The sequence below is a fragment of the Lampetra planeri genome, chromosome 21, assembly GCF_965212315.1.
Source record: "Lampetra planeri chromosome 21, kcLamPlan1.2.h2, whole genome shotgun sequence".
Lineage (NCBI taxonomy): Eukaryota > Metazoa > Chordata > Hyperoartia > Petromyzontiformes > Petromyzontidae > Lampetra > Lampetra planeri.
In genome coordinates this window covers 11,267,640-11,518,350 of record NC_136127.1, presented here as the reverse complement: position 1 = coordinate 11,518,350, position 250,711 = coordinate 11,267,640, and the positions used below count along the sequence as shown (strand labels likewise).

General features: G+C 49.4%; 11 protein-coding genes and 1 long non-coding RNA gene across 30 annotated transcripts; 11 read left to right on the top strand and 1 right to left on the bottom strand.

Annotated features, from left to right (window-relative positions):
* Positions 1-12,261: 12,261 nt before the first annotated feature.
* On the top strand, positions 12,262-19,167 carry LOC144724686 (uncharacterized). 3 transcript variants are annotated; one of them, XR_013586556.1, is made up of 9 exons: positions 12,262-12,660; positions 15,167-15,313; positions 15,486-15,629; positions 15,932-16,030; positions 16,192-16,239; positions 16,417-16,619; positions 16,808-16,967; positions 17,304-17,410; positions 18,896-19,167. It is a non-coding gene; the product is annotated as an uncharacterized LOC144724686 (long non-coding RNA). The 3 variants fall into 3 exon arrangements; XR_013586555.1 differs by having other exon boundaries at positions 15,932-16,039; XR_013586557.1 differs by lacking the exon at positions 16,192-16,239 and having other exon boundaries at positions 15,932-16,039.
* A 2,413-nt stretch (positions 19,168-21,580) lies between these two features.
* Positions 21,581-30,352, top strand: CBX1 (chromobox 1). Of its 2 annotated transcripts, none has more exons than XM_078604009.1 (6): positions 21,581-21,734; positions 21,959-22,079; positions 24,240-24,405; positions 25,993-26,179; positions 27,202-27,296; positions 29,164-30,352. In XM_078604009.1, the coding sequence occupies exons 2-6, from the start codon at positions 22,064-22,066 to the stop codon at positions 29,303-29,305; spliced, it is 606 nt and encodes a 201-aa protein (XP_078460135.1). In that variant the 5' UTR covers positions 21,581-21,734; positions 21,959-22,063; the 3' UTR covers positions 29,306-30,352. The 2 variants fall into 2 exon arrangements, with proteins under 2 accessions (XP_078460135.1, XP_078460134.1); XM_078604008.1 differs by having other exon boundaries at positions 27,199-27,296.
* A 1,485-nt stretch (positions 30,353-31,837) lies between these two features.
* LOC144724683 (cyclic AMP-dependent transcription factor ATF-7-like) lies at positions 31,838-53,873 on the top strand. 5 transcript variants are annotated; one of them, XM_078604005.1, is made up of 12 exons: positions 31,838-31,949; positions 36,926-36,996; positions 38,280-38,376; positions 40,040-40,389; positions 40,832-40,960; positions 41,771-41,973; positions 42,925-43,072; positions 44,334-44,441; positions 47,243-47,368; positions 48,987-49,259; positions 49,870-49,978; positions 50,651-53,873. In XM_078604005.1, the coding sequence occupies exons 2-12, from the start codon at positions 36,949-36,951 to the stop codon at positions 50,899-50,901; spliced, it is 1,842 nt and encodes a 613-aa protein (XP_078460131.1). In that variant the 5' UTR covers positions 31,838-31,949; positions 36,926-36,948; the 3' UTR covers positions 50,902-53,873. The 5 variants fall into 5 exon arrangements, with proteins under 5 accessions (XP_078460131.1, XP_078460128.1, XP_078460132.1 ...); XM_078604002.1 differs by having other exon boundaries at positions 31,846-31,949; positions 36,891-36,996; XM_078604006.1 differs by lacking the exon at positions 31,838-31,949 and adding an exon at positions 32,407-32,822.
* On the bottom strand, positions 53,574-64,674 carry LOC144724684 (CDK5 regulatory subunit-associated protein 3-like). Its single transcript, XM_078604007.1, has 14 exons — positions 64,229-64,674; positions 63,160-63,208; positions 62,536-62,667; positions 61,152-61,252; positions 60,748-60,796; positions 60,086-60,264; positions 59,776-59,912; positions 59,202-59,352; positions 58,681-58,827; positions 58,325-58,430; positions 57,926-58,011; positions 56,204-56,409; positions 55,332-55,503; positions 53,574-54,872 (listed from the first exon to the last, which is right to left on the bottom strand). Exons 1-14 carry the CDS (start codon positions 64,232-64,234, stop codon positions 54,807-54,809), a joined length of 1,587 nt encoding a protein of 528 aa, XP_078460133.1. The 5' UTR covers positions 64,235-64,674; the 3' UTR covers positions 53,574-54,806.
* Positions 64,675-67,898: 3,224 nt separating this feature from the next.
* Positions 67,899-83,842, top strand: LOC144724681 (islet cell autoantigen 1-like). Of its 7 annotated transcripts, none has more exons than XM_078603997.1 (15): positions 67,900-68,140; positions 69,196-69,265; positions 69,590-69,629; positions 71,449-71,614; positions 72,837-72,909; positions 73,751-73,874; positions 74,767-74,965; positions 75,902-76,027; positions 77,605-77,703; positions 78,583-78,686; positions 79,208-79,257; positions 80,148-80,222; positions 81,031-81,342; positions 82,924-83,010; positions 83,296-83,842. In XM_078603997.1, exons 3-15 carry the CDS (start codon positions 69,619-69,621, stop codon positions 83,427-83,429), a joined length of 1,560 nt encoding a protein of 519 aa, XP_078460123.1. In that variant the 5' UTR covers positions 67,900-68,140; positions 69,196-69,265; positions 69,590-69,618; the 3' UTR covers positions 83,430-83,842. The 7 variants fall into 7 exon arrangements, with proteins under 7 accessions (XP_078460126.1, XP_078460123.1, XP_078460120.1 ...); XM_078603994.1 differs by having other exon boundaries at positions 81,001-81,342; XM_078604000.1 differs by lacking the exon at positions 82,924-83,010 and having other exon boundaries at positions 67,899-68,140; positions 81,001-81,342.
* A 4,751-nt stretch (positions 83,843-88,593) lies between these two features.
* ASDURF (ASNSD1 upstream open reading frame) lies at positions 88,594-91,365 on the top strand. The gene is made up of 4 exons (XM_078603993.1): positions 88,594-88,821; positions 89,610-89,663; positions 90,771-90,846; positions 91,231-91,365. Exons 1-4 carry the CDS (start codon positions 88,789-88,791, stop codon positions 91,326-91,328), a joined length of 261 nt encoding a protein of 86 aa, XP_078460119.1. The 5' UTR covers positions 88,594-88,788; the 3' UTR covers positions 91,329-91,365.
* A 3-nt stretch (positions 91,366-91,368) lies between these two features.
* ASNSD1 (asparagine synthetase domain containing 1) lies at positions 91,369-96,769 on the top strand. 2 transcript variants are annotated; one of them, XM_078603992.1, is made up of 4 exons: positions 91,369-93,077; positions 93,454-93,766; positions 95,098-95,279; positions 96,116-96,769. In XM_078603992.1, the coding sequence occupies exons 1-4, from the start codon at positions 91,369-91,371 to the stop codon at positions 96,414-96,416; spliced, it is 2,505 nt and encodes an 834-aa protein (XP_078460118.1). In that variant the 3' UTR covers positions 96,417-96,769. The 2 variants fall into 2 exon arrangements, with proteins under 2 accessions (XP_078460118.1, XP_078460117.1); XM_078603991.1 differs by having other exon boundaries at positions 93,454-93,781.
* Positions 96,770-101,266: 4,497 nt separating this feature from the next.
* LOC144724678 (serine/threonine-protein phosphatase 6 regulatory ankyrin repeat subunit A-like) lies at positions 101,267-159,808 on the top strand. 5 transcript variants are annotated; one of them, XM_078603985.1, is made up of 28 exons: positions 101,267-101,527; positions 114,176-114,259; positions 115,764-115,842; positions 118,674-118,744; positions 120,828-121,028; positions 123,918-124,005; positions 126,783-126,925; positions 127,016-127,228; positions 128,002-128,080; positions 128,839-128,953; positions 131,027-131,109; positions 131,893-131,956; positions 132,695-132,763; positions 134,370-134,510; positions 135,255-135,332; positions 137,512-137,623; positions 138,336-138,410; positions 139,012-139,216; positions 139,748-139,835; positions 140,631-140,748; positions 141,988-142,207; positions 142,768-142,852; positions 143,896-143,979; positions 144,620-144,765; positions 145,737-145,819; positions 148,702-148,784; positions 149,616-149,707; positions 151,874-159,808. In XM_078603985.1, the coding sequence occupies exons 1-28, from the start codon at positions 101,501-101,503 to the stop codon at positions 152,221-152,223; spliced, it is 3,276 nt and encodes a 1,091-aa protein (XP_078460111.1). In that variant the 5' UTR covers positions 101,267-101,500; the 3' UTR covers positions 152,224-159,808. The 5 variants fall into 5 exon arrangements, with proteins under 5 accessions (XP_078460111.1, XP_078460114.1, XP_078460115.1 ...); XM_078603989.1 differs by having other exon boundaries at positions 101,278-101,527; positions 154,143-159,808; XM_078603986.1 differs by lacking the exon at positions 101,267-101,527 and adding an exon at positions 103,031-103,575.
* Positions 159,809-174,797: 14,989 nt separating this feature from the next.
* Positions 174,798-178,588, top strand: LOC144724797 (uncharacterized). The gene has a single exon (XM_078604184.1). The coding sequence runs from the start codon at positions 174,798-174,800 to the stop codon at positions 176,523-176,525; it is 1,728 nt and encodes a 575-aa protein (XP_078460310.1). The 3' UTR covers positions 176,526-178,588.
* Positions 178,589-184,468: 5,880 nt separating this feature from the next.
* Positions 184,469-203,705, top strand: LOC144724677 (heme transporter hrg1-A-like). Its single transcript, XM_078603984.1, has 3 exons — positions 184,469-184,996; positions 197,519-197,686; positions 200,072-203,705. The coding sequence occupies exons 1-3, from the start codon at positions 184,861-184,863 to the stop codon at positions 200,206-200,208; spliced, it is 441 nt and encodes a 146-aa protein (XP_078460110.1). The 5' UTR covers positions 184,469-184,860; the 3' UTR covers positions 200,209-203,705.
* Positions 203,706-206,316: 2,611 nt separating this feature from the next.
* On the top strand, positions 206,317-218,214 carry HIBCH (3-hydroxyisobutyryl-CoA hydrolase). The gene is made up of 14 exons (XM_078603983.1): positions 206,317-206,403; positions 207,203-207,239; positions 208,422-208,568; positions 209,574-209,658; positions 210,049-210,129; positions 210,716-210,768; positions 211,576-211,654; positions 212,276-212,421; positions 212,878-212,964; positions 213,760-213,818; positions 215,755-215,836; positions 216,977-217,096; positions 217,522-217,555; positions 217,700-218,214. The coding sequence occupies exons 1-14, from the start codon at positions 206,375-206,377 to the stop codon at positions 217,813-217,815; spliced, it is 1,155 nt and encodes a 384-aa protein (XP_078460109.1). The 5' UTR covers positions 206,317-206,374; the 3' UTR covers positions 217,816-218,214.
* A 15,791-nt stretch (positions 218,215-234,005) lies between these two features.
* Positions 234,006-242,158, top strand: LOC144724769 (protein Wnt-9a-like). The gene is made up of 4 exons (XM_078604156.1): positions 234,006-234,199; positions 238,445-238,878; positions 240,388-240,659; positions 241,605-242,158. The coding sequence occupies exons 1-4, from the start codon at positions 234,102-234,104 to the stop codon at positions 242,136-242,138; spliced, it is 1,338 nt and encodes a 445-aa protein (XP_078460282.1). The 5' UTR covers positions 234,006-234,101; the 3' UTR covers positions 242,139-242,158.
* Positions 242,159-250,711: the final 8,553 nt, after the last annotated feature.

Here is a 250,711-nt window from a genome sequence, read left to right as displayed (position 1 = left end):
GGGTTAGGGCGAGGGGGTGGGGGTTAGGGCGAGGGGTGGGGGTCAGGTCGAGGGGGTGGGGGTTAGGGCGAGGGGGGTGGAGGCGAGGGGGGTGGGGGTTAGGGCGAGGGGGTGGGGGTTAGGGCGAGGGGGTATAGGGCGAGGGGGGTGGGGGGCGAGGGGTGGGGGTTAGGGCGAGGGGGTTAGGGCGAGGGGGCGGGGGTTAGGGCGAGGGGGTGGGGGTTAGGGCGAGGGGTGGGGGGTGGGGCGAGGGGTGGGGGTTAGGGCGAGGGGGTTAGGGCGAGGGGGCGGGGGTTAGGGCGAGGGGGTGGGGGTTAGGGCGAGGGGTGGGGGTGGGGCGAGGGGTGGGGGTTAGGGCGAGGGGGTATAGGGCGAGGGTTAGGGCGAGGGGTGGGGGGTTAGGACGAGGGGGTGGGGGTGAGGGCGAGGGGGTTAGGGGGGTGGGGGTTAGGGGGTTGGGGATATAGGGCAAGGGGTGGGGTTAGGACGAGGGGGTTATGGCTAGGGGAGGGGTGGGGGTTATAGTTAGGTGTTAGGGTCGGGGTTAGAGGTAAGGTTAAGGGTTAGGGTGAGGAGTTGATAAAGCCGAAATGGTTTTGGGTAAAGGTTGGGGTTAAGGGTAGGTGTTAGTTCACCGTTACAGAACGGGTTAGGGGTTAGGGTTAGAGGTAGGGTTTTGGTGTTAACCCTCACACATTCTCGATTAACCCTACCCTAATCCCAATCAGTTCCAGGGTCAACCCTACCGCTAATCCTTACACCCTGTTTACCAACCTACCCCTAACACTACCCCTCACTGTACCCCTAACACTACCCCTATCACTACCCCTCAATCTACCCCTAACACTACCCCGAATCCTCACACTCTGTGCCTTCGACGAGCCCTCACCCTAGCCATGAGTGTCAGGGTCTCAGGCTTCCTGCAGATCACAGAGAGGGGGACCCAAGGGGCCACAACCCATGGCGGGAACTCTTTCCCAATGCGGGAACTACCAGACCCCCAGAACCTTGGATCCCCCTCCCCCGCCTCCCTCCCCCTTGCCCCCCCCCCCCCACCGTTCCAACGCCGCTTTAATCCCCCGCCCTCTGTATCCCCTTCCGCGGGGGCCTCACCTCGTCCCAAGGCCCCCCCCCCGCCACCTCAAGGCTGGCGCTAGGAATGGAGTTGGGGTTCGGGTTGGGGGTTTCAGCAGCGCGCGTGTTTGTTCAACCGCAGCCTTGGCCGCTTGTTTTTCCTAAACTATCAGCGCCACGTGTCAGTGTTGGGGGTGGGTGGGGGGAGAGCGGTGGTGCAGCGGTTAGCGCGCTGCTGCTGCGTGGCGACGCCGGCGACCCGAGTTCGATTGCCGCTCACAGTCAACGCCGCTGACGATCATCTGAACCGGACCTGCGCATCGCCTAGGTTGGCTCAGCCTCAAATGAGTAAAGCGCCTGGTGCGATTATGTAAACATTGCCACTCGGGGGGGGGGGGGGGTGGTGCTGGACACCCACCCCCTCGTGTGCCGTGCCGGCTGGACAACGACAGCACTTGCCCCAATAGCCTGCTCGTGCTACACGGGGTACCTTTGTCTTTGTGTATGTGTGTGTCTCTCTGTCTCGGCGTCTGTCTCGGCGTCTCCCTGACCCGACAGGGCTGTTGACTCGCTCTCGCGTTCCCGCGGCAGGAATTCCCTACGCCGTGTTGGGGTTAACCTCGCAGGGCGACGGAAGGAAGGGTTCACAGCTAACGCCTTCAGGGTAAACACCAAGCAGCGCCCTGGGGGCGCACTAACCTGCAAGCCTTCATCCGAGAGACGTCATCAAGGCAATCGCTGCCATATCCAAGAGGCACCGCAACACTGGGACATATTTTCCCACGTTTTTTTTTGTGCGTATTAGATAATAATAATAGTAATGTAATAATGTGCTGGGTTTTTTTTCGGTAAAGTCACGTAGCTAAAAAAAAATCACGACGTTTCGGAGGCAACACAAGCTTCCGTCTTCAGGTGGCACCGTCGCAGCAAACTTACTGTATCTCGTGATTTAATTTATTTTATTTTTTACCTACGTGACTTTACCCAAAACACCAAAGAGTATGGACCCTTGCAGCCACGAAAACTTCAAATCTAGAATGTGCTGTTCCTTGCCAGTCCACTGCTATAGATGAAGATCTCTCTTCCACCAGCCGTGTCGGTCTCAGGGGTGGTCGGAGTGGTTAGCGCTACAACACCGGTCCGAGTTCGATTCCCCTTCACGGCCAACACCAGTGACGATTATCTGAACCGGTCCTGTGCCTTCCCTAGGTCACCTCAGCCGCAAATTAGTACCTGGCACGATGTGTAAACATCGCCACTGGGGAGAGAAAGGCGGTCGGGCACAGTGCTGGCCACCCACCCCCTCGTGTGCCGTGCCGGCCTTCATAGGTGCGCGCTAACAGCACTTGCCCCAACAGTCTGTTGAGGCTATACGGGGGATATCTCTTTCTTCGCGTGCCATACTTCACCACGCTGGTCAATGCGGCTTGGTGTCGTGGAGGAGGAGGGGGAGGAAGCCCAGAACCGGTCCGGGTATCAACTCCCCTCCAGGGATGATGGAAACGCGGGGACAGCCCGAGATCAAGGATGAGAGACGCGGCGATGGAGGACACCAAACCCACACAAGGGGATGTCGCCCTCTCTCTCTCTCCCCCCCCTACCCATCCTATCCATCCCTCCCCACCGACTCCCCCCACTCTGCCCCCCCCCCCCCACGGAGTCACGTCTCAGACAAATGACGGGGGCTGCAATTTGCATCACAGCGTGTGTGCGTGCGTGCGTGTCATGTCAGGTGCTCGCTAACAGCACCTGCTCCTTCATACAGTCTGCGCGGGCTATACGGGCGACCTTTGTCTTTGTGCGCGCGCGTGCAAGGGGCGCGGTAGCGTCGTGGTTATCGCTCCCGTTACCGACTCCGCTACCGGCCCATCGATTCCAGCTCACGGGTCCAAAATCGATTATTTGAGACCTACCACCCAAGGTGCTGCGGTCTGCAAACATCAGCACTGGGGAGACAAAGGCGGCTGTGAGTGGTGTTAATCCGCACCACCCCCCCCCCCTCCCCCCGTGTGCCGAAATGGCTTCGCATCGACGTTCCTGCTCACGGCACTTGCCCCAATATTCCTTTAGGGGTTTGCGTGGAAGGATCTGTATCTGTGCGTGTTATGTATAAGATGCTGCCCCTAATCACAGTCGAGATTAATTTGCCCTTCGCTCGTTACCCTCCCCCATGAACACCGGGGGGGCGGGAGGGGGGGGGCAGCCATGCCCCCCCCCCTCCTCCCTGCCGTCTCAATAACCTGCCCCCCCTCACTCACTCACTCTCTCCATCCCTCGGCAATCATAACACTGCGGTCGTAAAATAAACAGTATTCACACGATAGACGACGTCTCGGGCCACGGTCCTTCTTCATGGAAAATTATAATTAAAAAAGCGACTCCATTTCTCGAAAAGTCGTCTATTTGTTTACATGTATATCCCTCTTTGGGGCATGGTTATTGATCAATGCGTTGAGATTGTGTGTGTGTGTCTTGAATAGCTTTCTTCACACGCTACAGTAATTTTACTGGAGCAGTTCCTGCTGATGACGGAGGCTTGTGTTGCTTCCGAAACGTCGTGATTTAATTTAGTTATTTTCATTTATTATTATTTTATTTTATGATTATTATTTTTTTACCTACGTGACTTTACCGAAATAACTTAAGAATATGTGTTAATGGTGCTTTCTGTGCACCGCTGAAGCACAGAAAATTCCGTCTTGCCCATTGACTGTTCCTCTGGCGCGACGAGACTTTGGCAGCCGCCGTCTCGTCTGCTCGCGTTTATTTTTCTTTACTCTCCGAGGCCTTCATCCGCCTTATCTGGGTTCGCGTACATCCCCCCCTCCTCCTCCTCTCCGCCCGGTGTCGGCTGATGTCGCCGACTTTGATGATGTGAACCCGGAGTCAAACTGCGACGGGTGATGGTTGGCGGGTGTTCACGCGCGCACGCGAGGCACACGGGTCTCCGTGAACGCCAAGGTCATGGGTCAGCTCCACGTGTTCTTGCTATTGTGGTTGGCGGTTGGCTGGTCAACTCAACCTTAAATGAGTAGGTACCTGCTGCGGTGTGTTTAAACGTCATGATTGGGGAGACAAAGGCGGACGGGCGTGGTGCTGGCCACTTACCCCCTCGTGTGCTCGCTAACAGCATTTGCCCCAACGGTCTGTTAAATGCGATACACGGAGATCTTATATACACGGAGATCGTATTTGTGGTTATAGTCCAGCTGACACCTAATTGTGTTAGTCTATTAAAATATGCAAACGAGTCAAGGCGCAGCCCTGAAATTACCTGTTCAAGTCACTGCTGGCGCAATGTCCTCCGCTAGAGGGAGCTCTAGTCTAGGGACCCCCATCTCTCGATGGCATTCTGGCCGACTCGCACGCCGAACAGACTGCTTGGAAGAGATCGAAAGCACCACCCACACTTTACCCCACCGCACACGACCCGCCGATCAACTTAACCGTGGTTCAATGCCGGGTGGTCAGAGGCGGGATGTATTTAAGGAGCGTGCCCATTGTTTAAACTGCCGCGCCGGAAGATCGCGGATGGTACCAACAAAGTACAACGTCCATTACGCGATCTAAACCCCCCCCCCCCCCCACCTAAAAAAAAACCTGTATTATGGATGATATTGGTCGCGAAAGCCGACGTGTTAAACGAAAGTTCAACGTGTTTGATCTCGGCCCATAGAGAAGTCCGCTCGATGCCCCCTCCCCCCCGTGGTAAGGGCGCAATGTCTCGCGGTGTGTTTATAAAACTGGTGTTGTGTGATGAATGGAAAGCCTCACGTGACATCATGTTTATGATCCATAGACCAGGTCACCAAAGGTCATACCTCTGACCGTAGAGTGTGGAGGCACCCGGTTCCATTACGAGACGTCGTGGTTGGTGGTGGTGGTTGATCGTGGTTGGTGGTGGTGGTTTGTCGTGGTGGTGGTGGTGGTGGTTTGTCGCGGTGGCGATGCGCGCGCCTGTGCTATGGAGGTAAGGGTTGATGGATCACGCAGAGATTTACGAAAATCCAAAAAGCCACTGCTGAAATGAGCTGCGACAATGTGACCGGAATGTTAACCCCTCGTGTTAGTGGTGGGGTTTCTCCGGGTTCTCTCATTTCCTCCAACACAACAGAAAATATCTTCTTATTCAAACTAAACTATTTGTTATCTTACCAGATAAAGCCCACTGAGTTATTTCGCTCTTTTTCAGAAGCGAAATGGCCACAAATGAGAGCTCAACGAAGTGGCTTATCATGTGGAAATTGATAGCAGCCGAATAATACAAACGCATTTTGATTCTAAATGTGGAGGGAAAAACCGGAAGACCCGGAGAAAAATCCACGCGACCACGGGGAGAGGCGTCAGGGTCGGAATCGAACCTACGACCTCATGCCTACCAGGCGAGGTAGTTAACATCTCACCACCATGGCGCCCCTAAAACAACTATTTTAAAACTATATGGCCAAACATTCCAATGTAACAGGGCCCTCTTGAAAAAAAAACTCAGCCAGGCTTTCCTGGGTAAACAGAGGAATCGTTTCAATTATTTTAGTTGTAGTTCGTTGACGTTGCAGTCGTTGTTTCCGTTGTTGATCAGGGATCTGGTTTCCACGCGGTACAATGCTGCCCCCACGTGGTGGAGTCGTAGTGCAGACTGCAGACGCGATGCCACAGAGATCTGTCACTGCCATATCGAGCTCTCCTCTGACATTCAGAATCAGAGGACCGTAAAGTATTTATTTATACTGCAGGAGGAATCCGATGAGCTGTAACAAACAGTACAAAACACGATAGGAGTACAAAGTATAGATAAGGTAAACACATTACTTTAAAAAATATACAAGTAAAACAAAACTTGTTATCTTACCATATGAAGCCCACTGAGCTATTAGCTTCTTTTTCAGAAGCGACCCGGTCACAAATGATCGCCCAGCGAAGTGGCCAATCGTGTGGAAATTTGTAGCATCAAAATAATCAAAATAATTGTAAACGCATGTTTATAAATGTGGAGAGAAACACCAGAGGACACGGAGATAAAAAAAAGACTCCACGTACATAGACGTCAAATGTATTACCACAGAGATGTATTAAACATAACTCCCTTTCACGAAGGTATATCATTCGCAGAGATATATTGTTATCGAGATGTAATAGAGAAAGTGAGAGCCTCGCACATAGATATAATACAGAGATCTCCCTTTCTCCCTCAGAGATGCGTTATTCTCATAAACTATTAGAAAATCGTAATAGAATTGTAAGACTCCACGGCAATCGATTAACCCGTCACACGCCCAGCGTTATTGCGGTAACATGATGATCACATTCTTGGATCTTTCGGTAAAGTCACGTAGAAGGAAAATAACAAAATAATATAAAATATATAGTTTTATATTTATATTATTTTGTTATTTGAAATAACAAAATAATATAAAATATATAGTTTTATATTTATATTATTTTGTTATTTGAAATAACAAAATAATATAAAATATATCGTTTTATATTTATATTATTTTGTTATTTGAAATAACAAAATAATATATCGTTTTATATTTATATTATTTTGTTATTTAAAATAACAAAATAATATAAAATATATCGTTTTATATTTATATTATTTTGTTATTTAAAATAACAAAATAATATAAAATATATAGTTTTATATTTATATTATTTTGTTATTTCCCTTCTACGTGACTTTACCGAAAGAACCAAGAATATGAATCCCTGCAGTCACGAAAGCTTTAAATCAAAACATGATAATCGTCAATGCTTTGTATGTGAATCATTGTTAATTATGTGAATGGGGAGTGCTGTTTTGACAAATAGAATTAAAACCGGTAACCGAATAGGGGGGATAAACCGGTACAAAAACCGGTTAACGTATAAATGTGTATAGAAATAAAGAGAACGTGTTTAGCTTTTTAAACCGAGACACGTCGTGGAATGGTTAGCAACACACTGGACCTCCAATGCAAAGGTCGTTCTCGTTATAATCACTGCAATCATGAGTAGAGATTCCACTTCCAAACGGTTACCGGTTCGTAACTTTCTGAACCGGTAATCGATTGTAAAAACGGTTAATCGACCTGTTTCACCCAAATGTGCAGTCCTAGAAATAGACGGCAGGGGGCGGTGGCGCAGTGGTTACCGCGCTGCGCTACGAACCCGGCCACCCGGGGGCCTGCCCTAGGTCGACTCAGCCTCAAATGAATACCTGGCGCGGTGTGTAAACATTGCTACTGGGGAGACAAAGGCGGTCGTGCGTGGTGCTGGCCACCCACCCCCTCGTGTGCCGTGCCGGCCTTCATAGGTGCTCGCTAACAGCACTTGCCCCAACAGTCTGTTACAGGCTACACGGGGGACCTTTGCCTTTGTTGTGAGTGATCACCGTCACCATTACAATCATCGCCGTCACCATCATCACCACCACCACCATCATCACCATCAAAATTACCAGAATCACCACCATCCTCATCATTACCACCATCATGATTTTCACCACCACCACCACCATCCTCATCATTACCACCATCATGATTTTCACCACCACCATCAAAATTACCAGAATCACCACCATCCTCATCATTACCACCATCATGATTTTCACCACCATCATCATGAGTCTCACCATCGTCATCGTTAATATCATCATCCGTGAATGCGCCACAATCGAATGCTCAGTGCAGTCCCAGCAGTGGACGACAGGGGGCGGTGTGTGCGAGTGGTCATCGTCATCATTACTTGATTTCCACGGTAGTTATTACCACCATCGCAACAGTATCATCACCACCGCCGCCTTCTTCATCACCACCACCATCGTCACCAACATCAACATTCACCACCACCATCATCACCAACATCAACATAATTGAAACCGTCACACCACCGCAACATCATCATCACCACCACCTTCTAAATCACCATCACCACCATCATCGTCGTCATTCTCAACACTATCACCATCATTACCAACACCACCATCATTACCACCACCATCATCACCACCATCATCGTCGTCATTCTCAACACTATCACCATCATTACCACCACTACCATCATTACCACCACCACCATCATCACCACCATCATCGTCGTCATTCTCAACACTATCACCATCATTACCAACACCACCATCATTACCACCATCACCACCATGATCATCGTCGTCATTCTCAACACTATCATCACCATCATTACCACCATCATCATCACCAATATCATTGAAACCGTCACAGAACTCAGTTTGACTGAGCCAGTGGTCGGCAACCAAAATAAGAAGCAGAGATATGTGATTTCGCTAAAAAATGTTTCTTGTGCCGCAATGCCACGCGGTGAATAAGTGACGGTGGGTCCTCAATAAATAACGTCCGGTGCAGTCCTTAAAGAGCCTGAGCCATGGCCTGGAATCGAACTCACGTCGGGATCGAGTGTGCGGATCACTCTGTGCCACGGCTCCCCACACCCCTGCTATAATACCACACTTGGAACACGCGGACACGACATTTGTTTCAGTCCATGGGCTTTCTAGGCCAATGTTTTCCATCAGCATGTGTTTATGCAGGCACAACTTTTGAGACTGTTTCGACCATCTGGGTCTCATCAGCAGAGTTCCGAATTTGCAGAACACGTGGTGGTAATTGGCAAGAGCATTTCCACGTACAAACGATGTTGGTGGTCCTGTTGAACGCAAATAAACAATATTGTATATAATTTACGATCTCATCAGAATCACAATTTATTTATTTATTCTGGAGAAACCCGATTAGCTATAAAGCTCTTTTTTTTACAAATGTCCAGTAGGGGCAAGTCAAAAAGTTACAATAATACAAAGAACGATAGGAGTGCAAAGTATAGGAAAGGAAAATAAATTAATGAAATAAATAAAGTATATTAAGTACAAATTGCGTAAGTAAATTAATTCCTAAGCTTGGACAAGCAAAGGTCAGTACCGTGTCAGCTTCCTCATCATCATTGTCTGCATCATCATCATAATCATCTGCATCATCATCATCATCATTGTCTGCATCATCATCATAATCATCTGCATCATCATCATCATTGTCTGCACCATCATCGGGTCTTATTGTTCTATGGTGCAACCTTTGCCTTACTTCTTTGGGTCCAGCTTAGATGCGGCAGCAATCTCTTCTGTGAGCAATACATTTCGAGTGCCAGTGTCTTAGGGGCCGTCCATAAATGACGTCACGCGATTTTGGACGATTTTTAAATCCTTTATATTAAGTTCGCGTGCTTGCTTGCTTGCGTGCTTGCTTGCTTAGGATCGTGCAAATCTTTCGGTCGTTTTTTAACCCACTTCCCGTGATCCAATCGAGCTGACATTTTCCACACAGACTCGTTGTGCCAGACAATTATTGGTCGTGAAAAAAGAATTCCCAAAATTTGACACTTTTTAGGCATAAAAAAATTATTTTACATATATTCAAATAGAATGCATTCATGGCTTTGGCTGAACATCAGAGTGTAAGAGCCCAGAGTGTAACCCCTCCACAGGCCGTGGCGGAGTAGCGCAGTTGGTAGCGCCCTTGCTTCCCATGCCAAAGGTCGCGGGATCGATCCCCACGTCCTCCACAGGCGAATATATTTTTAAATCCTTTATATTAAGTTCGCTGCCACGCATATAAAGGATTTATAGTGAAAAACTTTGTTTTTACGGGTTATACTTATTTACAGCCCTCGTCACACGGCGTCACAAAAAGTCAGACCCCCCCCCCTCAAATATGACGTCACAAAGCTCTGCCCCCCCCAAATAAATAAAACATGCTTCAAATCGCTTTAAACTATTGTCATTGCAGTGCGTATTTAATGTGGCGCTGCACTCTGATGTTGTAGGAGAACACATTTATTAAAGAGTCTATTTAATTAAGTAGAACGTGTTGTCTATATTTATTTAAAGTTGCGCATTTTGATGTGACGTCACATTTCTCAAACCCCCCACCCCCTCGTCACACATCGTCACATGTCTGACCCCCCCCCCCCTACGTGAGTGACGTCATTTATGGACGGCCCCTTATCTCTTGTCGGCCCTTTTTATTACACGCTTTTATTTAACTCTGTTGTCGTATCCTCAAAAAAATATTTTAACTAAATTCTTACCCACTTCCCAATGTGCTATCGACTGCAAACTTGGTATATTTATGTCATACTTATGACAAGACTATATTCTATCATTGAAATTTTAAATTATATAGATTTTTTACATTTTACACGCTTTTTTTATTTAACTCACTGTCTGTTGTATCCTCAAATCTTGTAACTCAATTTCAACCATCTTCCCAATGTCGTATCGACTGCAAACTTGGTCTAGGTGTGTCATACTGATGACAAGACTATATTCTATCATTAAACATTTTTTTAAAATATTTTTAAACAATATTTTTTACGGCTCTAAATGTCCACGCACAACTCACGTTGCCTGTAAATCACCACGGTCCCTGACGTCACGGCAAGCCTCGGGGAGCCACGCCCAGGGGCGGGGGATGTGGAAGGAGGGGAGGGGCGATGGGGGAAGGGGGCAGGGGAAGGGGCAGCTCGGACAGTACATTTCAATAAAACGTGTTTTTATTTTTTATTATTAAATATTTTATCCAATGTCCAAGTCTCACAAAGCTGTACAGGAACACACATTGCTCCGAGCATGTTCAGTTGTACAAACCGTCAGGCGCCGTGAATGAAAACCAGCGGTCAAATAAAAGACGAAACGGACTTAAAGGTTGGGGGTAGGGTCAGTAGTAAGCAGCAATAAGTTTGCGGTTGGTTAATTTGGCTAAAGTTTGTGGACATAACTAAGTAACTAGTGATGTTTAGACCTGTTGGTTAGGGAGTAGGGATGGCATTCGTGAGTGATTTGCTACTTGTTTAAGGGGTGGCTGGTTGCTGACCCCGTGACCCTACTGAGACGTCTGTTGACAAAGAGCTTCACAGCTCATCGGATTTCTCCTGCAGCCCAAATAAAGTATTCTGGTTGGCTGGGTTGGTTTGGGATCGTAGTAGCGGCTGCCCGGGCAACACAGCACGTTACTGCAACGTTGTCAAAAGGTTGTAGTTTGGTTATGTTTGAATAAAAAAAAATGTATCCAACGTCATCACGACGTTTTACCAAAAAAACAGTGACGATGCCCTTTCATGCATGTTGGGTTTTTGTTTTGAGCAGTGTGGATTATACAACGTTTGTAGAATTCTTGCATAAACGTTGCAACTTTGTGTAGTAGAGCTGGCGGGAATTAAAGTCAAGTAAAACTGTATCCCTGGGTTAAGTTTTAGGTTCGTAAGTATAGTTTCTGCACGTAGTTGTGTGCACATATCCCGTATGTTAGTGTGCTTGTACTTGCCAAAACATTACTTTGTGGTTGCAGAAAATCTATCTGGATGCACGTGTTACTTCTTCATATGTTGCACATGTTACTTTATATGTTACACATGTAACGTTACACGTCACTTGCACCTCTCATTGTACACTGCAATGGTTGTGTAGCTTCTACATGTGTAGCTGTTGCAGCTACCATATGTAGTAGCTACCACATGTAGCACCTACACGTGTAGCACCTACACGTGTAGCACCTACACGTGTAGCACCTACACGTGTAGCACCTACACGTGTAGCACCTACACGTGTAGTAGCTACCACATGTAGCGCCTACACGTGTAGCGCCTACACGTGTAGCACCTACACGTGTAGCACCTACACGTGTAGCACCTACACGTGTAGTAGCTACCACATGTAGCACCTACACGTGTAGCACCTACACGTGTAGCACCTACACGTGTAGCACCTACACGTGTAGCACCTACACGTGTAGCACCTACACGTGTAGCACCTACACGTGTAGCACCTACACGTGTAGTAGCTACCACATGTAGCGCCTACACGTGTAGCACCTACACGTGTAGTACCTACAGATGCTACGGGCCCCGCACTTTTAAGGGCCCCGCGCTAAATGCTTCCAAGCTATCAATTCCGGTTCAGTAATTCTGCACTTGCTCTATTACTATAGTACTATACCACCTTTGACTTTTACGAAGGGCTGGGTGTTTAATCTTAACGATTTGTCGTATTATCTGGGCTGTATAGCAAATGAAATAATGCATTTACTTTACTATACAAGTAAAACATTTGTGTTTTAATATTTATTTTTATATATTTCGGGCCCCTTTATAACAAATGCTACAGGCCACGCACTAGCTTAGCCCGGCACTGCTGCCAGCAAACATTGAGGGCACAACGAGCTGCGTTGTTTGTAACTCGCCAAGAAAAGAACCCCCCTCCCTCTCCCCAGTTAGACGCGGCACAAACAACAACACCACCACTTGTGCCAGGCTAGGTGCACGTTGAGGGCCACACACGACGTTGGCGCAACGTTTGGCTACCGACCACGCAACTTTGGTGGGTGGAAGTGCCCAGATCCACCACCACCCCCCACGGCCGTTAGCAGTCAACATTTAAACGTCGGACGAACTTTGCGGTTTAAATCGTTGAAGAAACATCCAACGTTGTCCCGACGTTCCGTTACAAACTCTGAGGCTGTTGAAGGGAACTTTGATACTTGCGAGGGGAGTGCGGCTTGTGTGTGCATCGCTTCACGTGTAAGTAACGAAGCGAGTGTTTATTTTTGTTTATTAATGTTATAAGTTTTATTTAAACGTTGTTTTTTTATATAAATCTCGAAACGCGTTTTTATGATGAAAATGTATTAACTTGCCTATGAAGCACAATTACGGAGTAATCCATAGCAGCCTATGTCCATTCTAAACCACAAGCATGTTAATTATATACACTTTAAAACACGCAATACTGTATAAAAATATATACATAACACGGGATAGTATTACAGCATCGAACTTTAATCAAAGTTCTGAAGCGATTTTTTGTAACAAACTAAAAATCCCGCCAAAAGTAACGGCCAAGTCCCGAGGCGAATTTACGTACAGTGCTGCGTACTGTACCACCAGCGTCGACCACAACACCCACCCATCCCCCACTCGTGCCCGCCGCACTTGCCCCGAGAGCTCGTGGGTGACCCCTTTGCCTTTTGTGTGGGGGAACGGTGGCGCTGCGATTCGCGCGCCGCCCGTGGAACCCCCCCGTGTTCGACCCCCCCCCCCCCATGTTCGACCCCCCCCCCCCGTGTTCGACCCCCCCCCCCCCGCGTTCGACCCCCCCCCCCCCGCGTTTGACCCCCCCCCCCGGGTTCGCCCCCCCCCCCCCCGTGTTCGACCCCCCCCCCCCGGGTTCGCCCCCCCCGTGTTCGACCCCCCCCCGGGTTCGACCCCCCCCCCCCGGGTTCGACCCCCCCCCCCCGGGTTCGACCCCCCCCCCCCCGGGTTCGACCGCCCCCGTGTTCGACCCCCCCGGGTTCGACCCCCCCCCCCCCATAACACAAAATAAAAGTAATGCTTCGGTTAGGGGCCGTCCATATATGACGTCACGCATCTAGGGGGGTGGGGTCAGACATTTGTGACGAGGGGGGGGGGTTAAGAAATGTGACGTCACATCAAAATGCGAAACTTTAAATAAATATAGACAATACGTTCTACTTAATTAAATAGACTTTTTAATAAATGTGTTCTCCTACAACATCAGAGTGCAGCGACACATTAAATACGCACTACAATGACAATAGTTGAAAGCGATTTGAAGCATGTTTTATTTTGGGGGGGGGCAGGCAGAGCTTTGTGACGTCATATTTGAGGGGGGTCTGACTTTTTGTGACGATGGGGGGGGGGGGTCAAAAATCGTCCAAAATCGCGTGACGTCATTTATGGACGGCCCCTTACAACGGGGATGATGATGATCTTGCCGTGTGCAGTCGTGGTCACGTGGCATCGTGTGCGTGTGTCGAGCTGTCCGGCTCCTGCACACCAAAGACCCCCCCCCCCCCCCGTTGAGCCATTTAATTGAGGCTATTTCATAATTATATTTATCAGAGCGTGTTTTTTGTTTGCACGTTCAAGCCACAAGTACATGTTGTTAATGCAGGCGGGGTGCCTCTGTTTGGTGTTCTAACATGTTGACAGCTGTTTTATTGCCAGAAAGGGTAAAACCTATTCTTAAATTTTGACAACTGGCAAGGTCCCAATATTGCTGTTGGTGCACGTGTTGTTCGCGAGTTGCCAAGCACCTATGAACGTACCTGTCAATCCATACGGTTTACCACTAATTCTTGTACAACCCTCACCTCCATCCTCTTCTTATCTCCCTCCCTGACCTCATCTACCTCCCTGCGATATAGAGTATGAGCGAGAGTTTTGATGATACGATAGCCTGATAAAGAGTACCCCACACTTGCAATCAGCGAGTGAACGAAAATACTTGTCAACCCATACGGTCACCTCGTATTCTTGTGCAGGGAAATTGCGTTTTCAGGTCCACAATACAGGCAAAAAAATGCGTCTCGTTTGTGACTTTTTAGGATGAAGTTTGAGATTTATAAGGGCACAGAGTGACCAATAAGTTCTGAATTGGTCTGTAATAAGGTAGGCACTGATAAGGGGTTTGACAGGTTTGTATGAAGGCCACCACCGCACATCACCGGGGTGTGGGGTGGCTAGCACCACGCAAGCCCAGCTGCCTTTGTCTCCCCGGTGATGATGTTTAGACAATGCACCGGGTACTCATTCAAAGGCTGAGTTGACCTCTAGGAAGGCTTCGCACCGGGTTCAGATATTTGTCACTGATGTTGGCCGTGAGCGATAATTGAACTCATACATTCATGTTATGTACGTGTGCTAGAATAAGATGTTATGAAAAAAGGTTTAGCATAACACTAAATGTCTCTTTTGTGCTATGACAATGCCATTTGCGTGTCCACGTTTGCAGTTACAATTTGTTTTGCTTGCTGAACTAAAATTGTTCATCAATTTAATGAAATATAACTACTCCGCAATTGCAATTTCATGATGGTATTCAAGTGCCAATCAAATTGATTTGTTTAGCTTTCGCGGGTGGCGGAGCATTAGAGCTCGAATTCACATTCTACCCACATTACCTACGATCTAACCCGAAATAAAACAATTGCGCATCATATTGAGCTGTGAAAGCTCACATGAAAATGAAAAGAGATATTAGATTTTTACATTTTGTCATTTTCAGAGACAGCTACACAAAAGCACTGCACCTCGTCCGGAGGGAGATCACAGGTGACATCGAATATGGAGAGTATTGATGCACAGAGACAAAATAGACTGTCAAATAATCCACATAAATACCATAACTCATCAGGAAGCGAGAATTATGATGGTGAGCATATAATTAGGATACAAATTTATTGTGATTAATATTTTTTAATTTTCCAGCTGTCAATATATTACTGCATCAGCATTGTTACTTTAAAATTTAATTAAATATTGCATATGGCGCATGTTTACTTCCCTATCAGTGACTATGTTCTGTATTTCCACATGTGATGTAGATGAAGGAGAGAAGCCAAATAAGAAAATGAGAGTTGCAGTTATGTCAGCCGAGGCCATTCAGTGCTGCTCAATGGTGGGCCTACCATTGCCACCAGAATTCATCACTCACCCAGCTCTGTCTGAGTTTTGCTCACAAACAAGTGGTATGTGCATCTTAAGACTTGTGTAAATATAGCATACAGGAATCTTTGAAGCAGTAAATATGTCAGTCACTCAATGGAAGGCATCGAAATACAGGCTCACTCGCTCCTGAGTGAAAAATAAGCAAAATGGCCTATTCATAATTGGTTATGAATAACAACAGTGTTCCAGCCATGCTTAACATTGCCTGAGGACTTTTTTAGTGTTCTCAAATATGCAAGCCATTGCAATGTTTGGCAAATGGTGAAAATATATTTTTTCTCTCTTGATATTGTTTCCCCTGACAATGTTGTTTTATTCACAGCCTCAACGTCCAAAGACATACTTCACATGATTAGAACCCCTTCGCCGCTTGGACAGACGTCAACAGGAAGTTCACGACCAGGGAGCTATTCAATAGAAGGTGAAAAAGGTCAGAATGTGTCCTGTATGTGATGCCATTAAACTGAGGTACTGCTCTGGGAATTGCTGCAGAATTTTAAAAAATTTAAGCCATTATAAATTTGGCTGAATTATGCAATTAGATTTTGGCTTCATAAACTAATTTTGTGACTGTATCCACAGATCGGATTTACCAAGTACACACTCATACCCCACAGAGGAACAACTTAAGTGTGTTACTTTTACAATTGTGTTATATTCTAATTTTTTTAAATCACTTGTTACATTCACATCAACTTATGTCTATTTGAATTAACACCAGGATTGTTTTGTGTACAACTGCAGATTTCAATATTAATGAAATTGTAAACACGAGAAATACTAATTAATATAATTCCTGACTTACAGATTACAAGAGCAAAGTTCTACTCAAACTGGACATCATTATAGAAAACCAGGCGGAGCAATTGCACCTTTTGCAAACACTTGCAAACAGAGCGGTTGTAACTGAGACCTTAGAGGATGTTCTTCCCAACCCATTAAACACGACGGATGAACTTGAAGAGCTTTGCTGTAGAATTAGCACAGACAACAAACTCAAAAAGCAAATGGTATATTACTTTTGGTAAATGCAAAGGAAATTTGTGCTTGTATAATATTGTTTTAACATTATAAGTAACAAAGTCCATCGGTTTAAGGTGTATTTTAGTGAATGTAAGAAAGTGTATGGTATATTAAAGAAAGCAATGTTATGTTCAGAAGTATTTTCTTCTCAAAATAGCTTAAATATTCTTCACAGATATCCCATCTGAGTTCACTGGGTGGATGTAACGTTGGGGACAGTGTCCACCGAATGATGAGAACGCTCGGCACCAATGCCCTGTGGTCAAAGTACAGCCTCAAAGGGAGGAAATGGAAGCTGTCCCTAATAGATCTTCCAGTTTTCATGGTGCTGACGAGTAAGTATGTTGCGTTATAATAATGCTTTGTTTTCTTGTTGATAGAAAGCAAGTCCGTTTTTCATGTTATTTTTATTCAGTGAAGCACATTGCCTTGTGGAACTGACATCTATATGAGAAAGTGGCTTTTGTGGTGTAATTCAAATGTTACGGGCAATCACTGCAGATATTTCATGATTTTATTTAACATTTATATATCCCAAAAATTTGAATTTTTTTTACTGTGCATACTTAAACTAGATAAATTGTTTTATGAATGAAAATCAATCGGTACTTTGAGCATATATAAAAAAACAAATTAGTCCTATATGTATTAATTTTTTTTTATATATCCAGGAGCTTGCTTAAAGAACCACCCAAGAGCAAAGGTGAAGGAAATAGAGGGAGAGATTGCAGAAACCCTGAAGCATGCTCCCAACAAACGAGGAGGGGCAAATTACAAGGTGATGTCCATGCTGCTCATCTTTGTCGAGGTTCATCTTCTTGGTTCTTTCGGTAAAGTCACGTAGAAGGGAAGTAATAAAATAATACAAATAAAACATAATAAAATAATTCTCACGACGTTTCGGCCACAACGCAAGCAGCCGTCCTCAGGTGGGGAACAGGTCTGTCGGGGAGACAGCGTCCTCAGGTGGAGAACAGGTCTGTCGGGGAGACAGCGTCTGTCGGAGAGACAGCGTCAGACGCTGTCTCCCCGACAGACCTGGTCTTCACCTGAGGACGGCCGCTTGCGTTGTGGCCGAAACGTCGTGAGAATGATTTTATGTTTTATTTTTATTATTTTATTACTTCCCTTCTACGTGACTTTACCGAAAGAACCAAGAAGATGAATCCCTGCAGTCACGAAAGCTTTAAATCGAAATTTGTCGAGGTTGTTAAATATGTTTGGTAATTTGCTTTGCTTGGGTACGGTTAATCTTGCTCCTTTGGTATCATTTTTGACTTTCAGTCCTGTAAATTATTACAAAAACAAGTTTTCACTGATAACATATCAATCAGACATCAGTATTCAAATGTAAATATATTTGTCAGGACCCGAAAGGTTTAAAACATTTTCCTACAGTTGAACTTTTTATTCCTTCCACTGACACATTTTAGTTTAGAATGTTATATTTGTCAGGATAGAATACACTTGGCTGTAGCATTGTGTAACTGAAGGCCATTGAATGTATATTTCTCATCATTTCATAAACTAACCACAATTGTGGTTTAGTTTATTCTGACCTCTTAAATGTATTAACCATATGCTTTATGTATGTGGGTCAACTGATGTTTGAAATTGACTTAAAACTTTCGTGACTGCAGGAATTCATATGCTATGGTTCTTTCGGTAAAGTCACGTAGATAGAAAAAATAATAACAATAAAATAATAAAAATAAAGTGAATAAAAAATAAAAATATTACAATGTTTCGATCGCAACACAAGCGGTCGTCATCAGGAACAGGATGACAACACACTTGTGTTGCGATCAAAACGTCGTGATTTTTTTAATTCACTTTATTTTTATTATTTAATTTTTATTATTTTTCATATCTACGTGACTTCACCGAAAGAACCATAGAATATGATGTTTGAAATGTTTAATTGCAATTAATATTTTTTCCCAAAATTGAAAAATTACCGTGTAGAAATAAAAACACGATGTGATTTTGGCTCCTTGCAGAAACTACTAAAATTTGCAATATTTACCTTGAATACTAAATGTGTAGAAGGAAAATTGTGGTCCTAAAGAAATATATATTAAATAGGCCAGTACCTATTAAATAGGTGAAGACATCTCTTATTTACTTTGTATGCACACACTGGTCTAAGAAATTTGCAGGTATTGTACAAAATATATATTCCACATGGGAGTCTGTGTTTACAAGTGTGATAACGGTGGCATTGAATTCACATTGTTGCTAATTTGAAACGTATTCCTTTCAGGAATCAGAAGTCAGGACTTTAAGAAATGAGCACCAGTCCAGCCTTCCCATGTCTTTCTCTGACACTGATCTTTGCAATTATTAAATCAATACAACCTTCAAATACCATTTGTAAAAGTTTCATAGCTTGGCCTATATATATAAAAAAGCAATTTAAAGTAGCTGACATTAATGGCAAAATGTTATCTCTAGCTTCTGTACTATATTAGTTTAAGTGTATATTATTTGTACTCAATTTGTACTTTTTCGAATGAAAATAAATGTTTAATGTCACTTGTATGTTTCGTGAAATTTTCTACGCAATTAATTTATCCCTTTAAGGTAGAAATGCAACAGTGCATTGTTATTCTGCAATGTTGTGGGAACGTAATTCAAACCGTACAACTTAACGTCGGTGCAACGTTGAAGTCTAACGTTACCGTAACCATACCGGAACATTATAGCAACATTGCTCAATTGTAGAACTGTTAGCTGGGTGGTTAGCAAGTTGTTTCGGGTTATAACCAAGTCTTATCGTGGTTGACTTTGTGGCAGTATCTTGATATTGACTAAAAATAAGATCCATTTTCATTCTAAACCTTTTAACATAATCCAGGCATGACTTCAACACAGGTATGACGGAGGCAGAGTCCGATTACAGTTCCGGGGGGGGGAGGGGCATTTAATTTTAAACCCAAGAGGGGGAATCTTCCGTGCCGTGTTTACATTTTGACCCACGTGTCATCGCATGTGATGGACAGCACGTGAATGGCGGTCTGGTACAGGGACCGAGGCACATACCTGTCAAGCCCTTATCAGTGCCGACCTTATGACAGACCAATTCAGACCTTATTGGTCACCCCGTGCCCTTATACATCTCAAAGTTCATCCTTCAAAGTCCCATCACAAGGGAGAAACAGACTATATATGTTTTTGCCCGGGTGTACGCCGTATGGACCTGAAAACTAAAATTTCCCTGCACAAGAATACGGGTAAACTGTATGGGTTGGTTTGACATGTATGGGAGGCAGGTGTTCGTTCACACGCTTATTGCAAGCGTGGGTTACCCTCATCAGGTTTCTGTATCATAAAAACTCGCTCATACTCTTATTAAAATATAGGAGGGAGGTGAGGATTGGAGATGAGGCGGAGGTAATAGACAGCGAGGGACGGAGAGAGAAAAGGGCATGAAACGTTGAGGAAAGAGCAAAAGGGGAGACAGGGAGGGAAAGTGACAAGCAGCGGGATAAGGTTAACGAGGTCTGAGAGAAGGGGAGATGTCGGGGGTGGGCTGATGAGATATATTGGAGGGAGAGGGGGACAGGAATTGAGAAAATATTAGAAACAAAGACAAAGCGATACATTGAGATGAATTTCGACATCTAGTCGAGACATGGAGCTATGCAAGAATACAAGTACGTGTACTGTATTGCCAGTACTGTACGCATATTGTCACCTTAAAGCTGGAAACTATGAAGCATTATAGCTCACAATTAGTGAAAGTGTAAAGTGCCATTTTAAAAAAATATCAGCAGACATTAAATAATTTTTGAAAATGTAACTTAAAAAAATAACTTTGTGTTAATTTGTATGAGTACTGTAATGTGAAGTACGTTTTATATGATTCATGGTACCCTATTTGATTCAGATCGATAGCTGATGGATACATACAATTAATTATCTATTTTTTCTAATTCACTCGGGCAGTCAGGATTACGAGTTATTGTTGAGAGTTAAAAGTTAAATGCGTCAATACACCACCAATGTCAATAGTTGGATCAATATTTAGCTATGATCCCTGCATACACCGTGAACCAAATATAATCAATTCGAGTAATTAATCATTGAATGTGAGTTTCACATAGGATGTACCAACTCCGAATGCTGATGAGACCCATGAGATAAAAAACAATCTAAAGCTGACTTGCTAACACAAATGTTGCTGTATAGTACACGACAATATTGTTCTGGAGCGCCAATAGACTGACAGGACTAAAATATTTCGTATGTGGAGATAGAATTACCTAAATTTAAATACTTGTGCGATACATTACTGCTGGTTGGCACTGGTTGTATAAACACGATGGCACATCTATGTGCTTTTACCATACCTGTCAACCCCTTATCAGTGCCTACCTTATTACAGACCAATTCGGAACCGATAACTCAAATTTCCCCGCACAAAAGCACGGAGGTAAACCGTGTGGGTCGGCAGGTATGTGACACCTATGTGCTCTTATGAGCAAAAATTTAACATTTTGCTTAATTCCAGAGCAGCGTTACCCACTACCGAAACAAAAAAATCGCGTTTCCTCGTCCGTCTCAATGCGCACGTGGTCTAAGCTGCGTACTTCCGGTGCGCGAGAGACCCGTATGTAGCCCCGCCCCCCTGATCCCCCTTCCTCCTACCCCACCCCCCGCCTCGCCCCGCCCCGCCCCGCAAACAACATGTCGCGCGCTCGCGTCTTTTCCCGCCAACTAATCTCGCGCTCTTCGCTGCCCTCCCTCGGTCACGTGCCAGCGCCTCGACCAATGGGGCAACGCCGGCGTCGGCGCGCGCGCTCGGCGGGAGGAAAGCAGGGGGAGCGGGGTTACAGGGTTGTGTGTGAATGGGCGGGGTTTTGGGGGGGAATGGGCGGGGCTTTGCGACAGAGGGGCGGGGCTTTGCAAACGGGGGCGGGGTCTAAGTGAAAATGGGCGGGGTTTGGGAGAAAAGGGGCGGGGCTTTGGAGGAGGGCTTGCGATGGTGGGGGGGGGGCTTACAGGAGACCCCGGGGCGGACAAAGACGGCGCGGCGAGCCGGGCTGACGGGGCTGTGATCTTACGGCACCCGTTCACTCACGCGGACGAGCTTCAGTGCGGTCAGTGAACGCGGTCGTGTTGACAGAACAACAACAAATCGCTTAATTTTGCCGCCACGCAGTCGCGTCGTTTTTGTCGTCTCGCGAAGTCGACATTTTGTCGTCTTTCCACCTCCTCCCCCACCCCTTCCCGCGCATGGACGTGACCCGAGTCCCCGTGTGTTGTTATCGCGGCCGCCCGCCATGGCGCCTCTCTCTCTCCTCTCTCTCTCTCGTGTGTGCAGGACTAGAAGACGGGAGTTGACGAGGGGTGAGACGACGAGGTGGAGGAGGAGAAGACAAGATTGTCCCGCGTTGTTTTCCCCGCTGCTCTAGTTGAGGCTGAGGCGATGTCCGACACGGGCGGTAAGTGAGAGACGTAGCGGTGGTGGTGGTGGGTGACGAAAGGCGGGAGAACTGTGGGAATATGGAGGCGGCTAGGCCCGTGGCTTATCAAGCCGAGACCCATCCCCACGTTGCTCGTGGTTGCCCACGGATCTTGCTACGCTGGTGAAGACGCTCGCCCGCTGGGTAGCGAGGGGCACTGCGTTTGGTTCTGTGGTAGTGAGGCCACGGTCCTTCCAGGGTGACCGTGGCTAGGCCTGAGGTTGTGCATCAATCGTGGGCGGTGGTTGCATGGTGGATTTACAATTCGTCGAGACTTGGTGGTTCCGAAATTGACATTGCTCATGCCTGGTGGATTGCAATTGGTCAGGCGTGTTGGTTTCATGGTGAGCTGTGGCTGATTGTTTAAAAATAAGGCGCGGAATGGTTGCACGTTCAATTGAAATTTCCAAGACGTGGTGGTGGACTACAGTTCCGTAGATGTGTTTCCATAGTTGGTCTTAGGTTGTGGAATTAAATTGGTCAGGCGTGGTGGTTCCATGGTGACTCGAGGTGGATTGAAATTGGTCAGGCGTGGTGTTTTCATGGTGACCTGTGGCTGATTGTTTAAAAAGTAAGGCGTGAAATGGTTGCACGGTCAATTGAAATTTCCAAGACGTGGTGGTGGTGGACTACAGTTCCTTAGGTGTTTCCATAGTTGGTCTTAGGTTGTGGAATTAAATTGGTCAGGGGTGGTGTTTCCATGGTTATCTGGTGGTGAATTGAAATTGTTTAGAGATGGTGGTTCCATGGGTAGCTAGCAGGGGTGTACAAAGAATAGCTAAATAGATTCACAGTGACCTGTGCTAGATTACCGATCTCCAGGCATTGGTCTCGGCCAAACCAGGTTAAATTGGGGCACCACAGTGGTGAGATGTTAACTACCTCGCCTGGTATGCAGAAGGTCGTGGAATTTGTATGTTTTTCCCGTGGTCGTGTGGATTGTTCTCCGGATCTTCCAGTTTTTCCACGCACATTAATAATCATAGTATTTGGCTGCTATACATTTCCACATGTATGTTAACTTAATTGAGCTATCATTTGTGACCAGGTTGCTTCTGAAAAAGAGCTATATTATATCACAGTAGGCCTTACCTGGTACAGTAATTGTTTTTTTATTATAGCTAAATTACAATTACAGCAGCATTGTGATCATAAGTACGTTGTGCTTGCAATGCACAATTATAATTTATTTTAGGCCTGGTCCAGAGTGTCTTGAGGCTATTACTGGGTGGGTGGCCTGGATTGAATCTAGATTCGGCAGTGGTGCATTAAGAGTGGTCTAGAATAGATCCAACGTGGTTTGGGGTCAATCTGTGGTGGATAAGGGTGGTCTGGGGTGGATTAACAGTCATTTGTTAGCAATTCAAGCTTGCACAGCGTGGTTCCAAATTTGTACAGGAGTCTCAGAGTGGATCTGAATGAAAGACCATGAGGTGGACTCGTGGTGGGTGGTTTGGGTTATCTTGTGTCTGATCCAAGGGTGTATTCAAGGCTGCCTGGAGTAATTGGAAGAGAATGCAAGAGATTGACTTTAGAACTCGGTGGTGAGTGTTGCCCTATGGAGGAGGGGTGGCCTGTGTTTGTGATCACGTGGTCACCGAGTTCCAGACACCACGTGACACAGTTATACAGGACATGTGACCACTGTTTTAATTTGTATTCTTTGGTTCTTTCGGTAAAGTCGCGTAGATAGAAAAATAATTAAGTGAATTTAAATTAAAATAATACAATTTAAATAATTTGTGTTCTGGAGTCGTGTTTATCAGAATCCAGCCCTTTTGACTCCGTGCCCGCCCCCTGCGGTGCGGGTTTCTATGGCTACAAATCTGAATGCATATGCTAATGAAGTCACTAGATGTTACACGTGCCTGGTGGTTAGTAATCGCGGAAGCCCGCAATGAGGGAGATTTCGTGGACTCAATTTTGAATAACACTTGGAGAGAAACCATTTCTTCAGAAATGTGTGGCGAAAGTTCACGAATTTACAGATGAAAACCTCGGTGTAAGCTTCACACGCTGAATAATTATCTGGTGCACCTTCTGCGCTGATCTCTTTATCATGGCATTGGCCCTGGGCTCCTGGCCGTAACAACCCCCACCTCATTGTGCACACGGTTTGTGGCGCACGTGTGTGCACAGCGGCCGCGTTAGGGAAGCAGAAGAGCAAGAAGAAGGGTGATCCAGACCCTGTGGACGAGTCTGTGGATGAACCGGTGGAGGAGGAGTACGTGGTGGAGAAGGTTCTAGACAGAAGAGTGGTGAAGGGGAAGGTGGAGTACCTGCTCAAGTGGAAAGGCTTCGGCGAGTATGGTTTCGCACGCATGCGCACACACGTATACACACACGTATACGCACGTGGTTATACACTGACATTTTTTATTGAAATTTACTTTTGTTTGTCAGGGCTGCATCTGAGCAAATTAAACAAATTCTTAGTTAAGTGGTGGAAAAACTGCTTTTGCCTGCAATATCTTACTTTAGAAAAAAAAATTGTACCTATTTTGTTTTTTATTTAAGCATATATATGTGAACTTTATCCAGAATGCCCAGAATAAACCTGCTGTTTTAAACCTGGATAGTGCTATAATGGGTGACCATGCGTAAAGGAGGTGCCATAGGATGCTCTGGGGGCTACAATGTGGGCAGCAGAGGACATGTAACACAATCCATTGAACTGTACTGTACTATACTTAACGAGTCAACCAGAACTAGCCATCGTCAAGTATGGTCATATAACTCCCATGACCTGAGCGACGTGGGGAGATGAAAGGCCTTCATTGCTAGTTGAGAGCCTGTTGCACCAATACTATATTTTGTCTTTTAATTACATTACAATTGCTTACAGTTGTTAAAAGTTGTATCTTATACTGTTATAATGCTGCCTATTGTTGCGATAATGAATGATTCCAGGTTCATTAAAAACGTTCCTCATGCTTTAAGTCACTGCCCTCCATAACGTCTGTCCCACTGCTGTAAAGGGTTTTAAGTTGTGTTTAACTAGTTGCAGTCGATACATCCATACAGATCCATAACTTTGGTGGCAAGAGTTGGTGGCTCACAGAGATTGGGCAAACACCAAAACGTGCTGAAAAGTGACCAGAGGATATCTTGAGCAAATTGTATTCAGAACCCATTTGTGTGGATCTTTGAGTATTTTCCCCTCTTGTGTATGGATTTTTATTAACACGCCTTAAAGAGAAATTGGGTTATTCTCAGCCAAAGCTAGTTTCTTTCAGTGGTGAATGCACTCTGAACCGGTCCTTCCTGTCTTCCCATCATCATCATGCATATGATCAAACAACCCCAATACAGCCTGTCCCAAAAAAAGCCTTAAATTAATTGGGGCATTTCTGGATAAATGTAAAACACCTGAAGACGATTGCTTGTGTTGCGATCGAAACGTCGTGATTTACATTTTTGTTATTTTTTCAATCTACGTGGCTTTACCGAAAGACCCAATATGATGTATAAATAAAACATTCTATATCACCTTGTGTGGCACGTGCAAGATGCATACCTGTCAACCCCTTATGAGTGCCTACCTTATTACAGACCAAATCAGACCTTATTGGTCACCCCGTGCCCTTATAAATTTCTACGTTCATCCTACAAAGTCACATCACAAGGGAGAAACATAAACACAAAAAATATGTTGCTCGTATTGAAACGGCTGTACGCCGTATGGACCTGAACACAATTTCCTTGTACAAGAATATAAGTAAACCACATGGGTTGACCGGTATGAAGGTGGATAATTGCATCCCCGCACCGTGAGAGATGGTGACAGTTTGGGAGCCTTCATACTGATCATGACTGATGATGATGGCTGCATGCACGTTTCTGTACAAAAAGAGTTGGCAGTGAAGTGCAATACATATACCGTGTGTTCCAGCGAGGACAACACATGGGAACCCGACGAGAACCTGGACTGTCCCGATCTGATATCCGAGTTCCTGGAGAACTACAAAAACAAAGGACGACTTGCCGAGGAGAAATCTGAAAGCGGGAAACGCAAGGGATCGTCGCTGAATGGTACCGAGGAGGCGGCGAGAACCAAAAAGAAGAAGGAGGAGACCAAGGTAGGACAGAGCTATCGTTGTGGACGGTTGTGATTTGTTGGTAATATCAGCCACAGTAACCGATACCTCAACTTTTGGTGCATGTGGTCCTCGCCATAGCGGTGTAACCCAGTGTGGCAACATTAGTGGGAAATATGCAGCTTTCTAATTTACATTTTACCGAGATAAACCCTTCTCGTTTGCAAGGGTGTCTGGTGTAAAAAAAAAACTCAAATTATTTTATGACTACTGTGGCAGAAATATTCGGCTTGGCATTCGATCTGATGGCTGCTGGTGAAACCTCTGCACTGTAATGGAAATTATCAGGATTTTCTCAATATGATTAAATTACATCACGTCTGGGGGGGGTTCCTATGGTTAAATAACATGCACCAAAAAGTTAAGAGGAGCTCGACAGCTGGTTGCGAAAGTACTTTCCCAGGTCAAGATTAAGCCAGATAGCGCTCTGCCCATTCTGCAAACTAATTCTTGTTGTGGTCAGATGTTTCTTCTCTGCCGAAATTTATTTAATGGAACTGGTAACTTTTAAGTGTGAGCAGGGTGTGGAAAATATCTGGTGAGTGCTGTGGATTTCTGTGTCTTGGTGTGATTTAGTGTCGTGGTAGTGTGGTGGCTTTTGTGTAGTGGTGTTAAGACGAATATCTTATCTGGTCTTTGACCTCTGCAAGATGAACTTAGCTTTGTCTGAGTACCTGAAGCAGTGTGTATAACATCAGCACAAGGTATACATAGGCGACTGTATCCACTGACCGGGCATGATGCTGGAAACCCACCTCCACGTGTGCCATGCCGGCCTTGCCTCAACATATGTTAAAAGCTTCATTGGGGATCTTTGTCTTTGCAGTGAAAGTGAGTGTGATGGTATCGGGATAGTGTGATAGTGATTGAATTTGTGTAGTGGCAGCGAGTGTGGTGGTCGTGGTGCTAAGTGTAATCGTGTGGCAGTGCCAAAGTGCGTAGACAGTTATTCCGCGATGTAGCTCTGTGTGCTAACATAGTACACGCTCCTATGTGTACAGCAGGCAGAGCAGCTTCGGGGCTTCGCCAGGGGCTTAGATCCAGAGCGAATCATTGGTGCGACAGATTCAAGTGGAGAGCTCATGTTCCTCATGAAATGGTACGTATGCGAGTTGCACAGTGAGGCGTGGGGAAACATCACATGTAGATTTAAAAACATAAAGGTCTGCTCATGAAGGCATGGCCCTCATCATGCCATGTGTGCATTTGATTTGACAACCACTTTGCATGTCCAATGCTTTCATCCTAGTCTAAGGCACCAGCTCAACAGAACTGAGTGTCGCCGTATTATTATTTTTTAAAACCAATTTACTTGTTTCCAGCCTGCAGATGTTTTCCTTTTGTTGATGGATTTCTCATCATTTACAGTGTTGAACTTGAAACACCACATAGGGGAGGTGGGTTCTCTTATACTGTAAATCCATCACTTCATATTGTGGAGAATTGCCCTCGCCACACTATGCAGGACTGAGACCACGGAACATTGGATCATGATGCTGTGCCCTTGCTCGGCCAAATGTGCGTATGCTACAGGAAAACGTGGTTTGGCTTATAAAGTGTGGTTCCTGTTTTTAACATCCCTGCGAACTGAATCGGCGTTGGGACTGAAAGATAGCATCTACAGTCCAGTATAATTTACGTAGAATGTTTATGGAAATTGTATAAACACTAATTAATGGAGTTGGTCAAACATTCCCTTACAGGATCACAGAGCTTGGGCAATTGTCAGCACTTGTTCTGGTTGCCTTCTCAACTGGTTTTCTATGCTTCTGAATAATTTTCTCCATCTGTCTTTTGAGAGTGAACAAAAACCGTGCAAATTCTAATGAACATCTGTGGAAAAAGAGCTTTATAGCTCATCGTATTCTTCCAGTATAAATACATATTCTGATTGTGATAAATTGTTATTCGCTGAAATGGCATGCCATTGTCATCCAGGAGAAACGAGGCCATAGAAGGGAAACAAAGGCAAAGAGAAAGCTCTTAAGCCTGGACTTGAACAAGGAAGATATCAATAGCACGGCCTGCATGGGCAAGGTAGTCCCAGACATTGGATGCAGCAAAGGAAAATAATGTTGCTGTTTTGTCATGTGACCACATATTACAAGTAACCGGTTATGGGCCTTGCCCACTTTTCTATGGGTTTTAGTGTCACGTTCCGCAGGAGGTGCAGTACTTTGTTTGATGATGTAGGCTATGTATTTGTGAGTTTGAGACGTAAAGCAATGTCGTACTTTAGGCTGACCATGCCCCGATGAGTAACATTAATTACAACTAATTGATTTCAACACTTTTTTTAAAATCCCACAAAATAAATTGGATTTTGGATTTTCCTAGTTATAAGCATAGGCTTAATTTAGAATTGTTTGGAAAATATTAAGAATGGATAAAAATGTTTGTCTCTTTAGTCAGAAGGCCACCCTGCCTCAGTTCTTTCCTTCCAGCCCCTGGTTGCTTTGAGATAACAACGTGTCCTTGAATATGGCAGTGCCTGTAACGTGGCAGGACATGCTTTGTGTGTTTGTGTGGTGGCACTAGCCTGGAGTGCAACGCTTTGGGAGAATGGGGTAGTCTATAAATCATATTTGATGGATGTGTTGGAAAAACGTGGACAAACTCTTTTGTCAATCCACTACTAGATGAGGGTCTTCCCCACACCACAGGGGTCATTTGACATTGCTTTACCACGCTGGTCATTGAAGGTGTGGTTAGCACAGATGTGAGAGTTTAGATGTACAGTACAGGTATAGATTTTGCTGGCCCTACCTTTTGCCATGCCATTTTATAATGCAAGGAGCCCTGCAGCAAAATGCTGGTCACCCATTCAAGCACTCTTTAGGCTCAAGCCTCCTTAGCTTATGAGATCTTTATTATTTGGTTGTAGGTAATAGAATACATGTATAAATGTGCATACACTATATACATGTGTCATTGTTTTGAGTGCTGATTTGCCATTCCCTGTCCAGGAAAGGGTCTGATGAGGCCGACCTCGTCCCGGCCAAAGAGGCCAATGTCAAGTGCCCACAGATTGTGATCTCTTTCTACGAGGAGCGGTTAACCTGGCATGCCTACCCCGCTGAAGAAGATGAAAAAAAGGACGATAACTGAGGGCAGCGACGAGGACGAGACGGAGGGGGGAGCGGTAAGAGGAAGAGGATGTAGAATCAGCGGAGCACTAACCCAACATTTCACGATTTCGGAGTGAAATGCATTTGCCCTGAGTTGTTTCGTATATACAACATCAAAGTTGTGATTTAATCTTTAGTAATGATGGTAATGATGATATAGGATGTTTCAAATTTTGGTTGCATGGAGGTGACTGGGTTACTGCTCCCCTGGTTGTATTCAGGTCAAGACACACTGGGGCAATTGTAGAGCAAGCAGCTGCCACGCCAACTATTGTAAATAATTCCATATCCCAACTCTGGACTCGCCTCATTGCTTCTCTCCATAGCAGGACATCCGGAAGGAAACTTCCAATAAAATGGCAGGTGGAGGTCACATGATTGCTCAAGCTTGTGCATTCTGTAGACAGTCCCTGCTCATCAAACACGTTTTTCAGCAAATCTCCCGTTTTCATTGGCAAGGCAACTTATTGCAAATTGACGTTCCAAGTGACGGCTTTTGGTAATAGCTCCAGTGTGTTGTGGCCTTGAAAAGACTGAGAGGGAGGTGAGGTTAACACGTAGTTAGCGCCCCACGTTGATGCCAGGTACACTGTCCCATCACAGGGGTATTTTTATTACGTTGTACCGAATGCATTCACATATAGTAGTCATGCTTTCAGTTAATTATGTAGACTGTGCTGTGTACATTTCCACAAACTTTGAGGGTTATTTTTCTTTTCAGATTGATTTCAGTACACGTTGCTTGTGGCGGTTACTGGCTGTATAAACCCCTTGTCGTGGTGTTAGTAAAGAGTTGCTTCCCTAGTTTTGACATTTTAAATCTTTGTATGTTAGTGGTTTTTTAAAGAAATTTATCATCAACTTGTACCATTGTTTTGGTAGCTGTTAGGGAAAAAAACAACTGTGGTTACCTTGAACCCTCCTAGTGCAGATGTTTTACAGTTGTGAACATGTTTTCCAGTTGTTTTAAATTACACCAAGGTAACTCTTTCATACCAGACAAAAAAATAAAGATTTCTTTGCAAAACTCTGCTTCAGTGTCCATTTTTAAATCCTTTATATTAAGTTCACTTGCTTGCTTACGCACTTACGACCGTGCAAATCTTTCGGTCGTTTTTTAACCCACTTCCCGTGATCCAATCGAGCTGACATTTTGCACACAGACTCGTTGTGCGTGACAATTTATTTTCGTGGAAAAAAAAATTCCATAACTTAGGAATTTTTTTAAAATATATAATTACCAATTGCTTAATGGTGGCAGGCAATCATCTGACCCATAGGTGGCAGCCATCTCAAGCCAGAGGACGAGAGGACTCTAGCCGCCACGCATATAAAGGATTTATAGTGAAAAACATTGTTTTTACGGGTTAAATTTTTCATGGTCCTGTGGAAACTTTACTTCTAACAGCCCTTTATCTATCCTCTAAATGGTCTCCCCCCCGTGAAGTGTCCCGTATGGGGAGTTGTTTGTCCACAGTTCCCACAAGTCAAAGTGGTTTGGTGACGTTCAGATATCAATCGCCCCATCCAGTCGACATGTTCGAATGCAGGGCGCCTAATCCCACCACACTATCGCCGCGGCTCCGTTAAAATGTGCAGTGTGAAAACACGTGTGTGAGATGGGTCTCGGAGCCCATAATGTATTTGGGTCAGAAATGCAGCGACGCCGAAGAAGACGATTGGTGATGCCCATCTGACAAAACTAAAAGTTAACCGATGGCTCGGACGCGTTCAAAAAATGTTGTATTTAAATTAAACCACGTGATCATTAAAGTGCAATGAATACGACTGCTATCGTACTTGATCCCTCCGTTGCTGATGCAGGCCTCCCTAAGTTGTTTCCATCTTCCGCAAATCCACCTGGCATCTGCACGTTCACATCTCGTCTCAAGTCGGCCAATAGTTAAACTCACGTCCCCCCCCCCCGCACCTCCGATTAGCGCGGTTGGCTACGCACGGTGCAAAAGAAGTTCCACATACTCTACACGGATGAAGACCAAGCCATATTTCATGGTCCTCCATCGAGTACTGGGACATGAGTTTATTTAGTCTCCGTGTTGGGCGTATTCGAGTGCACGTTCTCTCCCGTGGCTGCCCATTAAACTCGTCAACACTCATCATGCCTTCCAGCCATGACACGTCCTGCCCAAGCCCACGTGTCAACGCGACCACTCTAAACTGCGCGTTATATAATCCAAGCGTTCCTCTCTCTCATGTCTAATTAATTCCAAGCATGCCGCTCCAGAGTTTTTCGATGTATTATTTTCCCCCCTCCGATGTTCCACGTTTAGGCCGCACGTCGTCGCCGACTAACACGTTGGTTGCGTGTTGACGTCGCGTCTGCGTAATTACGTTGAACTTTTCATGTGACGTCATGTCGGCGGCGTCCCCGCCCCCCCACCATTGTCATCGTGCCGTGATGTCACCACCGCATGTGCGCGGCGTGTTTACGTGACGTCACGCAGGCGTGTTATTTACGTGACGTCACGCAGGCGTGTTATTTACTTGACGTCACGCAGACGTGTTATTTACCAGACGTCATCAGCCGCGCGTGACGTCATGCGACCGCTGTCCCCCACACACACACACCGGGCAGGAGGAGGAGGCGGCGGCGGCTCTAAGCGGTGAGTTCCCCGCGACTTCTCCCTCCACCTCATCCACGCTCGCCTCAACAAACAAACAAAACCCCTTCGCGTCCAGCCGTGAATGTGCTTTGTGACGAGCATCGTTGGAGGTGGTGGGTGGGTGGGTGGGGGTGGAAGACGCGGGGTCTACCCCCCCCACCTACCCCCCCCCCACCTACCCCCCCCCCCCGCCTACCCCCCGCCTACCCCCCCCCCCACCTATTCCCCCTCACCCCCCGCCAACTCACCCTCCCCTACCCCCCTCACCCCCCACCTACCTCCTCACCCCCCACCTACCTCCTCACCCCCCACCTACCCCCCCTCACCCCCCTCACCCCCCCCTCGTGCGTCCCGCGCGGAACGTCCGAGGCGGGGCCCGTCATGGCGGCGGGGGGGGGGTTAGATTCTCCAGTCCGCTTCGGCCACTCGTAGGGCGAACTTGCGCCCGCCTCGTTGTACCCCCCCCCCCCAGCGGAGCGCACGTGACGGGCCGCGCCCAATCACGCGAGCTCCGTGGCGGCCGAGGCTTCGCCTATGCGCGCTACGGATTGTAAAGCGAGGGCCCAGACAGCCAAGCCGCCGGGCCACCCCCTGTTACAGAGGCAGTGAACCCCCCCGCCGACGCCGCTGCGACCGGCTGACATAGGTGGATTCACGACACCTGGGACCCCGCAGGCGATGAGGGACCCGCTGTGAGAGACCCTGGGGGGATTCCGGTCCCGCGAGACCGCTTGCAGGCACTAGGCGAACCCGCAGAGCCGCGGGCGTCGAGACTCGAGGTGCCCCCCCCGTGTTACTCGGGACCCCAAACATCGCGGGGACCCTCGGAGGCGCCTTTTGAAAGATTCCCGACACCGGAGACGCCACGACCAGGTATCGCAGCCATCGCAATTCCAGGGACTCCCTACGCCGTTGACTCTTGAGGGACGCCTTTAACAATCGGAACGCCCCGACATTGTGATCCTCAGATCCACGGTATACCCTGGCTCCAGGCACCCCTGTATGTAGGCACCAACAGGACCCCGTGCCCTCAATTACCCCCCGTCTATGGATACAATTAGATGTGTTTTATACCACAGGAACCACCGACACTTAACATTAGGAACCCTGTGATCTGGGATACCAATCGCTATAAACAAGGAATCCAGAAGCAGATGCCACGGCCTCTTAGAGACCGCGATCACGAAGGACCCCTGACTCTAAGGGGACGACGTCTCTTAAAATCCCTGATATCAGAGACCCCTGGACCATGGATGCTGGTCTCCAAACTCGAGACCCCAACTCCTTATACGGCACCACAGGGACCCCTTGACACCTGGGATTGTTGATCCTTGGGGGGACGTCTTCGCTATGGGATTTCTGGTCATCGGGACACTTGTCTCCAGGGACCCCTATCCCTAGAGATCCCTGACATCCCTGCCTCTCCTCCTCCCCGTCTCTTACATTCCCATACTCAGTGTTGCGAAGTATCACGGCCTGGTATTGCATATTCATTCACTGTCAACTCTTATTTTTCGTGCACAATTGGTGTTGTTTGATGGCTGCGGTGCTTCGTGATGGGCGACAGAGGGGAGTGCGTCAAATGATGTGTTGTACTTCGCTTCTATGCTCCCCTGTCTTCACCAATTCGTGTTGAGCTGCAAGATGAAGTATGCCCAATCTGCGTGACGTGGGTAGGTCCTCATCCAGCAGTGGACTAATGAAGGGCTTTACGTGTGTACATGGTCATTACAAAGCCCTATCCATGACGAACACGCGTAGGTGACTGGTTGATCGCGGTGTTACTCCCAACTGGGTGTTATGATTGGCAATTTGTGGCAGAGTTTGTGACCTGTGGAGGTGGTGTTTGCCTTGTAGCTGAGGACGGTGGTACACACACGCGCGCATATCTGATGTACATGGACATAGCAAGTGTGTACGCATAGTTAAATTGTGTGCACACAAGGCTGTGTGTGAGGCCAGTGTAACTTAATCTGCGATGCCAACTTTACGATGCAGATTAACCCAGGAGAGGTGCATCAAGAAGGGCCCCGCTACGTTTGGATGTTTGGAAAAGTTATGATGAATTCGTGTTTTTGACAATGTGTCAGGAAACTGAAGAACCTGGAGAAAACCCACCACACACCGACACAGCACTGCCATCTCCTGATCACACCTTGCATACCAAGCCAATAACACATTGTATTCCTGGTGGTATCCGATTCAATTAATAACCAGACTCAAATCTGCTTAGCTTGCGAGATCTGTATGACATTACTTGCATTTTTAGTGAGCTGATCTATGCTGGGCAAATAGCATGTGCCTATAATCCAGTGTTTTGGAGGTGAGGGTTTGTGAATCATGCAGAGAATGGTGAAACACATCTGCAGCACGGCTAAGTGGCCAAAAATAATAAAGAAAGTGGGTCTGTGAATCTGTATGTGAAGAGCTTTGAGCGTTAATCTTCTCGTATGCGTAATTGGTTTTCTCCGGGTACTCCAGTTTCCACCCACACAAAGCAATATGTTCCTTAAACCTAAATTTGCCAAATATCACAATGTAGCAGGTCCCTTCTAAAAAGTTTTGGGAATCAGTGAGGCTTTCCTGGATATATAAAAGACATTGTTATTATTACATAATTTAGTAGATGGTTCATAGTTATGCCACTCCAAACTGTCTTTGTCAGCCTCTGGCATGAACTTAGAACAAGGATTCCTAGCGGTGCTTTATTCACCTCTATGCAAACACGCTGCTGAGAAAGGAATTGGCCAAACATTCCAAAGCTGAAAAAACTTTTTATTTGAAGACTTTTCTGGATTAATAAATGACATTGTCATTCATTTTGTGCATTGTGACATATATATGCATTATATGGTGTATGGTTATATATTTGGTTTTTATATAAGGCATTGTCACATTTTTGTTCACATAGAATGTATAAATAATATAAATGTTCAGGCTTTTGTCAGTCCACCGCTGGAGGTCTCCCAGCGCCTTTCCCTTTATAGGTTTTATTTTTACCATACTTCTCCACGCTGGTCAGTGTGGGCTGGAGATGATGGGGGAGATGCCCAGGATGTCAGCTGTGGAAGGATACAATTGTACGACTCTCACACAAACATTTTAATAACTAAGAGTGGATTAAACGTTTTACTGAATGGGTTATCTAGACTAAGAGAATGGCTGAATTGAATCTGCAGACGAAGACTTGATTAACATTCCACAGGTTGTCATCTATTAGACTAAAGACTAACTAAACACATGAATAAATATACTGAAGGTCAAAATACTTCTTGCTGATTAATTCTCTTTACTACTTGACCCTGCAAATCTCTCCGATTGTCTATATTTTATTTCAAGAAACGTGTTTCCTCTTATCCATTACAAAATTGATAAGGTCTGTTTTTTGCTCACCACCTGACGTTCTGGGCCTTAGAGCCATTGTATTCAGCAACTATTTTAAAACAAAGAAGAATATCATCTCGACTGCCTGGGTGGCAACCAAAACATGCAGATACCCAGGGCCTAGTAGTGAAAGGATATGAACCGCTCTTCGTTAAAATCGTCTGCTCTTGATGTACGGTGTTGTTTGCAAATGTCTGGCATAGACCACATCACTCTAAATGTAACCCTTCTCATCGGATCTCTGAAGATAAGCAGATTTGAGCCTGGTTAGTACTTGAATGGGAGACTGCCTGGGAATGCCAGGTGGTGTAGGCTTTGCCTGCAAGGTGTGATAATAAGATGGCAGTCGCTCACTGTGTGGTGGATTTTCTCCGGGTTCTCCAGTTTCCTCCCACATTTTGTCAAGCACAAATGAATGGACTTTGCCAAACATCCCAATGTGGCAGGACACTCTTGAGACTCGGTGAGGCTGCCCTGGGTTAATTATCATCACATCGGCATCACAGATAAAGTTATGTTGTCTGCACAGCCTTGTGTGCGCCCACTCTCTCTGCGTACGCACGTGCTTTGCCCATTCGCACTTGCCCTGTGTGTGTGCCGCTCTCATCGGCTCAGGGTGAACACCACCTCCACCGCGGCTCTTTAATTCCTGGGTCACAAACTCCGTGGCCGTTTATTGTGTCTCTACAATTGCGTGAGAGGGGAGCAAAGTCGAAACTTGGACCTGGCCGCGTGCTGTCTATTTTTTCTTTAAACCCCTGGTTATTTTTTTATTATTGAAGGCATTTCCCCCTCTTTCCTCCCCCGTCAGTGTATCGTCTCGGAAACGAAGTAATTTAAATTTACAACCCATGCTGCTAGCAGTGTGTCGCAGAATGTATCCTGGGAGCTGATGTCACTTTTGATAAATTTATTCTAACGCTCACGATATTGGTCATGCAAAGATCTGTTGTGCTCACAGTGTATGTTCATTTTATGCTGATTCTGCGTTAAGGCTAATGGAGGGAACGAGGCTGTGCAAATGAGACAGAAATAAACGAGAATTGTTACAAATGAGACGGTCAACACGAGACAACAACACAGGGGATTCTTGAATTGAATCGCCATCAAAATGAATTAAAATAAATCCAATGGCAGGATGCCCTGGGCATCGTGCCACTTACGTTTTGTTGGCAAGATGTGTGTCGGTTATTGCAGAGGTCTGGTTTATTATTAATGCTGTGATTCCACTGGTATACCGAGGAAAGTTTTTTTGCGTCTCATGAGTCTTTTTCAGGATAGTGCCGCCAAGTTTTAGCAGTTGAGGAGTGATGATTGCTCCGAGTTTCCACATTTTTGCAAATTAGGACCATGGTCCCGGCACATAATGGCTTACTCTTGCGATTGATGTCACAGGATCTTTTAACAGTCGCTGCGAGGCAGGATGGTGTGTGATTTTTTTGCAGTTAATACACTTGCAGTATTAAGCAGGGGGGGCCACTGGATTCTAACTGTAAACCTCCGCAGCAAGCAGCGAATGATTTGGCGGTGGCCCATGTGGTTGTTGTGTGATACAAGGCCCCCTCTGCTCGTGCTTGGTGTGCACATGGCAGGAGAGTGAAGTCCGCACGGCATCATGGGAGACGACAAGCCATTCGTGTGCACGGCTCCAGGGTGCGGGCAGGTGAGCGGGCATGCTCACCACCTCCGCGTTCGCCACACCACGCTCGCCACGCAACACTTACCACCACCCTCGCTATGCCGCATACCGCAGAAACTGCAATCGCGTTCACCGCACCGCCCTTGCCATAATCACCGCGCTCGCCATGCTTACCGCGCAATCTTTCATCACGCCACACTCATTGCACCGCTGACACCACATCACAACACCTTAACCACGGCAACCACGTCACCCAATACACACTGTGCCATAGAAATTACAGCAGGACACCCACACGCACTGAAAAGCTCCAGGAATGTCACATCACACAGACATAAGACACGCTGTCTGAGATAGATGTGTGTATCTATCCATGAAACAGACACACTGGCCCATGAGAATAAGATGGATACCTGTCCGTCACACGTGATACTCGTAGGGCACAGTGGTAACACTCGTGCCTCACAGCAAGACACTTCTGGGTTTGATTCCTGACCCTGCGCCTTTCCTTGTGGAGTTTGTACGTTCTCTTCACGGTTCTGCCTGGGTTTTCCCCAGGCCCTCCTTTTTCCTCCCATAGTCAAAGCAAACGATGCAATGCAACCGATATTGGCCAAACATCCCAATGCTTTAACATTACTGACAGCAGCAGCAGCAACATCGTCCTCTACTGCAACTTGACAGGACCCTCCTGAAGTCTTGAGACTCAATGAGGCTTTGCTGGTAAACAAGTGTAACAATAATGACTGTGATATAGACACACAATGTCTGTGAGACACACCTGTAAGACAGACATCTGTCCTTGAGACAGATAAAGATTTCGATTTAAAGCTTTCGTGACTGCAGGGATTAATCTTCTTGGTTCTTTCGGTAAAGTCACGTAGAATTGAAACAATAAAATAATAAAAATAAAACATAATAAAATAATTCTCACGACGTTTCGGCCACAACGCAAGTATCCGTCCTCAGGTGGAGAACAGGTCTGTCGAGAAGACATTCAGACTCTGTCTCCTCGACAGACATGTTCTCCACCTGAGGACGGCTACTTGCGTTGTGGCCGAAACGTCGTGAGAATTATTTTATTATGTTTTATTTTTATTATTTTATTGTTTCAATTCTACGTGACTTTACCGAAAGAACCAAGAAGACAGATAAAGATTTCATTGTGAGAAAGACGCACCTGATTGTGGGACAGAGGCCCACCTGCCTGTGAAATACTGAGATGCACCTGCCAATGAGAATGAGACACAGAGACACACCACCTGTCCCCCCACTCCCCCCCACCGTCTCCCCCCACCCGCCCACAGCGCTTCACGAATGAGGACCACCTGGCCGTGCACCGACACAAGCACGAGATGACGCTCAAGCTGGGGCCCATGCGCAGTGACAGTGTCATCGTCGCCGGTCAGACTCTCGCGCACACACACACACACACACGTGTGAGTGAAGAGGGGGGGGGGTGTGAGTGTGAAGAGGTGGGGGGGTGAGTGTGAAGAGGGGGGGTGAAGAGGGTGGTGTGAGTATGAAGAGGGGGGGTGAGGGTGAAGGGGGGGGGGTGAAGAGGGGGGTGTGAGGGTGAAGGGGGGGTGAGTGTGAAGAGGGGGGGTGAGTGTGAAGAGGGGGGGGTGTGAGTGTGAAGAGGGGGGGGGTGAGTGTGAAGGGGGGGGGGGTGAGTGTGAAGAGGGGGGGTGTGAGTGTGAAGAGGGGGGTGATGAGGGGGGGGGGTGTGAGTGTGAAGAGGGGGGGGGGGGTGAGTGTGAAGAGGGGGGGGTGAGTGTGAAGGGAAGTCGTAGTGCAGTGGTTTGTGCGCTGCGCTATGAAACTGGCGGCAGTGGTGTCGTGGTTAACGCGTTTAGACCTGAATTCGATTCCTGCTCGTGGCCAACGTCAGTGATATCTGAACTGGTTCTTTGCTTCCCACGAGCACGGGGGAGACAAAGGTGGCCGGGCGTGGTTCTGGCCACACCATCCCCTCTCTAGCGCTGTGCTTACCTTCAAAAGCACTTGCCCCAATGGCCTGTGTAGTCTATATGGGTGATCTTTGTCTTTGAAAGGGTAGGAGTGTGTGTTGTGTCTGGCACGTGGAGGGATGCATTGGAAATGGAGGTGTGTTTTGCCGTGCCTGCTGCGCATTGCCATGCGTGTTGTATGTTGGCATGTGTGGCATGTATGTGTATATGCGTGCACGGTGTGCGTCTAGCCATGAAGAACGTGTGAACGTAGAGGCATGTTTGGACTTGCACCGTGTGATGCGTGTTGGTGAACACGCCACTCATCCCCTCCGCACGTGAATCCTCCACATTTCTCCCGGCTCCTTGGCACCCTTTGGCTCACTCCCGACGTACGCGCGCTCTGCCCGGCTGTTGCCTGGGATCAGTGCCAATGCTCGCCCTCTCGCTCGGCACGAAAAGTGGAGTTCCCACCGCGAGGCGGAGGGAGAGGAACGGCGCTTGCCGGGGCTAAAATTAGACCGCCGTTGCGGGAGTGAGAGTGAAGCCCCTTACTTGCGTGCCGTGTGTGGCAACACTGAAAGCCGGGAATCATGCGTTGCTCGAATTATCCTACGGACCTGTAAGTTGCACGCCACGGTGGCGAGATAACTACCTCGCCTGGTATACAGGAGGTCGTGGGTTCGATCCTGACCCTGACGCCTGTATATTCGGAGTTTGCATGTTCTCCCCGTGGTCGCGTGGATTTTTCTCCAAGTCCTCCGGTTTTTCCCTCCACATTTAGAAACATCCGTTTAAGAGTATTTGGCTGCTATAAATTTCCACACAATAAGCCACTTTGTTGAGCTATCATTTGTAGCCATGTCGCTTCTGAAAAAGCGCTATACAGCTCAGTGGGCCTTACCTGGTAAAATTAAATCAATTGTATGTTGAAAGAAGTTCAACATACATACATACAATCCTCCTAGCTCAATATCATTTACCGCATTCGCGACACGTTGTTTCACGCGCGCCAGCATTGTCGCTCGTATATTACTCTTTTAAAAAACGCGTGAGTCTACGTGCTCACTGCCGCTCGTTTTTGTATTCACGTCCGTGTGTTCGTGCCGCCGTCTCAGACCAGACCCCGACGCCGACGCGCTTCCTGAAGAACTGCGAGGACGTGGGGCTCTTCCATGAGCTCACCGGCTCCTTCGAGCACGACCTCAAGAAGACTCCGGCCGGCGAGGTCGACACGCCCGACGTCCCGGCCGCCCGCCACGCCTCCTCGCTCGCTCCGCCACCGCCGCTACCAAGGGGAGGCGACACCGGTGGGGGTGGCGGTGGTGGAGGCGGTGGAGGTGGTGGAGGCGGTGGAGGTGGTGGAGGCAGTGGTGAGAACAAAGATGATGCCCATGACGGGAGGAGAGAGATGCTCGCGGCGACCAGAGAGGAGGAACGGAACGCCCGGCAGAAGGTGCGTGCGTGGGTGAGTTTGTGTGTGTGTGTGGAGGTGATCGCAAACAGCACTTGCCCCAACAATCTGTTAAGGCTATACGGGGGATTTTTGTCTTTGTGGAGGAGCATGGGAAGGAGGATGAAGAGGAGGTAATGGCTCTGCCCCATGTGTCCTTTGAATTGGGGGTGGAGATAAATGTTAAATTGAGATGCATGTATCTTGTGTAGAGTTGTTATGTCTTTATCAGACGTCTCTTCTCTTGGCTCGAGGTTTCCTGTCTTCTGAACACGTGTGTGTGTGTCTTCACTCCAATTCTCGTGCCTTTTACAGATATGCGTGTCTCTTGTAAATGTCTCACCTCTTCTCGTCGTGTCTGCGTCTCCACTGGACATGTCTAGCGTAGACGTTTGCCTGTCTTTTCACTCGATGTCTCTCTTTCTTTCTTAACTAGTTGTATATCTCCCTTCTCCAGATGTCTCTGGGCGTGTGCGAGGGAGGAGGGGGCTTGGGGCCCCCCAGGGAGCCAGCTCCCCCGGACGGCCCTGCCCCTCCCCTGCCCGCCCCTCCTTTCCGGCAGGACGGCCCCGGCAGCAATAACAAGGTGAGTGGTCGAGACCTGTGGTGCAGGGAGACCTGGGCGTCTCCTTGTGTTCTCCATATGTGGTGGCGAGATGTTAACTACCTCGCCTGGTATACAGGAGGTCGTGGGGTTCGATCCAGACCCTGACGCCTGCTGTATATTTGGAGTTCGCGTGTCTCTCTCCCCCGTGATCGCTTGGATTTTTCTCCGGGTCCTCCTGTTTTTCTCTACACGTTTAAAAACATGTGTTTTCAGTATAAATTTGCACGTGATAAGCCACTTAATTGGGCTATTATTTTGGGCCAGGTCACTTCTGAAAAAGAACTATATAGCTCAGTGGGCCTTTCGTGGTAAAATTCAAATAGTTTAGTTTAATATGTATTCCCCATGAACGACTTGTTACGCGAGAGGGCAGCTAATCCTAATGGACGGAGTCACATGACACATACATTACCCTCACAGAATCAGGATCTTTATTTAGACTGGAGGATTAAACCGACAAGCTATGAAGGTCTTTTACACAGATGTTCAGTCGGAGGTAGATCAGTATGTTACAACAACAATACAAAACCCGATAGGAGTGCAAAGTATAGGAAAGTTAAGTACAAATTGCTAAAGTATACCAATTCCTACCGATTTTCAACAATAAATGCAAGCTAGGGCAAAGCAGCAAAGCAACAACAACGGTCTCAGACCACAGCAAGACAACACACAGCCTGAACCAGTCATCAAACCTCCTAACCATCACAACTCACCACTCATCTGCATGTCGCGGTGTCTACGTGCCCCCCCCCCCCCGTCTCCCTGTCCTCGGTGTCCCTGCGCGCCCAGGAGCCCGTGTGTGCCGCCCCTCCCCGCAAGCTGCCGGCCCCACCGCCGGTGCCCGCGGCACGGCCCTCTTCGCTGCACCTGCTGTCCCGCGGAGACACCAGCACCACGGGGGCCGGAGCCGGCTCCATCATCCCCCAGACTCTGGACTCTCCCACCGCCGTGTCCGTCATCACGCAGGCCCCGCCCTCCAACCGGCATATGGGGTCAGGCCCCGCTCCTACCCTCGCATCTCCGCTACCCTCTCCTCCCCTACGCTGCACTCCGCTACCCGCCACTCCACTCCACTCTTCTCTCAGCCCTTCTCCTCCACCACATCCCGTTCATTTCCGCTATCCTCTCCCTTCTACTCCTCACCCCTCCATTCTCCTCCCCTCTACTCCCCTCTCCTCTTCTTTCCCCGCCTCCCTTCTGCTCCCCTCCGATGCCCTCCATTTTCCTCCGCTCTCCGTCACTTCACTCCCCCGGCTACCCTCTTCGAGAGACAAACGGTACAGACGAGACACAATGAACAAGACTGGACAAACGAGGTAGTGCAAATGAGGCAGAGAATAATCGTTTTTACGATTTCATCGCTACCCCCCAAAGCATTACCTAAGCGCGGAGTTGCGGGGGAGGTTACTCGTTACGTTCCAGATCGACGTAGAGAATTCAAGATATCGGTCGAGGTAGAATGTCCTCACAGGAGGGCGGTGACGAAAGCCGAGCATTCGCGCGTTCACCAACTGTTCGAGTTTCTTCGGCTCGAGCCAGGCAGGCCACCCTGTTTAATACTGCAGCTGTACGAACCGTAAAGACACACGCGCTGTCGGCTTCACAGTGGATGTTACAGATCTCACGGCGTTTGGACAAAAGAGTAGGGGCCACGCACGCGTGCCGGCATCACGGTCGCAGAGTTGTCCGGCGTGATCACACCGCACGGCAACATCGGCCACTGCCGGCAGATTGAACGCCCGCTTGCAGGCCGCCCTGCTGCAGTCAGCTTGCACCTCGCAGGGACCCTTGCCAACGGGGGGGGGCGGGGGAATTCCCCGAGATATAATTCACGGGGGGCGTGGTACAATTATCACGTGACGATGATGACGACGAGAAAGTGGCGAGAGGGGTGGTGGGAGGGGTTTGACGTTGTTGATCCTGTTCCCCCCCCCCCAACCCAGGCCTCCCCTGCCAGGCCCCGTGCCCATGTACATGCAGCTGTCCAACGGCCAGCCGCTGCCCATGGGCTTCCCGGGGCCTCCGTCCAGCTCCCTGGCCCTGTCTCCAGGGCAGGGGCCCCCACACCTCCCTCCACCGCACTCCTCTGGGGTGAGTAGACACCAGCACATTCTGTGCGTTATTGTGGTGGTGGTGGTGGTGGTGTTGTGTTGCGGTGGTGTGCTGTACACAACATTCTTGCTGTGCGTTCCGTTGTGGTGGTGTGACGGCCACTGTGGCGAGATGTTAACTCCCTCACCTGATATACATGAGGTCGTGGGTTCGATCACGACTCCGACGCCTGTATATTTGTGGATTTTTGTCCGGGTCCTTCGGTTTTTCCCTCCACATTTAGAAACATGCATTTAGAGCGTTTGACTGCTATACATTTCCGTGATAAGCCACTTTGTTGAGCTATGATTTGTGGCCAGGTCTCTTCTGAAAAAGGGCTACATAGCTCAGTGGGACATACCTGGTAAAATAAAAATTGTTTAGTATTTATAGGTGTTATCCTTGCCGTTTTATTGTTTTTATTACGGTTACTGAGTGCACAGTGGGGCAAATTAAGTGGTCCGCAACAAACGGCACTATGAAAGTGGCAATAGATAACACTTAACACGCAGGTTGAACTGAGTGCTGGGAAAAAAAAGAGATGCTGGGAGGAGGGAATTCCCAAGTCGAGCATTGAGAAGGCAAGAAGGAGAATGATGTGACCCGCAGTGTGGTGGTGGTGGTGGGTGAACACAGTGTGCATGAGATGGAAGTGTCCAGTCTGGTTGACCGAGTCTTCAGGAATCATCGAGTGACGTTCTTGGGACCAGTAACCATGGTAGCAGCGATAGAAGAGTGATAAGGAGGCGGCTGACCCCTGGCGGGCAAGTGACTTGAGTGGATCACTTGATAACATCGGATTGAAGCTTTCGTGACTGCAGAAATTACTGTACTCATTGGTTTTTTCGGTAAAGTCACGTATGTAGAAACAAAATCAAATTTAACTAAATTAAAATAAATCACGACGTTTCGAACGCAACACAAGCGATCATCAGGTGGAAATGGGGCAAAAAAATACGTGGTCAACCAGGTTAGTGTCTGACTGTTGTTGGCCGACTGGTTTTGCATCACATTATGTTTATAAGGTTTACTGAGTTCTTGGATCACTTGAGTGATGAATCGTCATTCGACCTGACTACTGTGATCGTGTGTGCCGTGTCATGAACACACAACCCACACACACTCGCACACCGGTGTGTGAACCCTATCACAACGGCATGTGTACATATAACCTTTGTTCTCCGTGCTGTACTCCCTGGTACAACACGCACAAGTTTAACCCTTGCTCTGTGTGCGTCATCGCATCCTGGTTGTGTCGCAGATGTCGCGGCCGATGAACCTCGTGCCCAACATCCCGGGAATCCCGGGACCTCCCATGAACCACACGGGGCTGCCACCACTGCTACCCCCCCATTCGGAGGCTAAGATGGTACGTTCAACGTGCCCCACGTGTCCCCCCACGTGTCCCCCATGTGTCCCCCCCCCCACCTTCCCCCACCGGGTTAACGTCCCTGTTAATTGCGTGCAGTGCGAACATGTGTGTAGGGTTTGCGCTCTGCCTAGACCTCATCATCATCGTTGTCATCATAAAGGGCTTAATAAAACGTGTTGAGAAATATTTACACGTTATTACAACTATGGAAAAGGTTACACGAAGAAAGTACCAACATGCATTATTTATCCATAATACAGATGTTTTTTTTGGGGTTAGATCGCGTAAATATATAAATGTGTCGTTAAACCCGCCGCCATTATTTAGAATGGGAGTCGCATAAGGTGATAACTCGCTTTTGTCAAAGTTTAAAGATGTTTTCCCTGAAAATGGGCTGGTGAAACAAATGCATAGAAGATTTGGAGAATATTTTAACCATCTCAGATTTGCTGGCGACACGGTCGTTATGGCGTGGCAACAAACGTGGCCGGGCGATGTCCTGACTACAATGTGTCTCGTACCAGCGTTTCCAGACGATTGTTAACAGCACTAGCCCAAAACGTCTATAAGTATACACTGGCGTTCTTTGTCATTGATGTGTAATCTGAGCCGTCCATAGACATCCTCCACTAAGCGATGAATGACACTTGTATTGTGTGTGCTTATGTACACAATCCCACCTGCGCTCGCCGCATTGTAGCCAATGCAGAGAGTTGTGTCAGTGCATTCCTGTGCATTCCTCTGGTAGATTTAAATTTACAATGAAGTGTCTACTAAACCCACCTCCACCCACACGGCCAATTAGCGAGGTGTGTCACATTGAACAAAGCATGCCAATTAGGTACCACTTCAATTTGTAGAAAAACTACAATTAGTTACCACTTCAATTAGTTACCACGTCAGCACGCCCGTCGGTGTGGAGAGCGAAGCCACAACATTTCCGACACACCATTGGAACCTCCTTTGCCAGTAACAAAATATGATAATTGTTTTTTTACCCTTTTCTGGCAACAAAACTGACACTTTTTTTTGGTCCAACACCATGTGAGACTAGGCTCTAAGGAAAGCTGTCTCGGGTGTTGACCAATCAATTTCAAGGACAGTGCATACATTATCAGAGTTGTATCTTAATTTTAGAACTTTCGTGACTGCAGGAATTATTATTTGTTTCTTTCGGTTAAGTCACGTCTAAAGATAAAATAATAAATTAAATTAAATAATGGAATACGACGTTTCGATTGCAACACAAGCAATCATCATCAGGTATAATGAAATAGCGACATAAAATCTAACCAGAAAACTATAGACAGACATATTAGCAGACAGATATCACCAAGATACATAGAGAGAGCAACACAGGTAACAGAGAGGTGGTCGTCTCTGTGGGGTGGCCTTAAATAGACAGAGGAGGGCGGACGCAGAGAGAGGGAGGGGGGTTAGAGAAAAAATTAGCATATCAATGAGTGGACAACAAAACGTGGTGCTGCAAATGCGATGACACGGCAAGCAAGCCTGAAAATCAGGAGAAGGACACACTAAAATTAAATAACCTAGTAAAATATCGACCCTCTGTGTTGTATTACATTACATTTCGATATTTTACTAGGTTATTTAATTTTAGTGTGTCCTCCTGATTTTCAGGCTTGCTTGCCGTGTCATCGCACTTGCAGCACCACGTTTTGTTGTCCACTCATTGATATGCTAATTTTTTCTCTAACCCCCCTCCCTCTCTCTGCGTCCGCCCTCCTCTGTCTATTTAAGGCCACCCCACAGAGACGACCACCTCTCTCTGTTACCTGTGTTGCTCTCTCTATGTATCTTGGTGATATCTGTCTGCTAATATGTCTGTCTATAGTTTTCTGGTTAGATTTTATGTCGCTATTTAATTATACCTGATGATGATTGCTTGTATTGCAATCGAAACGTCGTATTCTATTATTTAATTTAATTTATTATTTTATCTTTAGACGTGACTTAACCGAAAGAAACAAATAATATCAGAGTTGTGTTTTTTGTTTGCATTCCGACTGCAGGTATTGTGGTCAATGCAAACATGACTCCTTGTAAAAAAAAGGTGTCAGTTTTGTTGCCAGATAAAAGGGTAAAAAAACAATTATAATTTCCGACACATTCATATTTATGCGATCTAACCCAAAAAAACTGATGAATAGCATTGGTCACGAAAGCCTAGGTTGCAAATTAGATTATTGTTGTCGTTACTCTTGCCTCTTTGTTTCACGAGGTTCCTGCTAAGTGTTTTTCCCGCAGTCAGAGGCAATGCTGCTGCTGCTGCTGTGTGCCATCTCAGTGGAGTCAATTTCAGGTCATTTCTCAGCATTGAGATGTTTGGCCGATACCGGGACACACTCTTAATGCGTTCCTTTAAGCTGACCGTTATTTATGAACAAAGCGTATTTAAGAACTCTTCTTCTGTCTGCACATGCACACGTAAATTAAATTTCTATACAGAATCAAAACGTTTATTTATACTGGAGGTATCCGATGAGCTATAAAGCTCTTTTTCACAGATGTCCAGGAGGGGCACGGGGTAAGAACGTTACAACAACAAACAATACAACAACACGGCAGGAGTGCAAAGTCACGTGACGAGAGTGGAGGGTGATGTGCCAGTGATGCGAGTGATGGTTCTGTCCTTCACCCCCCCCCTCCCAACTCCCCCTCCATTATATCCTCTCTGCTCTCAACCCCTTCTCTGCCTACCTCTCCCCTCCTCTCCACACTTACCCCTGCTGTCCCCTCCCCTCCGCTGCGCTCCATGCCCCGCTCCCGCGAGCCAGAGGCTCAAGGCCGTGCTGAGCCAGCAGCCTAGCACCATGGGAGCGAGCATGACGGAGATGCAGCCGCTGAGCGTGTTCACCGGCGGGCGCCACGAGCTGCCCGGCGCGGGCCCACCGCCCTCGCAGGTGCGGTCCCCTGGTGGCTGCCGCCTCACCCCCCCTACCTGCCTCCTCACCCCCTTTGTTTATTTTACGATCAGAAGAAACAGAAAGATGCTTCGTTCATCATTTCGTTTTTTGGATTTTTACTTTTTTATGACCTTTTTTTACACCCGAATTATAACATATTTACACGTTTTCTCGTGGAACAAAAACCCATTGCTAGATCCCACCGTCAGTCACATTACACAGAGCACCCTCTGTAGCCCAACGTATCAAAAAGGATGGGACCCCCCCCGTCAACTGAGCGTAGCAAAATTCCAGCCAGAACTCTGCTGTCACCCCGCCGCCTGCTGGCTTGTGACATCGTGCCACAGCACCCCACCGCCATATCTGCCCCTCGCTCCTTATTCCTGCACCGTAGTCTGGCAGGAGGACCCCCCTCACGCAGGAGGACCCCTAACGCAGGAGGGTGGAGACAGCAGTGGAGGCCCGGGGGGGGGGGGAGGGGTCAATGTGAAATATAATTGTCACATTGGTAATGGATCACAATCACATAGCGATTGTGACTATGATTGTAACATCGGCCAATGGTGCTGTGTAAATTGTAATTATTTGAACCCGGGTCCGCTGCAGGGTGGAGTAGAGTGGGACTGTGAAGTGGAGTATATGAGTGCAGAGTGATGGGGTGCAGGAGGTGTGAATTTGTAGTGCAGATTGGGAGGGCAGTGGGAGTTATAGGAAGATGGGGTGGCGTGTGGGAGGGTGGAGTAGGGTGCATTATTGGAGTTGGGAGTAGAGTGCAGGAGTGTGGAGTGGATTGTAGGACGCCGGAGTGTGGAACGGAATGCGGGAGGGTGCAGTGTGCTGTGCATTATTGGGAATGCCGAGTGGTGTACAGTGCGAGAGTATAGAGTGGATATATTTAGAGGCTGTGATGGGAGAGGCCCGATGCGAAAGGAAAGTGCTATGCAAGACGATCTCAATACAGACAAACCAACAGAGATAACACGAATCAAGGGATCACATGTGCACGACACAACGCATCTGTCGGCAGAACCAACTCCCGGCCAACGTGGGATCCCATTTTGGTGGTCGCGTGCCTCCGTTCCCGAAGGGAGCCGCACACTTTAGTCAGGAATGCGCTTGGAAACTAGATGTGACCTCGTGGGGTCAAAGTGGAAGAGCGACCATTACCTGGTTAGGTCAGCCACCTAGGTTTGGGCCGTGTTTTGTCAATTTTTTTTTTTTAAATGATAAGATTTAAGTATGGCATAGCATAACCTAGACACAGCTGTGTGTTAACACACAGTGCCGTGGTGGTGAGATGTTTACTACCTCGCCTGGTTTACAGGTCATGGGTTCGATCCCGACCCCGACGCCTGCTGTATATTTGGAGTTTACGTGTTCTCCCCACGGTCGTGTGGATTTTTCTCCGGGTCCTGCGGTGCAGAAGGGTTCAAGTCTACGCAGCCAATCGCTTGTTGAAGCCTCGTCCAATTGGCTCTTGAAAGTAACTGTGCTGGGCTTGTCCTCGCGATGTCTCGGCAACGGGGTCTGGTCCACCTGCCCAGCGGTCCGCGGGTTACACGGCAGTTGGAGTCGGCCCTCTTCCCATTGCCGCCGTTCGCTCTCCCGTCCGCAGATGTCTCCCGGTTACCTCTCGTCGGGACAGCCGTCGCCACAGTCGTCCGTGAGCAGCAGGGGGGGAGGAGGGGGAGGCGGCGGGGGAGGGGGAGGGGGCGGGGGCAGCGGGCGCCGACGGCGCTCGGCCGACGACGACCCCGACGAGAGGCGGCGCAGGTTCCTGGAGCGGAATCGAGCGGCCGCGACGAGGTGTCGGCTCAAGCGCAAGGCCTGGGTGTTGAACCTTGAGCACAAGGCCGAGGAGCTCACGCACACCAACATGCAGCTGCAGGTGGGGACGGTGGGGGTGGGCACCACACGGTTTGTGTCCCAGGTTTGTTTGGCGAGTCCTTGACTAGCACGCGACGAACATGTATCTCAAACGTGGGTAAGTTCCAGTCTCTTGGATCGCATTCCAAGAGACTGGAATGCGATCTTAGAAGTAGTTCTGTGATACCAACTTCAATGGGCCATTCATGGATTAATACCAACAGCACGATTGGAGTAAAACTGGGGAAAATATTAATATTCATATATTTGGTGAGATTATTCAGTCACATACGCCGTGTGTGTATGTGGTGTGTATGTTTATGTATGTGATCGGTTGTGTTGTTGGCGCGGTGTGCTACGAACCCAGCGACTCGAGTTTGATTTCCACTCACGTCCAACACCAGTAACACTTATCTGAACCGGTCCTAGGCCTCCCCTAGGTCGACTCAGCTTCAAATGAGTACCTGGTGCATTGTGTATAACATCGTCACTCGGGAGACAAAGGTGGCCGGGCGTGGTGCTGGCCACTCACTCCCTCGAGTGCCGTGCCGGCCTTCATAGGTGCTCGCTGAGAGCACTTGCCCCAACATTCTGTAAAGGCTACCCGGGGGATATTTGTCCCGGTGTCTCAGAGCGAGGTGTCCACACTGAAGAACGAGGTGGCCCAGCTGAAGCAGCTCCTGCTTGCTCACAAAGACTGCCCCGTCACCGCCATGCAGCGAGCCGGACACGGATACGTGTGTGAGTGCACACCATCGCAACACCAAAGCAACACCACACCACACACTGCCACACCACCACACCACACACTGCCACACCACCGCAGCACCACACCATCGCAACACCACCCTGCCACACCACACACTGCCACACCACCACACTGCCACACCACACACTGCCACACCACCACACTGCCACACCACCGCAGCACCACACCATCGCAACACCACCCTACCACACACTGCCACACCATCGCAACACCAAAGCAACACCACACTGCCACACCACCACACCACACACTGCCACACCACCACACCACACACTGCCACACCACCGCAGCACCACGCAGTTTGCACTTTATTTTGCACGCGGTTGGAATTCACTTTGCTCAGTCGGTGTTAGCCACCGAGGTCGTGACGGATTTCTCTTTCTCATTGCTGTCGCTGCTCCATGTCACCTGTACCGTTCCCATTCCATTGAAATGTGCACTGATGCCATTGTTGAGGGCGATATTGGCACGTAAAATAAAGATTGATTGACTATCACCACACTACCACCACATCAATAGTGGAATTGGCCACCTCTCATCGTTATCCATCAATTAACATAATTCTCCATCACCCCCCATCATTACCCCATCATCCCCGGTTGTCTCACGTTGCCCCGTGCCCCCCCCCCCTCGGCCCCTCGCAGCTGACCCGGAGGAGGGCCCTGCGGACGACGCCCTCGGCCCCGCGCACCTCCAGCAGCAGCAGGTGATCCAGCACGGCACCCCCACCTCCTCCTCCTCATCCTCCTCCTCGTCGTCGTCATCATCCGCCGCAGCCAACGGCCTCCCGCCGACGACATCGTCGTCGTCCACTCACGATGCGGCGGCGGCGCAAGCGAGGGCGGCGCTGGGCCTGGGCCTCGCGTCCTCGCGGCCGCAGCCGACGAACAGCTGACAGGACGGCGCCACAGCCGCTCCGGGCCGCGCGGCGCCGTCTTCCCTCGCCGCCGATCCTTGAGACGCGAGGAACTCGTCGAGGCCGTGACGACCGCTGCTCCAAGCCGCTCACTACGTACGCATTGGAGGGAACTCCCGGCGGGGGTGGGGGGACAACGCTGCCTTACTCGAGCGAGCGCAACCGTGTTGGCTCCGCTTGCGCCGTGCGTTCGGTGGACAGACGAGCGATGATGGTCGGGAGGGGGCCAGGAGCTCGTCCGAGCCGCGCCCTCCAATTAATACTCACGGCGGGACCACGATGCCGTGCGGCGCTCGGACGTGGCGGGGTGGGGGGGTGGCTGCGCCCTCCCTCCCCCCGCAACCCGGCTTCCCCCAGAGCTCCGTGCGAAAATATAACCACCGTGCGTTTGCGTGCGGGAGCAGCCAAGCAGCGGAAAGCAGCATCTCCATGAAAAAATGAAATCCAGCCTCCTAGTGAAAACCTCCGCCTGGGCACGACGACGTCTCTCGGACAGCGCGCCGGGAATCCGGGATGACGGAGGAGCCGCCGTGCCGATAGGGGGGGGGTGGGGGGGGTCTCTCCTCGTTTACGGCGGCTCCATCAAGTGCCGCTAGCACGGCGAGTTCCCCCTTTACCCCAGCACCCGGAACGGACTCGGGCGGCGAGGACTCAGCTGCTATAATTTGTACGATGCAATCTCCCAAAGAGCTACTCGACCCGCAGGACGCAAGCCCGCGGGCGGGCGGGCGGACGAACGGACGAACGAAAGGACAAACCGACTCGGAGCACTTCCACGGCGCGAGGGCTGGGTGCCGAGATTTTAACCGGAAACCGCACTGCGTCGGTGCCCGGCAGTACGCGCACGCACGCGCGCGCGTGTACGCGAGCCGAGGGTTAGAGGGGCGAGGTGCCATCGGCCTGCGCCCCTGACGCTGTACGCGAAGAAGCTGTCGCGCGCCCTTTGCCTTGTGCCAACCTAGGCGAGTTACACACGGACTGTTAGCGGTGGACGCAGCCCAACAGAGGGGTAGAGCTCTCGTCTCATAGATGGGGGTTCTTCATCCTCATGACCTGCCACGGTACTTCTTACTCAGTTTGCCATCTTGTTTCCTACTCCTGCCTTAGCCCCGTTTACAGAGACCGCTGGGTCATTCGACTTCCGGCAACAGTCCTCCTCCTGTTGGCAATGATCGTCGCGCGCCAAGCGCCCGTTTAGCTGGTGGCTCCATCTCCCTTCCAATGCGAACGGAGTGGTCACGAGTGGTACGCACCCGGCGATTGCAGTGCACGTTCCACGTGGAGAGGCGACAGACCTGGTTTCAATTGACATCGAGACGTCGTGGGAAATTAGAAATCGCGCACTTTCACACGTACGCACGACATCTCGGTCTTTCATTTGAACCAGCGCTAGGTCACGTGAAATGTGTTTTTCACAATCACCGGGCGCGCTCGCAAGCTCGTAAACCGCTTGGTGTGCATGTGAACGCGGGTAAAATGGCAAACGTGGAATTGTGTACCGGGGTGGGTTCCAAGGACGGGAGTGAGGAGGCCTAGGACACGGCCTAGGGTACGCGTCTAAATGCACGGTCCCTTGGTCAATCCACTGCTGGATGAGGGCCTCCCCACGTTGTGGGGCAGTTACGTGGCCATCCTTCACCACCCTGGACAGAGTGCGGGTTGAAGGCGGGGACCATAGACGTGGAAGCAGTGAAGTACAGTATAATGGATTCTGCTGCACAGCACAGGCCTCTTTGGGTTGCGTCTCCCTTGATGCTGCTGATGCAAGTGGCGACGAGGTCGGGGGTGGAATGATGCATCGACTCGCCGACAAACGTCGATTTTTAATCCCGCTATACCCACACAAAAATTATCGGGTTTTCTTCACGCCGTACTCTCTGTACGTAATTAGTTCTTCAACCCCTGCGGCAACAACAACAACGATCTTACAGAAATACTTGATCGTCAAATCGCGTCGCCGCCTCGAGTCGCTAACGATTCACCGAACTGGTGAAGGAGGATGAATCGTTCCGCCCCTGACCAACGCGTCGCACTCCACCTCCCGTGGAGCGAGGGATGGTGGAGCCCCGCGGCCTCCCACGTTTCCCCCCTCCTCCACTTCCCTGTTAAAACTGCCGACAAACCTAACCTCCTGAGCACGCGTAAAAACGAGGCTGATGCAATGTACATACACGGGTGGCATGTGGGCAACGGCCGTCGGTCTTGTCCGTCTGTCACGCAGACCGGCTGTAGATTTGTCTCGACACCAAACGGCCAGACACATTCTCTCTCGACGTGCACCGTCCGTCCACGTGTCTGGCGAGCGGAGATGGGCCGGAGATGGCGCAAGGCCGTCTGGCGTCAACACAAGACTCTGGACGCACCGTACTGCCCGTCCCCGACCGTTTTGGGGTGTCGAGATGCACTCCCGACACGGACAGTTCGTCTCCACGTCACGCTGTCTGCGCGACGTCTCCACGTCACGCTATCTGCGCGATCTGCGTGACGTGGAGACAGTCTGGCTGTGGAGACTGACGGACTGTTTTGACGGACCGTTTGCCCGTGTGGTGCGTGGACACGGGCTGGAGTTGTTCGTCTCGCGCGTCCCACTAAAGGTCGTCCGACACGTGCGCTGCCCGCATCAGTAATCCTTTGCCTTAAAAGTGCATGCGTTCAGTTTCATTATTTTATTTGAAAATGTTACCATTTTTTTTCAAGTCCCGTCAATATTCAGACACCACTGTGTAATGGCAAATAGGGGTTTTTAATACTAATAATTTAAATTGCTTTGGTTGTTAAGTGTATATGCAGTTATGCTACAAACTGGTTGCAAATAGACGCTGCGTAACGGCAGCTGCTTTAGATTACATGATACGACGCCCATACACACTACTGTATAATTATTTCAAATCCTGACTCTGACGTCGGATTTAACATGTAAATATTGATAACACGCTTTTTTTTAAGTTGTGCCCGGTCTCCCGAGTGTGTGAATCTTGGCCAGTTCGGTTGTACCGCTGTGGTGGTGGTATAGGCGGTTAATGGTGCCAATGGTGGTGTATGAGGTGGTGTAGACGGTGTTGTGAAGGCGATTTGAGTTGCAGGTGGGAGCCATTGATGTATGAGATGGTAGAGTGCACAGGGTTGGAGGCTGTGAATGGGCGGTGGTGTTGTGGTTGTGTTGGTTGTGGATGTGTTGGTAGCTGGTGGTGCTGATGGGAAGATGTTTTGGAGTAGTAGACAGTAGCAATCGAGATCGTCATAATGGAGGTGGTGGTGATGGTGGTAAGTAACCGGCCTCTGTGGAGGAGGCTCGTGAAGGACGCTACTGGGCAACAACGGAGGGCAGAGGAGCGACACTCACGAGCGGAGTGCCGGGTGGCTAAAATACAGCAAGTTGGCGCAGTAGTGAGTACAGCTGGTGCATCTACCAGTCATCTCAGTCAGCCAACCCATGGCACCTGGGTCTGTCCCAAGCTGTCAGTGAGCCTTCGACACTTCACGTGGCCTCAAAGTGCACTTGGCCTGGCACAGGCGCCGTGGTGCCATCACCGTTACTTAGTGGCGAATGGCGGCTATTGGTAAGTAACCGAGGTGGTAGCAGTGGAGGTGGTGTTGATGGTGGTGGTAAGTAATGGAGGTGGTGTTGATGGTGGTGGTAAGTAACCGAAGTGGTGGTAATGGAGGTGGTGTTGATGGTGGTGGTGCTGAGAAATGATGTAGGAGTCGGCGGCGAAGGTGAGTGACGGATGTCGCGCCGTGTGGCCGGTGCACGGAGCTAGCCGTGCGCTGGTCCAGTTTTCCCGTCGACGTGAAACGCGCAACCGAGGTGCTGGTCGGGTTGGCGGGCGCCGAAATCCTCACGGCGACTCTGCTCCTGGCTTCGCTACTCCCGCCGCTTGCCGTCACACGGCCACGCCCATCAGGTTGACGCGCCGGTTGTGGTAGCGCTTCGAAATGTCCCCCTCGATCTGCGAACGACACGCCGCCGTGAGCTGGTGTGACATCGAAGAGTACTCCAAGTGTACGATTTGTGATGCCAGGGGAACAATTCTGTTTTAGAAATACAACTCCCAAGGTTGGAAGAATATATATAGAGTTCAGTCACCCCCAAGGGTACAGATACAATGTTTACGTGGGTGTCCCTTGCCCACTGGATGCTTCTGGTGTTGCCAACTCTCGCAGTTTTCCAGCAGGCGCCCCGATTGGAGGATTTCTGGGGGAGGAACTTAGTTCCCTGCCCGCCTCGCCACTTACTGTTCCCACTACCCATCATGCATCACTTCTTATCTGCGCCTCTGACGATGCAGTGGTGGTTTTGGCCGCTCGTTTTTTTTCAAATTTGAATTTTGCCAAAGTGTTGCCCCGTAAAACCCGAGAAAGAGCGGCACGCGACGGCGTTAGCGACGGCGCGTACAGAGCGAACGTACGAGCGCCTGTAGCTCCCGGGAGCGCGCCAGCAGCACGTCGAGGCTGGGCTGCAGCGCCACCTGCTCCTGCAGCGCCTCCCGCTGGCGCTGCACCGCCGCGTCGCGCTTCCGCAGCGCCGCCTCCGCCTGCCGCAGCTTCTGGTTCAGCGTCGTGGTGAGCCGGTCGACGTAACTGCACGCCCATGCACACGCACGTACACATGCACACGCACGTACACATGCACGTACACATGCACGTGCACGTACACGTGCACGTACACATGCACACGCACGTGCGCCGGCACAACGTGAGAACGCGGTAGCCGCGGTCAAACACGACTGGACTGCCCACTCCCCACCGAGTCTCGTAATGTGATAATGGAAGAGTCCGAAGTGAGAGTTATAGGTTGCCACCCGTTCTGATTTTCCCAGGATCCTCTTGTGGCAGTCATTCTGGGAAACTTGTGTAAGCCTTCCCGGTCACATACTATTTATTATTTTTATACCGGTTGTATAATAATGATGATAAACCACTCAAGATAATTGACTTGAACGTATACCGCTCCCCTCTTGTGCTAACGTAAGATTATTTGTATGTAGCTTGAACTTCTTTCATAGCCAACCGTGCTAATCGGAGGTGCATGGGGAAGTACAACAAACTAAACACAACAGGCAGTTTTAAAGAAATGCCTTTTTGCTCCAGTGGCTTACTAATATCAGAACGTTCCAGACGGTCGCAGAAGCGCATGATGCGGTGACCGTCTTTATCCTACGTTTTGTCCACTATCAATTCCCACCAAGCAAAGCCGACGCCAGCCGTGCAGACCCTTTCCCCGCCACCTCCTCCCCCCGCGGCTTCCAACCCCCCCCACCACCCGGTGGTGGCACCTCACCGCGGTGACGCGTGGATCATGAAGAGCTGGCGCATCTTGAGCGAGGTGAGGCGCTGGGTGAGCGCCCGCGTCTCTCCCAGCGCGGCCTCCACGCCGCGCCGCGACTGCTCCTGCAGCACGAGCGGCGCCGCCTCGAACTGGTTGATGGACAGAACGTCGGCCTCCTCGCTCAGCTCCGCCGCGCGCTGGACAAGGAAAGCCTCCAGCTGGGGCGGAGGGGGATAAGCGAAAGCTATGAGCTGTTTTATTTTATTTCCCAGGTAAGGCGCACTGAGCCGTGTAGCTCTTTTCCAGAAGCGACCACCCTGGCTATCACAAACGACAGCTCAACGAAGTGGCTTATTGTCACATGGAAATGTGTAGCGGCCAAATACTCTGAACACGTGATGTCGATTCTAAACGTGGAGGGAAAAACTGGAGGACCCGGAGGAAATTCCACGGGGAGAGAGAGAGACACGCAAACTCCAAATATACAGGCTTCGGGATCGAACCCACGACCTGCATACCAGGCAAGGGAGATAACATCTGGCCACCACGGTTCGATGGGTGAGAGGCAGGGGATCGGTGAGGAGGAGCGATGGGGGCGAGGGGGAGAAATGGTGGGAGACGGGAGAGGGCAAGGGAGGGAGATGATGAAAGGGCGAGAGACGGGAGGGAGGTGGGGGTGAGATGGAGAGCTGGGGAGGTTTCAGTTTTCATGTATTAGGTATAGCCCCGTGAGCCATTCGGTTCTTGAATCGTATGCAACCGCAACAAACAAAAAACTAAAATATGAACAAGAAAACATCTTTAAGTGACTATGCGCAAACAGAAAAATCCAGGAAAATACAGCAAAAACTTCCAGAAAAAGCACCGTACGCCAACGCTGTGTGCAAAAATCCCAGTGGGATGCAAGTCAACAAGGTGTACCGCCTCCCCACTCCCGTTGGGGACTGAGCCGGACTGCGATTGAGGCTCATGGCCAGAGTCCCTGTGCTGCGTTTGGGACAGAACTGGGCCACTGTTGCTGGGCTCCCAGTGGTAAGTAAAACCAAGCAAGTTCGGAAAAAATCACGCGGAAATATTTACTTGGCATCGTGGAAGCCAACGGGCGGCTGTCACGGCAAATCGCGTCCACATATTTGCTACATTTCCTCCTCCACTCTGGTTTGTTTCTCCAAATGTTTTAAGGAAACCGTTTGTTTAATGTGGCCGGTGTTCAAGAGGGAACGTTGGGCTCATGTTGGATCGTCTTCACGAGAGTTGCTGGACGCATGGATAGGTCTCGTGCAAAGATACGTTAAACATAAGTTGGAAAGCGTTCATCAGAAATAAAAAAATATTTTTTTTTACTTTTCATTTCATCCGTTAAAGCCCAGCACGGCGTATAGCTATATAGCTCTTTTTCAGAAGCGACCTGGCCACAGATGACAGCTCAACGAAGTGGGGGCTCATCACGTGGAAATTTATAGCAGCCCAATAATCTAAACGCGTGATGTTGATTCTAAATGTGGAAGGAAAAACCAGAGGACCCGGAGAGAGAGACACCCAGACTCCTAATATACAGCAGGCGTCAGGGGTCGGGATAGAACCCACGACCTCCCGCATACCAGGCGAGGTAGTTAACATCTCACCACCGTGGCGTCCCTTTGTGCGGGGTGGGAGGGGGTGGGGGTGTAAGGGAGGGGGGTAGGGGAGGGGGGTAGGGGAGGGGGCACGTGCGGGCAGGGGGTGGGCAAGCACCTCCATGAGCTCGTCGATGAACTGGTTCCGCGTTTCCAGGTTTTCCAGCACCGTGAGGGCATCTGTACCGTGAGCCTCGCCCGCTCCTGAACCCACAGACACACCGGTGTGATGCGGAGGTGTGTCATGGTGGTGTGACGCGGTGTGGCGGTGGTGTCATACGGTATGTGGTGGTGTGACGGTGTGCGGTGGTGTGCGGTGCTGTGACGTGTGAGCAGTGGTGTGACACGGTTTGTGGAGTGACGCAGTGGTGTGACGCGGTGTGGCGGTGGTGTGACACGGTGTGTGATGGTGTGACATGGTATTCGGTGGTGTGACGCGGTGTGGCGGTGGTGAGCTGTGCTCTGCGGTGCCGTGAGTGCCGGCCGGCTGTGTCGCAGTGACAGCAGATCCACCGACCATCTCCTTGGCTGCCCGGGTCGCACTCCTTCCCGTCGTCCACAACCTCGATCGTCCAAGCGGCATCACCACCACCGTCACCACCATCACCACCGGCGCCGGCATCCTGACGCATGCAAGGGGTGAAGGGAGCGCAGATGGCAAGTGGATGAGTGGGTGAGGCGGGCGCAGGTGGCATGTGGGCGAGGGGGAGTGGTTGTGGGTAATGTGCGGCGAGCGGTTGAAGTGACTGTGTGTGGCGAGTGGACACACGTGCCCCTCACCCCACTGGTTATCATGGAAGGTGAACGAGCATCGGTGGCGAGCGGTGAGTCACCACCACAACGCTCGTTCAAGCAGTCGGCACCGACGCTCACCTCGCCGCCTCCCTCCAGGCTGATTTCCCAGTCGATGCCCTCCGCTTCCTCACCACCGGGCTGTGCGTCACCCTCACCACCACCGTTCCTCGCGTCCACCGGCGTCTCCGCGGTGAAGTCGCCAAAATCGATTCCCCCGGCCTCCTCCTTGGCGCCGCGGAAAAAGCGAAGCGAAAGTCACGATCGTCTGTCCGAGGCAATGGCTCACCAGGTGAGCGGGGTTACGGCTCACCCGGCGAGGAGGGGATGCGATGGCCTGCTGCGGCAATGACAGAGTGGCAGCCGAATGCGTTGGAACGCTCCCGAGAGCCGTGCTCGCCGAGGAGACGGAGCGATGAAATCGTCTCGAGGCACAGGTGGCGAGGCGGACCGCTGCACCGCAGGATTGTGAAAGACGGAAATGTCTCGGGGAGGCCTCCATCCAACAGCGGATTGATCGTAGCTGCTGCTGATGATGATGCAGGGGGTAACGCTCACCCGGTGAGTGATGACACTCACTCGGCGAGTGGGGTAACGCTCACCTGCTTGGCCGGTGAGGAGAGGTCCCCTTTGTCTGCGGGGACGGTGGGGGGGTGCAGGGAGGAAGGGGGCTTCCCCGTGCGCCACTCGTGCACCGTTGTGTTCCCCTTGTGCTGCACGTGTCTCAGCAGCGGCAGCACCTTGTCCCGGTCACTGACGAGACGCACGCGCACGGCATGTGTGTACGTGCAAGTACGTACGTGTCTACGGACCCAGGTGTAGTGGGTTAACTAACACAAAAATCCCCTGTACAGCCTTCACAGACTGTTGGGGCAAGTGCCGTTAGTGAACGCCTATTAAGGCTGGCACGACACACGAGGGGGTGGGTGGCCAGCACAAAGCCCGGCTGCCTTTGTCTCCCGAGTGGTGATGTTTTACGCATGTACCAGGGTACTAATTTGAGGCTGAGTAGACCTAGGGAGAGCCCAGGACCGGTTCAGATAATTTTCGGGCATGAGCGGGATTTGACCTCCGGTCACCAGTTCTGTAGCGCAGCGCGCTAACCAATGCGCCAACGCTCCCCAACGTCGAATCGCACGCACACGCATGTACGCGCACACGCGTGCCGTGTCTCACCCCTCGCACACGAACTCCACGCACGCCTGGTAGAGCGCCACGTGCTGGGCGAGCAGCGCCGACGCGGACGCCACTTCGCTCAGCGTGCCCGGCAGCTCCCGCAGCAGCGCCAGCAGCTCGTCACGCACGCTGTCTCCCTGCGGCACAAACGCCATCGCCACCGCATACGGGCAATCAATCAATCAATCAATCGCCACCACCACTACACAGGGGCAATCGCCACCACGAGACGGCATCTCGGTTAGCGAGATGTCGTGCTGGTGCGGCGACGGTGCCGGCGAGTTACCGAGATTCCGTGCTGGTGAGTTACCGAGATTCCGTGCTGGCGGCACGCCACGTAGAAGCCCTCGCGCAGCTCCGCCGCCGCGTTGGCGCACTCGGCCTCCCGCCGCGACATCTCCTGCTGCGTGGCGGCGCACTTGGCCATCTGGCGGCGCACCGCGGGCGCCTCGTACAGCACGCTGCGCGCCAGCATGTTTGCCAGCTCCGCTGCGGCGCACACGCACGGCACGCACACACGGCACGCACGGCACGCACGCACGGCACGCACACACGGCACGCACGGCACGCACGGGCGAGGGTTAAACTGCGGGACCGATGGCACGCGGTGTGACGCACGCGCCCTCCGCATTGAGGGATCGAAGGTCTCCGCGCGTGACGATCGACCGTCCCCGTTGGGCGAGGCGAGACGCTAGGAGGGATGGTGGCCGGTGGTCCCGAGAAGGGAACGGGCACGGGGGGGGGGCGTACCGCGGAGACGGAGCGATGAAATCGGCTCGTGTGCAGCAGCTCAACGGATTGTCGTGTCGCGAGACGGTTACAGATGGAACCAGATTGCGGAGGCCTGCATCTAGCAGTGGAGCGATCACGGCCAATGTTGATAGGATTTGTACTGTATCAGATTTGCGATTCCAGTGTCGGGTGTTGCAGCCGTCACCCGGACGTTAGCGTCCGCCCACGCACAATACGAACCTAGATAGACATTGTCCTTCTCGTACATCGACACGATGTCTTGCCAGTCCTGTAACAAAAAGAGGGGGCAGAATTGATCTGGGGGTTTGGAATATTTCACCGCCCACAATCGACTCGCAACGCCCGAGAACCGAGTTAAAACACGGTGGGAAGCCACTGAGATTCAAACTCGGGTCCTCGGATTCACCCGCTCACCTTCCGTTCTCCTTCATTAACGGACCGGAATTTGAACGTCTCATTTGAACGAAGGACAAATGGAATCCATCCGTACACGTACCAGGATTCGAGAAGCTTATTGCGAGCGTCAAGACCGACTTTAATGCGTGAACGTTTTCACGCGTGACCCTTAGAAAATGAACGGCACGCGACTTTGAGCTGATGAATGGCTGGGCCTCCCCTCTAACCTTCATCCGCTGTGAGGAGTATCGCCCGAAGATGTTCTTGCTGGAGGCCTCGGTGGAGCGCAGGATTTCCACGATGCGCAGGCAGTGGAAGTATTGAATGTCTGGTTGCACAGCAACACATAACAACAGCAACCAGTAATCGTGGCAACCAGTACCATCCCGTATCCAGAGAAACAAGCTCTTGACACACAGCATGCATAGTAACCGAGGGTAACCGAAGACTGTCGCACTAAACTCGATAACTGCAGCATCCTGTAACTATAGCAACAAGCTCTGATCCACAGCATCCATTAACAAAGGATAACCATTTCAAAGACATGATACACAGCATCCTGTAACCACAGCAACCAGTAACCACAGCATCGCATAACCACAGCAATCAGAGCATCCCGTTTCCATAGGCTAGACATCCACATTAACCCTGTATGTGCATGTCAGTAGCATCGTCAACTGAAACACAGATCGGGTCTGGAATTGAGGTCAGAATGCCCGCTACATCTGAGTTTGTGCAGGTGGGGGCAGGTGACTCGAGGTGGCATATCCAGGTGAGGTGCGCAGGTGAGAAAGCGGAGGCGAGATGTAAACGCGTGAACGCGTGCGTACAGCGTGCAGTGGGGTACAGGTGTAATGTCTGTGTAGGTGATGTCAGTACGTGAGTGTGGTGCACAGGCGACTGCAGGTGAGTTGCTCGCGGTGTGTGTTTGAAGTATAGGTGAGTAGGGTGTGTGAGCACGGCGAGTTTGGTGTACAGGTGAGGGCGTGTGAGTACGGTGAGTTTGGTGGACAGGTGATTGGTGAGCACAGGTTAGTACGGTGAGCTTGGAGTATTGGTGAGTATGATAAGTTTGGTGTACAGGTGAGTGGTGAGCACAGGTTAGTACGGTGAGCTTGGAGTATTGGTGAGTATGATAAGTTTGGTGTACAGGTGAGTGGTGAGCACAGGTTAGTACGGTGAGCTTGGAGTATTGGTGAGTATGATACGTTTAGTGTACAGGTGAGTGGTGAGCACAGGTTAGTACGGTGAGCTTGGAGTATTGGTGAGTATGATAAGTTTGGTGTACAGGTGAGTGGTGAGTACAGGTTAGTACGGTGAGCTTGGAGTATTGGTGAGTATGATAAGTTTGGTGTACAGGTGAGTGGTGAGCACAGGTTAGTACGGTGAGCTTGGAGTATTGGTGAGTATGATAAGTTTGGTGTACAGGTGAGTGGTGAGTACAGGTTAGTACGGTGAGCTTGGAGTATTGGTGAGTATGATAAGTTTGGTGTACAGGTGAGTGGTGAGCACAGGTTAGTACGGTGAGCTTGAAGCGTACAGGTGAGGGCGTGCGAGTACGGTGAGCTTGGAGTTCTGGTGAGTACGGTGAGTGCGGTGCGTGTGATTTACGTGTGCCGCTCAGTAGGCTGCGGATGTCCGGGTGCTCCGGCATGTCCCGCATGGCCACCGCGATCCTCTCCCGAATGGCGCCAACTGCACCCTGCCAACGCAGCCCGCAGTGACGGCGGTCGACCAGCCAATCTGTGTCACACGGGGACACGGGGACACGGGGACAAGGGGGTAGCAGTCAGTCTGTGTCACACGGGGACACGGGGACAAGGGTAGCGGCCTGCCTGTATCGCCCATGATTGTGGTGGACACGCTACTGATTGTTCAAGATTTGAAGCTTTCGTGACTGTAAGGATTCACACTCTTAGGCTTTTTCGGTAAAGTCACGTAGGGGAAAATAAATAAATAATAGAAAATACAATCTTGAAATAATAGAAATAAAATAATAAATCACGACGTTTCAGAGGCACCTGATGACGGAGACTTGTGTTGCCTCCGAAACGTCGTGATTTATTATTTTATTTCTATTATTATTTATTTATACCAACGTGACGCTACTGATTGTGTTGGACACGCTACGTAACGATGCCATTCCACCGGCATCGTTGCTTCACCTTGTGCAGACGGGGAGATGAGGAAGGTGTGTTGTTGTGGGGGGGGGGGCACAGTCGGGTGGAGACTCACCCAGGAGTTTGCTCGTGTGGATGTCTATCGGGATGTTCTTGTACTGGTCCTGTCGACACGGACAGAGGCACGCACAGACACAGCGAGTTGGCATGTATCCACACACACAGAGATAACAACACTTTGACAGGCACGCACCACACGTAAGTCACTGACGTACACATACCCAAACGACGCACACAACGGGTTTGACATACACAATGCACACACACACGCAACACAGACACTGACACACATCACAACGGGTTTGACATACACAATGCACACACACACGCAACACAGACACTGACACACATCACAACGGGTTTGACATACACAATGCACACACACGCAACACAAAGACACTGACACACACACAAAGCAATTCACGGACACAGCACACAAACACGGGACAAACGCACAAGATTTAAAACACTGACATACACAACACATCGATACTTAAGACACAGCACGCATTAACAACAACACAACATGGACACACAACACACACACACAACATATGGACCCATAGACACAACACTAAAACAAAAAAACGTAAACACACTGACACGCACTACGCATTGATACATCGACACAACACGCATACACTACTACACATTGATACACAACACACATTCAACACACACAACACACAGAGACAAAGATCCCCCCTACAGCCTTAACATACTGTTAGGGAAAGTGCTGTTAGCGAGCACCTATGAAGGCACACGAGGGGGTGGGTGGCCACCACCACGCCCGGTCGCCTTTGTCTCTCCAGATGCGATGTTTACTACACAGGTACTCATTTGAGGCTGAGTCGACCTCGGGGACGCCCAGGTAGATAATCGTCACTGATGTTGGCCGTGAGCGGGGATCGAACTCGGGTCGCCAGGTCCGTAGCGCTAACCACTACACCACCGCTCCCCTCGGAGAGGCATGGACGACACAATACACAACGACACCTAAACAGCTTTGACACGAGCCACGGTGTTGGTGGTAATGTCGGGAATGATGGTGAAGGGTGATTAGAATGGTAGTGCCGGTGATGATGATGGTGGTGGTGATGATACAGCGATGCCAATGAACCAACCTCCATAATCGCAGCAGCAGCAGCTTGTATTCCTGTGTTAGGTGTACGTATTATGTCTAAGCTATAATTGTGCTAACGTTATGTGCATCGAGTGATTAATTCTCTATAATGTAGGTGCTGAGTATATTGTGTGTGATGGGTGTGTGGTACAGAGTGTTCGTCGTGCTGATCTATATTACGCGTCTTGTCAATCTTATAGGCGTTTTATGTATTTTGCGTATTACGTATGTTACGTGTGCCGAATTGTGTTACGCGTGTGTATAGTATGATATGTTGTATGTATATTATGTTACGTATCATTGGAGTAGCGTGTGCATGATATGTTGCGTGCGCTTATTGTGTATTACACACACACGCAGGTATATTATAATACATAATAATACTACAGCGCGCCGTGTGTGTGAGAGTGTGAGCTGTGGTCTGGCAGGCAGCACACGTGAACACATTGACGTGGCCTCCGGGATAATCAAGTGGAATTCTCAACTCGCCCTAAGGGCAGAAATATTTACCGAATTCAATTGTGTGGCTAACGCAAAAGTGCCCCCGGAGCGTTTCTGAACCTCAAAGGTTAATGGACACGCCCCCCCATGGACCCGGTAGTGACGTCACAACCCCCTCTGAACAAACACGTGCTTTGATCTTCAGTGATGGTTTTGTCAAACGTTCAATCTTTATTTTAGAACTTTCTTATTATTAACCAAATACTAATTTGTCAAACGTGGTTCAATTCCATCGCTGTCAAACCCCTATCAGTGCTGCCTACCTTATTCACACCTGTCAACCCCTTATCAGTGTCTACCTTGTTCATACCTTATCAGTGCCCCCCTACCGTATTACAGACCAATTCAGACCTTATAAATCTCATCGCTAATCCTACTATGTCCCATCACAAGGGAGAAACACAAACAGATAGACTAACAAAAATATTTCGCCTGAATTGAAACGGCTGTACGCCGTATGGACCTAAACACCCCATTTCCCAGTACAAGAATAGGGGGTAAACCGTATAGGTTGACAGCTATGCAATCCACTGCTGGATGAATGTCTCCCCAAGCCCCCACCCTTTGTTATCCATCGCATTGTCTCGCCGGTGTAACTTAATCTTGCAGCTCTTGCCCGCCAAATGGGTCTTGTCTGGAAGGGGTATTGTGATTCATGGCCGTTGGAGGCGAGATGCAATGACGGGAGCGACTGCCGAACGATGGTTGACCCGTCGAGCCGAGGAGATGGAGCGACGTGGATCATTACATCGCAGGCGTGGGGAGGCCGAGGACGAGATCCACGTCTCCCGGGATGCGCCCCACCTCGTCAGATGCTTTTGTGCTCGGATGGGCGATCTGCCATGCGTAACAAGTTGTTGTTGGCTACGTGGTTGGAGTGGCAGAGACTAACTAATTCGCAAAATCTATTGAACTGTGTAGGATGCTCTGCACGTTCCCCAATCCGTACTGACCAGCCTCGTGAAGTTTATTAAAATAGCCTCCCAGAGCCACACAGATATACAGTATAGAGATGAGGACTGTGCACGTACAAATACATTGCTGTCAACCAGTGTACGGGTTATCCGTATTCTTGTCGAGGGAAATTGAGTTCTGAGGTCCATACGGCGTACAGCCGTTGCAATATGGGCAAAAAAAAAAGTTTTTCTATTTTTTGTGTTTCTACCTTGTGACAGGACTTTGTAGGGTGAACGTTGAGATTTATAAGGGCATAGAGTGACCACGTTGGTCTGAATTTGTCTGTGATCAGGTAGGCACCAGGGACGTGCGGTCAGGGGAGGCAGAGCCTCATCTGTCATACTCCAATGAAAATAGCTGTTACGAAGAGTAAATAATAAAATAAAAATTAAGATTTTTTTTTCCCCCCACTGATCTATGTTATAAATGTCATTTCTGTACGATTCCAATCATTTTTATAGTCAAACTCGTCAAATTTGCGGAGCTCCGCTGCGAATGCAGGAACAAACGAGAGGTGAGGCAGCGACGAGCTCTGCCTCCCCTCTGATTGCGCAACCTCTCAGTAACTGGATGGAGCGCGGGCAATGAGCGCGTGCCTGTTACCATCTCAGTATGTCACCAATGTAATGTTTGTAGAACCCTCCATTTCATGTCCTCGCCTTCCATACTCCAAGTAACTTATGTCACGTGTGTGTATACAGATATTTAGGCTCGCTGGTCTCGTCATGAAACTGCAATGAAAAAGCACCAGGCTGCAGTCTACATTATAGCCTTCCAGTACACTCACTTCGATTAAGAACCACGCTACAGTCTACATTAGTGGTTTTGTGTTTTTTTATTATTTTAATTAGTTGTTTTCAATTTATTTTTCATTATTTTTCTATCTACGTGACTTTACCAGAATAACTGAAGAATATGAATTCCTGCAGTCACGAAAGTTGTTAGTCAAAACAACACATTTCTTTATTAAAACACAAGAACATAAATAAAGCGTTTGAACCCGAAGGAATCTGATCAATTAACTTGACCCCCTGACTTGACCCTCTAACTTGACCCCCTAACTTGACCCCCTAAATTGACCCCCTAACTTGACCCCCTGACTTGACCCCTTAACTTGACCCCCTAACTTGATCCTCTAACTTGACCCTCTAACTTGACCCCCTGACTTGACCCCCTGACTTGACCCTCTAACTTGACCCCCTAACTTGACCCCCTGACTTGACCCCCTGACTTGACCCTCTAACTTGACCCTCTAACTTGACCCCCTAACTTGACCCCCTAACTTGACCCTCTAACTTGACCCTCTAACTTGACCCCCTCACTTGACCCCCTAACTTGACCCCACAAACAGGGCCCAATAAGAAACCCAACCCTGGGCTGAGCAAGGACAGGGGGCCTTGGAAACCGGCCAGCTGCAAAAAAAAACGCCGCAAGGCTTTAAGTGTGCCTCTCCCGTAACTGACCCTGATTTAAGGAGCAATATATAAGATAATTTTGTAGACAAGGATTTATTTCCTGCATGCGACTGACGACACTTCGTATCCCCACACAGGTTTAGTTGGTGATGCTGCTGCTGCGTTTATTGGCATAACAAAGAACCTAAGACACTCCTCGATCACACTGGCCAATTATGTGCACGTGATGGTAGTGCTATGAAGCAGGGCCATTGCCCGAAACGTCGCCTATTATGTAAGTATTTTTATTTTGTGTTTTACTTTTGTACCCTAAAAAAACGAATCCTAAGAATCTCGATACAAGGATCTTAAGAAACGCGCACCCCGCTAAGCCTTACTGCGCATGCGCAATTTCGCGGTAGGGGGGGGGGACTGTGGTGCGGGGGGGCTTTGAGGGGGATGCGGGGTGGGGGCTTTCGGGGGTGCGAGCTGGGGGCTGTGGGGGGATGCGAGGTGGGGGCTTTCGGGGGGTGCGAGGTGGGGGCTGTGGGGGGATGCGAGGTGGGGGCTGGAGGGGAAATGCGAGGGGCAGGGATGCGAGGTGGGGGCTGTGGGAGGATGCGGGGTGGGGGCTGTGGGGGGATGCGAGGTGGGGGCTGTGGGGGGATGCGAGGTGGGGGCTGTGGGGGGATGCGGGGTGGGGGCTGTGGGGGGGATGCGAGGTGGGGGGGATGCGAGGTGGGGGGTTGGAGGGGGGATGCGAGGTGGGGGCTGTGGGGTTGACGGGCGGAAGCGGCGCGCGCCCGTTTCCATGGTAACCACTCAACGTCGTCACCCTCACCACGACCACCACCACGACCACCACCATCCACGCCTTCACTCGCCGACTCGCCGCTCTTAGTCCGCTGCCACCATCAGGAGCTGCCGCCGCGATGCGCTAGGGGGAGGAGGGGTGAGCGGGTGGGGGGAGGCGCCGCCGTGCGGTAACACGGCGCTCCCTTCGTGCTCAATCCGTAGACAATCCCGTGTCGGCATCGACATTCATTGCCGCTTCTGTCGTGGTGGGTTTTTTTGTGTCTCACGTCTTCGGCTAATTGTGTTTGTTAGGTGTATTAGGACTGTCACGTTTTGTGTGTTTGTGTGTGTGTGTGCTAATACGGTGCACTGAAGCGTGCTGTGTATTGTGAGTCTATGCAGAAATGCAGTTCTATTGCATTGTGTCTATTTGTGTGTACGTATTGCACAATGTGCTTTCATTGGGCTGCGTAAATTGTGTTCGGTGTCTATCCCATTGGACGTGTTGTGGATGCGGTACAGTACGCGGAGCGGTGGTGCAGTGGTTAGCGCTACGCTGCGATACGAACCCGACCACCCGAGTTCGATTCAGGCTCATGGCCAACATCAGTGACGATTATCTGAACCGGTCCTGAGCCTCCCCTAGGTCGACTCAGCCTCAAATGCTTACCTGGTGCGGTGTGTAAACATCGCCACTGGGGGAGACAAAGGCGGCCGGGAGTGGTACTGGCCACCCACCCCCTCGTGCGCCGTGCCGGCCTTCATAGGTGCTCGCTAACAGCACTTGCCCCTACAGTCTGTTGAGGCTACACGGGGGGCCTTTGTCTTTGTACAGTAACAGTGTGTACTGTCCTATTGTATTGTGGATATTATGTCTTGTTGATTGTGTATACTTCGTAGTAATTGTTTATCGCGTTTTAAAGCGTATTGTGTGTTTAACGGTTATATATCAATTGCATATCGAATACAGTGTTGTGTTATATTGTATATATTTAGTTGATTGTGTATTCTGTATATAACTGTGTATAGTGTTACTGTAGTTTATTGTGGTGTGCATATTTCTATCGTGATGTTTTTTTTCAGATTTCGGCTTGGGTCATATCGATTGTGTATACGATTGTGTCGTTTTGCGCGTTGTGTATATCGTATGTAGATCATTGGGTGAGCTATGCTGTGTCATTGCATATTGTGTATGTAGTTGTGGTATATTGTGGATGTATTTGTGCATGCCATATAAAACAACAATTGTGCGTTGTGTACCGTCGTGTGCACGTTATGCTATGTTGTGTCCATTGTGTGTGCGATTATGTACATTGTGTAGGGCTCCTTGAGTTAATGGGACGGAGATGCATGCAGAGACATAGATGACATATTGAGGCCGAGACCCAGAGGTACAAAACCACAGTGTGTACACAGCGGTAGGCCGTGAAAGCAATTCGTGCGAAGGAGCTGACATTGACCAATAAACGCTTTAAATTATATAATTCAAAATTTACGTTTTTATTGAAAGTCAGTGGCGTGCTTATTTTTCCCCCCTCTATCTTGTACTGTTATCGTAGTTTTATTTCGTATTGTTTGCTGTTGTAACTTTGCTGAACCGCCCATAACTGGACATTTGCGACAAAGAGCTTAATAGCTTTCTCGGTTTCCTCCGGTCCGAATCAAGATTCTGATTCTGAATTATCGCTGTGTTCCTGTTCAACTGTGAATTCCAGGTGGATCCTCTGCCGTATTCGTGAAAACGATGTCTTACTAGTGAGTGCCGACTTCTGTTTGAACATGTTAATTGTGTCGGATTTATCGCGTGCTTCGTAGCAACACTCGGATTTCACCAGGAGAATGGAAAACGATCCATTAAACACATTCCTGCGGAGGGAGCTGGTAGGAACGTTGGGTTGCTTGGTCAATGGCCAGGGTCAACGGCGGCGTGGTGTATTCCGCAAATATGCCCGACTGTGAGGGCGGGCACAAGCCGGCGTGAGTAGGTTAAACGTTGAGTTTTATAAGGGCACCACGGGGTGACCAGCCCCTCCCCACCCAGCTCCTCCCCACCCTCCCCTCCCTGCACGACGGACGGACAGACACTATAATCCCCTGTGGGCTGGTGTAACCAGGAGGTTCCTACCAGTAAGACAACGTAACTCACGGAGGACACCCTCATACGGGTGTCCTCCCTTTGGTTTCACGATCCTTGCAGGTTAACGAGAGCATCAAGATCACAACAACAAACAGCAGAGACCTGAAATCGCAGCCAGTGCAGCATAGATGTTGTGTTGCAGAGGGACAGCTGCCGCTCGGGGTCCCCTTGGTTCGACTGCAGCGGGGGGAATGGTTGAGACGGGTTGTGATTTAAGTTGCTGGGGCATTTAAGCGACCGATAAGAACGACAACGTTTACAGTATTATTATCCTTATAATTTTTTTTTTTATAAATAACGAAGTATTCAATAAAATGTTAAATCATAAGTAGAAAAACAATGTGGAATTCATTTTTTTAAAGCAGTTGCCTTCAATGTAGGATACGTTATAATCAAAATTGGCGAAGAGAAAATGGCTTCAAGGCACAATTGGGATACAAAGATATTCCTGGAGGATTATAATGCGATAGATTCGAAGGAGGATTGGTCAAAGCCCTTATTAACTCTCGGAACGGAACAATGTAACATTGTGAATCGTTTTATATCGCAAGCAAGCAGGAGCAAACCAGATAGGCTGAGGCACAGCACATTAGTGTGGGCTTCATAATATCGCTTTTCATGGTTAGATCGCCTACATGTGAATGCGTCGTAAGCCCATCTCCACCCGACACAGCAAGTTAGTAAGATTTGTCACGTGAACACAACGTGCCAATTCGTTTTCTACTTTAGAACGCCAGTGTGTTGGAGAGCAAACCCACAACATTTACAATTTGAGGACTTCATTTCGCTTGTCAGTACAACCACTTTCATCAGACAATTTGCCACAATTGTGGGAGTTGGAGTTTACGGCACGTTTACATTTACGCAATCTACCCCAAAAAACGTCGTCGTGAGCAATATTTGTCGCGAAAGGCCTACGTGTTAGATTCAGTGTGGGCTGTACGTTCGTGTGTGGACGAGCACTTCTGCATTTGATCATTTTATGGCACATGCCTACTGTTGCTGCCGATTGTTGACACACCCCGAGTGCGCCAACATCTCCCGTGGCTGACTGTTGACATGGACTGTGGACCCCATGGAAATTTGGCCACTTTGATCAAAGGGTTTGCCCCAACCTTTGGAGACACAAACTAGAGAAAAAAATACAATTTGCAAATCTGCCAACACATTTTGCTCATACGGTACACATTGGCTATGTACAGATAATGAAAAACATACAAGGACAAAATCGTGTTGGAAAGTTTTTAAATGATCCTTGAAAATGGATGGTTTATCCTAAGAACTCCGTAGCTTTTGGCGGTTGTGCTGTAAGGCTCTGGAATGTGTTTTGCATTCGGCAATGCAAAGTTGTTCGACAATACGAAGTTGTGACGCAAGGTGTGTGTGTGTGTGTGGTGGCGTGCGTGCGTGGTGGTGCCCTGCCGTGTTGGGGAACAGCGGCTATTCTCCGGAGACGTACGACCCTCGCTGGGAGGAGAGGTCAGTGATGAACAAGGTGCAACAGAAATACTGGAAGACCAAGCAGACGCTCATCCGGGTCACAGGCAAAAAGGAGGATGAGTTCGTGGTGGCATCCGACTCCGACCTTGACAGGAAACTCGAGGTACGCCCAAGTATTAATTCCTCACTTTGCCAGGTTACAGGGAAACTGGAAGTTATATGCGACTAAGAATAGCCGCCGCCATTGCGAGAAATATACTGCGTGTCATGTGCCGGACGAGGAAACATTTTCAAGGTCGGCAACTTGAACAGACGTGGCTGAAATTTTGCCCTAGTTACGGCCACCTCCTCCCTCTCCTTCCTATCTCCTTTCAGTCTTTTAAATGTATCCCTCATGGGAGGGCCTGACCTGCTGATTTGTGCCGCCCTCCTCACCGCTGCGTGCAGTGTTGATGGCATTGAGGTGGCCGTGTGGCTCAGAGGTGAAGAGTGCTGAGCTCGCACCGCTGAGACACGAGGTCGGAATCCAGGCAGCCACCTGTGATTAAACCGCCTTGTCAAGTGAAGTCAGTCGATGGTCTTCAGCCCAGTCACCAATAACCACGCAAAATAATCCGTCGCGTGACATTTGATTCTGGGAATTAATGTGATCACTTTGTCACGTGACGATGGGTGGGAAAGCGTCGCCCTCTATCGTGTGGACTTAAAGGGCTCTGAGGAATCCCTCCGTGACTTCCTCTTCTGTGGCCTGTTCTCCAACATGAATGGTCGCGCTCCTCCGTGAGAAATCTGAATGGATACCAGAACCGGACCATTCCTTGGCAAACATCCCAATGGACGTGAATTTCGGCATTAGTCCAGCTGTAACGGTCATTAAAATACTGGCAGCGTAATGGCAACGTCAATTTGTTTTGCATGCGGCGAACAGTGGATTATCGAGGTGGCTTCATAAAAATTGATCAAAGTGACATCAAGACACGTGGCGCCTGGCAGAGTGGAGGGTGATGAAATTAAATGGACACAAATCTTTTTCTAGATTTAAAAATAAAACGGTATGCATCCGACAGAACATCTACCAAGGAGATTGAGCGATAAAATTGGATCGTGTGCAGGTGCTGAGTGGATTATTACATTGCCAAGTTGGCATAGTAGGGGGCACAGATGGTGCATCAGAGTGTCATCTCAGTCATCCCATGGCACCTGGGGTTGTCCCGTGACCTCCTGCCAAAAGGCGTTCAACACTTCACGTGGCCTTAAAGTGGTGATGTCACCGCCATTTCGTGGTGAATGGCAGTTGTTGTTACTACTGCATCACCCAGACTGGCCGTGATGTTTTTTTCCCCAACTCCGCTAGAATGTGGTCATCGGCTCGTCTCTTCTTGCAGGTCTTCCAGGATGTCCAGAGGTCGTGTGTGGAGCTTCTCAAAGTCATAGAGCTGTATCAGAGACGGCTTGGAGGTACTCCGAGTTGTATATCTCACTGTCCCTGTTGGTCACGCCACTGGTTTGAGTGTTGTTAGGTTGTTGACACTGTTTTGTATATTTTATATATTCAGTGTTTTTGGCCATTCATGTAAATTGTATTTTATGTAAAGTGCTATATGAAACGCCTTTTTTGATGTCGGGTACACTTTATAAACAAATGAAGATTGATTGATCGATTGTCCCATTGTTGACCCTGTGCCACTCTGTACCATCCGTGACATCATGCAAGATTACGTTGTGGACAGGTCTCATAAGCTAAGCAGCATTGGACCTGGTTAGTACTTGGGATGCGAGACTGCTGGGGGATATCAGGTGGTGTTGGTTTGGGGTGTGAGGGGGTATGGAGCTGACTGTCCAGCTATGGATTTTTGAATCTATGTGTTCGGAGCTGTGGGTATTATCCCCGAGTATGCATGGTGGGTTTTCGTTTTCTCTGGGTCTTCCTGGATGGTGCCATGTGACAAACACTCCTTTAATAAAATTGGCCGATGTACATTGTAGTAGGACCCATCTGAAAAAGTATGAACAACAACAACAAAAATTGTATAAATATAGTATATAATTTAAATTGTATTCCAAAGTGCTTTACAAAATGTTAAGCATATATATTAGGGTAAAAATTTGGCTATGTACGGTGTGAAAGAAGTTCAACATACATACCAAGGGGAAGGGGGACAGCCAGTGAGGCCTTCCTGGGTAAAGAAAGAACATCATTAGCACATCGCAGGGCCATGAGAGATGGCAACGGCTTGGGGGGGTGGCCTTCATCCAGCAGTGGATTGATGACGACGCGTTTGTAATTGTTTCCTTCCAGTGCTGTCGGAAGAGGAGAACGACATGGGACACTTTCTGAAGCACCAGGGATCGCAGGAGCAGACGAGGGCTGGAAAAATGATGCTGGCCACGGGGAAGGCTCTGTGCTTCTCCTCCCAGCAGAGGTGGGCACCGCGAGTGCCTCGCACGCTCCCCCGACGCTTCCCCGACGCTCCCCCGACGCTCCCCCGACGCTCCCCCGACGCTCCCCCGACGCTCCCCCGACGCTCCCCCAACGCTCCCCCGCAGAGTGGGGGCACCTCGTCTCATGGCAAGGGGGGGGCCCTTTGTGGTGACAGGAAGCCATTGTGCTAACGGCTGGTTGCCCGCCATAATAATACTTTTAAAGTCCCATGCTCCGAGTCGTCTGGTTTTTCCCTCCCAAATTTTGAAACGTGTTGAGATTTCGATTGAAAGCTTTCGTGACTGCAGGGATTCATATTGAATGAGACGCTGTCTTTCTGACAGACCTGTTCTTCACCCGAGGACGGCTGCTTGCGTTGTGGCCGAAACGTCGTGAGAATTGTATTTTATTATGTTGAATTTTTATTATTTTATTATTTCCCTTCTACGTGACTTTACCGAAAGAACTAAGGAGATGATTTTCTTTACTTTGCACTCCTATTGTGGGGAGAGGCTGGGTGGGGAGGGTGGGGAGGGGCTGGGTGGGGAGGGTGGGGCTGGGTGGGGGGTGGGTGGCGTGGGGCTGGGTGGGGAGGGGCTGGTCACCCTTTGGTGCCCTTATAAAATTCAACGTTTAACCTACTCACGCCGGCTTGTGCCCGCCCTCACAGTCGGCCATATTTGCGGAATACACCACGCCGCCGTTGACCCTGGCCATTGACCGAGCAACCCAACGTTCCTACCAGCTCCCTCCGCAGGAATGTGTTTTCACATATGTCCAGTCTGGGCAGGTCAGCAAGCTGTGGGCCTCTCCGCGTCCATCACGTTCCGTCGGCGGTTTCCTCCACTGGCCGTTGTTTTTGTTTCCCTCCCCTCCCCCCGTTGTGAACCCAGGCTGGGGTTGCACCACCCCCTGATGCGACTGCACCAGGAGGTGGAGACGTTCCGCTACCGCGCCATCTCCGACACGCTCATCACCATCAACCGCATGGAGCAGCAGCGCACCGAGTACCGCGGGGCGCTGCTCTGGATGAAGGACGTGTCGCAGGAGCTCGACCCAGACACCTACAAGCAGCTGGAGAAGTTCCGCAAGGTGAGGGACGCAGTTGTGGTGGTGCAAGATGTGATGGTTGTGCTGGAGGGAAATTTTTCACAAACGATTTGTTATTTTTTTTTTTACCAGGTAAGACCCGCTGTGCTATGTAGCTCTTTTTCAGAAGCGACCAGGCCGCAAATCATAACGAAGTGGCCAATTGTGTGGAAGTCTATAGCAACCAAACACTCTAAATGGATGTTTCTAAATGTGGAGGGAAAAACCGGAGGAGCCGGAGAGAAATCCACGCCACCACAGGGAGAACATGCAAACTCCACATATAAAGGCGTCAGGCTTGGGATCGAACCCACAACCTCCTCCATACCAGGCGAGGCAGATAACATCTCGCCACCATATTGTGATAGGGAAGGCAACAATTTTTGTGACGAGATGAGACGAGTGCTGGGCATCGAGATCAATAATTTGTTCGAAGAAACAAGCGACAGAAACGGATGGAAGCCCAAGACCATTCACCGCCAGATTTGGGGAAGCTACATGGTGATGATTTGGCAATGGAATGGTTAATAAATAATGTCACTCCACAATGAGATGAAAGGGTGATGAGTGGTGGCGATTGATGATGCCGTGGAACGATGACAATTGTGATTGTGTGTGTCAGTGGGGGCGATAGTATTGCGGTTAGCGTGCTGCGCTACAAACCCGGCGACCCGAGTTCGATTTTTGCTCACGGCCAACACCAGTGACGATTATCTGAACCGGTCCTGGGCCTCCCCTAGGTCGACTCAGCCTCAAATAAGTACCTGGTGCGGTGTGTAAACATCGCCACTGGGGAGACAAAGGCGGCCGGGCGTGGTGTTGGCCACCCACCCCCTCGTGTGCCGTGCCAGCCTTCGTAGGTGCTCGCTAACAGCGCTTAACCCAACAGCCTGTTACAGGCCATACGGTAGATCTGTGTCTTTGTGTGTCGCGAGGCAGGTGCAGACACAGGTGCGGGTGTCGAAGGGCCGCTTCGACAAGCTGAAGAATGACGTGTGCCAGAAGGTTGACCTGCTGGGCGCCAGCCGCTGCAACCTGCTGTCCCACACGCTGGCCACGTACCAGGTGGGTGGGGCGGCACACAAATAATCTCTCTCGTCTTTTGACGCAATTTTACCCCGATTGCGCTATCGGTGCCGCGTCGTGAGACGCGGACGAAGTTGGATCTCTCGCAGAGCGGTGCAATCCTTCGTGTTAGAGGGGTGATCTGACACCACGTCACTACGCCGGTCGCTGCAGGTTGGTGAAGGTGCGGAGGATAAGTGACCGGAGCGTACAGGTGCAGTACAGCAAAGTAGTTGAATGCAAACCCTCTGGCATCCGCCAAGCCAACAACAGTCCAGAGCCTATAACACCTGTCATGTGCGTGGTGGGTGCTCATTCAAGCATCGCTCCGGCTTCGATGAGATCGGGCTCGTGCCGGGTGATTAGGTCGGAGGCACTTAGGGTTGGGGCATTCATAATGTATCAGCCCTCATGTCACGGGGATAATGGCGTTTGACCGCAGAGTGGTGAGGTGGCTGTGTGGCTCGGCACTGTTACCATGCCAAAGCACCGAGTCGGCATTTACGCTTTTAAGAGCAATCCCGTAAGCAGGCGATAATAATAAACACATTCACAGTCCATGTGCATATCTAATTTATAGGTTGCTAATATGTATGTATGTATACTTGTTTATACTCTTAGGTTTTTTCGGTAAAGTCACGTAGGGAAATAAATAAATAATAAAAGTTGCAATTATAGAACTAATAATAGAAATAAAATTTTAAATCATAATAAAACGAAATTATCTGTACTTTTTTTTTACCTACGTGACTTTACCGAAAAAACCTAAGTGTATGAATCCTTGCAGTCACGAAAACTTCAAATCTAGAATACTTGTTTGTATCTGGAACGAGGAGTTCGTTCAAAGCGTGTGATATGTAGTTAATGCAAACAAGGTTGACGCTACGAGAACGTTTTTCTCTTTATCCCTATAGTTCGGTTTATCTGTCACGGCACTTGCTTATCAACCCGATCATTTACAATGCCTTGGTGCGTGACATGAGCCCTGTTTCAAAATTGTACATTGGATAGACGTGTACTGTTGGCTAGGGATGGGAACCCGTTGAATCTCAGCGGGTTTCCCACTCCATTGTTTAACCTGGTGAGTGGTGAGGAAGGTCGGATTAGTTGTTGCCAACTGATTGGCGAGTGTCAGCTGAGTGGTAAATGTCTGACGGGGGGTCAGGTGAGTGTTGTGGGAGTGTTTCGTCGAGCCACCCGTCGTGCGGGCGGCGCTGTGAGATCAGTTTACTTTTACACTAACTTTAACATTTTATCTACAAAATTACACTGCAATCTTTACAACATGTTACCCTATTTGTATTTTAAGATTGTATATTACGGCTAGTTTACATTTTATATTGGACACTTATTCACAATTTTACATACTTTAGCCCCTTAGTATTAGTTAGACTTTGTAATTTTAATATAGTTAGACTGTATACCACTTATTTAAGTTTTAAGATTCCTACGTGTTGAATGTATGCACCTTCCTGCCATAGTAAATTCCTTGTCTGTGCAAACTTTCATGGCGAATAAAACCCTTTCTGATTCTGATTTCGTCTCCCTCAACGCTCGTCTTCCTGCGGCCTCGACAGACCTCCTTGCTGCACTTCTGGGAGAAGACGTCCAGAACAATGGCCGCCATCTACGAGAGCTACAAAGACTACCAGCCGATGTACAAGGCTACGGACAAGGTATCCGCTGCACCGCCAGTGTCCCCTTCGACGTGCGTGCGCCCACGCCAGCCAGGCGAGTAGCGCTGCCTGGCCCCACTTGGCAGGTATCCCGGCAACTATCCTTGTTTTTTACTTTTCCCTTCAAAATGTTCTCGTGTTTTTACCCCGATGTTATGTATGTGTTGAACTTTAATTCTAGATTTGAAGCTTTCGTGACTGCAAGAATTCATACTCTTAGGTTTTTTCGGTAAAGTCACGTAGGTAAAAATGATGACGGAGACTTGTGTTGCCTCCGAAACGTCGTGATTTATAATTTTATTTCTATTATAATTTCTATACATTTAATTGTATATTTTATTATTTATTTATTTCCCCTACGTGACTTTACCGAAAAAACCTAAGAGTATATGTTGAACTTCTTTCGCAGCGTACGTAGCCAACCGCGCTAATCGGAGACGCGATTATCCCGATTGTGCCCTTGGCATCAGGTCATGAGTCAAAGAATCCACTCAGATTTCTCATAGAGTAGTGCAACTTTTTGAGTAAAATAACAGCCCGTAGAAGCGGATAATACAGAGCTACCTCTGAGGTCCTGTACAGCATGAAGCAGCACTTTCCCACCAACCCTACCACACAGAGTGATGTTTCACGCACAACGGGTTGATATATTCGTAATTCCCAGAGCTGAATTGTAGCCAAATTATTATTTTGTGTAGTAATTGTAGACGGGGCAGGGAACATCAGCTGACTGCACTTGCGATCAAGGTTTAACCCTCAGGCAGCTGCCAAGATTGAAACCCAGAATCACAGCGGTGCCAGCTCAGCGCACTGACCTCTTGAGGCGTCCGGCTAATGCCCCGTCAATGCTTTTAAACCCGCACCACGTGTGCGTGTCAGCCCGGCGCGCCAGGCCATGGAAAGAACTCTGCAAAGGAGACGGTGGGAGCGGGGGAGAAAGTGGACGGCGAGGAGCAACGAGACGCCACCGGGGATGACGATGAGTGAGTGCCACTTAGTGAAGTGGTTCAGCGGTTACGCTACGAACCCGGCGACCCGAGGTTCGATTCCTGCTCACGGCCAACACCAGTGACGATTATCTGAATGGGCGCTGGGCCTCCTTGTAGGTCGACTCGGCCTCAAATGAGCACCTGGTTGGGTGTGTTAACTTGGCCACTGGGTGTGCTGCTGGCCACCCACCCCTTCGTGTGCCGTGCCAGTGCTCGCTAACAGCACCTTGCCCCATAATTCTGTTATGGTTATATTTTACCCTTGGGCGCACAGCTGTGCCAACTCCCACACTCATTTAACTTTCGCGCACACACAGCTGGGCATTGAAATAATTGAGGTTAGATGCGATGTAAAGGCGCTCTGAGTTTCTGAGGATTTCAAAGAGGTGTCCTGTGAATGCAGATTCTTACACACGGAATCACCTTGTTCAGGTGGTTAGGCCCAGGTTGGGACTACATTCGAATCACGTTGCATCCTGCACTGTTTGGTGAGGCCAACGTTTGTGCCGTTTCAGGTTGATCTGTTTGGGAGAAGACGGTTCCATGAGCAAGGCAGCTGCCGACGGTAAGGGAAGCGCCGGGCGTCATTGTCCTATCTACAAACAGAATGTGTGAGCGGTGTGCTGGAAAAACATACAAACACACTGATACAAAACCTTATACATCTCGCAAAAATAAGTTGTTAGAATAAAAACTGCTCCGATATATCCGCTGCTGAAGGCTAAACATCTATTTTTATTTTACCAGGTATGGCCTCTCCAAACCGTCACCACCACTCACTATCGCACATTGAAATGCACATCTTCCAAACTGCCTCGCACCTATGATTAGCATGGTTGCCTACGTATGGTGCGAAAGAAGTGCAGCATACATATCTCACAGTTCTGATGCACCAATCCATCTTGCTCCTACTTACTATCTCCATCTTTGTGACAGATGTCCTCTTGGCTGTGTTCCCTTCTTGAGCTGACTCGCGCGAGTCAGAGAAGGGGACGCTGTCACCAAAGTCATTCACAGCGGCGTTTGAATAATTAAATTGTTCTGAAAATTGGATTGAATCAGAATATTTATTTATCCCGGGGAAATCCGATGAGCTGCGAGGCTCTTTTTCACAGGTGTCCAGTAGGGGACGGGATTGGGAAAATTAAGGCAGAAAAAAACGACGACGTAGCCATGTTGTGAGAGAAGAAGCCGACAGATAAGTGTTTTGACCTGGAGTGTGATAGGTGATCACAATGTGGACGTAAGCATGTTGAACTTATTTCTCACCCTATGTAGCCAACCGTGCTAATCGGAGGTGCGGGGGGGGAAGGAAAGTAAACTAAACACCAAAAGTGTGGCAGTTTACAGCTGTGCTAAATGTGCTGAGCTAACCGTGACAGCTGATGGTTCTGTCTGGCGCTCGAGTGTCGAGGATGGGCGCCAGTGCTGAGGGCCGCGTGTCGTTTCTCAAAGGGGCCGATGGCACCGGCTCGGGCGGTGCGCTGGATCTCACCGACCTGGGCCACGCTCTGGCTGGCACTCCCGCCGGTGAGTCTGGAGCACGGCGCTCGTTCGTTGCATCTCGGAAGCTAAGCAGCGCCAAGCCCGCTTAGCGCTCGTGTCGGTGACTCACAGTTCCAGGTGTTGTAGACTTGGGCTGCAAGCTACCAATGCACTTGATTATCATTCAACAACAACAAACAACTATATTAGGGCAGAAGTCTTCTTGGTTCTTTCGGTAAAGTCACGTAGAAGGGAAAAAATAAAATAATAAAAATAAAACATAATAAAATAATTCTCACGACGTTTCGGCCACAACGCAAGCAGCCGTCCTCAGGTGAAGAACAGGTCTGTCGGTGGTGTTTCATTCAGACGCAGTTAATGGCAGGGAAATACAGGAGGAGAGAGAAGCACCACAGCACAACCCGGGACGAAGTATTCTGGGCCTAGCACCAACACGAGCCCTGTCCCTCTGTCTGCCAGTCCGTAACTGGGGGTGGCAATAGAACTCTCGTAAGATGATCTGATACGAACCAAACTTTAACATAAAGTTGTGCTGCTATTGCTCACTTAGCCAACTGTAAACCGTTCACATTGATCGACTGGTTATTTCCCAGAGCTTGGAGGCCAAAGCCAGAGCAAAAAGGACTTATATGCAAATGTAAATTCATCGCCTTAAATACTTGCGAACGAAAGTATTTAAGCCGATGAATTTACTAACTTTTCGGGAAAGTGCTTTGATTGTATTTGTTTCAGTATACAGTATCGAACTTCTTTCGTGCACCGTATGTAGCCGACCGTGCTAATCGGAGGTTCGTCACTATAGGGGCCCGCGACGTGCTGTGTCACTCGGCAGACGGCGAACGGGATGTGATGTCGCTGCTCAACGACATCCTCAACGCGGGGGCGTCGGGCGAGGAGGGGGAGAGAGGGGGCTTCAGCCGGCAGTGGTACGACGTGTTCGGCGATGACGGTGCAGTAGGGGAGACCTGCCCGCAGCAGTCCAAGCAGCAGCAGCGGCCGGGAGCCACGGCTCTGTCTGCGACGGCGCCCGGAGGCCCAGGTTCGAACCCCGACGGGCCTCCCGCCCCGGGACCCACGGTGGGCGGGTTCCTCCCGTCGCAGCTGCTGGACATGAGCTCGCGGAACGAGGGCTCCGCCCGGCCGGGTAAGCCTCCACGCTTGAACCCACCGGCCTATTCGTGAAAGGGACGTGGTACGCTCGGGGGATGGGATGCTGCCGCGGACGCAGAGCCGTCCCTAGGGTGTACGACGAATCGGGACGGCTGCCCGGGGTCCCCCATGCCAGAGGTCGCAAACGGGTTTTGATTCCTTACCCGTACCCATACCCGGCCGCACCAGGGTCGCATATGGGTACCCGTACCCATACCCGGCCGGGTACGGGTATCCGTTCCCTACCCGTACCCGTACCCTACCCGAAATGAGTGACAAACGGCTACTCACCAGTGACTCACGGCCTACCCGTACCCGCACCCGGCCACACCAGCGTCGCAAACGGGTACCCGTACCCGGCCGGCTACGGGTAACCGGGTATCGGGTAGGGTACGGGTATCGGGTACCCGGTTGCGACCTCTGCCCCACGCTTATGGAGTGGGCCCCCTGCGCTTCGATGTCACAGTGTCAGACGTAATGCTTCTGGTTTAGTTTGAAGGCGTCAGGGGTTTGGGTGGGGGTGCCCCACACGGTGGGATTTGTCCCGGGCCCTGCACCCCCCCACAATAAGGCGGCCCTGCGTGGACGTGATGGTATCGCACTGAACTTGTAATCCAGAGGTCGCCGGTTAGTTCGATGCTTCAGGGGCAGCAGCAGCTGAAACAATGGTGCGAGTTTTATCTAATCCCCCCTCCACCCTGCCGCCTCTGTCAACCCAGCAGTCAGAATCATAATTAGGATATTTATTTGTACTGGAGGAATCAGATGAGCAATGAAGCTCTTTTTCAAAGATGTCCAGTGGGGGTGGGTCAGAACGTTACCAATGGGATCACCACAGTCAATCGGTAGGCAGCATGTGGTGGTGTAGAGTGTGGATGCTCCCACCCCTTCCGAAACGTCGGCATGGAAGAGGTGAAAACTCCCTCTCGGAAGTGTCCTCCATCGCTTCCTCGAGTGAGAGTGCCCTTGGGCCTGCGGTGGCATAAGTAATTGCGGGGTTGCACCTTTACCTTCCCTCCCTTGCCGTCTTGCTCGAGCCGTTTTACATACGAGTGCACATAAAATTGACTCGTATGCCTCATGTGCTGTGTTTAGGCACGCATAACAGATCTGTCCCTCAACTGAGGCTCTTGTCAGGCGTCTAGCCACGATGGGAGCAGTGCACGTGGAGGCAACCTGGACATTTATTACCAACACCCGTAGGCAAATCTCCCAGGGTAGCTACTTGGGCCGGTGCATCGTTGTTGCATCCCCACACCATATTGCTTTAAAAAGTCATTGATAATTTTCAGACCTTTGTTAATTCACTGCTGGATGAAAGCCTCCCCATGCCAAATCAGTCATGTCAGCTCTTTGACCACATTTCACCGTGCTGGTCAATGTGGGTTAGTGAAATGGGGAGGGGGGCGGCGTGGTGCGATAGCCAGGACCAGTTCAGATGATCACTTGCCACCAATGTTAGCGGTGGTCGGGACTCAAACTCGCGTTCAACGGGTTCAAAGTGCAGTATGCTAGAAAACCGCACCACCGCTTTCCTGTTCTGAAAATGATGTTTCTCGTGTTCGTTGTATCCCAGGTTGGTCCCTTCCAAGTAACAGAAAGCAGTTTGCAGCCACATCCCAGGCCGATGCCCACACAGGACAGGGTCATGCCACAGCCAAACGTAAGCACATGTCGGTTGGTGATCCAACACACGCCGATTCACTCCAGGTCACTCATCAGCAGTCAGTCATCAGCCGTCAGATTTTAGCTGTCAGAGGAACCCCCCAAATGTGTCGAATATATTTTAAATAATGTTAATATTTGCCTGACTCGTGGTGCTGGTGACGTTCTAGTGACTCGTGGTACAGCCGACTCCACTGCATCGGCCTGCCTCTCGAGCGCCGGCTCATCGGCACGAGTCCCCCGTGCGGTGACTTTTGCTGTCCCCCCCCTCTCCATCCGGCAGCGGTTGTGGACGGTGCTGGCAAGCCCGGAAAGGACATGTCGGCGTGGTTCAACCTTTTCGCCGACCTCGACCCGCTGCAGAATCCGGACGCCATCGGCCGCACCAGCGAGGACCAGGAGCTGATGAATGCATGAGAGCGTTGCCGGCCACCGGCCCCCGACCCCCAACCACCGACAGGAGTTTCCCACGTGACGTCGTTTTCCAGGAACGCCCGTTTGTTGTTGGCGGCGCTCCCAAGTCGAAGCCGAGGTTTGACCTGCAGGGAGGCCGAGTCGCGTCGGGGCTCTGCCTCTACGGATGGGCCCCACTGATCTGTGTGTGTGTGCGCCTGTAGTCAGGAGTCTTGTCGGGAGAGGGGCGCTGCGGTGGGGAGAAGGGCGCTGCGGTGGGGGAGACTGGTGATCCAAAGAGGAGAGGGGGGTGGTGCGGAGGAAGCAGTAATAAGGGGGGGGGGGTAACAACCCAATAAGGGCAGACCGCCTACACCCTCATTGTGAAACTCAATAAGTGGGTTTAAGAGGGATACGGAACTCCCCCCCCCCCCCCCCCCCCAAGTTCTCCATAGAATCGCTGCCGGTAGCAGGAAACGCTTCTGTCAAAAGCCTCCAGGGAAGACAGACGGCATGCTTCCACAGTAGAGCGCACCGCTGGGCTAGATGCGCACACTGCACCGCGCTGTGATATAATTAGTAGAACGCACTGATGATACACGCTCGCTTTCGCTATAGGATGTTTTCAAACAAGCCCTTATTGACGAGAGAATATAAATTGTATTGACGCAACCATTTTTACCGAGCACGTTTTTTGTTAATAAGACAAAAAAAATTTAGATTGAAATAGTTTAAAACTGGTTTTACATGAACGGTACGGTTCCGTCAAATTTGGTTGCACCAAAACTGGTTTGTGTTTGCGAATGTGAAAAAGGCATCGTCACAAATTCTCACTGCAAGTGTGGTGGAGCTGCAGGTGATGAAGCAGTAACATTAGGCTTGTAACAAATCAAATCGTCAAGATTCATTACCACCGTTCACTTCAAGAATCTATTATTTATTCAGTCTCGTGTGTGTTGTCCGTTTGCCAAAGTGTTACATTTGCCTATCATTTACATGCAATTTGCATAACCCGTAAACATTTGCTTCTCACACGCGCGAGTTGATGCATGTGTTATCGCGAGTGTAGGAACCGCGTACGATTGAGGAATCGTTCCTTGCCCAGTCGGTGTCGTCAAAAACGAAGGCCGGCAAACATTCGCCGCTCGCCACGTGGTAGCCCGGCCGGGGCACGTTGCTATGCGTATTTAAACCAGCTGTCGCAATAAGTACGTGTATGCTAATTTATACACGTCCTCTTTAAACAAAAGAATATCCAGCCACGGTATGAAGTGGGAATGTATTTCCGTTATTTATAAATACTGCTTATTTAAATGACTTTGTTTTGTACTAAACAAGACGGTGTCAAAATAGTTAATGTAATTATTTACATTTGCAAGGCGCATCTCATCTGTAGATCTCAATGCGCAAAGTTGGAGGTTTCTTCCACGTGACGACTGGCCGACTCCTGGAGTGGTAGCTTACTCCACACTGCAGTAATAGATGGGACCGTTGTCAAAGCAGTTGGAAGTCATATATAACGTTACCGACTGAATACTGAGAGGGTGATGGCCCACGCCACTAACTGCCGTGGGAAATGCAGTGAGGAATGGAGGTCAGAGCCGTTGACCGAATTCTACAAGTGGGGTAGCTGACTCCGTCATGCATTGACGAGACGGAGTGTCAATACGGAGGTTTACTCAACGTGACCGAATACTGGGGGTGGTAGTTCATTCCGCTGACTGCGGTGAGAAACGCAGGGCATGAGAGGAATGGTCACAGCTACTGTCTAGACATTTTGATCGCTGTGACGCAACCAGCCGCCACTGGCTGTTCCATCGTCACAAGTAGACCGAGAGAGTGCAAAGATCGAAAATAAACTCAAGTTAACAACGGAGAGCACGAGACATAGTAAACCGTTCCTGAAACGCCTGAGCGTAATCGTTCGCTCAGCGATGCTGACCGTCACCACGTCGTGAAGAGCATCATTCCCCTAAGTCAGGGGTGGGTAACATTCTTTCTGCCAAGGGCCATTTGGATATTTATAACATCATTCGCGGGCCATACAAAATTATCAACTTAAAAATTAGCTTGTTATATTTGGTCAAACATTTAATTAACTCGCCCCTAATGTGATGGCTGGAACTGCTTCTCTTTGGTGAGGTGTGTGATGTTAGCTGGTATTGATGATGGTGTTGCTACTCGCAACTGCTTTTCCTGGTTTGCTCCTAGATTTATAGAATTTCGAGTCCCGCCTGCAGTTACCTTGGCAGGGCAAAACCAAATGATTTCGCGGGCCGGACGTTTCCCACCCCTGCCCTAAGTGGTGGTTCCTTCGCCCAAAGAGCCCATATCTTATTATATGGAATGCACAGTGAACGCTTACAAAAAGAAAGTGTCTCAATCATCGTGGATAAATAACTGCCCAGTCATCCACAGTGGGAATCTTCCCAGCTTCCTTGGTGCATGCAGTGAAATCAGGGTTGCCACCTGCCCTGGGGAGGCTTGCTGTCCTAGGAAATCTATCACCCCAGGACATTAAAAGTCCCGGTTTTTATCACCTGCTTGACACACCACTCAAGAAAATGCATTTACATGTAGTTCACCTTCTGGTATTATGCGATATTCTTCTCTCCGTCGTACAGAATGACTGCGTGACACGCGCCCCGGTTTTAAAGTGCTTCACTGCCTGCAAGCGCGGCCCGCGCTGCACACACTGCACCGTGAAGTCCCGGTGTCGAAAAGGCGTTGGCTTAGCTCGTTTGGTAGTGTTGCTGCTGCTGCTGCTGTCACCTCCTTCCCCACTGTGCTTAGGACAGCGGGAGAGGAACGGCGCAGCATTCCAAAGTGCGCGCAGGCGTTGCAACTGCACCAAGTGCCAACGACGGGCCAGAGTGGCCCAGGCACCGGGGCCACAAAGAGGGGGAGGAAATTGGGATAGAGGGTAGAGGTTAAGGCCCCGTTTAATTCATTGCACCAGGGCCCATGCCAACCGTGCTACGCCAACTGCTGGAGAGAAGCGTCGGAAGATGTACTGCCACAATTGTACCGAAGTCGAGTACTGTGAAATATTTATTTAAACAAAAATAAATCTTCGTGTTGAAACTTGTGACTGCCGAGTCCCACTGCAGGGAGTCGCACATCACGTGTGAAGGACACTTGACCGGGCAAGCTCTGAGTGCGGTGGTCGGGTGGCTCAAGAGGTTAGAGCACTGAGCTGCCTGGGGTTAAACTGGGTTCTCAATTGTAGTGAGCAGGGGCGGTTTCTTCATTAGGGCGATTGGGCGACGCACCACCAATGTCATTCAACCACAGAGTCACGCTAGCCGTCACTGTGCCTCTGGATATAGTCCAATCAGCGTCATGTCACGTTCTGTGGAGTACCGCCTCTTTTTGGGCGATTTCACTCCGGCTGAGAATCGCCCAGAGTGTTCCCATAGACTTACATTCAAAGATGTTTTTTTTCGAACGGGGGGCGCTGCAATGCATTCTCTATGGCTTCCGGGAGGGCTCGCACTAACGTGCTTACGTCATCATACGTAAGCACGTTTCAGTCAACAATTTTATTTGTCGCCACCTAGTGGAATCTTTAATAAAATAAACTTGAGTGGATTGTATTAATAGTGAGTATAGAAACAAACAAGATGTATTGTAAGAGTCACTTTATTTTTCATTAATATTAAAGTGAAGTTGCCTTTACATGCTTAAGCTGTTAATTTATCCTTTGCATGGGTGGACCTTATCCTTATAAATCATCCAGACATTTGCCCCCCCTAAGAGATTTTGCAGGTGCCGCCACTGGTAGTGAGTTCACGGTTTCAGCCACGTCGCCAATGATTGCACACACACAACAAAACATGACATTCAATTTGGTCGTGCATTTAAGTTTGTTCAATTCCAGCTCTGAGAATTCACAATATCAATTTGACTGTTATGCGAGACCAGATGTCTCTCGAATGGATCTCCGAGGTAGCCCTGTGATATCCGCTTCCGTGGGCCGTTCTCAAGCACAACGCGTTGTTCTGCTCTTTGAGAAAACCGAGTGGATTTTTACTCGAATTGCGTGATGTTTGCACAATAGGAGTAAAATTGGGGAAAAATACTAAATGTAAAATATACAAAAAGCGGGTCCGTCTCTGAACCAAATAAGTTACTCGAGTTATATTTATTCAAATACTAGTTGGGCCAGTTTAACACGTAGGCTTTCGTGAACAATATCCATAATACAGGGTTTTTTTGTTGTTAGATCGCGTGACTGTGTCTTTAAACCCACCAACATCCGACAGCCAATTAGTAAGGTTTGTCACGTAAACACAACATGCCAATTCGTGTCTCGTACAGCACGCCTGTGTGTTGGAGAGTAACGAATTGGCATGTTATGTTGACATGACAAACTTGTTGGCTGTGGTGGGTGGTGGCGGGTTTGACAACACATTTATATTTACGCGATCTAACCCAACCAAACCGATATTATGGAACAATCTCCAACTTGAGCCCCCCTGGCAGCCTCAAGTGTCCGGCAGCCCTTTGTCAATCCGCTGTTGAAGCGCCTCCTTCACGCTTCCGGGTCATGGGTTTGACCATACTTCACCACACCAGTCATTGCAGATTGGTGCATGGAGTTTGCGGGCCCACAAGACTGGTTCGCTCGCCACTCCATGTTAGCCGTCCACGGGTAAAGGGCCGTCCATAAATGACGTCACGCACCTAGGGGGGTGGAGGGGGGTTCAGACATTTGTGACGAAGGGGGGGGGGGAGTAAAAAATCGTCCAAAATCGCGTGACGTCATTTATGGACGACCCCTAATCGAACTCGGGTCGCCTTGGTTGAAAAACGCAGTGCGCTAACCACTGCGCCACCGCTCCCCACCTTCCACAATGCAACGTATTTCACGGTGGAAATCCGCACGGGGGTCTCGACACTTTGAGGAGGTGGGGCGCTGCTACATTGGGAAGGTTTGGCCCATTCTTTGTCAGTACCTGGAGAGAGAAAAAAATGTACTCCGCACGGAAGGATTCAACAATCCCTTGTGATCTCGGCAAGAGCGAACAGCCTCGCAGGGGCGCTTGCTGTGACGTCATGTAACCCACGCGACCCTGCGCGCAACGTCACTCGGCATGACGTGACGTCACCCACGCGGCAGGCGGAACGCATGACGTCACCCAACTGTGCGAAACGCAAGTGACGTCACCAAGGTACTTCGCGCGTGACGTCGGCGCTCACACCAGGAAGTGTGCGTGACGTCATTCGTCAAGTACACGTGTTAACGCCCGTGCGGCACGTGTCTTTCCCCCCCCTCACCTTGTCCCTGAGCCCAACTCATCCTGTGGGAGGTGCGGGACCCCACGGGACCCCACGGGTCTCGTCGCTCCTCTTGGTCGGGGTGGTTGGGAGGGCACCCGCGATGGCGTCAGACCTGAAGGAGCTGAGCAAGAAGGTGACTGAGCCGTGACTCGTCCCACCGTGGTTCCTTTGCCGCGGTCCACTCATTCATCCCGCGTCACTGTCGTTCACTTATTCGCTGCGGTTCGCTCATCCACCAAGCAGCTCATTCGACAGCGTTCCCTTTGCCGCGGTTTGAGTGGTCACAATTAATTCACCGCGGTCAATTCATTCATCCGCGTGACTGTCGTTCACTTATTCGCTGCGGTTCGCTTATTCGCACGTGGTTACACTTTCAACAATTCCAGCTGGTTCACACCGAGTCACAGTTCACTCCTGCACTAGATTCACTCTCAACGTGTTCATTTATATTGGTGCCATCTACAATTATACATCGTTCATTCACCGCTCTTCACCAATGTACAGCGATAACTAAGCCAGACCACGTCGCATTTCCCATATTTGTCTCTTAGCGTAAAATGTTTTAAGTATTTTTGTTACACATTCCATCGGCCACGCGGGCTTTCGAAAGTAAAATTTGCGAGCAATCATTGATTTCACACGCGAAAACTCTGGACCGGTTTCGACGTTTAGCGGTTCATCAGTAGGGTTAAGCTTGTAGCCTGACAACAAAGTCAGAGTCTTGCCACGTTCTGACCTACCCATACTGGACATCTGTGCAAAAAATAGCTTCATAGCTCACCGAATTCTTCCAGTATAAATAAATGTTCTGATTTTGACTTATATTTATCAAACCGCTCTAACCGTCTATGAGACTGTGTGTCTTCTGCCAGGCGATACCGGACCCGGTCCTGGACTCTAACCGTGACACGTGTTTCGCAGGTGCGGGAACAGACGGTACTTTGCGAGGAGCTTGCCGGGCTGGCCGCTGGCAGGGTGAGTGAACCACAGACGGGCCCATCATCATCAGCATCGTGGCTGCCACACATTGGCTGCTGGTGATGCTGAATGTGGCCTTAGGGGTGACGGTGGTGAATGTGGCATTGGGGTGACCTGGGTATTGGGCCCAGTACACAGGGTCGACTGGCAATGGGCATGCAAGGGTTAGGTAAGCGATGGTTATTGAATCAAAATCTGTATTTAGAGTGGAGGAATCCGATGAGCTATGAAGTTCTTTTTCGATTTAAAGCTTTCGTGACTGCAGGGATTCATCTTTTTGGTTCTTTTGGTAAAGTCACGTAGAAGGGAAATAATAAAATTAAACATAATAAAATACAATTCTCACGACGTTTCGGCTGCTTGCGTTGTGGCCGAAACGTCGTGAGAATTGTATTTTATTATGTTTTAATTTTTTTACATTTTTTCCCTTCTCCGTGACTTTACGGAAAGAACCGAGAATAGGAAGCTCTTATTGGGCAGGCACAGAGGCAGGTAAGGAAATAATAATGTCCATTTGTAACTCGCACGATGTTTCACAGACATACGTGGCTGTGACCCTGAGGCGTGGGATAATTAAGGGACAGGCTTGGAAAAGTTGATTGGGAATGCAGGTGGCAGCCAGTGGGCATGCAGGAAGATAGTTCATGGGCATGCAAGGGATAGTTTATACTGGTAGGAACCTCCTGGTTACACCAGCCCACAGTGGATTATTGTGTCCGTCCGTCGTGCAGGGAGGGGCTGGGTGGGGAGGGAGGGGCTGGGTGGGGTAGGGAGGGGCTGGGTGGGGAGGGGCTGGGTGGGGAGGGGAGGGTGGGGAGGGGCTGGTCACCCCGTGGTGCCCTTATAAAACTCAACGTTTAACCTACTCACGCTGGCTTGTGCCCGCCCTCACAGTCGGTCATATTTGCGGAATACACCACGCCGCCGTTGACCCTGGCCATTGACCGAGCAACCCAACGTTCCTACCAGCTCCCTCCGCAGGAATGTGTTTAGAAGGACCGTATCATCAAGAGACACATAAGAGACAAGCAGAGGATTGGTGTGAAGCACGTGAGGGGCAGGGGCGCGAGGCACCCATGCCGTGGCCTGTTGTTGTCTTCACAGCGTGTCTACACGCAGCAGCCAAACAGCGACGTCTATTTCCTGGCGGAGAAACCCCAGATGCTGAGCAAGTGCAGAAGTGAGTGGCAGGGTTCGCCGTAGCCCGGTTTACCTTTCGCCGACCCCTAATCTTACACCAAAACCCTAACCATACTCCTGACTTATAATCGTAGCTGTAACCCCTGACCTTACATCCACCCATAACGCTAACCCCGAATACTGGCGTAATGGTTCGTGCATTGAATTAACACACCAGTGACCTTGCAGTGAGTTTAGAAGTTCCGTGAAATCTCCGTATAATCCACTGACCTTTGCCTGCAAAGCATCTGATCGCAGGCGTGCGTGCGCTTCCACGTTCAGCTCGGTCTGCTGTGAGACGGTGTAGATATCCTATGCGCTGTATCCTCTGGCCTCTGGTCGCCGTTTCAACCCAATCCCTGCGTCATCAACTCTGTCCACCCAGAAACGCTCGACGACCTCAAGCAGCAGGAGAAGAAGCAGGAGGCAGCGTTGGCGAGCAGCACCGCCGAAGATTCTCACAAGCGGCGCTCCTTCCACTGACGTCTGTGCGCGGGCGGAGGAGCAGACCCAGGCGCCAGCCATGTGCGGGATCTTCTGCGCGGTGGTGCCGCACGACCCCGTGATCCCTCGACCCGATCCCCTGCCCGACCGATTGACCCAGGACCTTTTGGAGGGGCGGGGGCCCGACCTTGGCGGGCAGCTGACGGTGCTGACGACGCCTGAAGATGCCGGTGCCGGGACGAGCGCCGGCTTCGAGCTGCGGTTTCTGGCACGAGTACTGCACCTGCGGGGCGACTCGCCCGAGCCCCAGCCGGCGGTGGACGCTCGGGGAAACGTGCTGCTGTGGAACGGCGAGGTGTTTGGGGGGCTTGAGGTGCCCCCCGGAGAGAGCGACACGAGCGTGGTGCTGCGAGCGCTGGCTGGTGACGGTGACGACAGCGGTGGCGATGGTGCCGACAGTGCCATCCTCTCCACGCTGAGCCTCGTGCGGGGCCCCTGGGCGCTGCTCTACTACCAGCGCGCCAGCCGATGCCTCTGGTTCGGCAGAGACTGCTTGGGTCGCCGCAGCCTCTTGTGGCTGTTCCCGGAGGCTGGTGATGCTGGTGACGGCGGTGGCGGTGGTGCTTGTGGTGGTGGCGGTGGTGGCACGGTGGATCCTCGCTGGTTTGCCATCAGCTCCGTGGCATCACAGCAGGCGCCTGCCGGTGCACGGTGGTCAGAAGTTCCAGCCGATGGAGTCTACAAGGTGCATCTGGGGAGTGGTGGTAGCGGTGGTAGTGGCCTCCAGGTTGAGTGGTTTCCCTGGCGCTGGAGCCCACCGGAGTTGGCGCCACCATCTGGCGTGGATGGAGCTGCCAGAAGGACACCCGACACGCAGGACGACTCCTGCCACTGCCACTCGGGATCCCCTCTAGGCACGACCCCCCGTCCATTGGGAGGGTCTAGAGGAGGAGAGACTCCGACTGAAGAGGATGGACGAGCGGAGGAGTTGCCGCCGTTCTTCTGTGTGACGCCGAGCAAAGCTTACCCGGGACTTCGCTCATTTGTGCCACCCATGAACATGAGCGTGCCACAGTCTCCGAGCCCCCACCCTCAGGGCCCACACCCTCAGGACCCCCACCCTCAGGGCCCCCACCCTCAGGGCCCCCACCCTCAGGGCCCCCATCCTCATGGTCACGTCCCGCTAGGCCCCGACGTGATCTCGGAGCGCATGGTGGCCGCTCGGCAGTTGGTGGAGGCTCTGGATGAGGCCGTGCGTGTGCGATGCATCCCGGAGAATTGTGGCGGCGGTAGCGGCACCAGCGGAGCAGCAGGAGGCGGTGTTGGTGATGGCAGCACTGACGATGGCGGGGGCGCAAGTAACGCCGGTGGTAGCACCAGCGGCTATGGCGGTCATGGTGGAAGCATTGCCGGTGAGGCTTCGGTGGCCGTGCTCTTCTCGGGCGGGCTCGACTGCATGGTGCTAGCGGCGCTGGCTCACCGCCACGTCCCGGCCCATGAGCCCATCGACCTCCTGAATGTCGCCTTCGAGTGCCGGCGACGCCCGCCGGGCGGTGCGGTGGCTTCCGGTATCGGCAGGCGCCATCGAGACCACGGGAATAACTCGCGTAAGTCGGCGGGGGCACGGAAAGGCGACCCTCCAAAGAGGGGGGCGCCAGCTGCTCGGGTGGAGAAGGGTGAGCGCAGCAATGGGGACGGGAGTGCAGCACCGTCGGCGGAGAGTGGGGCTGGTGAAGAGAAGATGGAGATTGGAGGGCGGGACGGAGGACCGTTTGATGTTCCCGACAGGTGAGACTGCTCAATCAGTCGATCAATATCTTTAATTTAAAACCAAGTGAGACTAAATCTGTAATTGTGGAATACTTTTATGTTGTCTGCCAACCAAGTCGCCCTTGAAACAGAACTACTTAGCTCAATGGGATTTGCTCGATGTCACTCACTGCTGATGTTAGCTGGTGCCAACATTCGAACTCAGTTGGCCGGGTACACAGCGTGGTACGTTAGGCACTACGCTAGCATAGAGAGAAATATATAACTTACATTTTCGCGAAAATACTAAAAAATATTAAGTCGCAGGTAGAGGTGGTGCGTTTTCACCTGCTCGGCATTGAACAACAACAAAGCGTCACTCGTTCTCGCCCTCCGTCGGGGGTGCCCGTGCCAGGCTAAGTGCACGAGCGGGGCTGGAGGAGCTGCGGACGCTGTTCCCCCACCGCCGCTGGCGCCTGCTCGGGGTGGACGTGCGCGGGGACGAGCTGGCCTCCGCCCGCGCTCGCCGCATCGCCCACCTCGTCCACCCGGCGTGCTCCGTGCTGGACGACGCGCTGGGATGCGCCCTGTGGTTCGCCGCACGCGGCCGCGGACAACTCCTCCTTGACGAGGGGGATCGGGGAGGAACCCCTGCGAGTGAACCGGGGTCACCGCCGCCAGGGTCCACCACCGCCGCCATCACGGTGCCCGCTGGACCGGAGCTGTTTGTGAGTCGAGCCAAGGTGAAGTCCAGTTGTCTTCTTGGTGCTTTCGGTAAAGTCACGTAGAAGGGAAATAATAAAATAATAAAAATACAACATAATAAAATACAATTCTCACGACGTTTCGGCCACAACGCAAGCAGTCGTCCTCAGGTGAAGAACAGGTCTGTCAGAAAGACAGCGTCTGAATGTCTCAGCATCTGACGCTGAATGTCTCATTCAGACGCTGCGTTGTGGCCGAAACGTCGTGAGAATTGTATTTTATTATGTTTTATTTTTATTATTTTATAATTTCCCTTCTACGTGACTTTACCGAAAGAACCAAGAAGATGAATCCCTGCAGTCACGAAAGCTTTAAATCGAAATTGAAGTCCAGTTGCTGAGTAAAAGTAATCTCGTTTCGCGTCTAAACGTTCTTGCAGTAGAGTGTGCTACCTTGGTTGTTGACGCTGCCGTGGTGTGATGTTTGGCACACTGTACTGGTGATCCGCATGTCGCCGGTTTGGTTCAATCTCCCGGAGTGGCAGTTGAAATAATTGGCAAGTTTATTAACCACTCGCGCCCCCACCCACCAACAAGCTAGTCATTCGCCCAATGGCTACCAGAGTCTCCGATCCCACAAATAATGGTGGAAGAAAATAGTGAGGTTCTTTTGAAATTGGATTGGGAGCCAGTAGAGGGATCGGGCTGGTTGGCGGTTGGACAGACCTGTTCTCCACCTGAGGACGGCTGCTTGCGTTGTGGCCGAAAAGTCGTGAGAATTATTTTATTATGTTTTATTTTTATTATTTTATTATTTCCATTCTACGTGACTTTACCGAAAGAACCAAGAAGAAGGTTCACCAACCCTTTCCACCAAAGCACCGGATCACAGGCATGCACTACCACCACCATGCCGGGCTTGCGTTGTGCCCCATCTCTGTGCCATCGAATGGCACAGAGATGGGGCACCACGGTAGCGAGATGTTATCTCCCTCACCTGGTATGCAGGAGGTCGTGGGTTCGATCCCGACCCCGACACTTGTATATTTGGAGTTCGCTTGTTCTCCCCGTGGCGCGTGGAATTATCTCCGTGTCTTCCGGTTTTTCCCTCCACATTTAGAATAAACGTGCGTTTTAAAGTATTTGGCTGCTATACATTTCCACGCGATAAGCCGCTTCGTTGAGCAATCATTTGTGATAGCCAGGTCGCTTGTGAAAAATAGCTATATAGCTCAGTGTGGGCCTTACCTGGTAAAATTAAAAATAGTTTAAATAGTTTAACGTGATGTGTACCAATCCACGAGCCTCACTTTTTGGTGCTTCTCTCTTCTTCCTCACCCCCCGCCCCCCGTCAGGTTTTGCTGAGCGGTCTCGGCGCGGACGAGCAACTCGCCGGATACTCGCGGCACGCAGCACGCTTCCGGCAGGGAGGCTGGGGCGCCCTGGCCGCCGAACTGCGCGCCGAGTTGGGCCGCATCGGACGCCGGAACCTCGGGCGAGACGACCGTGTCACGGCCGATCACGGCAAGGAGGCCCGGTGAGTAGTGGCACCACCGGCATCCGTCATCGTCAGCCGTGATCTTTCCACTGCTGGATGACGGCCTACCCCAAACCCTGCTTTGGCTGCCGCTTCGACATTAGTCTTTGTTACCTGCTTATCCAAGAAAGCTTCCCTGGGTCAGCAGTGAGATGTTTGGCAAATTTAGTTTTGCTTCGTATGGGAGGAAACTGGAGAACTCGTGAAAAAAAACCCGACACATGCTCGGGCATTACATACAATGCTCCGCACATAGAGATTCAATCGATAGATAGATCCAATCCATCAGATATTCTGTGGACTGAACCCATTTCTGTCCTGACATCTCGTGGCCAATTTCATGTTCGATAATAAAAATGAGTTAATTTGGATGTCACACAATTCTTACAGCAGCAGACTGTAAGAATTGTGCATCTCTACAGCACCTGTCATTCTAAAACAATCTCTCATCCAAATTATAACCAGGTTAAAAACTCTGCTTAAGCTTCTGAATTCAGATATGGCCACGGGCCGTGTTGTCGATTTGTCGACTGTTGGGGGGTGGCGGTGCACGTCTGGTGTTATCTTCCGGCTTCATTACCTAGCCCTGACAGTCTCCCCCATCCATCCAATTGCTGAACAGGTTCGATTCCGCTTAGCTTTATTTATATAAATCTTTCAACACTTCTCGCAACTCCGATTAGCACGGTTGGGTACGTACTGTGCAAAAGAAATTCAACATACATACTGTACGTACGTACAACACGATCACAGGCCGTGCGTTGCGGAGCGCGGCGCTGACTGCCGGGTCTGTCGTGTGGTGCGACGGTGCGCGCGCGTTGTGGCTGTGCCGCCAGGTTCCCGTACCTGGACGAGGCCGTGGTGTCCCAGCTCTCGGCGTTGCCGGCGCACGTGAAGGCCGATCCCGGCGCGGCGCGCGGCACGGGTGACAAGCTGCTGCTGCGCCAGGCGGCGCTCGTGCACCTCGGCCTGGCCGAGGCCTCCGCTCGGCCCAAGCGCGCCCTGCAGTTCGGCTCTCGCATCGCGCACATGGAGGGGGGCGGCGGTGGCGGCGGCGGCGGCGGCCCAAGGGAGCGTGGGTCCGATTCCTGTTCGCGGCTGGTGCAGCAGCATCGCCCCCCTCCTGAGTGCGTCTGATGGGAGGAGAAGCGGTGGCTGTGCGTTTGCTGTGTTTGAGTGTAACGCGTTTCAAGGGGATGGTGGTTGTGTGTCGGCAGGGGGGGCGTGGTGGCGGTTGTGATTGAGAATGGAGGCAGTTGTGTTTTAAAATGTTGATAGTGTTTTAGTGAAACTGAGAAATGTCACTCTGAAATGGACGGCCGTCTGGGGGTGGTGAGTGTTTGATGGAGGTGGCTAGTTCTTTGGGGGGGCTGATGGCTGCGTGCAAGAGTAAGAGTCGAAAATACGTGCTTTGTATGAGAGATACAGCTGTGTCTTGATTATCAAAGCGATGGCTGCAAATCACAATAAATAATAATCCCATAATGTGAGAGAGAGAAAATGTGTGCCTTTATAACCACGTGAGAGACAACATTATCTTTGCAAGGAAGACCAGGGATGAAAACCAATGGATATTACAGAAATATCTCAATAAGAGGGAACGTAGATGAATCCAACGTTTCTTAAGTTTAATAAAAGGCAGAAATGTGTGCAAGAATGAAAGCTGATGAACAGATCAGGGCTGGCACTAGGGGGGTGGGGTCCACATTTGCAATCGTGCGTTTAGAGTATTTGGCTGCTATAGATTTCCACGTGATAGACCACCTCGATGAGCTATCATTTCCGGGTAGGTCACTTCTGAAAGAGAGCTACGTGGTTCAGTGGGTACCTTAGCAGGTAAAATAAATAATAATAAAATTTACCTGCTGGGATAGGCCCTGCACCACCAAATATCGCTGCTTTGACCTTTTGCCAATCCACTCTCGTGACTGGAGGTCTTCGCAAAGGTTAGCCAAGTGTCGCAGTCTTGCAAACCAACAATTCCTATCTTCGCTCACCTGCACACGAGCCGATGTCATCGCTCCCATCTCTGGGTGGATGACTTCTTCCCGGGAGCGTTCCTTCCTTTGCCTGACACTTCACCATTAGTTTCAAATCCTCCCCAATCATCTCTTCGGGCAACGTTGTTTTGGTTAAGTTCGCATGCAAGTTCGTTGGGAATGAAGGTCAGGAATAAGCAATGGGAATTCAGAACTTGAGGATTTCATCTTCTATAGGCAGATACGGGGATTGGCCTGCGGGTGGCGTGAGATGCCCAGTGGCGCGGTGAGACGGTCAAAGGCAGTGAATTTTTGTTGTAACCAGTTTCTAACCAAAGAATCAAAACGTCAAGCGACCAGCATGCACGCAGCACCGTCAATGATGCAACAAGTTAACATGATTTGTACTCTTGGTTTTATCGGTAAAGTCACGTAGGTAAACAATGAAATTAAAATGAATGAAAATAAAATTTTCCATTTTTTACCTACGTGACATTAAAAAATGAAATTAAAATTAATAAAAATGAAAAATGTATTTCATTTTTTACCTACGTGACTTTACCGAAAAAACTAAGAGTATGAATCCTTGCAGTCACGAAAGCTTCAAATCTAGAACATGATTTGTGTTTTTTTATTGACCAGTGTTATGATAAAGTGTCGTGACTTGCTGGATGTACTCTCCAGCTAAACGCCGTGTCCATTTAAATGTTGTGAAATTACATTACAGCAGTTTTCTTCACCAGTTTTCAGAGTGGGTTCTCGGGGGGGGGGGGCGGTCACTTTCGCCGATAAGACATCATCAGTGTCAGGGCCGACACACATTTGAAGCCATTTTTGGGTTTGAAAGCAGCACGATATTTTAATAGACAGAAACGAGAAGTACAAAGGGCTCGCATAATGCGCATGCACCTTGACTCATTAACCCCCCGCCCACCCCCCACTTTGCACAAGAGCGCAGAAGCGTGGTCATCACATCTACACCTCTAAGGAACGAAACAGGTCATTACTGGCGAAACGTCGATCTCGGACTGTAAATGTTGCGGCTTGGCTCTCCAACACACCGGTTAGTGCTGTGCTAGTGACGAATTGGCCACGTTCTGTTTACGTGACAACCCTTGCTAGTTGGCTGTGTCGGGTGGTGGCGGGTTTAAACGACATTTACGTGATGCAACCCTAAAAACAACCTCTTATGGATGATGGGGGGGGGGGTGTTTTCACCATTTGTGTATTGTCGGTGGTCACCAGTGGCCCACGCGCCTTGCAACGAGGGACCACTACTCCACCACCCCGGTGGAATAACACCACGTTTGGAACGTTAATAACACCACGTTTGGCACTTTAATAACACCACGTTTAGCACGTTAATAACACCACGTTTGGACCGCGCGACATTTGTTTTGGCTGTCGGGTGCGGAGGGTTTACGACAACAGATTTGTACACGACCTAACCAAAAATGAACATTGATCGTAAGAGCCTACGTGTAATTAAAATAAAGCCTTACTGGTCAGAGTTTGATGAATGCATTGGCCACGTATATTTGTAAACGTGGCAATTTTGTCGGGTGGTGGAAGGTGCAGGATAAGTTTGGTACTAAGGGGCCGTCCATAAATGACGTCACGCGATTTTGGATGATTTTTGACCCCCCCCCCTCTCGTCACACGGCGTCACAAAAAGTCAGACCCCCCCTCAAATGACGTCACAAAGCTCTGACCCCCCCCCAAAAATAAAACATGCTTCAAATTGCTTTAAACTACAGTATTGTCATTGTAGTGCGTAGTTAATGTGGCGTTGCACTGATGTAGGAGAAAACATTAAAAAAGTATATTTAATGAAATAAAACGTGTTGTCTATATTTATTTAAAGTTACGCATTTTGATGTGACGTCACATTTATCACCCCCCCCTCGTCACACATCGTCACAAATGTCTGACCCCCCCCCCGCCCCTAGGTGCGTGACGTCATTTATGGACGGCCCCTAACCACTCCGTAGGCTAACCCAGTGGCAAATTCGGATCACTGCATCGGCTACGGAAACCTTGGTTTTATAGATTACTGTACTGTACACAGGGTGTACCCGATGTCTTGTAGTTATCCAAAACTTCATATTTTTAAAATAAGGTTTATTTAAAACAAATTAATGTGCAAAGGGAAAACACTTACCGCATAAACAATTGATCCGATATACACCTTCTGTTGATAACTTCCGTAATTCATCTTTAGTACAAGACACTCGTTTTTTTTATCTTGTTTACCGGACCAAATCTCACTTTAATGTTTTGCTTTTGCGAAACACGGGATAATTTGTCAGTAACTCCCGAGATATATGGTATTTTAATTGTTTTGATCTGATCACTTTCAGCAGAATTGTTGTTCGATCTTGATTTGGCATTCAATGCTCTGTTAATTTGAGCATTATTGTAGCCATTCAGTCTTAGTGCTTCTTTAACTTGTTTAATCTCTTTACTTAAACTTCCACCATCTGGCACTGTCTTTCCCGATGTATGCACGATTTCTGTGCTGGGGGATGATGCGAATCTGCATTCAGATAGGCATCTGTGTGCGTTCCCTCTCTGTAGACGCTGTGTGTTATTTTGCCATTTTGACCGCGTCCGAGCAAAATATCCAGGAAGAGGAGTGTGTTGTTTACCTCCATTTCCATGGTGAACTGAATGGCCGGGTTTTGCGCATTGAGATCATTTAAAAATGCATTAAGTGTATCTTTACCATGTGGCCAGACAACCAAAGTGTCATCGACATATCTAAACCAAAAAGATGGTATTAATGTACTCGAGGCAAGGGCTCTTGTTTCAAAGTTTTCCATATTACAGATTTGCTATAGCAGGAGACAAAGGAGAGCCCATTGCTGCTCCTTCTATTTGTTTAAAGAAGTCACCTCTCCACACGAAATAAGTGTTATTTAGACAACGGTCGGCTAGTTTTGGAATATCTTCTGGCAAGCCTGTCTTCTTTACCAGTGCATCAAGTAATTTAAGTCATACTCTTTGGTTCTTTCGGTAAAGTCACGTAGGTATAAAATAAAATACGACGTTTCGGACGCAACACAAGCGTCCGTCATCAAGATTCATTTCAGTGACTCGTTAACTGGAACCTTCCACCTTGATACAGTAAATTTAGCTGTGACGGTCCCACCTGAAGACGGAGACTTGTGTTGCCTCCGAAACGTCGTGATTTAATTGATTTATTTTCATTTATTTTTATTTTATTTTATTATTTTTTACCTACGTGACTTTACCAAAACACGTTCCTTCGGAGTGGGCAGGTAGGAACTTGGTTGGACAGCGCATTCGTGCAGGACAGACAAATAATCCCTGGTGGGGAGTGTGGAACCTGTTGTTCCTACCTGTGTACAAGATCACTTGACTTGAGGTAGCCAGGCAGCCAGCCAGATAGCCAGCCCCCTTAACTATCGGCCCCTCCCCCTTGTTTAGGCCCCTCCCCTGACCTCCCCTCAGGCCCCTCCCCTTACCCCCCCCTTCCTTAGGCCCCTCCCCTTACCCCCCCCCCCCCCCTTAGGCCCCTCCTCTGACCCCCCCCTCAGGCCCCTCTCCTGACTCCCCCCTTCCGTAGGCCCCTCCCCTGACCCTCCTCCCTTAGGCACCTCCCCTCTCCGTACCCGGCAGTAGGTCTCCACCAATCAAAGAGCTGTATATATTATATATTTATTTATGCACGACAGACAGACAAAACATCCCTGGTGGGCAGTGTGGAACATATTGTTCCTTACATTTAATGCCGACAGACCTGTTCTTCACCTGAGGACGGCTGCTTGCGTTGTGGCCGAAACGTCGTGAGAATTGTATTTTATTATGTTTTATTTTTATTAATTTATTATTTCCCTTCTACGTGACTTTACCGAAAGAACCAAGAACATGTTCTTTCCTGTAAAAACCTAAGAGTACTTCCCCCCCCCCTATATTAAATCACGAATGGTCTCGCCCAGTCGCCAGAGGAGGGGGGGGGGTGACGTCTCGTCCAATCAGAGCGGCTGTTGTAGGGGGGGGAGCCACCGACCAATGAGAGGGGCGCGTTTATATCGGCGTTCATCATGGCGCCGGAGAGCGGCTGATCGTATTTTCTGCTCCTTAAGCGCGACAATCGATAACAAATTGTAAATAATAACAATTACCAGCGTCGCGATTGGCAAACAAAATTAGTCACGCGGTTTTAATCGTCATCAATAGCGTCGTCAGTTTCATTTTTAAACGTCGCGAGGAGCAAACATGGTTATGTTGAAGTTGAGCGAGCAGGTGAGAGAAGCGCGAATCGAGATTTATTTTGAATGAGATGTCCCTCAGATGCTGTCGCTTACATTTAAAATCGTCCGAGGAAACGTGCGAATTGCTGTTATTGTTGTCGATGTGAATGCTGTTGATAGGAAAGTGCTGAATCTGGAATAACGGTGTCGCTTTGTGCATATGCGCGCGTGTTGTTGTGGTATTGTGTGTCTGTGTGTTTCTACAGTAACTAATGATGGCAAATACGACATTTAAACGCCTTGCTACGTATCGTGTTGTTCTAAATGTTATTTCACTCCTCTGCAATCGGGGCCATTGTTATGATTGTAATAGGCGTGCTGCGTGCTATCAATCCTGTTCGTTACGTAGACCGTTGTATAAGCAATGCGCGTGCTTTAAATGATCGTAGGGTCTAAGGGTTGACATAGGCAAGCCATCATTGCAATCTCTACATGGTAATAAAATCGGTACCACTTTGTGCGAACTCGTTAATGGTTGTCGAAGCTGGTCCCTGCCACGGGAATGTGGAATTCCACCCTTTGTCTATCCACTGCTGGATGAGGGCCTTCTCACACGCCTTGCTGATTGCGGAGGCCGTTTGGCCATACTTCACCCCGGCTGGTCAGTACGGATCGATAACGGCGGGCAGCATTGCCGTGTGTAGTATTATGCAGCTGGATATGAACACAAGCTGTTTGTGGATGGTGGGCCGCACATCCAGGCACTGTCCAAGCTCGGACCTGCTTGGCTTTCGAGGTCCGACCAGATCGGGCGCATTCCCAAACCCGGGTGATTTGTTTATAGGCGTCGAGGGTTACAGTGATGCTGTTACACCATTGGGACCTCCTTTGCCAGTAGCAAAATATGATAATTGGTTTTTTACCCTTTTATCTGGCAACAAAACTGACACCTTTTTTACAAGGAGTCATGTTTGCATTGACCACAATACCTGCGGTCGGAATGCAAACAAAAAACACAACTCTGATAAAGGTGTCAGTTTTGTTGCCAGATAAAAGGGTAAAAAACCAATTATCATATTTTGCTACTGGCAAAGGAGGTTCCAATGGTGTAAATGTTTACCCCGAGCTCTCATACTCTGATGGTGCATTGTCTTTGAGTTGTGCGCCTTTTGGCGTCATCTGGTCCAACACCATGTGAGACTAGGCTCTAAGAAAAGCTGTCTCGGGTGTGGACCAATCAATTTCAAGGACAGTGCATACATTATCAGAGTTGTGTTTTTTGTTTGCATTCCGACCGCAGGTATTGTGGTCAATGCAAACATGACTCCTTGTAAAAAAGGTGTCAGTTTTGTTGGCAGATAAAAGGGTAAAAAACCAATGATCAGTGATGCTGTTAACTACATCGGCTGGTATACAGGAGGTCGTGGGTTCTATCCTGCCTCTGACGCCTGCTGTATATGTGAAGGTTGCACGTTCTCCCCCGTGGTCGCGTGGATTTTTATCCAGGAGAACGTGCAAACTCCAGTTTTCCCCCCTCCACATTTAGAAAACATGTTGCTTCGAGAACAGGATTTGGCTGCTGTACATGTTTACATTATAAGCCGCTTCAACTGGGCTATCATTTGTGGCCAGGTCGCTTCTGAAAAATATCTATATAGCTCCGTGAGTCTTGCCTGGTAAAATACAAATGGTGAAATAGTTATATTTAACTTTGTTTGGTTGAAATAACTAAAGAGTGAATTCCTGCAGTCACGAAAGCTTCAAATTCAAATCAAAGAGTTAAATAGTTGCATGTAGTTTTCACGGTAAAAATGAACGTGCTCTTCACATTGTGCCCCTCTTATCTTTTACAAGGCTTTTGAAAAACCATTCCGATTTTGTTTTTACTTAATTGCAGTAGTTCGTTATGCTGATGATAGCTTACATGCCTTTGTTAGTCCACTGCTTAATGAAGGCCTCTCCTACACCGTTTCGTTCACGGTGCTTTTTTTTTTATCACACTTGAACACGTTGGTTAGTGCCGGTCGTGAAGGGCGGGTGCCGAAGATGTTCCACTGATGTTGACTGGCCAGAAGTAGAAGCTATGCTGTCGTTATAATGGTAGGAACCTCCTGGTTACACCAGCCCACAGGGGATTATTGTGTCCGTCATGCAGGGAGGGGCTGGGTGGGGAGGGGCTGGTCGGGGCTGGTCACCCCGTGGTGCCCTTATAAAACTCAAAGTTTAACCTACTCACGCCGGCTTGTGCCCGCCCTCAGTCGGGCATATTTGCGGAATACACCACGCCGCCGTTGACCCTGGCCATTGACCGAGCAACCCAACGTTCCTACCAGCTCCCTCCGCAGGAATGTGTTTTACAAGGTAGCCTGATTTATGAAGTTGGTGACTCGTTTAGTGTCTGTTTACAAATACACCAGGCACTCTGCATCCATCTCACCGGGTCACTTGGTATTACAGTGAGAGAATACAAAGAGGAACACATGATTAGCGAAACAAACGCAAGCTATGGAGATCATTTGGACTGTTAAGGAAAAGTAAGTGGGGCTGTCGCGGTTAGTGGTGATAGCCGATGGGTGATTTTAGACTGACGACGGAATGGCAGCCAAAGTATAGCGCATACCCGATAAGACAACCATCCATGTGAACATCAGTTCATTTGCAGGAGTGAGAAGAATTGTGCGATCGTAGTACTACTGTACTGCGAAGGCTGGCGGTGGCATGGGGTGGCCCTCATCCAGCTGTGGATAGGCCATGGCTCGTGATCACAATGATGATCTTTGAGTAGAATGGTAACCCATCCGTTGTCACAAACATAGTTCACATTAGCCGCTTGGCAATCCACAACACAGCACCGACGACGCTTTGGGCTCCTGTATGTACAAAAAAAGAAACTGGGTCAAATGAGGAGTGACTATGAGCCCTGAAGGCACCACCAAATTCCTGCTGCTGTTCTGTGGGTTTCGCCTTTGTAGTGGCACGGAAATTGAGAAAATGGCTTTGTTGTGTAGAATGTTGTTTAAACCTTAAGTGGGTTTGTGAGGTGGCCTGATGGCTTGGAGGTCAGAACACTGAGCTGGAACTGCTGAGATTCTGGTTTTGAATCTTACGTTTCAGCCACCTATGATTGAACTGGGTTCTCAATTGTAGTGAGAGTGAGTTTCCTAGTCTCACCCGGGTCACCAATGACTGAACGCACACACACAAACCACAACGTTAAATGGTGTTCTCACGTGAATTGGCTAAATTCCAGCTCTGAGATTTATAATGTAACTTTAAATGTCATGCGACGGACATTACTGTGGCAGCACGGGTGGGAAAGTGCTGCATCCTGTGTGGAACAGAGGTCACTTGAAGCACGGTTGGCACCTTACGGTGCGATAGAAGTTCAACATATAGTACATACAAGGGATTTTGTAGGTAGTTATGTCTGATGACGTGATGCTGATAGCAACATTGGGATCAAATTGTAGAAAAATATAATTTAAATACCCGAAGAGTGGTTTGTGTGTGTGTGTTTGCTTTAGATTAGCGAAGTATGGGTATGATTGTGCTGTCCACGCATCAGAGTAGCGAGTATTGATCGCTTGCCCCTTCGATTTTCGAGTCTGAAGTGCTGCTTGTCATTCCAAAATTATGCAAGTGTTCCACTGAATTCGAGCACCGCACACTCACAAGTTCACTTGGACTCATGTACACATATTTGACATTAATAATAATTATGAAAATACCCCATCAGATATTGTGCTTTTAATCAGAAAGCTATTCACAAAATATTTGTGGACATCCAGATTGAGACGCAAACCTACCAGTAAAAGCATTGGAGGTGGGGTTAGGGGTTTGTTTATGGTCAGTGGGAAGGGCTGGTATTAGTCGTAACTTGCTTGTTAGTTCGGGCAGGTTATGGTCAGTGGGAGTTAAAGTAGTGGCTGATTGGCCAGTTGGTTAGGGTCATTGGGACAGGGTAATGTTTAGGGGGCCTATTTACTCGGCCCTAAAATGTATTTGCCCTCTTGAAACTTGTGATTTGTTTTGTTTTTTGTCCTGTTTTGGTTTCTGGTGTTTACAACATTGTTCAGTAATGTACACCCTTTGCATATCTTCCACACGAAGCCCGGATGAGAGGTCATGTACATTTTTCACTGTCTTCCACATCCTCCCTGCCTGCCTGCCTCTCCTCTCTCTCATCTCACTCCATGTACTGTCCTACCTCTTGTCCGCATCTCCATTCCCCTTGACGCACTCTGCTCCAGTCACCGAAACATTCTATCGAAGTCCCCCCCCCCCCCAACCTTGGCTCCAGTAGGCAATCACTTAACTCTCTTGTACTGCACCCATGGCCTGGACCTCTTTTCCTCCTGCCATCTGTGCCTTCAGCTCCCTGCCCCTGTTGAGGTCCAGGCTCAAGAACTTCCTCGTTTTCCCTATAGCTATGCTCTTCTTCTTTTTCATCTGCCTATGACTGTCTATATGAAAAAATCAGTTTGTCCACTGGTTATGTACGAAATCCTGAGATGTGGTCACATTTGAATGCTTTATAGATTCACATTAAGTTGTATTGTTAAGTTGCCCAAGCACTGTATTCAATCGCTGATCTCATGCCAGTGTGTGTCAGGCGTTGCATTGCAACAGTCTTCGCCCACACTCATCAGATGGGTGCTCACCCTTGGAAGGAATTCAGCAAAGGGGCAGTCCCGTAATTTCAGCAATTACATGTGACGCGCTCCAAATTTGGCCGCAGTACAGGCACACTGTAATTTACTTCGGTACATATATACACGTGCAGGATTCATGGTGCATATGCAATAGCTTAAAAGTCACCGCACGATTCCCGAGTGAAACATCGTCGTCTTTTTTGAACAGCGACAGCTTAAATCTGTGCAATCTCACATCTTCAGTGGACCGTGCCAACATTGGCATGAAATTGAGAAGTTTAACGAGTGATGCGTTTTGATGTTGTTATGGGGAGGTTTATCAGCAGGTGATGTGCTTTGGGATGTGCAACCAAATGGGATGGCTTGGAAGAGGCCTTCATCCAGCAGTGGATACATCATGGCTGATGATTATGATGATGTATCGGGCGGCTTAACAGTGGATGATGTGCATAGGGACGCATGACAGTGAGGAATGGTGACGATTTCCGGAGACCTTCATTCAGCAGTGGATAGATCATGGCTGATGATGGTGTTGTATAAGGAGGCCTCAGTGGATGTTGTATATTGTGGTGGAGAGGTGGTGCCAGATGGTTAGCACACTAACTACGAATCTGTTGACCGGAGTTTAATTCTCGGCCACGGCTATCAGCGGCAAGTGATATAACCTGAACCGGTCCTGGGGCACGCTTCCTTTTTATGAATTCAGCACTGAGTAGCATGGTGAGGTATGGTCAAATGGCCCCAACATCTGACACATCATGAGGGAGGTCTTCGTCCAGTAGTCAATTAAAAACACTGGATGTTATTGTTATTCTCCACTGCAGCGGAGTGCGTATCGGGTGGTCACTTGTCCACACGCCGTGGTGTTGCTTTTCGCAAACCGTCGCGTTCGAATCGAATTGCTCCCACTGTCGGACGATGGGTCACTATCGCTGACATTGAGAGGTAGAGCGGTCCATTTAAACCGCGCGTTTACAGATATTTATTTTTTAATATCTGCTCAGCAGTGAAACGTTTCCCTGCGCGCTTGGCAGCTGAAAGCCTGCGCTTGCGCTTTGCACGTGAAATAACTGATGGCGCAGTTTTGCCGAGGGTGCATGGCAGCGTTGGCCGGTGGCCCTATTGTTCGTGCAGAGCGGAAAGGAGGGGGAGTGGCAACGTCTATTGTGGTGAGTCTGCCGAGAGCCAAATTAATTGAATTCCTCGTCTGTGGATGATAATCTGCTTAATGCGAGCAGCTGATGGCTCGCCTCCCCGAAGCTGTGCACGCTGCTCATGGAAAGTGCGCTTTTAAAAAGAAGTAAAATAACCCAAGAGGCGTCCGGGTGGATGGAAGATCGGAGTGCTGAGCTGCCACCGCAGAGGTCCGTGGCTCCAGTTCCGGGTTTTAATTTGCCGATGATTACATCTGGTTCTCAAGTGTGGCGAGTGGATGGCCTGAGCTCGGTCACCAATGCCTGCTCGCGCGAAAAAAAGTATCGCGGCAAATCTGGTTCTGCGCTTAAGATGGCTACATTACAGCTCCTGAGATTAAAGTATTTGTTTCGCTGTCATTTGAAGCAGAGGGAGTGGGAATATGGATTCGACTGCTGTGTAAACCAGAAGTTTTCTTAAAGAGATATCGGGGGTAGCTCTTTAATATCCACTTCCATGGAGCGTTTTCTTGACACCGAGAGATGCATAGCTCTGCAAGAGATCCGAGCGGATACTTTGTCTCCATGCCATGCTGCTGATCGTGCAAGCGGAATCAAAAGATGAGATATATACAAATAAAATACGAGCCCATTTTTCTTTAAAACGCAAGTTGAGCACTTGCCTTTTTATTGAATCGTTTAATCAAGCTACCGCGTGACCATGCGTTTTTAGAACATTTTCTAAAAACAAGGGGTGTTGACTTGTGGATAATTCACAGACATAAAACTTGCACGAGTGTGTGACTGCGAGAATTCTCACCATGCATCTCTGTCTGCGTGTGCCTCGTAGCGTCTTTAAAGGGATGGATCACATCTGAGAGGTCATCCACGGAAGAGATGGAATGATGTGATCCGTCCACATGCAGGTGTAGGATTATGGCATAGGATCGTGGTGGTTTGGTGGTGGGTAATGGCTTTCATCCAGCAGTTGCTTGATCATGGCTGGTGATGATAAGGGTACTTGAACAGATCAATGTGTGGGGTTTGTTTTGGGTCTAGTTAACATTGTTTGGTTGGATTTTAGTCCTTAATCAACTCGTGTGCAGCAGGTACTGGGTGTGCTCGATCGCTGTATCACAGGAGATGGTGGTGGCTTTGAGAGGCCTTAATCCGGCATCAGATTGTGCATAGCTGCCGATGATGACAATGATTATGAATGATTGCTCCAAAAACACAACATACCAACGTGTTTCAAAGCAGACCGCTGTCAATCAGTGATCAGAAGGGTGGATACTGGTAAGGAATGTGTAACAACAGCTCTTAAGTGCCCAAAGAATAGTGGGCATGCTTGGAATTACACTGAGGGACAGAAAGAGGAACACGTGTCGGAAGTTGAACACTACACATTGATTACTAAGAAAAGCAAGACCGGTTTTGGCAGGACGTGCCATAGCTTGCAGATAAGTTTCAAATAAATTCCCTCTGGGAAAATTACAGTTAATGTTGCCTCTTAACATTTTCCCTGCATCTAACATTCACTGTGGCTGGCCTCATGAAAAAAGTAACATTGAGGTCTCACGGTGTTTGTCTTTTCTTGAATTGGTCTTGTAATTATCGTCATAGCGACGCTGTGCACGCATCTCCTGTGTGAGTTCTTGTCACCTTTTTGGTAAACGTGGTGCTCGCCAAACGTTTGACCCAAAACCAGAACGGGCGGCACCGTCCTGGCCACGCGCGTACAAACACGGCCTTCCTGTAAATTCGGTTTGGGAAGCGCGGCCAATTGCATGGCAGCAGCAATGGGTCGCTTCGTGAAGGGCGAATTCTGAGAATCGGCGCTTAAAACGATTCGCGCATTGCGGCGATAATCACCGCGGGGGAAATATTTCAACTCGGAGGAAAGTTAGCACGTACAGTATTTCCCTATCGGTTTCCGGCAGCGATCTGCCCTGCCGCGGAGTGTAGTTTACAGGAACTCTGGCTAGTTCATATAAAACTAAGTCACCAGCTAAATTATTACAGGTAGTGACTGTGCAAATTGTACAACTATTCACGGTCATCCTGAGTTTTTTGCTATACTCTATAGGTTTCCCTCGCTTTACGGCAGTTCCGTTTGTGCAATTTCACATGCACGTAGTTGAATTAACTTGTATGCGGCTATATGGTCGGATATGGGACACCATTGTGTCTACTCTATGCGCTACTCGGCAGACAGCTGTCTCGTTATGCATTGTGGTTTGGGTGACTGTGCTATGTACTATGCTGCTACCACTCAGTCATGCATTTTCTCTCGTGCTGCCTGCATACACGCTACTTGCTGTCGTTGTTGTGGCGCATATAATCTGCCATTTAACCGTGCTTGTTATGGCTGCTTAAACGTCCTATTAGCCCTCTCCCTAGACCATCGATGAGGCAGAAAAGGACTGCCTCACGCTTGAAGTAAAGTTGGAGATTGTAGTAGAGCGTGCAGGAAGTGACGAGGGGCCGGCTGCGCCCGATATTGCGTATTAACCTTGGCGAGTCGACGGTACGCGCCGGCAAAAACAACACGGGCAAAATCTGGAGTTCTGCGATGCATTCTACGCCGCTGTCTGCCAAGAGGCGACAACAAAAGTGAGGCGTCTGTCGTTCGAGAAGATGGAGTTGATGTCGGGGCGATGGATGGAAGACCAGAAGCAGTAGAAATGGATCTCTCCTCTTCCGCAATCTGAGCCAAAGCTACGAAGCTGTACGAACGCCTGCAGCAAGAGAGGTGGCTCTGAAGAGTCCTTCGTGGCTGGTAAGGGCTGGTTCTACAATTTTAGTAATCGTCAAAATTTGCACAATTTGCAAGGCCACTGGGGAATCTGCAAGTGCAAATCGTGGAGCTGCTGCTCCATTTTCGGAGGAGCTGCAAGCCATAACAACTGTTGAAGATTGCATTGCAAAACGAGTCTTTAATATGTACGAAATCAAGCTTTTCTTTAAGCGTACGCCATCTAGGACCTATATTCTTGGTTCTTTCGGTAAAGTCACATAGAAGGGAAATAATAAAATAAAAGAAATATAAAACAAGATTTTTTATATATTATTTTATTATTTCCCTTCTACGTGACTTTACCGAAAGAACCAAGAATATGAATCCCTGCAGTCACGAAAGCTTTAAATAAAAATCTAGGACCTACTTAAATAAAGAAGAGAAAGGTGCAACCGGTTTGAAAGGTGTGAGGAGACAGGATGACTCCCCTATTATGCAGTACTTCACCTATTCTGGAGTTTGCAGTTCGTCTCTACAGTGAACCGATTCGCACAGTTGGCTACGTACGGTGCAAAATAAGTTCATGCTTACATACATACCTACATAGTTTGACGGCGCAGTCACCTTGACACTGCCCGCCATGTTCCGTGTCGGCTGAGGCAAGCGCCCACTGTCGAGAGACGCCGAGAGTCTCTCCGAAGCAGCACTCGAGAAACCCATCGACTTTCGGAGGCCACGCCACTGGCCTATAGGCCGCCGGGAGAGTCCGCGAGATGCCCTTCCAGCAGCAGCTCTTTTCGTTTCAAACCCTTGAAGACATCTGGAGCCCTGTGGGAGAGGGGGCGGGGGGCACCTGCTGGTTTTGGACAAACTACCTGAATCCTGTAGACCTCTTTGGGTCCGGGCTGAATGGTGGATCTGAGGTTTGGAGGGACTTTTGAATTGAAAATTCGACGTCCTTTCTGAACCACTTGGAACGAGACACGCCGGGTTTTGCCGATGCTCTCAACTCTGTTATTGGCGCGTTTCGAGTTTGTGTCGGAGGTGGCCGTTGCTTGCAAGAGCCGTTATGGCCTCAAAGTGCACCTGGCCTGGCACAGGCGCCGTGGTGATGCCACCGTCACTTAGTGGCGAATGGCGGGTATTGGTATTGGTGGACTGCACGAGAGGGAAATATTTTAGGTTGGAAATGGAGCACCCTTCACAGTAACGTGTGAGAACTCCCGACCTCTTCAAAGACGTCTGGCGAGTATTGAATAGTAGGACAACTACCCTGAGGGCACTGGTTAAACCAACCGTTTTGAACCCATGTGCTAATAAAATACTTTTCAAAATTAAAGTTATAGTTCTGTACTTAATTGTATCCTCATAAATTTTGATTTAAAGCTTTCGTGACTGCAGGGATTCATCTTCTTGGTTCTTTCGGTAAAGTCACGTAGAATGGAAATAATATATGATATTATTATATGACTTTATAATATTATATTATTTTATTATGTTTTATTTTTATTATTGTATTATTTCCATTCTACGTGACTTTACCGAAAGAACCAAGAAGATGTATCCTCATAGTGTGCCGTTTTAACGCTCTAGCTGGTGGGGGAGAGGGGGGGCTGGGGGTTAGCGGTGGCTGGGTGGGTGGTGCGAACGTCCGAGAGCGGCTGATAACATGTACTTCCCTTCCTGCCGGTGCTGCCGGCAGCACCGGCGAGGCGATTCCGGTGTGGTGAAGCCTCGAGCTTCCTCCTCGGTCCTCGGTGCCACCAGGTCACATGATGATGATGATGCGGCGTTGATACGCGTGTTGCTCGCACAAACTTATTGCAACTCAGATCTGTTAAATAATGACAAACCCCATGCGCTGCAACAACAAAAAATTGCCTGTCAGAAAAACAAGGAACAGTTTCCAGCAATGCATGAACAAAGGGCTCTGCCTTGTTCAGACTACCAGCCCAAATGGACTGAATGTGTGGCCATATTTGACCCGATTGCATACAACAGACTTACAAAACACGTCAATTCTCACGCGCACAATCTGACGCGTTGTACCGCGAGCGTACTCGTCGGTACGAATTGACGAATCTGTACATCGTTACCGAGTTAACGCCAACGTTACACAATTGCCACAACGATCGGGAACGAGCCCGAACAATGGCGGGGAATCGGCTCTGCATTGTCCGATCGAGAGGAAGTTATTTCTTAAGTCAAGCGCAGGGCCGCCGAGCTGCGCCCGGCATTTATATGGAACACTTTAGCGGCGAGATTGCACGCAAATCCCAAACATGTGACCGGAACTTCAACTCGCAAGAAGCTGCGCGCTCTCCCGAGCTATTGCCAGGTGTTCCCCCCGGAGGGTTTTGTGTCAAGCTCACATCGGGAAACGACAGGCCTTTCCCTTGGTTTTCACACATAGGTACATAACGAGACGTCGGTGAATTGATTAAAGGCAATTCTTCCGCTCCGTCATACTTGCATTGAACCACGTGCGTGCGTGTGTCGGTTAATTACGATTTACGAAGATTGTTGCGTAAACGAAATCTGCAGGTGCGAGATGAATTGTTACGTGTGCGCGATTGCAAGGGACATGATGGTTTTGGGAAGCTTGAATACAGCAGTGGCTAGATCATAGCTGATGATAACATGACGAAAAGAGCAGACAATACGATGTGAGTGGGAAACAATCCGTGTGAGATAGCAAAATAGAATTGATTCTTGAATGGAGATCCCCAATTGCTGAATTGTAACGTACCTATACAGTATAACAATGTAATTTATGTATTGGAAGTTTGCATGTGGGAAGGAAGCATAGAAAAGCCACCACACGTTCGAGGGCATAACACTCGATGGTCCGCACAGACAGGTTTGCTAACCCACTTGTGGTGTACAGCTGCCTTCTGGCCATGCGGCAGCAGCCCAGAGCTGTACATGCGCGCACACACGTGCAAATCTACACGAACCACCAGACCTTGCCTTCCCAAGTGCTGGACCACCGGTGCTTTAGAATCGGAAACCTTTATCCTGGAGGAATCCGATGAGCTATAAATCTATTTTTAGCAGATATCCAGTTGGGGCGGGTCAGAACGTTACAACAACAGACAATACAAAAACGCGATAGGAGTGCAAAGTATAGGAAAGGGAAGCTTAATCTCTAGAAATGCATAAATAAAACTGAAACTATACTTTACATTTGATCAAAGTAAAGCCCACTGAGCTGTTGGCAATTTTTGTTGAGACTCGACCTGGCCACAAATGATAGCTCAACGAAGTGGCTTATCATGATGTGAAAATGTAGAGCACTCAAGCAATCCAAATAATGTTCACCGCGTGGCTGAGGAGGAGCACCGGACGGTGAAATCACAACGACCACACAGCTGCTGCTGCTGTTGCGATAGCTAAAACACGAACTGACAATGCGCGTTGTGGACCCAAGCGACGCCGCTGCCGCCAACGTATCTTCTGTCCGGGCCACGGTTATGCTAACGACGGCTGGGAGGGCACGAGGTTGTTTTTTGCCGATTCGAAAGCCGCTGAGAGCCCTGTGGGTGAAAGCGATTTGGGCTGGTTGGGGGGAGTGGCGACTTCGCCCAGCACCCGCACGCGATCCTGCCAGTCAGGATTAGAATCTAAATGTGTATTTATACTGGAGGAATCCGATGAGCTATAAAGCGCTTTTTCACAGATAGGGCGGGTCAGAACTTTGCTGTCCAGCCGGCTGCAACAACTCTCTGGCTCGCATTGCTGCACCGTGCCCGCTTGCTGTTGTACATTTTTATTGGAGCCTTTCTAAAAATACTACGTATTTGTTTTTTGCGTTTCGATTTACATTACAGTCGTGTTTGAAATGCCATTTGATCTTGTTTGTTCACTTGTAACCAAGCCGTCCCAGTGTGTTTGTGTGATTTATGCGAATAAAGCGGAACTGCGAGTTTGAGTCTGCGACCTAGTACCCCAACTAATTCTAACCATAACATTAACCCCACTCGTAACTTCCTCCTCAATACTCACTCAAAATCAAGCCCGAGTTCCAACCCAAACCATAACCCTCATTCTCGCCTCTTAATCTTCCAGCCCTACCAAAACCACAACCCTCATTCCATCCCCCGAAACTTAACCCCTGACCTTAGCCCCGACTCGAACCCTAACCTCTAATGCTTTCGCCACCTTTTGTCTCCTGGCAGCCGCCTCTGATACAAGCGATATTCAATGGGGACCCCGATGAGGTGCGGGCTCTCATCTACAAGAAGGAGGACGTCAACGCCTTGGTGAGTGTCCCAAATTCTCACGCCCGGCAACGCGTTACAACCATTGATTATTTTCGCCGCCCTCTGCACACTGCTATGGAGCTCCCGGAACAGCCTGTGACAGATGGCCTGTCTCATACGTGATGGTTACCCGTCCAAGCACCGTCCAGGCTCTGCCCTGCTCGGCTTTCGAGATCTGATATGAGATCCAGCGCAATATTGGTGATTTGATCCATAGACTTTGGTTTACAATTGTCAATATTTATTTTCTCGCTCGATTTCACTTGTCCACCTGGCTTTTCTTGCCAAACCAGAAATTCCAGACTAGCCCTCTAGCCCTACTGAGCCGGCGTGGGTGCAGTTAATCTGAGCCCCCAGCCGTATCTGGGGGCCGGGTGGTGGGGGGGGTGGTTGAGACCTCAGATCTTGTGTCTGAACACAGGACCGCATCGGTCAACAGGTGCCTATTACCCACAGTTCCTCCTATTGTGTTCAACCTCTGCTCTCCGACGCGTATTCGGGTTGTACCGCGTGTTGCTCGCCACGATGTTCTGCGTTTCGCCTCCCCTTCTGGGAGCTTCTTCGTGAACTGAATTGAGCAATAAGAGCACAGTCGGAAATACAGTTGAGAAAAAAATAAACTCCATGGTAAAAGCAACCATGGTGCAATGTGTGTTTAGACAGTGTCCAAATGCAACCGCATCTCAGGAAGCTGCAACCGAGACTGGGCATGTTTATTTTAAAGAGAAAGGCATTCACTTGTAGGGAGTCTCGGTGAAAGAGGAAGGTCTTGATCCTCGACTTGAAAAGGAGCATTGAGTCGACACTCCAGATGGCTGCAGGGGGGGTGGGGAGTTCCAGACAATTTGGACAGCAGAGCAGAATGCGCGAATACCTGGCTTGCTGGAGCAGAGAGTGCGTGGAGGAGAGTAGAATGAGAGGACAGAGGCCTGGGAGAGCGTGTGGAGGGGGATTAGAGTGAGGGAAAAGGCTGGGAGAACACTTCCGATTAGCATTATCGGCTACATACGGTCCGAAAGACGTTTAATATACATACAGAGCGTGTGGAGGGGAGTCAAGTGAGACAGGAGGGCAGAGGCAGGCAGGATCTGTGGAGGATCCTCAAGATGGTGTGATCTTGATATTTGTCCGGAATTAATTTGGGAGCCAGCGGGAGTGATCGGGGTTATTTTGGGTGACGTGGTCTACAGCCAGTACAATTCTCAGCCGCCTTTTTCTCTCCAGTGGCGATGTTTACACACACTGACTCGTACTCATTGACGCCTAAGTCCACCTTGGGGAGGCCCACGACTGGTCCAGATGATCATCACTGGTGGTTAGCCTTGTGCGGGAATCGAACTCGGCCGCCGGGTTCATAGCGAAGCGCACTAGCCATTACACTACCGCTCCCCACGATATTCTCACTATATATACACACACGTGTGTGGGAAGCCACGTGTTGATTGATGTGGCTTGATCATGTAATTTTTATATTATGTAACTATGATGGTGTAATTTATTTCAGGACTCGGAGAAAAGGACCCCCCTACATGCCGCGGCCTTCCTCGGTGACCCCGACATCATCGAGCTCCTTATCCTCTCCGGTGAGTGGGGCGACCCCTGAAGACACCGTGGAGTGTTGGAGAAGATCAACAACATTCGTCAACATCTGTTGTCTTGTGTTGTCAGTTACTCGTTGATAATCACGTTCCTTCATTTGTAACTCTTTCCAACTAAGCAACACATTCCTGCGGAGGGAGCTGGTAGGAACGTTGCGTTGCTCGGTCAATGGCCAGGGTCAACGGCGGCGTGGTGTTTTCCGCAAATATGCCCGACTGTGATGGCGGGCACAAGCCGGCGTGAGTAGGTTAAACGTTGAGTTTTATAAGGGCACCACGGGGTGACCAGCCCCTCCCCACCCTCCCCACCCAGCCCCTCCCCACCCTCCCCTCCTTGCACGACGGACGGACAGACACTATAATCCCCTGTGGGCTGGTGTAACCAGGAGGTTCCTACCAGTATGACAGCGTTTATCCACCTACTCCGTCTGTCTGGGCCATACGTAAAACAATGGGGCACAGTAACTCTGGTAAAGATGATGCACTAGAGCCCAACTTTAATCTTAAAACTAAACTAAGCTATAAACTATTTTTTATTTTACCAGGTAAGGCCCACTCAGCTAATGTAGCTCTCTTTCAGAAGAGACCTGACCTCAAATGATAGCTCGATCAAGTGGCTTATAATGTGGAAATTTCTATCAACGAAATACTCGAAATGTGGAGGGGAGAAAATGCAAACTCCAAATGTACAACAGGCGTCAGGGTCGGGATCGAACCCGCGACCTCCTGCATACCAGGCGGGGTTGTTTACATCTCCTAGCCACCGTGGCGCCCCAAAGTTGTGGTGTTATTCTGGATGCAGCCAAGAGGAAACCGACCACACTGATCAGAGCGCTGAAAAGGACAACTTGTGTCAATGAATTATTTTTTTCCCGTAGCTTCCCAGCGGCATCCACGCTGCTCATGCAGTACTTTACGTGTTAGGAAGCGTTACATAATCCATGCGTGTACGCATAACTCTTCCTAACTAATAAAAATGTATAAATGCAACCGCATCTCAAAATAGTGGGGTGACACGAAGTATGCTTCTTTATTTACCGAGGGAATTCTCACGGAGTCTCACGACTCGTTTGTCAGGAGGGGTGCTGCTCAGAACGGGGGAGGTGGGCAGGAGTAGGCGAGTAATGTTGCAGCAGTTCATAGATTTACAATATGTGTATCCAGTGTCATGCGTAAGAATCAATCTATTTTGATTTGCACACGATGCGGTGCACTCAACCCCTACAGCCACTCGTGGTCGCTGGGTTCACGCAAGGAATCGATTGTTGAAATGGATCACGACCTCATCCTGACCCTACGCACGACCTTGCAACCATTTCTGCATGCGGCGAAGAATCGATCAACATTAACATTTACGCACGTGATACGTGCACTTGTGCGTGCATGTAGGAATGGATCGTTTAGGATTTACGGGCTAATGGAACAAACGAGGCAGAACTAATGAGACAGAACATGCCAGACAGTGTAAACGAGTGGTGGCCCAGGTATTGGTGCTCCGTGCAATGGACCAGGCGGCCTGTATTTGTTTACCAACCATCGGCTAACATCCGTAGCGAGTAACATTTGACCAGTCCTGGACTCATCCATAATCACCGACCCACATGGACTAGCAAGCTGATATGGTCAAACAACCCTCAGTGTTGACATGGAATGAGGAGGCCTTCATCCAGCAGTGGATTGGCATAGGGCTGTACAAATGAGACATAAAAAAACTCGTTCTAGATTTGAAGTTTTCGTGACGGCAAGGATCCATACTCTTGGTTCTTTCGGTAAAGTCATGTAGGTAAAGAAAATAAAAAAGAAAATATCTAGAATGAACCACCTCTACGGGGAGGGATTCCACTTATCTGTTAGAGCTTTGAACAGACAACGGGACGAAATCGCAGCTAATCGAAACGCTAACCTTCCTCAAAATTTCTTGCTGTGGTTGTCACACCTGATGATGATTGCTTGTGTTGCAATCGAAACGTCGTGATTTAAAAAAAAAAAATCTTTACCTACGTGACTTTACTGAAAGAACCAAGAATATAAAAAAAAAAACTTTTCAAATTAGATTATGACCATGGTTCGCGAATATTCCTAGAATCGGCACAGGAGTGACTTGTGATATTGCTTGAGTGTTTGGCGTGTTTTAAAAGACAACATATCTGTTCTGTCAACATACCACATGGTAGAAGTAATAGTTTGTCACGCACGACCTAACCGGCGTCGTGCTTTCCGCACGCAACATCTCAAGAATGTCGTGGACATTCTAAGAATCTCTGTGTGGGTGGCGGTGTTGAAACGTCTAAGACTCCTTGATGCTTCTGCCAACCTCACTACTGACATCAGAACACCGCTACGTGAAACATGTAGGACCAAAAACGCAAAGCATGTGGACACTGTTTTAAAAAAAAATACAGTGAATTGGCCGAGAGTGGTGTTGTCTGCACCATCGCCTCGTGCACTGTCCTCTGGCCTTAATAGATGGTCACTGACCGCACCTGGTCCAACAATCTTGTGTCGGCTACACGGTGAAGATGTGTCACGGGTGAAGATGTGTCACTCGTGAAGTGACCTCCTCGGTGAATGTGACGCGACGGTGTCGATCAGTGGCAGCTACCCAAGCATTTGACGTGATGGGTTTGCCCTGTTGATGAATCTCAGATGCCCGAGCAATTGAAAGTGACGTGACGTGTTTTTGCCGCTTTAATGATTCGCAGGCGCCCGTTCCCGTTGAACGTGAACGCGACGCAATGTGTCGCTTTTTTGATCGTTCGCAGCTGCCCGACCGATCAAACGTGACGTTGACGTCTTGTCATGCCGATCATTCGCAGGTGCTCGAGTCAATGCGAAGGACAACAAATGGCTCAACCCCCTGCACCGGGCCTGTGCCTCCCGCAGCGAGGTGAGCTTGCGTGTGTGTGTGTGTGTGTGGTGTTGCTTGCGTGGGTGTGAATGTGCGTGCATGCAAGCATGGTGTGGTGGTTAGCGCACGGCGCTACGAAACCAGCAACCCGAGTACGATTTCCGCTCATGGCCAATCCCAGTGACTGTTATCTGGGTATTTGGCCTACTCTTCCGCCCTGGCCAGACATCTCAAATGAGGTTGAGAGTGACCCACACTTTAACCCGCCTGCATGGAACCTTGACTGCATACGGGTCCTAACAGTTGCCTAAAATGTTGTCCTTCTCCGGCACCAGATAAGCATGGGTACTTATGTACAGTGCAAAAGAAGTTCAAAATACATACATACAAAATAAGGAGGGGCCGTGAGCCTTCGGTTGCTTGGTTCCCCTGCCTCTAGAACTCGGTCTGTCTCGGGTCATATCAGGAATGCTGCTGGCACACTCAAAAGTGTTTTAAATTCAATATTAAAGTCACGTTTATTTGAGTTGGCTTATTCTTGAGCAGGGGTGCTGTGCATGACGAGCGCCACATTAGAGCCACTCTCTCAGCGGTTCCGATGAGAATCGGGCTTCCGTCATTAAACTCTCGCGCCCGGAGGCGAGTGAGCTTGGAGTTAAGGTTTGGCGTCTTTTTAAAATCCAGGGGCCGTGTCAAGATCAACATTGACCCACTCCAAACAGACGGACGCAAACACCGCCCGCTCTTTTGCCTGGACGCCTCCGGGGAAGCAAACGCAGAGATAGATTAAAATGTAAAATAGGACGCGACCGAGCGAGCAAGCGGGCGAGTGAGAAGCACTCGGAACGGACGCCGTTACGGGGCAGCGAACCGGGGCGGCATGCGCCGCGTGCTCAAGCGCGGTATTTCATTCGCTGATGCCGTCTCGCGGGGAAGCTGTCCGAGTGTCGTGGGGCGCCGCCGTGGCCAGATGTTATCCAGCACGCCTGGTATACAGGAGGTCGTGGGTTTGATCCTGACCCTGACGACGCCTGCTGCTGTATATTTGGAGTTTGCAAGTTCTCCCCGTGGTCGTGGTGGATTTTTTTTTCCAGGTCCTCCGGTGTTTCCCTCCCACGTGTCAAAACATGCGCATGAAGTCTTTGGCTGCTATAAAATTTCCACTTGATAAGCCACTTCAGTCAGGCCTTGCCTGATAAAATAAAAGGGTTTCTTTTTTTGTTTCGCAAAACTGGACTTGGCGTTCTAGAGAGATTCTCCAGGGGGGCCTCAAGTGGAAGCCCTTCCGCCAACGGTGGCGTGAGCAAGCAGTTGCATTTCTGCACCTTTGCCGTTTACCCACTGCATTGGGGTGTTTGGCCAAGCATCCCAATGCAGCATTTTTCATTGCCAAGTGCCCGGAGAGAACCCATGCAAACTCTGCACAGAGACATTTGAGAAGTCGCCGTACTGAACTGTCATATCCTACGCACCTCGCAGCCCCAATGGGTTTGGGAGCCTCGCAAAATTTAGCCACACTGTCAATGAGTGGCTACACGTGGAAGGAAACCGGGCAATCCGGATAACGAAAATACCAAGCAGATAATACGCCTCCTTCACTTATCTGTCCCTCCACATAAAACAATACATGTTTTTTTTACATATCCCATCAGCTGCACGGCATTCTGGACGTGCTTTGCCTCAACACAAGCAAAAACTCTGAACCAGTTTCGACATTTACTGTCTCGATTTAAAGCTTTCGTGACTGCACGGATTCATCTTCTTGGTTCTTTCGGTAAAGTCACGTAGAATGGAAATAATAAAATAATAATAAAATAATTCTCACGACGTTTTGGCCACAACGCAAGCAGCCGTCCTCAGGTGAAGATTCACTGTCTCATCAGCAGAGTCGGAGATCGCTCGAACCAATGCTGGTGAGAGCTGCCAGACCTCTGTTCGATATGGGTTCTCATAACGGATAGTATGTATATGTATGTGTGTTGAACCTCTTTCGCACAGTACGTAGCCAACCGTGCCATTCCGGGGTGTAGGGGAAGGACAACAAAATAGTGCGTCGATAAGCGGGAGGAAAATGTTCCGGCCGAAAAATCCGCTCGGCCAACTAACGGACGCTCGGTCGCAGGCGGCCGTCCAGATGCTGCTGCGGCACGCGGCGGACGTGAACGCGCGCGACAAGAACTGGCAGACGCCGCTGCACGTCGCCTCCGCCAACCGCGCCATCAAGTGCGCCGACGCGCTCATCCCGCTGCTGAGCAACGTCAACGTGTCGGATAGAGCCGGCCGCACCGCGCTGCACCATGCGGCGTTCAACGGGAACCTGGAGGTCGGCCTCGCGTGCGCTCGCACGCAACACCACCACCTCATACTTGTCAAACCATACGGTTTCCCCGTTTCCTTGTGCAGGGAAATTTAGTTTGCAGGTCCGTACGGCGTACAGCCGTTTCAATACCGACACATTTTTTTAATTATTTTTTGTCTAATTTGTTTGTGTTTCTCCCTTGTGATGGGCCTTTGTAGGATGAAGGTTGAGATTTATAAGTGCACGGGGTGACGAAATAAGGTCTGAATTGGTCTGTAATAAAGTAGGCAATGATGAGGGGTATGCCACCACCTCCCAACTCCCCGCTGCCCCCGTGATGTTCACCATCGTGCCCATTTTGTGTTGCTTTGCCAAAGCCATGCCTTTTCTTGTGCCCTCTGTTACCCCTCTTTGCTTTCTGTACCGCCGATTTTCCCCATCGCCAGCTTGCGTTTCTCTGTACTAATTGTAACTTCCGTTACATTTCTGCCTTGCCGTGTGCTGTTGTGTGTCATACTTGGAATCTTTCGGAGTCATTATTTATCCTGGAAGAATCCAATGAGCCATGTGAAGCTTTTTTTCACGATTATTCCTTTTTGCACCACTTTGCACCTGTGTGTATTTGCCCGCTAATGTCATGCATATCCTTTCTCTCTCCATTCCCCTGCACCACCCTCTCTTCATCCCTGTCGAATTCTGTGCAGTCTTGTTCAACCACGTATGCAAAGCAACCCTTTGCCTCTCTACACCACACAGCACCGTGTTGTACCACCAAGTGACTCCCAGCATCCCTTAAGTACATTTCTGCACCTTTCCTCACCGCCTAGCACCTCTCTGCACTTTACAGCTCATATTTGTACCTCCCGACGTAGCTCCCAGGTCGCGCAGGACAGCGGTGTGCGTGTGTGCGTGCCTGTGTGCGAGTGTGTGCGCACACACAAGCGGGGCTTACCGAGGCGTGCACTAACAGCACTGACAGATAAATTAGGAGAGAGCGAGAAAGAGAGAAATGATAAAAACTGAAAAAAATGCAATCAATGCGCGTGGCTGTTAGGATATCGATCTGGCTCGGGTGTCCGCCGTCAACGTGACCGTTGTTGCGCAGCGGCGGCTGCTTTTTCCTCGCGGATTCGAGTTTAGTTTATACGTCAACGCTCGCGACACTTCACGCCGCAGTTGTGACAGCGTTGTGGCGTAAATTGATTGTAATTGACCGGTTGGTGTCTTTCCCTCCTGTAGGTGCCTTTTGACATGCGCGCTTCATTACGCAGCGGGTTTTCAATTAAGATGCAAATTTTCCATGGCCCGCTCTTGTGGACTCCTTCCGCGATCGGTCGCCATGGAAATGTAGTTGCTGGTTACTGCCGCTGTCTAACCCCCCCCCCCCCAGGGGGCCCACCAGGTTAGCTGGCCAGGTAGATGCCTGCCTGTGAATGTAGGGACAGCCTCGATAATTAATTAGTTGCGCGATGGCTATTCGCTCCGTTCTTATAGTGCAAGGCAAGTCACGGAGGCACCAATTTTCACAGACAAATCTAGTTCGCTAGTAGGGAGCGCCATTGTTACGAAGGCTTTACCCATCTAATTTTCAACGTAATTTCTCAAATGTAGCAGATTTTGGAGCGTTACACCATGCTCGCGTTGACCCCCTCTTTTTGAATCGCGTCACGGAATCTGTGTCGTTCATCACTTTGAAGCAGATGGAACCGTAGTGTTAGTGGTTAATACACCCCGCGGTGTTAACCAGGGTGGCTGCTGGGCTCGAACCTCAAACGAGAAGCAAGCGCTCCACCACGCAATCATGGCATCCACTGCCGCTGGATGGACGGCGCTGCTTCCAAACCCATGGGCGCTAGAAACATTGAGGGCCTGTTTCATGTGTCGGCAGAAGCTGCTTTTGCAGCTGTCACATTCGGCCGTGATCTGTCCACTGCTGCATTAAGAACTCCCCAAAGCATCGCCATCTCTCGCGGTCTGGCGTGGGGTTTGCTTTCATTGTAAAAGCAACGATTCATCTTCTTCTGCACACGTGGTGATTTCATCGCTTCGTAAACCACCGCATGCCGTCTCGACCTCCATTACCCACAAGCAATCATCTATCAACTGCTGGATGAAGGCCTTCCCACTCTCTCACCATCTCTAATGCTCTTGCGTGGGTAGTGGTCTCGCAAAACAACGATCCATCAAGCTCCTTTTACACAAGCTGCTATTATCGAGCCATCAACCACCACAAGTCATCTCAAACACCGCAAACTGGCTTTGCACGGCCCAGCTGTTGATGAGCTCAAAGTCGAGTCCATTTTTTGCAACATCATCGGTTCCTATTCTCGCCGGAGTTACAGCGACCGCCTTAAGAAGGTCATCTTTGAATGCAAAATCCTTGGAGACTGTGTTGGCATCCGCGTAGAAGGAGAGGCTGAATATAAAAGTTGTCTGGTATTTTTAGCCATTTGGAGGTCGGCCAACAAAAATATCAAGTGTTTCCCATTTTCTTAACAGACTCTTGCGTCTTATTTTTCATTCCTTACTTTGACTCGGCCCGTACATGTTGTGCTCGTCTTTTTCATACCGTCGTTTCTTTGCACCTCCCTGTCCTGCCCTGTACTGCCTTGTTTACTCCCCTGTTGTATCTCCTTGTATTTCCCTGCATCTCCGTAAGCATCCTCTACGGCCATGTATCTCTGATTACCCTGTGCTGCCTTGTACTATCCGGTATCTTTATCTCATGTAAACATTCTGTACTGCCCTGCATCTCTGTAAACATCCTGTACTGCCTTGTATCTCATATACTTAATATATTGCCTGTTGTTCCTCCCTGTATCCCCGTGTACTGCACTTGCATCTGTGTCCTGATGCTTTGTTGTGCTGCCCTGTGTGTCCCGTACTATGTTTGCCGACGCGTCTGTCCCCAAGATGGTGAACTTGCTGATCTCCAAGGGCGCCAACGTGAATGCGATGGACAAGAGGGAGCGGAGAGCCGTGCACTGGGCCGGCTACATGGGTGAGCGGTCGCCCGTGCGGCTGTGCCGTTCGGGTTGCGTTCCCCCTCCTCCGTGAACTGGACGGTACTACCGCCCAGTTGGTCGCCTCCATATCACTCTTGTATTGCGACTGCCACGGTTGCTGGTCCCATGTAACTTCACTCGTTGATTCCTCCACCCATGCGGAGGATTCAGTAGACCGGGACTTGCTGTTGTGCATCTCATCCACCACTCTGTTCAACCGCCAGGTCACAACAACACACTCGCCCACCCACTCAATCGCCCACTAACTCGCTTGTTCATACACTCCCCAACTCGGTACACCACTGGTTGCAACTTTACTCTCTCTGTTTCTTTCCCTCGTACTACTTGTCTTAGGAATTCCCTCCCAACTTCTCTTTCACCGCATTCTCACGAGTATGCGCAATTAAAACAATCTTAACTCTTATCTATTAAAAAGTGTAAAAGTGATTGGGCGCATTTATGTGTAGTGCTCATCTTCTGATAACAACCATGAGCCAGTGGTGGAAAATCCACATTCCTATGGCAGGGGCGAGTCTATCCATAGGACAACCACTCTTGAGTTTTTTCTATTACACTTTCAGCGGCGCTTTTTGTAGCTGGCAGCTTGGCATGCTGGGTCTTTGGGTCTGTGATCCGCAACCAAAAATTTTAATTTAATTTTTAATTAACAGACAAGCCTCTTTGGAACACGCGACAAAGGTTGCATTGTTCGACTGTGAGAGGGGGGCAGCACTATTTTGGAAAGACAGCTGCGACTGCTTTTGGCCTGTGCTGTTTCTCACATTGCGCGTGCGTCTTGGCGTACATGGTACGTATACACGGTGGACGGAGTACAATGCGTGCGAGCGGGTGTGAAGCATTCGAGGTTAGTGTTCTTTTGCACGTATGCATGGTGAACTTCTTCCACACCGTACGTAGCCAACCGTGCTTATCGGAGTTGCGGAGGAAGGAAAACAAACTAACACAAAAAGGCAGGTCTAAAGAAATTCGTTTTAAATCTATATTTAGAATTGCATAGCTCTAGTGGCTTCTTAGTATGGGAAGGAAGAGCATTCCAGACGGCCGCAGAAGCGCACTTGAAAGTGCTGCAAGGATGACCGGAGTTTGCGCCGTGTGGATCGGTGGCGCCGTGGTTGACTCGCTGCGCTGCGAACCCGGCAACCCGAGTTCGATTCCCACTCATGGCAAACATCGGTGACGAATATCTGCTGAACCCGTCGTGGCCCTCCTTTAGGTCTACTCGGCCTTAAATTAGTACCTGGTGCAGTGTGTAAACAACAGCCATTGGTGAGACGAAAGGCAGTCGGGCCTAGTGTTGTCCACACCACCGTGCCGGCCTTCATAGGCACTCCACTAACAGCACTTGCCCCAGCAGTCTGTAGGCTATACTGGGGAGCTTTGTCTTTTCATGGCTTCTAGATTACAGTGTTGCAATGAGCGTGTTGTTTTGGACATTGAGTGGTTCGCTGTTGCACAATCTGCACGAACGCTTGGCTGAACATTGAGGTCTTCATTTCTCCCGTCGGTGTCTGGTTAGAGCGCTTTGACCCTCAGTCGTGAAAAGAAAACCCTGGCGGACGCCGCTAGAAAGCTCTTTCTCGTGCCTTTATTTTGGAATCTGCTGCGCTTACCCCGTGACAGCATGACCTCATTCCTTACGTCAGTGCACATAAAATATACACTGATGTGGGTTTCAAAATGAGCTTTTTTTTTTAAATCTGAGCTGCAAAAGTTTTTGTGGCCATTGAAACATGGGGGGGTAGAGCGATCTCGGTGATGTTTTGAGTGCGCTGAATTTGTCGATTTGATGGGTGGCGGCACCGGTTTGCACACTGCTCCGTCATCCCGGCGACCTTAGTTTGAACTCAGACCACGGCTGACATCAGGGGTGAGTGACAGCCAAACTGATAATGGGTGCCCACCTCGCTTGACCAAGTCACACAGACCAAATACGGTGAAGTATGGTCTAACATCTCCCCCCTCCATATTTGACGCAGCGTGGGGAATCGCCTCATCCAACATAGGATCGACATCGGGCTGTTAAATAAGTATTTTATTCCTGAGATTACAGGCCTGAATCTCATGCCTTTGTAAATTATGTCAACTTGGTCTTTCGGATAAAAGGATAACTTTCCCCATTGCATGAATCTTCTTGGTCATCTCGCAATGCAATTATAACTATTTGTGAAAGTCTTACTGAGGTAGTCGGAGATAGGTACCTGGAGGAAACTCATGCAAACTCTGGACAAGGATGAATTAAAGAACAAACTTGCTGTGCTACCCCCTCCGGACTACCTGGCAGCAGCCCAGTGGGTATCACAAACCCCTCCGTGCTCCACTAACCTTGCCTCTAGAAAGTCTACACCGAGACCCGTCTATCATATTTCCCCTTCTATGTGTGTATGTATGTTGAACTTCTTTTGCACCGTACTTGGCCAACCGTGCTAACCCGAGGTGCGATTGGCACGGTTGGCTGCTAAACGTTTTTGCATCGCAGAAACGAAACGTTTGACTGATTTAATTGACCGGACTAAGAGAATGACTCCAATGAAATCCAGTGGCTGAGACTAAATTCCACAGGTAGTCGTCGACCGGACTACGACTACGGCTAAAATAAGAGCTGGCCGACTAAATCGACGGCGGCCTCGCGCGCTCCACAAAATCATCCCGCCTCAGTCGTGCCACGCAGAGGTATTTTTTTTTTCCCCGCGTTTGGCGTCGACCGGCACCAATGCCGACCGCTGGGTGGTGTTTGTTTTTTTACTCGTTCCAGGCCACACGGAGGTGGTGAAGATGCTGCTGAGCAACGGCGCAGACGTGAACTGGAAGGACAAGAAGGGCTACACCCCACTGCACGCCGCCGCTGCCAGCGGACACGTCACCGTCGTGAGGCTGCTGCTGAGTCTCAAAGCGGAAGTGCGTATCCCTCCGCCGCACGCGCGCCTGTGGGTTCTTTAAGGCGCGGATAACGACGTGTTTTTAACCTGTTCATCTGCGCGCTTGCAGATGAACGAGTTCAACGGCTTCGGCAACACGGCGCTGCACGTGGCGTGCCACAACGGGCAGGACGCCGTCGTGAGCGAGCTGCTGGGCGCCGGCGCCGACGCCGGCCACCACAACGAGCGGGGCTTCACCGCCCTTCACTTCGCCGCCGCATCCACGCACGGTGCCATCTGCCTGGAGCTGCTGGTCAACCACCACGCGGACGTGAACGCGCAGGCAAGGCGCCGGCGCAGCTCCACGCCACCGATCGCGACACCCTTGCCTGCGATGTCGGCCCGTTGCCTTGAATCGGTCCAAAATTGAACAATTTTTTATTTTTCCAGGTAAGGCCTACTACTGAGCTACGTAGCTCTTTTTCAGAAGCGACCTGGCTATCGCAAATGATCGCTCGACGAAGCGGCTCATTGTCGTGTGGAATCGGTCTTGGGTCCCGTGGAGTGCGGTGAACGTACGAGTACGCGCACTTGGCGCGCGTGTGCGTGGCACGTGGTCGGCGCACTCGTTTTTTGAGGAGCGGTGGCGTAGCGGGTTACCGCGCTGTACTACGAACCTGGCCACCCGAGTTCAATTCCCACACACGGCCAACACCAGTGACGATTATCTGAACCGGTCCTGGGCTTCCGCGAGTTCGACTCGGCCTCAAATGAGTACCTCGCGCAGCCTGTAAAATCATCGCCACTGGGGAGACAAAGGTGGTCGGGCATGGTGTTGGCCACCCATCCCCTCGTGTACTGTGCCGGCCTTCATAGGTGCTCGCCAACAGCACTTGCCCCAGCAGTCTGTTAAGGCTATACGAGCAACCTTTGTATTGCTTTCTGTGCATGTGTCCTGTAATTGCGTGTTTTGTATGTGATGTGAGCAGTCTTTATGGTCTGTGTGGTCACTGTTTTGTCTGTTTTGTGTATGCGATGTATGTGTGGTCACTGTTGAATGTGCATGTGTGTGTGATGTGTGTTATCACTGTGTGTGTGTGTGCTTTGTTTTTTCAGAGCTACGATGGGAAGAGCCCACTGCACATGACCGCAATTCATGGACGATTCACAAGATCACAGACTCTCATTCAGAACGGTGTGTTTATATATAGACCGTGTACTGTATTACAATTTCACGGCATGTAAATCCACAGCGATTTCTCTCGTGTTTACATCGCGTGTCACTCGAGGTGGCTGGGTGGCTCATGGGTCCGAGCACTGAGCCAAACACTGCGGTGCACCTGGGTTCGAGTCTGGGTTGCGGTTGCTCCCGATTTTGCGCCGGGTTCTTAACGGCAGCCAGTCTATGGTCTCGGGCTGCTCGCCAATGACTGCAAAAACAAACGACCACGTTTTTTTTATATATGGCTCTTTGTTCACACTTGTACATGAATTCCGGCGGTGAAGATTCAAAACTTGTTTGTTGATTGTCGTGCGACAAGCGGTTTCACTGTTGGGTTTATGGGAAAATGCACCCTGTGCTGCGTAAAATGTAAATAAAGTCGACGCATTCGTCAATAACACTGTGGCCTTAAAATAAAATAAATACACGACGTTCTGGGCAAAGGGCCCTTCATCAAAGCACACTTATTAATTTGTTTGTTAATTGTACTTGTGCACTGCTGCCAACGCAGCATCGCCAAAGAAAGGCTAAAAGAGTCCGCTTGAGGCATTTTCAAAGAGAGGTTCTGTGAAAAATCTCTTCTGCGGCCGTTCTCTTGACGCACGGGTCACACTGCTTTGCGAGAGGCTTCCGTATGGGTTCTGGTGCTTGTGAAGCGATGCTACTCTCGCGCGTTGGAGTAACGCTGCTTTTCGCGTCTGTGCGTCCGCTGGTCTGCCCGTGCGACCCAGGTGGTGAGATCGACTGCGGGGACAAGGAGGGGAACACGCCGCTGCACATCGCCGCACGCTATGGCCACGAGCTGCTCATCAACACCCTCATCTCCAACGGCGCCGATGCTGCCAGGCCAGTGCCACTTTTAACTTTCCACTTGCACAACCGAGCCGCACCGGGGCCGTGCTGAGCAAGCCTGGTGTGGCTCGGTAGGCATCAGCATTGTTTTTCCATTTTAGAAGCAGAGCCGTGCCAAGGACATCACGCGGCATGAACGAGTCGAGAAGTGTGGAGGGACAAACTGCCCCAAACATATCAAACAACCAGCTTCACTGTCCATTTTTTGCTCTTCTTTTAAAACTCGCTTGTTTTCCCTCGCTTAAGCAAACTCCTCTTTCCCTTCCCTCCCCCATCCTTAACACCGTCCCCTTTCCCAACTTTCCTACCCATTCACCACACTCACTCATCATTAATCACTTTTTGTTGCTTTCACCATCGTTTATTTCACACGTCTGCTGTACAAATAGATAATTCTTTGTTCAGCGCCATTGTCAAGGCGTGATATGAATTTAAATAAGATGACGTCACACGTAATGAAGGTGGCCATTAGCACTGTGCCTGGCCCTGCGTGGCCCCGAGTCGGCTTCAGACGTCTACGCGAGGCCAGCAGCGCAGCACGGTTTTGCTTTCCGGCTCGCCAAACGGCTAGCGGAGAACCACGCGTACAGCGAATGTCCCGCGCTGACTCGGCTCGGATGTTCTCGTGACCGATGGTTTCATGTCGGCAAGCTGGGGCGTCGCTGTGTGCCTGTCTCCGATTCAAATCCCCCCGGAGGTCTCTGTCCACCCGGCAGTTTAAATGGGGGCGGGGGGGGGGGGTCGCACCATGGCCGGTCGCGTGTTGTGCCGTAGATTGATCCGTGTGGAAGCATCGCCTCTGGACGGGCTCTCGAGAGCTACGACCTCGCGTTGAGGACCTTCTACCAGCAGCAGTAGTGGTGTGAGCAGGAAATTTTGCAGGGCGCTGTGTCTTTTTACCTTTCGTTCAAGTGAAGAGTTATTTTTGAACAAAATAGCAGGATATCCAGAACTTCCTTGCAAAAGAGATAATCGTGCAGGGAATCTGACTCGTTTACTTTGGAGAATGATGATTGGATGCCGAGTGATGTTTTCCTTCCCCGGGGTTGGGTTTTTTGACGAAGTTGATAAAACAATGTTTTTAGTCTATCTTTTACGAACGAGTAAGGAACATTCTGTTCCACTCACAAAGGACAACCACGAGCACGTTGGTTGTTTTTACCATCCCGTGCAAAATTCAATATAATAGTGTCATTTGTTATTTATGCAGTCACAAGGATTTTTCAGGAGGGTTCCAGCATTGGCATGTTTGGCCCAATAGATTATTTCAAGCAGTTTTGTCAGCGTGTAACGGTGCTTGTGGATCAGCGATTTTTAATCATGTTCATCGAACGCCTTTTCCCTGTTATACTGTTCTTCTGCTTGTGAATGCTTTTCGCACGACGGGGAATGCGCACACCGTTATCACGTGGTCTCTGAGCGGTCGACGACGAATTACTTTCTTGAGCTGCCGCAGCTGAGCGGTGCAGTAACGCGGTGGCGTAACGTCATCTCAGTTGGTTGTCCCCCCCACAAGATGGCTGCAGGTTGAAGGGGCTAACTCTCCGCACAGATGGGTTATTTTGAGCCCAGTTACTGCCCGGCCACCTCCTGATGACCGCCTTGCATTCTAGCTGACGGGATTCGCGAATTTTACGAATCTCTACGTGATCCACCAACCCTTGCCTCCAAACTCGTGTGGGCGACGCGCGACACGCGACGGGCGATTGTGGCGTCGGCTTGAATAATCGCTCGCGTCGCTGGGACCGTCCCATTGGGCATCACAACTGGACGTCGCTGCCAATGTTTGCCATCGCCTTCGTGCTGTTAGTTGTTCTCTGGTCTAACACCGGTGGTGAGACAATGCCACAAAGAAGGCCGTCTCTGGTGTAGGCCAATCAAAGCCAATGCATATATCATCGGAGCACTTTTTGCCACAAGTACGGGTGGTTTATAATGAAGACGTCATGTTTGGTGTTTGAATATCTGAACACCGGTTTATTGCCAGAAAGGGTAAAACCTCTTCGAATATATATTTCTTCTCATCTTGCCAATGTTGATATTCCCTCCCCCCGTGCCGGAGCGCAGGAGGGGCAGCCACGGGATGTTTCCGCTGCACCTGGCGGCGCTGAGCGGTTTCTCCGACTGCTGCCGCAAGCTCCTCACGCCGGGTGAGTGCTCTCCACTCACTCGTGGCAGGGGAGGGATGGGAAGCGGGGGGCTCCTCATTATAACGCGAGGGTGGGGGAACGTTTCCTTGTCGAGCGCTGGTTGGTGGTGCTGCTGCTGATGGCAGGGCCTCCAGTGGAGAGGGAGTTGCATAGAGCATCGTTAGAGGGTTTGAGTTTAATTTGTTGAACAAGATGAGAACTCAAGAGGCCAGGATAGTAAAACAATTTGCAAGAGGGACCCAGGCCACCAAAGACACGAGGCAAAATAAATAAAATTAAGTACAGCAGCGGGGTGTAATGGTGTGATGTGCCCATTGATCTTGGTGGGTGAACAGAGGTGTGTGGTGGGGGTGGATTGCAGAGGTCAAGCAACAGATTCATTTAACGTGAATTTCACGCCCCAACATATTGGTGTCCGTACCACGGCGGTATCTACACCACGGCATTGTCTGCACTCTGCCAGATTTCTAATGATAGTGATAGTAGTTTGATACATTTCGTATTCGCGCCGTTCTGTTGGAGCAAAACTATTAGCTTGTGGAGCCTGCCGGCCGTTTCAGTAACTACCTTTTTAGTGGGTCCGCACTTCAGTTAACACGCGAGTCTTCTCAAACCACGGACAGCATGCTAACGCAACTGCCCGCTTCATTTGCCGCCAGCATTTTGGAAATTCATTCGGTGACTGCTGAATGCGTCCCCACTGGCTTACTCGGCAACCTCGACATGAACGTATGCGTCCCTGAGTCGCCGTTAATCCGTTTTTCTGTCCCAAACCCGGCCCAGGCTTTGACGTGGACGCTGTGGATGAGTTTGGGCGAACCTGTCTTCACGCTGCCGCAGCCGGAGGGTAAAGCACGCAACGCCAAACGGCAATCTGTGATCGATTTCACGATTGCACTCCATCCGCAAGATCTTCCACGGACTCGCCTCTACCTACCTCTCACCTCGCGCTACTCCCCACCACGCACTCTCCTGGCTCTCCACTCTCATCTTACTCTACTCCCCTCCACGCACTCTCCTACCTCTCCCCTCTCATCTCACTCTACTCCCCACCACGCACTCTCCTGGCTCTCCACTCTCATCTCACTCTACTCCCCTCCACGCACTCTCCTACCTCTCTTCTCATCTCGCTTTACTCCCCTCCACGCACTTTCCTACCTCTCCCCTCTCATCTCACTCTACTACCCTCCACGCATTCTCCTGCCTCTCCCCTCTCATCTTACTCTACTACCCTCCACGCACTTTCCTACCTCTCACCTCTCATCTCACTCTACTCCCCTCCACACACTCTCCTGCCTCTCCCCTCTCATCTCACTCTACTCCCCTCCACGCACTCTCTTACCTCTCCCCTCTCATCTCACTCTACTCCCCTCCACACACTCTCCTGCCTCTCCCCTCTCATCTCACTCTACTCCCCTCCACGCACTCTCCTACCTCTCCTCTCTCATCTCACTCTACTCCCCTCCACGCACTCTCCTACCTCTCATCCTACTCTGTTCCCCTCCATGCACTCCGTTCCAACAACCCAGGTTTATATTTTGGTCCCCTCTCTCTCTCTCCTGCGTACCTTCGTGCGCATGTGCAGAAACGCTGAGTGCATCAACCTCCTGTTGTCCAGTGGCGCTGACCTGGGCAAGAAGGACCGCTATGGCAGGTACGTCGGTACTGGTGTGTGCCAGGTCACGCCCGGGATTCGAGTGTTCAAGAGCCAGTTCTACCTCTCTCTCCCTGTAAATATGAATATGGTTTACAAGTGAACGGTAGAGTACGACAACCGTGGAGTGGAGGAACGGCCACGGCCGTGAGCGGTTAGATGGGTTGCACGATGGGGGAGGGCGTTGCAGGAGGAGAATCGTAGGGAGGGAGTTGACAACCCAACGGCTTGCTGTACTGCCTTCTCCTGGCCACTTTGCAACTTGATACAGCAGTCGTGCTGTGACGGTTCCACCTGAAGACGGAAGCTTGTGTTGCCTCCGAAACGTCGTGATTTTTATTTTACTTTTATTAATTTTAATTTTTACCTACGTGACTTTACCTAAAAAACCTAAGAATATGAATATAAGCCCCAGGGGGTTTTGCGCATCCCTGCGGGATCTACCAACCCCTGCCGCCAAAGCGATGGGTCACGGGTCGCAGGCTCGCGTGCAGACACTGCCCGCTGTTCTGTGTTAGTGAGCCTCGATTGAGTCTCAAGACTCCGTGTTTCGGAGAGTCCTGCTCCAGATGTTTTTTTAATGCACCTATAACAGGCATCTGTGGGGGAGTCGTGGTCACTAAAAGTGACATCGGTGGCCGGCAATATCTGAACCGGCCCTGGTTCCTCTGGCTTCACCTACCTGAACTGACCAATTTGGTGAAGTATGGCGAAACAACATGTCGGGAAGCTTTCATTCAGCAGTGGAATGACGGAAGGCTAGATATATATATTTTTTTACATTTTTCATCGAAGTCTTTGCAAGTGCCCCGAGGTTTGTAATTTTCGTTAAACCTTTTATTTATTTAACACCTTGCAATTTGCAGGCAATCTTAAGATTAATTATTTATTATGGGTTGCGTCGCCTAATGATCCTGCCAAATCTGTACCATAAAACCCCTCCACCACCCAACATAGCCCAAACAATGTCTTTGTCACGCGTACGAGCGTTTTTCCGCGGTAAACTGTTATTGCCTCGGATCGCCAGCAAGCTGAAGGACAACTTCTAAAACTAAATCTAGCGACGATAAAGGCGGCGTTCTTTGCTCAACCACGTCGAGCGTCGTCAGTACTTGGCTGCAGGGACGTCTGAACGAAAGGCCGCGTCGCCTGGCGCGCGGGGGCTTTAGATTTTATGTAATTCAACAAGAGCCCCGGACAGAGCGTGAACCGTAACAAAGGGAGGGGGAGGGGGGGCACAGAAACTCCGAGGACAAAAGTCCTGAACTCAGCGCTCCTGGGTTTAGGGGAGGGAAAAACGTTGATTGGGCTCACCGCCCCACTCAAGTTGGGACCGAGGTGGGAGCATGGATTTCTTTTATATGGGGAAGAGAAGATGAGGGAAGAAGAACAAAGGTAAAGGGACAGAAGGGACGGGAGTTGGGGGAGGGGAAACGGGTAGGTGGAGGAGAGCACTTAACAAAATCTGCAAAGCAAAATAAGTTGTGCGCGCCAAGTGGCTGGACCCGCCTTCTGAAGTATATCGTCGCGACGTTGCTATTCGTGTCGCGTCGCCCCCGCGACCCTGATCGGCCGGCGCCCTCCCGCGCCCGTCGTTTCGCCGCAGGACGGCGCTGCACTACGCGGCCGCCAGCTGCCACTACCTGTCGCTGGTGAAGCTGGTGCTGTCGGGGGCGGCGCCCAACGAGCTGGACGCGCGGGGGTGCAGCCCGCTGCACTACACCGCCGGCGCCGACCGAGACGCCAGGTGGGGTGAGACGGCGGTGGGGCGGTGGGGGGGGGAGCGAGCGCGTGGCTCTCCTGCGGCAGCTGCGTAGCTGCTGCGAGCGACAATTGCACGACGCTCGGGCAAATGAATAAAGCACCGTTAGAGGTTTGCAGCAATCTGGCAGTACTTGCGTAGTACTGCCAGATTGGGTAACTCGCTTTTTAAACGCCAGCGTAGCATTCGTGCAACGTTCGTACAATAGCCATGCGACATTTATGCGATGTTTGTGCAATGAACGCTGCTGTAAAGTTCAGGTGCCTCTCTATCAACAGCCGTAAAATAATCGCATAACACCCGCGCAACTCTGTAGCAAGACCAATGCAACAGCAACAGTCGCACACTACTCTCGCGCGCCTTTATCAGCACTCGTTCAACAGTTGCATGCAACACTCGCGCAGCTTTCTTTCAAATCGCAGGCAACGGTGGCATGGCGCTTAAAGCGACACCCTCGTAACGCCCCCGCATATACTTTTGCAACTCTTATAACTCTCTTGTAATGGCGCTCGGCCAGAACTCGCACGCCGCTCCGTTTTAAACGTTCGCGCAGAATTTCACAGGTGCTCGCGTCAACTCCCTCGCTGCATTTGCATCTCGTGCTCGCCGCCTGTGCGTGAGCGCGCCACCCCACTGGCGCGGTAAAAATGTACCTCGGCGCTGTGCCGCGTGCCCTGTGTGTGCCGTCGAGTGTGTGTGTCACCCTCTGTATATCGTTCCCCCGTGAAGGAAGAACAATTTGTTGGAAAGTTGTGACGTGGAGGAAGCCGGTAGTTCGCTTGACAAATTGCAGAAGGATGCGCTGATGTAAGTGGTCGTCGCTGTAGGAGGCACCGCCTCTGCCTCCCCCATCCCGCGCTGCTTGTCTCTGTGCCGGTGCTGGCTTTGCGGGCTTCCTCCATCCTGTCCCATAATCCTTTGCACTGCTTCCTTGCCGTAGCTGCTCTGGGATTCGGTGCCCTTTTGCTCCTGCGAGGATTTGGAGGGCGGCTTCTGACTCCTCTGTCCTCTGCCTGGGTGATGGGATTTAAATCGAGACGCAAAGTGGGAAAAAACGAGCAAGCGGCTCTCATCTTGCAGCTACACACTTAGGATGTGTCTTCACAAAGTTTAGTTTCCGAGAAAAAGCTTCGTGCACGCCGTCGTGAACCCAGCGACCTGAGTTCGATTCCTTGCCAGTGGCGAGTGATATCTGAACCTCTCCCTGGGCTTCCTTCCTTCACCGACCAGCACTGACCAGCGTGGCGAAGTACGGTCAAACAACCCTCATGACCATCACAGTGTCCTTTTAGCGGTGGATCGACAAAGGGCTCTAAATGATTATTCGTACTCTTCATATTTAGACGTGAGCTTGAGACCGATTTCAAACATCGGTGGACTCCGAGTTCCTGTCCCCAACCACGGCAGCTCCAGACACGACAGAGGGACTGCTCGCGGTCATCCAAGGCGCCCACGTCTCTCAGATGGGCAGGGCACAAGTGGGATTTTAACAGCATCTTAATACAGGTTTCCCCCCGCTCTACACGGGTTCGGTTTGCACGATTTGGCGCTCGATATGCCGACGACCTATTTCTACCCAAAGTTCGGTACATTATACGGTTTTAATTCACACACGTGGCTATGCGGTTGGACGTGGGAGGGCAATGTGTAGTGTACAGTGTGCGCTTCTCATTTCGCTTTGTGAGCCATCCATTTGGAACGCGTCCGCTGCCGCGTAAAGTGAGGGAAAACTGCAGTCCATCACGGTGCCTCAAGATGCTAGCTCTCAACACCTGGAGCCCAATTCGCGTGTTAGCTGATTTTCGCTCTTCACAGGTATTTGGAGAGCGGGTGGTAGGGGGGGAAGTGTTTAAATTGCTGCCAGTTGAGCCATTATTATCACATCGGAAAATCTGTGAAGGTGCCTCTCGCCCAAACACACGATCCAGCCTGCAGTTGTCCCGCATCGTCGAAACACCGCGTGCGTCCGTCCTTAAAAGTCGAACCTGGGTCCGATTTTCGTTGGTTTTATTATTTTATAAATTCAATTTTACCTGCATGGCGTGCTTTGGGGGATAAGCGTTCCGAACAGCGACGTCCGTGTTGCTTCCTTGCACAGTCGGCTTTGTGTGTTGTGGACCGGTGTTGTGCACACACACTGCGCTCTGTTAAATGTGCACCGGATTATCGCGTGCATTGCATTCTGCGCCGCGTTACCTGCGTTACCTGTGGTGCGGTGTCGCATGGCGTGCTGTGGAGCTTGGTTTGAGTGTTGTGTGGCGTGGAGTGGCGGTGCATGGTGTGGTCGTGCGTATTATGTGTGTCATGGAGTATGGCTATGTGTGGTGACATTGGCTGTGTATGGCATTGGGTGGCTGGGTGCGATGTCATGGCATAGCTACGCGTTTCTCTTTGCGTTTCTGTGTGGTTATATACGGCTCTCGCTGTGGCTATCTTTGTGGGTGTGCCGTGGTGTGAATGTGTGCGTGGAGTGGTATGACGGTGTTTGTTGGTGTGCGACTGTAGTTCGGGTGTTGTGTGGTGGTGCAGCATACGGGATTGGTTAGTGTGGCTGTCTGTCCTGTAGCAAGGTACGTGTTGGGTGGCGTAGACATACTTGTGCAGTAGTGCTTGGGGTGGAATGGTGTCGCTGTACGTGGTGTAGTGTGGCCAGTTTCTTGGGCGGCGCTTCTCGGTGTGGTCACGTGGTGTGTCGTTGTTCATGGTGTGGCGTAGCGTGGCGGTGCGAGACATGATGTGGCTGTTTGTGCTTGGTGTGTTGCACGCAAATGTTTTTCTCTGTTTGCCAGTGTCTGCTGCGCTTGGGGTTGTGTGACGGCTTGGTTTGGCATGGCAATGTTATGCTGTGTGTGGTGGGCTTAGTTAGCAGCGGCGGTGCATGGTGTGTGTTACGTGAGTTTTGCTGTGTGTGTGGCAGCGCGGCGGTGTGGTATTGTGTTGGTGTGGGCCCCGCCAGGAGTTGACGTGTTCCATATCGGCTGCACAGGTGCCTGGAGCACCTCCTGCAGAACGGAGCGGAGCCGGCGCTGCGCGACAAACAGGGCTACACGGCGGCGCATTACGCCGCAGCCTTTGGGCACCGGCTGTGCCTTGAGCTTGTGAGCCCAGCACCAGCCCCAACAACAACAACAACGCACACTCATCCCTGCGACTAACCCACAGCACCGTACTCACGAAACGCCAACACTGCTACTACAACAGACTACGACTCTCCCCTCTACCACCAACACCACCGCTCCTCTACCACTCTACCCTCCACCACACAAAATCTCCATCACCGTCGCCCTCTATATCTCCACCCTCTACCACGAATACCACCATCCTATACTGCTCTATCACTAACACCACCCTCTTATCACTGTACGCAATACCACGGACACTACTACCCTCTACTCTCTTATCACCAACACCACCACCCTCTACCCTTCTACCACTAACACCACTCTATGAATCGCGTTATTTATAAATGTGTCGTAACCCTCCACCACCCGACACGGCCAATCAGTAAAAAAGTGTCACGTTGACAAAAGACAAATAGTTCACTGCTTTAGCCCACCGGTGTGTTGAAGCGTGAAACCACAACATTTACAAAATTGTAAATGTTGTGGTTACGACACATTTATAAATAACGCGATCTAAACCCAAAAACGTTGATTATGAATAATATTGGTCGCGAAAGCCTATGTGTTAAACCACTCTATGAACTCCGCCGTTTATCACTCCGCTTCTTCACCTTCTGTCTGTCGACCCTCTCCCCCCCACCCCTGCCCTCGGTGTGCCGACCCGTGCGGTGTCCGTGCCCGTGACTAGTTGCTGGACATGGCTGGAGCTGAGTTGCTTCGCGATCCCGACAGCCACTCGCTCGTCAGCCCCCTGCACCTGGCCGTGAGTCTTTGCCCCCTCGTTAGCCCACAAGCACCGTAGAATATTGAGTTGAATTGTATGGGGGAGCGCGTGGGGGCTTAACCTACTTCAAATAAATATTCCTCTGCTCTGCGAGAGTTTCCGAAGGGGTAGTCCTTCTTCTTGTGACCTGACACACTTAACACAATCGGGCTAACATTGGGGGAAATAATTACTAAACCAAGAAACTATGAAAAAAAAAAACTGCTTCCACCCCCACAAACGACAAAGATCCACCCTCCTATATAGCCTTCACTGACTTTTGGGACAAGTGCTGTGAGCGAGCACCCTGTGAAGGCCAGCACGGCACACGAGGAGGTGAGTGACCAGCACCACGCCCGGCTGCCTTTGTCTCCCTAGTGGCGATGTTTACACAACCGCACCAGGTACTCGTTTGAGGCCGAGTCGACCAGGACCGGTTCAGATAATCGTCACCGGTGTTGGCCATGATCGGGATTCGAACTCGAGCTGCCGGCTTCGTAGCGCAGCGCGCCAATCGCTGCGCGACCACTGCCCCCCCCCCCACCCCCCACCGCCCACCCCACCCGACCGACACTCGTACCCGCCGGCTGGCTCCCGGCAGGCCTACCACGGGCACCACCAGGCGCTGGAGGTGCTGCTGCGCTTCGTGGGCGAGGCGGACATGCGCGACGGGCACGGCCGCGCGCCCCTCGAGCTGGCGGCGGCACGGGGCCACACGGAATGCGTCGAGACGCTGCTGGCGAACGGGGCCTGCGCCGGAGCCAGCAGCGGCACCGCCGCCAAGCGCTGCCCGCTGCACTCCGCCGGTGAGCGCCGATGCCGTCGCAGGAGCAACACGCGTCAATACACGCTATATACACTCGCGCGCGGATTCTGTGATGCTTCTCACTGCGCGTTTGTATTCTGTGACGCTTGATTAAGCGGTCAGCAAGATGATGATCTGAGATTACTGGGCAGGTGGCTCGGCACGATCGGAAGGTCGCGAATTCAAATCCTGGTTGGGAGTTGGTTGGTTCGCCCCCATCATCGCTTCTGGGGTCGATAAAAAAAGTATCGCTTTGTGAGGAAGTCAACAGTGGTTGTGCTATGGATAGACTCGCTCCTGCCATAGGGATGTGGAAATTTCCACTGGCTCGGGGTCGTGAACAGGAGCTGAGCACTGCTGCGACGCTCGTTTAGCTCCGGGAATCTCATTGCCTTCTGAGCTTCGCAACGAAGTGGCGTCATGCATCACGTGGTCTACAGTGTCAACCTCGGCTGGAACACGTTAAGACTCACGGAACTAACCCTGTGTGTGTCCCCCCCCCCCCCCCCATTGTGGTGTCACGTATGCGTAGCGTGTAACGGCCACGCCGAGAGCCTCCGAGTTCTGCTCGAGTGTAAGGAGGGGATCGCGGCGGTGGACTCGCAGGACTCCGAGGGGCAGTACGTTCCCAGCGCCAACTCCTCCACGGCACCAACACCACCATGGCACCGGCACCAACACCACCACGGCACCAACACCACCACGGCACCAACACACAGCATAGACATTGCCATGGTGCAGACACCAAAATGTCACAGTGTAATATTAATGTCAATAATTTTGCCGCTCCATCTCCCGGCGCGGGACTTGAAACGATGGTGAGATTTTCTTAAGTCACACCTCCCGCTTTTGTTCACTCGGCAGTATCATTGGGTACAGCGCGGTTTGTCGGGTCACGTGTGGTGCAGTCAAATGTGGGGTACTCTCGCCTCTTCCAAGACGTCTGGCTCGGGCGGAACGGCCTCTCCTTCTGCTCGCGCTCCCTCTGTTGGAGGCACCTCCTGTCAACAAGCAATTGCATGGCGTTCACCGATTGTCAGAATCATAATCTTTATTTATCCTGGAGGAATCCGATGCGCTATGAAGCTCTCTTTCACAGATGTCCGGTATCTCATAGATGGTTGTGGGTTGTCCCCGGTGGCGAGATGGAGGAGGTTGTGGGTTTGATCCCGGTCCCTGACGCCTGCTGTATATTTGGAGTTTGCATGCGTCTCTCTCCCCGTAGTCGCGTGGATTTTTCTCCACGTCCTCCATTTTTTTGTTCCCTCCATGTTTAGAATCAACATCATGCGTTTAGAGTATTTAGCTGCTCTAAATGTCCACGTGATGAGCCACTTCGTTGAGCTATAAATTGTGGCCAGGTCACTTCTGAAAAAAGCTACGTAAAATGTTTTTTTGTTTGTGCGTACCGACAGGACGCCGCTTATGCTAGCCGTCACCAACGGGCACACGGACTGCGTGCTGCTGCTGATGGACAAGGGCGCCAACCCTGACGCCGTCGACCTCCAGAAACGCACCACTCTGCACCGCGGGGTGAGGCACGGCAGCCAGAGGTCGCAAACGGGTTTTGATTCCTTACCCGTACCCGGCCGCACCAGGGTCACAAACGGGTACCCGTACCCGGCCGGGTACGGGTAGCCGGGTATCGGGTAGGGTACGAGTATCGGGTACCCGATTGCGACCTCTAACGGCAGCCCTGGTGGGGGGGGGGGTGTCGCGGCTCTCTCGTCCCTTGCTCTGTGCTCGTCGTCATCGTCACCTTCGTAACCGTCGCCTTTGTCGTCGTCATGACCACCGTCGATCGGACGCTTTCCACTGGTTCATGAATAATTTATCCCCATGCCGTGTGGGTCTTGGAGGTTGTTTGACCATACTTCATCGCGCTGGTCAGCGTGTTTTGAAGGAGGTTGGGCCCCCAAGATCCGATTATGAAGTTGGTTCAAATCTCCATCGTCAGACGACTCAGACCAGGGGGGGGTGCCGTCTGTGTCAGTATCATCGTCAGGCATGACCTATCCGCCGCTGGATGGAATGCTTTTACCAATCTCTCACAGTCACGTGATGCAGCAATCCACCTAGCGCCTGCTGGCGAATCGATTTCATCGCTCCATCTTGGCGGAGACATTTTTTCTCGGGTCATGTTTACTACTTTGCCCGTCACTCGATCACTGGCCATCAACCCCTCTCGCGACCCTGTCCTGCCCCCCCAAGCCCCCACTAACTTATCTTCACGGTCAACGTGCAGACAGTGGCGGCGCAGTGGTAACGCTGGTGCCTCACAGCGAGAAGGGCCTTGGGTTGCAGATTCCTGACTCAGGCCCCTTTCAGTGTGGAGTTTGTTTTCTCCTCTGTTCTGCATGGGTTCCTCTCCTGGTTCTCCAGTTTGCTTCCATAGCTGTAACTGGTATTGACCAAACATTTGAATGCTGAAAAATTACCTGCTAATTACTCAATGCAGTAAACATCGCCCCCCCCAGTTGCAAAACACTGCCTTAAAGGACTCTTTGTGTCATCGGTGCACAGCGGTGCCCCACAAACATCTGAAATATTGGACATTCATAGCAAAATAATCTCAAACAATAATAAATGCGGCAACTCCACGCTGTGTATGTATATTGAACTTCTTTCGCACCGTACGTAGCCAACCACGCTAATCGGAGGTGCGGGGGAAGGACACCAAACTAAACTCAAAAATCGGTTTTAAAGAAATTTTTTTTCAATCTACATTTGAAAGTGCACATCTCCAGTGGCTTCCTGCGTGGGCCCTGGCAGGCGGCGACGGGCCACGAGGAGTGCGTGGAGGCCGTGCTGCAGCACGAGGCGAGCGTGAGCCTCCGCGACGCGCACGGCCGCACGCCGCTGCACCTGGCGTGCGCCTGCGGCCACGCCGGGGTGCTGGCGCAGCTCCTGCAGGCGCCGCGCGCCTCCCCCGCCGCGCTGCGCAGTGCCGACAAGTGGGGCTACACGCCGCTCCACTGGGCCTCGTACCACGGTACGCGGGCAGGGTAGGGGTGGGTGGGGGCGGGCTTGCTGTGTGGTGATTGTGGGGGGGGTGGGCTTGCTGTGTGGTGATTGTGGGAGGGGAGTGCTGTGTGGTGAGTGGGCAGGGTGGTGCTGTGTGGTGAGTGGGGTGCTGTTTGGTGAGTGGTTAGTGAGCAGACTGCTGTGTGGTGAGTGGGGAGGGCAGTGCTGTGTGGTGAGTGTGGCATGCTGCGTGGTGAGTGAGTGAGTGAGTGGGGTGCTGTTTGGCGAGTGGTTAGTGAGCAGGCTGCTGTGTGGTGAGTGTGGCGTGCTGCGTGGTGAGTGAGTGAGTGAGTGGGGTGCTGTTTGGCGAGTGGTTAGTGAGCAGGCTGCTGTGTGGTGAGTGGGGAGGGCAGTGCTGTGTGGTGAGTGTGGTGTGCTGCGTGGTGAGGGAGTGAGTGGGGTGCTGTTTGGCGAGTGGTTAGTGAGCGGGCTGCTGTGTGCTGGTGTGGTGAGTGAGTTGGGTGCTGTGTGGTGAGCGTGGCGTGCTGCGTGGTGAGTGAGTGGGGTGCTGTGTGTCGTGTCGTGCAGGCCACGAGGCGTGCGTAGAGCTGCTGCTGGAGCAGCTGTGCCAGAAGTTCGAGGGGAACCCCTTCACTCCGTTGCACTGTGCCGTGTGAGTCCTCCTCGCTCGCTCCCACTTTGTCCCATCGCTTCATCTGTCCAATTACGCCTTTGATTTTTGCTGTTACTCTCATTTATAGTTCCGAGCAAAGTTCAGTGAAGCGTCTCAGCTTGCGGTAGCATTTAGATATCGAGTAAGATAAATTTGTATTCTACTGTGCACGGTAATCTTGCGCCGCCTACAGTTTTGTTATTACCACTGGTCGTGTTTATGATTGCATGGTTGGTGTTTGTGTGCGTTCTTAATCTTTTAGGGGAGTGCGGTGGGTCCTTGCTTACCAATCGTGGTGGCCTGATTTCCATTCCTGGCCACAAACGTATTATTAGTTTGTATTATTGTACCAGGTAACGCCCACTGAGCTATTGGCTCTTTTACAGGAGGTGACTTGGCCACACCCTCCTTTCCCCCCCCCCCCCCCCCATCTTCACCAACCACCAACCCACACCGACCGGCACGGTTAAATATGGTCACACACCCCCCAATGACTGACAGAGGCTCAGCGGGAGCAGTGGATTGGCTGTCACGTGTACAGGGGTCCACCGACGAGAGGGGGGCCCAGGTGCTGGGCTACGAAGAGGGGGGGGGGGGGACATTGTTGGGGGGGGGGGGTGGGTCGGTAGGATCCCAGGATCCCATGTAATTTACGAGGGCCCACACCAAGCACAACTTACACCACTGGCCATCCTCGCAGCAACAACTGCTTTTGGCTGGCCATTGAACAAAGACAGTCACTGCATCGCACACTTTCGGATCTGCTTCTGCGGCCGTCTGGAACGCGCTCTTCTGATATTAGGAAGCCACTGGAGCTATGCACTTTTAAATCATCTCAATTGAGAGCTAATTTCTTTAAAACTCCTTTTTGTATTTAGTTTGTTGTCCGTCCCCCGCACCTCCGATTAGCATGATTTGGCTACTTACGGTACGAAAGAAGTTCTACATACATACACTGGCGAGGAGGGCTTCATCCAGCAGTGAATTGACTTGGGTCTGTTGTTGATTTAATTTGATTTGCGTTTTTGTGTCTCCTTGCGCAGAATGAACGATAACGAGAGCTGTGCGGAGATGCTCATTGACACCATGGGAGCCAAGATTGTGATGTGCCAGGACAGCAAGGGGCGGTACGCGCACTTTGTTTCTCCTGCCCGGCGGGATCGCTCGGCCCGCAGGGCAACTGCACGAACACGTTCACGTCGGTGAATGTCGGAAGCAAATAGACTGCGATTTATGTGAAAATCAGCCGATGGACAAATCGCCAGGAATGCACCACGTCTTGGATGTCCAACCACCATGCGTCAGCATTCGTTATCGGCTGCCCTGGGGCAAAGTGCTGGGCAGCAGAGGCCTAGTGCTGCCCACCACGTGCCCCAACGTGTGTGTGCGGCCTGCTGATCGACTGGCTATATTGTACCCGTTGATACTGCTGGGTGGACAGAGGAGAGGGTGGGGAGGTTGCGGATTTTGAGCAAACTTGCACCGTTGTCAACTGCCACGCCGGGACAACGAACCGGCGACGTGTGGATCGCAAGTCCCGTGTGCCAACCATTAAAACAAGGCGGCAGCGTACAATGGAGGGAAAAGAAAAAGCATTCCAGATGGCCGCCGGAGCGCATCCGAAAGCGCGCGATGCGGTGGCAGCCTTTGTTCGATGGCCAGCCAAAAGCATACGTTGCGAAATAAGTTCTACATGCATGCGTACAAAGGCTACACAGGAGTGAGGGGGGGGGAATCTTTGCGTATGTGTTCACGTTGGGTGTGCAGGACGCCGCTGCACGCGGCCGCCTTCGCAGACAACGTGGAGTGTGCGCAGCTGCTGCTGAGCCACGGCGCGCGCGTGGACGCCACGGACCGGCACGGCCGCACGCCGCTCATGACGGGCGCGCTACAGGGGCAGTCGGGCATCGTGGGTGAGCGCCAATCGTGGGATTGGGTGGACAGGCCCCTAGGAGGGTGTGGGAGGGGGGGGTGGGGTCACAGGTGCCGATTCGACGCAAAAAAAATTAGCAACCGAGTTTGTTGACAGGAGGTTGAAGCGCGACTGGCCCGTGTGACTCGCAGTTTCGGAGCGCTGAGCCAGCTACCTCGTGAGATTTTGGGTTCAAATTCGGGTGTCAACTGAAATAATAATGATCAGCTCCGGTCTTGTAGCTACACGCCTAGGCGGTGTGTCCCAGGCATTGGGAAGCAGAGGTCGGAGCACAGAGCCATCACCGCTCAAGTAACGAGTTCCAATCCAGGTTTCAAATCGCCAGCGATTAAACCAGGTCGCCAGTGTCCGAGAGTTGATGGCTTAACACCTGTTCACTGTTTGCTTTTTTGCTCACTTTGGTTAAATTCCATCTTGGTGAATTGCAGATGCATTTTTTTAATTTGGTAGTGCCACAGTCACAAGATATATTAACTGCCTTGCCTGGTATACAGGAGTTCGTGGGTTCGATCCCGACCCTAACGCCTGCTGTATATTTGGAGTTTGCATGTTCTCTCCCTGGTCGCGTACATTTTTCTCCGGGTCCTCCAGTTTTTCCTTCCACGTTTAGAATCGACATCCCGCGTTTAGAGTATTTTGCTGCGATAAATTTCCACACGATAAGCCACTTATAGGAGCTATTATTTGAAGCCAGGTCACTTCCGAAAAAGAGCTATATAGCTACTTTCGCCGAGAAGACATCAGCGCGGGAGCCGATACACATTTGAAACCATTGTGGTTTGACAGCACCATGGGATGTTTTCACATTTGTATATTGTCTTGGCCGCTCTGAAGGCCACCTGGGGCCGCCAGTGGCCCGCGGGCCTTGCAGTGAAGAACACTTCTGTAGAAGTAGCTCCGTGTGTATCGCACGTGTGACGCGTTGCGTGTCGTCCCGTGTGCTCGCTGCAGAGTACCTGGTGAACAACACCAAGGGCGATCTCTCTCTCACCGATGATAAAAAGAACACAGCGCTGCACCTCGCCTGCGGGAAGGTGAGTTTCCCATCTGTCCAGCGGCCACGTTGTGTTTTAACAGTCACTCGCAACTTTCTACCGCGCACTTCCGATTAGCACGGTTGGCTACATATAGTGCAAAAGAAGCCCAACATACATACACATTCATACCATGGCAGTGGGAATCGCGTTAAGGATATACAGAAGTACCCCGATTTTACGTCTCCCCTTTCTACGTCTTTTCGCAAATGCGTCGTCACTTTATAGTTAACACCGCTACCCAATTAGCGTCGCCTCACAACCCCGAAGCTACGCCGCTGACGGCATCGTCTGTCCTTTCTCGTTATCCGTCGCCTCTCGGCCTTCGCCTCCACCTACCTACCCCCTGTAAATCTCTTCGATTTGACGTCGTTTTAGATATTCGTCGTCGCAACTTTCAGGAACGCATCCCCCGATTTTGTATAACCGGGTTGTTGCTGTGATGCAAAGCTAAAGGAATGGGACACGGAAGAGAGAAGAGAGTGAAGAGGAAATAAGAGGGAAAACTAACAATTTTTATTTTCAACCAAGCCAAACTCTAGCTGCCTTGGTTCTTTCGGTAAAGTCACGTAGAATTGAAATAATAAAATAATAAAAATAAAACATAGTAAAATAATATAATAAAATACAATAATATAATAAAATTATATAATAATTCTCGCTATTTCTATTATTTTATTATTTCAATTCTACGTGACTTTACCGAAAGAACCAAGAAGATGAATCCCTGCAGTCACGAAAGCTTTAAATCGAAATCTTGCTGCCTTATAATTGTCCAGCCATAGTAGTTGTTTAGCGCTTCACACACTGCTTGCCTGCAACCCACCGGCGAGCATAATAAAAGTCTGCTTAATCCGAGCTTGCATATCCACTTCCGCCATCGACATCACAAAGCTCCAGGCGTAGCCGTAACTGCTCCACAGGTCAAATTTCGATTTAAAGCTTTCGTGACTGCAGGGATTCATCTTCTTGGCTCTTTCGGTAAAGTCACGTAGAAGGGAAATAATAAAATAATAAAAATAAAACATAATAAAATAATTCTCACGACGTTTCGGCCACAACACAAGCAGCCGACCTCAGGTGAAGAACAGGTCCGACGTGACTTTACCGAAAGAACCAAGAAGATGCTCCACAGGTCGTTTACCTCACCAGCTTATACCCCCCCCCACGACCCATCCTGGCTCCTCCCCCCTCCCCTTAACCAGTATATAAGGTCGTGTATGATAATTGGTTTTTTACCCTTCTATCTGGCAACAAAACTGACACCTTTTTTACAAGGAGTCATGTTTGCAGAGACCACAATACCTGCAGCCATAATGCAAACAAAAAACATAACTCTGATAATGTATGCACTGTCCTTGAAGTTGATTGGTCTACACCCGAGACAGCTTTCCTTAGAACCCCGAGCTCTCATACTCTGATGGTGCATTGTCTTTGAGTTGTGCGCCTTTTGGCGTCATCTGGTCCAACCCATGTGAGACTAGGCTCTAAGGAAAGCTGTCTCGGGTGTGGACCAATCAACTTCAAGGACAATACATATATTATCAGAGTTATGTTTTTTGTTTGCATTATGGCTGCCGGTATTGTGGTCGATGCAAACATGACTCCTTGTAAAAAAAGGTGTCAGTTTTGTTGCCAGATAGAAGGGTAAAAAAACAATTATCATATTTTTTACTGGCAAATGAGGTTCCAATGGTGTAAAGGTCGTGTATCTTAGAGCTCTCTTCACTTGATACAGTAATTTTGCTGTGACTGTTCCACCTGAAGACGGGGGCTTGTGTTGCCTCCGAAACGTCGTGATTTAATTTATTTGTTTTCGTTTTTCTTGTTTAACCTACGTGACTTTACCGAAAAAACCAAAGAGTATGGATCCTTGCAGTCACGAAAGCTTCAAATATTGAATTTTTATTTTACCAGGTTAAGGCCCACTGAGCAATGTTGCTCTCTTTCAGAAGCGGACCTGGCTGTCACAAATGATAGCCCAATGAGAAGTGGCTTATCGTGTGGAATTTACAGCAGCCAATTTCTCTTAAGCATGGGAGGGGAATGGAAAAATGAGAGCAAAGGGTCAGGAAAGCTGTGGATGATGGAGCTAGAGGCTACACAAGGGACCTCGACGCTGCTGCTGCTGCTTCACGTGCGGCGAGAGGGGGGGAGGGGTTCAGAGTGGGGGTTGCCACACGGAAGTCACGTGATTTTACGGGAGGCTTGAGCTGATTCAGATGTAGAGATGGCAATAATCGGATTCATATACGAGATCTTAATACTTCACATCTCCTTTGTATTGTCTGTGTTGTTCATTTAGTTTAACACGTAGGAGGCTTTCGCGACCAAAATCATCCATAATACACGTTTTTTTTTTGGGTTAGATCACGTAAATATATAAATGTGCCGTTAAACCCGCCACCAGTAATTACAACTAGCTTCATCAGGCGACAGCCAGATGTGTTCATTCAGTTAGCCTATATACATACTCTTAGTTTTTTCGGTAAAGTCACGTAGGTAAAAAATGAAATTAAAATTAATAAAAAGAAAGTAATACAATAAATGTATAATTAATTTATTAATTTCCATGTAATTTTTTACCTACGTGACTTTACCGAAAAAACTAAGAGTATGGATCCTTGCAGTCACGAAAGCTTCAAATCTAGCCTATATACAGTTTTGGCTGGATATAAGAACACCTCGGTCGACTCGGCTTTAATTTAGTAGCTGTTGCCGTGTGAACATCAGCACTGGGGAGACGAAGGCAGCCGGGCATGGTGCTTACAACCCACCCCCTCGTCCGCTTCCGGCCTTCATAGGTGGTCGCTAACACCACTTGCTCAAACAGTCTGTCCGAGGCTCAGCGGGGGCTCTTTGTCTTTGTTCACATGTGCCAGGGTCACGAGACGTGCGCTCTCCTCCTGCTGGAGAAGGTGGAGGTCGTTGCCCTCATTGACTGTCCCAACCGCAACCAGCAGACGTGAGTGTGGTCACGTGACTCTGGTAGAATGCGCAGTCGCACACGTGCACAGCCGTCGTGTGCTCGAGTGTGTGGTTATGCCTGTGGTTGAGTGTGTGGTTATGCCGGTAGTGTCGCGGTTAGCGCTGCTGCACTACGCAGCCGGAGGCCCGGAGTCTCGGCCTTCAATGAGTACCTGGTGCGACGGGTGGTAAACATCGCCACTAGAGGGGCCAAAGGAGGCCGGGCTTTGTGCTGGCCACCCACCCCCTCGTGTGCCGTGCCAGCCTTCATAGGTGCTCGCTAACAGCACTTGCCTTAACAGTCGGTTAAAGCTATACAGGGGGGATCTTTGTCTTTGTATTTTTAGTTATGCAACTGTGGTTGGATTTATGCAACTGGTTTAGTGTGGTTATTCCGGTAGTGTAGCCGTTGGCGCCGCTGCACGACGAACCCGGAGATTCGGGTTCGATTCCCGCTCATGATTATCTGAACCGCTGCTAGGCTTTTCCTAGATCGACTCTAGCGGGTGCCGCGTGGAGTAAACATCGCCACTAAGGGGGACAAAGGCGGCCGGGCATGGTGCTGGCCCACCCACCCCCTCGTGCGTCGAGCGTGTGATTGTGGATGAGCGTGACCCTGTGGCCGTGTATATATACACCGTCGAGTGTGTGATTATCGCCTCTGCTCGAGTGTCTCGTTGAGAGACTTTGTGTCGTCGTTGAATGTTCGCGACCGCGGTCGTGTCTCCGTGCTTGGGATTTGACGAACGTTCACGCGCCCTCGCTGAGCACGGCGATGGAGGCTGTGGCGATCGAGTGCGGCATTAACCCTCCGCCGTTCCGCACTTAGGCCACTGCACTTGGCTGCGCGCAACGGCCTCTCTACCGTGGTGCAGGACCTTCTGAGCAAGGGGGCCAGCGTGTTGGCTCTCGACGAAAACGGTAAGCGCGCCACAGTGGCGAGATGTTAACTCGCCCGCCTGGTGCACAGGAGGTTGTGGGTTCCATCCCGACGCCCGACGCCTGCTGCTGTGTATTTGGAGTTTGCGTGTCTCTCTCCCCGTGGTCGTGTGGATTTTTCTCCAGATCCTCCAGTTTTTCCCTTCACATTTAGAATCGACACGCGTTTTAGAGTGTTTTTGGCTGCTGTAATTTGAACGTGATAAGCCACTTTGTTGAGCTATCTGAAAAAGAGCTACATAGCAACGATTAACTTGCGTGTGCTTGTGTGTGTTTTGCCTATAACCGCATACGTACGCCCAGCAGTTTAGCACCCGCTTTTGCCGTGCCGAGTTAGTAGCAGGTTTTGCGCGCAAGGCTAAATAGAAAGAGAGGATATGAGAAGGGCGTTTCGTTGCGAATGTGCGCATGCGCCGCGCACGCGAGCTGCCGCTGGTACCGTGAACGTGCCGTTCGATTCTCCACCACGGCGCCGTTTCACTCGCAGCCACCGCGGGTTAAACGGCGCACCGGTCTAACGTCCTCCACGTCGGCGGGGTTGGGGGGCTCTCCGTCGCGCTTCGCTTGTGCCGTGCTTGTGCGCAGACGCATGCCCCTGTGTGCCGGAGCCTGCACTAACAGAACCCCGCAAGCACCCGGACCTGATGTCGTCGTTTTCAAAACCATTCCACGCTGGAGCCGCCCCCCCCCACCACTCAATTGGGTTTTCAATATTGGTTGAGATTTTCTTGTCCTCTTCCTTGCAAAGACTCGGGCCCCAGTCCACCTCTCCCGCCCCATACTGTCACCAAGCGGTGGGAGTGCATGGGAGGTCTCGGTGAAATTCGAAGCCTTGTTCTCGATGAGAGCTTAACCCTATCCGATTGACGTACGTGTACGTCGTAAGTTTTTCTTTCGATTCTGTTCCGATGACGTACACGAACCGAAAGAAAAAATAAAATTACTTTATCCACACCGAGGCTCCTACAAGGCCATCCGGGAGGGCGTGTGGCAAAGTTTGGCGCCAGGTATCATAGAGTGCCGTGGTCGTGTCGCGACGGATCTCTGCAAAGAGTAACAACGGCGCTGTGCCTCCTTAAAAAAATTAATGCCGACCCGCTTGCGCTTTCCGAGATTCAGCGGTGTACGGAACCCACCCTGCAACTTGAGGATGTCTCCGATTGTGAAAGCGTTAAGTTGCAATACTATGTTGTTTACGATTGTCTAAACGAGGTGGGGCCGTGGCGCAGTGGTTAGCCTACTGCGCTGTGAACCCGGTCATCTGTGTTTGAATTCCAGGCCCGTAGCTAAAATTAGCAGCACGCAATATCCGAACTGGTCCTGGGCACGTGCTGGCCCCCCTCTTCGGCAGTCCAGTGTGTTTTGCGCAATGAAGTTATAGTCAAACAACTGTCATGATCGACGCGACACGGAAAGACCCTCGTCCGGAAGTGGATTGACAAGAGGGGCTTGTACGTCCCGTTCAATGGGAACGCAAATCATTACGGCGAACGATAAACCCCCCCCTGTTTATCGCAGCACTCTACCTCAATCAATCTGGTCCTCTTTTAGTTTGACAGGGTGCGGAGCCAAAGCGACGTGCCATATCAAATTTTAAAGGGGACCTTGTTCAAACAAAAAATAAACCCCCGATTCATGTTACATGTCTGGAATCAAACCGTCGACCATTAACACGAGCGATCCCCGTAAATAGCAGCGCCCCCCTCCCCCTTGCGTCGTCCACCATGCAATCTGTCACCATTCGGCACAATTTAAAAACCGCCGCCAGACCACGGGGCGTGCTGTATCGCCGCAAGTCCCTCTCCACCCCCCTCCCTCCCTCCCCACCCCTGTGGCTCCTAGCGTGATCTCGGTTACAAACACTTCTCGCTTCCCGTGGTGTGCGACGCTCTCTCAGTCGTACGACGCGACGGTGAACACGCGCCGTTCTGATTGTTTTAACCCCGCGCCTCGACGCGTCTCTTACACCACCTGGGCCTCTGCATGTCTAACTCCTCTAACGCCTGCTTTTGGTGTCTGTGTGTTCCTCTCCCTGTCCCACCCCCTGCCCCTGTTTGTCTCCCTCTATGCCTCCCGCCAACCCCCCCCCCCCCTTTCCCAATCAACGTGTGTCCGCCTTTGCATGGCGTACGGGCGGAACTCCCACAGGTCACACGCCCGCCCTGGCATGCGCCCCTAACAAAGACGTGGCCGACTGCCTGGCCCTAATCCTGGCCACGATGATGCCCCTGTGTCCGGGGCTGGGCAGCCCCGCCCTGGGCCTCGGCGCCCTGTGCCGCCGTTCGGGGAGCCTGGGCCCGCTGAAAAGCGCGCTCTACTCCGCCGCCGAGGAGACGTACAACGGCGCGGGAATTCTCGGCGTGGCCGCGTACGCGCGTGCCGTTGGTAGCGTAGCCTGCGGCGGCGGCGGCGGTGGTGGCGGCGGTGGCGTTGACTCGTACGCCGGTGCCACCGACGATTACGATGACATCGTCGACTCGGACTCTGAGACGTACTGAGCGCGACGCTCGCTGCCTCTGCTCTACCCGCCCCCCCTACTGCCTCCCAACCCACCCACCCCCTCGCGCTTTGTGATTTACCCCGGCCGCCTCCTCCCGCGTGGACTCGACTTAAACCTCCGCCGTTCTTTCGCCGCTGCCCCCCGGGGGTCATCGTCACGGCGCTCCGACTTTTGCCCACGGACGCCGCCGCCGCGTGAAGCGATCGGCTCCGTGCAGCGTCGTGCGTTTAGGGACCTCCGCCCAATTCCTTTTGGCGCACCTCCCATGGCCGCGCTGTTTGCGACCGCTCCTGCCCCCGCCGCCCCCTGGCTCTGGGTGGCAGGCAGGAGCGAATCCGCTGCTTTGGGCCACGTGTCGGCAAAGTCGCGACGTGGCACGATCCGACGGTATCGACGAGTGGCGAAGACGCCGGCGGCGGCGGTGACGGCGGCAAACAGCGGCTGCGTCCGTGAGGCCAGCGTTGTCGCGATGACATTCCACTCGACGTTCAAAGAGCCGCGGCTTCTGGCCGACAGTGCTTCCCGTCGACTTAATTATTTTCTTTTTTACCGGAAATGTTTAACCGTTTTGGGTGCGTACGGAGTTCTGGGAACGAAATTGCCGATTGTACCATACGTGTGTAAATACGAAACGGAAAAAGAGAGTGTAGATTTAAAAACCACTATTTAATTAATTCGGGCACAAGTTAGGAAAGGTACTGCGTTGTATATGGAAATGAAGGAGCGGAACTTTTTGCAGCGTTGTCGATATTTATTGATGAAAATACGTGAAACAGGGTCTGGTGCGTACGTACGAAACTGTAGCCTCTACTCCGTTTGTGGCCAAAACTTCCCGTGCCGTGTTTAACGTGTTTTCGTGGTGACGTGAAGGCCGTCCGCCGCCAATGAAGGCTTCTTGAAACCGAACCACTGGGGTCTCGACAAAACATATTTTGCAAAAAGCAGCAACAGATCGAAAGGTTGGGCCGTACAACTAAATAGGGGTTTTTTTCAGCATCCCGCAGCCGCGCATTGGCTAAACATTCAAAGGTGGAAACTGAGGGACAAAGATCATCATTGGCACGTGGGAGATAGAAAATAAAAAATGAAATGAGCTGCTACTTGTGTTACCACCATTTCTTTTAAAAACGTGCTTCTTAGAGAACTGCTTTTTGCGTTTAAGTTTGTCGTCTTTCCCACGCACTTCCGTATTCTGTGAATCCTCCGTATTCTGTGATCGCCTCCCTCATCTTTACCTGCAGTAGTACGAGCGACCTTATCGTAGATTGCATCCTCCCAGCAATTTGTATCTTATTAGTTATGCATATTAGGGTTGCGCTTACACCACATCCTCCCCCCCCCACACCTCCCTTCCACCCCCCATGGCAACTTTTATGAGTATAAAATGCCGCGTCTTGTCTTCTTTGTGCTGAATTGTCCTTGCTTTGCTGTTACGGTTGAAGGCGTTTGCATGAGATGTGTGTCCCGTCTCTCTGGCCATAATGTATGTGGGGGGGGGGTCACGTAACTTGAAGAAATAACCCAGGGCAAAAAGGACTTTGCAAAGATGAAAATTAGTTTTTGTTTGCCCAAGACACCTTAAACGTCAGCTTCCAAACAGCCTCTTCGTAGTGTTTACCCTGAGAATTTTACTTCTAAGCGTATCTCGTAAATGTCTAACCGGAGATCCGTAATGAGGATTTCTGCATGAAACTTCGGTAGGATTTCTACTCTTCGTTGACATGTACGTGAAGTAATGTTTGCGTGTCTCAAGTTTACGGAGAGGCGAGTGTCTTTTTGTGCGTTCCGCTGCCGTGTGTGCGCTTGCTTTCCCCCTGCCCCGGGTTTGCGCTGCGTCTCTGAGCCCCCCTCCACCTCCCTCCTACCCCCCCTCCCCCCACGGATGATAACGCCGCTGTCGATGGATGTCTGACGTAGACGCCTCCGAGGCCAAGGACTGACTCGAGGGTTGAAACGATTCGCCGCCGGAGCAGAACGGGAGCAACCTCGAAGACGCAAGATACCTCCGCTCACGGCACTTGCCCCCAAAAGTCTGTTAAGGCTATATGGTGGTTCTTTGACTTTGTACGTGTGTGCGCGTGTGGGATGGTTTAAAATTTGTGTTGACGTAACTGGTACCGCAAGGAATAACTTGAAGCCGACTGTTTGCAAATGCTCCTCGTAAGCTGCCGCGTCCCACTTTAGATCCCCGCTCACGATCATGCGTTCCTTTTATTTACGGCGCGCAGAAAAAGATGCTCCATCTCACTCTCGAGTCGGAGCAGGAATACATTTTCCCCACTGGGTTGCCGCGGTGACATCCGCACGGTGAAAACCCACTTCAGTTCTCAAAGCCCGGCTTCTGTTGGAGACCGTTTCGGAAACGGCCTCCTGTTTACGCCTCTCATTTGCACACCGGTTGGCGTGGGAGGGGGGGGGGCGGTGGGGAGTGATTTGAGTCGTAAGAGAACCGTCGCGTGGCGTCGATGCGCCGACGGTCGGGATGTCACGCGGACATTTTTGAGAGCCATTTTTTTCTTTTTTTACTTTTTTTAACTTTTTTTTTAACTAAAGACAACCCAAAAAGATCAACTGCTCAGCCCCGTTGTGGACACGTAACTAGGCCTGTGAGCAACGCGCCCAGAATCCGCCCGATCTCATCGATTCTCGGCAGCTACAGCAGGGTTGAGCCTGGATCGTGCTGGGATGTTTGACCGCCATGCGTGATAGCTGTGCCGGGCTTAGGTGGTGGTGTTGTGCTCTACTGTCTATGCTCCCACGTCTATCCCTCTCATTCACCAACCCGCACACTGACGGGCATGGCGTGGTAGGATCGCACGTGCCGTGGCTATGTACGCAATCCGGCTGTGTCATGGGCTGTCTGCCACGAGTTTGAAGCATCCGTAATGAGTATGTAGAAAGTCGTCAAATTCACTTTCCCGTGTGCGTCCATAGAGGTCTCTGAAACATCGCTGCTTCTTTTGTAAATGACTGTACCGGAGTGACATCATCGGTGCCGCAATGACTTACTTGATCCTAACTTAATGAAAAAAACTAAAATTTACGGAGCTACAAACTCCTGTCGGACGGATACATCGTCAGGTGAGAGCCGTTCTCTAGTTCGTGCGGATCGTCTCTAAACCGGATCAGACCCCAACGTTCAACCAGACCCGGGTGGGGGGGGTGGTTACTTGACTTGTTGCGAGAAACGCCGCGTGATTGGTGAATGGACGCGAGTTCACGTGGCCCCCCCTGCGACAACCAGGGGGTTGGATTTGAACCGTGTAAGTGCTGAGCTCTGAGTGTGGTGGTGGTGGGTGGAGGGGAAAAAATGACGGAAAGTCCTCGTTCAGCGGCTAGACTCATTCCTAAAAGGTGCCGCGTTTAAGGCAAAACCATTTCTCCGTAAATAATGCAACGGTAAACGTTTGGCAAGATACGATGTGCTACTGCTCCGCACACACAGCTGGCGAGGGAAACAACAGTGGGTCCGCCGCAGTGCTACTCGGTCATTCCGCGTACCGGATCACTACCGCAAAGCCGCGCAGCTCAAGAAAGTAGTTTCTCGTCCACCGCTCGGAGCGCCGTTGTAACGGGGAGCGCGTTGTAACACGTCCCCGTTATAACGGGGAGCGCGTTCCGCGTAGTGTCAAAAGCGTTCCCTCGTGGAAGGACAGCGTAGTAGCGAAAACGCGTTATAGTGTTAACAGGGCACGTGAGGCGAGGGCTTGCCGTAACGACGAGAAGGTGAAGAGCGGACAAAGCCCCCCCTTCTCACTTCTTCTGTTGGGTTGAGAATCGCTACAGGAGGGGCTGCGTGAAGATAGGGAGGTCACAGGTGTTGGGGTTATTGCTAGCGGGTGGTTGGCTCGTGTGGTTAGTTAGGTTCAGTGCAAGTTGATTGGCTAGCAATGTACGTATATTGAATTTCTTTCGCACCGTACAAAGCCAACGGTGCTCATCGGAGGTGCGGCGGAAGGACAAACAACGAAACACAAAGTAGTTTAAAACTAGAATTATGGTTCGAGATCGTGTTCAGGGCGGGTTTGTTTATTTGGTTCGGTTTACGGGTCTGGAGTGTGGTTGGCTAATGTGGTTTAATGGTCTGTTGGCGAGTGCGGTTAGTATTAGAGTGAGGGGGAGTAGGGCTTGTGTTTGCTAGGCTAGCGTAGTTAGGGCTGGGGGTTAAAGTGTTTAGTGGACTAGCGTGGTTTATGGCTAGGGCCGGTGTTTGTCTGACGACGACATGTGACTACTGTCAGGGGTAGGACTTAGTGGTTAGGGATAGGGCTGGTTGTCAGTAGGCGAATGGTTAGGGACGAGTGTTTGGTTAGCTAGCTGGTTAGAGTTGAGGTTTCGGCGGTAGGGCCAGGCTGTGGATTAGCTGTCAAGAGTCACGGCTATCGCCTCCCCATTCCCCCCCACCACTACCAGGTTCTTTTCAATATTTTTGCTCGCTTATCACTCAACTCTCCGTGTCACGAGGGGAGAGGTGGGGAGCCTTCGAGTGTGAACCCTCGGTTCGTGGTCTGCGACGTCGTTGCACTGCTGCTGCTGTTGTATTTATAGCAACAACAAAAAACGAGACTCGAAGTTTGCATGGACCAGACCTGACCTCCCCTCCCCCCCCCGCACTTTCCACGACGTCGTGCTTTATGACTGCTGTAAACAACTGTAGCGGGTGGGTGGGGGGGACCCTGGCAAAAAAGCCCGCTGCCAACACAAACCCCGTGTGGCTGCTGCTATACGACGCACGCACAGACCCTGACCGCGTGCGCGACTTTGGTAATAAGGCCGCTTGCCGTTTTGTCGAGGTCGGGGCATCGGGTGGTTGAACACGTTGACCCACAAAGGACAGACCTCAACTCGCACCAGCCCCCTCCCCTCCAGTAAATGTTCTGAGTATTCCCATTGTGTTTGTTTTAAGGTATCGAGAATTTGAAATGAACGTGACCCCGCCGTCTCCAAGACCCTGTCCTAAAAATCAGGGTAGTGGGGGGCGAGCGTGCTGTCATTGCTGTGCACAGGAGCAGGGGAGCAATTTTATTTTCTCGAAGGGGACCGGAGGGTTTGCTGTACCCCCCCCCTCCACCCCCCTTTTTGCCGGGGATAGCAGGCCACGTCACGTGGCAGGAGGCAGCCAGACCAATGGTTTTTTAAACTCCACAACGGTTTTAGGGGTTGAGTCAACTCTCGATTAGATAATCCAGCGTGCAGACGGCGACGAAACGAGCAACCCAGATAATGCAAAGTAAAGTGTAAAATGGTAGGGGGGGGGGCCCGATGGGAAATGTGTTTTTATTTACCTGCGTGAGTTGAGTGGTGGTGGGGGGGGAGATGTCAAGAGGTGAGTGTCGTTTGTTTTCGAAGCCATCGGTTTACTTTGCCCACGCGGTTTGCGATCATTGCGTTTGCCACTGAATCGCTCACCCTCGGACGAGTGAGCGAGCGAGCAGCCGGCGAATGAACCGTGGTAGGCGCGGTTGACCCCATCAACACTCGGTCGGTCGGTTCACAGAAAACTGAGAGTTGACCTTGTCGCAAGTGACGGATTCTAGACGTGCAAGGGTAGTTCTTAATCGGGGCTACCTCATTCGGACGCTTGATGTTTTATCCAAAGCGCGTAGGGGCATGCTGCTCGGCCAGGAATGATTACTAGGTGGCTTCTTGTGTTTGTTTATATATTGAAATTCAATCAGAGTAGCGGAAAAGCTTCGCACAATCCTAGCCAAGGTTGATTTTGTTCAGTCGCCGCCGCCACCACCACCATCCCAATCATCATCGCCATGTCCACTGAACCTTCTTAGTGTCATTGAAATAAACCATTTATCTCAATTCCATTCATCATCACCATCATTATCACCGTCGTCACTGCCATTCCATTGTGTGTCATACAGCAGGGCACATGTTGAGACTACCTATACAGTTTAGTGCACGGAAATTCAGCTCTGGTCTGTCCGATGTGAGGCTGGTCCCCGTCAAAGGAACGTGGAATTTCACAGCACTGGCTTCAGGACCAACAGTGGAGATGTTTGTTCAAAGACAACCGACTCTTGTTTCAAGACTTGTAAGGACCCACCCCCCCGGTCTGTTTTAAAGAGCAGCAATAACTTGCGATAAAAAAAATGTTGCGTGAATGCTGGCATTTGCCAAGTACATAATTCCGCGTATACTGTATATATGTTCGTTAGGAAAGAGAGCGTTTTTGAGAGGAGCAGTTTGAAAAGGAAACCCTTTGACATGTGACAGTGTGTGCGACTTTGTGTGTGTGTTTTGCACTGGTCAACAGCCAATTATCAGCAAGCCAATTTAGCGTCATGAATTTCTCCCGTTTATTGTTATTATGATGATCGTTTGTTATTTAATCAGTGGACACATTTAATTTTTTTTGGGATGCTCTATAATCTGTCCAATCGCGTGTATACCCGGGGGGAGGTTTGAGAATGCGCTTTTGAGAGCCGCCGTTTCTAAGTGGCGCCGTCAATGCCAACGATTTAAAAACGTGAACAACGTAAACACGGAGCCCCCCCCCCCCTGACAAAGCAGCAGCAGAGATTAAGGGTGGGTGGGAAGGGAAGGTGGGTTGGTTACTTACTGTCAGTGGTCATATTGGTAATCCTGACTGGTTGGTTAGAGTTGTGGTTCAAGGGAGTGCTGGTCGTACTCGTGACTGATTGGCTGCTGTGTTCGGGTCAAAGGGAGGGCTTGTTCTCCTGGCTTGTTGTCTCGTGGGTTAGAGTTTCGTGGAAGAGCTGGCTGGCATTCGTGGCTAGTTGGAGTTAGGGATGGAGAGAGAGCTGGTACTAGTGGATGTTTTGTTAGTGGGAGGGCTAGTAATAGTGGCTGGTTGATTAGAGAGTGAGCGAGTACTCGTGCCTAATTGGCGAGTGGATTGGGGCAAATGGAAGGCGAGCAGGCGTTGCTGCTTGGCTATTGGGTTAGGCTCATTGGGAAAGGCCAGGACTAGGAGCTACTTGGTTATGTTTAGTACTAGTGGCTGGGTCACTCGTGTGTTGACTAAATATGCTCACCCTCCCCCTAAACTGGCGTGCTCTCATCCCAATTATAAAGTAGGTCATTTTCAACGTTTGGCCGGTTTTCATTTTAACAGTGCCTAACCCAACCATGAGTCTCATCCTAAAGAACCCGGCGGTCCATTATTGATGTTGAGTTCAAGTCGGTGTTGGGTCGCAAAGGTGAATTTTAAATTGAAGAGCCATTCCTCCTGTTAATTCGCAGCGTGTTCTCAAATCGTTTTAAGCCTCCCCTCGTATAATTTGAGTGCCTTCACGTCCGCTTGGTGCCGTAAGTAAATGATATTTTGGCCAATTTGGTGCAGACGTTAAGTCATTTGTCGAACCTACGAACAGTTGAGCATATGGATTGTTGGTATTGGTGTTATTGGTTTTTTTTGTGTTAAGGATTACTGTCTGGAAGGTACTAAATAAAACCTGTGTTAATTCTTATAATCACTGTTGTAATACAATGCGAGTATCATTTAGCATGGGCTAAATGTCAGCCATCTGATATATCGGGCATTGCAAAAAAAATACCCCGTGAAATTATAAAGAAAAATAAACGTCTTGTTTACAAGTTGCACACTTTCTATGGCTTGCCCTCTCAATGTGTGGTGTCAGTCTTCTAACTACTCCCCTCCACGAACTCCTGCCTCTCACTCCCCTTCCACTCACTATCCTACCTCTCATCTCACTCTACTCCCCTCCATACACTCTCCTACCTCTCATCTCACTCTACTCTCCTCCACTCTCATCTCACTCCACTCCCCGTCCACTCGTTCTCCTACCTCTCATCTCACTCTACTCTCCTTCACACACTCTCCTACCTCTCATCTCACTCTACTCCCCTCCACACACTCTCCTACCTCTCATCTCACTCTACTCCCCTCCACTCTCATCTCACTCTACTCTCCTCCACTCACTCTCCTACCTCTCATCTCACTCTACTCCCCTCCACACACGCTGCTGCCTCTCAACCTCCCGCACTCTACACTCTCCTCCCGCACACGTCCGATGAACACGGTTGGCTACGTACGGTGCGAAAGAAGGCCAACATCCATACACGCACACTCTGGCAACCAACGCTTCCTTTTGAGGCTCCCAGTCAAGCTCTCAGTCAAATGTCTACGCGGTGGGAAGGTCGCCCCAACTCGAACTCGCTTCGCCCAGCCACCCGCGTTGTCGACTCGTGCCCTCCCCCCTCAAGTCCAGGCGTAGCGCCTCCTCTCTGCCTTTGTGAGTCCGTCTCCATAACGTCGGCATGCCCGACTGTGTCTGCACGGCGTCTTTAAGATGCGATGGCATTGTGACTTGGCACTCCGCATTGCGCTGACGAGTGCATGCCGGTGTCGCGTCTCTCATCCAACAGGCGTTGACTCAGCGCCGCCTGGCGATCGTGTGGCAAACACGAGCAGCAGTGCCGTTTACTTTACAAGCCGCACTGCATTCAGTGCCCGATTATCCTCGTCGCAAGAGTAGCTACATATGCTACGGGCCCGAAATAAAAAACATTAAAACACAATGTTTTAACTTGTATAGGAAAGTAATTGTATTTTTTTTCATTTGCTGTACAGCCCAGATAATACGACAAATCGCTAACCTTAAACACCCAGTCGTTCGTAAAAGTTGAAGGCGGTATAGTACTAGAGTAATAGAGCAAGTGCAGAATCACCGAACCGGAATTGATAGCTTGAAAGCATTTATCGCGGGGCCCTTGAAAGTGCGGGGCCCGTAGCTACTACATGTGTAGCTACTACATGTGTAGCTACTTGTGCTACTACAATAATCTGGCACTGCCTCAAGGTGATTTGGCTGCGACTATAAATAACTTCGTGTGATGATGAACCCGCTTCGACGAGCCGTCACGTGTGGCCAGGTCGCCTCTGTAAAAAAGGGGCTCATTGGCTTTACCTGGTACGATAATAACAGTTTAGTAGCGAGTGTGACGACTGTCTTGCCGAGGCTTTCATCCAGCAGTGGATTTACCATGGGTGATGCTAACAGACCAAGCTCTACAAGTTTTATATCGCAAAAAAGATATGAACTTTCTGAAACGGAGTAGCTAATTCGAATGTTATTTTTTGTATGTGCTATGAAGAAGAGCCATTGCCCTAAACGTAGCCTAGGTGATATTTTTTATATTCATGTCACCGTGTTGTTGGCGAATGTTGTCTAGTTCGAATAGTAACTAAGCTTCAAACATTAAAAAAAAATTACCAAGTAAGGCCCACTGAGCTGACAATCACAAATGATAGCTCAAATGAAATGGCTTATAGTGGGGAAATATATAGCAGCCAAATACTCTAAACGCGTGATGTTGATTATAAACGTGGAGGGAAAGACTGGAGGACCCGGAGAAAAATCCACGCGACCACGGGGAGAAAGAGACACACAAACTCCAAATATACAGCAGGCGTCAGGGTCGAGATCGAACCCACGACCTCCTGCATACCCGGCGAGGTAGTCAACATCTCCTAGCCACCGTGATGATGATGATGAGAGAGACACGCAGACTCCAAATATACAGCATCAGGCGTTAGTGTTGGGATCGAACCCACGACCTCCTGCATACCAGGTGAGGCAGTCAACATCTCCGAGCAACCGTGGCGTAACGACGTCCCTTGAATCGCTGGTAAGTGAATCGCCCATTGCACGCTTCGCAAATAATGAGGCCGTGCACCCGCTCGGCCAATGCACTGCTGGATGAAGGCCTGCGAGCCTGCCTGCCACGTCGTGTGGACAGCAGTGTCGGATTAGCGTCGGAGCAAAAGTAGCTACATATATACTCTTAGTTCTTTCGGTAAAGTCACGTAGGTAAAAAATGAAATAAAAAAAAAAATAAAAAAAATATTTGATTGAAAATAAAATAATAATAGTGATTTTTATTATTTTATTTTTTTATTAATTTTAATTTTATTTTTTTTACCTACGTGACTCTACCGAAAGAACTAAGAGTGAATCCTTGCAGTCACGAACGCTTCAAATGTAGCTACATATGTAGTAGCTACTACATATGCTAGGGGCCCCGCACTTTCAAGAGCCCCGCGCTAAATGCTTTCAAGCTATCACTTCCGGTTCAGTGATTCTGCACTTGCTCTTACTATAGTACTATACCGCCTTCGACTTTTACGAACGACTGGGTGTTTAAGGTTCGCGATTTGTCCTATTATCTGGCTGTATAGCAAATGAAAAAATACAATGACTTTACTATGCAATTAAAACATGTGTTTTAATATTTACGTTTTTATTTATTTAGGGCCCCTTTGTAACATATGCTGCAGGCCCGCACGAGCTTAATCCGGCACTGGTGGAGAGCTTCTTTCGCACCCCCAATTCTTGTCTAAGAGTTTCGCCTGCTTGAACAATCGCTGCTCCCTCAGCGTTGTTTGGTCTGGAGAATCCATTCCTTTCCAGCACTGCAAACACATGTGGGTCTGTCTCCATATATTCTACGGCTGTTGAGCCACTCCGCTGTTTGAGCAATGCATTATGAAAGTCGCCCGATCCTGGCGGACAGATAAGCTCCATGAAACACCCCGAGGGCTTCTTTATTTCTCCCTCCTGCACACGAAAACCACCGACGTTTATTTGTTTATTTTAAGCCAATGCCAAACGCACGTGTCACTTGGGTTTCGGACCGTGGCTTTGCTATTCATTACCCAGCCACCATTCTTCCGCCCGTGTTTACATCGTCAGCGACTCGCAGCTGCGATCTTCACGATCAGCGAGCACGATCCTTCTCTCTCCGCTGCTGGATGAATTCCCTTTTCCACCCGAAGCCGCCCTTGAGATGCAACGATACAATGATCCGTGCAGCGTCTGCACGCGAACTGATTGCGTCACTCCATCTCCACGGTGAACGTCCTCTGGCTCGTCTCATCTGACTCACGATTTCACACGAAAACGTGTCTCTTTTGTCCATCTCAGCGCGGTCCCTGGCTATGATGCACCGCAATTATAACGATGGTCGTTCACGGTGGCCGTCGTTTATCCAGGAAGGCCTGAGTCTCAAGACTTTGGTTTTCTCAAAGATGGTGTTGCTGCATTGAGATGTCTGACCGTGCATGCGTGAGAGTTTGACTTCGTGTGGGAGGAGGAAACCTCCATCACGCAGACGGACGGACGTGGAAACGCTCAACGTCTCCGCACAGATAGATTCAAGAATCCACTGCCGGGCTTGCCATCTCCTGACCACCTCTCAAACCCACACGCCTATAACAACACCAGCTATTACAGTCATTCCTCACATCCAAGTAGGCTACTCCAGCAGGCTCACAAGACTGTTTAGCTTTCTAAGATCAGCCTGATAAAGGGGCTCATTCACGTGGTGATGTGGTGGTAGCGTCAGCCGCTTGCCCAAGGGGACGCGACGCCGTATAGGAGATCCCCACCATTACAACCACCACCAGCATCACGTATGTCTCATACCCACCCACCCATTCACACACCCACCCACCCATCTACACACCCATCCACCCACCCACAAACCCCACCACCCACCCAAACACCCACCCACACACCCACCCACCCACACACCCACCCACCCACACACCCACCCACACACCCACCCACCCACACACCCACCCACCCACACACCCACCCACACACCCACCCACACATCCACCCACCCACACACCGACCCACCCACCCACACACCCACCCACACACCCACACACCCACACACCCACCCACCCACACACCCACCCACCCACACACCCACCCACCCACACATCCACCCACCCACACACCCACCCACCCACCCACACACCCACCCACACATCCACCCACACACACACCCACACACACACCCACCCACCCACACACCCACCCACCCACACATCCACCCACCCACCCACACACCCACCCACCCACACACACACCCACCCACCCACACACCCACCCACCCACACACCCACCCACACATCCACCCACACATCCACCCACACACCCACCCACCCACCCACACACCCACCCACCCACCCACACACCCACCCACCCACACACCCACCCACCCACACATCCACCCACACACCCACCCACCCACACACCCACCCACACACCCACCCACCCACACATCCACCCACACATCCACCCACCCACACACCCACACACACACCCACCCACACATCCACCCACCCACACACCCACCCACCCACACACCCACCCACACACCCACCCACACACCCACCCACCCAAACACAAACCCAACCACCCGTCCACCTCGCTGGTATGAGGATTGTCCTGAATTAGCTGCGGTGCTGTTGAGAGTGCGGAGCTACCAAAACGTGCAATTACGGGAGGAAGCTCGTGGCTGTTGACAACAAAAAAAACGCGTTCTGGCATCGATTATGGAAAAGTCACCCACACAACATGCAGTACATACATCACATGCAGTATATATGTGCAGTACACAATCCCTGCGTCTAGACTGGGGCCAAGTGCTGCATGGCGCACGCCCCTGTCGCCTTTGTATCCCCAGCGGTGATGTTGAACAATCGCAACTGTTCACGCATTGAAGGCTGAGTCAACCTCGAAGGGGGCCCGACGCAGGTTCTGGACGCGAATTGCCACTGCCGTTAGCCGCGGTTCGGAATTTAACTCGCCACAACACACCACACACACACAGTCAGCAACACACACACACATCAACACACCACACACACACAATCAGCAACACACCACACACACACACAGCAACACACCCCACACACAGCAACACACACACACAATCAGCAACACACCACACACACACAGCAACACACACACACAGTCAGCAACGCACCACACACACACAACCAGCAACAACCCAACAGCTGTCGCCATTCTCTACCGAGCGACGGTGCACGTCAACTACGACGCTCGTGCCAGGCTGGGTGCACTTTGAGGCCGTTGCGTGAAGGGTGGGAGGCTCGCTGCTGGCAAGTGACAAGGCAGACCGAGGTGGAATGGGGTTAATTATTCACCAAAGATAAAGATTCGCCCCCCTCCACCTCCTATCACAGCCTACAGCAACGTGGCGTGCACGTTGATGAATTCATCCCAGCAATGTCCAGGCTCGACCATGCTTAGCTTCCGAGATCTGACAACGATGCAATGCACGCAGCTGGCACGAAACACAGCCATCGATTAATCGGATTGGTTATTTTTTGTTTTACTTTAGAGTCCTAACCGACATCTATCTGATCGATAAAACGATTGATTAATTGTGTTTTGTATTTTGTTTGCAACGTGTATATATAGTATTTTTATTTGTGTTGTATGTTTAATTATTGTATTGTAGTGGGGAGCGGCTAAACCACTGCGCTATGAACCCGGAAATCCGAGTTCGATTCCCGCTCACGGCCACCAACACCAGGTTGACGTATATCTGAACCGGTCCTGGGCCTCCCATAGGTCGACTCAGCCTCAAATGAGTACCCGGCGCCATGTGTAAACATAGCCACTAGGGGAGACAAAGGCGGCCGGGCGTGGTGCTGGCCACCCACCCCCCTCGTGTGCCGTGCCGGCCTTCATAGGTGCTACTCGCTAACAGCACTTGCCCCAACAGTATGTTAAGGCTACACGGGGGATCTTTGTCTTTGTATGTTGGCAGTCAACCAGGAGGGCTGGCAGTGGTTGTGTTGAGGTGGTGTTTTAATTGCTGTGGTGGTCGCGATTGTTGTGGCGGTTGTGATAAATGGGTGTTGTGGTATGAACAAAATAAGAAGAGCATTGTACCCTTTCCGGTAATAAAAGATAAACCCTTTGCGAGGAATCATGTCTGCATTAGCCACACGTGGTGAACATTCAACAGACATGCTCTTCATACTTTGATGTTGCCAACAGTGGCCCAATGTTGTGTTCGTGGAGTTGATTGTTGTAGAAGTGGCTGTTGTTGTAATTGTTATGGCGTGACACCACGCCAAAACAATCGAAAGATGCAACTGTTATGGTGATGGTGGTGGTTGTGATGGTGAGTGTTGTTGATGATGGGGGTTGTGATGGACTTAGTTATAGTGGTAGTTGTTGTGATGGGTGCTGTTGTTGTTGGTGGTGGTAGTGGTAGGGTTGTGTGGCACTGATTTTTGTTGGAGCCTGATCGTTGGGTGTATTCCCGCTCACGGCCAACACCGGTGACGATGATCTGAACCGGTCCTGGGCCTCCCCTACGTCGACTCAGCCTCAAATGAGTACCTGGTGCGGTGCGTAAACATCGCCACTGGGGAGACAAAGGCGTTCGGGCGTGGTGTTGACCACCCACCCCCTCGTGTGCCGTTCCGGTCTTCATAGGTGCTCGCTAACAGCACTTGCCCCAACAGTCTGTTAAGGCTACAAGGGGAATCTTTGTCTTTGTTGGCATGGTTTGTGATTGTCGTGATGATTGTTGTGGTGTCTTGCTATGAGTTGTTTACATAAATGGTCGTCATCGTTGTTCCAAGTTGTATGATGTACACGAGATGGAATGTGGATCGCTAGAGGTGGTGGTGGTGGCTTGGGGAGAGGCTACTGAAGATGATTCCATTTTTTTTAAAAGCATCGATTCCTACCCACGCGCTTCAACGCACGCGTGAGCCTAGCACGGGAATAGATCAACGATTGATCAGTGCGTTTACACTGCGACCGTATTCTATAAGACCCTTGGGAAAGTAATTCGCGCCTTTGCAGTGACGACCAGTGTCAATAAATTATAAAAATTCTGGTTTCTATTTTATATTTTACCCAGGTTAAGGCCCACTCAGCGATGTCGCTCTTTTTCAGAAACGACTTGGACACAAATGATCGCTGAACTTAGTGGCTTATCGCCACGTGGACATTTATATCAGCCAAATTACTCTAAACGCGTGATGTTGACTTTAAACGTGGACGGAAAACCCGGAGGACCCGGAGAAAAATCCACGCGACCACGGGGAGAGAGACACGCAACCTATCAAATATACAGCAGCAGGCGTCAGTTTCGGGAACGAACCCACAACTTCCTGTATACCAGGTGAGGTAGTTAACATCTCATAGCCACCGTGATGATGATGAGAGATACACGCAAACTCCAAATATACGGCAGGCGTTAGGGTAGGGAACGAACCCACAACCTCCTCCATACCAGGCGAGGTAGTTAACATCTCTTAGCCACGATGATGATGATGAGAGACACGCAAACTCCAAATACACAGCAGCAGGCGTCAGGGAAAGGGATCGAACCCACAACCTCCTGTATACCAGGCGAGGTAGTCAACATCTCCTAGCCACCGTGATGATGATGATGAGATAGAGAGACACGCAAACTTCAAATATACAGCAGGCGTCAGGGTAGGGATCGAACCCACAGCCTCCTGTACACCAGGCGAGGTAGTCAACATCTCCTAGCCACCGTGATGATAATGATGATGAGATAGAGAGACACGCAAACTCCAAATATACAGCAGGCGTCAGGGTCGGAAACGAACCCACAGCCTCCTGTATACCAGGCGAGATAGTCAACATCTCCTAGCCACCGTGTCAGCCCATCACACAGGAGAGGGGGGGGGATTCAGTCTTAGAATCCGGAGAAGAGACGGTACTTGGCGACTCACATCTTGCCAGCAGCAGCAGCAGCGTGCGTGTCGCCCCGTGATTGACAGCTCAGCTGCGACTCGGTGGTTGCAACTTGCGAGCTCGTGGCGCGTTTGCTCGGAGAATTACGGTGCAGGTTCTCGCCACCCAAATCCAAAGCCGTGGTCAACGCGGCCAAGTGAAAACAGCGACCCCCGCCAAGAAAGCGAGACAGAGGCAACGCGCAAGTGTTTTGCTTGACAGTTGTGGTTTTTTTAATATTTCTTGGTTGCTTTTCGGGCGTGAACACAATTTAAGAAAATTAGCAGAACTGAACCCATGTTGTCGCTATTTCTACTTTTAAGCGGTGAAATTTGTCATTCGTGTAATTGCAACTTTAGTTTGTTTTTTTACAGACAGCAAATCTCCACCACCTCCTTCAACTCCCCCTACCACCCAACCACCCCGCCTCAACCCTAAGGCTGTATGGACTCTCCCAAATCCTTCCGCGTGTAGAAGTAGTTCCACTATTCACAACAGCGACGGCGTGGAGAGGCAACGTCCCTGGAGCGACCCCAGTGGTCAGGGAATGGCTCCCAAGACGTGGGGGGGGGGGGGCTAACGTGCATCCCCCCCATCCCCCCTCCAACCCCCCCCCGCCCCCACCCCATATTAACCATCACTATTCACACACAAACTATGGTTTCAGTGTGTGCCAAGTCAAGCAGCTGTATGTTCACAGGACTCGGCCCCGTCACGGTAATGTGGAGTTTCCACCATTGTCTCGGGGCTGTGAAAAGGGTGTTAGCACCGGCCCAGCGTTCGCTTTAACAAGTCGACGCTGGAACTGTTGAACGTAATTGTTCTTTAGAGTTTAACAGACATCTTTATCTGTGTGTGTGTTTACCATGTTGATTTAATAGCACGACTCTCGAATGATTGGAGTCTTTAAGACTCGGCGAGGCTTCTCTGGGTAAAGGGAGAGAGCTTTCTACTCTCTTATACTGGTAGGAACCTCTGGTTCCACCAGCCCACAGGGGATTATTGTGTCCGTCCGTCCGTCCGTCGTGCAGGGAGGGGCTGGGTGGGGAGGGTGGGGCTGGGTGGGGAGCGGCTGGGTGGGGAGGGTGGGACTGGGTAGGGAGGGTGGGGCTAGGTGGGGGGTGGGAGGGGTGGGGCTGGGTGGGGGTGGGGACGGTGGGGCTGGGTGGGGGGGGGTGGGGAGGGGCTGGTCACCCCGTGGTGCCCTTATAAAACTCAACGTTTAACCTACTCACGCCGGCTTGTGCCCGCCCTCACAGTCGGGCATATTTGCGGAATACACCACGCCGCCGTTGACCCTGTCCATTGACCGAGCAACCCAACGTTCCTACCAGCTCCCTCCGCAGGACAATGTGTTTATCATCATCACGGGCGGCTTCGAGGAGTGCCGTGCTGGAGCGGGTAGCAACGTTTAGAATTTCTATTCCAGAGGAAGTCGCCTCCGTTCGACCTCCCGGCGCGGTAGTTGACACAATGGGCCAGGTTCTTAATTACATCATTCCGCCTCTGTGCCACATCGCGGTGTACATCGGTGTATGATGCACATGGGTGTACATGGGTGGGCGATGCACTGGCTTTGTCGATCGGCAGAAAGTTTTCAATCAGTGTACAGAGTGGTCCAGATGTATTGTGACCCCCCCCCCCCCCCCATTTAATTATCTCAAACGTAACATTTATTTCAAGTATATTTAAAAATGGGTGAAATAATTGTAGGCGTTAATTAATTGTGGGAGTCACAAGACATCGGGACCACCCTGTACGTGCATTATATATTGCCTGTGTAATGTAGTAACTCCACGGGAGACGACTTCACGGGTAACACACTCTTTATTTTATCAAACTTGGTTACAGGTGACTAACACCTACTTTGTATCTCGGGTGACAAACACCCACTTCGCTACTTGGCGACTAACGCCACTGAGTTACTCGGATGACCAACATCCACTTAGTACTCGGGTGACAAACACCCACTTAGCTACTTGGCGACTAACGCCCACTGAGTTACTCGGATGACCAACATCCACTTAGTACTCGGGTGACAAACACCCACTTAGCTACTTGGCGACTAACGCCCACTGAGCTACTCGGATGACCAACATCCTCTTAGCTACTTGGCGACTAACGCCACTGAGCTACTCGGATGACCAACATCCACTTAGTACTCGGGTGACAAACACCCACTTAGCTACTTGGCGACTAACGCCCACTGAGCTACTCGGATGACCAACATCCACTTAGCTACTCGGCGACTAACGCCACTGAGCTACTCGGATGACCAACATCCACTTAGCTACTCGGCGACTAACGCCACTGAGCTACTCGGCTTCACTAGGTCTTCAGCTCCGTCTTCGGGTCTTCAACTGGGTCACTCTCCCCGAGTGCTCTCGCGCGTCCCCCTTTATACCCCACCTGCGGACGTCGCTGCGAGCACCCACTTATTTGACCAATCACCGGGTGCCGGCTACGATCCTCTTTTCCCACATCTCATCGTGCCCCACCACTCACTCCGCGCCGCCTCGTCATCTGTCACTCCCGGCGCGCGCGTCCACACCACGCCCACAACGCGTGCCCAACCCCGCACCCCGCGCCGCCCCGTGATCCATCACTGTCACAGTCGGCGCACGTCAATACCACCACTACATCACCCCCTACCACATAGCTCGCAGCCGCCCCGGCTGCTACAAAAATTACAAACCCTCCCAGTGTGCCCCGTAACACAACACAACAACAAGAACAACAACTAAGCTAACAACACAACACGACGCGAACACCACCATCCGCAACCCTCAACCAATGCCACCGCGACAACAGAACAATATATACAAACCGGCGAGTGACAATAGCAATGTGTATACAAAAAAAATAAATGGAAATTTTTTTTTTTTCTTTCGACTCGTGCAGTGTCCCCATTTCTTCCGAGCGTCCCTACAACGGGACATTATCCCGGCAGAGGGGAACACCGGGCGAGCTCGGTGTAGAGCACAACCAAAACCCGTCCTCATGAAAATTGTTGAGACCTAGCCCGAGTCCGCCTTGCCGGTCCGTCGTACGGCACCAGACGCGGTTGAACGTCCGGTGGTGCCGGCGGTTCAGGAAGACATCGGCCAGGCATCGAGGACTCGTGCGTGCCCCGGGGTTCAGGCTCTCGATGGTCAGCAGCCGTCAAGCCCGAGGCACCGGGTTTTGTTGGGACGACTTGTGGCCCTGGTCGTCGTCCCGACGTGGTCCTGCGATGCGCGGACGCGGGGCCCGGCACCCGGCTGCGACGTGACCCCGAAGGCCGCAGTTGTAGCAGACGACGGACGTCGTAGGTTTCGGTTGCTCCAGCTTGCGGGGCGAACGTGTGGGCGAACGACCTCCCGTTCTCCACTCCCCCGGACACGGTGCAGCGAAGGCCCGCTCCTGCACCGCAGCTGGCTGAGGTTCGGCGATCGTGGCGGCCAGTGCCGCATTCCCCGGCCATTTGCAGACGACCCCCGGCTTGCGTTTGAGGACCTCGTATGCGTGAATGCTCGTGGCGATCGCCAGGGAGCAGATCTCCATCTCGTCTGCCACGTTGATGGGGACCCCCAACTCGTGGGCCAACACCAGCAGCTGCTCCGTCACCATGGCGTCCTTCCCCTCCTTATCCATGCGGGGAAAAGCCGCGTCCGCCAAGGCGAGCAGTGCCGTGCGGTAGGCTAGCGTCGTTTCCCCAGCCACCTTCCGCCGATCGTAGAACTGGTGGCGGCACGTGGAGGGCGGCCCGAACACCTTCGCCATCAGGTGTAGTGCGGCCTGGAGCGTAGAGCGGGACGACCTTGCAGCAGATGTGAAGGCTGCAAGCGCGTCGTCGTCAAGCATCGCTGGCAACGCACGCAGGGCAGTGGTGTCGGACCACCCCGACATCTCCTGATGAGCGAGGAACCTTCGTTGGAAGGCTCCCCAGTCGCCCCCATCCGCCTTGAACGCCGACAGCGCGGGCAATCTTTGCTGGAGGACCCGATCGTCGTCGACGTCGGAGAGATTTTCCCGCGCTCCGCTGGAGTTGTGTAAAATGTCGGCTCGGTTGTCAGGCGCAAAATGGAGGGCTCCGGCGCGCGCCGATGACGTGGGCTGCGCTGCGCGGAGGTCTCCGGCCACGTGGCATCCGTCTTTCCCGCCAATCGGTGGCGGCCCCCCAAAAACGGCGGCAACTTCCAGGCTTTTGGCGCGAAGCGCCCTTTGGCGGGAATCCTCCACCGTCGCTTCCTCCACGACCCCCGCAGCCGTTTTTCCGCTCGCCGGAACGGAGATGTCGGCCAAGACAGCGGCGGCGGCGAGTAGCAACTCCGCCAAGCGGGCGTGCGCGTCCTGGAGGCCGGTGTCGGAGGCAAGCGGAGCGTCGGCCATCACCGCGAAGTGCTGCATCGGCGGCAACTCCTCGTCCTCTACTCCCGAGGTCGGTGTCCCCGGTACGCAGTCGTCATCCCGACCTCGCTCGTGGGTACGGGTAGTCTTCCTTGTGTCCATACTTCTTGAAGACAGGTTTACTTCTGACGCCAGTTGTAATGTAGTAACTCCACGGGAGACGACTTCACGGGTAACACACTCTTTATTTTATCAAACTTGGTTACAGGTGACTAACACCTACTTTGTATCTCGGGTGACAAACACCCACTTCGCTACTTGGCGACTAACGCCACTGAGTTACTCGGATGACCAACATCCACTTAGTACTCGGGTGACAAACACCCACTTAGCTACTTGGCGACTAACGCCCACTGAGTTACTCGGATGACCAACATCCACTTAGTACTCGGGTGACAAACACCCACTTAGCTACTTGGCGACTAACGCCCACTGAGCTACTCGGATGACCAACATCCTCTTAGCTACTTGGCGACTAACGCCACTGAGCTACTCGGATGACCAACATCCACTTAGTACTCGGGTGACAAACACCCACTTAGCTACTTGGCGACTAACGCCCACTGAGCTACTCGGATGACCAACATCCACTTAGCTACTCGGCGACTAACGCCACTGAGCTACTCGGCTTCACTAGGTCTTCAGCTCCGTCTTCGGGTCTTCAACTGGGTCACTCTCCCCGAGTGCTCTCGCGCGTCCCCCTTTATACCCCACCTGCGGACGTCGCTGCGAGCACCCACTTATTCGACCAATCACCGGGTGCCGGCTACGATCCTCTTTTCCCACATCTCATCGTGCCCCACCACTCACTCCGCGCCGCCTCGTCATCTGTCACTCCCGGCGCGCGCGTCCACACCACGCCCACAACGCGTGCCCAACCCCGCACCCCGCGCCGCCCCGTGATCCATCACTGTCACAGTCGGCGCACGTCAATACCACCACTACACCTGCTATGCCACGTGGGTCGAAAACGTGGACTCTTGATAAGAGAATGAACGTGACGAGTGCGCAAAGAAGCATGGGAGAGGGAGATGATTGGTGTTGATGAGGTAGGTGTTGATGGGGTAGGTGTTGATGGGGTGGGTGTTGATGGGGTGGGTGTTGATGGGGAAGGGGATTGATGGGGTGGGTGTTGATGGGGTGGGTGTTGATGGGGTGGGTGTTGATGGGGTGGGTGTTGATGGGGTGGGTGTTGATGGGGTAGGTGTTGATGGGGTGGGTGTTGCTGGGGTGGGTGTTGATGGGGAAGGGGATTGATGGGGTGGGTGTTGATGGGGTGGGTGTTGATGGGGTGGGTGTTGATGGGGTGGGTGTTGATGGGGTGGGTGTTGATGGGGAGGGTGTTGATGGAGTAGGTGTTGATGGGGAAGGGGATTGATGGGGTAGGTGTTGATGGGGTGGGTGTTGATGGGGAGGGTGTTGATGGGGTAGGTGTTGATGGGGTGGGTGTTGATGGGGTAGGTGTTGATGGGGTGGGTGTTGATGGGGTGGGTGTTGATGGGGTGGGTGTTGATGGGGTAGGTGTTGATGGGGTAGGTGTTGATGGGGTGGGTGTTGATGGGGTGGGTGTTGATGGGGTGGGTGTTGATGGGGTACGTGTTGATGGGGTACGTGTTGATGGGGTAGAGGATTGATGGGCCCCTGGACGAGACTAGCCACGGAATGGCAGCCAAGGAGGGAGACGCCCACCGCGGATGTGAAAGCACTCAGATAATCTCGTCAAACCAAAATAAACTTTGGAAGACTGCTACTGAAACACAAACTAAATCACGTGCTGGTCCTACAGACGGATTGTGGCATCGCCGCACCGTGGCCGGTTTAGAACGGCGTGAGAAGGCCCTCATCCACCAGCGGGTAGACCAGGCCAAACGACGGTACTGAGCTTGTATTTAAGGGCTGGTCTTTTGGAATTTTTCCTCACTTGATTCAGTAATTTTAGCTGTGTCGGTCCCACCTGATGACGGAGACTTGTGTTGTCTCCGAAACGTCGTGATTTATTATTTTATTTATATTATTACTTCTATTAATTTTATTTATATTTTTTACCTACGTGACTTTACCGAAAAAGCCTAAGAAGATGGTACTGTCATATTTTTTTTACATTAAAAATTCCCAAATCAACTGCTGGATGAATGTTTTTTTCGGTCATCCCATATTTATGTTTCTGACCACACTCCGCTCACGCTGCGCTGGGGTGATGAGACATTTGGTGAACTTTGTTTACCCGACTAGACGGTTGAAAGGTACCAACGCAGCATCAATTCACACTGTGAATCAACTTTGACACCCCCCCCCCCACATCACTGAGGCCAGTTGGTACGCGCCGACTTTTCCGTTAACGCTCCGCTGCAAACGCCGAAACCATCTCGCAGAATCCCCCCCCGCGCATTGAGTGCAAATGGACTGCGCCAAAGTGAGCAGGCAGCGGATGGATACAGAGCTCGCCTATAAAAGGACCCCGTCCGCAGCGCCGCCCTCAGAAGGCGTGTCCACCCGCCACGCCTCGGGTTGCTCAGCGTGGCTGCGCTCGTTCCCAAAGCTCCCTCACAACAACAATCCCCCACGCACCCACCGCTTTGCTCGTCCCCCGATTTGACATTTTGTAAACAAACGCCTCGGACCCGAGCAAAAACCGCCCGTCATGGGCGACGCTTGTTCGCCCGGCCGAGCGGCTCCGTGGCGAGAGGAGGATGCGCATTGCCCCAGCGGCAAAGCGCCCTCGGGGCACCGGGCAATGGGAGCCTCGGTAGGCGCCACCGTAACGGCGACGGTAACAGCGGTAACAGCAGCAGCAGCGGCAGCAGCAGGGGGCGAGTCTGGGCTGCAAGCCGTGCAGGCGATCGTTGTTGACGGACGGCACGTGGAGGCCAGGAATTTAAAGAACAGGTCCCAGCAACGGCAGCATCCGTTGGAAGATGGTCAGCAGATCAAACGACGTGCACTTCAACATCCTCATCAGCAGCAGCGGCTTGAGCATCGCCACAAGCAAAGCGAAACGCAGGAGCAGCAGGAATTTGAACATGACCAGCAGCATCAGCAGCAGCATCCCCACACCGTGGACTCCAATCCGCTGGAAATCCAAGGTCAAGACTTTGGACGGGATTCCGGACCCAAGCATCATCAGCAGCAGAATCATCAGCAGCAGGGTCGAGGAGGCGGTGGTGGCAAGCGACACCGCCGGAGACCGTCGAGGCAGAAGCGCGCACGCCGCTGGAAGCCCTTCACGAAGCTGTCGTGGGACGAGAAGCGACAACTCGAGGAGAGAGACGCGCGTCGCGCCGCACGCATCCGCGCCGAGATGGAGGCGAAGGGCTTCCCCGTGGCCCCCTACAACACCACGCAGTTCCTCATGGAGGAGCACGACCTCGGAGAGCCAGACCTCAAGCCGCCGCCCAGCTGCCGCGGGCACCACCACCACCACCACGGTGGCTACCATCGCCGTCGACGCCGCCGCAACTCGTCGTCTTGCAAGACGGAAGATGAAAGTTCGGGAGAGGCACCCGCCGCTGTCCTTGGCAGCAGCAGCAGCAGTGACGGCGACGGCTGCTCTGGGGACGAGGGTGGAGGCACCTGGGCAGGTGGGGACGACGCTCCCCACAGCGGAGCCTCGGACGGAGGAGGAGGAGGTGGTGGTGGTGGTGGTGGTGACTTCTTGCTGAGGGATTTCTTCGAGACGTATGAGAGATACCACACCGAGAGCCTGAACGCGATGAGCAAACGCGAGCTGCTGCAGGAGTACCTGGAGCTGGAGAAATGCCTCTCGCGTCTGCAGGAGGAGAACGCGCTGCTGAGGCTGCGTATGGAGGGCGTGCAGGATGGAGGGGGAGGAGGTGGTGGTGGAGAGGGAGGGGAAGAAGACGAAGGCGGGGAGGGTGGTATTGATGGAGGAGGTCACGGCAGTGGTGGCGATCGTGATGGCAGAGGAGCTGGGAATGGAGAGGAGGCCCCTGGTGGTGGTGATGGTGGCGATGGTGGTGGTGTTGATGGAGGCGATGGTGGTGTTGATGGAGGTGGTGGTGTTGATGGAGGTGGTGGTCTTCAGCGAGATGTCGCCAGTGGAGCAGAAGCAAGCGGTGTCCGTAGAAGTGACGGCCACGCAGAGCATCTTGGAGGCGGTGCAGACCTCGCCGCTGGACGAGACGATGGTGGTGGACACGGGGGTCCCAGCACCAGCGGCTCGACCTTGCCCCATGGGCAGGTCGTCACCTGCTGGACCCAGCAGGGGTCATCGGAAGTCCATCGCATCGTGCAGCTGGAGAACGAACTGCAGAGACTGCGAGCCGACAACGCGAAACTCAACCGGCAACACGAGTTGCTGGTGCAGCTCACGGCAACGGCGGGACTCGGTACAGAGGCCCAGATGGCGTAGTTCGTGGGTTGGGGTCAATGGGTCAATGGGTCAAGATCGAGATGTCATCGTGGCCAAAACCGTTGATGCCACCAACACGAACACCACCATCCCGCAGCTGCTGAGCGACGAGACACGAGACGATGGACCGATCAAGTTTCTGCCAGAAAAAAAGGTCACTGGACTCGTGGAGGCAGTGGGTCAAGAGGGCATTGGGTCATTGTGTGACCGCCCCTTGTGGTGAGGGTGACCTGGGGATTCTGTGGGGGGGGGGAGGTGATCAGAAGCCACGGGATGGATGATCAGAAGCCACGGGATGGACGAACATTTGGGGGCGGGAGTGTCGCAATCCTAAAACGAACGCGTGTCTTTGTTTTCGTCGTAATGTTTCGTCGTAATGTTTTCTATTTTCGTTACGCACGCGTGCGGATAGTTGGCGGCGGCGGCGGCGGCGGCGGCGGTGTGGGGGGGTGGTCAAAAAGTCGTGAGAATGACCATTTATACATTTTCTTGTTTGAATACAACATTTGAGGTCGCGCTTCGGGGTCGGGGGGTTAAAATATCTTAAAACATGTGCCAATTGAGCAAGAGACGTGGATGGCTTCTGCCGTTTTCTCTCGATTATAAGACGTACTTGCCACTCATCCACCACCATCACTTGTGTTTAATTCGATTTGTAATTTCACTCGTGAGAACGGGGACACAACGTTTGGGACGCATCTTAAATTTGTATTCCTAGAGATGTTCGATAATCCTGAGAATACGGTAATTTGTTGACGTAGCGTTGAGCAAGAGTTAAAAGTTGGGTGTTTGTGACGCCTGGTGTCGATTGCAATGTTTGATTACCCCGGCAAGTTTGTATCGTACACGTGTTGTATATCGACAGCCCCTTGCCCATCCACTGCTGGATGAGTTAAATGTTTACGCCGTGTCGATCGTGGGGATTGACTTTATACTTTGCCGGGCTGGTCAATAAAGGGCTGATTTGGTTTAAAGGGCCGAGGTGGTTTGACGGCTCTGATCCAGTTCAGATGTCGACTTCGACACTGATGGTTCGGGACTTATGTTGCGGAGTACATCGGGGAGTGACGCTAATCACTGCGCCACCGCTCTGCACCCAATGCATCTCTTGTTGGTCTTAAATGTATGGAAATTCCACATTCCAATGGCGGGAATCTGACACATTTGGACAACCACTACGATGATAAAAATGTGTTTATTTTATCGACCCCCTCTCCAGTGTCGATTGATTGGTTTGAGTCGCCCACCCATATGTGTACTATACACATTCGTGTACTGTATTTGCGATACTACAGTACTGTATACTGTTGTGTGTGCAGTATGTTGCGTTTCTTATTCTCTCTCTACGAGCTTTTAGCGCAGAACGTATTACTGTACAGTCCTTTAAAACAAAAAAAATCAATCCACTGCTGGATGAAGGCCTCCCCACGCAAGGATGGGTCGTGTGGGAGGGGAGGTGGGTGCTTATATTGGTCATACTTAATGCTTGCTGGTCAGTGGGAGCTCGTTTAAAGGCGTATGGGGAGAGCATCGCCCATGGGAGCTGAGTACAAACCAACAGTGGAATTCGATGCACTGCCCTCTGCTGCCCACAACGTAGCAGCCTATATCACCTGCGGCAGCGGGTCTACGTCGAGCTTGGCTTGTAACAAAAATAAATTCCAGCCATTGTCATCAATTCACTGCTGGATGAGTGCTACGCCGCATGACGGGCATGTGTTTTTTTTACCATACTTCACGCTTGTCAGAGTAGGTTTGTGGAAGTGTGGGGAGGGGGGGGCAGCGTTGTTGTGTATATATACAAGGGCATACGTTGCATTTTGGGGAGTCTTAAAGCTACACGTGTACATACGTGAGTCGTTGAAATGTGTCCGGGGGGGTGGGGGTCCTGCGTGTTTGTGTCAAGGTGTAAGGAGATGATGGGGAGAGTAGTGTGTGTGTGAGAGTGTTTACACAGTCCCGTGGTCTGTGCCAGCCGATTTCGAGCCCAATACCCCGCCCCCATCATCCCCAATGATTTTCTCGGTTATTTTTTTCCAAAATAAAAATTTCGTGTGAAATTATGAACACCTCCCCACCCTCTCTCTTCCTGTTGTGTGTCGTGATCAATCAACTGCTGGAGGAAGACATTCCTTGACAAGCCGTCACCACCTCTCACGGTTCTGCGACACAACAATCCAAACGTAGCGACATCAGCTGTTTCTTTTTTGCTGCTCCATCTCCTCGATGGGTACGTCCGGATCTTGGGCGCGTTCTATTCCGTGGTTGTCGCCCCCCGTCATTTATTCTTGACCACTGGCCAACATAAATTCTCGCCGTGACGTGTCCCATGTTTCTTATGGATCTAACTGTTGTGTGTGTTCTGTACGTCTGTTGAACTTTTTTCGCACCGTACGTAGCCAAGCGCGCTGCGGGAGGGACGACAAACTTAACATCAATAAGTAATATTTAAAAATACTTTTTTAAAAACACGCTTTAATGAAATGTACCGTACTCGTAATGGCAAAACTCCACGACTCCTATGAAGTGGCCCGAAGCTTGCCATAACGTTAGTGACCGTGGTGATTTACAGCCAACGTTAGTTGAGCGTGGACAATTCGACCCAAGCCGAAACATAACATACAAAAGATGGTTTAATATGTATTTTATTTTTAATGATAGAATATAGTATTGTCATCAGTATGACAAGTATACGAAGTTTGCAGTCGATACCACTTTGGGAAGTGGGTTAAAATTGAGTTACAAGATTAGAGGATACGACAACAGACAGAGTGAGTTAAATAAAAGCGTGTAATAACAAAAAGCAGTGTCTAAAGAAATGAGTTAACCATACGCGCATCTCTCCCTGTTAATCAGCCTTTGTTCCATATTATTTTACTGCAGTATACGTATCTTTATAATGCACAGCTGTGACGCATTACATTATTCAACATTATAAGGACACCACAGTGACGTCAGGGCCTTGTCTGATTTTTAAAAAAATGTCATGAAGATTCAATCAACCTCGTAGGACAATATAAAATCCATCTGTGTGGAGTGTTGCCTCCTCGATCTGCGTGGTTGAGTGTTCTCCGGTTTTCTGAATGATGTTGGCAAAGCATTCCAATGTAGCAGCACCCTCTTGAAAAAGAGTATTGAGACTCAGTGAGGCTATCTTGGGTAAATAAGTGGCATACGTCCATAAAGGTTTTTGGGTTAGATTGCCTACGTATAAATGTGTCGTAACCCTCTCTCCAACACACCGGCGGGCTGAAGTAGTGACTAAATTGCACGTGTTGTTTACGTGACAAGCCTTACTGGCTGTGTTGGGTGGTGGAGGGTTATGACACATTTATATTTACGCGATCTTACCAGAAAACATTTATTATGAACTAGCTTTTTTGCCCGTCCAAGGACGGGTGCATATTGCAGTAAATCCGAAATATTCAATAGAACAATTGTTTTAACGCTGTGGTCTCACACGAAATTGATTTTTCCAAGACGGAGGTACTCTGCAAACCTACCGGCTAACTTCAGCGATTTGTTCATGAAGCCATCCAGATATATAAACACAGATACACCTTCAACCGAGATGATGGGTACAAACTGAGCAATCATTGGAAGGACGTTATTAACCAGGTAAAGTCTTAACTGACTGTGATGTTTCCATCCTACCTGCCTATGTCAGCTGGTATACAGTTTACCACGTGTTAAACTGGCATTACACGCGTCTGCCGTTAACCATTATTGCATAACCTGGCATGGCAACCAAGGCTAATATTTACATAATTCACAGGTCATTTAGGGATGTAAATGTACGGCGCAATAGCCACAATCCTTTGTCGATCCACTACTGGATAAAAGCCTGCCTTATTGACAATGGGTTAGGGTGGGTGGGGGGTTATGTGACTATACTTCATCAGGGTGGTCAATAAAGGCAGGCCAGGTTCAGATGTCACTCGCCACTGACATTGGGCGAAGTGAGGAATCAAAATACCATTTGGTTCTTTCGGTAAAGTCACGTAGGTATTACCTACGTGACTTTACCGAAATAACCAAAGATTATGGATCCCTGCAGTCACGAAAACTTCAAATCTAGGAATCAAAATCTCAGGCACCTTGGTTCGTCGTGCGGTGTGGGACCTCGGGCACCACCACTCACCCCTATTGACAAGGTCTGCGCCAGTGGTGGACATTCCACATTCTTATGGCAGGGTTCAGTACTGTATATATTTTTAGACAAACTTGCATTTCCACATAACGTTGATAGTCTTGTCGACCCAATACGGATAATCATAGGAATGTGTCCGATTTAATCAGATCTCAGACACGAAGCAGGTTTTAGTTTGGATAGTGCCTGGATGTACATTCGCCATGTGTTCAGCAGGTGCTATAGGCTTCAGAGCGACGTGAAGGACGGTGCAAAACAAATCTGTGCTGTACTTCTATGCTCCCACGTCTGCTGTCCCTACCACCGACCCGCACTGATCACAGCATGGTGAAGTATGGCCGAATAACCCACACGACCCACATGCAGCGTGTCATGAGGAGGGTGGCACTCACTCATCCAGCAGTGGATTAACACTGACACGTGACAGCTACTTGAGCTCTTACCGATTTACCGTTTAAACTGTGCATTGTTGACATGAATAAATGTAATGCATGTCGAAATATATTTAATCTTTGCCATTGCAATAGTTACAAAAACACATTAGATCATCTTTGCGTGCACATGATACACCATCGGTTCATCATGTTTCAGGCAATTTTCAGGGGTTAAGAAATCGGTCAATGAAGAAACGATTTAAATAAACACTACCCAAAACAAGTTTGACGTTACTGCCGGTTTACTTTCATCATTATAATCATCATCATGAGATATGGTATATCCACTGCTGGATGAAAACCTCGGCCCTGCGATGCCACAGTCGACCGCGTCCTGGTGCGTGAGCTCATTTCATCGCTTCTCAGTCTCCACGGTCAATGTCCTCTTTCATAATCAACGTTTTTGGGTTTAGATCGCGTTATTTATAAATGTGTCGTAACCCTCCACCACCCGACACGGCCGATCAAACCCCCCAAAAAAACCTGTATTATGGATGATAATGACCCATAGAGATACATAAAGACACAAAGAGATACATAGAGATACGTGTTAAACTAATCAACAGCCATGATCTATCCACGGTTTGAAGAAGGCCTGCCCATGCAATGTGGGTCATGGTGACGAGACCCTTCTGAAAAAAAAGCTTCACCACGCTGGGCTGGTGAAAGGGGGGGTGGGAGGCAGGACCGGTTGATGTATCACTCGCTACTGATGCTAGCCGTTGTCGGAAATAAAACTCCGACGTCTGAGTTCAGAATGCAATGCACGAGCCACCCTATTACACGGCTCCACCACGTTTGCTTTCATGTTGTACTCTCGCCTTCATCAATTAATCTCTATTTTGTATATAGCTCTTCGTCATGTATACATATATCTGCAAGTGTTGGTGGATCACGGAGGAATTCGTAAAATTCTCAAACCAGCGAGGCTGCTGCGGCGTGGTGGCCAGATGGCAGCACAGCAGCTGGGTTCATGAACCTGTTCTGTGCGGACCGTAGAAAGTCCACATTGACAAACACCATCGCGGTTTGATCACACGTGGAGCGCAACTCTCTCATCGTTTTCACAGATATCGGCCAAACATTCCTAAGTAGCAGGCACCTCCCAAAAATGCATCTTGAGACTCGGTGAGGCTTTCCCGATTAAGTAAATGACACGAACATATTAACATCCTGTTATAATGACGCTATTACATAAACACTACACATAAGGACAATGACCAATTGCCACCAAATCACCAGGAATGTGCCCGATTTGGTCAGATCTCAGATGCTAAGCAGAGTTGAGCCTGGGTAGTGTTTGGGTGGGTGACCACTGTTCTGAACACAAATAGTTTGTCATAGGTCTTTTACTGGACTCCGTGCTGGGCAGCAGGGGGAAGTAGTTCTGCAACATTGCTGTGCTGTACTTCTATGCTCCCCCAGCCGCAAACAACCCGCACTGACCATCGTGGTCAGGTATGATCTCATAATAAATCCTCGTCCAGCAGTGGATTGACACAATAGTTGTCCATGTTAAGTGATTTCAAATGAACGCCACGTACACGCCACTGTGCAGTGCGTGTTGATCTGTGCGTTAACAACGCAGGGGGGAAAATATTACAGATTTTAGCCCTGGGTTAGTGGTGGAAATTCCACGTTGACATGACGGGGCCGAGTCATTCCATAGTTCAACAAAGTGATAACTACTTTATCCACCCCGAAAGGCCTGATGGGCTTCGCAGGTAAACATCGCTCATCCAGATACCATATATATACCCCTAATGTGTTAGTTGATTTAAAATCATATAATCAATTTATACTACAAAATCGTAGACAACTTCACCGACCTCGACTGAAAATGTGGGACTTAAATAACATAACTGTTTTATTTCAAATGAACGTATTATGTAAGTAAAATAATGCATTTAAAATACAAATAAATAATATTTGTAAACCATAAAACATTGAAAATGAACCTTAAGATGAGCCAGGGGGCATTTAAACCAAAACAGCCCAGGCTGCCCACGTGGTCCCAAATCCCCTCGCTCATTGGTCAAGAGAATCGCACAGCTGAGAATTGTTTTTTTACCCTTTTATCTGCCAACAAAACTGACACCTTTTTTTTTAACAAGGAGTCATGTTTAAAAAAAAAAGTTGTCAGTTTTGTTGCCAGATAGAAGGGTAAAAAACTAATTATCATATTTTTACTGGCAAATGAGGTTCCAATAGTGTAATCGCACAGCTGTTGACGATAACGCACTGAAGCCGCATGCTAATCGGCCGCCATATTTGTAAGGGAGCCCCTTGGGGAGCGCAAGAAAAACTGCGAACCGGTTTCCATATTCAAGTGTCTCATCAGCAGCGGTCAGGCTTCCACTCTGCTACTGCTGATGATGAGGCACTGAATGTCGAAACCGGTGGGGAGTTTTGCTGGCATTGACCCCCCAATGCCCAGTGGGGCTGATGGGATTTGTACAAAAATGTACGTTACATTTAACGTGGAGAAAGCTGTTGTATAATTATCTCTTGGTGTTATATTCTTCACAATCACGCTATTGATGACTGCGTTTCGTACATTTTATAATTTTACTTTTCGTGTAAATGCGTGGATTATTCAGTCATGAGTTTTGATTACTTAAATGTAACTTCACATGTCAATTAACAATTGGTAATCAGGAAAACAAAGTTTAAAAAGTAAATTCTCAGGAAGGCCCCAACTCTTATCATCCACTCCCTGGCATCTCTGTGTGCTATGAAGCAGGGTCATTGCCCGAAACGTCGCCTATTATAAACATTGAGTTTTTGTAACTTTTCAGAGCACGCGGTTTTTATTGACCAATGTGTTGAGTTTGTTCATAAATTCATGTCTTAAGCGTATCAGCTTACATGGCTTTCCACACTTAAAAGTATCCGGCAGAATATATGTTTACGCGATTCAAACCTCTGCACTTGTTTTGACCTTGTGGGTCTCATCAGCATTTTGTTGTTGTTGTGATCATGATTACTTGGTGGGCAATGTTGACATCCAGATCGTTTACACCAGACATTGGTGGTGGTGGGGGGCAGTTGGAGCTGCCCCCCACAATAATCAAGCGACGTTGGGGAGCGACGGTGGTGGTGGGTGGGGGGGGTAGTGGTGTGGGGGGGTGGTGGTGGGGGGGGGTGGTGGGGGGGGCACGGTGGTGGGGGGGGGGCACGGTGGTGGGGGGGGGCACGGTGGTGGGGGGGGGGCACGGTGGTGGGGGGGGGGGCACGGTGGTGGGGGGGGGGGCACGGTGGTGGGGGGGGGGCACGGTGGTGGGGGGGGGGACGAGAGAGTTGAGAGCCCCACGTAAGATGGCGCTCTGCCGACTCGCGCTCAGGCGCCAACGGTGAGTGGAAGGCGGTGGCGATCAGAGAGGCTGTTGGTGATCGAGGTTGGTGGTTGGTGGTGGTTGTAGTTGTTGGTGGCGGTTCCTGAGCAGCCCGGCGAACCCGAGTTCTCTTCCCGCTCACGGCCACGCCGACAACCGGTGACGAGTCCCTGGGGGCCTCCCCTCGCCTGAGGTCGCCTCGGCTCCTCAAACGAGTTGCCTCGGGGCCGCGGTAGTTGGTTAAAAACATCGCCACTGGGGGAGACAAAGGCGGCCGGGCGTGCGTGCGTGCGTGCTTGCTTGCTGGCCGTGCCGGCAGTCTGTCAAGGCTACACGGAGCAGGCAGGGAGGGAGGGAGCTGTGAGGGATTTTTGTCCTTTTGGCGGTGCTGGTGGTGACCGAGGAGGGAGGAGGCCATGGCGGTCGGGCGAACGGCGCTTCGGCTGCGCTTGGCGATGGCCGTGCTGGGATTCCTCTTCGGCGTCGCCGTCTTCTGCGTGTGGATCTTCGTGTACGAGCAGATCTGGACGGCCACGTTGGGCGGCCTCTCTGGTGAGAGACACGCGGGCGACGGCGGCGGGGACGAAGGGCCTGTGGGTAGAGAGAGGGCCAAGGGTCAGAGCCTGGATTCGTGCCCTGATGGACGTGGGGTGGTCGGCGGGGGATCTAGGCAAGGGGGGGTCCGGAGGGGATTACAGGTTTACAGGCAGTGGTTGTTACGTGTTCTTGGTTCTTTCGGTAAAGTCACGTAGAAGGGAAATAATAAAATAATATAAAAGAATAAACATTCTCATGACGTTTCGACTGCAACACAAGCAATCATCATCAGGTGTGAAATCCACAGCAAGGAAATTGTGTTGCAGTCGAAACGTCGTGAGAATTTTTATTGTTTTATATTTATTTTATTTTATTATTTCCCTTTTACGTGACTTTACCGAAAGAACCAAGAATATGAATCCCTGCAGTCACGAAAGCTTTAAATCAAAATTTGGTTGTAACGTGTTTGTGTTTGTTTGTGTTGTTGGTTGAACTTCTTTCGCACCGTACGTTAAACAACCGTGCTAATTGGAGGTGTGGGGTGGTCGGCCTGGGCACCCTCTCTCTGGGCAGTGCTGTGGTTTACTGACAGGGCTGTGGGCAAGGTGACATGTCTATGACGTGTGGGGATGGAGTGGTGGTTGTGTTGATCCATAATTAACTTCACCACCACGATGATCAGTGCCGGCTGGTAAAGGTGTGGGAGCCTAGAAGTGCAGTACAATGGATTTGCTGCACTGCTGCCCACCGCCTAGCCCAGAACTATTTTTTGTGTTTAGTTTGTTGCCTTTTCCCACACCTCTGTTTGGCTACGTACGGTGCGAAAGAAGTCCCACGTACTGTACGTACGTGGCGCGTTATGGTTGTGAAGGGCATTCAATTTGCATTCCTGCCAACCCCATACGGGTACCTCGTGTTCTTGTACAGGGAAATTGCATGTTCAGGTCCAGACGTTTCACAATACGGGTAAATTTTTGTATTTCTATTTCTCCCTCGTGATGGCACTTTGTGGGATGAATGTTGAGATTTATCGGGGCACGGGATGACCCAAAAGGTCTGAATTGGTCTGTAACAAGGTAGGGCACTGGTCAGGGGTTGACAGGTATGTGAGTGTTGTGAATCCACATATCAAGCAAGCAGCAGCATGCACGATCACAGACAGTAGTAGCATGCTAATTATCATCATGGACACCAATTACCAAAATTAATATATGAAACAGTTTTTGTTTAGTAACATAATGTTTGTCTTTGTTTGTTTCTCCCTTATGATGGCATCTTGTAGGATGAACGTTGAGATGTTTTAGGGGCACGGGGTCACGAATAAGGTCTGAATTGGTAGGCACTGATAGGGGGTTGATGTGTATGCAGTTGTGCTCAGGGGATGATTGACAGGGAGGCGGCATGGATCGTAAGATGTACAGCACAGACATGTTTGGAGGCAGCGCAGGGGAGGGATAGGGACATGATGATCAGGTCCGGGCAGCAAAGGGCAGTGCAGGAAACAACAATAACAACAATAACAACAACAATAACAACAATAACAACAACAATAACAACAACAATAACAACAATAACAACAATAACAACAACAATAACAACAAGTGGTCGGCTGGACAGCCTCTCTGTGACCAGTGCTGCGATTTATTGCCAGATGTGGCAGGGTTCAGGGACAAGATTAGAATTAGGGCAGGAAAGATGACCTGTTCCCACTGTCATTTAATGTGAGGGATCGCGATGGCTGTGTTTACACAGCCGATTATAGAGACTTGCGGAGTCATACAAACAACCTTGATAATTAATCCACAACACCTCCGTTGTCCAGAGAGTCAAAGTTTGGTGACGATAAGAGGATGGAGTGACGGATCACTGTGTTTTTGTCCAGTCTCCATGTCAGGTCATGCCCTCTTAATAAACAAATGCTCTTTCCTGAAAGTAGATTTTGTTTGGCAGGTTTTTTTTTTGTGGGTGTGTATCTCGTTATAGTAAGTGGAGTGACAGGACATCTCTTAGTACAGAACATCAATAGTCACACGGTGATGGAGACATCAGTGTGTACAGTATACTTTTCAGACTTTTATCACACTGTTTTTCAAGTACGACCGCCACCCAACTGTTATGCAGTTGAGTTATGGACTCGGTTGAACGGGACAAGTCCTGAAATACAACAGATGACGAAAACAAAACAAATGTGACCATTTTTTGTCAATTCACATGCTCTTTATATAATTCTGAAATTATCTGGTGCATTCCTAAAAGTGGCGTTTTAAGGCATTAAACCCAGGTCTCACTTCAAAAGATTAAATCTCATGCCAATGGGCTCCCACCTGGTTACAGTTCCTTTATCTCTGCTACATCTGGTCAGCTGTGTTTGTGCGACCACGTTGAGTCATGTTGCCTTCACCAGATCCCTCCGTGTGAAACAATAGTTTTGTCAATAGACTCTCACTTGGTTATAAATAAGCAATTTGATTTATTGAGTGCCGGACAGAGAGGGCCCGCATGTGGAAATAGAAACCCAGCCCGCAGGCCTTCTCGATTGAGCTGCGTTACAGCTCGTTGAACAGGCCAGCTTGTCACCGAATTTGCAGACCCTAGGTTTTTTTAAATGTTTGTCCTGATGCTGTAAATTTATGAGCCAAGTGTATTTGGTGAAATTTGGCACATTGACACGGAACAACTAGGGTTTACTTTGTGTGATAGAAACAACAACAACTGCCATTCGCCACTAAGTGGCGGTGACGTCACCACGACGCTTGTGCCAGGCCATGTGCACCTTGAGACCACGTGAAGTGTCGAATGCCCGCTGGCAGGAGGTCACGGGGCAGACCCAGGTGCCACAGGTCGACTGACTGAGATGACCGAGATGACTGGCTGATGCACCGCCTGTGCCCCCTACTGTACCCGGCGCTCCGCTCGTTGTTGTGAGATAGAAACACGTACACACACACAGTCACTCGACTCCATCCAATGTGGTGTTTAATTTTAAAATGGGAGTCTTCAAATCTCTTAAAACACGAAATTCCAATGCTGATGTCACAGACATCCTGACCACAATTGTCCAATTTCGGGATTGATTGTCACGGATGACTTCCGAGCTGCGTATACTTGACCTTGTGCGAACGGTTAAATCATTCATGAGCTCTCATCAACTAAATAAGAAATTCCGGCCATTCCCAAATCACCAATGGATGTCAGTCATGGGCTTTTTACCACACTTCATGCTAGTCGGTGTGGGTTGGTGAAAAGGGGTTGCGGGGGGAGAGAATGGCATGATCCTATGACCCTGTTCCGATATCACTCACCACTGATGTGAGTCGTGGTCGGGAATCGAACTCTGGTCGCTGGTTTCTCAGCACAACGCCAACCCACTTGTACAGAGGAGATTTTTGGCCGGGTGGAACTGATGGAAAGGCAGAGTGAGCGCGTGAGGAAGACAGGGCTGTGCTTATAATCGGTAGCGGCTGCGTGGGAACGGAAGTTAAAGCCTCTTTTTGTCGTTTCATGAAGTGAGAGAAACCACAGCCATACTGTGGCGATACGAGGTGGAAACAGAAAGTGAAGAATGTCCTTTATGTATGACGAAAACCAGTTTCGACAACATCCTACATTATATTTCGATTTAAAGCTTTTGTAATAGATTATTATTTAATTATTTCCCTTCTACGTGACTTTACCGAAAGAACCAATAATATGTATCCTACATTATGTCCTGCGTTTCCACTATTCACTGTAATTGTATCGCATGTGTAATTGTTCCCGCTTGAATGTATTTCGGTGATGGTACTTAGGGGTAGGGTTGTGGCTGTACAGATACTGGGTGAGCCGAGTTTCATTCCCAGCCATGGCTAGCATCAGTGGTGAGCGATATCTTCACTTGTCCTGGCCTTAGACCACACCTTCAAGCTACAAACTGGCCAGCATGGTGAAAAACTTAATCGGCCAGTATTGCGTACATTGCATGGGGGGAGGCCTTAATCCAGCAGTGGATTGACTTCTGAATGAACCAAGACTGCAAAGAAAAAAATGTAATCATCAGTGGTTAACAGGTGTCACGTGGCACGCTATCCCACACGGCCAGTGTTGGGGTGCGGGGCGGTTGTAGGTTCCGACCACATTTAACAGGGGGCCCAATCGGTGCCCATATGTGCGGTGTCCACTTTCCCATGCATCCTGTGGGCGAGCAAGTTCCACGTCCTTTCCCTTTCGATTCCCCCCACATGCCACTGAACGCCGAGGATGTTTGTCAGTCGCTGCCTCCTTTGCAGCCCACTAAAATATTTTGTCAAAAGTTGTTTTTGGCTGCGTTGTCGCCTGGACCTCTGCTTTCTGGCTTTCCCTGTGACTCGCTGGGGCTACTAGTTAGCAGTAGTAGCACCAGCTATCATTTGTCTATCACAAATGATAGCTCAACAAAGTGGCTTATCATGTGGTAATGTATAGCAGCCATATACGTTAAATGCACGATTCTACATGTGGAGGGAAAAACTGGAAGACCCGGAGAAAAATCCACGCGACCACGGAGAGAGAGACACGCAAACTCCAAATATACAAGAGTCAGGGTCAGGATTGAACCGACGACCTCCTGTATACCAGGCGAGGTAGTTAACATATTGGGCTGCCCCTGGGGCTCGTTGGGTCCCGCGATTGGTTCGTCCCCAATGTGCTTGGCCTGGCTGTCTGGTCCTGGGCCATGCGCTGTGTCGCTCTCCCTCTCCTCTCCCGCATGTCCCTGCCCTCATCAGCCCCCCCCTCCTTCCCATTTCACCCTCTTCCCTAATGTTGTTCCACACGTTGCTCCCCACTTGCGTTAAGCCCATTGAGATGCGGTCGCATTGAGATGCGGTCGCATTGAGATGCGGTCGCATTGAGATGCGGTCGCATTGAGATGCGGTCGCATTGAGATGCGGTCGCATTGAGATGCGGTCGCATTGAGATGCGGTCGCATTGAGATGCGGTCGCATTGAGATGCGGTCGCATTGAGATGCGGTCGCATTGAGATGCGGTCGCATTGAGATGCGGTCGCATTGAGATGCTATTTAAATTGAAATTGTTGTCCTTATAATGTAAGAGCTTTACCCAGCAGTGAAGCTGTGGTTACTCCACGGTGTACATTTACAAGTAGTGCCTTTGTCCCTTTAACACTAGGCCGTCACCTTGTCTTAAATAAAGGTCTTAAAAAAAAACTATTATTTGAGGTGGCTGGTTGCCTTGGTTGTCACAGAGCGGTGAGCTGACACTCATGGTCCTGGATTGGAATCCAGGCAGCCGCTTGTAATTACACTTCTCAAGTATAATCAACTGATGGTCTCAGCCCAGTCGCCAATGACTGCACAAAATGACCCATCATATACGTTTTGTTGGTTCTACACAACATTTGGCTCAATTATTTATCTGAGGATTAAAAATATCGGTTCGACTGTCGCACAGTGGACATCGCCCCTAGTGGCAGGGCAGGTGAGAGAGTGCTGAATGTTCATGATGAAAAGCAACAATATTAGTATGACGGAAGAGGAAAGTTTTCAATCATTGCATATGACAAATTAATCAGGAACACGGACATTGATGTAGAAAATTAAAAAAAACCCCAATGAGTGCACAAAGTAGCATAAATGGATACATGCTTGAAATGAAACCGAGATACAAAGAGGAACACGTGGATCGGGGAACAGATTAGACACAAATTAGAAACACATTGACGATTAAGGAAAGTAAGTGGGCTTGGGCAGGAGACAATGCTTCCAGTTTCAGGTTTATTTTGTTTAATCGGTTGATAACTCGATGAACCGGTATAGTCTGTCACGTTATCGATCACTGGGCCATGAGTCTACCAGTGGGGGGCGATTTATTGATATTTATGATTCCAATTAAATTTTTGTGGATCATTTGGTCAAATTAGGACCCTTAAGCAGGCAAGCAATGGCCTGCTCTTGCGAATGACATCAGGGGGTCTTTAACGTCTTTAACATCAGGGGGTCTTCCACTGTGAAGCAGTAGTGTTACTCTGGTTACTACACGACCGCAGTAATAACCAGGGCGGCCGCTGGATTCGAACTGCGAACCTCTGCAGCAAGCGCCAAACGCCCTTCCACTGGGGCCACGTCACCCATTGATTAGGCCGCGAGTATAAAGGATAATCGCGCATGGACGAGGCTGGTGACGGAATGGCAGTTGATGAGATAATTTTCACGCGCAGAAGTGAGATGGATCGTGGCACCGTGACGGACGCGATGGGCGTGGGGAGCCCTTCATCCAGCAGCGGATAGACAGTGAGCTGATGATGAAGCTGATTGTTTTAGAACTTGGTATTCAGAAGTTCAAGCATCGGGCATGACCGAACACGCCTCTGCTAAGTTAAATGCGAGCTCGGGTTCTCACTTTTAGCCCAGCAACAGATTACACCGACGCGTTTGTCTCGTTAGAGTTCGCGATAAGTGCACCGGTTAAAAATGAGCTGTCAAAATAAGGCTGACGTCACTCGTGACTCTAAACAATTTTTTTTTTAGTTCCGCAACACATTTTCGGAAGCGTTCTGGCGTCCATGTTCACCTTCACGTGCCGCTTTATTAAGAAATAATTTACAGCAGCACGTGGTCAATCCATTGCTGGATGGAGGCCTCCCCAACAAAATATGACAAACATGGAAGATAATGGCGACCATTCCTTTGTGTTTGACATTAGTATCATTCATAATCAATTCATGTTCACCCCTTTGTCAATACACTTGGTTGGATGAAGGCCTTCACCAGTGCCTTTTTGGTTATGTTGTTCGACCATACTTCACCACGCCGGTCCTTACCTGTTGGTGAATGAAGGGAAGGAGGGGGGTGGGGGTTGAGACTTGGCACTGATGTTAGCCGTGGCTGAAAAGAAAACCTCAGCTCACCGGGTTTGAAGCGCAGTGCACCAATCACTGTGTCACAGCTTCACCCCCCACAAACAGCATACCGTTCCAGATGGCCTTGTTGCCATACGACCAAAACCTTGGTATTTTGCCCCCATTGTTTGCTGATGGAGACGTGATCGAATCTAGATTTGAAGTTTGGTTCTTTCGGTAAAGTCACGTAGGTGTAAAATAAAATCAATTAAATCACGACGTTTCGGGCGCAACACAAGCGTCCGTCATCACGTGGGACAACCACAGCAAGAAACAATTGCTGAAGTGGGCCCACTTTATTTTGTTTTATACCTACGTGACTTTACTGAAAGAACCAAAGAGTAGAGACGTGATATGTTTTTTTTGCCGAAACAAAACGCGAGGTCAAGGTGCAGCGCTTAAGTTGGTGGATTTTCATCTTGGTGCAACTTTGGAGTCTCAAGTCATAAGCGAGATGATTAACGATTTCCGATTCACCAATAGTAGCGTGGTGATAGTGACAACACTGCCCGATGGTTTACCTATTGGCTCGTACGATCGGTGTAACGGGCATTGGCCGTTTATACCCCAGCGCTTAAAGATGAGCTGCAAATTACCCAATAGGGATGGCTTGTAGCAACATGTGACCTACCACAAAAAAAAACTTGGGTAAACAAGCGTAATGTAAGTAATAAATAAAAAAGAACAAAAGTTCAGTTCTGTGTACTGTTCTATCAAAAACAAGGTCAGGGTGATTTCCTCCTCAAATGAGCATTGAAACATTGGTGCCTATCTCCCGTTTACAGCCCTGCAAAGCAAGTGGTGGAAATTCCACATACCTATGGTGGGAGTGAGTCTATCCATAGGACAACCAACCACTGTTGACTATCCCACAAAGTAGTACTTATTAAACTATTTTAATTCTAGCAGGTAATGCCCTCTGAGCTATATAGCCCTTTTTCAGAAGAGCACCTGGCCACATAAGATAGCTCAACGAAGTGGCTTATCGTGTGGAAATTGACAGCAGCCAAATAATATAAAGGCACGTTTCTAAATGTGGAGGGGAAAACCGGAGGACCCCCTAGAAAAAAATCCACGCGACCACAGAGAGACAGACACGCAAACTACAAATGTACAGCAGGCGTCAAGGTCGGGATCGAACCCACGACCTCCTACATACCAGACGCGTTAACATCTTGCCACCGTGGCACCCAGAGGGATGCTGGGCGGAGTCAACTCCCAACCAGGATTTGACCCCGTGACCTCCAATTATGAACTGATCGCTTTGTACAACCCGTTTGTCAATCCACTGCTGGCTGAATGCCCCTCCGCGCAGGCATTTAGGGTTACTTGACCATACTTCAGGCTGGCGGTGAAGTAGTCGCAAACTTGCAACTCGTATTTTGTAAAAGGACATTTCTTGTCGTCTTGGTTCTTTCAGTAAAGTCACGTAGAAGGGAAGTAATAAAATAATAAAAATAATAATATAATTCTCACGACGTTTCAGCCACAACGCAAGCAGCCGTCCTCAGGTGAAAACCAGGACGGCTGCTTGCATTGTGGCCGAAACGTCGTGAGAATTATTTTAATGTTTTATTTTTATTATTTTATTACTTCCCTTCTACGTGACTTTACCGAAAGAACCAAGAAGATGAATCCCTGCAGTCACGAAAGCTTTAAATCGACACATTTCTTGTGTTGAAGTTCACGGCGACGTTCGGCACCAATGCCCGTCCTTGAAAGTCTCCTTTTGTTACACGCTTTTTTTTTAACTCGCTCTTCCTGTCGTTGTTGTATCCTCAAATCTTGTAACTCAATTTTAACCCACTTCCCAATGTGGTATCGACTGCAAACTTGGTATACGTATGTCATACTGATGACAATACTATATTATATAATAATAAAAAAATATTTTTAAACATTTTTTATATGTTATGTTTCGGCTTGGGTCTAATTGTCCACGCTCAACTGACGTTGCCTGTAAATGACCACGGTCCCTTACGTTATGGCAAGCTTCGGGGCCACTTCCTGGAGTCGTGGAGTTCTGCCATTACTCGTACGGTACATTTAATTAAAGCGTGTTTAAAAAAAAGTTATTTTAAATATTACTTATTGTTTTCGGAGTTATAAACGCGATTACCGATTTGGTGAAGTCATGAGCAGGATGATGGTGACTATGGTTGGGCTTTGCAGAGTCTTGAGCTGGGCAAGTGAACCCAGAATTAGCATCAGAATATTTATTTATACTGGAGGAGGAATCTGATGAGCTATAAATCTCTTTTTCACAGATGTTCAGTAGGGGCACGGGGTCAGAACGTTGCAATAACAAACAATACAAAAACACGATAGGAGTGCATAGTATAGGAAAGGTAAACAAATCAAATTTTGATTTAAAGCTTTCGTGACTGCAGGGATTCATATTCTTGGTTCTTTCGGTAAAGTCACGTAGAAGGGAAATAATAAGAAACGTCGTGAGAATTTTTATTGTTTTATATTTATATTATTTTATTATTTCCATTCTACGTGACTTTACCGAAAGAACCAAGAATATGTAAACAAAACACTTATACAAAATATTTTCAAAAACGTAACTTTTTTTTCACTGAGCTATGAACTTATTTTTCAGAAGCAACCTGGCCACATGTTAGCTCAACAAAGTGGCTGATCACGTGGAAATTTCTAGCAGCAACATAATCTAAATAGTAACCCAGTTCGAGCGCCAGAGGAACTACTCTCCCTCACCCTCTGCACCAAATTTAGTTCTTGACGGACCAGCAGCTCACAGAGTAGACCCTGGGGAAATGGATGGTGGGGTGGGAGGGAACTGAGATGATGGGGAGGGGGCGAGGGGGGGCCTTTTGGGGAAGGGAGGTGTGGAGGCGGGGGCTTGTTGGCATGGAGACGTCGGTTTAAATGTTTTTCCGTCTTTTCCCCCCCCACCCCCTTTCCAACCCCGAGTAAATCCTGCCCCGGTTCACTTTCAAAACATTCCGCTGTCCTACCGTAATTTCCCTGTGTGTGCGCGCGCGCCTCTGGCCCGACCGTGGCGTTTGTGAATGTGCTCACGTGCTGGTATGTGAGAGTGCGTGTGTGTGCGTGTGTGCGCGTGTGTGCACGTGTGTCTGGTGTGGGGAGCGGTAGTGTAGTGGTTAGAGCTCTTACGCTACGAACCCAGAGACCCGAATTCGATTCCCGCTCACGGCCAACACCCAGTGACGATTATCCGCGCCGGTTCATGGCATCCCCTCGGTCGACTCAGCCTCAAATGAGTAACGTGGTGCAGTGTGTAAACATCTCCACTGGGGAGACATAGGCGACCGGGCGTGGTGCTGGCCACCCACGTCCTCGTGTGCCGTGCCGGCCTTCATAGGTTGCTCGCTAACAGCACTTGCCCCAACAGTCTAGTAAGGCTATACGGGGATCTTTGTCTTTGTACGTGACTAGTGTGTGCATGGGTGGAGCCGTGGCCGCATGGTTTTCACGGACTGTTGAGGAAAGTGCTGCTTGCGAGCACTTCTTAAGGCTGGCATGCTGACATGTGGATGTGTGATGTGGCCCACTGTGTGGGCCACTAAGGAGATGTTATGCCTCGTGCGTGAGTGGGGAGCGGTTGCGCATTGGTTCGTGCGCTGTGCCACGAACCCAGCGACCTGTGTTCGACCTGCGTTCGATTTCCAGCCACGGCCTTTCCTAGGTCGGCTCAGCCTGAATTAAGTACCTGGTGCAATGGCCCAATCAGCAGCACTGGGGTGACATCGGTAAAGGTTGCCAGGAGTGGTGCTGGCCACCCAACCCCATTTGTGCACCACGCCGGCCTTCACAGGTGCTCGCTAACAGCACTTTACCCAATAGTCTGATTAAAAGGCGATACGGGGGAACTTTTTCTTTGGAGATGAAAATATCCTCGTAATGTGTATATATATGTGTGTGTGTAAGGTGTTTTAAAATTTAAAACAAACGAGTTGGCCGCAAATGTTAAGTGTCCACACTCTGGCTAACTGCCGCGGGCGGGCAGGCGCTAGCCGGTTGACCGGCGTGCCTCTGCTTGCTGTTGTGAGGTCACACACAAAGGTCCCCCGTGTAGCCTTAACAGACTGTAGGGGCAAGTGCTGTTAGCGAGCACCTATGAAGGCCGGAACGGCACACGAGGGGGTGGGTGGCCAGCACCACGCCCGACCGCCTTTGTCTCCCCAGTGGCGATGTTTACACATCGCACCAGGTACTCATTTGAGGCTGAGTCGACCTAGGGGAGGCCCAGTACCGGTTCAGATAATCGTCACTGGTGTTGGCCGTGAGTGGGAATCGAACCCGGGTCGCCAGGTTCATAGCGCAGCGCGCTAACCGCTACACTACCGCTCCCCACTGTTGTGAGGTCACATACACACACATATACACACAAAGACAAAGTTCCCCCGTGTAGCCTGCACGAGACTGTTGAGGACAAGTGCTGTTAGCAAGCACGTTTCAAAGCCAGCACGAGGTGGTGGTGTGGCCAGCACCACGCCTGGCAGCGCCCGCCTTTGTCTCCTCAGTTTCCGATGTTTGCACACTGCACAAAGTACTCATTTAAGGCCGAGTCGAACGAGGGGAGCTCCCAGGACCGGTTTGGATAATCGCCACTGATTATATATAATCAGCCATCGCCGGGAATTGAATTCAGATGTCTGGGTTCATAGTACAGTGCGCGAACCACTGTGCCACCATTCTCCACCCCACACACACCTCGCACCCACCCACCCTGCCTCACCGCAGTCCTCCGTGGATTTGCTGGCATGCAGGTGTATCAGTCTGCATCCCACGCCACCGTAAAAGGGTAAAGGTGCAGCCCTGCAATTGCTTGCTCATGCCACTGCTGCTGTAAGCTTCTCATATTAGATGGAGCTTTAGAAAGGGCCGCTCTCGAAGGTATTTGGCCTACTCTTCCACGTGGAAAGGGGTCTGAGTACTCGCACGTTTCCGCACCCTAAGCGATCTGCCTATCTGCTGGGCCGACAGACGTGGCGGGGGGTGGGGTGGCATTAAGAAACTTGGAACGTTGTTTCAACTGCAGCGGCCGTGATATGGAACTGGCGGCACCTGCGTTGCGGGTCTCATGTGGCAACGGTTACGCCATTGGCAGCGTCCTCCCTATTGGCAGACCGGCGGTGGCAAACACAGGCTTCCCGGTTGCTTCATGCCCACGCTCTTGGCCCCGTTGGCCTTGAGCAACAAGCGTTTGACGGACGCTGCCGATCAAGAGCTGGGCTATCCAAATATTTCAAGAAATTGATGACTGTTTATCGATTCGAGTACACGACGCATTGGGTGAGACAAACATAGTTGGGGAGAAAATAAAAAAACCTCGCGTTTGTTCTCACGTCTTCCGTTCGACGGAGGTGGGGGGGGTGATGACATCGCCCGCATAGTCGGCCGCATCACGTTGGGCATGGACTAAATATCGGGGGTTTCGTGCCTTTGGAAGGCAGTATACCGGGGCAACCAACAGTTTTAAATGGGCTTGTGTAATAGAATGCGAAAAGGAGCCGATCTAAATTTTTTAGTCGATTGATTATCCCAGCTCTAGTTTGCACCACCTCCTCATTCGTGCGCCGTGCTAACCTTAATCGGTACTACCTGACGATCTGCCGCGACTTTCCACGCAATCTAAGCATGGTAATTGCTGCCTCTTGTTGTGTTTGTTGCAGGCGTGCTGGCGCTGTGGGTGTTCGTCACCCACGCCATGTACCTGCAGGACTACTGGCGCAGCTGGCTGCGGGGCCTCCGCTACTTCCTGGCGAGCGGAGTGCTGGCGTCGCTCATCGCACTGACGGGCAGCATCACGATGCTCGCCCTCGCCTGCCACAGACAAGAGAGTAAGGCTATGCCATTCGGTCCACACCACCTCACCGCCCTCTCCACACTGTTCCGTCTATACCACACGAGCCACATCGCATTCGGAGACCACTTTTTTTTTCAATAACTAAGAGATCTGGGGAAAACCCACCACGCATACCAGAGCGTTACGCTCAAAACTCCACACCGATAGATTTAATCCATGGACACATGAGGTGCACATTGCAAATGAGGCCGTACAAACAAGACAAATAATATCTTCATTCTCGAAGACGTGACAATTTGGCAAATGTTTAGTGGCGGAGGGTTGTGAGTTGGGTGGGATGTGAATCTTTACCAACTCTATACCACCAGCTTATGGACTGGACTCGCAAACTTCACAAAATGAGTTGGACCTGGGCTCCAAGATGTTGCTGTTCACGAGCATCTGGCAATCCAGCAGCGTTTATTTAACGCTGCTGATGGGACCCGGACGGTTTCAATCTGTCCAGAGTTTCCGTGCTTACACAAATACAGCTGGATTATAATTGATCTAGAAAGCCAACAGGTTGATGGACGGAAACATTATTCATGTTGACACACAGAACAGATATATGCTCATCTGTGCTCTTACCCATAATGCTGCACAGCAATGGATGAGTTTGTAATAATCTCTGCTCGTGTGATCATGTCTTTTGGAGTTAGTGTGGTTTTTTTGTTTTATTGATTCAAAGTAATTCACTGCCCCTTTTGCCAATCCACTGCTGAATAAAGCACACACTCATGGGGGCTGTTTGACCATACTTCACCAGGCAGGGCAATGCTGGTTGGTGATGGTGGGGTGCCCACGACTGGTTCAAACATCACTCACCACTCGTGTTAGCCATTGTCGGGAATTGAATAGAGATCACCAGATTCATAACGCAGTGCGGTAATTACTGCACCACCGCCACTACTCTCATGCACAAAGACAAAGATCCCCATGTATGTATGTTGAACTTCTTTCACTCCGTACGTAGCCAACCATGCTAATTCGAGGTGTCTAACCTTTAATAGACTGCTAGGCAAGTATTGTGAACATTTGAGGCTGAGTTTACCTGGAGGAGGACGAAGACCGATTCTAGAATATAATTCAGGTCACCTGGTACATAGCGCAGTACGCTAACCACTGTGCCTCCGCTCATCCTTGCTGTTTACACTATTTGGCTTTCGTTTGCACGTTGCTCGTCGGTGAAAACTAAATCGCGAAGCGCACTTGTGTTTTTATTGTTTAATTGAAAAGCCGACCACAATTAGCACCGTCCACGCAGTAGCTCACCGACAGGGCCCGTCGTGATATTTGTGGTAACACAGCTCATTAGCCATGAAACCCAAGCTGAGCCACATTGCCTATTCATAGCCTGTCGGCAGTGTCAGGCATTCCAATTCAAAGGGAAAATATTATTTATTTTTCAGTTCGTGAAGGGGATCTTTGGGAATTGCTGACTTTTTTTTTACATAATGTTTTTGGATTTTTGTTTCTTTTAACAGCATGGCATTTGATCTTTCGGTGTTGTGTGGCCACGGAGGGTACAGATTTTCATTCGGGGGCCCCCTGGCAGAAAGCAAGCATTAACGTGGTCCCGTTTTAGCGCAGCCTCTAGATGGTATCAGATCACAGATCTACTTGTGAGGTCCATTCATTTACCTCTCATCCGCACTGGCTCCCGCGCCTTCTCACACGCTTCTGCTTTTGAAGAGTTGTCTGTCGCGTGACAAACGTAATCACTCTCCGATGTGTTCTCGGGTGATCCCGCCTGTTTTTCGTCATGATGTCTTGACGGTTCGCCCCACTTGTTTGGGAGTTTGTTTACAAGGGACCGAGTTGAGCGACTTATTATTTCTCAGAGTGCACGTTTGTTGTATCGGAGCACGTTTGTTTGCATGCATGTTCACCATAAGTACGTGTGGTTAATGCGAACTTGATTCCTTTTAAAAATATTTATGTTTGGTGTTTGGAAATCTTAACACCTGTTTTATTGCCAGAATGGGTAAAACTTAATATTATTTTTAATACTTTGATACTGGCAAAAAGGTCCCATTTTTCAAATAATTTTCTCCTTAAATTTGAGCTGCTCAATGCAGTTCCTGAAGATGCTCCCATCCAGCATGCGGAGCGAAACGTCGGACATCATGCCCAACGACACGCGGTACCACCCGAGAACATAGCCACAAGTGCAACTTTACTTATGCAACTTCGTTTCCGGGTTCCTTCTTTTCGGCGTAGCCTTGAAAGGAGCAACACAGACTCCAACATGGTTGTTAGACGCAGAGGAAAACCTGTGCCGCGGTGCGCCGCCGATCATTTTGCGGTCGGCGTGTGTCTTGGCGCTCGCCACCCTGAGCTTGACCTTTTTTTCCCGCTCATCTCCCGTTTTTTCGCACAGCGATGAAAGACCCGCGGAGTCTGTACTGGAGCGCGCTGGCGAGCGCTCTGGCGCTGCTGTGGGCGCTGCTGCTTGCAGCCTTCTCCTTCGGCTACCGCCGGGAATTTGCCGAGTTCAGCCTGCTCATGGACTTTTGAGACGTGGAGTCTCACCGCCTGTCATCGCTCACGACACCTCCGCACCCATCCCCCTCCCCCCCCAAGCCACCTCTTGAAATACAACCTCGTGGTCAGAGCGCTGAGCTGGCGCTGCCGAGATGCTGGGTTTCAATACAGGTTTCACCCGCCTGTGATTATCCCAGGCTTCCAAGTATAGAGAGTTGATGATCTCAGCCCAGTCACTTATGACTGGCTTTTTTTTAAAGCAATGGCATCAAAATTTGGCTCTGCGCTTATTTTTGTGAAGTTTTAGCTCAGTCTGACTATGCGTGAGATGAACATTACTCTCATATGTAGAGCGGGTGGGAAAGCGTTGCCCTTCACCATGTGGACACGAGGTCACTTGAAGAGATCTCAAAGATTGTTCTGCGATATCCGCTTCTGTGAGCCGTTCTGTAACGTAGAGGGATGCACTGCTCTGCGAGCAATCCCATTGGATACGTAGGGTTATAACATGATGCTGATAGCACAATCGGCGTAAAACTGGGTGGGGGGGAAGGAAGGGGGCAGTGGGCTGTTAAAAAAATGGAAACAACGCCAAGGCCGCCTTCTCCACCCGGCTTCCCAGGGCGATGGGAGTGTCGGTTACTTTTGTGGGCAGTGAGCGTCGCTTGCCACCCAGTGGGGGTCGCGCGTCTCTGCAGTTGAACGCTCGCCAAGCAGAGCTTAGGTTTCGGCGGGGAGGGCTTGTACTTTTAAATATAAATGCTTGTGCACAGGTTTTTTTACACGTATATATGGGTATGGGTCGGTTTGTAGCGGCAAAGGGTTGTCGGAGGAACCCATTTACAATATTTACAAAACATGCTTTGGAACAAAATAAGCGATATTTTGGTATGCAATTGGTATCCGCCCCCCCCCACTGCTAATGTACAATAGCTTTTCTGAAATGAAAGTAAATATGGTTGGCATATCAAGACATGGCCTATCCAAACGGCACAAATTAGTAACCCATTAATTAAATAGACGTAATAATTTTAATTATCGTGAAAAAGGGACCGTCGACCTTTCTGCAATTTTTATTGTGACCGCTATTTGTCTTTGTGCGAAGTGCAGCAGAGCCTGCTGCGCTCATTGGTTATTTATTTACCGTTATTGTGACATCTTTTTGCCGAGCGAGCTTTGTTCACTGCTGTAGAGATGGACGCGGGTCGGTTCAGATTCGCGCCGTAGAGACCGAAGATAACATTTTGTTTACTGGTCGTGGTGTCAAAGTCGCCACCCCACAGTCTGCGAGCGTACGGCTTTAGATGAGTACAAGTCCAGGCCGTTTTTCACTACGCTGCTGGATGAGGGCATCACCACACCGTGTCGGCAGTGAGGGTTATTTACCCATACTTCACCGTACTGGTTGGTGAATGTAGTGAGAGTCCAAAACAATGGATTTTTCTGCACTGCCGTCAACTGGCCACAGTGCACAATACTTGGTGGCCAATCATCTAAGCAATGCCCAGGCTCCTGCTTGGCTTCTGAGGCGCATTAAACCAGCTCATTGTCATCATGCAAACTGGGACAGCACTTAATTCTCATGTATGTAATTGGTAGGTTACATATCTGTACCAATATAACCAAACATGCATAGAATGTTTTGTATATAACTTTGTGTATTGTATGGTATGTGTACAGGAGGGCAGTTGGAATGTTTAGAAAACGAGGGATTGAAAACGAGGGATTGAATCTAGACCGGAAGGGTTTCAAGAGAGGTGTTATTTTAAGACACGTCTGTGTTCGCCATTCGAGCAACGTGGATGTTCTTCGAAACCATATTGCAAAAGTAAGAGTGTGGATTTAATAACTCGCGTTCAAAACGTGGTGACCAGCCCCTCCTGTCAATACTTGTGTTACTTCTTAGATTTTTGCGGCTGTGGTGTTATATTGCTCTCCGCTCTGTTTTCGAGGTTGTGCAGAATGATGTCCGACGTTTCGCTGTACTTGCTGCGAGCTTCTTCAGTTCCGAATATACAACCGGTTCAACCAGAGAGCTTATCGGAGAGCCATACTTACGTGACTTGTTTATTTTAAGTGTGCTCTATTACAGAAAAAAATATACTTTTGATAAAGGGATTGAAAACAAACGGGAGCAAACAATGAAACAACTCTTGGACATTGCACTGTTGTTTGTACGAGGAGACTGGCTAACCTGACTATGAGGTCACGACCTCGACACTTTGCCGAGCGTTGTGAATTGTCCTTCTCAAATGTAGCCGTTTCCATGTGGGCCAATGAACTAGCTCAGAACCGGTCTTCAAAACAGCAAGGAGATTATCGAGTGCTCCTTGGTTCCGGCGTCTTTCCTGCTACAAGCACCAGTGGGCACGACACGTTTTATCGGTTACAATCGCGCGCGATACTTGCAATCATCTGTGCACCTGTGAGAATACATTATGAACGATATACGTGAATTACATGCTCTGTTACATTGAGGCTTGTGGAGCGAGCGAGACTGACAGAAACAAGACTAGACCGGTTGTAATATTGACCCGAATTAATCGATTTGTCGAGGTGTGGGGGGGGTATAAATTGTCACATCCATATAAGCCACATAGGTTAAATTCCAGGTCACGACATCGTCAATTCACATCTGAACCTGATTTGGGCTTTCCGTTTTAGGTTATCGGGTCAAATAAAGTTGTATTTTTATTAAATAAAGAGGTAGCTCATCGTTTAAAAAAAATTAACCCTCAACCATTGCTGGATATTCCACCATGGGGGACAGTTTCATTTGGGCAAAAGAGACTGCAAAAATTTGACAAAAGAGGGATCGATTCTTGAATCAAAACGTGACCTTGAAGCGTAACAATTAATCAAATCGCGAGATGGTCGTATTGTTACATTACCTCGTGGTTAACATCAAAACCTCTCCCCTCATCCCTATGGTAGCTTGCGTGGTGGTGATTTAATCATTAAGGACTGACTGGACATCCAAGGTGCTAAGGAGCTCACAAGAGGATGAACACGTGCAATTTACTAAAAGGGATGACATTGTGGATTATAACTCTGCTGTGGCCACGGCTCATGATGGCCAGGCCTTCGGGGACCTCGCTGGACTGCGTATGTTTTAAAGTGATGTGCACGTTTGTCGTTTTATTCTTTATTCATTTAGTGCTGAACTTGTTTTTATTGTCATGTGGGTTGATTTATTTTCGTGCAGTGTTGCGACACGTTTAATCACAGCCAAAGTGTTAACGTGTCATTTTAGCGGTCGCCAGTACGAAATATATTTTGGTTTAAGGGAGTCTGCCAGTAGCATCAGGTTTGGGTCAGTAACCTCAATATGAAATGGCTCCATGCGTTACACTAATGTACCCGTCTTTTATCTAACTATAACTGAGGGCTGTCTTGCGCGTCTTGGCAAATGCATGGGGCATCATCGGGGCCACCTGTGGATTTGTGCGTGTTGTCGGACATGCCTTTTGTATCGTTACATTTTTATGACTGGGGTGTCAACATTTTAATTAAAGCTTGCAATAAAAGCACGTTGGTGTTACAATTCTTCTTAATGCAGTACATGTGCACTTCAGTCCGCGAACAAAGTTATTGATGAACCGAAGGTTAATATTCCGAGTTAGGCGACGTGTCGAGCATTTGACAAGGTTTCTCCACGCACTTCTCTGGGCATATTCGGGATGTGGCGAAAGCTTCTCCTTGTTGTGATGCCCACAGGAGAGCGTGGCAAAGGCTCTCAAGAATTTGCCCAACACGTGGCCTAACGCCGAAGACAATTGGGTTATGAGTGGCTGCTAGTTTTTTTTAGTCAACTGAGACTCCATAAAATGTAAAATGGCGTCAACAGATGTGAAATGGCGCCCCCATGTGGACTTGGCTGACTGACGCATGGTGAATGATAAATGTCGGACACTGAGCCCAGCACTTGCTTGGGCTCGTGGTTTAGAGACAAGCAAGTGATTTGGTGGTTTTTAGAAAGCCAGGTTTCCAATGACTGCACACTTAAAACCCCGACACATGGGTGGCTCAAGGCTCCGAGCTGGCTTCAGCCACTCGTGATTGGGTTCCCTCGTGCAGTGAATTGATGGGCTCAGCCTGGTCACCAATGATTTCTCAGAAATAAGTATGTTTTTTTGTAACTCGCTTAATTTGGAAGAAAAATCCAGCGCTGAGAAAAATGTAGACCGGGTGACGTATTCTTCCGTGAGAGTTTCAAATGGAAATTTCTTCATATCATCTGCCTATTGCAAACCAAGCCTTTCATAGTGAGTTACAGGGGCAACTACAGTCTACAATGGGAAGGCCATATTGAAATTGTGGTCTGCCTTTATTATAATTGGTGTACTGTACTATAATAAAAAAACGTTATATAATTGCTAATAGATACTCGCTAGTAAAATAAAAGTTTTCTTACCAGAGCGTTAAAAAAGAACGACCATATTGTATTTTGTTTATGCTTGAAGTGGGTTATAATTTACTAGATTTTGAGAAATGTAACCTGGTTTTAGTATCATGGTTTATAGACCAGTCTGTTGCAGTTTCCGTGCAAAGATCACATGAGCCCATTATTCCTGAAGGATTTGAAACTTTTAATGAAGCAAATTTGATTAATTAAGTTCCTTTAGATTTTCCTGGATACACATTGAATGCCGTCCCTGGTCTAATGATTACACTATGTAACACAATTTTTGTTCCTGGGTAGTAAATGTTATTTTGACTTAACTTTCGGGACTGCAGGAATTCATATTCTTTGGTTCTTTCGGTAAAGTCACGTAGATAGAAAAATAATAATATAAAAGAAAGTCAACAAAAAATAAACTGAGACTTTGAACGCCGCTACCAAGGTCAGGATAACGAGAACATGATGGGAGACTACATTTGGGGGCTGATTCGTGAAAGTGATTTACAGTATAATCGTAAATCTCGAAAAACTACTCGCTTCTAAATCTTTTGTAGTGATTTTTGTATTACTTTAGTATAAATACATGTTAATTTTTATTCATATGTTTATTTTCTGACTTTATGTGAACGAAAAGATACAAATTCGCCAGTTTTTTTTATTGAAAATAGGTAAATTTCAAAATATCACTGTCCTGGTCACAAAAGCAAAGTTTGTGGGGAATAATAGCCAATTTCTCTACTTTTGAGGCATAAGCAATTAGGAAATAACACTTACTACCCAGGAACAAAAAAAAATGTGTTACACTGTTATCACACGACTCGATATCCCGGTCAAAACAATGGGTTTGCATGTTGACCCCCCGGTGACCCACAGGGTGTGAGTGAGGTTCAGTGCGTATGAAAGTGTGAGGGAAGTTGAGTTTGTGTGTTCGTCACCATGTTTTGCATGGGTTTCCTCTGGTTTCCTCTCATAACTTTATTTAAAAAAACATTGCAAACACCCCCCCCCCCACACACACAATATAACTCGTGCTACGTATTGACCAAAGCATCCCAATCCTGAAGATTTACCCGCAAATTTCTCGATTGCGGCTACACATTGCGACGATCATCGACTACATCGCAACCGTGAAAAATAAGTTTAAAGATTTGGTGAGGGGAATAACACATTCCTGCGGAGGGAGCTGGTAGGAACGTTGGGTTGCTCGGTCAATGGCCAGGGTCAACGGCGGCGTGGTGTATTCCGCAAATATGGGCGACTGTGAGGGCGGGCACAAGCCGGCGTGAGTAGATTTAACGTTGATAAGGGCACCACGGGGTGACCAGCCCCTCCCCACCCAGCCCCAACCCCACCCTCCCCACCCAGCCCCTCCCCACCCTCCCCACCCAGCCCCTCCCCACCCAGCCCCACCCCTCCCACCCCCACCCAGCCCCACCCTCCCCACCCAGCCCCACCCAGCCCCTCCTCACCCTCCCCTCCCCACCCCACCCCACCCAGCCCCTCCCCACCCAGCCCCTCCCCACCCTCCCCTCCCCACCCAGCCCCACCCCTCCCACCCCCCACCCAGCCCCACACTCCCCACCCTCCCCAACCAGCCCCACCCTCCCCACCCAGCCCTTCCCCACCCAGCCCCTCCCTGCACGACGGATGGACGGACACAATAATCCCCCGTGGGCTGGTGTAACCAGGAGGTTCCTACCAGTATTATAATAAATAATTGCGGGTGCAGTAGAGTAGTTTTGTTGATAGCGACCTCTAGCGGTGTGAGCCACTTGGGACCAGAAGCCACCAAAAGCCATGCCCGGGCATCGCCTCCCCGTGTGCAGGTGACGTTGAGTTTAATCATCAACAGTCTCTAAATTAACAACTTCGCTTTGAATTCTAAATCTCTTTAACTACACGGAGGGGGGGGGGGTCGTGTGATGAGCTGCGATTGAGCTATTCCGGCGGTAATTTGCGTTTTAATCGATTGCGTGTCGGCTGCCCTTGGTGGTTGGGTTGTTGTTGTTTGTTGTTGTTGACATTGTTTTGTTTGTTTTGCTTGGTGAGGTGGTCGTCTCTGTCTCTCTGTGTTTGTGTGGTTCTGCTCGGAGCGAAGGGTGGAATGGCGAACTGTGAATCATACTCTACGTGTACAGTGCGTGCAATGTCAAGAAGTGATGCCCCCTATTGTATGCACTGTATATGTGTGTGTGGGCCTCCTCGAGGTGGACTCGGCATTAAATATTAGTTCGTGGTGCGGTAGTGTAGTAAACATCGCCGCCAGGGAGACAAAGGCGGTCGGGCGTGCGTGGTTGCTGTCCTTGCCACCCCTCGTGTGCGCCGTGCCGGCTTCTCGCTAACACCACTTGCCCCTACAGTCTGTTAAGGCTACACGAAGGGGGGGGGGATCTTTGTCTTTGTATACCTAGTGCTGTGTAAACAATAGAACTGGGGGAGACAAAGGCGGCCGTGCGTGGTGCTGTCACACGACCACCACCACGTGCGCTGTGCCGGCCTTCATAGGTGCTGCTCGCTAACAGCACTTAAAGACCCAGCAGTCTGTGCAAGCTGCACATGGGATCACGTCTTGTGTGCAGTATGCGCTAAATCCTGTCGTGGATGTGTTTGTTGTTGTTGTTGCAGATCCTTCTTCAGAGCCCATGTAACGCTCAACCACATCGTGAGTTCTATGTAAAGCGTATTTATTGATTAACCGTACACATGATGCATGCATGACGCTTGACAGTGTGGAGGCCGTCATCCAGCAGTGGATTGTCAAAAGAGATGGAAATTATTATTTTATACGAATCGCTGTCATGGTATAATGACCAACATTGAGGTCGCCAGTTGCACATTTTTGTTCAATTAATGAAGGACCTTCCCAGCTCTAATCGCCAGCTTGTAGGTCAGCAATATCAGCTATATTATGAATAGACCGGTTCCCACCATAGTAACATCAGCTCAATTGACTCAGGGCAGCCGGTGGAGATGAGCGCAGCCCCAGTGAGTGCCAAGTAGATTTTTAAAATGTTGCAATCCACATGTGGAATAAATATTTGTGCAAATGATCCTGTCTGTACAGTCTCACAGATTAGACATGCACGCAGCAGAGCCGAGTACTTGAATAACAGTCTCGCAGTACTCGACTACCAGCCACTCGGTATAGCCGTGGGCATCACAGTTCAGTTGCTGTCACAGTACAGGGACTCCTCTACGAGTTAGATTACCAGAGGTCCGTTCGTAAGTCGATTTATTCGTAAGTCCAACTTTACGCCTGTTGATTCCAAACACGTTGTACAGCATGCGAACTAATCACGGGGAATGGTTTCAAAAGTTGTATAATCTCCTGTCGATGAGATGCCACCGGTTCTTCATATTCTGCAGATGTAGATGCCACCACAGCCATTTATTGCACGGCGGTTTAACTTACGCCGCTCGATCCCAACAGATAACTGGATATATGGACAGGTTTGTTCGTATCTCTGAAAGTTTGTGAGTCGAATGTTCGTAAGTAGAGGAGTCCCTGTACAGTCAGTCTTTCACTACAGTCACACTCACAGTACGGCCAATCAGTTCTGCCAGTCTCACATTACACCGAGTCATTCAAAACAGGCAATCGCTCGGTACAGCCATTCAGTACAGCCGGTACTGAATGCAGCCAAAGCGTCCGAATTCAGTTCCAGCACGTGGCACGACACATCGGAAATCATAGCGAAGAGCATGCAGTTCCATCGCAAAACAAAAAACACACATCGGAGAGCCGTAACACAACGACCGCGACAAAAACCTACGTTGCAACGTACGGACTCGCTACTTGGGCCGGGGACGCTTTATCACGTGTGTCTCGTGTCTCCCATGCCAGGCGATGAGGCCAGCAAGCAGCGCAGCCTCCGAGCCGGAGGTGGTGCTGGCACGGACGGGCTGCGCCGGGGTGGCGCTGCTCAACCGGCCCCGCGTCCTCAACGCCCTCAACATCTCCATGATCCGCCACATCCTCCCACAGCTCAAGGTGGCGATGCTGACCTCGTCTGCGCCACTGCCGCCACGATTTTCCGCTGCCACCCCAACCGCCTCTTGTTGCCACCAGGATCATTGCCAGAAACTGTCACGCGCTGCACGCAAGAATCCACGTGTAGCCTCGTGCACCCACACACGCTGGCTATGTGTTTCATCCCGAATTTGGTTGCATCCTCACAAACACAAATCTGGGCCCAGTACGACATTTCCGATGAAAAATAATCGATATTCGAATCATAAATACGTACCGTACATGCCAATTGACCACCTGTGAATCACTGCGACTGGCTGCTTTGCCCACCTCCTACCGCTGCAAGGTTATGCTGCTACTCCACTAGGTTGCATGTACATTTATTTTACCTATCACACAGGTACATTCATGCCCAACACGCATCAATCACTGTCATTGCTATATCCATCTGGTTCTGCTGCAATAATGAATGCTACTACTATATGCTGCACATGCATGCACTGTACCTGTTGCACGTGTGTGAGGTGCGTACATGCCCCCATGTGCACATCTATGGACCACTCCCACCACTAGTGCAACCTGCTGCTAGAATTAATACTGGCACAATGTGCTGGGCCTTTGCTAATGCACGTGCATTTAATGTGTCTGCATTTAATGCATAAGTCGTCTTATGTGTTTGCATGCGTGTATGTGTGTGGGGAGCAGTAGCACAGTGGTTAGTGTACTGCACAATCCGGTTCCCGCTCACAGCAAACACTGGCGATGAATAACTGAACTGGTGCTGGGCCCCCCCTAGGTCGACTCAGACTAAATTAGTACCTTGTGCAGTGTGTAAACATCATCGGGGAGACAAAGACGGCCGAGCGTGTAGTTGGCCGCACCACCCCATCTTGTACCAGGGCAGCCTTCATAGGTGCTCTCTTACGGCACTTGCCCCAACAGCCTGCTAAAGGATATATGGAGGATCTTTGTGTTTGTGTGTATTTGTGTTTGTGCGTGCGTGTGCCTCCGTTCGTCACGTCTCAGAAATGGGAGGAAGACCCTGCCACCAGCTTGGTGATCATAAAGGGCGCCGGCGAGAAAGCGTTCTGTGCTGGAGGTGACATCAGAGGTCAGAGCCGATATGTGGTGTGTGTGGCGTGAGGTATGAGCACATAGGCCTAATCGATCGTTGTTCTGCAGCTGTGGGTAGTAGCAGTGTTGTTGTCGCTGCATTGCACGCGAGTTTGCTGGCTTCCTGCCTGTGGCAAACGTCAGTTGCTCATGGAGCTCACGTAGCAAGAACCTGTCCCTGGACTTCTCCAAGTGGAATCGGATGGAATGCGAGTATCTGATGTGGTAGTGTATGAATGGCAGCACTGAAGAGATCAAGGCAGCCAAGTGTGGTGCTGGCCTCCCCTTTCTACAATGTGCCGTGCGGGTCTCAATAGGTGCTCGCAAACAACAGCCTCCTCCCACGGCCTGTAAGGCTAAACTAGGGACCTGTGTCTTATTGTTGCAGCTGTGATGGAGTCAGGAAAGCGCGGTGACAGCCTGGCGAAGGACTTCTTCCGAGAGGAATACATCCTGAACCACGCTATCGGTATGCGTCCACACCTCAATAACGCAAAATGTAATCTTTTTCCCTCGAAATGTTCTCAATTGTGATATTGTCATCCTACCGTGAGACGAAGGCATCCATTCGGATCTCTCGCAGAGCATTGCAATCCTTCGCGTTAGAGAATGGCTCGCGGATATCACAAAACTACTACTGAGATCCTTGCAAATGGTCTGTTATGCACACTAGGTGGTGAGAACGTTTTCACCCACACTACTAGAGAGAGACACTTTGTTGCATAACAAACTGATCATTTTTATTCTCAGAGCTGAAATTTAGCCTGCACAGCCATAATATAATTACTCTGTGTTTTTGTGCAATCATTGGTGACTGGGCTAAGACCGTCAACTTGCTACACTTGAAAACGCAGTTTCATCACGAGCAGCTGCGTGGGTCTCGGTAGTGCCAGCTCAGAACTTGTGACTCACTCAGTTGCAGAAGTTTTGTCCACGATTGATGTACAAATACACATTTCCGTGGTTTTGTGAATTATATTGCCATTGAGTTAAGGTTGTGTCGGTCACGTGGGTGATATGAGCGTGGCTCTTGCGTCTCTCCCGCCCATTCGTAGGGACGTTCAAGAAGCCGTACGTGGCGCTCATAGACGGCATCACCATGGGAGGCGTAAGTTTGTCTGCGAGCAAATTTTTCGGCAACATCCCGGAACAACTAGAATGCAGTTTGGATTAATATAGCGTCAAGATACAAACGTATCTCAAGACGCATCTTCAGAGCAAGTTGGCTGCAGCAGCAGCAGAGCAGATGCCCAATTGGGCACTCCAAAGAGGGTGCCAGTAGATTAGGGGGTGGTGCCAGCAGTTCGTATATGATGACTGTGGTCTAGGGAAGGCAGCAATATAGTTAGAGATGATATGAGTAGTTCATAGATGCCAGTGCAGGGAACTGTGAAGAGTTCAAAGATCGTGCCAATAAATCAGAGATTATGTCATAATCTAGAGAACGTACCCAATACCATGAGGCATGAGCCTGGAGGCAAGGCTATTGAGTGGTGACTCATGCACAAATTACGGTTATTTCATTGCACTATCAAAGGCAGATGTGCGATCTGTCATTGGCCACCCTTGCCAATATCGGCTCTCTTTTTTTTTTTACGATCAGTGGAAACAAGAAGATGCTCGGTGTATTTGGCACTTTGCTTCGTTCATCATTTCGTAATTTTTTTTTTTAACTTTACTTTATGTAAATCCCCACCTCTCACTCACTCTCTCGCTCTCTCACTCGCTCTCTCGCTCGCTCTCTCGCTCGCTCTCTCGCTCGCTCTCTCTCTCGCTCTCTCTCTCTCGCTGTCTCTCGTTCTACACGCTCTCACAGCAGTAGACGCAGCAGTTGTTTTAGTTTAAAGCTTGCCTCTGTCTCTGCTCCCTGGATTTGGATCTTAACTCCGGGTCGGTGTATTTTTCTCCGGTGCAGGGCGTCGGGCTGTCGGTGCACGGGCACTTCCGCGTCGCCACCGAGCGCACGGTCTTTGCCATGCCGGAAACCGCCATCGGTAAGCCCAGAAAAAAAACTCTCCGCGGGAAAGTGTTACAAATATACGCTTGTATGCGCGCGTCTTTGTTCGTTTCACTCGGTTAACACATAACACCTGGGTCTGTACTGTGATCAGATGCCAGTGAGACACATTTTTTCGTGTTTAGTATGTTGTCCTTTCCCCGCACCTCCGATTAGCATCGTTTGCTACATACTGTGTGAAAGAAGTTCAACATACATACATCGTTCACTTGGGGTGTGTCCTTTGTCAGACCGCGGCTAACAAACAATGGGCACAATTACCATTCAATCAGGACTGAAAAACACAGCCTCGCAATAATAAAAAAACGAGTTCTTTTGTCGCGTTATTAGATTCGGCAACTTATCCAAAACCATCCCACAAGGTACCATTGAGGCACCTAGAAAAACGTGGCCGTCCAAGGAAAATTTGGTGAATTCAGAACGTCGCAGAATGGGCCGATTTCAACCACAACCAGCTGATCCGTGAGGTTGAGAACTGAGCAAGGTGGAGGGAGATGATGACCTGAGCTGACAACACAGTGTACCATGGACCTCATCATCAGAGCAATCGTGGAAGATAGACGATTGCCCTATGTCCTCTACCCTCTGCCGATGACAGGTCTCTTTCCGGATGTCGGGGGTGGCTACTTCCTCCCACGTCTTCCGGGGAGGTTGGGTCTCTTCCTGGCACTCACGGGATTCCGGCTCAAGGGCCGCGATGTGCAGCACGCCGGCATCGCCACGCACTTCACCGAGGCCGCGAGGGTGAGGCCGCTAGGGTGGGGCCGCTAGGGTGGGGCCGCTAGGGTGGGGCCGTCGCACCGCGCTGTACCGCACAGCACCACCCCCAACCAATACCAATACCCGCGATTCGCCACCAAGTGACGGTGACGTCACCACGGCGCCTGTGCCAGGTGATGTGCACTTTGAGGCCATGTAAAGTGTCGAAGGTTCGCTGGCAGAAGGTCATGGGACAGACCCAGGTGCCATGGGTTGACTGGTAGATGCAGCAGCTCTGCCCCCTACTGTGCCACACCGCAACATACACCACCGAACCACACTGCGCTGAATTCACTGCACTGCGTTATTTTTTTATGTTATGACCAAGTCACCGCACGGCACTGCACTGCGTAAATAACGTGATTATTATTATCGCTATTGCATGAGCTAAGAGCATGAATGGTAGCTGTAAGCGAGTGCCGTTTGCTGGTTTCCTTGCAGCTGCCGTCCCTGGAGCAGGAGCTGGTGTCACTGTCCAGTCCCTCCCTGCAGGACGTCGCTCGGCTGCTGGACTGCTACCACCAGGAGGTACCAGCAGCAGCAGTGCGCCAGCACTTTCAGCAGAAGTGGCATCAGTACCAACAGCACCAGCAGTAGGGTCTTGACATCCATTCATATCAGCAGCAGTGGCAACAGCACTAGCACCAGGAGTAGCAGTGATTCATCATCAGCAATGACACATCAGCAGCAGCAGATACCATCAGCAGATACCATCAGCAGATACCATCAGCAGATACCATCAGCAGATACCATCAGCAAATACCATCAGCAGCGGCAGTCAGAACAATTTTGACACCCATCATCAGCAATAGTGACACCAGCGCTAGCATCAGCAGTAGTATTTAATCATCACCAGGAACAGCAGTAGTGACACCATCAGCAACCGCAGAAAAGTATCTGGAAATAAACCAGCAGCAGGCTCACAACCTTCTTGGTTCTTTCGGTAAAGTCACGTAGAAGGGAAATAATAAAATAATAAAAATAAAACATAATAAAATAATTCTCACGACGTTTTGGCCACAACGCAAGCAGCCGACAGACCTGTTCTTCACCTGAGGACGGCTGCTTGCGTTGTGGCCGAAACGTGAGAATTATTTTATTATGTTTTATTTTTATTATTTTATTATTTCCCTTCTACGTGAGTTTACCGAAAGAACCAAGAAGATGAATCCCTGCAGTCACGAAAGCTTTAAATCGAAATTTAGGCTCGCAACCGTTGATCAAACCGCCAGATGTCGAGGGTGCGCCATTACAAGCCTGCTCTTAACCTGTTGTACGTCTGGGACTCGATGGCGCGACTGAGACATGTGCTTGGGTCCACAGTGCAGGCTGGATGAGGCCAAGAAGTTCGTATTGGCCGAGCACAGAGAGAAGATAGACAGGTGAGTGATGCGGTGCTAAAAAGTAATTTGTATACAAAATGAAAATTGTTCAATACAACTTACTTTACGGGAAATGTATTTACTTTCACGGGGAATTATGTTCGTGAAGTTTTTTCCATATCTCTCATAATGTGGTTGTTTCAGCTCTTATATTTGCTTTATTGCACTACTGCATTGCTTTTGCCATTTTGGCGACCGAGGTCACTAGCAAATGAGTCTCACCCTCGTCTCCTGAATTTTCACCTGGTTATCCAAAGTTACTTGAACTTGGTGGTGGAATGATGATCCTGCGAGTGTGTCCTTGCGAGTGGCTATGGTCTGCTGACCACCTCTTTATAGCGAATGCCCAACAGCTCGTCAGCTTTGCGTGCACACGTACAGGCCGTTTGCCAATCCACTGCTACAGGAGGGCCTCCGTAACACCGTGTGGTTTGTGTGGGTTAATTGACCATACTTCATTACTTTGGTCAGTGCGGTTTGGTGAACGCAGTGTGTTTGTTCGTGTTGTGTTTGGTGTGTGCGCGCGTGCATGCGTTTATAAACCTTAAACTAAACTTTTAATTTTTAGAGGTAAAGCCCACTGAGCTATATAGCTGTTTTTCAGATATAATCTGGCCACAAATTATAGCTCAACGAAGTAGCATATATGGCAATTTATAGCAGCCAAATACTCGAAATGCATATTCTTAGGTTTTTTCGGTAAAGTCACGTAGGTAAAACATCAAAATTAATGAAAATAAAATATAATAAAACAAAAATCACGACGTTTCGGAGGCAACACAAGTCTCCGTCATCAGGTGGGACCGTCACAGCCGAATTAGCTGCATCAAGTGAGGCAATGATTCAAGATGTAATCCCTTATAAGCAAGTTGAAGGGGGGAGGAGAGGGGGGGCTCATCAGAATGTGGTAGCCAATGAATGGAAACGTATCGGGAGGGAGGGGGGCGGGGCTCAAAGACAGCACGGAGTGCTGAACACATGACGGCACGGAGTGCTCAACACATGATACACATGATAGACAAAAGAACGAAAATGCCCATGTTTATACCAATGCTGGCTGAACAGTGAAGAGAGTACTGTTAAAAATAACTAGGGATGTTAACACTCGGTAAAGTAAAGTAAAATAGTGCCTGTCAGATAAGATGGTCCAAAAAAGTGTAATTAAGTCTTAATTACACTTTTTTGGACCATCTTATCTGACAGGCACTATTTTAATTAAGTCTTAATTACACTTTTTTGGACCATCTTATCTGACAGGCACTATTTTACTTTACTTTACCGAGTGTTAACATCCCCAGTTATTTTTAACAGTACTCTCTTCACTGTTCAGCCAGCATTGGTATAAACATGGGCATTTTCGTTCTTTTGTCTATCATGTGTATCATGTGTTGAGCACTCCGTGCCGTCATGTGTTGAGCACTCCGTGCTGTCTTTGAGCCCCGCCCCCCTCCCTCCCGATACATTTCCATTCATTGGCTACCACATTCTGATGAGCCCCCCCCTCTCCTCCCCCCTTCAACTTGCTTATAAGGGATTACATCTTGAATCATTGCCTCACTTGATGCAGCTAATTCGGCTGTGACGGTCCCACCTGATGACGGAGACTTGTGTTGCCTCCGAAACGTCGTGATTTTTGTTTTATTTTATTTTATTTTCATTAATTTTGATGTTTTACCTACGTGACTTTACCGAAAAAACCTAAGAATATGAATCCTTGCAGTCACGAAAGCTTCAAATCTAGAAATACTCGAAATGCACTTTTCTAAATGTGGACGCGGAGAAAAATCCACGCGACCATGGAGAGAGACATGCAAACTCGAAATATACCGGCGTCAGGGTTGGGATCGAACCCACGACTCCCTGTGTACCAGGCGAAGGAGTTAACATCTCAGTCTTGTACCTCACCGTGTCCTCCTGACCCCTGACTCTGGACCAGGCTGTTTTTGGCAGACAGCATGGAGGGGATCGTGGCAAACCTGGAACGCGACGGCGGCGAGTGGGCCACCCAGCAGCTCCAGGTTCGTCTGGCACTCCTCCACCCACGCGCCACGCCGCGCGCGTTGATGTGCGTTGATGTGCGTTGATGTGCATGTGAGACTTTCTTTTGACCAGCCTGTGTGTCCGTAACTGCCGTGGGCTTGTGCGTAAATATTGCATTCTGTGCAATAACGGTATTCAGGAAAGCCTCCCTGAATTTCGATTTAAAGCTTTTGTGACTGCAGGGATTCATTCTTCACCTGAGGACGGCTGCTTGCGTTGTGGCCGAAGCGTCGTGAGAATTATTTTATAATGTTTTATTTTTATTATTTTATTATTTCCCTTCTACGTGACTTTACCAAAAGAATCAAGAAGATGCCTCCCTGAATTTTGAGACTTTTTAAGGAGGCTCCTGCAATGCGATGTTTGTCCAATTCTGTATGTTGTGTGTTTTGTGTACGGTAAACGGTAAAGATGTAGCCCTGCAATATCTTGCTCAAGTCACTTCTGGTGGAAGAGCCTCTGCTCACTGGACGGTATTTTGGCCTCCTCTTCCACACTGGACAAACGTCTCGGAAGAGGTTGGAGTACCCTCACTTAAACCTACCACACGTGACCTGTTGTGGTGTACCCCTTTATACCGCTGGCAATAATGAAGAATTGCAAGTATCTTCTTGGTTCTTTCGGTAAAGTCACGTAGAATGGAAATAATAAAATAAAACATAATAAAATAATTCTCACGACGTTTCGGCCACAAGCAGCGTTGTGGCCGAACCAAGAAGATGAAACCTTGCAGTCACGAAAGCTTTAAATCGAAATTGCAAGTATATTTATAAACGCGCAACTCTTATAACCTAGGTAATCACGATTGTGCAATATTCATACACTGTGAGCTCTATTAATCAGTTACGTCTGATATTTTCCACCGAACTGGTGAACTGGCTGCATAGTCTCAAATATTGGGCAGTGGCAGCGAGTTCCAGGCCAATGGGCCGTTAAGCGCAAAGCTGCGAGGTCCAAATCTCGCCGATCAGATCACCACGAGCCGACACTGTGGATCATCGCGAGCCTGGTGATTGGAGAGGCAATGCCGCGACCCTGTGTCGTGCGCACAACGTGCCCCGTCTCGACTGCTCTCCGGCACCGCCCGACCGCCCGCTCTCTCTCACGCTCGAGTGCAGACGCTGAAGCGGATGTCTCCGACCTCGATGAAGCTCGCGTTGAGGCAGCTGAGCGAGGGAGGGCGCCTCAGCCTGGCGGAGGTGCTCACGATGGAGTACCGCATCACGCAGGGCTGCATGGTGAGGCTCGCGCACGCGTGCACACGCGTGCGCACGCGTGTGCACACACTTGCACATACACGCAGACAAACATCCCCCGTATATCCTTTTCAATAATCACTCGCCGTAGTTAATACATCAGTTGCCAGGTTGATATTGCAGTGCGCTAACCACTGGGTCACAGCTCCACCCTTCAGCACTTGTCCCAACAGTCTATGAAGGCTATCTTTGTTTTGTGTATGTGTACGCCATTTACATCCCCTATAGTTGAAGCAGCTTCATTAACCAATTCAGTACCGTCTCATCTCGTCTAAACATAGCACTGTAATGGCCACCTTTCTATCCAGTGCCTTGGAAACCTTAAGGAATAGGGGCTTCTGCAGTCATATTGATGCAAGCTGGAGTGGTGGTATTAAACGATTGGACCGTGTTGCTTGTTTTCACAGAGAGGGCACGACTTTTACGAAGGCGTGCGTGCAGGTGAGTGCCTCGGGACGGTATTCACATTGCGTTTGCTATAAAAACTTGGTCACACGTTGCGTTCGTGGACGCGAGCATCGTGTACGTTTCGCGAAATCCGTCGAGTGCCGGCGGTGGCGACGTCCGCTTTTTTTTTTCTCTCAGTGCTCATCGACAAAGACCAGAAGCCGGTGTGGCAGCCCAGCCGCTTGGAGGACGTCTCCGGTCAGGACCTCGACTCGTACTTCAAGTCGCTTGGGCCCAGCGACCTGCAGCTCTGAACGCAGCATCAACAATGGGTCTCAGCGAATTTATTTTGCGCCGGAATAATTGGCTTTAATCCCCAAATGTTTGTTCGATCTTGGAATCATTACACTGGTCAACACACTTTTTCTGGCATAAGGTATTCCAACGGTTATAAGGTAATTTTGGGGTGCTGATTCCAAATCTGGTATCAGTTTTTGTTTATCACATCAGGTTTTTGAGATATCAAATATTGCATTTTCAATAAAAACTGCGGAAGAAAAATATTAAATAAATGTGGATATCTACATAAAATGATATTATAAACACACTATCCTAAAAATACAGCACCATATTTTAACACTAAAGCAGTCACTGACTCGCAACAACTTGCAATCATAAGTGACAGAGTTAATTTCGGGTATAATCAATGAAAATGGGGTATGCCAATAGCATAAAAATGATGTGATAGAGCAAATTTGAGATCAGATTTGGAATCAGCACCCTGAAATTAGTCTAAAACAGCTGCAAAAGTCCAGGCCAGAATTTTTTTTTTTGTTGACCAGTGTTATTTGGTAATATAAGCGGGTGATAATATTCGGAGGGGAGCCAATATTCCTGCATATTATCTCCCCTTGTGAATATTTGTACCCCCTTATTTAATTACAAAAATGTGCAAAGTCTCTAATGCATCGTATTTTGCAGTTGTGCTGTGCAGCTACTCCGATGTGTGTTTGGATTGTGCCGCGTGTTGATCGGTACGTTGTCCCGACGTTTCACTTCACATGCTGGGAGCGACTTCAGCAACTAAAGTGAGCTGCTCAATTCAGTGTTGGACATCGTGCCGAACAACACGCCTCAAAACCCCGAAACACATTTATATATTTACGCGATCTAATCCAAAAAACTCTATTATGGATGACATTGGTCGCGAAAGCCTAAGTGTTCAAATCACATTGGAGAACTCAGCACAACCGTGAAAACCAAGCGATGTTGGTACCCTTTCTCTGAAAATGTGTACCTCATTGTTTTGCAACACGGTAATCTTTCCCTGCATTCGTTTCCAACGAAAGCCTTAATTTTCAGACTAATTTCCAAACTTATTTGTGAAGCAATTGCTTGCAGTGTAGTTATTTTTTTTGTACCATCTGGTGCTAACTTTTGCATCGACGATTGCATTGTCTAACCCTAACCCCCAACTCTAATCTCTAACCCGGGGGGTACAAGGAGCAGGGAACAAGTGGTCACTGGTGGGAACAAATCGTCGTTCCAATTGGGAAAACAAATATTCGCCAAAAATTGCTTCCTGGGGTACAAAGGTTCGGGAAAACAATGTTTACATTCTAGATTTGAAGCTTTCGTCACTGCAAGGATTCATACTCTTTGGTTTTTTCGGTAAAGTCGCGTAGGTAAAAGATAAAATAAATGAAAACAACTAAATTAAATCACGACGTTTCGGAAGTAACACAAGCATCGTCATCAGGTATGACCGCCCCAGCAAAAATATACGCTGCAGTGGTTTTGCTGGGGCGGTCATACCTGATGACGGATGCTTGTGTTGCTTCTGAAACGTCGTGATTTAATTTAGTTGTTTTCATTTATTTAGTTTTATTTGATCTTTTACCTACTTGACTTTACCGAAAAAAACAAAAAGTAATGTGTACATTGGACAGGGGATTTACAGTCTGGCTGAAGTGTTTGGAACATGGATTGCTCTTTGCAAGCGCAGTGCGGTTCACTAAGGCTGTTGTGAACGTGAAACGGGGTCGTGGCCGTTGTGACAGTGCACTTAACACTTTGGTTGCTGTGATTTGGCGATACTGTGATGTATAAAATCGGGTCCACGGTAATTGTGTAGTCCACTTTGCAAAATACCACATCTTCATTATTGTCGATTCTATATTTCTTAAATGTTTTCTGACTATTTCTGAAATTGAAACCTCGGTAATCAAGGTTGCAAGCATCGCTGTGATGCATTCAATTATTTATCTGCGAAATGTTTTCTGGAGTAATTGACAGCATGGCAAATATGATGTCATACATTTTGTAGTTCACTAAAAATGTTCTTGTGTGACTGACGTCATGTGCGTTATAAGTATTATAATGTGTAAGATTAGCAATGATGTTTCAGTGAACTGCAAGTTGAACTACGTTTAAGCAATGTTGATATCGCGTGTGGATTTGAAATTCAAAGCTATGGGAAACCAATCTCGCGATAATCGTCGTATCGTGTAATTGTATCGTCGTGAAATATGATGTTGTCGCAAGTGGGCCCCACCGTGAGGCCCAATGGTGAAAGTTTGGCCGATGGCTTTGCAGGAGGGGGGGGGGGCTCCTGGCTCAAGCGAGGAAATAAACGCCGATTGTGTGCCCTGAAATTCTGTCCGGCTGCATTTCTTCGTGAAAACTGGTACATGTTGGAGGGTGTTTTTTTTTACAATGCTTTTTCTTCAGCAATATCAGCCAGGCTCAAATCTACTGCCATCTCACACAGTCCAGTGATGCAACAGTGGTTAGTATGGTATTATTTGCCCCCTTAGATTTTCTTCCCTTAATAGTATATTTAGCAGGTGTACAATATAGATCTGCAGTTTATATTGTCAAATATAGTGACCATTTTTAGGCGAATTTACTAATAAAAGACTGGTTAGGATTCCATTTTTTTCTGTCCAAATGTTTCTGAAATTTCTCCTGATATTCTTCCATTAATACTACATTTATCAGGTGTACAATATACATCTGCTGTTTTTTTAAACAAAATTTTTACATCAATTTTGCTCAAAAACGACAGTGGTTAGTATGCCATTTTTTTCAGTCCCAAATTTTTCTCAACATTTCCTGATATTCTCTCATTAATAGTACATTTAGCAGATATACAATATAGAGCTGCAGTTATTATTGAAAAATATCGTGAAAAAGTTTAGGCCAATTTTACTCAAAAACGACAGTGGTTAGTATGCCATTTTTTTCAGTCCCAAATTTTTCTCAACATTTCCTGATATTCTCCCATTAATAGTACATTTAGCAGATATACAATATAGAGCTGCAGTTATTATTGAAAAATATCGTGAAAAAGTTTAGGTCAATTTTACTCAAAAACGACAGTGGTTAGTATGCCATTGTTTTCGGTCCCGAATTTTTTGCAATATTTCCTGATATTCTCCCATTTATAGTACATTTATCAGATATATAATATAGATCTGCAGTTTTTATTGAAATATAGAGTGAAAAAGTTTAGGCCAATTTTACTCAAAAACAACAGTGATTAGTATGCCGTTTTTTTCGGTCCCGAATTTTTTGCAATATTTCCTGATATTCTCCCATTTATAGTACATTTATCAGATATATAATATAGATCTGCAGTTTATATTGAAATATAGAGTGAAAAAGTTTAGGCCAATTTTACTCAAAAACGACAGTGGTTAGTATGCCATTTTTTTCAGTCCCAAATTTTTCTCAACATTTCCTGATATTCTCCCATTAATAGTACATTTAGCAGATATACTATAGATCTGCAGTTATTATTGAAAAATATCGTGAAAAAGTTAGGTCAATTTTACTCAAAAACGACAGTGGTTAGTATGCCATTTTTTTCAGTCCCAAATTTTTCGCAATATTTCCTGATATTCTCCCATTAATAGTACATTTAGCAGATATACAATAAAGATCTGCAGTTTTTATTAAAATATATAGTGAACATTTTTAGGCCAATTTCACAAAAAAAAAGACAGTGGTTAGTATGCCATTTTTTTCAGTCCAAAAACTTTCGCAATTTTTCCTGATATTCGCCAATATACCTCCTATAATCACCCAGGAATGTTTGTCCTGAATGCTCATGACGTCACTCCACATCGACGAGCCCGCCTCATTAATATTCATGAGCAGGTGACGTCCTCCAAATGGACACCTCCCCCACCCCTCCTCATTAATAATCATGAGTGGGTGACGTCAATCAATATGGAGCACTCCCCCTCTCACTAATTATCATGTGCAAGTTACGTCACTCCACATCGAACAGCCCCACTCATTAAGAATCATGAACCGGTAACTGGTGATATTTTCCATTAATAGGACATTTATCAGATTTATAATATAGATCTGCAGTTTTTATTGAAATATAGAGTGAAAAAGTTTAGGCCAATTTTATTCAAAAAACGACAGTGGTTAGTATGCCATTTTTTTAAATCCCAAAATTTTCGCAATATTTCCTGATATTCTCCCATTAATAGTACATTTAGCAGATATTCAATATAGATCTGCAGTTTTTATTTTAAAATATAGTGAAAAAGTTTAGGCCAATTTTACTCAAAAACGACAGTGGCATTTTTTTCAGTCCCGAATTTTTTGCAATATTTCCTGATATTCCCACATTAATAGTACATTTAGCAGATATACAATATAGAGCTGCAGTTTTTATTGAAAAATATAGTAAAAAAGTTTAGGCCAGTTTTGCTAAAAAAAAAAAAAGACCGGTTAGTATGCCATTTTTTTCAGCCCCAAATTTTTCGCAATATTTCCTGATATTTTCCTATTAATAGTACATTTAGCAGGTGTACAATATAGATCTGCAGTTTTTATTGAAATATAGAGTGAAAAAGTTTAGGCCAATTTTACTCAAAAACGACAGTGGTTAGTATGCCATTTTTTTCAGTCCCATAATTTTCACAATATTTCCTGATATTCATCCATTAATGGTACATTTAGCAGGTGTGCAATACAGATCTGCAGGTTTTTTTTAATAGTCACAATTTTTACGCCAAATTAACCCCAAAATGACAGTAAATGGGATGTCATTTTTACGCCAATTTTACAAAAAAAGACAGTGGTTAGCATGCCATTTTTTCAGTTCCAAATTTTTCGCATTATTTCCTGATATTCTCCCATTAATAGTACATTTAGCAGATATACAATAAAAATCTGCAGTTTTTAGTAAAATATATAGTGAAATTTTTTTGGCCAATTTTACTAAAAAAAGACTGGTTAATATGCCATTTTTTTCAGTCCAAAAACTTTCGCAATTTCTCCTGATATTCGCCAATATACCTACTATAATCACCCAGGAATGTCTGCCCTGAATGCTCATGACGTCACTCCACATCGACGAGCACCCCTCATTAATATTCATGAGCAGGTGACGTCCTCCAAATGGACACCCCCCCCCTCACTAATTATCATGCGCAAGTGACGTCACTCCACATCGAACAGCCCCCCTCATTAATAATCATGAACAGGTTACGGGTGATATTTTCGCATTAATAGGACATTAATCAGATATATAACATAGATCTGCAGTTTTTATTAAAATATAGAGTGAAAAAGCTTAGGCCAATTTTACTCAAAAACGACAGTGGTTAGTATGTCATTTTTTTCAGTCCCAAATTTTTCGCAATATTTCCTGCTTTTCTGTTAATAGTATATTTAGCAGGTGTACAATATAGATCTGCAGTTTTTATTGAAAAACATAGTGAAGATGTTTAGGCCAATTTTACTGAAAAACAGCAGTGGTTAGTATGCCATTTTTTCGGTCCCAAATTTTTTCGCAATATTTTCTGATATTCTATTAATAGTACATTTAGCAGGTGTACAATATAGATCTGCAGTTTTGATTGAAAAATATAATGAAAAAGTTTAGGCCAATTTTACTCAAAAACGACAGTGGTTAGTATGCCATTTTTTCGGTCCCAAATTTTTTCGCAATATTTTCTGATATTCTATTAATAGTACATTTAGCAGATGTACAGTATAGATCTGCAGTTTTTTTTAAAAACAGTTGCAATTTTTACGCCAAATATACTCCAAAATGACAGTAGATAGTTTGCAATTTTTATGCCAATTTTACTCAAAAACGACAGTGGTTAGTATGCCATTTTTTTCGGTCCCGAATTTTTTGCAATATTTCCTGATTTTCCCTCATTAATAGTACATTTAGCAGATATACAATATAGAGCTGCAGTTTTTATTGAAAAATATAGTGAAAAAGTTTAGGCCAGTTTTGCTAAAAAAAAAGACCGGTTAGTATGCCATTTTTTTCAGTCCCAAATTTTTCGCAATATTTCCTGATATTTTCCTATTAATAGTACATTTAGCAGGTGTACAATATAGATCTGCAGTTTTTATTGAAATATAGAGTGAAAAAGTTTAGGCCAATTTTACTCAAAAACGACAGTGGTTAGTATGCCATTTTTTTCGGTCCCGAATTTTTTGCAATATTTCCTGATATTTCCACATTAATAGTACTTTTAGCAGATATACAATATAAGGCTGCAGTTTTTATTGAAAAATATAGTGAAAAAGTTTAGGCCAGTTTTGCTAAAAAAAAAAAGACCGGTTAGTATGCCATTTTTTTCAGTCCCAAATTTTTCGCAATATTTCCTGATATTCATCCATTAATGGTACATTTAGCAGGTGTGCAATACAGATCTGCAAGTTTTTTTAATAGTCACAATTTTTACGCCAAATTAACACTAAATGACAGTAAATGGGATGTCATTTTTACGCCAATTTTACAAAACAAGACAGTGGTTAGCATGCCATTTTTTCAGTTCCAAATTTTTCGCATTATTTCCTGATATTCTCCCATTAATAGTACATTTAGCAGATATACAATAAAAATCTGCAGTTTTTAGTAAAATATATAGTGACAATTTTTTGGCCAATTTTACTAAAAAAAGACTGGTTAATATGCCATTTTTTCAGTCCAAAAACTTTCGCAATTTCTCCTGATATTCGCCAATATACCTACTATAATCACCCAGGAATGTCTGCCCTGAATGCTCATGACGTCACTCCACATCGACGAGCACCCCTCATCATGAGCAGGTGACGTCCTCCAAATGGACACCCCCCCCTCACTAATTATCATGCGCAAGTGACGTCACTCCACATCGAACAGCCCCCCTCATTAATAATCATGAACAGGTTACGGGTGATATTTTCGCATTAATAGGACATTAATCAGATATATAACATAGATCTGCAGTTTTTATTAAAATATAGAGTGAAAAAGCTTAGGCCAATTTTACTCAAAAACGACAGTGGTTAGTATGTCATTTTTTTCAGTCCCAAATTTTTCGCAATATTTCCTGCTTTTCTGTTAATAGTATATTTAGCAGGTGTACAATATAGATCTGCAGTTTTTATTGAAAAACATAGTGAAGATGTTTAGGCCAATTTTACTGAAAAACAGCAGTGGTTAGTATGCCATTTTTTCGGTCCCAAATTTTTTCGCAATATTTTCTGATATTCTATTAATAGTACATTTAGCAGGTGTACAATATAGATCTGCAGTTTTGATTGAAAAATATAATGAAAAAGTTTAGGCCAATTTTACTCAAAAACGACAGTGGTTAGTATGCCATTTTTTCGGTCCCAAATTTTTTCGCAATATTTTCTGATATTCTATTAATAGTACATTTAGCAGATGTACAGTATAGATCTGCAGTTTTTTTTAAAACAGTTGCAATTTTTACGCCAAATATACTCCAAAATGACAGTAGATAGTTTGCAATTTTTATGCCAATTTTACTCAAAAACGACAGTGGTTAGTATGCCATTTTTTTCGGTCCCGAATTTTTTGCAATATTTCCTGATTTTCCCTCATTAATAGTACATTTAGCAGATATACAATATAGAGCTGCAGTTTTTATTGAAAAATATAGTGAAAAAGTTTAGGCCAGTTTTGCTAAAAAAAAAGACCGGTTAGTATGCCATTTTTTTCAGTCCCAAATTTTTCGCAATATTTCCTGATATTTTCCTATTAATAGTACATTTAGCAGGTGTACAATATAGATCTGCAGTTTTTATTGAAATATAGAGTGAAAAAGTTTAGGCCAATTTTACTCAAAAACGACAGTGGTTAGTATGCCATTTTTTTCGGTCCCGAATTTTTTGCAATATTTCCTGATATTTCCACATTAATAGTACTTTTAGCAGATATACAATATAAGGCTGCAGTTTTTATTGAAAAAGATAGTGAAAAAGTTTAGGCCAGTTTTGCTAAAAAAAAAGACCGGTTAGTATGCCATTTTTTTCAGTCCCAAATTTTTCGCAATATTTCCTGATATTCATCCATTAATGGTACATTTAGCAGGTGTGCAATACAGATCTGCAAGTTTTTTTAATAGTCACAATTTTTACGCCAAATTAACACTAAATGACAGTAAATGGGATGTCATTTTTACGCCAATTTTACAAAACAAGACAGTGGTTAGCATGCCATTTTTTCAGTTCCAAATTTTTCGCATTATTTCCTGATATTCTCCCATTAATAGTACATTTAGCAGATATACAATAAAAATCTGCAGTTTTTAGTAAAATATATAGTGAAAATTTTTTGGCCAATTTTACTAAAAAAGACTGGTTAATATGCCATTTTTTCAGTCCAAAAACTTTCGCAATTTCTCCTGATATTCGCCAATATACCTACTATAATCACCCAGGAATGTCTGCCCTGAATGCTCATGACGTCACTCCACATCGACGAGCACCCCTCATTAATATTCATGAGCAGGTGACGTCCTCCAAATGGACACCCCCCCCCTCACTAATTATCATGCGCAAGTGACGTCACTCCACATCGAACAGCACCCCTCATTAATAATCATGAACAGGTTACGGGTGATATTTTCGCATTAATAGGACATTAATCAGATATATAACATAGATCTGCAGTTTTTATTAAAATATAGAGTGAAAAAGCTTAGGCCAATTTTACTCAAAAACGACAGTGGTTAGTATGTCATTTTTTTAAGTCTCAAATTTTTCGCAATATTTCCTGCTTTTCTGTTAATAGTATATTTAGCAGGTGTACAATATAGATCTGCAGTTTTTATTGAAAAATATAGTGAAGATGTTTAGGCCAATTTTACTCAAAAACGACAGTGGTTAGTATGCCATTTTTTCGGTCCCAAATTTTTTCGCAATATTTTCTGATATTCTATTAATAGTACATTTAGCAGATGTACAGTATAGATCTGCAGTTTTTTTTAAAACAGTTGCAATTTTTACGCCAAATATACTCCAAAATGACAGTAGATAGTTTGCAATTTTTATGCCAATTTTACTCAAAAACGACAGTGGTTAGTATGCCATTTTTTTCAGTCCCAAATTTTTCGCAATATTTCCTGATATTTTCCTATTAATAGTACATTTAGCAGGTGTACAATATAGATCTGCAGTTTTTATTGAAATATAGAGTGAAAAAGTTTAGGCCAATTTTACTCAAAAACGACAGTGGTTAGTATGCCATTTTTTTCGGTCCCGAATTTTTTGCAATATTTCCTGATATTTCCACATTAATAGTACATTTAGCAGATATACAATATAGAGCTGCAGTTTTTATTGAAAAATATAGTGAAAAAGTTTAGGCCAGTTTTGCTAAAAAAAAAAAGACCGGTTAGTATGCCATTTTTTTCAGTCCCAAATTTTTCGCAATATTTCCTGATATTTTCCTATTAATAGTACATTTAGCAGGTGTACAATATAGATCTGCAGGTTTTTTTTAATAGTCACAATTTTTACGCCAAATTAACCCCAAAATGACAGTAAATGGGATGTCATTTTTACGCCAATTTTACAAAAAAAGACAGTGGTTAGCATGCCATTTTTTCAGTTCCAAATTTTTCGCAATATTTCCTGATATTCTCCCATTAATAGTACATTTAGCAGATATACAATACAAATCTGCAGTTTTTAGTAAAATATATAGTGAAATTTTTTTGGCCAATTTTACTAAAAAAAGACTGGTTAATATGCCATTTTTTTCAGTCCAAAAACTTTCGCAATTTCTCCTGATATTCGCCAATATACCTACTATAATCACCCAGGAATGTCTGCCCTGAATGCTCATGACGTCACTCCACATCGACGAGCACCCCTCATCATGAGCAGGTGACGTCCTCCAAATGGACACCCCCCCCCTCACTAATTATCATGCGCAAGTGACGTCACTCCACATCGAACAGCCCCCCTCATTAATAATCATGAACAGGTTACGGGTGATATTTTCGCATTAATAGGACATTAATCAGATATATAACATAGATCTGCAGTTTTGATTGAAAAATATAATGAAAAAGTTTAGGCCAATTTTACTCAAAAACGACAGTGGTTAGTATGCCATTTTTTCGGTCCCAAATTTTTTCGCAATATTTTCTGATATTTTATTAATAGTACATTTAGCAGATGTACAGTATAGATCTGCAGTTTTTTTTTTAAAACAGTTGCAATTTTTACGCCAAATATACTCCAAAATGACAGTAGATAGTTTGCAATTTTTATGCCAATTTTACTCAAAAACGACAGTGGTTAGTATGCCATTTTTTTCGGTCCCGAATTTTTTGCAATATTTCCTGATTTTCCCTCATTAATAGTACATTTAGCAGATATACAATATAGAGCTGCAGTTTTTATTGAAAAATATAGTGAAAAAGTTTAGGCCAGTTTTGCTAAAAAAAAAGACCGGTTAGTATGCCATTTTTTTCAGTCCCAAATTTTTCGCAATATTTCCTGATATTTTCCTATTAATAGTACATTTAGCAGGTGTACGATATAGATCTGCAGTTTTTATTGAAATATAGAGTGAAAAAGTTTAGGCCAATTTTACTCAAAAACGACAGTGGTTAGTATGCCATTTTTTTCAGTCTCAATTTTTTCACAATATTTCCTGATATTCTATTAATAGTACATTTAGCAGGTGTACAATACAGATCTACAGGTTTTTTTTAATAGTCATAATTTTTACGCCAAATTAACCCCAATATGACAGTAGATAGGATGTATTTTTTACGCCAATATTACTAAAAAACGACAGTGGTTAGTATGCCATTTTTTTCAGTCCCAAATTTTTCGCAATATTTCCTGATATTCTCCCATTATTAGTACATTTAGCAGATATACAATATAGAGCTGCAGTTTTTATTGCAATATAGAGTGAAAAAATTTACGCCAATTTTACAAAAAAAGACAGTGGATCGTATGCCATTTTTTCAGTCCAAATTTTTTCGCAATTTCTCCTGATTTTCCTCAATATAGCTCCAGGAATGTGTTCTTAACGCTCATGACGTCACTCCACATCGACGAGCCCCCCTAATTAATATTCATGAGCAGGTGACGTCCTCCAAATGGACACTCCCCCCCTCACTAATTATCATGCGCAAGTGACGTCACTCCACATCGAACAGCCCCCCTCATTAATTATCATGAACAGGTTACGGGTGATATTTTCCCATTAATAGTACATTCATCAGATATATAAAATAGATCTGCAGTTTTTATAGAATTTTAGTGACAATTTTTACGCAAATTTTATTGAAAAACAACTGGTCACTATGCCATTTTTTTGGGTCCCAATTTTTTGCAATATTTCCTGATATTCTCCCAATAATAGTACATTTAGCAGATACACAATATAGATCTGCAGTTTTTATTGAAAAATATAGTCAAAACGTTTACGCCAATTTTACTGTAAAATGACAGTGGTTAGTATGCAATTTTTTTCGGTCCCAAAGTTTTTGCAATATTTCCTGATATTCTCCCATTAATAGTACATTTAACAGGTGTACAATATAGATCTGCAGTTTATTTTAAAACAATCACAATTTTAACGCCACATTTACTCCAATATTAGAGGAGATGGTGTACAATTTTTACACCAATTTTTCTCAAAAACGAACGGTTAGTTCGTATGCCATTTTTTTCGTTCCCAATTTTTCTGAAATTTCTCCTGATATGCTCCCATTAATAGTACAGTTAGCAGGTGTACAATATAGATTTGAAGTTTTTTTAAACAAAATTTTTACTCCAATCTTACTGAAAATTTACAGTGGTTAGTATACCATTTTTTTGATCCCACATTTTTCACAATATTTCCTAATATTCTTCCATTAATAGTACATTAAGCAGATGTACAATAAATATCTGCAGCTTTTATAAAAATATACAGTGAACATTTTTAGGCCAATTTTACTGAAAAATTACAGTGGTTCGTATGCAATTTTTTTCAGTCCAAATCTTTCGCAATTTCTCCTGATATTTGCCCATATAGCTACTATAATCACCTAGGAATGTCTGTCCTTAACGCTCATGACGTCACTCCACATCGACGAGCCTCCCTCATTAATATTCATAAACAGGTGACGTCCTCCAATTGGACACCCCCCCCCCCATCCTTCATTAATAATCATGAGCGGGTGACGTCAATAAATATGGAGAAATCCCCCCCTCACTAATTGTCAAGTGCAAGTGACGTCACTCCACATCGAACAGCCCCCCTCATTAATAATCATGAACACGTGACGTCCTCCAAATGGACACCCCCCCCCCCCCCCATTATTATTACCGACTATCATGAGCCAAGAACGTCTGTGTGCAACGCTCGTGACGTCACTCCACGTCGACCAGCCCCCCTCATTAATAATCATGAACAGGTTACGGGTGATATTTTCCCATTAATAGTACATTAATCAGATATATAATATAGATCTGCAGTTTTTATTGAAATATAGAGTGAAAAAGTTTAGGCCAATTTTACTGAAAAACAACAGTGGTTACTATGCCATTTTTCTCGGTCCCAAATTTTTCGCAATATTTCCTGATATTCTCCCATTAATAGTACATTTAGCAGATATACAATAAAGATCTGCAGTTTTTATTAAAATATATAGTGAACATTTTTAGCCCAATTTTACAAAAAAAAGACAGTGGTTAGTATGCCATTTTTTCAGTCCCAAATTTTTCGCAATATTTCCTGATATTCTCCCATTAATAGTACATTTAGCAGATATACAATAAAGATCTGCAGTTTTTATGAAAATATATAGTGAAAATTTTTAGGCCAATTTTACTAAAAAAAATACAGTGGTTAGTATGCCATTTTTTTGTCCCAAATGTTTCTCAACATTTACTGATATTCTCCCATTAATAGTATATTTAGCAGATATACAATATAGATCTGCAGTTTTTATTGAAAAATAGAGTGAAAACGTTTAGGTCAGTTTTGCCAAAACAAAGACAGTGGTTAGTATGCCATTTTCTTCGGTCCCGAAATTTTTTGCAATATTTCCTGATATTCTCCTATTTATAGTACATTTATCAGATATATAATATAGATCTGCAGTTTTTATTGAAATATAGAGTGAAAAAGTTTAGGCCAGTTTGCTAAAAAACGACAGTGGTTAGTATGCCATTTTTTTCAGTCCCAAATTTTTCACAATATTTCCTGATATTCTATTAATAGTACATTTAGCAGGTGTACAATATAGATCTGCAGGTTTTTTTTAATAGTCACAATTTTTACGCCAAATTAACCCCAAAATGAAAGTAGATAGGATGTAAATTTTACGCCAATTTTACTAAAAAACGACAGTGGTTAGTATGCCATTTTTTTCAGTCCCAAATTTTTCGCAATATTTCCTGATATTATCCCATTAATAGTACATTTAGCAGATATACAATTAAGATCTGCAGTTTTTAGGAAATAATATAGTGAAATTTTTTAGGCCAATTTAACAAAAAAAAGAGTGGTTAGTATGCCATTTTTTTCAGTCCTAAAACTTTCGCAATTTCTCCTGATATTCGCCAATATAGCTACTATAATCATCCAGGAATGTCTGTCCTTAATGCTCATGACGTCACTCCACATCGAACAGCCCCCCTCATTAATAATCATGAACAGATTACGGGTGATATTTTCCATTAATAGTACATTTATCAGATATATAATATAGCTCTGCAGTTTTTATTGAAATAGAGAGTGAAAAAGTTTAGGCCAATTATTTCCTGATATTTCCCACAAATATGCTAAATTCCTCTTGATATGCAAATTCTTTTGTCAAGGCGCCCTTTCCCCCCCTTCCAACCCAGCTTAAATATATGCTCCAAGCATGGTGCTGTTTCATTCAGACGCTGTCGCCTCGACAGACCTGGTTTTCACCTGAGGACGGCTGCTTGCGTTGTGGCCGAAACGTCGTGAGAATTATTTTATTATGTTTTATTTTTATTATTTTATTACTTCCCTTCTACGTGACTTTACCGAAAGAACCAAGAAGATGAATCCCTGCAGTCACGAAAGCTTTAAATCGAAATGTGTCCAGATTTTTCAAGGATCTGTGAACTCTTCACACAATCCAGTCTGGCTAAAACCAGGCTCGCCTGAATATTTCAAATCGGCGCAGACATTCATTTAGAGGGCTCCACGTTTGGCAAGCATACAGAAGGGCATGACCATGGCCGGGAAGACCCGGAGCTTTGGAAAGACAATGCCGCTCGACTGATTCGGAGCGAGACCTCGGCTGCCAGACCGAAGCTGGTCATCAGCACACTGCCAAAGTTCGGACCACTTCTCGACCCTCTCCACAACTGCCCCGTTACCGTCACAACCATCAGCAGCAGCAACAGCATCATCATCACACGAACAGTAGGGGGCGATAGCGTAGTGCGAGCTCGTCATGGTTCGTGAGCGGGTAGGTGCCTCGCAAACGGCAACTTACCCCCAACAGTCTGGTGAAGGCTATCTGGGGGATCTTTGTCTTTGTGGATGCGTTTGGAGGAGAACGAGGCATGTGCGATGAGAAGCGATGCCCCCACCGTCATCATCAGTCCTCTTCTTCCACGTCGTTATCTTAATTGCTCTCGCAAGCTAAGCAGGTGTTGAGCCTGGATAGCTCTTGGATGGGTGACCACCACCGTGGCCAATGCACAGGTGCAAGAGGCACTGCGGGCTGTCGAGGGTAGTGCAGCAAATCCCAATGTTGTTCTGCGCTCCTCGTCCGCCTGCCCACCATCAGCGACCCGCACTGACCGGCGTGGGGAAGTATGGTCAAATAATTCTAGATTTGAAGCTTTCGTGACTGCAAGGATTAATATTCTTAGATTTTTTCGGTAAAGTCACGTAGGTAAAAAATTTTAATTAATAAAAGTAAAATAAAATAAAAATAAAATAATTTATTTTTATTTTACTTTTATTAATTTTAATTTTTTACCTACGTGACTTTACCGAAAAAACCTAAGAATATGGTAAAATAGACCTCGTCCAGCAGTGAATGGACAAAACACGGTTTGCATGCGACGCTGTATATAGAGGTGTGCGCCCACGTGTACTCGCGGTTGTGTGTACATGTGCAGGAAGGCAAAGATCCCCATGTTGCCTTTCACAGGCACGCGCACGTTGGCTACGTACGGTGCGCAAGAAGTTCAGCGTACATGCATGCAGCACACACGCCGAACCAGATGGACTCATCATGTTCAGTGTACCACCGGTGGCTAAACTATCATCCAGACGCGACCTATATGTCCCGCCCTCGAGGTCTGCTCAGCCCCCCCCCCCAAAACCAACTACATAGTATCCATATTCTTAAGTTTTTTCGGTAAAGTCACGTAGGTAAAAAATTAAAATTAAAACGTCGTGATTTTTATTTTTATTTTATTTTACTTTTATTAAATTTATTTTTCATTTTTTACCTACGTGACTTTACCGAAAAAACCTAAGAATATGAATCCTTGCAGTCACGAAAGCTTCAAATCTACATAGTATCCACCACTAGATCACACCCGCTGCGTTCAACATCATCAGCCTCATCAGCACAGGGAGAGACAAAGGCGGTTGCAGTCAGTCGCTGTCCGCCACCGTGCCCACCACGGTCCTTTAATAGGTGCTCGCTAACAGCGCTTCGAGCCTAGATTACATGAGCCACGCAAGTTCGTATGCTGAACTTCTTTCGCACCGTACATCGCCAAAGGTGCTAATCGAAGGTGCGAGGCTTTGAGTTCGGCACCATCGTGTCTGAGAGGCTTTGAACGCGCTCGGATCTGGTCGGATATCGGACGAGCTATGCAGGGGGTTGCGCCTGGTTCCTACTCTCACGCGGTGAGAGAGAGAGACACACACACACTTTGTGACCGTACTGACCGGCGTGGTGTAAAAGCCACGAGGTTTCATTTGCCCGCCCTTCGCCACAAATCGCGGCGACCGCTGCACGAGAAACTCGCGCGGCAGGAGCCTCGCGCGAGCGCAGATCGTAGGAGGAGGAGGGGAGGGAGGAGGAGGGGGAGCAAGGGGGAGTGGTGATCGGTCACGCCTCGATCATTGAGCGCCGAGAGAGAGAGCCAATTGTGGGGGGGTGGGGGGTGGAGGAGGGATGCGTGTATGCGCGCGCGTGTGCCTGTATGTGCCTGTGTGTATGTTTGCATATATAGAGGTTGTGAGTGGGTGTGTGCCCGCGCGTGTCTGTGTTGTGTGGGGAGCCACGACGGAGCACGGCGCGACGACTCCCCTTCTTGCCCCCACACTCTGCGAGATGCGAGCTCCGTCACCCTCGCCTCTGGGACCATGAGGGCTGACACCGCTCGATCCGCGTCTCCTGCCCCGATTCTGCTCCGATTCGCGGCCGCCTGCGCCGCGCTCGGATCCGCGGCGGCTTACTTCGGGTAAGGGACCCGTGGCACCAACTCGTAACGTGGAGAGAGAGAGAGAGGAGCGTGCTGGACTCCCGTGTGTGCCGCGTGCGTGTGGGGTGCCACGGTGGCGAGGAGATGTTAACTACCTCGCCTGGTCTACAGGAGGTCGTGGGTTAGAGCCCGACCCTGACTTCTGTTTATTTGGAGTTTGCGTGTCTCTCTCTTTCTCTCATCATCATCATCATCACGGTGGCTAGGAGATGTTAACTACCTCGCCTGGTATGCAGGGGGTCGTGGGTTCGATCCCGACCCTGATGCCTGCTCTATATTTGGAGTTTGCGTGTCTCTCTTTCTCTCATCATCATCATCATCACGGTGGCTAGGAGATGTTAACTACCTCGCCTGGTATGCAGGAGGTCGTGGGTTCGATCCCGACCCTGACTTCTGTTTATTTGGAGTTTGCGTGTCTCTCTCCGGGTCCTCCGGATTTCCCCTCCACATTCAGAAAGGCGAGTTGACATTTTTTGGCTACAATAAAATTCCACGCGATAAGTCACTTCGTTGAGCTATCATTTGTGATGGCCAGGTCGCTTCCGAAAAAGCGCTCTATAGCTCAGTGGGGCCTTACCTGGTAAAATAAAAATAAAGTTTAGTTTGTGGCCACGCTGACTGCAACTGCTGAGACTGATGCGGTGGACTGCGCATTTCCATGCTGAAAGTTTAACCGATACCCCACAATCACCACTACCACCATCACCATCATCATCACCACCATCACCATCACCACCAACACCACCACCACCACCATCATAATCACCACCAACACCACCACCACCATCATCACCACCACCACCACCACCACAACCACCATCACCACCACCATCACCGCCTCTCCCCTTATAAGTTCTTATCGTCAGCTCGACGCGATGTTTTTCGCAGTCGGTTATTAATTTGTTTGGCTGCGTCGGGTGGTGGAGGGTCTTACCGACGCAATTTCAGGTTTTAAATTCGCGTTGTTTAACCAGCTGGGAGGAATCAAGAGAGACCCGGGATACACACCGATAACAATGAAGTACAACAGCAATGAAAGCAAATTAATACCAGCACAACAACAACGACGAGAACAACAACTCGTCGCATGAGATTTATTTTAAAAAACACGTACAGCTAATTCGGTGGCGTATCATCTAAAACAAAAAAGCGAATTGCCATCCAATCTCCTGCTGGGGAGTCGAGTCGTGGTGTTGCTGCCACAGTTGGTGCCGAACCCCTGTCGACGAGGTTTCAATTTGTAGCCGCGGTGTTCGTGTGTCGCGTGCGCAGAACGCCACGTGACGCCTCTCTGCTGCGCGTCCCACGTGCGTCTGAAGGCTGTGTCGTGTGTCCCTCCACCACCACCAGCACCACCACACCTGAGTTCTGTTTGACCCCCCCCGTCTTTTAAACACAGTCACACTAACAGAGCCGGACTTGTGTCTACATCAGCGGGATGATGATGATGAGTATGATTGTCACGAATGCCAGCTGTCCGATTGGTCATCATCACCACCATTCTCGCATAACGCGCGCGATCGGAATCAGCATCGTCATCATCATAAGCATCATCATCATTCCATCTACATCACCATGCGTTAATCTACATCATGATCGTTACCATCCTCACATTATACATCGTCTGTATCAGCATCGCTCAGTATCGTCATCTGTCACGAATGTCATCATCGATAGCATATCATCATCATTCTATCTGCATCAGCATCATCGTCGATAATATCTGCGACGACATATCCATCAGCGTGTCCATAATCATCATCAATATTAATGGGATCTGCCAGAGGCGTAGCTGGGGGGGGGCAGGGGGGTACATATGTCCCCGGGCGCCAAGGTAAAGGGGCGCCGAAATGAGGCTTACAACGTTACATTATAACTTATTGCGGCGGGCGCGGCAGCCTGAAACGACTGCACAAATCTACACCTCAACCTAAAAGTTTATATATCCCGCCACACACAGCCTACATGTCATGTAATTACATTTTGGTATGTGATTAAACGGGGGGGGGGGGGGGGGCGCCAATTTTATAGTTCGTCCCCGGGCGCAAAATATCCTAGCTACGCCACTGGGATCTGCATCAACCCTGCCACCACCAACCAACCACCACCGCCACCAACACACTGTGGAGGCGACCATTGTCACCGTGGTAAAGGTCACAGCGCCATGCCAGTCACGCCAGCCACACGGGAGCCATCCCTCACCGACACCAGCGAGCGAGCGAGCACGTGCTCTGCTCGTCGTCGTCACCATCCATGACGTCGCGGGCCGCCATCCATCGGCTTTAGCGTCACACTCCACGGGAGGCGAAGTCTATAAATATATAATTATATACAAGTGTGGTGGCATAGCGCTGGGGAGACTCCCACCCCCCCCCCCCCAAAATGTGGGGCCCGGGGCGGTCGCTCCGATTCGCCGTACCACAGCAGGGCTGCTGTGGATCTTGCCGATCGGTCCCGGAGAGGGGAGGCGTGAGAGGGTGAAGTAGGCAGAGGCGAGTCCATGAGGGCGGGGTGGGGGGGTGCGACCTTGACATTGACACGGGGTTGGATTTGACGCGAGAGGAGCGATGGGAGGATTTGGGGGAGTCTGGCACCCGCGTTCTGCGTCATTGGGAGTGTTCGGAGGTGAGGGAGGCTTGTTTGTACGTATGTTTGAATTTATGTATGTTTGTATGTATGTTTGTATGTATGTTTGTATATATGTATGTTTGAATGTTTGAACGTCTTTTCGCGCCGTAGGTAGCCAGCCGTGATAATCGGAGGTATGGGGGCAGTGCAACGAGATGTGAGAGGTGATGGAGGGATGTGTGGGGTGGTGAGGGGTGTGGTGATGAGGTGGGGGATGTGGTGACGAGGTGAGATGACGAGGTGAGGGATGATGGAGGTGAGGGTTGTGGTGACGAGGTGAGGGAGGGATGATGAGGTGAGGGTTGTGGTGACGAGGTGAGGGGAGTGTGGAGGTGAGGTGTGGTGATGAGGTGAGGGTTGTGGTAACGAGGTGAGGGTTGTGGTGATGAGGTGAGGAGTCTGGTGATGAGGTGTGGTAACGAGGTGAGGGATGATGGTGATGAGGTGAGGAGTCTGGTGATGAGGTGTGGTAACGAGGTGAGGGTTGTGGTGATGAGGTGAGTGATGAGGTGTGGTAACGAGGTGAGGGTTGTGGTGATGAGGTGAGGAGTCTGGTGATGAGGTGTGGTAACGAGGTGAGGGATGATGGTGATGAGGTGAGGAGTCTGGTGATGAGGTGAGGAGTCTGGTGATGAGGTGTGGTAACGAGGTGAGGGATGATGGTGATGAGGAGTCTGGTGATGAGGTGAGGAGTCTGGTGATGAGGTGTGGTAACGAGGTGAGGGATGATGGTGATGAGGTGAGGAGTCTGGTGATGAGGTGAGGAGTCTGGTGATGAGGTGTGGTAACGAGGTGAGGGATGATGGTGATGAGGAGTCTGGTGATGAGGTGAGGAGTCTGGTGATGAGGTGTGGTAACGAGGTGAGGGATGATGGTGATGAGGTGAGGAGTCTGGTGATGAGGTGTGGTAACGAGGTGAGGGATGATGGAGGTGAGGGATGATGGAGGTGAGGGATGATGGTGATGATGGTGATGAGGGTGATGAGGATGCGCGACCTCGTGCCGGGTGGGCCACGAGACGAGGGTCGGCAGCGCGAGCTCGGGGATCAACATCAACAACAACGACAACAACGACAACAACGACAACAACAACGACAACAACGACAACAACGACGAGAACTTTAATATTCCCCTCCATCATCACCACCACCACCACTACGAGACGACATCCCCCACTAAGTGACGGTGGCGTCGTCACAGCGCTTGTGCCAGGCTAGGTGCACATCTCTGAAGCTATCATTTCTAGGTGTGGAAGGGTAGGTGACAGGAGAACACGTGACATCGTCAGGGGTTATGGGTTGACGGGTGACTTGGCAGGTGCACCACCACCACCACCACTTGTCACCTCCATCGCAATCCACACTCACCACTCACTCACTCATGCTCCGTCACTCACACCTCACCCACTCACTCACCCACTCACCCACCCACTCACTCATGCTCCGTCACTCACACCTCACCCACTCACTCATTCACCCACTCACTCACTCATGCTCCGTCACTCACACCTCATTCACTCACCCACTCACTCATGCTCTCTCCGTCTCACCCTCCCACTCACTCACTCTCCCACCCCACTCACTCACCCCCCCCCAGGCTCACAGCCAAGGAGCCTCTGCTGGTCCTGGCGATCCGAGGAGGAGGAGGAGGAGCGGGAGCAGGGGACGGACCGGACTCGACCGGTGGCGGCGGCGTTGGTGGAGGAGGAGGCGTCTCCGGCTCCTCGTGGAGCAGCTCGTGGAGCCACTCGGGGCAGCAGTGGGGCCACGCGGGGCAGCAGTGGGGCCACGCGGGCGCTCCGCCTCTCGGCTCCGCGCGGCATCCCGTACGGAGCCGCTCGCACCTCAAGCTGTGCGACGGCCTCAAGCTGCAGCGCAAGCAGCGCCGCCTGTGCCGCCGTGACCCGGGCCTGGGGCCAGCGCTGCTGGAGGCCAGCGGCCTCGGCGCGGCCGAGTGCCAGGCGCAGTTCCGCGCCGAGCGGTGGAACTGCAGCCTGGAGGCACCGCACCGCGCCAACATCCTGAAGCGGGGTGCGTCGGGGTTGGGGGCGGGGGGGGCCCAGGGCGGAATGAACGTGGAGTGGTGGCGCTGGGTGATTGCGGTGTTGGTCGTGAGTGATGGTTGATGATGATGGTGGTGGGTGATGGTGGTGGGTCATGGTGGTGGGTCATGGTGGTGGGTCATGGTGGTGGGCGATGGTGGTGGGTGATTGCGATGTTGGTCGTGAGAGTTGATGTTGGTGGGTGATGGTGGTGGGTGATTGAGGTTTTTGTCGTGAGTGATGGTTGATGATGATGTTGGTGATGGTGCTGGGTGATGGTGCTGGGTGATTGAGGTGTTTGTCGTGAGAGTTGATGTTGGTGGGTGTTGGTGGTGGGTGATTGAGGTGTTTGTCGTGAGAGTTGATGTTGGTGGGTGATGGTGGTGGGTGATGGTGCTGGGTGATTGCGATGTTGGTCGTGAGTGATGGTTGATGTTGATGTTGGTGGGTGATGGTGGTGGGTGATGGTGCTGGGTGATTGCGATGTTGGTCGTGAGTGATGGTTGATGTTGATGTTGGTGGGTGATGGTGGTGGATTGATGGTGGTGGGTGATTGCGATGTTGGTCGTGAGTGATGGTTGATGATGATGTTGGTGGGTGTTGGTGGTGGGTGATGGTGCTGGGTGATTGCGATGTTGGTCGTGAGTGATGGTTGATGATGATGTTGGTGGGTGATGGTGGTGGGTGATGGTGCTGGGTGATTGAGATGTTGGTCGTGAGTGATGGTTGATGTTGGTGGGTGATGGTGGTGGGTGATGGTGCTGGGTGATTGAGGTGTTGGTCGTGAGTGATGGTTGATGTTGGTGGGTGATGGTGGTGGGTGATGGTGCTGGGTGATTGAGGTGTTGGTCGTGAGTGATGGTTGATGATGATGGTGGAGGGTGATGGATGATGGTGGAGGGTGATGGTTGATGGTGGAGGGTGATGGATGATGGTGGAGGGTGATGGATGATGGTGGAGAGTGATGGATGATGGTGGGCATGGTGATGGTTGGGGTGGCGGTCTTCCAATGCAGTGGGGGGGGGGGGCAAGAGGAGGTGACGATGGGAGAAGTAGATCGGGGTCCGGGGGGGGGGGCACGGAGGGGAAAAGGGGGGGGGGGTCCTGAAGACAAAGAAGGGATCGGGGGTTAGATCCCGTGGCAGAAGGTGGAATTTATGGGTTTGGGGATAAGGAGCCTGGGGGGGGGGGGTCCGTTGATAGGTTCACCTTTAACCCTGCTCCACGGTGACCACTGCTGCACACTGACCTGACCCCTCCTCCACCTCGACTCGGCTCTACCATGACCTCTACTGCTGACCTCTGCCGTACCATGACCTTTACTCCTGACCTCTGCTTCGCTCCACAATGCCCTCTAACCCTGCTTCCACCTTGCCCCCCTCCTCCCAACCCACCCCACTGCACGTGTGTTCAACTTCTTTCGCACCGTACGTAGCCAACGGTGCTAATCGCCACTGCTGCCCCACCCCCCCTCTCCACCTGCCCTGCCCGGCCGCAGGGTTCCGCGAGACGGCCTTCCTCTTCGGCGTCTCGGCCGCGGGCCTGGCCCACTCGGTGTCGCGAGCGTGCAGCGCGGGCCGCTTGGAGCGCTGCACCTGCGACGAGGCCCCGCAGCTGCAGAACCGCCAGGCGTGGCAGTGGGGCGGCTGCGGCGACAACGTCAAGTTCGGCCTCAAGTTCACGCGCGCCTTCCTCGAGCAGCAGAGGCGCGGCGGCGGCATGGACGTGCGCGCGCGCGTGGACGCTCACAACTCGGACGTGGGGCTCAAGGTGGGTGGGAGGGTTGGGGTGGGTGGGTGGAGGGTTAGAGTGGGTGGAGGGTTAGGGAGGGTGGGTGGAGGGTTGGGGAGGGTGGGTGGAGGGTTGGGGAGGGTGGGTGGAGGGTTGGGGTGGGTGGGTGGGTGGAGGGTTAGGGAGGGTGGGTGGAGGGTTAGGGTGGGTGGGTGGAGGGTTAGAGTAGATGGAGGGTTAGAGTGGGTGGGTGGAGGGTTAGGGTGGGTGGGTGGAGGGTAGGGTGGGTGAGTGAGTGAGTAGAGGGTTAGGGAGGGTGGGTGGAGGGTTAGAGTGGGTGGAGGGTTAGGGTGGGTGGGTGGAGGGCTAGGGTGGGTGGTTGGCACGACATTAAAGCCCTTTGGCTTCATCATCGTCATCATCACTGTCATCATAATCACCGTCGTCACCATCACTCCAACAAACTCGAATAACATCATCATCACCACCACGGTTTCTCCCATCATCTATTCATCACCAACACCACCCCTACCAACACCACCATCGTTCCATATTCACCACCACCACCAACTATCATCATCACTTCTTCACCCGTATCCTCATCATCAACGCCACCGCAACTCCCACCCCGACCATCTGGAGTCGTGCGTCGGGTCGGGAAGCCGCGGGTGACCCGCCGATCGGGGTCGGAACCGACTCGAATTCGCTGACAGCGCACGAGAGGGTGGGCGGGTGGTCAGCACCACCCGCGCCCAGCCGCCTTCGTCTCCCCAACGCGGCTTGCCGGGACGGACGTGACGCGAGGTGCGGCAATCGGTCAGGTGGGGGCCCCAACTCGTAGCTCTGGCCAGCAGGCGGGGGGTCAAGGCACCCTCTGCCCCCCCCCCCCCCGCCCCCCACGTTATTTACGCTACCGGGCAGCACTCTACCACCACGATCATCACTGCTTCATTGCCCCCTCTCCCCCCTCCCGTGCCCCCCAAGGTGGTGAGGAGCGGCGTGCGCACCACGTGCAAGTGCCACGGCGTGTCGGGCTCGTGCAGCGTGCGCACCTGCTGGAGGCAGCTGGCTCCCTTCGGCGAGTCGGGGCGCCTCCTCAAGAGGGCCTACGACTCGGCGCTGAGGGTCACGGGCCTCGCCAACGGGGCCACGGCCGACGGCGGCGGCTTCCCGCGGGGACCGGCGCGGCCGCCGCCTCCGCCGCCATCGCCATCCTCACCGTCATCATCATCGGGAGCAGCAGCAGCAGCGTCGTCGTCACCGCTGGAGATGGACCTCCTCCTGTTCTACCTGGACGATTCGCCGAGTTTCTGTCGGCCCAGCCGCTTCTCGCCGGGCACCGGGGGCAGGCCGTGCCACAGGGAGGGCAGCTGCGAGTCGCTGTGCTGCGGCCGGGGCCACAACACCCAGAGCCGCGTGACGCAGCGGCCTTGCCAGTGCCAGGTGCGGTGGTGCTGCTACGTGGAGTGCAAGCAGTGCGTGCAGAGGGAGGAGCTGTTCACCTGCAAGAACACCTGAGCGGTCGCTATTGGAGTCTCGAGGAGGATGGCGGTGGTGGTGGAGGAGGAAGGTACAGAATCAAGAGGAAGATGATGGAGGAGGTGGTGGTGGTGAAGGTGAAGGTTGGTGATGGTGGCGGAAGGTTGCGGTGATGGGGGATGAGGAGGAGGAGGATGGCGACGTTTGGGGGAGTTGAGTGGAGAAGAGAGACTCAAGGGACGCACAACTGAAACATTTCCACCTCCATCAACAACAGAAGCCGTTCTCAGAGATTCCGCCTCCCACGTTCGGACGCTCTGACTGGCGGTGCGAGTGCTGTTAGCGAGCACCTATTGCGCTTGGGACGCCACGCGAGATGAGGTGCTTGGGGACTGAACCGCACGCGTCCGGCCGCCTTTGTCTTCCTTACGCCGATGTTCGCGTGACCACGTCGCCGCGGCACGGGGTCAACGTTTTAGGCCGAGTTAACCCTGCGGATGGACACGCACACGCGAGGTTGATGCGCATTGTCACCGACGGTGGCGACGAGGGCGGCTGGAGCCGTGGCCAGGAATCGAACCCAGGTGGTCGGCATGAGCGCAGAACGCGATTGACTGCTACGCAACAAAGAGTAACAAAGATCCCCCGTGTAGCCTTAACAGACTGTTGGGGCAAGTGCTGTTAGCGAGCACCTTTGAAGGCTGGCACGGCACGCGAGGGGGTGGATGGCCAGCACCACGCCCAGCCGCCTTTGTCTCCCCATTGCTGATGTTTGCACACCGTACCCAGAGTCGACCTAGGGGAGGCCCAGCACCGGTTCAGACAATCGTCACTGATGCTGACCGTGAGCGGCATCGAACTCGGGCGGATGGGTTAGTAGCCCAATGCGCTAACTGCTGCACCACCACTCCTCCGAAGGCCACACACGGAAACACAAGACAAATGTGCCCCGTGTAGCCTTGAACAAGGGGCAAGTGCTGTTAGCGAAGGCTTATTAAGCCTGGAACAACACACGAGGCGGTGCTGTGGATGGAATAACCACGCCTGTCCCTCCGTCTTTGTCTCCCCAGTTCCGACGAACACGTATAAAACACGCGTGTAGAATAACACACACACACATGCGCGCGCGCTCCCACACATGAACACACACGCGTGTGTTTATTTTCTTGAGCTGCGTTAAGATGTTAAGATTCATCTCGGCGAGAGGGTCTGTAATAATGACGACTTCGACGCACTTGTCTTGAGATGGTTTCTTTATTAAGGAGCCACGTGCTGACACTTGGACAGGCGGAGACCCCCACTGCAACGGCCCCGAGTCTCCCGCGCATCTCCCCCTTACATACGGTCCGAGGCCACGCCCCCATTCCCAGCTGACTCCACTGCCTCTTCCGTCACCTGGCTACGCTCCTATTCTCGATCATTCTCGTAGCTACCAGTCCACTCGCACTGCAGGCCGACTCCCCTGTCATTACCTCCCGTGGCCACTAGTCGATTCGTACTGCAGACTGACTCCCCTGTCATCACCTCCCGTGGCCACTAGTCCACTCGCACCGCAGGCTGACTCCCCTGCCACTAGTCAACTCGCACCGTAGATTGACTCTACTGTCATGACAGCTGTAATAAACGAGGTTGGAGTAATTTGACTGTGAGCGACGAGGTTAACGAACAAAGAGAAGCTTGAGGTTTAAACGACGGCGCGCCACGGCCACGCGAGATCGTGGAGCGGAGAGGGGTCACGAAGACACGCGGGGAGTTGGACACTCACGTGGACAAGACAGACACGCGGGGAGTGAGTCAAGTGGCCAGAAACTTTGAGTAGTTAATCAGTCAAATTAGATACGCGGGTGGTTAATCGGTCAATTAGGCAGACACGCAGGTAGTGAGAAAATCGAAAAGACAGACACGTGGGGAGACAGACACACTTGTTGCCTGTCTGTCTATTTGACCGTCGACCACGTGTGTGACATGGAAAGGACAACAATGACGTTTACGGACATACAGACAGGCAGAGATACAGAGCGGCATACAAAGACATCGGGACACACAGACACACAGACATGTGCTGTACATATGCACACAAACAGACAAAGATCCCCCCCCCCGTGTAGCCTTAACAGACTGTTGGGGCAAGTGCTATTAGCGAGCACCTATAAAGGCCAGCACAGCACACGAGGGGGCGGGTGGCCAACACCACGCCCGGCCGCCTTTGTCTCCCGATGTTTACACGACGCACCAGGTTCTAATTTTGAGGCTGAGTTGACCTAGGGGAGGCCCAGGACTGGTTCAGATAATCGTCACTGGTGATGGCCATGAGCGGGAATCGAACTCGGGTCGCCGGATTTGTAGCGCAGCGCGCTAACTGCTGCACCACCGCTCCCGGACACTTACAGACACACTGACACACACACAGACACACACTAACACACACACACAGACACAACTAACACACGCACACACACAACTAACAGACGCACACAGACACAACTAACACACACACAGACAACTAACACACACACACACAGACACACTAACACACACACAGACACACTATCGTTCCGTGTGTGCGCTCTGATATTTAACTCCAGACGAGACAACCGCTCCTCCACATCCAACACCGATCACCACCACCACCACCTCCTCCATCCTCTTCATTCGCCTGATGAAGATTGACGCAACTATCGTCAGGGCACCGCGGTGGCTAGGAGATGTTAGCTACCTCGCCTGGTATACAGGAGGTCGTCGGTTCGATCCCGACCCTGGCGCCTGCTGCTGCTGTATATTTGGTAGTTTGCGGTGTCTCTCTCCCCGTGGTCGCGTGGATTTTTCTCCGTGTCCTCCGGTTTCCCCCCCCCCCCCCTTCTACATTTAGAATCAACATAATCGTGCGTTCAGAGTATTTGGCTGCTGTGAATTACCACGTGACGATTACAAGCGACTTCGCTGAGCAGTCATTTGTGATCGCCTGGGGTCGCTTGTGAAATATCAAGCTACAGCGCTCGCTGGGGGGCCCTTACCTGGTAAAATAACAAAAAATCGTTACTGCCGATCACCGAGACGGCCTTACTTGCGAAGACAATCAACAAGGGGTTAAAAAGAATAGGCTGTATAATGCGGGAGGTGTTCAGATGTCCAAACACTTTCAATAGGCACCTTTTGCAAGGCATCACGCGTCTGCACGAACCACACACATCATATGCTCGTGGTAAAACACGCAGACAAGCGTCCTTTGATAATCCGTGTACACGGATTGTCCTTGAAACTGAACGACCTACAGCAGAGGCTCCCTCCTCTGTGGCCTCGTCTGCCCACCGGTGTTAGACCGGAGAACAACAGTGAGGATACAAATATCAGCAGTCACGTCTCTAGGCTTGATAGCCTTTCGGGCAATAACACAGGAGGAGGAGGTGGTGTTCAAACAGAGACAGGTTTGGATATCGTTCGCCGCCGCCGTTGTTAGTTCGTCCTTGCCGGGAATCGAACCCATCCCGGCAAAACCATTGTGCCACCACCCCGCCGCATGACACTGGGACAAAGACAAAGATCACCCGTATAGCCTGCAACAGTGCTGTTAGCGAGCACCTATAAAGGCCGGCACGGCACACGAGGGGGTGGGTGGCCAGCACCACGCCCGGCCGCCTTTGTCTCTCTCGCGGCAATGTTTTTACACACCGCTCCAGGTACTCATTTGAGGCCGAGTCGACCTAGGGGAGGCCCAGGACCGGTTCAGATAAATCGTCACCACTGGTGTTGGCCGTGAGCGGGAATCGAACTCTGGTACAGACATGTATATACACACACACACAGATCCTCCCTGTAGCTTGACACGTTGTTGGGATGAGTGCTGATCGCGATACACACAGACAGACTCACACACAGACACAGACTCACACACAGACACAGACTCACACACAGACTCGCACACAGACACAGACTCGCACACAGACACAGACTCGCACACAGACACAGACTCGCACACAGACACAGACTCGCACACAGACACAGACACAGACTCGCACACAGACACAGACTCGCACACAGACACAGACTCGCACACAGACACAGACTCGCACACAGACACAGACTCGCGCACACGAACGCGCTTAGGCCGGTGTTTTCGCGTGGCAAAACAATTAAGTTATTTACGTTTGTTGTTGTTGTTGTCGTCGTTATTATTACCGTTGGTATTACAATTACGCCTTCACTACGACGATTATAATTGTGATTTCTACCTCGCTGTAAAGTGAACAATTGTGGAGAAATGTACATTGGCAGAGAAAGACAAAAACGGAGTCGTCGTTTCTGAGACTGCGTGCGAGAGTTCGTGGGTAGCTCAGGTTTTCGCGTTCCACGAGGAACATCTTCATTTGTAACGTTGACGTACAGCGCTCACTCTCTCTCTCTCTCTAAGTTTCAGTTTCATTTATTAGGTAAAGCCCTGTGAGCCATGCGGCTCTTGACTCGGGTGCAACCGCAACAAACAAAAACATGAACAAGAAAACATCTTAAAGTGACTACGCGCAACAGAAAAATCCAGGAAAAAAACAGTAAAGTTTTTTTCTCTCGCTCTATCTCTTTCTCGCTCGCTTTCTCTCTCGCTCTGTCTCTCTGGCTCCGTCTCTCTTAAAGAGACGACAAAGAGGATGACTCAGAGGCGCGAGGATAATCCACAAACGAGGAGGCTCCCCCGGCCACGCGCGTGAATTACGTTTCGTGAAATCGGTGGCGACAATAGTCGCCCACCACCACGTGGTGTTAGTTGAGGTTGGGTCAACGGTGGCCGTGAGTCGACGAGGATCACCGAGCGCGACGAGGACTACGACGACTGCCCACCCGATTTCACAACCATCATCATCACCTTTATCATCATCATCACCTTTATCATCATCATCACCTTTATCATCATCATCACCTTTATCATCATCATCACCGTCACCACCCGATATCATCATCATCATCATCACCTTCACCTGTATCATCACCTTCACCTGTATCATCAACTTCACCATCATCATCATCATCACCTTCACCATCATCATCATCACCTTCACCATCACCATCATCACCTTCACCATCATCATCATCACCACCCGATACCACCATCATCATCATCATCACCATCATCATCACCATCATCATCACCTTCACCATCATCATCATCGTTACCACCCGATATTACCATCATCATCACCTTCACCATCATCATCACCTTCACCTGTATCATCAGCATCACCATCATCATCATCTTCACCTGTATCATCACCTTCACCATCATCATCATCACCTTCACCATCATCATCATCATCACCTTCACCATCATCACCATCATCACCTTCACCATCATCATCACCTTCACCATCATCATCACCGTCACGACCCGATACCACCATCATCATCACCTTCACCATCATCATCACCTTTATCATCATCACCTTCACCATCATCATCATCACCATCATCGTTACCACCCGATATTACCATCATCATCACCGTTATCACCATCATCATCACCGTCACCACCTGATATCATCATCACCTTTATCATCATCATCATCATCACCTTTATCATCATCACCTTCATCATCATCAACACCATCATCATCATAGCCATCGTATTCACCATCATCATGACCAACATCATCACCAGCATTACCACCATCACCATCTACGCCATAATCACCACCACCATCATAATCTTCATCACCACCACCACCATAATCGTCGTCTGCCCACCAAAGACCGAAGCTTGAGCGATTTTGACGAATCGATGTCAACTCAGTCGGAGCGAAGACGCAGACTCAGGCCACCCAGTTTAACACGTGGGAGGATTCTTTCGCGACCAAAATCATCCATGAATGATATAGGTTATTGTTTTGGGTTAGATCGCGTAAACAAATATAAATGTTTCGTTAAACCCGCCACCACCCGACACAGCCAATCAGTAAGGGTTGTCACTTAAGCAGAACGTGCCAATTCGTCACTAGTACAGCAACACCGGTGTGTTGGGGAGCCAAGCCACAAAGTTTACAATCTGATCACACGAGTCGCGCTGCCAGGAACCGCAGTGCACCGAAGATGAAGACCAGACGTGGCTATTGGCTTTAAGCGACTGTGCACAAACAGAGTCACCGACTTCACCGATTGCCTGAGAGCTCACCCATCAGGCTGCGGAGGGACTGCCGCGGCACCCTCGCACCAACCTTCAGTAGCCACGCGTCTGAGTCAACCACGTGGCTACAGTAGTCTACAGGCGCCACGGTGGCTAGGAGATGTTAACTACCTCGCATGGAACACAGGAGGTCGTGGGTTTGATCGCGACCCTGACGCCTGCTGCTGTATATTTGGAGTTTGCGTGTCTCTCTTTCTCTCATCATCATCACGGTGGCTAGGAGATGTTAACTACCTCGCCTGGAACACAGGAGGTCGTGGGTTCGATCCCGACCCTGACGCCTGTTGCTGTATATTTGGAGTTTGCGTGTCTCTCTTTCTCTCATCATCACGGTGGCTAGGAGATGCTAACTACCTCGCCTGGTACACAGGAGGTTGTGGGTTCGATCGCGACCCTGACGCCTGTTGCTGTATATTTGGAGTTTGCGTGTCTCTCTTTCTCTCATCATCACGGTGGCTAGAAGATGTTAACTCCCTCGCCTGGTATCCAGGAGGTCGTAGGTTCGATCCCGACCCTGACGCCTGCTGCTGTATATTTGGAGTTTGCGGTGTCTTTCTCTCATCATCATCATCACGGTGGCTAGGAGATGTTAACTTCCTCGCGTGGTATACAGGAGGTCGTGGGTTCGATCTCGACCCTGACGCCTGCTGCTGTATATTTGAAGTTTACGGTGTCTTTCTCTCTCCCCGTGGTCGCGTGGATTTTTCTCCGAGCCCTCCGGTTTTTCCCCTCCACATTTAGCATCCACGTCACCACGCGTTAAGAAGAGTATCTGGCTGCTGTATATTTCCACGTGATGACGATGATAAGCCGCTTCGTCGAGCTATCATTTGTGATAGCCAGGGGTCGCTTCTGAAAAAGAGCTCAGTGGGGCCTTAGCTGGTAAAATACCAAAAAATATAGTTTAGTTTATAGTTTAAATAGCCAGGAAACCCCATCCACCATGACGGGAAAGAGCCCTCGTCACAGACTGCGATGATGCCCACGGGAACGCCGCAGCCGAACACTGCGACTCGAGTTCCACACGCGGAACTTTAACGAACCAATTTCTACAATTAAACGAATGTCGTAAATCGGGTGAGCGATACAACTTCCCGCTCAGCGCTGGCTTAAGCATATTTCATGACTCTTATTTCTAACCGCCAGCATGCTGACCGAATTTGACGCCAAGACAATTTGACGAAAAGCCGTAAGCGGCTGGCGAGCTGGAGATTTATCGGTCAGAATTTGGTCGTCGGTGCCTTGGTCACGTGTAACTAACGCTATCTATCTGGTGGTGGAGGGTTAACAACACAAAATCTTGCCATAAAACTACCATCACGTCGCCTGGCCCAAAGCACGCACACACACACGCGCGGATCATTGCATTGGCTGCACAAAACATAAAACCCGCCGATTGTAACAAAAACGCTGCCCAGCACGCGGGGCGAAACGCGGGATATCGTCAGCACCGCGGAAACGACGACCCCTGAAACGCACGTGGCAGACCAAGGGGTCCCGTTCGCCCCCCTCTCCATCCCGCAGAGGGAGTCAACGTGGACGGGATTGTAAATCGACGTTTCACATTTTGTCCAGAGCATCTTGACACGAACGAGAATGACAGCGACGACGACGAGAGGTGACCTCGTATCTCGAATGTCCTTCGCATTAAAAGTTATTTTGGGGTTAGATCGGGAAAATATAAATGTTTCGTCAAACCCAACACCACCCGGGCACGGCCAACCAGGTAAGGTTTGTCGGCGTTAACAAAACTTGCCAACTTGGTTACTGCTTCAGCACAGCGGTGTGCTGAGAGAATAAACCGACGACGCTTACAATTTGTGTCTTGTGCCCTTGCTCTGGTGATGACATTGACTCCGCGGTCTAATCCAAAATAAACTTAGGACAAATCACCAACGTGGTCGTGAAAGCCTCTACTGTACACATGAACAGGGCCGTTCCTAGGGGAGTGTGGGGCCCGGGGCAAATCTCACTGTGTGAGCCTCGAAAGTGTCACATTTGACACTGTGACGTCAATGGCGCCCCCCCACCCCCCCCCAAGCGCGGGGCCTGGGGCGGTCCCTCCCGACTCGCCGTACCCTAGGGACCGCTCTGCATGTGAACATCCTACAACGGATCAAACTAAAGTAAAACGTCTTCGTGATTTTCACCATCGTCATACATATCATCATCACCATCGTCATCAGCGACGGCATCAGCCGTGATCTATCTACCGCTCAACTCCCCCCACAAAGCCATCGCCATCACGGTCGCGTGATGCCACAATCCGTGGCTCCATCTCCGCGGTGGAGATCCACTCGGGTCGCGTTTCCCTCCTCGGCTGCCGCTCCGTATTTAGTCTCGACCTCCTGCACCGTTGTATGTACCGTGCGTTGAACTTCTTTCGCACCGTACGTAACCAACCGTGCCGTTCGAACGTGCGGGCGGTAAGGACAACATACTAAAC

Bases quoted from the DNA above. Each gene is read 5' to 3' on its own strand.
- ASDURF (XM_078603993.1), top strand. From the start codon at position 88,789: ATGGCGTCAGACCTGAAGGAGCTGAGCAAGAAG. The intron at 88,822-89,609 runs GTGACTGAGCCG...CGTGTTTCGCAG, and splicing joins TGAAGGAGCTGAGCAAGAAG to GTGCGGGAACAGACGGTACT. The intron at 90,847-91,230 runs GTGAGTGGCAGG...CTGTCCACCCAG, and splicing joins GATGCTGAGCAAGTGCAGAA to AAACGCTCGACGACCTCAAG.
- LOC144724797 (XM_078604184.1), top strand. From the start codon at position 174,798: ATGGGCGACGCTTGTTCGCCCGGCCGAGCGGCTCCGTGGCGAGAGGAG.
- CBX1 (XM_078604008.1), top strand. The intron at 26,180-27,198 runs GTAGGACAGAGC...CTATGTGTACAG, and splicing joins AGAAGAAGGAGGAGACCAAG to CAGGCAGAGCAGCTTCGGGG. The intron at 27,297-29,163 runs GTACGTATGCGA...TTCCCTGTCCAG, and splicing joins CTCATGTTCCTCATGAAATG to GAAAGGGTCTGATGAGGCCG.
- LOC144724684 (XM_078604007.1), bottom strand. The intron at 61,253-62,535 runs GTAAATCACACG...CTGTGCAACCAG, and splicing joins CAGCCTACTGAGCGGCACAC to ACATTCAATACTTCCACTGC. The intron at 60,265-60,747 runs GTTCGTATTGTG...TGTGCGCCGCAG, and splicing joins GAAGGACAATGTCTATCTAG to CGGAGCTGGCAAACATGCTG.
- HIBCH (XM_078603983.1), top strand. From the start codon at position 206,375: ATGCCCGGGCATCGCCTCCCCGTGTGCAG. The intron at 210,769-211,575 runs GTAAGTTTGTCT...TCTCCGGTGCAG, and splicing joins ACGGCATCACCATGGGAGGC to GGCGTCGGGCTGTCGGTGCA. The intron at 212,422-212,877 runs GTGAGGCCGCTA...GTTTCCTTGCAG, and splicing joins ACTTCACCGAGGCCGCGAGG to CTGCCGTCCCTGGAGCAGGA.
- LOC144724769 (XM_078604156.1), top strand. From the start codon at position 234,102: ATGAGGGCTGACACCGCTCGATCCGCGTCTCCTGCCCCGATTCTGCTC. The intron at 238,879-240,387 runs GTGCGTCGGGGT...GCCCGGCCGCAG, and splicing joins CGCCAACATCCTGAAGCGGG to GGTTCCGCGAGACGGCCTTC. The intron at 240,660-241,604 runs GTGGGTGGGAGG...GTGCCCCCCAAG, and splicing joins ACTCGGACGTGGGGCTCAAG to GTGGTGAGGAGCGGCGTGCG.
- ASNSD1 (XM_078603991.1), top strand. From the start codon at position 91,369: ATGTGCGGGATCTTCTGCGCGGTGGTGCCGCACGACCCCGTGATCCCT. The intron at 93,782-95,097 runs GTGAAGTCCAGT...GCCCCCCGTCAG, and splicing joins TGTTTGTGAGTCGAGCCAAG to GTTTTGCTGAGCGGTCTCGG. The intron at 95,280-96,115 runs GTGAGTAGTGGC...CTGTGCCGCCAG, and splicing joins GATCACGGCAAGGAGGCCCG to GTTCCCGTACCTGGACGAGG.
- LOC144724681 (XM_078603996.1), top strand. The intron at 80,223-81,000 runs GTGAGTCTGGAG...TCGTCACTATAG, and splicing joins TCTGGCTGGCACTCCCGCCG to GGGCCCGCGACGTGCTGTGT. The intron at 81,343-82,923 runs GTAAGCCTCCAC...GTTGTATCCCAG, and splicing joins CGAGGGCTCCGCCCGGCCGG to GTTGGTCCCTTCCAAGTAAC.
- LOC144724678 (XM_078603985.1), top strand. From the start codon at position 101,501: ATGGTTATGTTGAAGTTGAGCGAGCAG. The intron at 128,954-131,026 runs GCCAGTGCCACT...GCCGGAGCGCAG, and splicing joins AACGGCGCCGATGCTGCCAG to GAGGGGCAGCCACGGGATGT. The intron at 131,957-132,694 runs GTAAAGCACGCA...GCGCATGTGCAG, and splicing joins CACGCTGCCGCAGCCGGAGG to AAACGCTGAGTGCATCAACC.
- LOC144724677 (XM_078603984.1), top strand. From the start codon at position 184,861: ATGGCGGTCGGGCGAACGGCGCTTCGGCTGCGCTTGGCGATGGCCGTG. The intron at 184,997-197,518 runs GTGAGAGACACG...TGTTTGTTGCAG, and splicing joins CACGTTGGGCGGCCTCTCTG to GCGTGCTGGCGCTGTGGGTG. The intron at 197,687-200,071 runs GTAAGGCTATGC...TTTTTCGCACAG, and splicing joins CGCCTGCCACAGACAAGAGA to CGATGAAAGACCCGCGGAGT.
- LOC144724683 (XM_078604005.1), top strand. From the start codon at position 36,949: ATGGGAGACGACAAGCCATTCGTGTGCACGGCTCCAGGGTGCGGGCAG. The intron at 41,974-42,924 runs GTCAGGCCCCGC...CCCCCAACCCAG, and splicing joins CCCTCCAACCGGCATATGGG to GCCTCCCCTGCCAGGCCCCG. The intron at 49,979-50,650 runs GTGAGTGCACAC...GGCCCCTCGCAG, and splicing joins AGCCGGACACGGATACGTGT to CTGACCCGGAGGAGGGCCCT.